The 271,535-nt window shown below is 46.2% G+C and overlaps 5 protein-coding genes, 1 long non-coding RNA gene and 1 pseudogene across 6 annotated transcripts; 5 read left to right on the forward strand and 2 right to left on the reverse strand.

The window, feature by feature from the left end:
* The first annotated feature begins 16,264 nt into the window (after positions 1 to 16,264).
* Positions 16,265 to 194,492, forward strand: PTPRJ (protein tyrosine phosphatase receptor type J). The gene is made up of 25 exons (XM_061381497.1): positions 16,265 to 16,720; positions 137,874 to 137,895; positions 139,043 to 139,189; positions 145,066 to 145,266; positions 147,888 to 148,130; positions 149,048 to 149,266; positions 150,942 to 151,208; positions 154,403 to 154,660; positions 158,953 to 159,210; positions 161,176 to 161,451; positions 163,770 to 164,060; positions 167,529 to 167,660; positions 169,505 to 169,715; positions 169,825 to 169,949; positions 173,449 to 173,536; positions 174,705 to 174,746; positions 175,287 to 175,295; positions 175,398 to 175,485; positions 176,223 to 176,313; positions 177,587 to 177,660; positions 177,763 to 177,897; positions 182,021 to 182,140; positions 187,302 to 187,462; positions 188,956 to 189,091; positions 190,841 to 194,492. The coding sequence occupies exons 1-25, from the start codon at positions 16,280 to 16,282 to the stop codon at positions 190,997 to 190,999; spliced, it is 4,194 nt and encodes a 1,397-aa protein (XP_061237481.1). The 5' UTR covers positions 16,265 to 16,279; the 3' UTR covers positions 191,000 to 194,492.
* On the reverse strand, positions 105,924 to 114,298 carry LOC133227079 (uncharacterized). The gene is made up of 2 exons (XR_009729721.1): positions 113,625 to 114,298; positions 105,924 to 111,708 (listed from the first exon to the last, which is right to left on the reverse strand). It is a non-coding gene; the product is annotated as an uncharacterized LOC133227079 (long non-coding RNA).
* Positions 194,493 to 212,794: 18,302 nt separating the features above from the next.
* LOC133227082 (olfactory receptor 4S2-like) lies at positions 212,795 to 214,090 on the reverse strand (annotated as a pseudogene).
* Positions 214,091 to 215,032: 942 nt separating this feature from the next.
* LOC133227081 (olfactory receptor 4B1) lies at positions 215,033 to 230,145 on the forward strand. The gene has a single exon (XM_061381500.1). It carries the CDS (start codon positions 229,040 to 229,042, stop codon positions 229,967 to 229,969), a length of 930 nt encoding a protein of 309 aa, XP_061237484.1. The 5' UTR covers positions 215,033 to 229,039; the 3' UTR covers positions 229,970 to 230,145.
* A 13,300-nt stretch (positions 230,146 to 243,445) lies between these two features.
* LOC133227080 (olfactory receptor 4B1-like) lies at positions 243,446 to 246,868 on the forward strand. Its single transcript, XM_061381499.1, has one exon. The coding sequence runs from the start codon at positions 243,496 to 243,498 to the stop codon at positions 244,432 to 244,434; it is 939 nt and encodes a 312-aa protein (XP_061237483.1). The 5' UTR covers positions 243,446 to 243,495; the 3' UTR covers positions 244,435 to 246,868.
* A 12,113-nt stretch (positions 246,869 to 258,981) lies between these two features.
* Positions 258,982 to 261,435, forward strand: LOC133261406 (olfactory receptor 4B1-like). Its single transcript, XM_061439889.1, has one exon. It carries the CDS (start codon positions 259,607 to 259,609, stop codon positions 260,534 to 260,536), a length of 930 nt encoding a protein of 309 aa, XP_061295873.1. The 5' UTR covers positions 258,982 to 259,606; the 3' UTR covers positions 260,537 to 261,435.
* A 6,069-nt stretch (positions 261,436 to 267,504) lies between these two features.
* Positions 267,505 to 268,625, forward strand: LOC133261407 (olfactory receptor 4X2-like). Its single transcript, XM_061439890.1, has one exon. It carries the CDS (start codon positions 267,696 to 267,698, stop codon positions 268,623 to 268,625), a length of 930 nt encoding a protein of 309 aa, XP_061295874.1. The 5' UTR covers positions 267,505 to 267,695.
* Positions 268,626 to 271,535: the final 2,910 nt, after the last annotated feature.

A 271,535-nucleotide genomic window follows, 5' to 3' on the forward strand; every position in this document is an offset into this window, starting at 1 on the left:
CCTCTTACTAGTGGACAGGAGGCAACAGGGTTTGCTACCCACTAACAGGATCATGTCAGACTCTTTGGGACCTCATGGACTGTAGCCTGCCAGGCTCCTCTGTCCATGGAATTTTCCAGGCAAGAATACTGGAGTGGGCCCACTGGAGTGGGCCATTTCCTACTCTAGGGGATCTTCCTGACCCAGGGATCAAACCTGAGTCTTCTGCATCTCCTGCATTGGCAGGTGGATTCTTTACCAACTGTGTCACCAAAAGTATAGTTGTACTGGGTACATGACTTTTTCAAGCAATCACTTTTTTTGGCTGAGCCTTGAAGCTGGCATGCATGCTCAGTCATTCAGTCATGTCTGAATCTTTTTGAACCCATGCACTGTGGCTCGTCCTCTGTCCATGGGTTTTTTTTTTTTTTTTTTCAGGCAAGAATACTGGAGCAGGGTGTCATTTCTTACAGCAGAGGATCTTCGAGACCAAGGTATCAAACCCAAGTCTCCTGTGTTGGCAGGTGGATTCATTACCACTAAGCCACCTGGGAAGCCTTACCTTGCAGGATCTTATTCCCTGGTAGCTCAGCTGGTAAAAAATCTGCCTGCAATGCAGGAGACCCCAGTTCGATTCCTGGGTTGGGAAGATCCCCTAGAGAAGGGATAGGCTACCCACTCCAGTATTCTTAGGCTTCCCTGGTGTCTTAGATGGTAAAGAATCCGCCTGCAATGTGGGAGACCTGGGTTCAATCCCTGGGTTGGGAAGACCCCTGGAGGAGGGCAACCCACTCCAGTATTCTCACCTGGAGAATCCCCATGGATAGAGGAGCCGGTGGGCTCAGTCCATGGGGCTGCAAAGAGCTGGACACGACTGAGTGACTAAGCACACTTCCCTGACCAGGGGTTGAACCCATGGCCTTGGCGGTCAAAGTTTGGAGTCCTAACTACTGCACCGCCAGGGTATTCCTGGGAGTGATCATTTTGACAATAGAGATCTATCTATAGATATAGTCCATCTGTCCTAAGTCACTTCAGTTGTATCCGACTCTTTGCGACCCTATGGACTGCAGCCCTCCAGGCTCCTCTGTCCAGGGGATTTTCCAGGCAAGAATACTGGAGTGGGTTGCCATGCCCTCCTCTGGGGGATCTTCCTGACCCAGAAATCGAACCCAAATCTCTTATGTTTCCTGTACTGGCAGGTAGGTTTTCTACCACTAGCACCACCCGGGAAGACCCTATAGATATAGATGTTGATGTAAATGAGATTGTAGATATAGACATTAAAAGGAGACTTAAAAGTAAAAGCAGTATGGCAAAAACCATCACAGTATTGTAAAATAATTAGCCTCCAATTAAAATAAATAAATTAATTTAAAAAAAGTAAAAACAACCAAATGCAATGTGTAAATGCTGATTGAGTCCTAGTTTGAAAAACCAGTATTTAAAAAAATTATGGGAGTAAATGTATATATTTGAGCATGGGCAGAGTATCTGGTTCTATGAAGGAATTATTATTGTGTTGGTTGTGATAATCTGTACTTCTCTAGTGGCTAAGATGGTAAAGAGTCTGCCTGCAATGCAGGAGACCCAGGTTTGATCCCTAGGTTGGGAAGATCCCCTGAAGAAGGGCATGGCAACTCACTCCAGTATTCTTGCCTGGAGAATCCCTATGGACAGAGGAGCCTTGTGGGCTGCAGACCATGGGGTCACAAAGAATCGGACACAGCTATGTGACAATCAGATTGTAGCTAGGTAGACAACTGTCTTTAGTTTTTAGAGGTGTACTGAAGGGTGAAATGTCATGATGTTTGTACTTTAAAACAAATCAATGACAAAAACAGTAACAGAAAAATAGATGAACCAAATGTGGCAAAACTTTAAGAACAGTTACATGTTGGTAATAGGTATGAGTGTGTTCATCACATTTTTCCCCCATGATATTTACTGTTTTTTTTTTTTTTTTTTAAATTATTGATTGGTTTGTTTGTATCCCTGGTACACAGTTGGATTTTATTCTTTTTTTTTTTTTCCTGCTAAACTCAGTTCTCACTGATGTCGTTGGCTCTTATCCGTCATTGCCGGCCTGAGTTTTGCTGGTTCTGGCTGCATCTCTGGCTTTCTAGGTTCCCCCATTCATAGACCGGCCCTGCCCTTGGTCTGTCTCTGGCCACAGGAAGCAAAAGACTGCTGGTGGCCCTGGTGCTCACCACAGCCTCGGCGTGAGCCTGCAGGGTCTCTCACCCTCCCCTGTGACGTGCTACCATCACACTGTCAACCCCTGGAGGGCAGAGACTTTGCTTGACACTTCCGGCTAGCTGCTAAAGCACTTGCCACCATATGCAATCAGGGCTCTGAAATCATTTGTTGATTGATCCCTTGTATTCATCCCCTTCTTGGCCCCACTTCACACTTTTTTGATGAGAAATATTTTCATGTGTTACTTTCTTTTCTCCTATTACTTTTTAGTTATACAAGTAACACACGGTCATGGTAGAAAACTTAGAAGACAGAAATAAACTAAACAAGGATTAAAATAATCTGAAATCTGGTCTTCCATTGTTATCATTTTCATGCGTAATTAACTTTTCTTCATGCATATGTTGAAATATTTTTCTGGGAATTCCCTAGTGGTCCTGTGGTTAGGACTGTACCTTCACTGCTGAGGGCCCAGGTTCAATTCCTGGCTCGGAAGCTAAGATCCCACAAGCTGTGCAGCGTGGCCAAAAAATAATAATAATAAAGTAAGATGTTTTTCACTCTATAAAATGGCATTATCTTTTCCTTCCTTCCTCAACAGAATATTGAGAGAATATTCTTCCAAATCAGTAGGTACACATCTATGCCATCATTTAAAATATCTGTATTCTGTTATTAGCCTATCCCATGATTTATTTAACTAGTCCCCTGTTGGCAGGCATTTAGGTTCTTTCTAATTTGCTACTGTATTGAAGACCCCTGCTTGTATCTCTATGCCCATGTCAATCATCTACTGGTTCATTCAGTGGTCTTTTATTAAGCCCCTTCTGGGTGTCAGGCTCTTTTCTAGGCACTGGAGAAACAACCACAGTGGATTTTTGCTGGGGGTAAAATACCCGTATTTGTTTCCATTATTATTAAAGACTTTTAATACACATGGGCAAACTGTCTCAAGAGAGGCCGGGCGGGTTTCGTTCCCACTTGCGGTGTGTGCGTGTGTCTAGTGCCCTGTCTACGGTGGTGCTTCTGGCTGGCTCCACACGGCCTCTGCAGGAGGTGCCCAGCAGTGTGGCAGGCTTCCCGGTACTCTGCCCCCCCCTGCTCGGGGTTCTTTCCTGGGCCACACCCCTGCCTTCCAGAGTTGGCTTCCCTGACTCCCTGTTCTGGCTCCACGACCCTAGTTTCCTGCCTGCCTCTAAGCGGGCCTTTGATTTCGAGGTTCCCTGCAGATACTTTCCTCCACCTGCCTTGGCCCCATGCAGTGCTCCCCACAGTCAGCCACCATGCTTAGCCCCTGAATAGAGGGCTCGGGCAACCAGAGGGCAAGAAGCAGGCAGGATTCTGGGGCGTCACTGCTGACGGCAGGTTTTTCCCTTCCTCTGCGTCTCTGTCTTCTTTCAGCAATACCCTCAGAAGCCAATCAGGGGATCTCCCCTCATCTGTGTGCAGAAAGAGCTGGAATTGAATCTTGGCCCTTGACCCAAATCCTCCCAGGAGAGCAGGGGCGTCCCTTGGCATATCCATGGATTAGTGCAGAGTGTGCAGCCGTGTATTTGGCCTTGGCCTTGGGGACAGAGGGATCAGTGGTCCTGAGGAAAGGCGTTCTGTCCTGAGAGTCGGGAGACTCAGGCCTGAGCTCTGGCTCTGTGTGTCCTGTGTGACTGTAGTGGACAAGTTGTGGTGTGTCTGCTCAGCTCACTGCTACTCCTGTCTGTGCATCAACCACCCAGTGGGGTGGCCTTTGATGGCCATTTTCATATTGGGTTGGCCATAAAGTTCATTTGGGTTTTTCTGTAAGATGTTATGGCTACTATAAGGGCTTCCATCATAGCTCAGCTGGTAAAGAATCCGCCTGCAATGTGAGAGACCTGGGTTTGATCCCTGGGTTGGGAAGATCCCCTGGAGAAGAGAAAGGCTACCCACTCTAGTATTCTGGCCTGGAGAATTCCATGGACTATATAGTCCACGGGGTCACAAAGAGTTAGACGCAACTTTCACTTTTCACTTTCATAATACGACCCTGTCTCCTCAGCTACATTGGTAGGACCTGGGGTGGGCGTGGAATCCAAGCTGGGCTAATCAGCTGCCCCCTGGAAACTGTGATTTTACGTGGTCTAGGAGTCACTGGGGAAGCCGTGGGGCTGCCCCAATGGCTTAGCAGTAAAAACTCTGCCTGCAGTGCAGGAGCCACAAGAGACATGGGTTTGATCTCTGGGTCGGGACGGTCCCCTGGAGGAGGAAATGGCTACCCGCTCCAGCATTCTTGCCTGGGAAATCACATGGACGGGGAGCCTGGCGGGCTACGGTCCATGGGGTCGCAAAGAGTGGGACGCAACTGAGTGACTGAGCATGAACACATGCAGGAGTCACTGGAAGAACTGAAACAGAGGTGAGGAAAACTGGAAGGAAGCGCACACAGGCCCGGTGAAGGGCAGCCTGCGGGAGTGGAGCGAGGGCAGAGACCGCTGTCCTGGGCTCCCGGTGGCTTTCCAGGTCTCGGTGCCAGGCTGGGGGAGGCGCTGGGTGGGGGCAATGGTCTGTGAGACACCCCGATGCTCTCAGAATAAAAGCCCCCTTTCTGCTAAGCTCTCTCTGTAATATGCAAACCAGCAAACAAAAGTCTTCCTTAGGATGGTGCATAGGGCTAAACGTCAGTCTTTCTGAGCCTCCCCTTTCTCATCTGTAAGATGGGAATAGGGACAGAGTGCTCTTCTCAGGAATGTTGAGAGGCATTGAGTCTGTGGGGCTGGGGGCCTGCGTGTATCATCAGAACCTGTGCCCGACCGGTTAAACCGTCTTGAGTATCAGCCTTGACTGTGTGTGAAAGAACTTTGGAAACGTTACGACCGCAGAATACCGCATGTATCTGTGTGCATGTACCCGTGTGTGCAGCTCTGTCTACATCAGTCCCTAGTTTAACTTTTCCCTACAAACTTCTCCATGACTTTACTATCTTTTTAAAGGAAGTTTTTGTTAATATTTATTTATTTCGTTTTTATTATTTACTTGGCTGTGCCAGGTCTTGGGCATGCGGGATCTAGTTCCCTGACTAGGGATCGCATCTAGGCCCCCTGGCTGGGAGCACAGCATCTCAGCCATTGGACACCAGAGAAGACCCTCTCCATGGCCTTAGACGGTCACTGACCTCCTTTAGGGGCTTCATTTGTTGTTGTCATCCAGTCGCTCAGTCCTGTCTGACTCTTTTGCGACCCCATGGACTGCAGCCCGCCATGCTCCTCTGTCCATGGGGTTTCCCAGGCAAGAAGACTGGAGTGGGTTGCCATGCTCTCCTCAAGGGGATCTTCCTGACTCAGGGATCAAGCCTGCACTTAGTGCATTGGCAGGCAGATTCTTCACCATCGAACCACCAGGGAAGCCCAACGGGTCCTTCGTTTACTTGTAAAATCAGGGGTCAAATGCATGACCTCTAAACCCCCTTCCTGCTCTGGGAGTGGAAGGTTGAGCTGGCTGGTTAACACCTGGGTGTGGTCCAGGCTCACAGAGAACACAGCTGCCTCAGGTCGCTGCTGAAGGCCAGGGGGCCAGGGGCCAGGGATCCTCCCGGGTGACCTGCCAGGGAGAGTCAGGGAGCCAGGCAAGATCCTTTCGCCGCTTTGCTCTGTTTATGTTTATGCTTCAGCTACGTGGCTGTCTTGCTCCAGGCCAAATGAGTCTCCTGGTTGTCACTGTGCCAGCAGCGGCCCGAGAAGAGAAAAATCTAGCTTTGCCAGAAAAACCAAGATCTTGAGGACACTGGTTGTAGCCTTACCTCCAATCGGATTATAGCTCGTGTACAAACCCTTTCTTTCTGCTGGATTCTTCTGCTTTGGACTATGGCCAAGTAAGAAACAGGCCCAGGATCAGCCCAGCCCAGTTTGCTTTCCCAGGGCCCGGAGGCTCAAGGCAAAATACTTCATGTTCTGGGGATTTCCCTCGTGGGCCAGTGGTTAAGACTCTGCGCTTCCAACGTAGGGGGTCGGGGTTCGATCCCTGGTCAGAGAACTAGATCCCGCGTGCCACAACGAAAGATCTGCTACTAAGACCTGGTGCAGTCAAATAAATAAATGCAAATAAATATCAGAAAAATTCTTCATGTTCTCTACCTCCTTGGTAACTGGCAACTTCAAGGCTTCACTAAATCAAGCTTATTGACATTTCTTAACAGCCCAGAAATGAGTGGAGGTCATTTGAGAAGGGTGGAGCCTCAGATTGTTCTGTCGGCCATACAGAGGAGAGGGAGAATGTTAAGAAAGGTGGCAGAACCCAGCCTTTATTGCCGAAGCCCTGCTGATACACAGACCAGCTGTGTTACCATTCACAGGTCACTTAATCTCTCTGAGCCTCAGGTTCTTCTTCAGTTTCTTTATATGTAGAATGAGCAGATTGGACTGGATGGCCTCCCAGCTTCTTTGTTGCATGTTACAATGTTTACAATTGTACCTTTACAATTTACTTACTTCCCCTGATCTCAGAATGATTAACCCTGAAAACAGCAATAGCATCTTTCAGTAGAGAGGAAGCAAGTCTCAGGAAATAAAAAACAAAGCCTGATGAAAATAACAACAGAGGAAAATGACAGCAGCAGATGAATAAGAATCAAGGCGGATGAGAAATCTGTCTACAGGTCCCTGTCTTGAAATCCTTCATTTACTGGGTGCGTGCAGGAAATTCAGGAGTATCTGTCTCACACTGTCCTGGGCAAGAGGCTGAAGGTTAAAGGACCATGTGGGAGACACAGGGTAGGGAGTGGATTCTGAAGAAGGACCTCCTTAGGCCAGGGATGTTTGCCCTGGGAAGCAGTCTTGGAGTGGTTAACACAAGCTTTGACTTCAGCCAGGTTTCGTGTGTCTGCTTCTTTTTCTGCCTCCTATGTGTTGTTGAGTAAGTTACTTAAACCACGTGCTGTGGTTTCCTTAACCAGAAAAATGGGAATCATGATAGCACATATGGTACAGGGTGTGGGTTACAAATATTCAGATAAATAAGGATTAAACGAGATAAAATATATCAAGTAGCTTACACATAGCTGGGTACACAGTCAGCTGCCAGTGATGGATGTGATTATTAGGTTTTTTGCCATTTCTTGACCTTGGATTATAGTTTCCAAGTAAGTAAAACAGAATTATAAACATGCTCTGCTTATGTGTGGTAATCTAGATCTTTTAAAGTTCTTTTTCCTTCATTGAGGGGGAAAAAAAAAATCCCAACAGACTCAGAGCAAACTTAGTATTTTTCCCAAACTGGTTGGAGGAAGCTAACTGTCCTGGGTCACCTGTGTGCTTCTTAGTGCCGAGTCCAGAACTCAGAGTCTTTGAGGCAGGCCCAGAAATGAGCATGTGAACAAGTTCACTGATCAAGGTTGAGTCAGCTCTTCTTTTTTCTTTGTTTGGTCTGCCCTGGATCTTCTTGCTGCGAGTGGGCTACTCTCTAGCTGCAGCTCGGGCTTCTCTTGTTGCGGAGCAAGGGCTCTGTAGTTGTAGCACGTGGCCTTGTTGCCTTTAGCGTGGCCATGAACAGGGATTGAACGCTTGAACCTATGTCCTCTGCATTGGCAGGCAGATTCTTTTTTTTTTTTTTAATTGGAGGATAATTACTTTACAATATTGTGACTGCTTCTTCCATAGGTCAACATGAATCAGCCGTAGGTATACACTTGTCCCCTCCCGCCCCATCCCGCCCCTCTAGGTTGTCCCAGAGCACCGGCTTTGGGGTCCCTGTGTCCTGCAGCACATTTCCACTGGCTACCTATTTCACATACAGTAGTGTATATGCTTCAGTGCTACTCTCTCAAATCATCCCACCTTCTCCCTCCCCTACTGTGTCCAAATGTCTGTTCTTTATGTCTGCCTCTCCATCGGGCAGCTGGGATTCTTAACCACTTGACCACCAGGGAAGTCTGAGAACCAGCTCTTAAGGAGTATGCTGCCCTGCCAGCCAGCGGACCAGGTCAGTGCTTCTCAAACTTTGAGGTATGTAGGAATTTGCTGGCAGTCTCGTTAAAATGCAGACTCTGATTTAGTAGGTATATTAGTCAGTGTTCTTCTAAGAAAGAGAACCAATAGGAAAAAATTATATGAAAATATATATATTAAAATACACATGTACATGCCTGCTAAGTTGCTTCAGTTATGTCCAACTCTTTGTGACCCCATGAACTTTAGCCTACTAGGCTCCTCTCTCCATGGGGATTCTCCAGGCAAGGATACTGGGGTGGGTTGCTGTGCCTTCCTCCAGGGGATCTTCCCAACCCAGGGATCAAACCTGAGTCTCCTGTGGCTCCTGCATTGTAGGCAGATTCTTTACCACTGAGCCACCAGGGAAGCCCTATACACACACACACACACACACACACACATAAAACAAGGTATTGGTTCATGTGATTATGGAGGCTGAGAAGTGTCACCTGAAAACTGGAAACCCAGGAAAGCTGGTGGGTGAAGTTCCAAGGGCCAAGAGCTAATTAATGGTGCAGTTTCCAGTCTGATCCTGAAGGTCTGAGAACCAGGAGCACCAGGGCAGGAGAAGATCACTGTCCCACTCCAACAGTCAGGCAGAGAGAAAATTCAACCCTCCTATACCTTTTTGTTCTATTCAGGCCCTCAACAGATTGGATGAGACCCTCCCACACGGGGGAGGGCCATCTGCTTTACTCAGCTCATTAATTCCACTGTGAGTCTCTTCCGGGAAGCACCCTCAAAAACAAATCAGAAATAGTGTTTTCCCAGATATCCGGGCCTCCCCGGACCCCCTCATCAAATTAACCATCTCGGCAGGTCTGGGGTGGGACCAGAAATTCTGCATTTCTAACAAGTTCCCAGGGGAATGTCATGCTTCTGCCCAGTGGACCATAGTTTCACTTGCCAGGTTTTCGAGGCTCTGTCACTGTGATGGTCACGAGTACCATTCGCTAGACGTTTCTGACTCTGCTTTCGGGGCACCTGGTAGGATTGTACTTCCTGGCCCCTTTGTAGTTGAGTGGGGCCATATGACTCGTTCTGGCTAATGATCTGTGGGCAAAAGAAGTCAGGGTCACTTTTAGGACAGACTATTTAATTGCCAGTTCGATGGAGAAGGAAATGGCAACCCACTCCAGTTTTCTTGCCTGGAAAATCCCATGGACAGAGGAGCCTGGCAGGTTACAGTCCATGGGGTTGCAAAGAGTGGGACACGACTGAGCGACTTCACTTCTTCGATTCTCCAAAGCTTTTTTTTCTGTTTGCCGCTGCTACTGGCAATGTTTCAGATAGCATCTGTTGGAGCAGACAGCCCCTGGGATGAATGGCATGGAGCCTGGCCCTCAGCAGGCCTGTGAGGACGTGGCCTGAGAAGAAGACACGCGTGTTTGTGGCTTTCAGTCTCCCATATTTGGAGAGGTGTTTGTTACTGCAGCATAACCTAGCCCACCCTGACTGATAAACTTATTCTAACCCATGTTGTACAAAACAAGAAACCAAGCCCTTGGGACATCCCTGGTGGTCCAGTGGCTAAGACTCCGAACTCCCAATGTAGCAGGCCTGGGTTCCATTCCTGGTCAGGGAACCAGATCCCACAGGCCACAACTAAGACCCCATGTAGCCAAATAAATAAATATATAATAAAAAAAAAGAAAGAAACGAAGCCCAAGAAGAATGACTTGTCTGTGCTCTGACACTTGGTCAGTGAAATACTAGGGTTCTGACTCCCTACTTTCCTTCCTTTTTTGTCCCATCAATGACCATGCCTTTACCACTTGGATCTTCTGGAATACGTGCCAGGCACTTTACATGTGATATTTCCTTCTATCTTCACCACAGTGAATTATCATTCCACTCTTCATATTAGGAAACAGAGGCCAAAGTTACACAGCAAACACAGGACTTGAACCTCTGACCATCTGATCCAAAGTACATGTCCCCCTCCCCCATTTCATCATCCATCTCAGATCTACCAAAAGGATAACTTTAATAATGGAAAACACCTACATGCTATTTACTTTATTCCAGGCAGTACTATTAGTGATTTAACTATTTTAATGCTTGTAAAAATCCTATGAGGCAGATAATGTCATCAAGAACATCCTCATTTAGATAAGGCTATCAAGGCACAGAGAACTTAGGTAATTTTTCCAGTGTTACACATCTAATATGTGGCAGGACCAGGATATGAAGCCAGGTAGCTGACCTCAGGGTCCATACTCATACCCATTAGACTTTATTGCCACGACCAAAGATCAGGCATATATCGGTCTAACATATGTATGTGCACGTATATACCATTTATATACATAATGTAACTATATTGCCAAATATGACTTTTGCTTATTTAAATTTAGGGTATTTTCTTCTCTACTGGCAGGACTCCACTGTACAATCGTTCCCACACGAATTGGTTTGCTAACTGAAGGGGCCCAGGTGTTGTATACATTGAGCCTAGTGTGATTAAGATTTTCTTTTCAACCCGGAAAAAAAAGAACATTTCTTTTCAAACCTGAAAAAAATTAATTTATTTTTAAAAAGCCTGGAAGAACCCAGCTGCCAGGAAGCCCTGGGACCCTGGGCCTCCTGCTTAGTCTCCCTCTTCTTATCTTTATACCTCTCAGCCCTTTCTTTGTTGGAGGTGATGTTTTCAGCTACAGGCTTGACAGCCTCTTGCCCGCTGCCTGGCACTTCTGGTCTTTGTGTGGAAGTCATTCTCAAGCCCTTGACAAAAGCCTCTTATCCCCTAGGCTCCAAGTCTCCTTGCCAACAGACTCCCTGTGTTCCCAGGTACCCCGGAACCCTGGGTCTTTCTTTAATTTGTTCTGCTAGAATGTGAAGGTACCAGGCTCCCGGGGAGCTTGACTCAAGACCTAACAGCCGAGAGTACAGAAGCCAGTGGGCTCATCCCTGTGGCTACGGAAATGTGGGAAAGGCAGGGGACTCTTGAGAGCAATGACTCTGCTCTCTCCACACTCTGAAATCTGTCACGTGCTACTTTTTCCTTTAACTCAGCTTTGTTTTCTGTCTTAGCATAACACACACACACACACACACACACACGGAATATTACTCAGCCAGAAAAAGGAACAAAATGGGGTCTTTGTAGTCATGTGGGTGGACCTAGAGACTGTTATACAGAGTGAAGTAAGTCAGAAAGAAACAAATATCATTTATTAATACATATACATGCTGCTGCTGCTAAGTCACTTTAGTCGTGTCTAACTCTGTGCGACCCCACAGACAGCAGCCCACCAGGCTCCCCCGTCCCTGGGATTCTCCAGGCAAGAACACTGGAGTGGGTTGCCATTTCCTTCTCCAATGCATGAAAGTGAAAAGTGAAAGTGAAGTCGCTCAGTCATGTCCGACTCTTATCGACCCCATGGACTTCAGCCTACCAGGCTCCTCCATCCATGGGATTTTCCAGGCAAGAGTACTGGAGTGGGGTGCCATACTTCAGCCTACCAGGCTCCTCCATCCACGGGATTTTCCAGGCAAGAGTACTGGAGCGGGGTACCATTGCCTTCTCCATGCATATACATGGAATCTAGAAAAATGGTACATACAGATGAATCTATTTGTAGGGCAGGAATAGAGAAGCAGATAGAGAGAACGGACCATGTGGACATGGTGCGGGGGAGGGGAGGGTGAGATGACTTGATTAGGACAGATGTACACACACTACCTACCAGCTAGCTGTAAAACAGAACGCTTGCGGGAGGCTGCTGCACAGCACGGGGGCTCAGCTCGGGGCTCTGTGATGACCTTGAGGGTGGGATGGGGGTGGTGGTGATGGGAGGTTGGCTCAAGAGGGTGGGGACTCACTTCTTTGTACAACAGAAACCAACACAACATTGTAAAGCAGTCATACTCCAATAATAATAATAATAATGATAATAATAAAAGACATATGAACATGCTTAATGTTGCAAGTACTTGAAGTCAGGAATGAAAAAGGCCTTGCCAAGGCTTGGTGCAGGGCAGGTGATTCAGGCCCTTTTCTGGGAGGAACTGAGGTCTGGTGGACAAACAAGGAGTTCTAACCACAGCCCAGTTATTAGTCCACAGGAAACATCCTGTTACTCTTATAAAGATGAAGTGCTACTTTTTTATTTTTTTTAAAGAACTTTCTAAAAGTCTTCCTTTCCATTCTGATTCAGTTCAAGTCTGTGAGGCAGGAAGGTCTCAGGGCAGCCATGCCTGCAACATTAGCTAATCAGACTCCCAAGAAACATTCCATTCCGCTTAGGAGGGCTTTGGAGAATGGTTTGCTCATCGTGGCTTTTAAAATAAACTGAGGGTTGCCAGGCTGAATGGACTCCCTGTGGGGCCTGCGACCTGGTTCCAGGCCGGTGCCCAGGGCGCTTGCCTCCTGCTAGGTTGGCAGACCTCTCATTAACCATGGTTGCCTTGCCTGTGTCCCATTCTCAGGGGATGAAGTGGAAAGTCTTGTACCTTCTGTCCCTTTCTGTTTTAAAACTGGGGAGACTGAGGCCCAAGAGAGTCAGGAGAAAAGTAATAACAACAGCCAATGCAGAGAACACTTTATATTAACTTACCTACAAAGGTCAAGGCAAGGGTCACCATGGCACAGAGGCAAGTAAGATACAGCTTCAGATCCTGGTTTTGACTCTCTGAAGCTGTGTGATCTTGTGGAAGTAACTAAGCCTCTCTGAGAGGTAGTTTTCTGCTCCTCACATATTGATAATGACACCTATTCTAAAGAGTGGTTGTGAGCAGTAGAAATAATGGCTGTAAAGTACTAGAGTAATGACTGGCACCTAGATAGTACCTGATGAATGGTCTTGATTATTAGTAGGGATGCAATGTGGGCCAGCCACAGGATAAATAGTGTCTTCCAACTCTTCATGGACAGAGAAGCCTGGTGGGCGGGTCAGTCCATGGGGTCACAAAGAGTTGGACATGACTGAGCATAGCACACAGCACAATCCTGCTTCACAACAAGACTGACCTGAGGAGCTGATGGAAAGTACAGATGTAGTCTAAGGAAAGGCACTGGGATGTATAACAAGCTACTGGGTGACTCTTACTGGCCCATTTTGCAACACACCCAGGAAGCCTTCCCTCCAACCTCTTGCTTGCTTCAGTCCCTTGTACCTGGCCCCATATTCAGCAAAGATTTTGCTTGAGGGTAGACATGATTAAAAGGTCAAATATCATTATATACTCTCAAAGAGAGTGTGCCTTGAACTTTACACAGTATATTTCTTCCTGGAAAGCTGCTTGCAAATAGAATTTGGTGTGTGCGTATGTGTGCATGCGAACAGATGTATATTTAACACCTAAGTTTGCTATTCAAAGGAATGCAATCAATTCAGCTAAATGAATATTATATGTGTGACTTTTAAGTGCTGAGGATTCAGTGACCAATAAGAGGCAGGCCCTGTCTTCAAGGGTCTTACTTAGGGTCCAGAGTGGTAGATACGGTTAGCACAGGGACCACGCAGGGAAAAGGGTACCCAATTCAGGGTTGGGGCACCTGGGAAAGTTCTAGGGGAGGTGACATGGGAGGAAGAGACCTCTACACTGGAACCTAGTCTCAAATCCTTCTGGAAAGAGAATGGTCCTTCCCTAACTCATCCCTGCAGAAAAATGGACTTTCACACCATGTTGCCCTGGATTCATTTACACAATCAGGCAGCTGCACAAATACCGGGTTCCTGCCATGGGTAAGGCTCTGAGCGAGGTGTTGTAGGGCAGCTAGGGAGAGAAAGGCCCAGTCCATGCCCTCAGGGAGCTTATACAACACCTGTTTATGACCCAGCAGGATTATTGAGGTCTTAACTCCCTTTCCTGAAAATATTGTGTATTTTCTTTCATCGCCTCGTTGTGGAGAAACGCAGTTCTGGCCAACACAACCATGAACATCATATTTCATCCAGGAGATAATCCAAGTGTGTGCAGGCATCCCCAGGCTGCTTGCAGACTCTCCATGAAGTGGTGGGAGGCTTCTGAGGTGGCCCAGTGGTAAAGAATCTGCCTGCCCATGCAGGAGATACAAGAGATGCGGGTTGGAGTCCTGAATCGGGAAGGTCCTCTGGAGAAGGACGTGGAAACCCACTCTAGTATTCTTGCCTGGAGAATCCCATGGACGGAGGAGCCTGGCAGACTACAGTCCATGGGGTCACAAAAGAGTCAGATCTAACTGAGTGACTGAGCATGTATACACATGAAGCTGTGGAGGCCTGGATGAATTCTTGGGGTCCACAGGGTCTGTGAGTATATGGGGCAACCTGAAGACCTGGAAGCACCTAGGGTAAGTGATGCTTTCCTCCCCTGCCGCCCCCCCCACCCCCCGCCGCTGTCATCAACAGGAATGCTTTTCAAACCACTTGTCTCTGCCCTGAGAAGAGGAAGAGTCAGGAAGGAACAGCATTCCTGGTGAATTACGATCAGTACACCATGTCCAACCAGTCCATCCTAAAGGAAATCAGTCCTGGGTGTTCATTGGAGGGACTGATGTTGAAGCTGAAACTCCAATACTTTGGCCACCTGATGTGAAGAGCTGACTCATTGGAAAAGACCCTGATGCTGGGAAAGATGAGGGCAGGAGGAGAGGGGGACGACAGAGGATGAGATGGTTGGATGGCATCACTGACACAATGGACATGGATTTGGGTGGACTCCGGCAGCTGGTGATGGACAGGGAGGCCTGGTGTGCTGCAGTTCATGGGGTCGCAAAGAGTTGGACACGACTGAGCGACTGAACTGAACTGAACTGGACACCATGTTTACACGAAAGATGGCAAGGTGTTGCAGTAAACATGTGAGGCCCCCTTGCCTTATGCTCTCTGTGTGTGGTGCCCTGGGAGGGAAGACGGGCTCCCATCTCCCAGATGGCAAACTGGAAGCACGAGGGGTGCCTGGAGGCTGTGCTGGCCACCTGGTGCTTTGCACCCAAATCTAGCCCACACTTACCATGTTGCCTTTCAAAGTCTCCTCTCTATATGAACCCCTCAACCTCGCATTCACTGCTTCTCAGAAGGCCAAGCCTGAAGCATCCACCTCCTGTTTTTTGTGTTTTTTTGCTAAGTTGCTCTCACTTCCTGGGCCCCTGCCCCGCCTCTAACTAGCTGGTGAAATTCAACCCATCCCTCAAAGCCCAGCTCATGTGTCACCTCTCCCTCTGGTTGGAATTCACCTCTGTCTCCCTACACTCCTTGTTTGGCCTTTTCACTCATTACTTTTTCTTGGGCAACAGGCTTAAGTCTCTCAGATCCTCACTTCTCTCCTCTGTGCTCGGGCATAACATCTGCAGTAATCTTGAACCCTTTTCGGTAGCGGACTTCTTTGAAAATGTGATGAAAGCTGCTGGAAGAGCTACTGTTGACGGAAGCCCACTGCGTGTCAGCGTCAGGCCTGGGGTTTAGGGCTTTTCCGTTCATTATTTCAGGTGATTGTCAAGTCTCTCTAGCCAGGTGCCAGTATTATCCTCACGTTACAGGTGAGGAAAGGAGGCGTAGAGAGGCGAAACGCCTCTCCATAGGTCACACAGCTAGTACCACTGGCAGAGCCAGGTTTACCCCATGGCAGAGTCGGGTGTTAATCTCTGGATCGGCTCCAACGCCCCGCTTTCAGCCTCCCTGGCCCGGGGATGGGGGCGGGGGCGCGGGTTAAGACAACACACCACATGTCTCCTGCAGTTTACGGGTTCATGCACCTCTAAGCCACCCACTCGTCCGGTCAAGCAGGCCATCGCTGGGGTGCCATCCTAACGCAGGCCTGGCTGCTCCCTAGGGAGGGATCTCGGTCCACATCTGGCGACCCAAACGTGGGGGCCCCGGAGCCGGGGCCGAGGGTACAGGCTCGTGGTTCGGGAGCCGCATCCCGGGTGCCGAGTCCCAGGAATGTGGGAGGGCTGAGCGGAGAGGGCGGGCGAGGCGGGGGCGCTTCCTCTGCCCGCCAGGAGGGGAGCCGCCCGGGCGCGCGCGGGTCGCGCCGCCGCCCCCTCCCAGCGGCCGGGCCGGCCCGGCGGGGGCGGGGGCTGCAGCGGGAGGGCGGCGAGGGGCCGCGGAGCTCGGCAGCCGCCCGGCCGGCCCGGGCGGGAGGAAGCGATGAATATTCAGAGGGGGAGGGGGAAGGGAGGGGGCTGAGCGCTCGCCGCGGCTCCCTGCAGCCGGAGCCGCATGACGCGCGGAGGAGGCAGCGGGAGCCGCCGGGGCCGCGGGAGCCGGGATCCGGGCGCCGCGCGCCAGGGGTGGGCGCCGCTTGCTCCGCCCTGCGAAGCCCCTAGGCGTCCGGGGACGCGTCCCCCCCGCCGCAGCCGCGCCGGGCTCCGCCGTGTGGCCGCCGCCGCCGCCGCTGCCATGTCCCCGGGGAAGCCCGGGGCGGGCGGAGCGGGGACGAGGCGGACCGGCGGGAGGAGGCGGAGGCGGAGGCGGCGGCTGGAGGCGGTGACTCAGGCGCCGGGGCTCGGGCGCACGGCGGGGCCCGGCTCGCGCGTCCCGGGCACGTTCCAGGGCGCGCGGGGCATGAAGCCGGCGGCTCGGGAGGCGCGGCCGCCTCCGCGCTCGCCCGGGCTGCGCTGGGCGCTGCCGCCGCTGCTGCTGCTGTTGCGCTTGGGCCAGGTGAGCTGCCGGGTGGTGGGCGCTGGGGCGGGGGTGGTGGTGGCGGGGGGGGCGCGAGGAGGGGGGGGGGCGGGACTGGAAGCCCTTGCGCCTGCCCGGGTGTGTCCTGATTGCGGGGATCCGGGCAGATGGCCGGGGTGCGGTGGGGGGGCTCCGCGTCCCCGGGGCCCTCCCCTCCTGAAGGCCGGGCTCGCGCGCCGGCGACCCAGCCCTATCCGCGGCTCCCGCGTCCCCGAAGGAGGGCGGCGGGCTCGGGGATCCCGGAGGGAGGGGTCCGGAGCCTCGCCGTGGCCGCCCCCCGCGCGGGCTGCAGGCAGTCTTTGGCCCGGCCCGGCCCCGAGCTGGTCACATCTGGCTGGCGCGGGCCCGGCTCGCCTGGCCGAGGCGGCCGGAGGGGGCGTGTTTGCGGAGAGCTCCGACCGCGGAGCCGGGCCGGCCTGGCGGAGCGGCGGCCGACCTCCGACCCGGCCTGCGGGGGCCGAGGGGCGGGGCCGAAGGGCCGCGGCCGGGGGGAGCCCGGGCCGGGGCCGGGGCCGCTGCGGGTGGTGGGCGAGGCGCGGGGCCTCCGGGCCGCGGCGCTGCTTCTGGGGAAAGTTGCAGCCCCGGGAGAAGGTGGCCCCTCGCAGGCGTGCCTCCGAGCGACGGTCCTTCTCCCGGAGAAGCTGCCTGCTTTCCCTGGGTGCTTAATTCGTGCATTGTGGGCGCCGGCTTTCCCTACCCCCCCGCGCGCCCTGTTCTCGAGCTTCGCCTTTCAGATAATGCTGTGCCTGGCGTTTTGGCGATCCATCCCCCTGAAAAGCGCCGTTTCCCCTTCATGGTGTTCCCACGGGGTGAGGCAGGGCAGCTGAGCGATGTCCCCATTTCACAGATAGGGAACTGGAAGGAGAGAAGCGAAAAAGCAGAATCGCCCAGCCCTGCCGCGGCAGCTGAACCAGTGCGTTCGTCCCCTTCTAGGAGCCTGCTACGGTCTTGAACCAGCGATGGAAAGGGCCTTGGCGTTTTTGTGAAGGAAAAAATTCCCGCTAGTAAACTGATTTCAACCAGTATATACTAAAATATGGGGAAAAAATGTCTCTTCTTTTATACAGACAGCAGCTCTAAGAACAGGATGTTTGAAACCTGGGAAGCGAGTTATTGACTGGGGAGGGAACCTGGCTTCAGGGAAAGCTACCCACCCCCGCCCCATCCCGGGTCCCTTCCTTTTTCTTTCTTTCTTGAAATTGAAGTCTAGTTGATTTTGAATATTGTGTTAATTTCAGGTGTACAGGAAAGTAATTCTGTTATACATATCCACGTATGTATCTTTCTGTATATTTTTGATTCTTTGCCGTTATGGTTTACTACAAGGGAAAACTTTTCAAGCACAAATAAAACGATTGCCTGAGAACAGAAACATCAGCCTTGGGGCAGCAATGCAGCCCAGCAGGCAGGACAGGAAGGTAGCTAGGGCCTGGGGGCTCCAGTAGCTCTCCGCACCCAGAGGGCTCTCTGGTTGTCAATGTCCCTTCAGTTTTCCTGGGCAGGCTTTGGCCAGTCTCTCCGGAGGGCCTAGAAGGCGCAGTGACCTCCTGCAGAGAATGTGTGATGAGGTGTTTCGGAAGACCAGCTCCAGGGCCAAGTTCAGTCTCCTCCATTCTCAGTTAATTGCTTTTGTAGGATGGGACGACCTGCCCCATGGGTTTCCCCGGTAGCTCAGTGGTAAGGAACCTGCCTACAATGCAGGAGACGCAAGGGAAGTGGGTTTGATCCTTGGGTTGGGAAGATCCTCTGGAGGAGGAAGTAGCAACCCACTCCAGTATTCTTGCTTCGGAAATTCCATGGACAGAGTGGCCTATAGTCCAGGAGGTCGCAAAGAGTCCAATGAGACTGAACACACACACACACACCACCTGCCCCATGGGCTTGTCTGAGGGGCTTTCAGTGGCCAGTGTCTGAAATAGCCTTATGAACATGAAAGGGCGTCCAGGTGGGCTTATCATTAAGGTACGGTTTGTATGGACTTGCTCCTTGTCCCTATAAAGAAATTCATGGAGAACAGTATATGAGATTAAAAAAAAATCACCTTATATTGAAGATCTCTTGTACCAGCTACTTCATTTATTTTTAGTTTACTTTGGTGCAAATGTATCTTACAGTATTTCTCATTTTGCATGGGCCATAGTGGTTGCTAGCTCTGTTTGGAATCAGCGAAAAGTTTCTTGGGTAAATTTATTTCTTGCCCAATCCTTCCTTGTGTTTCAATAGCATTTTGCCATGCGACACTTGTCCCCTATTCATATATTTCCTTCCTCTCTAATTTGTTCTGTAGAAACTTGAGGAGTCTATTTCTCGTTTTTGGATGCATTATAAAATGGGAAATGTAAAAGGCTTTCTGAAAAAGCATCTTCAAAATCCACATTGGACAGTTCATTTTGATGTTGGATATTTCAGGGAGTCAGTGCATTTTTTAGCTGGACCAGACTTCAAGTTAGCTCAAATTCCTTTTTTTTTTCTTTTAAAGATAAGGTTTTTGAGGCCCAGGGAAGACAGTGATTGGACTGAGGCCACCTGGCAAGACAGTAGAGGAGTTGGGATGAGATTGAAACCTGTGTCCCTTGCCTGTGTCTCTGATTTTCATGATTTTGTTATTGTTGTTTTTGCCATTTTCCACTTTGCTCTTAATTTTACTGTAGGCACAGCGCTGCCTCACTGTGTACTCCTGAAACTGTGGGTATGAATAGAGTTTTTCTTTTTTCCATCTTTTTGTGGGATCTTCCCGGGTCAGGAATCAAATCCATGTCTCCTGCCTTGACAGGTGGATTCTTTACCACCGAGCCGCCAGGGAAGCCCTCGAGTTTTCCAAGTCAAATCATATTTTCCATGTATATGTTTGGCTGATCGCCTTTACTGTCCACCTGAAACTATCACAACATTGTTATCAGCTATTTACTCAAATATAAAATAAAAAGTTAAAGTCAAATCATATTTGAGATGGAAAGTCATATTTGAGGTTTTCAAAGCTTTTACATTTAGGAAATGTGGGTAAAGGGTCTGACTGTCTCCCTAACACTTGGTTGGTTTAGTAAGGCTTGGATTGTGTGTGTGTATGTTTTAAAATGAAATCAACGGTAGCAGGTTGAAAAAATGGGCAAGTTGTGGAAACAATGCACTCTGGGCATTCATGAGGACAGATACAGAAGCAGGGAAGCTGAGATGCTAGAACACTCAGTGTTTAGTAGGGCTGGAGAAGCGATTTTTGAACCTGTTTTCTCATCCCCTTTCTCCGAGGCAGGAAGGATGGCTGGGGTTAATTCCAACATGCGGACTTGACTGGTTGCAATGACTTCACCCGTTCTCCTAGCATTTTTGCACCCTAATTTTGGTTTGTATATATGTTTTAGGCAATGTGACAAAGCTATCCACCCCTCCTCCCTTGGTCTCCTTCTCTTGAGAAAAGTAGTTCTACAGATTCTTTTTGAAATCAATTTGATCGTGGACTGCTTTAAAATGAAAAACAAAACAAAACCCGAACTGGTGATTGATAGCTGTTTTGTTGGTCTTATGGTGTTTTGGATTTGCTTTTCTTTTATTTTCTTGTTTCCTGGTGAATAATAACTGTTTGTGTTTATTATCTACTGTAGCTAATCCTTAAGTCCGCTTGCCTACCTATTTCATCCAGGGTACAAAAAATATTTTGACTCCTTCAAAATTGCTTATTAAATTCTCATAGAGGCAACTTTAAACATTTTTGTTTTGCTTCAGGACAACAATGGAAAAAACCGAATGATTATGTTTTGTTTGCAGGCAATTTAAGAAAACAGAGCAAATTGGTTTATGGTTAGACTGTGGCTTTGAGCTGACTTCAACCTTAGCCCTAGGATAAAGATAACCCTGGAATACCCAAGGTTTCCTAAGCAAAGAGAATCCTGGCTCCCGAGTGAGCAGTTTTGGTCAGCAGAGAGGTTATTTAGCTCCTAAAAGTAATTTTACTTGGGATTGAGACCCAGGCAAAGTTGCTGGGATTAAGCAGCACATCATCAGCAATTACTTACTTAGTTTATTTACTGCTTGGCTAGGGGAATTATTTTGAGTGCAGGGTAAGAGGCAATTTTCTGTGCATTTCCCTTCTAATAGAATGCTGCTGCTAATACTGTAATTAATAGGTAGCTTTATATGTGGCAGGTGTTGTGCTAAGGGTTTTAATGCACTATCCCGTTTGACCATATCAGAAATAACTGAGCAGGAGGTGCTGTTCATGGTCCCATCTTATTTTTTAAAGTTTTACTTATTTAAAAAAAATTTTTGGCTGTACTCTGTGACTTGTAGGATCTTAGTTCCCCAACCAGGGATTGAACCGGGGCCCTGGCACTGAAAGCATTGTGTCCACTGGACTGGACTTCTGGGGATTTCCTGGTCCCATTTTATCTGGGAGAAAACTGAAGTTCTGAACTTACCGAAGATTCATCATAATAGTGTGTGGCAGAGCCGTGTTTGCCATCTCTGGCACCCCAGTTTACTGTCCCGTGCTGTGAGAATGCGTATTTTACAGAGTCTTCGGTGTTCAACTGGGAGAGGAGGCGACACAACTGAACCTACCTGCAAGAGGGAAACAGACTCGGAGAGACCAGACTGGCCATTGCTGGGCAGGGGCCGGGGCAGAGAGATGGAGTGGGGGTTTGGGGTTAGCAGACACAAGCGATTATATACAGAATGGATAAACAGCAAAGGCCTATTGTAGAGCAGAGCGAGCTATATTCAATATCTTGGGATAAACCATCATGGAAAAGAATTTTAAAAATGTTTATATACGTATAACTGAATCATTTGGCAATACAGCAGAAATTAATACAACACTGTAAATCAACTATACTTAAAAAAAAAGCAAACGGGGGAGGAGGGAGAGGAGGTGACTGACTTGTGAAGGACAGGCTTGTAGGGCCTTCCCCTTCCCCTGCTTATGTTTCTTTGGCAGCCTGAATCTGCAAGGTGGGCCTGCCTTAGTGGAGACAGAATGGGATTTGGGATGGAAAGGCCTGGGTTTAGGTCCCCCCTCAGTCACTTAGTAGCTGCATAAACTCGGGCAAGCCACTTAACCTCTGTGACTTCTCATTTCCTTATCTGGAAAATGGGACTAATACTTCCTGCTTTACCCGGTGGTTGAGAGGATCAAGTAAGATAGAAGGGGAACTGCTCCGTGAAATCTAAGGCTCAAGTTCAGTGGGGGCCTCTGCTATTATCTGGGGAAGAGGATGTGAGGCTTCAAGTCATTTATTCATTGAACAAGTATTTATTGTCTCCCATGGTGATGAACTCGGCTCACATAACATTAAAAATAGTAATTATTCATTTTAGGGAGCTTTTAGTAAAAATGTAAGTGAGATGTCAAATCCATGTGTGTCATGGTAAATAAATTTGTGTAAAACTTAATAGAAAGTTGAGCTGAAGGAAAATATTGAGGGGACTTTCCTGGTGGTCGCCTAGTGGCTGGGACTCCTCACTTCCAGTGCTGGGGCTGAGGGAGCAGGATTGATCCCCGGTCGGGGAACTAGATCCTACCTGCTGCAACTAGAGATCCCCCATGCCCAAACAAAGATCGAAGATCCTGTGTGCCCCAGCTAAAACCTGGAGCAGCCAAATAAACAAATACTTAAATAATATATTTTCAAGAGAAAAATATTGAGTAAAAATAACGATGTAAATAATGGTGTGGTTGTGGCACCCTTGTAAATGTGATACATTTCTTAAACGGGGGACACACTGCATGGGGCACAGGCAGCCGTGGCGAGCGAGAGAGGCAGCCTGGCTTTGTGTCTCTTACAGGCTGTGGGGCTGGCACGACTCGGATCACCCCCAGCTCACCAGTCACAGTTGTCACACAGGCTGTGCTGGTGCTGTCCTTGCTGCCCCCGTCCCCCCGCCAGAGAAAGGGCTGGCCCTGGGTTTGCCAGGGAAGAAGTGGTGTTGAGAGGGACAAAGTGGAGACCCCTGGAAGCTGCAGCTGTGTCAGACCAGAGAAGTCTGCAGCAGTTTTTCACCTCCTCCTATGGCTTTCCAGTGGGTTTTCTGGTGCCCGCTGGGAAGACAGGAGCTGCAGGAAATTTGCTATCGCTTCCTTATCAGCCGTAGGATTCCTTGATAGTCACCCTATTGTTTCAGCCTTTCCATGGCATGTAAATGCCTGGGTGAGGGGTGGTGGTAATGAGACAGCAGATGGGGGCCACTTTGAAAGCCAAGTAGTGTCAGCTCCCACAGAAGGTCTAATTTTAAACATGCAAATAATTTTCAGTTCCACTTTTCCTTCTTCCTGTTAGAGGGAAGCTGTCCCCTGTTGCCTTCTCTGAGGCTTGAGCAGACAATGTTGTTATTATGCCACAAACTATCCCCTTCTCCACAGCAGGGATGGGGTGGTGTTTTTCTGAGTGCCTGTGCTGGCCCCAGCCCAGGGTTATTTCACGGCTTCTGAGAAGAGATGTGAGTGAATATTAAAACTTAGCACCAATACCAGGTCTAACACAGTGGTTCTTAATCTTTCTGGGGAGGGCGAGGTTTACAACCCTAACAGAGTATTTATGTGTAGAAGCGGACTCCTCTCCCTAAAAGAAATGCACATATTTACAATTTTGTATCCAATTTCAGGAGTTTTACAGCCCCTTTAAAATAGCCCATGAAGCCTAGGTTAAAAACCCTCCAATCTAAAATTGTAACAGTTACAAAAGTATCAGTTCTCTTCAAAGAGATAATAACCATGGTGTGTATCCTTGTTTTCCTCCTAGGGAAAAAAATGTTTCTATGTAATATATTTAAGTATCTTTGTTCATCTTTTAAAAAAGTTACATTAAAGGAAACCTTATATATACATTGTTCTCTACTTTTAGCCTTTTACTTTACTTAGTTATCTTGAAGATTATTTCATATCTGGACCCATAGTTTTAATTGATTCTTTTAAACGCCTAATATTCTGATGTGTGACTTTACCACGGTTTATTTGGCCATTCCGGTCAATGGACACTTTAGTTATTTTCTGACAATCCCCTCCTCCCTTTTTTTTTTTTTTTTTTACAAATCATGCTTCAGAGAGTGTGTTTGATACATATTTCTTGTAACTTTCAGGAGCCATAGGGTAAATTTCTGATTTTAGGATGGCTGGCTTGGAACCTGCATTAAAAAATTTTTTTCCCATTTGTACCTGCACCCATAGGCTGGGAGAGTGTCTGTTATCGCCATACTATAAGCTGAACTGAGGATTGTTAAGTTTTTAAATGTGTGCCTGAGAGGTAAAAAATTATATCCTGTTACTTTTAGTTATATCTTCAATTTTGAGTTAGTTGAGCATTTTTTCGGGCTATTTGCATTTCTTCCTTCCTTTTTTTGGGGTCGGGGGGAGTTAACTCCCTGTTCATTAAAAAAAGATTGTCTTTTTGTTATTTGTGTGCAAGCTCTTTGGAAATGAAGGAAGTTAGTCCTTTTCTCTCATTTGTGTTTCAAATGCAACAATATGATTCAAATATAAGTATATCTAAAATATGACTATTTTTGCTGCAACCCTTGTCCTTAGGAACTGAAATTTAAATAAGACCTCTGGGTGATAAAGAGAGGATAGACTCTTTGTAGCGAGACTGCCAGGTTGGAATCCTAGCTCCACCATCTAAATAGCTGTATATTTTGGGCAGGTGCCTTAACCTTTCTGACCCTTGGTGTTCACATTTCTAAATTGCGTATAACAGTAGAACATCTCACAAAGGGTAGTTGGATAAGTTAAATGAGATCACATTATGTTAAAGTTCCTTGTAAACTGATCTCGAAATATAAGAACACTGTTTCATTTATTCAAGGATTAGATTTTTAAAGTTAGAGCAAAAGGACATAATTCTGAATTGTAAAAATTGTGTCACAAAATTTTAAAATTGAATTTGAGATTAAATCCACAATGGATAGTATACATACACACATACATACATATCCTATATATTTATATGTGTGTGTGTGTATATATATATATATAAATGTATAATGTGAAAAAAATGTATAATGTGAAGTGGTGTAGGCTTCTCTGCTAGGATAATTTAAATTATATTTCTCTTTTGACAAGTTGATATACTTGAATTAATATAGGTTAAATGAGCCAAGATGTGACTGAAGAGTGGCCAGTGTGATCTTTGTCCCCAAAGAGCGTAGGACTATTGACTGTGTCCCTTAAAGAAACAGGGTCTTCGTTGAGCATCCTTATCTCTGTGACCTGGCCAGCTCTGGCTGTGGCCACCTCCTATCTCTGGGGACATTTTCTCTAGGACCATGAGGAGTTATTTTATGCTGCCAACTGAAAGTTTGAAGGCATTCTTTTTGGCTCTAATTGCAGAAGATGGGAAGTTGAGAGAGTCTGTGCCAACTGGTCCACCTTGTTTCCATGGTGACAAGGTGATGCTGCGGTTCCTGCTGCTGGCTGAGGGGCCACCATGTTTCCATGTCCATCTGTCGTGGGGGTTACTCCTTCCCCACTAAGCATGGACCACACTCATGGTCTTATTTTGCTGAGACACTGGCATACTTTACTATTTATGAAAACTAACATATTATTTTTAACCTATTTGGTTTGCAAGGCCTTCAACATATATGATTCATTCAGTTCTCACAGCATCCCTGTGGATTTCTCATTGTCATTCCCATTTAAGATGTGACTTGGACTGTCCATTTCAGGTGCCATCTGTCTGTTGTGCAATAATAATGTACATTCACTGTATAGCCCAGTTTTTAACATTAGTCAAATTTAGAATTAGCTTTCAAGAGGCTAATTGGCCAGTTGAGTCCTCTAGTTTGGTTCATTCATAATTATTAGGTTGAACCATATGAAATTACTGGTTTTGGTCCTTTGAATCCCGGCAGTTATATATGGTTCCATCTAATATGTTCCAGGAAATGTTCTTTTATAGTGAAGTTTAGAAAACCAAATCATAGACTTGCATGTTGTAAAGTGGTATGTTTGAAACCATGGGTCATAAAATCAGTTTAGTGAGTTATGATCAGCATTAAAAAATGATAGAATAGAAAATATTGGCGTCTTCTGCAGTGGGATGGACAAGAACTGCTTTATGAAAGCATATATATATATTTGTGTGTCTGTGTCTGTACTGAATTGCATATAAATTGGTTCATCACGGCTTCAGTCGTTGCCAAGAACACCGGAAGCCACTGTTACAGGGAAAGGAGAGGTGGAAGGTGTTGGTCAGGGAGTGGAGGTGGTTTCTGTCTCTAAAGACAGTGGAGAACTAGTATAATGTCCCCAGATATGCATAATCAGTGCCCATAGATGACTGAAGACCATTGTGCAGTGGCTGGTACAGGAAGGCCCTTAGGAGGGGAGTGGGTTGTCTGGCAGCTGAGGAGGCCTGACCTTAAGTAGCTGCCCTTCTGGAAACTTCGGGGGGACCACCCCAGTGAGACAAGTTATTGGCCATGCCCTGTGTTCTTTGGTGAATGGGTTTGGTTGGGAGCTGACACTCTCTGTCTAGTGTGTTGTGTACTTTGAATAAAAACTTAGGACCTTCTCCGGGGAGCTGAGACTCTGAGGGGTGGTCACTCGTCTGTTGAGTAGTGGGACTCAGACTCACAGCCTGGCCTTTTTTTTTAACCTTCAGGCCATGCTGCCCTCAATCCCCTCATCCTGGTCCGCAGTTGCCTGGAGGACCCTGACCTAGAGTTTGACTTTATTCTCCTATGAGTCAGTTCAGGGTTTTTTTTTAAATATAAAAAATTTGAAAATACAGATAAATAAAAAAAGAAAGCAAGATTATTATCTGTAATCTCCGCTCCCTTGAAATTAACTCCTGGTACTGTTTTCTGATGAGTGATCTTTGTCTTTTTTTTTTTTTTTTATGCTCGTTCTATCTGTTTCTACTAAAATAGGGTTACCTGCTATACATGCTTTATAATTTATATTTTTCAATTTTTTAAAAATTGGGGTAGATGCATTTGTAGGGTGTATCCCAGTAGCCCACAGCATAAACATGAGGCTTCTTCCTGGAAGCTCACTGTTACTCAGTAGAAAGTCTTTTGAAAAAAAAAAAATTTTTTTTTTTAAACAAACATGGTTGCATTAAGAAAATTTTCAGCAAATACAGAAGACAGCAAAAAGCATCTCTGTCCCTCTGGGGTATGAGTTTACTTTCCTCTGCTATTCTCAGGGGCGTTTTGTAAAGTACTGATAGTATGTTGCAAACATTTCCCCCTTGAGAGTAAATACTCTTGCCTTTTCTAACTTTTAACTGTTGCATCTCATTGCATTGTATGGCCCTACCTTAGTTTATCTCATTCATCTTGTGATTAGTTGTCTGCTGCTGCTGCTGCTAAGTCGCTTCAGTTGTGTCCGACTCTGTGCGACCCCATAGACGGCAGTCCACCAGGCTCCCCGGTCCCTGGGATTCTCCAGGCAAGAACACTGGAGTGGGCTGCCATTTCCTTCCCCAATGCATGAAAGTGAAAAGTGAAACTGAAGACGCTCAGTCGTGTCCGACTCTTCTCGATCCCACAGACTGCAGCCCACCAGGCTCCTCCATCCGTGGGACTTTCCAGGCAAGAGTATTGGAGTGGGGTGCCATTGCCTTCTCCTGATTATTTGTCTAGTTTGATTCTAACACGTTTTGCCATGATAAAGACTATTTGGATAACTTTGTGGTTAAATCTGAACACATCTGTTGATTTGGGGATACGTGGTGATAATAATAATAGCTACCATAGGTTGAATAGCCATTATGACTTGTCAGCACTCTGTATGTGTTAACTAATACAATCCTGTGATGTAGGTACAGGGAAGGAAACTGAGGCCAGGGAGTTATACTCTGGACCATGGCCACAGCCTGTGCCAGGACCTCAACCAGCTAGTTGTGGGTTTCCTTGAGGACGTAGGGAAATCTGAGGAGCATTGCCTCCAAGCGCCAGGGTGCGATTGAGTCTCCTGGAAGGACAGCTGGGCTTGAGGGCCACTTTCGCAGGTGGGAGAGCCACCTTCCTGGGGTAGGGGGAAAGGCCCATTGACATTTGCTGCTCAAGCCCCATGACTTGGCAGGAATGAAATGCTTCCCAGAACCGCAGAAGGTAAGAGTGTCTTGGCCATGGATTTTAGATCCTGAAGCTCTAAGTGGTAAAGTGAAAGTGAAAGTGAAGTCGCTCAGTCGTGTCCGCCTCTTTGCCACCCCATGGACTGTAGCCTACCAGGCTTCTCCGTCCATGGGATTCTCCAGGCAAGAGTACTGGAGTGGGTTACCATTTCCTTCTCCAGGGGATCTTCCCGACTCAGGGATTGAACCTGGGTCTCCCGCATTGGAGGTAGATACTTTAACCTCTGAGCCACCAGGGAAGCCCCTCTAAGTGGTAAAGGCTACCTGAAACTTTGGGGCCTTGGCTCAGATCAATTGATGACATAATGGCATGGCTTTGGGGCCTTGACCTTCCTTTTGTGAACGAATTTGGATTTCATAGAGCTTGAAATTAGGCATGGATGACATGCCTTTGGGGTGTCCCAGGAGAAGAGCAGCATGGCAAAGGGCATGGGCTTTGGCATCAGCAGAACATGCATCCAAATCCATGTTCGTCTTCTGCAGCCTTGTCTTGGAAACTTGCTACAGCACCTGGAAAATGGGTCATAATTACCAGGCCACATGTTATTAGGGTTAAATGAGGGAAGGTGTGTGAGATTAAGCCCCATCCAGATTGTGGCTTAAATGTGTGCTCCCAACTCACCCGTAGTATCACGGTGCTTCCTGACTTTGGGCTATAGTTGCCATGCATCCAAGGAGAAGACCTGCTGTGTAGGTGTTGAGACAGTTTCTGCCTTGGTGCCCGGGAGTAGTATTGTCTAGGAGTGGTCACCAGACCCTACTGCATGGAAAGAAATTGTAGGGGTACAGATGGGAGCTCTTATTTCAGATGACACGTTGGCATGTCTGAAGATGTGGGCATATATTCACTGTGAATCACAGTGATCTCTAAAAGAGAATAATGTTAATTAAGCTGGAGCAGGAGATCATCAGACAGAGGGGTGGAGAGAAAGAGGTCACATACAAGCAGTTAGAGAGAGTCAGCCCTTCCTGGAGGAAAGTAATGGTCCCGTGTGCCTTTTCTCCCTGCTGGTGAGGCCATGCCAGCCCGTTACATCCTTGCTTCAGGCAGGAAACATTTAGCTAGCACTAATCTCACCTTTTAGATCTAGCACCCTGCAGCCCAGCCTGTCTCTCTAGGGTTGCTGTATCCATCCCGGCGACCTATGGCTTGGCTTCATCATCCAGCACCTGTCTTCAGACTTCCTGTCCGAATCCATTCCTCAAGGTCCTCTCCTCCTGCAAACCGCTCTACCTGATACCACCTCTGATTCTGCATTCTCCTTAGAGTTCAGACCTGATGCTGAAATTGTTTCGTAGCTCTGACCGGTGCACCTCTCCAGTCAATCATAACCTCCAATTTAGCTTCCTTGTATCTGGCTTCTGGGAGTCCATCCCTGTGAGAGTAGATGTCAGATGGCTTGAAGTCACTTTGGGGACAGTCTCACCAAACTCTGGGCTTGTTTCTGGAACTGAGAGACAGTGTGTGCAGTTGTTGAGAGCCAGGCTCTTGAGGAAGAAGACTGCATGGGGATTCCGTGAGAAAACATGTTTTGTCATGTTGGTTAACCTCCCTGTGCCTCACTTTGCTCATCTATAAAATAGTGGTGGTTGTATGACTCAGCTCTAGGGCTGTTAGAAGAAGCAGGTAAGATAAGGTAGGTATTGCAAAGAATTAGTCACGGTATGTTAAACATCAGTAGAGATTCCCAGGGCGCTCAGTGGTAAAGAATCCGCCTGCCAATGCAGGAGATGCAGGAGACACATGTTTGATCCCTGAGTTGGGAAGATCCCCTGGAGAAGGAAATGGCAACCCAGTCCAGTATTCCTGCCTGAAAAATCCCATGGACAGAGGGCTACAGTCCATGGGGTCACAAAGAGTTGGACATGACTGAGCACCCACACACATGCAACCAAATATCAGTAAATGTTACAAAAAAGAAAAGGGACCGTGTGCTGGATGGGGGTAAGACTCAGATGCTCGGCCTCTGTCTGACCATAAAGTCTGTGAGCAGCCGTTTGATTTCCTTTGGAAGAGGCACATGTGGTATTGAGCCTTTGCTGTCCCCTGGAATCTGGCCTTCAGGCTTAGAGGCTGTCTCCAAGGGTCACTGGGGGTGAGTGGGGACAACTACTATTCCTTTAGACCAGGGCTTCTCAACCTCAGGTAATTGCTTATTTGGGGGACTAGTGTATGGACTGTAGGGTGTTTAGCAGCATGCATCCCTGACCTCTGCCCATTGCCTCCCGCAATTTGTGACAATTAAAAAAAAGTCTCCAGCCATTGCCAAATGTCCCCTGGGGGGTAACACTGACTTAGTAGGCGGGCCCAGCTGTCCTTCCATTCCCAGGTGGTGATGTCACTGACTTCATCTCTTCTTTTTTTGACTGGACCCTTTTAAAAGTCTTTATTGAATTTGTTACAATATTGCTTCTGTTTTATGTTTTGGTGTTTTGGCCAAGAGGCATGTGGGATCTTCCCTCCCCGACCAGGGATAGAACTGCACCCTGTGCATTGGAAGGCGAAGTCTTAACCCCTGGACTGCCAGGGAAGTCCCCCACTGACTTCTTCTTGTGAGACAGTAGATCTCAGCTAACAAGTGCATTTACAGATGTGATGAATCGCCGCACCGCTGGGTCTCAGAAGATGACTCCCATTCAACCTCTGCTTGTGCAGTGAGTACCTTTCAGGGGTGCCATGCAGGTCAGGTGCTGTCCTGGGTGTCTCGGCACCCAGGAGTCAAGTCCTATGCCAGGCTCCTCCCTGTGTGCTCAAGCTCACTTTCTTTCTCTGCAAAATGGGAATAACTGACACTCTTCTCACCCTGCCCGGTGGGACAGGAAGCCCATGTTAATGTGATAAGTGTGGTTCGAAGCTTTACTGCAGGGCATGTGAAGTTGAAGGAAAGGCTTAGTGTTTATTAGGAGTGAAGCCAGATGTGCCAAGTTCCGCACAAGAGATAGACCTGGTCAAAGGGAGATCACATTACACAGAGGCACTGCCAAGTTCCCCCTCCCACCACCTCCCTAGAAGATTTTTCAGCTTTTTGAATGTTTAGCAGCCCCAGAGGTAGGCATAAGCCTAGAGATAATGCCTTCAGAGCCAGTGACAGGGAGACCGGCAGGAACAAGGCTGGAGGAAGAACCCTGGAAAACCCGCTGAGATGGTGGCAGTGCCAGCCCAGGGCAAGGAGGGTTGAAAAGGGTTCGTGCATGGGTGCTCAGTGGTGTCCAGCTCTTTGTGATCCCACAGACTGTGGCTCCCTGTCCCTGAGATTTTTCATGCATGAATACTGGAGTGGGTTGCCATTCCCTTCTTCAGGGGATCTTCCTGACCCGGGGATTGAACCTGCATTCAACGTAACCTGAAAGGTTAGGTTTCTGAAAGTCTGATATTGACGCAGCTGTTTGAGGACACGTCACTTTGTGAAGCTAACAAAAGGCTCCTCCCTCAGTGTCGGTTACACCTGGTCAAGATGTACTCTTTCTAGTGGCTCTAGTCTTGTACCCAGATTCCAGCAAGTTCTCCCGAGGGGCCACTGGATTGCCACATGCAGTGCTGGGCTCCCTCTTCATCCTTTTCATTCTGGCCATTTCAGAGCTGAGGCACAAAGAGGTGAGGGGACTTGCCCAGAGCCAGGGATGGGGCTGTTCAGTAATCTTTCTGTTGCTTTGTGATCAACAGCAATATAAATAGCTTTCAAAACCTGAATTTTCCCGCATTGCCAAATGGGGCTAATAAACACCTCAAAGGATTCTGATTGAGATGCCATGAGAAAATGCATGGGGAGCCCCCAGCCTGGTGCCTGGCTCCAGAAGGTGCTCCATAAATGCCAGCTGCTGTCGCTATTATCATCTCAACTATCAGTGATAACACAGGGCACCAACTTGGATGAGCTTTTCCAGGAATGGGAATGGCTTGCCTGATCTAAGCATATAGTCAGTCTCAGGCCCTGTTCAGTGAATGTTTGGGGGGTGCACCTGTCTGGAGGGGACAGGGGGATGTCATGTAGGGAGGACAGAGAGCCTGAGGTTGAGAGAAGAGAGCAAAGGAAAGCAGAATCTGCTCTCAGGGATGGACTACGCGATCTCCATCAAACCAACTGAGCTCATTGCCATGCTATTTGGTGGTTGAGCATGGCTTATCAGAAGATAAAAAGGATCATCATCTCGAAGAGTGAGAAAGGACCTTAGGGACATTAGGCTAGGACAGATGGGTTCCAGTTTGAGTTCATTTTCAAGTGGTTGATAGCGGTTGTGCCAGCCCTGCATGGCAGGGTTCTTAGACCACTTGGGATACCTCGCTCCGCTGGAGAGAGTGCTGGGATCAACTAGTGATATCTGTCATGGCCACAACAAGGCAAGAGGTAGCACACAGGCCGTTTATTTGCTCTCATTGATTTCAGCTGAGATGCTGAGGCCTAAGTACTCACTAGAGGGTCACCCAGCAATTCGTAAAACCACAAAAATCTCTTTTGAAAGGGATCTTTTAAGGGTACCTAATTCTTGGGTTTCATCTCTGAGAAAGTGATTTTTTGCTGGACTGTCTTTAGCGAGAAGGAACTTGCTGTCTCAAAAGGTGGCTGGGTCTGTCTTTGGGCACCTCTCCTGCGTGCGTGCTAAGTTGCTTCAGTCGTGTCTGACTCTTTGCCACCCTGTGGACTGTACCCTTCCAGGCTCTCTGTCCATGGGATTCTCCAGCAAGAATACTGGAGTGGGTTGCCATGCCCTCCTCCAGAGGATCTTCCTGACCCAGGGATCGAACCTGCATCTCTTATGTCTCCTGCATTGGCGGGTGGGTTCTTTACCACGAGCGCTACGTGGGAAGCACCTTTCCTGGGTGCACTTCTACCACAGAGGGGGAGAAGGCCTTAGAAGCCACTTCTGGTGGTCTCTTCCCCACCGTGGCTGCATCAGAAAATGCTGATTGGAGGCCCCCTGCTCCGACCTGGGATTTGAACTTCTGGGCGGGTGGCCACACACCTTCCCCAGCTTTGTTGTTTTGTTATTATTTTTCCAGGTGCCTCACGAGGTATTAAAGTGTGGCCAGGGATGAGAACCACTGAGACCAAACCTTTTTGTTTTGGAATCAGAGGCCTGGAAAGCGTATGGTTGTCTAGGTTTAGTGAGGCAGGGGAAGGAAACTAGGGTTTCTTTCTTCACAAAGGGCCAGCCATATGCTAGGCTCTTTTAATGTCCTGCAGAGGCTCTTTTTGTCCCATAGAGGTGCGTAACCCCACTGTTTAAACCCACATGGCTTCATATTGCTCTTGGTATAAACCCATATGGTGTGTCTGCAAGACCCAAAACCTTGGGTCTGGATGACCAGACCCATCCTTCCTCTCTGACTCACCCTGTTCACCTGCCCCTTTTTTGCTGATTCCATTCATGCTGGTTCTCTTACAGCAGACACTGGTGCCCACCCTGCTTTCTCCCTTGGTGGGTTGGGAGGACAGGCTACAGCGTTCTTCCCCAGATCCTTCTGGTTCCTTCTCAGGCTTTAACTCTGACTTGCCCAGACCCCTCCAGCACTTTGTCCTGCTTCATTTCCTCCCTGCTTACCAGAAACTATCTTACTGGTTTGCTGTTTCTGTCTCTCTTGTGGTTTAGCCGCTGAGTTGTGTCTGACTCTTTGCCACCCCACGGGCTGTAGCCCACCAGGCTCCTCTGCCCATGGAATTACCCAGGCAAGAACTTTGGAGTGGGTTGGCATTTCTGTTTCCCTATTCCCTGGAATAAGAACTTCAGGAGGTAGGGACCCTGTCTGGTTCTCTGCTCCATCTCTCATGACTTGGACAGAACCTGCCTCAAAAAGATGCTTGGTAAATGGATGAATTAAAAGAACAACCTTGACATAGACCTGGTATTAATTATCCCCAAGTTACAACCAACTAGGATCCCAGTTAACTGCCTCTCAGTCTCATGTAATTTCCAGTGATCTCATATTTTTACCTTTAGCCATGACAGCCCAAATGTGTGTGTTTGTGAGAGTGCATGCTCTAGTTAAAAAAAAAAAAAAAAAAAAAGCCCAGATTTTTAAGTCCTTTGGACTTCAGTTTGAATCCCAGCACTGCGTCTTACTAGCTGTGTGATCTTGGGAGATTATGGCACCTGTCTGAGACCCAGTCTTTCTTGTCTGCAAAATGGAATGACAATCAATATTAATGCTGTGCATGTGTGCTAAGTCGCTTCAGTCATGTTTGACTCCGTGCGACCCTATGGACTGTAGCCCACCAGGCTCCTCTGTCCATGGGATTCTCCAGGCAAGAATACTGGAGTGGGTTGCTATGTCCTTCTCCAGGGGATCTTCCCGACCCAGGGATCGAACCCGCATCTCTCCCATCTCCTACATTTGCAGGCCGGTCCTTTCCCACTAAGGCCACCTGGGAAGCTCAGTGTTAATGCTTAGTTGGCATTGATTGAATGCTTTCCGTGTGCCAGGCACTGTGCGAAGGCCTTAATGTGTTTGGACTGAGCGAATCCTCATGACCACCTCAGGAGGTGGCTCTCTTCTTGCCTTCATTTTATAGGAAAGGAAAACCGAGACCCAGAGAGGTTAGGCTACCAGCCTGAGGTCACACCGAGAATCCAGCCAGACTCGAGAGTTCAAACTTCGGCAGTTTGCTTCTAGAGTCAGGGTGTTTTGAATCTATGAAACCATATCCGGGTGGCCCAGATGGGTGGTGGTGATGAGTCCCCAAGGCTTGTGAAGGATGTTGAGCCCGGGCACTCAGGGAGTGTGGGCGAATGAGTGCATTTCCTATGAAAAAAACAAAACAAAAAAACTCTTTGCCTCAAATATTTTATCAGGTGCCTACTTTGTGCCTGGCATTGTGACTAGGGCCAGTAAAAAAAAAAAAAAATTAGAAAAGGTCTCAATCCTATCACTCCAACTCATCAGCCTTTTATGCCTGATTACTTGGGCACTTTTTGAGGTTGTGATGGTTTTAACTGGACATGTGCTGGGCCTGGGTTGGGCATCACCTTGCTGAGGCATTTCCTGGAAGGATTTGCCCTGTTCTGATAAATGGAAGTGTGAACAGCCATGCCTGCATTTCCAGTGGCTGCTACACTTTGGGGTGAGCAGGCCTCAGGGTTGATGTGAGACTGAGAAGCCTCAAGTGAGTTTCGTCTTTTTTTTTTTTTTAATTATTTTTTCCTAATTATATTAGAGTGGCATAACAACATTAAAAGAAGCTGGAGAAAGGGGGAAAAAAAGCCATGTATGTCTCCTTATCACGGAACTACTATATTTTAAAGCAGTTACAGCTATGATTTAGTCCATGTGGCTTCTTGTTTAAAATAATTGTGATGACTGCTATTAATATATTCAAAGTGGATAACCAACAAGAAGCTACTGTATAGCACATGGAACTCTGCTCAACATTATGTGCCAGCCTGGAAGGGAGGGGGCTTGGGGGAGAATGGGTGCATGTGTGTGTATGACTGCGTCCCTTCGCTCTTCACCCGAAGCTATCACAGCGTTGTCAACCGGCTACACGCCAATACAAAATAAAAAGTTGAAAGTTTCGAAGAAAATAGATAAAATAATGGTGATCACAGACAGGAACAGTTTCAGACCTCTAATGTCAAAAGGCCAAATGAAGAGCCAAACATTTTTCCTTGGTGATACGTGGATGATATAACCATAATTTTTAATAGCTGCAGGATACTGCATGGAGTGGATGTGCTGTAATTCACTTAAGCTCTTTCCTATTTAGAGTTTTAGGCAGCAGCCAATTTCCCCGTTACAAGTAATGTAGGGACGACCGTCTTCACACCTGTCGCTTTTTCTGAGAAACAGAAATGATTTCTTCTGGATTAATTTCCAAGCATCTTTATAATCTTTGACACCACCTGCCAAATGACTTTCCAAAAGGCGTGTATTATTTATATTGCCATTAGAACGCATGAGACTGCCTGCTTCATTACGCCCACACTGGCACTGGGTGTTATCATTTTTTAAAGACAGATTTTAAATTTAATATTTGCATTTGCAGACATGCCAACTGGGCTGTGTGGTGGCTGGCTGCCTCATGCCGCTTTTGACCATGTGTGACTCATATAGAAGCTGTTTTGTGTAATCTTTTAAAAAAATTTGTTAATTTTTTTTTTTGTCTAATGCTCAGGGAAAATGTCAGGTCACTGTCTGTGCTTTGTACCAAAGTCTACACTTGTCTGGTTCAGTTCAGTTCAGTCGCTCAATCTGTCTGACTCTTTGCGACCCCCTGAATCGCAGCACGCCAGGCCTCCCTGTCCATCACCAGCTGCTGGAGTTCACCCAAACTCATGTCCCTTGAGTCGGTGATGCCATCCAGCCATCTCATCCTCTGTCATCCCCTTCTCCTCCTGCCCCCAATCCCTCCCCAAATCAGGGTCTTTTCCAATGAGTCAGCTCTTCACATGAGGTGGTCAAAGTACTGGAGTTTCAGCCTCAGCATCAGTCCTCCCAATGAACACCCACGACTGGTCTCCTTTAGGATGGACTGGCTGGATCTCCTTGCAGTCCAAGGGACTCTCAAGAGTCTTCTCCAACACCACAGTTGAAAAGCATCAATTCTTCAGCTCTCAGCTTTCTTCACAGTCCAACTCTCACATCCATACATGACCACTGGAAAAACCATAGCCTTGACTAGACAGACCTTTGTTGACATAGTAATATCTCTGCTTTTTAATATGCTATCTAGGTTGGTCATAACTTTCCTTCCAAGGAGTAAGCATCTTTTAATTTCATGGCTGCAGTCACCATCTGCAGTGATTTTGGAGTGGTTAGGTACCTAGAAACTTCTAAGCACAGCCAGAAGCCAGCCGGGCCTAGTTGGGTATTTTCTGATTGGAGAGATGATCAGCTGTATTCATTTCAGTTTTAGAGCTGCCCTTAGAGATGCCTGCTCTGCAATATCTCAACCTTAAACTTGAATTATGTGATTGTTGGGGGGAACATAGGGGAAATGAAATGTTATTGATTGCTTCCTAGATATCTAGGCCTTCCTGGTTACAGCTTGAAAATGGCAGCACGTGCTAGCATGGCAGGCAGAGAAAGTTGCGTTCAAATCCTCGCTGCGTCCCCTGCCTCCTCCCCTCTTCCGCCCCACCCCCGCCCTGCCCTTCCCTACCTGTAAATCAGTCTGCTAGTGCTGAGATCCGGAGAAGGCAATGGCAACAGGCTCCAGTACTCTTGCCTGGCAAATCCCATGGACAGAGGAGCCTGGTAAGCTGCAGTCCGTGGGATCGCTAAGAGTCGGACACGACTGAGCAACTTTACTTTCACTTTTCACTTTCATGCACTGGAGAAGGAAATGGCAACCCACTCCGGTGTTGTTGCCTGGAGAATCCCAGGGACGGGGGAGCCTGGTGGGCTGCCGTCTATGGGGTCGCACAGAGTCAGACATAACTGAAGCGACTTAGCAGCAGCAACAGCAGCAGCAGTGCTGAGGTCAGGATGAAGAGCCCTGTTATCAAGGATTCAGCCCACAGGAAGACTTGGGGATCTTCTTTTGGTGTTGACAGAACAGAGGCCTGAGGGGTGGGGACAGAGCAGAGGGAAGCAGGCCGCCCCAGATGGCTTTCCTTTGGGAGGTTCTGGTTTAGCAGGAGAGATAAGGTGGGCCGCTGGGTCAGCGTCAGGTCACGGATGGGATGGCCCTCAGAATAATGGCCAGGAGCTGAGACAGAAGGGAGGCCGAACAAGTTACCCTGGTCCCTGATCGGGGTTGAAGGTTGGGCACCCAGCCCGGCAGTGGGGAGGACTCCTCCTGGGTCCAGCGAGGGAGTCGTAGTCGGCAAGTTTGGTGTGTTTGTGGCAAGGTGGGCTGGGCCCAGGCTGGAAGGTATCTGGTATCTGAGTCCTTTAGACTCAGACTTGTACAGCCTGAGGCCTTACAGAAGGATTTTCTTACAGATTTTAAATACTAACTGTTGTGTGTGTGTGTGTGTTAGTCGCTCAGTCGTGTCCGACTCTTTGTGACCCCACGGACTGTAGCCCACCAGGCTCCTCTGTCCATGGGATTCTCCAGGCAAGAGTACAGGAGTGGGTTGCCATTCCCTTGTCCAGGGTATCTTCTTGTCCCTTGTCCAGGATCGAACCCTGGTCTCCTGCATTGCAGGCAGATTCTTTACCCTTTGAGCTACAGGGAAGTCCTAACTGTTGTTTTGTTGTTTTTTTTTCATAGTCATTTAAAAATTAACAGCTGTATTGAGATGTAATTCATGTACCACAAGAGCATCCTTTAAAAGTCTCCAACTTGGTTGTTTTTAGTGTATTCAGAGGCAATCGTCTCTGTTACCTAGTTCCAAAATATTTGTATTACCCTGCCCCGCCCCTACAAAATAACCCCATGCCCATTAGCAATCACTCCTGATGCTTCTTCCTCCCAGCGCCTGGCAACCACCAATTTGCTTTCTGTTTCTAAGAATTTGCCTGCTCTGTGTGTTTCGTGTAAGAAGAAGTGTACAGTATTTGTCCTCTTGTATCTCTCTGGCTTATTTCACCGAGCATGATGTTTTCAAGGTCCACCCTTCTTTGTTTTTTGGACTGCACCGCACAGCTTGCAGGGTCTTAGTTCCCCAGCCAGGGCCTGAACCTGTGCCCCCTGCATTAGAAGCCCAAAGGCCCAAACACTGGACTGCCAGGGAATTCCTTCAAGGTATTCTGGAGAATAGCAGCACCTCATTCCTTTTCATGGCCAAGTAATGTTCCACCATAGGGACCCCCACCCCCACCCCCACCCCAGGTGTTATGTCTGCTTTCATGAATTGATGGGCATTTGCCTTAATCCCTCTTTTCAGCTGTTGTGAATAATGCTTCTGTGAACATTTGGGTGTAGGTTTTCCCGCAGACAGAGGTTTTCATTGTGGGAGGATTATGAACTGGGGAGTGGATTCAGAGCCTTTGAGCAAGATGGTCTGTGAGGAGGCCCGTGTTGTCTCCACCCTTAAGCCAGTCCAGGGCAAGCTTAACGTTCTTCTTTTCTAAGACCCTCCGAAGCAGAGTCCGGTCTTACTCCATTTTGACAGATGAGGATACTCAGGTTCAATGAGGTGAAGTTAAGTAGCCCAGCTAGAAAATGGTAGGTTTAGCTCAGCCGGCCGGCAGGCCACCTGCTCCTGGAGATCAGGTTGTGGCGGTGGCCTCCCCAGGAGGCTGAGTGGCGCTGCAGAGTGGCAGGGAGTGGGATAGAGTGGGGTGTGTGTGTGCACCGGTGTGAGCCAGGTGTGTTGGGAGGGGAGGCCTTGTACAGGCATCAGGGGCAGGACCTGCCGTGCAGCTGCGACAGTGGAGAGTACCCTGAGCTGGAGTCATTGAGAGCCAGTTGGATTCTTGGCACCATCTCTGTGACCTTGGGCAGATCTTGTCTCCTCTGAATTTGAACTTCCTCGTCCGGAACCTGGGGCTCTTCTCCCAGCCTCCTGCCTCCCTGAAGGCTGAAATGAGCAAGAAGCAGGTGGAGGGTGGGGAGAGAAGGGCAGAAGGGAGGCGAGGAGGAGAAAGGAAGAAGGGGGGGACCAGAACCTGCTGGAACATGTCTGGGAGGGAGGCGGCGGGAAGGGACATGCGGCAGGTGCAGGCAGGCTCGGGAGGAGGTCGCCAGCTGGTCTGGGAGGAGGAACATCCCTGACCATCTGGGGGAGTCCCGAACCCTGGAAGAGCTCCTACCCAGAGGTTAATGAGCTGGTTGTCACCCTGGAACTGTTGATTTTTCCTAGTGTTTGAATTGGAGCTTTCGTTTCCAGGAAGAGTCTGGCACTGACCTGCCCTCAGCATCAGTGGCCGCCTCCAGCACGTCCCTTCCTCATTCTGCCTGCACATCACCTTCAAGCCACTGAGGCTTGCCCGGGTCCTTGAGGTCACTCGGGTGGCCTCTCCTATCTGGGCCTGTTTCTGTTCCAGTGGCAGAGCCGGCTGTCCCCTTTATCAGTGACTTGCAGCTTACCGGCGTTTTGTGTAAAGCTTGTCATTGCCAGTTAGAAAATAAAGATAGAAACCTCCCCTTTGGAGTTGGCATTGCACTGACTTGCTCTTGTTCTGACTCCAGTATTTTGCTGGATTGTTATCAATCAGTCACTTTTTTTCCCCCCAAGTGTGACAAGCACATTTGTCTTAAAATGAGAAGCTAGGCTTTTATGTGATGCAAGTCAGATGATTTTTCCTTAGACTAAGAATCCTGCCCTTAACCTCTATCAGAGAATGATCTGATGTGTTCTGTTTTGTCCTGACCTTTGAGGACATAAGAGATGTGTGTTCAGTCCCTGGGTTGGGAAGATCCCCTGGAGGAGGGCATGGAAACCCATGGCAGTATCCTTGCCTCGAGAATCCCATGGACAGAGGAGCCTGGCAGCCTGCGGTCCATAGAGTTACAATGAGTCGGACACGACTAAAGTGATGCATGAGGACACAGGGGACTTCGGTGTACTGTCCTTCCTCTGCGTAGTTTCTGCCCCTTTGCCTCCAGGCAGCAGCTGTTGGCTTGGGGCTGCACTTATGAGCTCAGATCATGGAGTCCAGTCACTGTTCATTTATATAATTGGTCAGGCCCAAGGGTCTCCTTCTGAGCAGGAAGGGACCTTAAGGATCACCTCATCCAAACCTTGCCCTTTGCAGATACTGAAAGTGAGGCTCCAAGAAGGGAAGCCATGTGCCCTCGGTCACACAGCTGTTCACAATGTAAGCCTGGCTTCCTGGCTCCCTCAAGACACTGTCTTTCTTCCAAACAGTAAAGCTCCCGACAGTGAGCACGCCGTGGGGCCTTCAGGGAGCATACCTATCTTTGACCCGTTTCTCTAGCAGATGCAGAACTGGTTTTCTGGAGGTGAATTCTGTCACATGCTTGGCGATCTGCTGGGGAGAAGTCCATGTTTTCTGCGGAAGAGTTGGAGGTGTCCACTGGAGTCTGGCGTCTCTGCACTTTTTGCCATCTGGGGAGAGATTGAGCGTGCTTAGATCGTAAAGGTGTTGGCTGCCAGATGGTCCTCACCCGTACCCCCAGCTATTGCATTTATATCTAATAGAGCAGGGGTTCCCCAACCTCCAGAGTCAAAGACCTGATGGTCTGAGGTGGAGCTGATGTCATAGTAACAGCAATGAAGTGCCCAATATGTGTCATGTGCTTGAATCATTCCAAAACTGTCACCCCTCCCAGTGCATGGAAAATATGTCTTCCACGAAACCAAAAAGGTTGGGGACCACTGTAATAGAGAACCCAGCCCAGCAACCAAAACTGGGGGCGCTGAGTTGGGAAAGAAAAAGAGTGGTGTTTCTTTTAGAATAAAACTTGCTGATGTCGTTTTGAAAGTCATTGTCTTACTCATCCTTGCTGGAGATAAGTCACATAATGGGTGGTATCTGGGGTGCTGTTTCCCCTGTGAGAGCACAGTGAAGTGAACCTTGTGTGGGCTGGTTGGTTAAAAACCCAGAAGCCATGGGTTGGAAACAACCGAAATGTGAAGCATTGGGGGAGCTGCTGAAACTGTGCGCTGCCCTGAGGTCATCACAGATGTTTTGAAAGAATGCTCTGCGAGCTGGGAAGATGTTCATCACGTAAGATACTTGAAGGTATGAGCTACAAAATAAGGTAAAGCAGAAACATTCAACCCGACTTCAAACTCAAAAACGTGTTTTGCAAGGATACAGCAGTACACCATAGTGTGTGTGTGTTTTTTTTTTTTTTAAAAGAAAAATACAACAACCAAAAAAGCAAGTTAGGCAGGCCTAGGCCCCTTGGGCAAGTCATCAGACCTTCCAAACTCAGGCTTCTCATCTGTAATTTGGGAGATGTTCCTTGCCTCTGGGTTGTGGGAGGAATTCAGTGAGCTATTCGGGCCTTCAGAGATAGGGCTTGCCTCCGCCTCTGGTCTTGGACCTTAAGTCTTCATGCTGTTGTCGAGTGATTGGACCAGACCCAATTATCTGCTGCTTCAGGCCCATCAGAGCTCCCAGGGCCTTCTGGATCCTGGACCTGCACGCTGGGGGCTCACACCGTCACTTTGCTTGTTGTTTCCTCCATGCGCTGTGCCCTTTCTGGCCACCAGGGCCGTACACGTGCTGAAGTAACTCTTGTGTTTCTGTCTTCCTGAGTAGACTGGCTTCCACCCGGGGCACCGTGTGCACAGGGCCTGGGGCCCAGGAGGTGCTTAGTCCAATGTTTGTCAACTGACTTGAAGAGATGGGACTTGAATTAGGCCTCTAAGTGCAAAGTGGGGCTTGGTGATCGAGGTTGGAGCGTCATCCTAGGAGCCAGGCAGGGCAGAGGGCAGTGGTGGTCATCACTCCTGCCTGTTCAGGGACCAGACCAGCTGGGCACAGCAAGGGATTGACATAGGCACAGCCTGCCTTTTTTTTTTTTTTTTTTAATTTTATTTATTTATTTATTTTTGGCTGTACTGGGTTTTCACTGTTGCACGGACTTTTCTCTAGTTGGGGCCAGCAGGGGCTTCTCTCTAGTTGCGGGCTGCCGGCTTCTCACTGGGGTGGCTCCACTTTGTCGTGGAGCAGAGCTCTGAGGAGTGCGGGCTTCGGTTGTTGTGGCTCCCAGGCTCTAGAGCACTGGCTCAATAGTTGTGGTGCCTGAGCTTAGTTGCCCCGTGGCATGTGGGATCTTCCCAGATCAGGGATGGAACCCATGGATCCTGCATTGGTAGATGGGCTGTTTACCATGGAGCCAGCAGGAAAGCCCCGAGGCACAGCCTGCCTTTACTGTTCATTGTCACTGGGCATCACTGCCCTTTGTAAGACATTCAATGGGTCAGGCTCGATCAGTCTTGCTGGCTTTTGTACCTTGGGGCTATGTGTGCTTGCTTATAAGAGAGACCCATCAAGACCAAGCCTGTGGGGTGGTCACATATGTATGGAGGCTGCTGACATCCTGCAGAAGGTGAGACCCAGCTGGACCTGGAGGCAGGAGGCAGCCTGGGTTCTTTGTTTCACTTTACCACTTCCCTGGGCTTCTTAGTGGTAAAGAACCCTCCTGCGGATGCAGGAGATACTAGAGACGCGGGTTTGATATCTGGGTCGTGAAGATCCCCTGGAGAAGGGCAAGGCAACCTACTCCAGTATTCTTGCCTGGAGAATCCCATGGACAGAGGAGCCCTGCGGGCAGGCTACGGTCCATAGGGTCACAAAGAGTCACACGTTTCACACAACTGAAATGACTTAACACCCCCACACCCCCCAGTTACTAGATCATGTCTTGAGTGGAGTGACTTCAGGAATGAAAGCAATGCTTGCCAGCATGTCCCGAGTGCCATCTACGCACAGTTATCTCATCTAGTTCTTATGGCAGTGGTGTAATTCCGAACGTGTCCAGTCACATGTGTGTGGTTGCTGTCCGTGAGGCAGCAGGGAGAAGTGGGGACTCAGAGAATCTGCCCTGTTTGAAGGGGAGCCCTCCCCTTTTTAAGAGGACACATTAAAATGCGTCAGGCAGTTTTTTGGTTTCTTTTGGCCAGACAGCTTATGGGTTGCTAGTTCCCTGACCAGGGATCAAACCCAAGTTCTGCCAGTGGCCAGTGAAAGCGTCACATCGTAACCACTGGACTGCTACAGAATTCCCTTGTTGTTTTTTAAAATTGCAGTAAAACATACGTAACATAAAATTTAGCATTTTAACCATTTAAAAACTTATTTAAAAGTTTGTATTTATTTTGTACGTTTCAGCCGTTTTTAAGTGTACAGTTCAGCTCTGTGGGCACTCACTGTGTTGTGTGCCCTCCACCACCCTCCATTCAGGCCCTGTATTTTGTGCTTTATAAACACCACCCCACTTAATCCTCACTAAACCTGCTGAGATAGCTCCGATTTTTAATCCTCATTTGAGAATTGAGGAATTTGAGCCACGGACGGGTTAAGGCACTGGTCAGTGTTGGAACTGGAATTCTAACCCTTAGGGGACCCAGAGTTGTCAGTTACTCTGATTCTTTTTTTTTTTCTTTCTTTTTTTCCAGAAAAGCTGGAAATAGCTTTAAATGTTAAAACTCCTGCTTTTAAAAAATATTGACTCAAACTAACCAAACAAAGCACCACGGAGGCCAGACAACAGCCTCTTCGTTACTATCTGGGCAGGGTTCTCCTGGTAACTCACTGACACCCATCCCGCCTGCCTCCAGGAGGCATTGGGATGGTTGATGGGCCAGGTGCTTCCCGGGTGACGCTAGTGGTAAAGAATTCACCTGCCAACACAGGAAATTTAAGACATTGATTCGGTCCCTGGGTCTGGAAGATCCCCTGGAGGAGAGTATGGCAACCCACTCCAGTATTCTTTCCTGGAGAATCCCATGGACAGAGGAGCCTGGTGGGCTACTGTCCATGGGGTTGCAAGAGTTGGACACGACTGAGACGACTAAGCACACACACACACACACACACACACACACACACACACAAGGATATAATGTAAGTAAAACTTTGGGTAGCTTGTGAGGAGCAAGCAGGATGTCTGATTTGGGGGTTAGTAAGAGTAGCTAAATACGCATATTGAGTGCTCTGTATGTGTCAAGTCCTGTTCTTTCGAGAGCCCTCCAGGGTCGGGGTATTGTTCCCCTCCTTTTTCAGATGTGGCACAGACAGGTCAGGTACCTCTTCTGAGGTCAGGAGCGGTGGAGTCGGGATCCGAACCCTGGGAGTGGACTCCAGAGTGGGGCTCTGTTACCACTGTGCTTATTGCCTTGGAGCCCAACTCTGAAGAATTACCAGGGAAGGGGAAGTGATGAGCTTCTAATTAAAGCCCAGAGCAGGGCCAGACACTTTGCCAGGCACCTTCTCTCACTTTATTTCATTTCACTCTCACAACAATCAGGTGGAAACTGAGACTCAGAGAGGTCTAGTCACTCTCCAAGGTCCCATGGGGAGAGAGTGCCAAAGCTGGGATCTGAACTTGGATCTGAGAGACTGCAAAGCCTGCACTATGCTTTCCTCTCCTTGAAAAGTGGAAGTTTAGTCTCAGTCAAGTCTGACTGTTTGCGACCCCATGAACTGTAGCCCGCCAGGCTCCTCTGACCATGGAATTCTCCAGGCAAGAATACTGGAGTGGGTAGCCATTCTCTTCTCCAGGCGATCTTCCTGTCCCAGGGATCAAACCTGGGTCTCTTATGTCTCCAGCATTGCAGGCAGATTCTTTACCATCTGCACCATCAGGAAAGCCTTTCTTCTTCATGGAAAGGTAGTAATCAACTAATTTTCGGATTTAAAAAATGTATCTGCTTAAGGGAAGAGCGCTGAAAAGTGCAGTTAGAAGGTTTAGGGCGGCTCAGGGGAAGACCCCGAGAGCAGTTTCCCTCACTCGTGTTTAGGTGGCTCCTTGGGGGTCATGCGAGTCCAGATCTGCTGCAGTTTGGGGGCATGGGACAGGGAGCGTGGAGCTGGGGTGAGGGCTCTGCTGGCCCCGGTTTCCTCTTTTTTTTCTTTGTTTGGAATTCTGCTAACAACCCTGTAAATTAGCTTGTTTGGATCCACATCCTCCCTCTAAGTGGTGCTGATTGAAGGAACCACGGCCCCAAGGTGGTGTTTTCAAGGTTGGCATCTCAATGGCTTGGTGGGAAGGTCTTCAGCCACTGTGTTGATGGCCCCTCCTCTTTATTCAGCACGGTCCCTCGAGGCTGGCCCGTACCAAGCCCTGTGCTGAGTCCCCGGGGAGTGAAAAGGCGGGGGACATCCCCGTAGTCAAGGACTGAAGTCAAGGACCTCGTGATCCAACGCAGGAAAGAAGGAGCTGCTGCTCTGCCTGTTGTAACAGCCGATTAGCCATCAGAGAGGACCTTCTAGGCAGCAGGAACCACACGGGCAGATGAGGGACGTGCAGGGCATAGGGGAGAGAGACATGTCGGCCGGGCCTTGGAAGAAGAGAGCTCATGGATCTCACCCACCTTTCTGTCCCTGGCGCTTAGCCCTGGACCTGCTCACCAGGCTTCTGAGAATGAGTCAGGGTTGTATTTGAACTGTCAGGCCCCAGTGGGCAGAAGGTAGATGACAAGAGAGAGATGTTAAACCTTTGGGTTCATGTGCACCTGGCCACTTTGATTTCTTTCAGACCCATGGACTGGGCAGCTAGAAGTAGGAGGACCGTGACTCTGTGGCTATGTGGGTCCACGCTAGGCGAGGACCACAGGCCACAGCCTGCCAGTGGCTCAGAGGGCTCAGAAGGTCAAGGCCAGGGCTCAGTTAGAAGCCTGGGTCGGTACTTGGTCCTCAGTGCTAGGTAGGCCCTTAACAGCTGCTTCTCAAATGAGTGGATGGACACCAGCACCCACCCGGGATGGATCCAAGTCTGGGAGCAGCCCTCTGCTGCCCGGAAGTGCTCAGTAAATGCTCATTAGTCATTTCCTGCCTGGCAAGCCCTGTGGGTGCCCGGGAGAGCCCTGGTTTGCTTGAGGGAAGGGTCATTCAAATGACCTGGCCTCCAGCCCGCCCGGCTCTCTGGGAGCTCAGGGCAGGGTGGCACCTGTGGGCGTGGCAGCGGGAGCAGCAGCCAGGGAAACCTGGTGCCAGGTGGCCTCTCGGCTTAGTGAGCTAAAGGGAAACACGTGACGCGCCCCACAGGCTGTCCCCCAGGACTTCTGGACGGACGCCCGCCCTGGCCTCCTCTCCCTGCACCCTCTTCCATGAACGTGCTGCCCGCCCTGGGGGGTTGGGGGATGGTGAGGACCCTTCCCTGGCCCCAGACTCAGATCTTTGCTTTGACATGGGTGTTTCTCTGCAGGCTGGTGACCCTGAGCCAGGAGGCTGGGAGTTGGTCTTGCTGAATAAGCGGGTTCTGGAATGTTCAGGGGGTAGCCAGAGTGTCCATGTGTCCAGACAAGAGGGAGCTGCTTAGGTCTGAAGGATCCATTCAATTCTTAAAAATGCCATGTGTTCCAAAGTCAATAGGTGGTGGTGGTGGAGGGGGTTGGCTTGGAGACCAGGGATGCTCTTTGTTCCCTGGCGGTTATGGGACCATCTCTTATCTCTGGGGTGGCCCGCTTTTCCTTCTTAGGAAAAGTTCGAATCCCCTGGGGTCATGAGAACACTTATGAGTCTATTTCCATTCTGTGGGGGGAAAAGAGGTTTTTGGTTAAGAAAATTTGGAGAACTCTGGGCTAAACAGAATCAAGCAGATATCTTTCTTGCAAGACTTCCAAGAACCTTCTGTGTGCTTCTGACTCTGAGAGAAGGGGGGGATATAAAATGCTTATTTCCCCCAGTTTTTTGTTTTACCTCATATCTGTTTATCTGTTATTAGAAATACCTCAGGAGGCTAATGTTTTCAGGAACCTGCTGCAGGAAATGAATCAGTCAATTCAGCAAACGTTTATTGGGTAATTACTATGTGCCAGTGGCCATCATAGATGCTTGTGATAAGTCAAGGGCAAGTCCAGACCTAGAGCCCTGTGCTGGAGGAACTTATCTCCTTGTGGAAGTGATGACATGATCTCTGTGGAGGACCTGCTGTGTGTCAGCCTGTGAGTTATCACACGTTATCCTGGGTAACCCTCACAACAGCCTGGTTGGGTAGATGGACCACTTTACAGTTTAGGCTGTAACCGAAGCTCCCAAGGGTAAAGTGACCGCCCTGCTTGGGCTGAGTTGCAAGAGGAGCTGGTGAAGTGAGGAACACCAGGCAGAGATTTTGGGGTCTGTGGCGAGGATCTGTTGCTATCCTCTGGTGTTCGTTTTTGAAGGTCTGATGGAGAAACTTTCCCAAGAGTCTCTGAATCTGACAGGGGAAGACGTGCGTCTCCTGAACAACTGGTTTGTTTTTCTCTCTGGGCACTGAGGATCTCATGACTGATCGTGTTTCCTTTTGGCTTTGGTTACTAAGCACCTGAGGGCTAGGTGTGTGACCTGACTTGACACTTGTGCAGAAAGAAACTGACCATACGGTATACTTGTCTACGTGTTGGTCTTGCCTCTGGCTTTATTATTTTCCTTATGCTTATTTTTCTCTTGGCCTGATTCCCTTGACTGTTTATTTTATTCTTTGGTGTTGTTTGTATTGTTTGCTGTAAATACCTGGCAGATGGGTATAACTAAATTTAAAAAATGCTGGTCAGGTGCGTTGTGTCAGATCCTCCAGCTAGCTGGCCAGGGGAGGCAGGCTCCACCTCTGTCCTCCACACCCTGTGTCTTTCCGGATGAGGATCCACCAAGACACAGTTCTATTTGCTTTTGCAGCCACCGTTCTGTGGGTTTCAGCAGAAACCAGGCTGGCTGAATTGGAGGTCTTGAGTGGCTTGAATTGACCTGCATGTCACACATGTGGCTTGAGCAAGACTCTGGGCTGTGGATCCTTTCTTGATGAGAGCTCCTCAGCCTTCCCTTCCTGCTTGTGGTTCGGAGAGTTCCCAGGGGGACAGACCCTCTCCCCGCCTTGGACAGACAGATGAGCACCGGATGCTTTCTGCAGCTACCTCTCATTCATTATCCTCATGGCAACTCTGGAGAGCGTCAGGAGGAGCAGGTGGTATTGATGAGAAAACAGGCCTGGAGAGGCTAAAGGACTGCACCCACTGGGGGACACCTGAGCCTGCACCGCAACGTAAAAAACCACGCGGCCCCCGGGAGAGCTCCCTGAACCCTCCCTCTGTCGGCAGCGTGGGAGTGGGGAAGAGCTTAGGACTTGGGGTTTGGATCACATTGGGCATGAGTCTGGCACACACAGCTGTGCATGCCTATGGGTAAGTCACTTTTCCTGAGCCTCAGAAGCCTCATCTCTAAAGTGGGCACCCTAATTCCTGCCCTGCCAGCCTCACTGGATGAAGGAGGAGGCGAGCACGGAAGCATTTGTCTGGTGTTAGCTACTGTGCGTGTGTGCTGTGCTCCATCTTCACCGCGCTGGTGATGGAGAGGGTGGCGATAACGATGTTGATGGGAATGGCGGACGTCATAAGAATGTTACTTCTTTACTCATACATTATCTTAACCAATGCACAAAGTAAGCAGATGGGTGGGGGATATGAGAGTTTCTTTTTGCAGGTGGAAAAAAATTTGAGTAATTTGTTTAAAAAAAGATTAAGTAATTTGCTTAAAGGCACAGAGCTATTAAGTGGTAAAGCCAAGATTTGAAGCCAAGCAACTGACCCCACAGCTGAACTTATCATCACAATCCTGGGAAAGGGCAGAAGCCTGGGGCCTTTTAGGGTGATGGTATTATTATTTTAGGGTGATGGTATTATTATTTTAGGGTGATGGTATTATTATTTTAGGGTGATGGTATTATTGCACATCAATGTGAGAGGACCAGTAAGGACCGCCTGGGGAAGCAGTTGGTGTGGGTGGTCCCTGGAGGGGCAGTGGGACCTGGAACAGCCTTGGGCAGCTGAACTCCCCTCGAAGCTTCTTATTTTTCACCTGTAAGATGAGATAATAACACGCTTCATGGTGTTAATGAAATAGGGGATGCATAGATGCTTGTACCTTGCTATAAAATTGTTTGTGACATGTGAATGACATTTTGCAGACACGGAGAGCAGATGTAAATTAGTCCTCATGGCCCCTTCCGTTTCTTAAAATCATCTCCCTTGCTGAGATGGTGGGATCACCTGTAGTATGCAGATTCTTCCTTCAACCAGTTTGTTGAGAGTCCGTGTTGCAAAGTCTTAGGAAAGTGCTGGCTCAACAGGTAAAGAATTCGCCTGCAGTGCAGGAGAGACAAGAGACGTGGGCTCAGGAAGATTCCACGGCCCCCCCCCCCCCACTCCCCGCCCCAGAGGAGGAAAGGCAAACCACTCCTGTATTCTTGCCTGGACAGAGGAGCCTGGTGGGTTACAGTGCATGGGGTCGCAGAGAGACAGAACTGAGCAGAGCGCAGCAAAGTGCCAGGCAGGCCCGAGGTACCCACCCAGGGGTGCTGCTGATGCGGGGGGCTGGGGGCAGCGTCGGAAATTGCCCGAAGCCCTCGGTCTGCCTCGGAAGAGGTGGGAAGACCCTTAGCAGTGAAGCCCCTGGGATGAGGCAGTGGGATCCCAGGGTTCTCAGGTGGGAGGGAGAAATCTCTTTTCATTTTGAGATCTTTTCTCTTCCCACCTACAAGTAATAATAACACTTTGGAAAGTTATGTGAAAAGCGGCTAACTGAAAATATAAATACAGGCCCCTAGGAGATTGGAAACAGACGCTGGAGAAACAGGTTCCTTGGGAACAAGGTGGCTTTTGTCAGCGCCAGTCGGGGGGCGGGGCGGGGGCGGGGCTGGCTAGCCACTCCCAGCTTCTGAAGGGGGAGACGGGCGCGCTGTTGAGCTTGATGAACTTTGGCTTTGAGTAAGGGATAGCCCTGTTATTTCCTGCTTTGTTCTGTCCCAGGTATGCAGTGACCACAGCCCTCATTCATGCAAATGGAAGCTGCCCGAGGGGGCGGGCTAGATACTGGGAGGAGAGAACTGAAGCCTTCCTTTTCTCCAGTCTCCAGTTACCTTCTCTCCAAACTTCCGGTGGTGGTGGTGGGGGTGTGTCTGTGCGTGTGCGTGCGTGCGTGCGTGTGTGGACAGGGACACCTGGCTTGCTGCAGTCCATGGGGTCACAAAGAGTCGGACTGAGCCACTGAACAAAGGCCCCAGACTGAAGAAAGGCCCCCCGCAGTGGGCCTTTGAGGTCAGGCTGTCCCAGTCTCCCCCGTTCTTTTCCTGCCTTGGGACGACCTCTGTCCAGGAATACGGAGGTGGCGGAGGTGAGGCGGACCCTTGGCCTCGACAGGAACACCGCAGAAGTGCTCTCGGGGGAAAGGAAGCGGCGTTCCTGGTTCACCCTCTCCTGCCTGGCCCCTCTGGACAGATGCACATGGACACACGTGTTTGGACTGGAGACTTCTTCCCAACCCCCCCAACCCCCAGCTCTGAAAGCAAAACTGAGGGCCCACAGCCAAGGAAGCTGCAAACCAGGGGGAGCTTGGCACCCTCGTCATAACTGATTCTGGCTTAAGGTGGTGACCCTGTGCTGTGCTGTGCTTAGTTGCTCAGTCGTTTCTGACTCTTTGCGACCCCATCCATGGACTGCAGCCCACCAGGCTCCTCTGTCCATGGGGATTCTCCTGGCAAGAATACTGGAGGGGGTTACCATGCCCTCCTCCAGGGGATCTTCCCCACCCGGGAATCAAACCGAGATCTGCATTGCAGGCAGATTCTTTACCAGCTGAGTTCCCAGGGAAGGACCCTAAGGAGTGTTATTTTGGGGAAGCATCTTTGGACTTAACTCCCCTCGCCCACCTCCAAAACGTACCCAGCACCCACCACTTCATTTCTCTGAGACCAGGAAGGGGTCCAGCTCTCTCTTGACCATTCAGCAAACCCATTTGCCCAAGCCTGAAGGTAAAAATTCACTGACCCAGGCGATAAGGGTAAAAACATGCTGTGCCAGGAGCTCCAGGAGATAGTGAAGAACAGGGAGGCCTGTGTGATGCAGTTCACGGGGCCGCAGAGGGTCGGACGGGACTTGGCAGCTGAACGCCGATGACAGAGGGAACCCACGGTGTGTTTCTGCTCCCAAGGCCTCAGCCTGAGACACAGGAACATTTGGGTCTCTCCTGCCAGTGTGTTGAATGCTTGTCAGCTTTCCCTTCCTGAGTCTTCATCTTAATAAATTATTTGAGTAAGGCAGATTTGCTTTGGAACGTCAGCACCTAAGTCTGCGCCATCAGACAGCGTGCAGCTGAGAGACCCATGTAGTTCTTTAGAATTCACAGCCTGTGTTATGTACACAGCGGCGGACCTGGGTGGTGGTTATGTGTGTAACCCCTGACAAAAAAGGAACCATAAATTTTGCAGGAAAGAATTTGTTTTGGTTCCCTGTTCTTTTTGCTTTATATCACATATTGTTTAAAAGAGGGATTTTTTTTTTTTTGGCTAAAGGAAAGGGAACTGTGTATATGAGATAAGTAGACTAAAATGAGATAAATAGTTGGGTTCTGTCATGTGCGAATCAAAATGGCATGATTTCTGAGGTCACTCTGGTTCTGTCCTGTTCCAGTATTTCTCTGAAAATTAAAACATAGAAACTATGGGCAGGTCCTGCGATGCTGGTTGGATGGGGATTTATAATGGCATTCCTTTCTGTTCGCTTTACAGAGCTGAGTTTGGTGAACTTTCAGGAGATTGTAGCCAATGGTGATCCAGAGACAATAAATATTGCTTTCTGGGGAGGTCTCTACCTTGTGTCTAATTTGGTGACCGTTAAATGGTGGCCAAGTGGCTGAACCCATTTTGCAAATGTGGAAGTGGCTGGATTTGAGTCAGTCATCTCTGCTTGCGGCATGAAATACCCTAATTTTTGGTGGCGGTGGTGGAGGGCGTTGGCACAGAAAGTCAAGATGCTTTCCATTCCCTGCTGCTGTGGGAATGTCTCTCATCTCTTCCAACCCTTCATTTGGTGTGGTCCCCTTTCCTTCTTAGGACATCTGGGGTTCCCTGGGGCGTGGGAACCTGGTCCACATCTGACCCCCACTGAGCTCACGGTTGGAGGTCTAATAACTGGGCTTGGTGCAATCTGGGTGCAGACCAAATTCTTGGTGACCGCAGCTGGCCCAGCCCAAGTCCCTGAGGTGGGTCAGAAGCTGAGCAGGCAGAGGTTTCAGAACCCTCTGAAAGTCAAGCTGTGTATTAGTTCCGCCATTGCTTGCTGTCAGCTTGTAGCTTCTGGAGCTACCATTGGCGTGGATGCGCCAGTGAGCTATAAACAGGCTGTGGGCAAGTTCATGAAACAGTAAAGGAGCTGGGGGGGGGGGTTTGGACAGTTCACCTCTGGATTATCTGACTTTATTTTATCATGTGCCAGAGTTGACGATAGATCCCCAGATGCAGAGAAAGACCGCAAAGGGCAGGCTGAACACTGATGGCTTATGTTTTAAAGAAACAGCCGGGCATTTTCTTGCATTGAGTGGCATCACCGATTCAATGGACATGAGTTTGAGCAAGCTCCGGGAGATGGTGAAGGACAGGGAAGCCTGGCCTGCTGCAGTCCATGGGGTCGCAAAGAGTCGGAGATGACTGAGTGACTGGACAACAACAGCGAGGCATTTTATTTTTCTGTGGTAGGAGGGTAGTCTGCCCGGAGCCCTTAACAGGAGGGTGGGTTTTGTATGCAAGCCTCAAGCTTTGGGGCATCAGAGGTAGGAATGAAGCCAAGAGCCGTGTGCGAAGGACACATGCATTGTGAACAGACTGAAAAGTCTGGGCTACTGTGGAAGTTACGTGTGACTGCCTCATCCCACCCCTCACAAACAGGGAATGCCCAAGAGAAAAAGCCAGCAGACGTCTTGGAGGGGCGTTTAGCACGGTTAGGCTTCCGTTGCAACCTCCAGTGTTGTGGGTGTTGTTTTAATTTTTTGTTTTTGTGGTTCATTTGCTTCTTAAGGGACACTCTGGGTGTATTTCCTTTGTCAAATGGTTAATAGCCCAGTATTCCCTTTTCTGCCTACTTTTCCTTCTGGCAAAGTGCTTAAGAACCACGCATCTAAAGCCTGGCTCCCTGGGTTCAACCCCCTGGTCCGCCCCTCATCAGCTCTGTGACCTTGCCAAATTCCTAAATCTCTCTGTGTTTCGGTTTCCTACTCTGTGAAATGGAGGGCATAAGAGAACTCGTGTCCTTAAGACTGTTGCGGGGATTAAATGTGTTCACCTGTAAGAGAGGGCGTAGGGAAATGCTGGGCACCTGGTCGGTTTTATGCAAGTGTTGGTTACACGAGCTGATTAAGCTGCCGTGTGGGCAGTGGAAAGTGCTGGTCGGGTGAGTCCAGAAACCTGGCTTCCGGCCTGATTCTGACAGACTGAGGTCCTCCGGCCGGCTGGGCACTTTCCCTCTCTGGGGTTCTGACTTTGCACCTGTCAGATGAAGACATTTGGCTTGACGAGTGCTTTTCTGGGACTCTGTGGTAAGGGGTAAGAGGGGTGGGGGCAGCCCCACAACAGAGTGACAGAGGCTTGTAGATCTCCGTTTTTGCTTCAGCTGGAGCAGGTTGGGTTCATTGCATCTGTGGATTTTGGTTCCTGGGGAGGAAAGGGTTCTTTTGGGGGTTGGTGTGTGTGTGTGTGTGTGTGTGTGTGTGTGTGTGTATGTGTGTGTATGTGTGTGTAAGTGTAAGAGAGAGAGACAGAGAGGGGGGAAACAAAGAGGTATGGAAGTGGCTGAACTCAAGGGCCCTTCCTGGGGAAAGAGGCAGGGTGAGTGGGCCAGCCAAGGGGAAGTTGTCCAGGGAGGGGTGGGCCTGGTGGGCGTAACAGAGCCTGGGGAGGGCGTCTGAAGGCCTGAGGTCAAGCAGTACAGGATGGGACTAAATACAGAACGGTAGGAAATGCTGCCTATCCAAGTGGTCTGGGCTGATCTCCTTACTTGGGCGGTACAGATGACTGCTTGTTTATAAGGTGACCAGACTTTGGAGAAGAAATTAAGAGCCAGGAAACCAAGAAAAATGACTATTAGACGTGTAGAAATTCAGTTTTGTTATAGCTTACTAGTTCTTGCTGGAGGTCATCCCAACTTGAACAAAACAGTTGCTGCCTTTTCTAGCATTGAAACCAGAGGGTGTCTGCCAGTCCTTAATACTTCTGTTTCCATCCCCCCCTCTTTCCTTTCCATTCTAATAATCACTAGGAATTTCCCTGATACGAATGCCCATTCATTCCTTTATTATCACTTAGAGACGAGGCGCTATCTTGCCAAGTGGAAAACCCATTCACAGGCTGAATGGGTCTAACTTTCTCGAATGAGAGTTTTCCTTGAGATTTTGAACTTCATTCTTCCTAAAATGGGATTTAATGTTTCCTTTTTTTTTCAATTGTAGTTTTATTAGATCTACAGTATTTTTTTTTTCAGAGGGAGGTCCTGATGATTAATCCAGCAGAAGTTAGATGATTTATGCCGCCCCGCCCAGGCTACTTCTTTGATTAAAAGCATCTTTCAAAACCCTGCCTTAGGGACGTCCCTGGTGGCCCAGTGGTTAAGGCTCCATACTACCAGTGCAGGGGGCGCAGGTTCAGTTCCTGGTCGGGGAACTAAGATCCCACATGCTGTGGGACCAGAAAATTAAACCCCCCCAAACAACAAAACACCAACAATCCCTCCCACATACCGCCCCCCCCCCCACAACCCTCCCCAGCACACACACCTCACCCAGCAGGTCTCCTACCTGGAGCCCAGCCTCTGTTCACATTCCTCCTATGTTAGTGACTTCATTAATCTGTGGGGTTCAGTGTTTGAACCCTTGACTAGGCTGTTTACTCACTGAAGACAGGAGTCATAGTTCCATTTCTTTTCTATTAGTATTTTGCTGCCGTGACCAACCTTCTCTCTCTTTCCAGCCTCTCTCACTCTGTCTAAGATGAAAGCAGTGGAGCAGATTTCCTGGAACAGACAGCTGATTCTGATGGGAGTAAGGGCTGGGGACTGAACCCCGACCCTGTCCCGAACAGGCCGTGCCTGCTGCCTCGGTTACTGGCCAGCGAGTGTTGAGCCTTTGCTTGCAGAATGTGCGTGGATTGCTGTGTTTCGTGACTGAGCTGCGTTGTTATTGCCCTCATTCTGAGTGGCATCAGAGCCAGATCCGCCTGGACTTACTCCAGGTTCCCCCCCAACCCCAGACCTGGCAAACGCACGGATCCCACCTTACTCAGATGTTATTCCTGACCTCTGCTTGGAAGGCCTGGCACACAGTGGGTCATCAGGGAGAGCTGAGTTGGTAATAGAAGGGAAAATAAAGATACCTTGCGTTTCTTCTGAGCTTGTTGCCCAGCTCTCTGGAGGGCCCTTCTGCTTTCTTTTAGCCGTGCTTAGAGCAGGGCCTGAGAGTGTGTGAGGAGGAGTGAGGTGCCAGCTCTCTGTGGGTCAACTGTGGGCTCTGGGGGCAGGAGTGGTACCTGGGGCTGAAGGAATCAGGAATATCTACTAGGCCCATAAGTCTAGCATAAATGTGGTTGATGTTGCAACTCGGAGGGCTCTGGGGGTGTGGTAGGTGGCCTGGTAAACGATAAGTGGACAGTGGAGGTTTGCCCTCCGTCCTGGAGATTCGAGAGAGGTGACCGTGTGGAAAACGGGTGGCTGTGTGCTCTGCCAGCGGGAGCAGCTGCCAGTCAGCTTCTTTGTCACCGTGTAGAAGTGTCATCCTAGAAAAATTCAGAATTTTTTTTTTTTTTTTAAAGCTATGTCTCCTAATTTTTGAATGTTGGCAACCGTGTCAACCACAGAGTCACGCCTGCTGGCTGGCCTCAGAGTGGGAGGGCCAGGCTGATGAATGCCAGTGGCCCCCAGGGGACACACGTTTGCCAGAGGGTCAGTTTGGGAGGGTGGAAGTCACCATCCAGATGGTGACATACCGTGATGGCCACGGAAATGGACTTGGCATTTGGGGCAAGTGGAGCAGATGCCAAAGGTTGGCATCAAGGAGATGTTAACGACAAAGGCCGAGTTCTTTGCCCACCAGAAAGTCTTCTGGTCCTTGTCTCCTTCCCTGCCCCGTGCCTCCCAGGGCTCCTCCCTGCCCCCTGGAGCCTCAGTCTGCCTTTTCCAGTCTGAGCTTCAGGGCCTTCCTTGTGTGGTGTACCTGTAAATGTTGCTCCCGTGTCAGAGAGTGGCCTTGACCAACTGACATGCCCGTGGGGTCCCACTGGGCTCCTCCAGGCTTCCCGGACCGCAGCCGGGCACTTCCAGGACACGCCCACGGTTTCTTCCCTCCTGGTTTCACTCATGCTGTCCCCTCTGCCGGAATGCTCATCCCTCCAGTGTATGGGCGAGTCCACGGCCTTCCCCGCTTTGTAAACTGGGAATAAACCGGGTGTTTCCCTTAGCTACCACGGCGTGTGCTTTTCATCTGCACCCCTGTCCATGGATCGCGGATGTTCGAAGCTCTGTCTCCTGTGGTAGATGGTGCAGGCTTTGTGGGAGGGTCCCGGTCTCACTCGTCACTCTGTACCACCCTTGGCGCTTGGCTCAGGACAGCGGTCAACAGGAGTTTATTGAATTAGACGCTTCTCAGTGGGGAAATGGAGATTTCTTAAGAGGAAGCTGCTTCAGGTCTGCAGGGAGCATGGAAAAGGGGGCAGTTGGCCGGAGCAGAGGGTGGGATACTGCCTCGCGGGCTTTCTGGACTTCAGAGCAGGCCCTGCCTGCAGGACTGTTGGGTTTCGTTCCTTTTTCTCCCCCAAAGCTCTTCTTTAGGGGCGCTCTTAGTTCCCAAGCTCACAGGCGTCCAGGGTCCAGGCATGCAGTGGCAATCAGAGGGGCTCCCCTGGTGAAAGAAAAAGCACCCCACATTAATAGCCCTTCTTCACAGCTGTGCCTGCCTCGCGTCTTGGAGGCGGAGGTCTTTCCAGTTGCTCGGTTGTCTGCTCTCTCACTTTGCTGGAAGCACAGGGTCTTCTTGGTTTCTCTTTCCATTTTGTGCTGCTGACAGAGGCATGGACGCCACAAAATGTTGCTTTTATGGCGGATAAATAAGCTTGGAGGTGGGTGCTGGCCTGAGTGGTGGTGCTGGGAGCAGCCTGGGGACCCCTCTGTGCCCCCTCACACCACCTGTCATCCACCCTCAGCCCAAGGATGGGGACCTGGCATGCCCACATCCCCCAGGTCTTCGCAAAAAAGTGGAAATCTGGGCTTTTAATGGGAAAGCTCTTAATTGTTAGCTTTGTTTCAAAACATTGTGAACCAGACATCCATGGGCCTGATACAGCCACGAGCCCCTCCTGGTCTTTGTTTGGGATCCATGGCAGGGAGGGAAGTTAAAGCTTCATGTGAGGGCTCCTGAAAATAAAGGGTAGTTTGGAAGTGAATAAAAGCAGAGAAGATTTGCAATGATGGATGTGGGATTTCTTACTGTGTTCTGGTGCGTGTGGCAGAGGCTTGTCCCTGCGATGTGTGGGGCCTTTGAGCCCTGTGCTGGCGGTGGCCTTGCTGCATCTGCCTCAGGTCCTGTGCTGGGAGCTGCCAATGCTGCTGTGAGCACAGTGGATGCGTCCTGCCTCGTTGGCCACCGCTCCCCGTGCCTCGAGGGTGTGGGCTGCTGCTCATGGGTCAGGGGAGCCTCACACCTGTGTGCATTGCTTATCCCCTGTGACCTCATGCAGACTGCTCCAATTACTTTTCCGTTTCCAGAGCCATGAACAATAACTTAATTTTTTTTTGAAAGGGAAAAATGTCAACGAGTGCGTGCACATGGTTGTATAAAATTCAGATTATACAGAAAGACCTAAAGAGGAAATTACTTTTTGCCCTTTCCTCTCTTCCTCTCCCAGTTATTTGAATTAAAAAAAAAACTGACTAGTTATGTGACCTCAGACAAATCCTCTAACTCCTCCAAACATAGTTTCCTTATATGTTATGGGATAGTAGTAAAACATGGGCTTCCCTGGTGGCTCAGACAGTAAAGAATCTGTCTGCAATGCAGGAGACCCTGGCTTGATCCCTGGGTTAGGAAGATCCCCTGGAGAAGGGAATGGCTACCCACTCCAGTATTCTTGCCTGGGGAATCCCAAGGACAGAGGAGCCTGGTAGGTCCATGGGATCACAAAGAGTCAGACAAAAACCTAGCTTACAGTATTATTATTTTTCCTTGAGCGTGGATTAAATGAGATGATGTGAAATCCCCCAAATCCTAAGCACACAGATTATTATTTTTTTTTCTTGTGTTGAGGATTTCTTTGGCAATCTCATTTGTAATTACCACATGTTTGTCTTTGATAAACATACATGTTCAGCTGCATAAGAGAAATAATAAAAATATTAAAGCTGAGCAGTACCATTTTCAACTTGAAATCCTGTTCCTCCTCTCTTCCCATGAAGGAATCTTAACATTGCTTTCATACCCTTGCATCCTGAAACTCCTGAAGACCTCTGATGACTGGCTGTCCGTAAGACCAGAGGACATTTTTCTCTTAATTAGAACAGGACGTGGGATCTTGATTGTATGTTCCTTGCAGCCAGAAGGTAAATCGTGTGGAGCCATAGAAGGCGCCCAGGCACTGGTGTCGGAAGACCTGGGTCAACTCCCGGACTCCTCTGACCTCTCTGAGCTCTTCCCATCAGTTAGACGAGGAGTCCCGTCACCTGCGGGGCTGCCGAAGCCTGCGGAAGCCTTGGTGGGTCTGAAAGCGTGATGTGAATGATTACCCCACTGCTGGGCTGAAGTGTTTCCCGCAGGCATATGGGAAGCGCCCCTAGTGTAGCAGATGCCGTGGGTTCAAAGACGTCATAGAAGCGGTCCAGCCTGAGTCTGGCCCAACACGCTGGTGGGGCGCAGTCGGACTCTGTTTTTTACCAAATGGCAACCCACTCCAGTATTCCTGGAAGATCCCATGGACGGAGGAGCCTGGTGGGCTACAGTCCGTGGGGTCGCAAGAGTCGGACACCGCCACCATATATGTGCAGATGTGGCCTGCAGGGCGTGCAGGATTGGAAACACGCGCCTCTTCTCCCTTGTCGGTGTCTTTGTGCCTCTCACAGTGTGGTTATCCTGCCTTGCCAGTGTGCTTCCAGGGATTTAAAAATATATTTTCCATGCAGTGTGGCTCCTTCACGCAGACCATCTGCCTGTCCCTTCATCTGTCCAGCGCTGGAGCGCAGGGACTGCCTTGGTTGGCACATTTTGAGGGTTATTATGCTCATGGTTGGTCCTATCCCCACACCCCGGTGACTTTTGTACCTAGCCCTGTGTTAGAGGGAGCATCCCCATGGCTCTATCATGGCGTTGTCATGAGGATGAGCACCCAGCCAGGTGCCCGGCGCTTGGTCAGGGCTCGGTGAGTGACCACTGCTGCGTCCAGCTGGTCAGAGCAGGCCAGGCGGCAGAGAGTGACTTGGTTCCCCCAGCACCTCTTCCTGCCCCCTGCCAGGATGTTCCCCCGACTTGGTTCCTTTTTTTGGGGTGAGATTCTCGTCCCTCATCTCTGGATTTCCATGTGCCATCAGTTTCAAAACACGATGAGAAATAAAACACAGAAGGGGGAAGGGAGAGAAGGGAGGCCAAGCAGCCCAACCGAACTGGCCGCTGAGCACCTCCACGAGACTCATTGGCTGGGCTTCAAGTGCGTCTTAAAAACTTGAAGTTAAGCCCCAGATACGATTTTGTTTTCTGACCCTTTCTTTGTCTACCTTGGCTTCTAATTAGTTAACCAGTTAATGGATTCATTCAGCACACGCCCCGTATTCAGTACCTGCTCTGTGTCAAACCCCATTTATGTCCTGGGGATACTGACATGCCCAGAACAGACCACGCCCCTCCCTCATGGAGCTTCCATCTGCTGGGGAAGACAGGTGGATTTCAGGCTGAGAAGTAAGATAGGGTGATGGGCGGCAGGTACTGTTTTACATATGGCAGCTGGGGCAAGCCTCCACAAGGGGGTTCAGGAAACAGCGAGTACAGATGCTTTGAGGAAAGACTGATTGGCTTGTTTGTGGAACAGCAAGGAGCCAGCTCTTTGGGGAGTGGAATGAACCAGGAAGGGGGTGTGGGTTTTCGACTTTTGAGCTTGAGATACTTTTCAACAGGAATGTGGAGGTTGAGTAGGGTGTTGGTAGCAGGTTCCTGGAGTTCAGAGGAGCCACGGAGTCTGGGACTGGATCGCGTGAGATTGGTCGCACTGGCCAGGTGGTGCACATGTCCTGTTTTGGTGGATCTTCAAGAGATATAGGTGCCTGTCTGCGTCATTCATTGGCCATGGATTTGCATCTGGACAGTGACCAAGGACCAGTCCCTGTGTTGCTCCCCATCTGGTGTCGAAATCCCTCAGAAGGATGAGACGAGTACAGTGGAGAAGTCACTGATGAGTCTGTCCTTGAGGTCTGGCCTCGATAACTGTCTGGTGGGTGACCACTGATGGTGGTGGCCCCACTGGGATTGCTCAGCAGAACCAGAGCATTTGACCTGTACTAGCCAGCTGAGTTTTCAACAAGTGCATTCTTTATTACTAGCCTTCTCTCCAAGGTGAATAGGCCATGTACCAAGCAGGGACTCGGCAGGATTTCCAAGCGTGAACTCTGAAGTGCTGACAGTTAACAGCTGCCAAGTGGCAACAGCTGCCAGTTGTCAGGCCCTTCTTGCTTGGTCAGAAAGCAGCACCCAGACTTGGCGTGGGACTCCCCTTTTCTCCTCCAGTCTATCCTGTCCTCGTGCTAGACTGGCGTGGACCTTCCTGCTGGCCATTCCCTCAAGGTGGCATGTGAGAAGGATGTGATCTGTTGGGAAGAACTTGGCTGCACAGGCAAAGACTTGAGCTAGAAAAAGAACAAAGGGTCATTCATTTGATGCTTCCCATTAACCAGTTTTTTTTTTTTTTTTTCTTAAAGGAAACCTTCAAGAAAGGGAGATTCCCAGGCCATCTTTAGAATTTAGGCCCTGATTTCACATCATAGAATTGTTTCTCTTGGGGGAGGTTCAATGAAAGACTTAAAGAACTTAGTGGATATGAAGACATACTGTAGATGTTAGGAACTGCTGCTGTTGCCTTAAAGGATACCCCTTTCCCCAGATCCCTGTTGATTCATCTTATTTATACAACAAATCCATAGACTAGAGCCTGGCACATATGTATACACTGTGTAAATGCTGTGCATATATTAACTCATTTACCCTAGATACCAGTTGGGAGGTAGGTGCTATTATTTCATCTGTTTTACAGATGAGGAAATAGACACAGAGGTTAAATAAGGTCACCCAACTAGCAAGTGATAGAGCTCAGACATGAACCAGAGGAGCCTGGCTGTGGCTCCAGGCTTTTCACCTTATTGGCTTTTCCGCAAATCTTTAGTAAAGAATAACGACAATGGCCATATCCATAACTGTTGCTCTTTTATACTGTCATGGTGTGGTATATTTCAGAGGCTAAGACTCTTCATCCCCGCGTCGTCTTCAAAGCCCATTTTTCAGAGAAGGAAACAAAAGGCTCCAGGTCGTTAGATAACCACTCCGAGTCTAAGGAATGGCGCCAGGATGCCAACTGTGGTCTGTCTGGCTTCCGAATCCTGCTTTTTCCTCAGCACAATGACTGTCCTGCCCTCTGCACATAATACTGTCCTGCCCTGGGTGACTCATGGTCCCCAGTCACCACCTTTCAGACTTTTGTGGCCCACGGCACCAGTCGGGCTGCAGGACGGGACAGTGGCCCGTGTTTCTCCAGGCCTAGCTCCTAGGCCACGTGAACACCCGCCTGCCCGCCCCCCCCGCCAGCCCCCATCTCCAGGGAGGCTGGTGAAGTCGGAGCTTGGACTTGAAAGCTGTTAATCCAGCTGGGCCCCCTCCATATCCTCTGCTCTGTTTTATTAAGCTCAGGGTTTTCCTAAAGCACCCCAGATCTCCTTTTCCTGTGTGAAGAGATTAGGCCAACACGCACACACCCGGTGTGTGCAAGATTAGGCATCACACCCAGTGTGATATGCAAGTATCTAGTTTCTGGTCAGCACTGGGATGAGCAGTTTCTCGTGACGTGCCCGGCCCTGGAGAAGCCTTGGGAGGGTGGGGACCATCTGTGCTGTCCTGTAAAGGAAATTGTGGTTTCTTTCTTTCCTTTTTTTTTTTTCTTCTTTTTTTCATTTATGGGAAAGGGAGACTTCTGTCTCAATCGAGTCTTTGTGGCATTGCATTTCAGAGAGTCACAGAAAATGTTCTATGTAAATGACTACGAGCCCTGATGAGGGCCTCAATGGATGCCATTGTGTCATATTGCTATTATTGGCGATTGCAGGATTCTAAATGATATTCTCATCAGGCTGAAAAAGTTCAGTGTTAGCAGCGAAACTCGGGGTTAATTATACTGCTCTGAATTAGAGCATAGAATTAAGTTTCGAGGAGAGCTGGGCTCTTAATCTCTCTCCTCCCCTCCCCCCACCCTCTGTCTCTTCAGGGTTGCTGTTGGAGTTTTGATCAGAGTATTGTTTAACCCGTGTTCCAAATTTGTACTTACTGGCATTTTGCTCTGCATGAGTGAGTACCCTTTCTGGTGTTGGGAAACACAGGACCAATTTATAGGACGGTTGGAGAGGGGGAGAAGGGGTCAGCTTCCTAGCGCGTCCTTAGTCCCTCTCTGCCTAAGAAAGACCGAAGTCTTAGGGGGCGTGCGGGACCCCCTGGAGAGGCTCCTTTAATTTAGCTCTTGTCTCTCCTGCCTTGGAATTATTGGCTGCTCTGATACCGACTCACCTCTTTGAAGAAATGACACACTGACCTACATCTCAGCTGAAACAGATAGAAGCCTCTTCTCTCTGTTCTGCCCCTTCTTGGCATTCCCTGGGCGACCCGCAAGGGAGGCCTGCGAGGCAGGCCGTCTTGGGTTTCTTGCCCTCTTGGGTTTCTTGCCCTCGACTTCTCTCTTGCCTGTTTGAATTGCAGAGCTTGGCTCTTCTTTGACTCGTTGCTGATTGTAAACTTCCTGCATTCCTTCTGCTCTTTGCTTTTGTCTATAAATTTCATGTTGCCTGCATCTCTTCTGAACCTACATCCCCGTTCTCTTTAATATGTTACATGGGCTATGAATGTAACTGTTACATTAAAAAAAAACTTAGAAAAATGTTTTTTGTAGCAGTAGCCTCTTAGTTTATTGTCTATATGTATCATTATTTAACCACTTCATCACTTTTCAAAAAATTAATTTTTATTGGAGTATAGTTGCTTTACCGTGGTGTTAGTTTCTGAACCAGCTATACTTACACAGATAGCTCCTCTGTTTTGGACTTCCTTCTATTTAGGTCACCTCGGAGCACAGAGTCGAGTTCCTAGAGCTGTACAGAAGGTTCTCGTTAGCTATTCACCGCTTTAGGTTTCTTTGTTTTTATTTTGGCTGCCCAGCTTGTGGGATCTTAATTCCCTGACCGGGGCTCGAACCCATGCCCATGGTGGTGAAAGCACCCAGTTCTGACCACTGGCTCCCCAGGAACTCCCCACCATGTCACCGCTTTTGGATGTTTAGGGTGACTCTTCTCTTTCTTTCTTTTGCTTTTGTCAGTCGTACTATATTGGCAACTCGCCTAGGACCAATTCCTAGAAATGAGCCTACCGAGAGTACGAACAGAAAAGAAGAGAAAGCATTTATAAACCCAGATCCGTCTGCCTCCAAACCTGGTGCTCCTTCTGCCGATCTTGGTTCTCTTCGACCTGCCAGGAGATCCAGAGCCCGCCCAGAGGGGCCAGGCACACGCTGCTGTCCCTGGGGGCCCCACTTCTCATGTGGACGGGTCACAGGCACTGAGCTCTGGAATTCTTTCTCTCTCTCTTATTTTTGGAGTTTGACGGCGGTGAATGGTTCTCTGGGACAGCACCGGCTCCTGTCCTGCACAGCAGGTACCGACAGCACACGTAAGAATACCACATCATTAACACGTGGCCCTTGAAAGAGTAAAAGATAGTTTTTTTGTTTTTTTTTTTAATGGCCATGCTTCACAGCAAGTGGAATCTTACTTCCATGACCACAGCTTGATTGGCAGGACCACGACCCTCTGCACTGGGAGCGAGGAGTCCTAACTATTGCACTATCAGGGATTGCCATATCGAATGTAATTTATTCCTCCCAGTGCAGACCCCTTGCAGAGTGTCCCAGCCCTATTTGGAAACATTAGTTCGCAGTTTTCTCAGTCGGTGTGGTAACATATTTTCTATATTTATAGTATGTAAAACAGACGTTCTGAAGCACAGCCCTGACTGAAATGACTATCTTTCCCACGCTGTGCATCCTCTCAGGACCTAGAGAGAGTATGAGGGGGGGAAAAGGGGTCCTTTGGTCAAACAAGCTGGGGAAGAGCTCTGTTCTCAAGCGAGCCCTGGGGGACTTCCCTGGTGGTCCAGTGGTTAGGACTTTGCCTTCGAATATAAGGAGTTGTGGGTTCGATCCCTGGTTGGGGAGCGAAGATCCCACATGTCTCGTGGCCAAAAAAATCAAAACATGAAACAGAAACAGCATTGTAACAAATTCAAAAGACTTTAAAGATGGTCCACATTAAAAAAAAATCTTAGAAAAGAAAGAGATTCCTGAAGGAGTCTCTTGGAGACTCTTGGAGCTCAGCTACGCTGCGATCAGGAAGCCTGTTTAGTTCCGTGGAAGCCACTTTGTTCCCCTGGACACCTGTTGATATCTTGTGGCAGAAGCAGCATGTGAAACAACGCTGAGCCAGGGATAAAGTCCAGGCTCCTAGTGTTTCACCTTTTCGCTTCCCATCCTTTTCGCTTCCCATCGCTTTCACTTCCCATCCTTTCTGGCCCCTGTGCATCTACAGACACCATTGTCTGCGCCGTCTGTGCCCTTTCCCTTATCTAAACACAGCCAAGTTCAACCATATCTTCACATGGTCAGATTCAACCCCATTTGCAAGACTCAGTTCAGAGCCTCCTTTTTTTCGCTTTATCCTTAGACATTCTCTGTACACTTTGCCTCTGGGCCCCTGCATCCTTATAGCTCGCTATGCTTTGTACCCGCTGTGTGTCATGACATCCCAGCTGGTACTCCATTTATTTGTGTCCACGTCTTTTTAACTGATGCGTCTCCTTGAAGATAAGACCGGTCTTCCTGTCATGGCTTCAGTGGGACAGTCACATTGTCTTGCATGTAGTAAGCTCTCAGTAAATGCTGAGCGGATGTTCGTCGTGTTGGTTAATGCTTCTGCGGAGGGGGCGCCTGTCAGGGGTGGTCACAGTGGAAATGTCCCACAGCAATGTCTGTGCTGACCTCAAAAAACCGGTCACCGAATGAGACGCAGAATCTGCCTTCTCCATTCAGCATTGCTGAGGAGGACAGCTTCTTTTTTTTAAAAAAATCTTTTATTGTGGTGAAGATCATATAATATAAAACATACTATTTTAACTAATTTAACTGTACCTTTCAGTGGCACCAAGTACATTCACCTTGTGCTGCTCTCATCACCATCTCTCTCTGGCATTTTTTACTTTCCTGAACTGAAACTCTGTCCCCATTAAATACTACCCAGGCCCAGGGATGGAACCCAGCTCTCCCGTCTTGCAGGCAGATTCTTGACCATCTGAGCCACCAGGGAAGCCCCCTTCACTCCCACTCCCCCCACCCCCAGCCCCTGGCATCTATCAATGTACTTTCTTCTTCTTTTTTTAAAAATAATTTTATTTATTTATTTTTGGCCGTGCTGGGTCTCTGTTGTTATGTGGGCTTTTTCTAGTTGCGGCGGGCGGGGACTACTCCCTGGTTGCCGTGTGCGGTCTTCTCACTGCGGTGGCTTCTCTTGCGGTGGAGCACCGGCCGCAGGGCATGCGGGCTTCAGTAGCTGCAGGGTGCAGACTCGTAGTTGTGGTGCTGGGCTCTAGAGCGCAGGCTCAATGGTTGTGGAGCGTGAGTTTAGTTGCTCTGCGGAATGTGGGATCTTCCTGGACAGGGATCGAGCCTGTGTCCCCTGCATTGGCAGGCAGATTCTTTACCACTGAACCACTAGGGAAGCCCTACCAATGTACTTTCTGACTCTACGAATTTGACTATTCTAGGTACCTCACACAAGTGGAATCGAACAGTATTTGTTTGCACCTACTGAATATTGGAATGCATGTTTCACGTTAACTTAATGTATGTCCTGCAGATTATATCTTCCCCCCACCTTGTGCTATAGAGTAGGTTCTCATTAGTTACACATTTTTACATAGCTGTGTGTATATGTCAATCCCAATCTCCCAGTTTATCCCCCACCTCCTGCTTCTGTTCCTTTTGCACAGCCTTGCTTCTGATTTTTTTTCCCCTGATCAGTTACAATGAAGGTTTCATTTCTAAGACTACTGGTAAATGATCTTCACCTTCTTGAGCAGCACCTAGAGCATAAAGTCGTTAGCACCTAGTTATCTCTATAATCCTTCTACCTAGTGAGTTAGGTAGGGTTACTCAGCTAGTGTTGAAAACTGTACCCCAGAGAGGTTAAAAAATGGGCTCAGGCATGGTCATATGGTAAATGGCAGTGCTGGGAATTAAACTCAGGTGTGACTCCAGAGTGCTTAATACCACATAACTCTATTGCCTTTCACCAGATGCAACAAATACTGTGGTGTGTGATTTATAGATTTATTGAATCGCTCTGGAGCCCTCCCTCCCCTTCCTCTTTTGAATAACACCATTTCTTCTCTCCTGGGCACCATATCTGTGGCTTTAAATGTGGCTAATTTACTCAGTTTTACACAGTTTCTTAATTCTACTTATTCCCTCACCCTTCTTCTTTGTGAAGCTTTATCGAGAAACCAGCTGATGGGAGGATAAAGGGCTCCTAGTGTCCAGTTTGACATTAATAGTTGACTGTCTCCCCTGATCTGCCCTTTGCCTTCTCTTGGCATCACCAACACATTCTAACCTCATGCCTTTCCAGATTCTGAGACCTGTTTTCTTTGGATACGGACTGCCCGTAGGTGTTGATTCTTTTGGAAGCTCCCAGATAGCATATGCATGCACGCTAAGTAGCTTCAGTCGTGCTGACTCTTTGCAGCCCTGTGGACTGTAGCCCAGCAGCCTCCTTTGTGCGTGGGATTCTCCAGGCAAGAATACTGGAGTGGGCCTTGCTAAACAACCCAGCGCCAGGAACTGTCACCAGCTCCCTGAGAGGTGTGTGTGCATGTGCACGTGTGTGTGTGCAGGAGCACACACACCTAGTGAGATGTAAACATTTACAAGGAATAAAGGACGTTCTTTCCCCAGAGCTGAAACCTGGAGAGTCTCCAATGTATACAGCGTTGACGGTGATTCCATATGTTTTGTTCATCTCTATGTTTTTGCAGCCTCCACAAATTTATTTTCCACGCTGCTGCCACCAGCAGGAGAGCGTTTCCACGATGCAGATCTGACAATCTGACCATGTCTTTCCATGGTTAAAATCTTTCTTTGCCCCCCGCCCCGCCCCCACCCCCCGTACTCCCCCCCCCCCCCCCCCCACCCCACACACACACATGGAGCCCTCAGGGTGATTGGCCTGTTGGTTGCCCACTTTCCAGCCTCTTTTATATGCTTCCTGTAAGTTTGCTCCAGCTGGGATGTATTCCAGGTTGTTTCTGAGTGTATGTGGTTCTCTCTTCTCTAGGCATTCCTGGCTGGCTGAGCCTTCTGTACCTGTCACTCGTCTCCCCCTGGCTAGTTCCTATTGGCCACTTCCGGAAATCTATGCCCAATCAGATCCATCCCGGGTCCGCCCTTCTGTTGCGTCACTGGGCTCACTGGACTCTGTTCCGGTTCGCTTCCTCCACTCAAATGGACCATTCACACCTTGCCTTCTTCATCTCTGTACCTGGCACACAGTCGGAGCTCAGTAACGGTTGAATGGAGAATTAGTCACAAGACTTTATTTCCTGTGAAAATGCAGAGAGGTGGGAAAATCTGAGCGTTCTTGTTCCTTGCGCATTCCCAGATTTGCTTGATAGTACACTCTGCCGGTTATCCAGTGTGCGCTTTCCCAGCGCTTCGGTTACCCTTGCTGTACCCACGTATATGGTGTTCCTACTGACCCCATCACACACGTGCAGAAGCAGGGGCTCCGTTTCTCAGATGAGAAGTCAGTAGACCATGGCTTCTCAGCATTTCAAGGCACTTTCTGCCTTTAAAGCTGAAGGGCCTCACCACCGAGGCTCAGGGAAATGGTGACAATATTGTGACAATATTTGAAACAGAATCTTGGGTGCTTGGACCCTGAGAGAAGTTGCCAGTTGCCAATCCCTCTGAATGTAAAGGGAGAAAGGGGGATTTTCTTTCTCCAATAATTTGCATTTACATGAAGGCCAAATTGGAGTTGTTTATTGACTCAATAAATACACTATCTCTTTGAATAATTCAGAATCTGATGGGCCTATTAGCCTGAGTTCCCCTTTTGTGAGCGACAGAGCTGCTGGATGCCACATTGCAGAGCTGGGGGGTTATCTTATAAGGGGTCTCTTCAGTCTGGGTCATATGCATTTTTGTTTGCTCAGTAGGACGTGATGGAGGCTCTGAATAGTCAGAGAAAGCATCTCTCTTGTGCTTTTTCTCATGAATAGAACACTCTGTGTCCTGAGCTGTTGCTCCACTGGGGCCAGCACATGGTGTATTTTCCTTATGTTTGAACCAATACACTTTTCCATTTTGGGGCAATCCAGGTAAATTCTGGTGCTCCTGGGTGGCAAGGAAAGCATTTCTTTTCTTTTGTGTTTTTCCCTCCTGTCTTGTTGTTTGAAAAATAGATTTTGAGTTGCATGACTAATCAGCATATTTATTAGAAATTAATGTTCTGCCAGTGATCGGAAATTCCTTCCTCTCTTCCATGCTCTTAAATCAGAACAGTGCTGGGGCGGGGCTGGAACTCGGCGGGGGGTATGGGGGGTATTCAGATCCAGAGGACAGCAGTTCAGAACATTGGAGACATTTGCAAGAATAAGTCTATGGCCTTGGGCTCTGATTCTTTTATATGTGTGTGTGTGTGTGTGTGTGTGTGTGTGTGATGGGGGTAGGGTGAGAAAGAGAGGAAGATTGATTGGGAGGAGACTGTTGCACTGAGTAGAACAAGACTTCCTGAAACATGGGACCCAAAGAGACATCATAGTAACCATGTTTCCCAGCCCTTGTGTCAGGCTCAAGTTCTGGTAGAAGTTTTTCTTATGTCTTGTGAATTTGTTAACGTGAAAAGTCTTCTATAACTGTGGACATGTGGCTGGTAGACTGCTTTATGGAAAAGAATAAACCCCTACAGGGTGGGTCCTGACCTGTGAGCTGGTCTTCAGTCTTTGACCAGTTCCCTTTTGGGTGGAGCCTTCTCTGCCAGCCTGATAGTCATAAGCGGCGGCACGTTTAGTCTGAGGTCTTTTTCTTTTCCAGGAAAAACAGAACCACACCCATCTGACCAGGAAGACCTGGGCCGAGCCCCAGGAAGACTGCCTCTCTGGCTGGAGGGCTGTGGGAACTGAGGCAGACACGTACAGGAAAAAATAACAGTTTCTCATCTTTAGAAAAAAGTTCAGTGCTCACTTGACTAGAACAAGTACCACCTGTATGACACCGTGGAAGGTCAAAGCAGAATAGGGAAGGAAATGGTTGAATAATTCGGTTTTTTTTTTCCTTTCTTGAGGTCTTCCCCCCCCCCCCCCCACTCCTTTCCTCCCCGTCTAGAGGGCTGTTTCACAATTGGCAGAGTCCAGTGGATCTTGAGATTATAGGGGTGGGGTCTGGGAGGGGGCTCAGCCATGGCTGAGTCCCAGCTGCGGTTCAGAGTGCTGCTTTGTGCCAGCCCATGCTTCATCCTCAGAATCCCCTCTGAGCTGAGAAAGTGGGGGCTTAGAGGGTGGGTCCCAGGGTCTCATGGCTGGTATGTGGCTTTCAGATCTGTGCTGGGGTTGGGGTGGGGGTGGCAGGAGAAGCCCCAGACATTCAGAAGGGCATTTGTGCAGCTCCTCTCCCATCTCTCAGAAAGGACGCTCATCACCTCACCTGCTTCGATGCTCTGGAAGGTTCCAGAACCAAGAGATCTGTCTGCTCAGGGGGGCTCCCTGGAGCTTGGCTGCTGTCCTCCTCCACGGGGGACTGGCCATGCAGGAAAGGCAGAGAAATCCGGTGTGCTGGGCTGTGGGAGGCATGGGCCTTGGTGCACACAGCCTTCTTGGGGACGGGGTGGTCCACACTTGTGCTTTTCACTTGTGCTTGTTTTGAGACACGCACGCTTCTTGCTCGAGTGGGGCTGAACTGGCTCCTCGCCCAGCTGGACTTGGGTTGACTTCCTCAGTGGATCCCACCTGGGGGGTGTGCTTTCCAGTGTGGGCTGTGGTTCACAGCTGCTCTGCCGTCAGGCATGATGGCCACTGGGACCCTCAGAGGAACTGGGTGGCCCAGGGGCCAGGCTGGGGCGGGATGGTTGCCTGTCATCTTCAGCCTATGTTCAGAGATCTCCCAAACCAGCTGGCTTGCTAGTGATGCTGGACAGAGGAGTAACTCATTTGAGTAAGGCTTTCATGCGCTTCGGTGGGGTTTCAGTATGCGCTACAGGAACCCGTGAGATGAAGAGGTCGGGTGAGGTGGCTTTCTGCCCACTTCAGACATGAGGACATGGAGACTTGTTAAAGACCATACAGAAGTTGGAACTCAGCTGCTTTCCTAAGGCTGGGGTTCCTTCCACTACCCTGTCTGAACCAGAGAGAGGACACACGCCAAGTCAGGCCTTCAGTTACCAGAGCTACACTGGAGGAGGTGGCCAGATGGGCTTGACAGTGCCCTGAGACAGTGGGAGCCATCGCTGCTGTGTCCCCAGCCCCTGACAGAGCCTGGCTGACGCGGGTTCTCAGTGTGGTGTTGCTGGGGCCTCGGAGGAGTTCCTAAGCCCTGGGGGAGTGACGCTGATGGAGTGATGCTGATTACTCTGCACCTTTCAGATTGTTTCTCTTCCCTCTGTGACCCCCAGATTCTTTCCTGCCCGCTTCTTTCCTCCTTCTTGGGATAGCACCTCTTACCCCCGCAGTGGGATGGTCTCTGAGCAGCACCTTTGAGATTCCCATCCAGCTTTTCCTTTCCCCCACAAATTTTGGGACTTGGGACTGGGAGAGAGAACTTTCAAGCCCAGTGCACAAGCTTGAGGGGGCTTCCCAGGTGATGCTAGTGGTAGAGAACCCGCCTGCAAGTGCAGGAGATGCAAGAGACTTGGGTTGGGAAGATCCTCTGGAGGAGGGCACAGCAACCCGTTCCAGTATTCTTGCCTGGAGAATCCCATGGACAGAGGAGCTTGGCGGGCTACAGTCCATAGGATTTCACAGAGTCAGACACAACTGAAATGACTTAGCGGGCATGCATGAACTTGAGGTCTGGATTTTGTGGCTGGCTTCTGATGCTTATAGACCCCTTTGACCTGGGAGGGTGTCCTTGTAACTTCTTTATTTTACCAGCTTAGGAGAGTGGGTTCCAGGTAAGTTTGGGGAGCTGCCTGGGGCTTCCCACTGAGCAGCGAGAGAGCTGGGCGTGAACTTGAACTTTCACTGCAGTGCTTTCTCTGCGCTAGACTCTTTTGTCCCAGACCCCAGTGAGTGATCTTCGACGTCTTTTAAGATTTAAGTCTCTCTGGTTTCTGCTGCTTGGGGCTGAGCAGGGGAACTTCTGTTTAGGGCAGAAGGATGGTGGGATGTCTCTAGGTAAGATCTCGAGGCCACTGGTGCAAGACTCTTGTGGCTCTCAGGTATTTTTCTATTGAGAGTTTGGTTTTCTTCCCTCCCCTTCACCTCTCTTTTCTCCACCCACCTTGTGTTTTGAGCCCCTTGTGGCTTTCCTGGGGTGGAGACAGGTAGAGGCGAGCAGGTGGAATATTTGCGTGTGGAGCTGATCCCCAGACCCCTTGCGTGGGTGTGGCTGGTGGTGGTCCAGCTGGCTTGGCCTCTTTTCTGAGTCTGCAGGCTGTGGCCCACCCACCCGCCTCTCCCTGGAGGGCCCAGGGGCCGGCCACCTGGTGCTCACAAGGGCGGCTGTGCATATGTTCTTGTGGCCGAGGAGAGAGGGAGAGTGCCGCCTGATCACGTGCGTACACGTGACCGTTTTACAGCCTCATTCTGTTTGTGATCTCGTGTGCACTGAAGGCGGGGTAGATTGCCACTTACTGGCACCTGTATGGAGGCCCTGCCCTGGGCACTTTCCCATCCATGAGCTCATTTAATCCTCACCATAATGTGGGGTGGGGGGGGTGTGTCTCTTACAGAGAAGAAAACAAACAGAGAGCCCTTTGCTCGGAGGTTACTTTCATTCTTCATGCAATCTGTAGTTACGGAGTGTCTGCTGTGTGCAGAGTCCTGGCCTAAACCTGGCCTTGATGCATGAGACCCACAAAGTCCCTGTCCTCGTGGAGCTGGGACTCTGGGGGTGGAGCTCCCTTAGTGAGGTTTGTGAGTGGGGGCAGTGAGACGGGACTGGAGGCTGGCGGAGGGACTTAGGGTTTTAGCCCATTTTGCTTAGACACTTCATATTCCATCACATTACCAGCCTTCTCCCTGGTGTCCTCCCCACTCCCCTTAGATTATTAGCATGGTTTACCTATGTGTGAACCTAGGCTCAGAGAGGCTGGGTAACTCGTCTGAGGCCGCCCAGTAGATGAGCTGGAATCTGAAGACGACCCTGGGTGGATTTCTGCCATCTTACACTGCCTACCTGTGCATACGTGTTTTCATAAAGAGAAACAGTTGGCAGAAGAGCAGCAAGTCCTTCTGTGAGCATTTGGTTAAACTCTCAAACACGTCCACTTCAGAGTTGCTCCTGTGTAAGGGTGAGCTCTGTGTCTTATTTTGTAATCGGGACTCATGGATATGGGGGGTCTGAGGTCTGAGCACGTGGTCTTGGCCGTGTCTCACAATCTCGCTCCAGTGGAGAGTCAGGGTGAAAAACCTCTTCAGATAAAGGCCTCACTTTTGTTGCCAACAGGAGCCCGTGGTAATTTTTAAACCCTGCTCAAACTTTCAGAAAACAGAAGTCTGGAAATTCCATGTTGAGCCACCAGTGACTTCCTGGCACACGTGCGCGTGAGCGTGACACAGGGATCCGGGCAGCTGACGTGGCCGCAGGGCGGACGCCCTGGTGGTTCTCTTCAGAAGCAGGAGTTCCTGGGCACGTGCAGTTCAATCTTCTCAGGAGGCCTCCAAGTTGCTTAGGACCAACTTTATTTGGTTCTGGTTGTCTGTGGCCTTGTTGGGGGTTGCCTTGCAGCGAGCGGACGTTGTGGGGGGCCCTGTCTGAAGCCCCCGGACACCGGGAAGAAGCGTCTTCTTGTCACATGAAAGGGCACCCTGGTGGGGGGATGGGCTTTGCAGTTCAGTCTGCTGCTTGTTCGCTCGGGGTCTGCAGAGGAAGCCTGACTAATCCTTTCCTTTGCTACCAAATGCCGCTGCCGTGGGACTGTCTGGTCTCGGGCCCCTTCTCCTTCTTGCTTTGCTTACTTAGTCATCACCCCCATCCAGGACGTCTTTGGGGGTACAGGTGACCCCAGGGAACTCTGCTCGGAGAGCCCCTGAGCTGCCCCGTCTTGCTCAATGTCCCCTGGGGCCCTGCCCTGCTTCAGGGAAGCCTTCTGCAGCCTGGCTGCTCCCCAGCTGATGGCGGAGATGGCTCTTGGCGTTTAGAAGACGTCTCAGCTTTGCCGATTGGTCTCTCCTGAAGTTTGTGTTTGTGATGCGTCGGGCGCTGGAGTGCTGTGAACCCTTTGTGTGCATAACCTCTCACTGTCTTCACCAAACCTTGGGAGGAGAGTATTTTTATTGTCCCCACTGGATGGCTGAAGAAACAGAGGCCTGCACGGAGGCAGTCACTTATACCAGCTCACACAGCCACCTGTGGAGGACTGCGTCTCACCGGAGGAGCAGAGTTCCACTTAGGAATGTCCTTCGCTTGCACACGCGAGTGCGAAGTGGCTTCAGTTGTGTCCCACTCTTTGCAACTCCTCGGACTGTAGCCCGCCAGGCTCCTCTGTCTATGGGATTCTCCAGGCAAGAATACTGGAGTGCGTTGCCATGCCCTCCTCCAGGGCATCTTCCCCACGCAGGGATCGAGCCCTTGTCTCTGGCATCTCCCTGCATTAGCAGGCGGGTTCTTTACCACTAGTGCTGCTTGGAAAGCCCCGCAGACCTGAGGCAGGAGTTTTATTTTAAGGTTCCTTCAGCTTTTCTCTCTTAAGCCTTCTAGTTAAGATAGGGCCTCTCCGCCTTGGCATTCCTGACATTTGGGGCCAGATCATTCTTTTTTTTATGTTTAACTTTTTGGCCACGCCACGTGGCTTGTGGGATTTTTGTTCCCCAACCAGGGATCGACCCGAGCCCCCTACATTGGAAGTGTGCCATCTTAGCCCCTGGACTATGGGGGGATGTCCTCTGATCATTCTCTGTTGTGGGGACATCTCTGGCTTCTACCCACTTGATGCCAGGAGCTCCCTGTCCTGCCCCCCCACCTCGCAGCCTCCAGTGTGACCACTCAAAGTGTCTCCAGATGTTGTCACATGTCCCCTGGGGCAGGGGTGGGGGTGGGACAAAACTGTGCCCAGTGAGGACCACTGGATTATAGTGACCTCTTCAAACCTTAAACCAGGATGTACATTATTTGGGGATGGAGCAAGATAGAGCATTTAAAATCAGGACTGTCTCAGCAAACTTGAAACTGCAGCTTTAACTATAGCGTTCTGTGTGGGAAGACTGACTGACAGCAGGCTTTATGTGGGGATAACCTTTCAAGATGAAATTTATTTATTTACTTTAAAAATATTTAATTAAATAATTTATTTGACCGGCTTCCCTGGAGGCTCAGTGGTAAAGAATCCGCCTGCAATGCAGGAGCTGCAAGAGACACGGGTTCAATCCCTGTGTCGGGAAGATTCCCTGGAGGAGGGCACGGCAACCTCCTCCGGTATTCTTGCCTGGAGAATCCCATGGACAGAGGAGCCTGGCGGATTACAGTCCATAGGGTTGCGAAGAGGCAGACACGGCTAAAGTGACGTAGCACGCATGCACGCACAGGTCTTAGCTGGCGGCATGTGGGATCTAGTTCCCTGACCATGAATCGAAGCCGGGCTCCCTGCACAGGGAGTGTGGACTCTTAGCCACTGGACCACCAGGGAAGTCCCACGATGAAACTTAAATTACCCTGCATACCTCTTGGAGGCCTGTTATGGAGTTCCCTTTAAGTCTTTTGTCTTTGCTGGTAGCTTGTGGGGGAAAAAATCGTAGTCTTTGATTTATGCAAGTTTTGAGGCTCAAGGCACTTTCTGCTGGAAAGAACGGGCTGAAAACGAGAAGGGCCTCCCTCAGGCCCCGGGACACGGAAAGCGTGCCCTGACGGAGCACTCCTGTGTTCTCCATACGCCCCTGCGTGCTCGCCTGCAGGTCTCATTGGTGCCGGGGTCAGGTGTGCTGTGTGTACGCGAGCCCACGTGAGTTTCTTTTCACACGCACAGCTGGCAGACCTGTCATGTTTTGTCCGGCGTGGTTTCTTCTCCTCCGGGTGCAGCTCCTGTGGGTTCACACGTCCATCCTCAGAGGCTCCAAGCTGACCTGTGCCAGGCTGCACCTGAGACCGCAGAGCAGCTATTTGCAGGGATCATGGAACAGGGGAGCACGTGGTGTGCCGCGATGCCTCGGACGGAGGAAATCCAGTTTATTAAAACCTCAAATGGAACAGTAACATTGGGAAAGATTATTTTTTCAGATGATGCAATCAGATGGTAAATCCCATTTCTGTGGCTCTGTGGAAGACTGCTCTCTCCTGTTAGATCATAAGTAGGGTGCTGTTTGCAACACCCCTTTACACATGCTTTTTTGGAAACACATATATTAGCCAGGTATAGTCTGTCCCTGTGCTGCAGTGGGCAGCCTCCAGGGGCTGTACCAGTGGCCTTGTGTTTAGTACGGCTTACGAGAGTGGCTGGTTTTCAGCAAATGGTTCTCTTGTCAGTCTTGGTAACTCAGGGGAATTTTGCAAAAGCGCCTGGTGCGCATTTCTTTTTGCAGCACTAATATAACACCCCCAGGGGTGATATCTAATTAACTGAGGACATCTTTTTACCCATAAGGACCCATCGTTTTTTATTCCCAGGGCTTAAGTCTCCCCTCCAATAGGAAAAGTCATAATAATAGCTACGTTAGGCGTTCTGCTCTCTTATTAGGAGTGTCATTAACTGGGAAAGTTAACCGCCCAGCACAGGGAGGCACAGCAGAGCTGGGATCCCGGCCCTCAGGGCTTTCCCGCCTCTAACGGCCTTTGTAGATATAGAACCAAGGGAACAAGGAGAGTTTAAAAAAGAAATAGAAATCCCTTCTTTTGCCATCTTGAGGTCTACATTGTTAGCATTTTACCGTTCCCTTATGACTGAGCCCCCAGAATGCTTACGAGACTGATCATATTGCATGTGTCATTCTTTATTTCGCATATATAATTTTTGTATCTCATCTGCCTCACTTTGAGTTTTGTTATGAGCACTTTCTCATGTTGACAATTGTTCTTTTATCATTTGCTAGCTGCATAATATTCTAGCGTCTCTTGTATTTTATTTATTCTATTCTGGAGCATTCGGTGTTTATGATGTTTCATGATCCTCAACGACTGTCACTGCAAGGCTGCTCTGACACTAGGGCTGTGTGTGTGTGTGTGTGTGTGTGTGTGTGTGTGTGTGTGTCGTGTGTGCGCGCTTATGTGCAAGTTTGTGCAGACTGACTCACAGCGTGAAGGCTGTGTGATCGGGCATTGGGTTCCAGGCTCGAGCTGGAAGCTTCTTACATTTGACTCCCAGGCCAAGCTGCTTGTGGTTTTCTCTTTCTTCCTTTTTGGTTTAGAGGAAGTCACTTGGTCATATTCCCCCTCCCCTGCCGGCCACCTCCCACAGAGTAAGGAAAATGGTGTTTCTGATGATTGTGTTTCTCCGTAGTTGTGGAAAAAAAACCTGCTCCTGGTTTTCAGGGAGGTTTTCCAGGTCACTGCGAGGTGGGTCTCAACTAGATGACCAGACTTATTTTAATGACAGCTGAGCGCAGTCAAGCCCTGCCTGGGAGCTGGCTTCTGGCCCAGATTCTTGGCATAAGCAGTTCCGTTTACTGGAGGAGCCCTGAGAAGGAGACACAGTGCTACGTCTGTCTTACAAAGGAGGAGACCGAGGCATATGCTCAGAGGCGGGGCTGGGATTTAAGGCCAGGCTCAAACCCGGGCCCCTCTGCCAGTCCGTGTCTCTTCTGTCCCGGGCTGTGCCTTGGTATCCAGTGCAGCTCACAGCTGGGGGTGATTTTGCCTCCCAGGGGACGTTGGGCAGTTATCAGGAGACTTTTTGACGTCATGATTGCGAGGCAGAGGATTTTAAACTTGCTGTTGGACTTCCCTAGTGGCTGAGCGATAAAGAATCGGCCTACCAATGCAGGAGACACGGGTTTGGTCCCTGGTCTGGGAAGATCCCACAGGCCACGGAGCAACTAAGCTCCTGTTGCCACAACTACTGAGCCTGTGCTTTGCAACTACAGAGCCCACGGGCCCTAGAGCCTGTGCTCTGAAACAAGAGAAGCCACCACAGTGAGAAGCCCGTGCACCACAACTGGAGAGTAAACGCTGCTCTCTGCAGCTAGAGAAGAGCCCGAGCAGCAGCGAATACCCAGCATAGCTGACAATAAATTTAAAAAAAGCTGCTGTTGACAGCCGATGGGTGGAGCCCAGGCAGGCTGGTAAGGACTCTGCCTGCACAGGATGGCTGCCCACATGATGAACCGTCCAGCCTCTGATACCAGCCATAGGAGCGGGGGCGTTGAGAGGCCCTCCTGTGGGTGGGGGAGGGAAGAAAATACAGGCTTCTCGGGGGGTAACCAGTAGGGGGTGGAAGAAAGTGGGCTTGGGAGAGGGAGCCCTTTTCCTGGTTTTATCATCTTACACAAATTACACAAACTTCTTGAGGCTCAGCTTCCTTATCTGAAAATCAGGAAGTAAGGCTTGACTGGCATTTCCAGCATGGGGTCAGGAGTCAGACTTCCTGGGCCTGAATTCTAGTTCCTTCTGTGAGTTTGAGTGAGTTACTTTAACTTTCCTAAGCCTCAGTTCTCTCATTTGTTGAACAGGCAGATAATAGTCATACCAAAACGGGACGCATGTCTGTGTTCCGTTGCTCAGTCGTGTCTGAGTCTTTGTGACCCCATGGACTATACAGTCCGTGGGATTCTCCAGGCAGGAGTACTGGAGTGGGTAGCCTTTCCCTTCCCAAGGGGATCTTCCTGACCCAGGGATCGAAGCCAAGTCTCCTGCATTGTAGGCGGATTCTTGACTGTCTGAGCTGCCAGGGAATCCCAGCAAAATGTGATAAAGAGAGTGAAATGCATTAACATGCCAGCTGAGACCCAGTGGACATGGGGAACGTTAGTGCCTTGATGGTACTGACAGCGGTGGAGAAGGCACTTGGCCAAGTCTGGGGGTGCAGAGTCTGCTTCCTGAGGGTGGGGTTTTGTCTCACTCTGTGCTGTCTCTCTGGAGTCTGGAATTGCCTGTAGGTCCTCCCCTGGAGCCCATCCGGTGGGGCTGAGTTTAGAAAGACATGAGATATCGCATCTCCAGTGATGTGAGGCTTAGTGTTTATTCTTGGTCTACAAGGTAGCTGAAGAAACTCCAGTCCTTTGGCCACCTGATATAAAGAGCTGACTCACTGGAAAAGGTGCTGATGCTGGGAAAGATTGAGGGCAGGAGGAGAAGGGGGCAACAGAAGATGAGATGGTTGGATGGCATCATGGACTCAATGGGTATGAGTTTGAGCAAACTGTGGGAGAGAGTGGACAGGGAAGCCTGGTGTGCTGCAGTCCATGGGGTCTCAGAGAGTCAGACACAACTTAGAAACTGGACAGCAACGCAAAGTAGTGGAGTTGTGATTCAGCTGTGAGTGTGCCCTTGGATTGGTGGTGGACGGTCTTCAGGTCCCTCAAATGTAAGAATATGGTTCTGTTGGGACAGGCACTGGCCCTTTTCTTTCCTCGCCAGGACTTCAGGAGATGCTGGCCATCCTCTGGAGCCCATAGATGGTCTTACTCTTGGCTTCAGCCTGAAACCGAGGTGCTCCCTGTTGCAGCCCTTGGGTCAGTGCCAGCAAGTCCCCCAGCCCTACCATCCACTGAACCTCCCCACCTGGCTTGACAAGGGTTTATGATTCCTGGGTGGCAGAAGAGCTCCTGAGGCCAGGAGGTGCTGGGGATCTCACGTATCTGCATCCCTTCCCTGATGCTTCTGATGGGAGTGACTTGATCAGGTGGAGTCCAGATCTGAAAGGGTGGGACAGATGCACCCAGGAGGCAGAGAAGAGCTTGGGGGAGCATCACGCATGCTTGCCCAAGAGGGCTGGTTCCACATTACTGCCGTCAATGAAATGTCCTTCATGGATCCCCCAGGTAACAGGGAAGTGGTACCAAAAATCTTACAACCCAGTGAAGACTTGGCAGAATTATAGAAACTGGTGAAGCTGTGTCTCACAACACCTGGCCTTATGCAGTGCTCACTTACGTTAGCAATGCCGGGCACCAGCCTACAGTGGCCAGGCAGCCATATATACGAGGGAAGTGAGCTGGGGGCACTGGTGTTGAGCTGGAGGGGTTAGGTCTCCCACGGGGCCGCCCCTACTCAGCCCCAGCCCTTGTATGTTGTCATGTGAGAATATGGCTTAGTGTTAGTAGATCTTTTGCTTCTACCCCCCCACTGCTAAGAAAAGTGCATGCTCAGTCCCTAAATCAGTCCCTACATCTGACTCTGTTTCCCTGTGGACTGTAGCCCACCAGGCGCCTCTGTCCATGGGATTTGCCAGGTGAGAATACTGGAGTGGGTTGCCATTTCCTTCTCCAGGCGATCTTCCCGAGCCAGGGATCAAACGCACATCTCCTGCATTGGCAGACAGATTCTTTACCCCTGAACCACCAGGGAAGCCTGAGAAAAGTAGGAGATTCTGTTTTGATGGAAGATATTCGCTTTCAGCAGATACCCCTCCAGAGTGGTCGGGACCTGTCGTTTGTAGACTGTGGGTTCCTTTGGTCTCAGTGGACTGCATTCTTGCCTGGCCGGTTGCCTGCAGACACGGAGCCTCTGATACAACAGTGATTCTTGGAATGTAAGGGGCCCGAGACGCCCAGCCGATCTCTAGGGTTGACACCCAGTCCACCTCCTGCCTTTATTCCCTGGCCTCTGTCCCCTCCGCCTCCTCCTCCCACCAGTGAGACAGTCACATCCTCTCTAGAATATTTCTGATGAATTCCAGCCCTGGGAGGCTTGAGGGCTGGTCTCATGACCAGCATGTGAAGGACAGCGTCACCCCACCCTCCCCACCTCGTATCCATAATCGGGCCCCTGAGCTCCATACTTCAAGGCGGGTTAGCTTCCAAAGCCTGCTGACAAATAACCCTTCTGTTATCCCACACGCAGGCTGGGGGCACCAGGGTCCCATTCCACCATTAGGCCTCAGGGCCGGTGGATGAAGGTAGGTCCCTGAAGTCAGGTTCAGTGAAGGCCACCGGGGCAGCTGGCCTTGGTCTGTGATGCTGACCTTAGGACCCAGTGGGATGCTGCTAGCTTGCCTGGCTCAGCTGGGTTGGTGCTGGGAGTAATAAGCAGGGTTGAAAACGTGATGCGTTTCAGTCCCCGTCGCTCCGATCCCTCTCCAGGTGTTGGGAGAATGTTTTTCCAGCTCGGTTACTTGCTGGCACGCATAGGTAAATATCCAAGGTGTTCCCGGAGAAGCTGGGGCTGGATGTTGATTTTGCTCCCTGGGATGTGTTCTGGGGAGGAAGTGGGCTTTTCGGTTGTGGTGGGTATAGGATGTGGTCTAGGGAGATTAGAATCATGCTGCGGATGAAGTTAACAAGAGCAGTGCAACTCTTTTTTTTTTCCTTTTATACTTTTGGGCTTAAAAGACTTCTCAAAAGGAGCTTTGTGTATCAGGGAGGTGCCCTTGATTCTGCATGTATTCTAAACATTTGTATGGAAGCTAGAAGCACACTCATTGCTCTGTTTCATGCAGTAGATGTATTTCTGGCAGGTCATTTGTAAGACCTGAGTTCAGCTTCTAACTTTGACACTTAGTATAACTTAACCTCACACTGAATTTCAGATTGGGGAGTAAAAAGGGGACAAAACTCATAGAGGTTTCAATGCGTTATTGCATGTAAAGCACTTATTGTACAATTCTTGGCTCAGAGTAAGTATATTTAGTAATGGTAGTTATTATCCTAATTATTAGGCCACGTGGTATGATGATGATGATGATAATAATGGTGATGATGATAGTTATTGAGGGCTTACTATATGTCAGTTATTCTTCCAAGTACTTTGCATCAATTAACACATTTAGTTCTCACAGTAACTCAATGAGGTAGGTGCTGTTACAAATGCTGTTTCATAGGTGATGTAACTCGGGCACAGAGAGGTTGAATAACGTGCCCGAAGTCACCCAGCTCATAAATATGAAAAGAGCAAGGACTTAGGAATCAGAAGCCCTTGGCAGCATGTCCTGGTGTGATAGTGTGGTCTTTCGCCAATTGCCTACCTCTGGGTGGCCTTTCTTAGCTATAAAAGGGTGCTCCTATGTCAGACCCCCCTCGCCTCCTCACCCTTCATCACTTTGTGCTTGGTTGTGGGTGCTTAATAATAGATGCTGAGTATTCATTTGCTGACTGACCGATGTTAGGGAGGGGTAATGAGGTTCCATTGGTTGTTATTTTAAATGCTCCTACGCGCTTATCGTTGGGGTTTAAACAGCATACCTGTTTTTCAGATTTCTGAACCACTAAAGAGAGATACCAAGTAAAAAAAAAAATATATATCAAAATATCACCTTTCTTACTGAGAAAGGCTTGCTTGGAGGATGTGGCTTAGGTGTGGGATACCATGAGCTTCCTGATAAGAGCTCGATGGTAGACAGACGGACCCACCCAGCCACGAGCAGACTTGAGCAGCCAGGGGCCTCCTCCACGGGCTGATGGTGGTGGCAGCGGCGGCAGTGACTCCTGGGTGGAGGAGCGGACCACCAGGGCGGGATATGTCACTTCTGCATGGGGGTGGGGGTGGGGGGAGGCCTAGAGGGAGACAGACTAGATTCAGGAGTTTTGAAGGAACATCTTTCTTTCTGATATGGACCATTTTAAAAGTCTGTATTAAATTTATTACAACAATGTTGCTTCTGTTTTATGTTTTTGGATTTTTTTTTTTTTTCTGGCTGTGAGGCTTGTGGGAATCTTAGCTCCCTAACCAGGGAATCAAACCAGCACCCCTTGCATTAGCAGGTGAAGCCTTAACCACTAGACTGCCAGGGTAGTCCCAGGAAAATCTTTCTTTTTGGAAACTAGAAGCAGGGAAGAAGGATACTGGCTACAATGACTATTGAAAGAAAAATTCTTCTCCCCCTGCGAAAAGCCCCAGTAACCAAAAACGACCCTTGCTCATGGTTCTAGCCACTTTCTGGCAGCACAGTTCATGTCTGCTCATCTCTGCTTGCTAGACCTAGAGCCTTTGGGTCACCCTTGACATTTCCCTCACACCCTGAATCTGTACCTGCATCGGTCTGTGGGCTCAACCCTCAAAGCAGATCCAGAATGCAAGCCATCATTGTCTCTCACCTGGGTTTTTGCAGGGGCCTCCTTTCTGATCTCCGTATTTCTCCCTTCGTCTCTTTTCCGTCTGCTCTCTGGGAAGCAGCCACAAGGAACTGGGAGCCAGGTCATGACCCTCCCGCTTACCACCTCCAGTAGACTGCATCGCTCCTCTTGCAATCACAGTGTAGGCTCCAGGAGGATTCTGATCTGGTTTCTGGGTGGATTCATCTCCAGCCACCAGGGCAGTGCCCGGCACGTAGTAGGGCCAGAACACGGGCCTGTAGCAGCTACTGGAGTTTTTGCCGTGCGCACTCGGTGTAGAGCAGGTGGCGATGGCGTGCGTTCCATAGCCCTTGCTGTATGCCCCGCACGCCGCCCAGGCTGCTCTGCAGTCACCTGACAAGGCAGCTACTGTTAAAAGTCTCCATTTTGTGGGTGAGGAAACCGAGGATGAGAAGGCAGAAGTGGCTGAGCTCGGGTGATACATCTGGCATGCCATGAAGTGAGTGTCAGCGCTTGGTATCACCTCCGACAGTCTGTGTCCTAACCACTGCCCCGTCTGTCTGCACTGGCAGAAACCTGCAAGCAGCCTAAATCCAGTTTTGACTGAGGCTGAAGGGGAGCTTTGCTCGTGGTTAATGCGGTGCTCTGAGGTCAAGGGGTTCTGGGAAGCCTTCTCCATGGAAGGGATGCTTTGTAAAGTGAAGATGCCTCTGGTAAATGGAATAATCCGCCCCCTCCCCTCAGTTAGCTTCATTTTCCAGTTACTATAATATATCAGGCTTTCTAAAGTGGGTATATGCCTATTTTATTTTTCTCTCTAGGTCTGGGAAGTAGATTTTTGTTATGAGTAGAATTAAAAATGACTGAGTCCTAGGGTTACTGAGAATTCAAGAGATGGACTAATAACTTTATCTTTTGAAAAACATTTTTGAGAAACCCTATTTATAGCCAGGAGGCAGGCTTCATGAAACTTTTTTTTCCATTAAAGTGTCTATGGTATACCATAAACAAAGATTGAGCTCCTGTGAGCTGCTTTTCCATAACTTAAAGAAAAGCTATATATTTTTTTTAAAAGGATCCAAACTCATGTTGCCACACAAACAACAAAATAAACCAGTATGTGCCAAGAACAAACATTTGCTTTACCCACCCACAATCTTGGAAAGATACAGGATGGAAGGAGAAGCCGGAAGCCAGTGGGGTAGTGCCAGATTGTTTTGGGGGCTCCTGTTAATTTTAGCAAGTCTGGAAGAAGCTCTTAAGCTTTTGTTTTTATTAGAACCACCACCTCAACAGAGTTGTCAGAAAAAGTATTTTCGTGAAGATTCGCTGGGCTCCGTGTTCCTTGAGCAACGGCGAGGCCTGGGCCCCTTAACAGGAGGACATTTCTCCCCTGCCTCACTGTCCCATCCCCACTTTACCATAGCAGTGTGGGCAAAGGAGTTTTTGAATCTCCTGTGTGACCAATGGCTTTTCAGGGAGCTTACGTGGAGGTGGTGGGGTGCCGCTCACTGCTCATACCTGCCCCAGGAGCCGCCCTCTGTGGGGTGAGTGCCGTGGGCCACGTGGGGTCCGTCCTGGCCCCACCCCGTGGGCACGCTGCTGGGTTCCCACTCAGTGCCCAGTCATTCTGTCTTCCACTTGACAGAAGCCGCTTCTCCCAGTCTCACTTGCCTGGGTGGGCAACCACGTGACCCTGTCCACGGCTGCTTGTTGGGGTACCAGGTGGGGCTCCTGGGAAAGCCCTGAAGGGGGACTCACTCTGGTTTGCTCCTCGACGGTGCCCTTCCAACAGGGGTGTGGATGCTGTGCATGGAGGTGCTGCAGTGATGCTACAAATAAATGCATAATAAATATAATAATACTTATTATTTAATGTAATCATTTATATTTATACTTTAGTAACTATAAGCTAAAAATAATGTAAATATTATTATATAATTGTTATATAATAATAGTTTTTATATAATATAAAATAATATAATAAATACTGCTGATAAAAAATACAAAGACAGGGAGCCTGTGTGTCAGGAACTTTTCTGAGCCCGTTTTATTAACTTGTTTAAAATGGGTAATATAATCTCTGTTGGGTAGAGGAGGAATCTGAGGCTGAGGAGGGCTAACGCTCCCCGCCTCCCACCGGGCTACAGACTAGGTGGCAGAGCTGGGACCCTGGTACCGGATTTTGTATCCGTCCCCTCTCTGATGCGCTGCCTGTCACAGCGGTGCAAATTCTGGCCTGAAGAACGGAAGCAAGAAAGAGCCTTGAGCAGCTGCCTGTGTCCTGGGCTGCCTGCTCTGCACTGCTCCCACTTGGGGCACTTGCTGTTTGGGGAACATAAACCTCTTACTTGTTACCAAGGGCCGATGCTTTATAAAACTGATGGAAACACTCCAAGTTGTGTGCCTGTGGATGTGCTTCTTAACCTTTCTTGTCTGTGCTTAGTCACTCAGTCGTGTCCGACTCGTTGTGACCCTATGGACGGTAGCCCGCCAGGCTCCTCTCTCCAAGGGATTTATCCAAACAAGAGTACTGGAGTGGGTTGCCAGCTTCTTCTCCAGGGGTCTTCAGCCTTTGTTGGTCTCAGTCTTTCATCTGTAAGATGTGGATGAAAATGGTGCCAACTCTTAAGTTGTTTAGCGCCTGGCACGTGTTCATGCCCTGCTGTTACGTCATCGTCGTCAATGGCGTTGGCAGTGATCCCTATTGCTGTGCCAGCCTCAGCAATAGGGGGATAGAAATAGCCCATGAGGGGCGATGGTCAAGGTGCTGGAGAGGCATTGAGGAAGAGGGCTGAGCACTGAGTGACAGGACCCCTTGGCTGGCTCGTGGACACCGTTGCTTCTGAAGCACTTTCTCATGTCTTTTCCTATTTAATCGCCTTCTGCCTGCCAACTTTGCCCACAGAGCCATCCCTAGGTGGAGCTAGCTCTCCCTTATCAGTCTGGGGCTGAGATGTGCCCCTGAGCAGGTCTCTGTGTCCACACCTGGATGGATGCAGGGGCCACAGGTGGGCATGGATTCCAGGCTACAATGCAGCAACAGGAGACAGGTCAGCGCGGACTTACGGGCAGGGATGAGGGTGTGGGGCAGCGTCTTCAATGTTTCCACTGTACAAGACAGAGAACGGGTTCCTTTACTTTAAAGTCCACCTTTGGAGACGTCAGCTCTCCCCACGCCCCGCCGCCCCTGCAAAGCGGGAGGTTTTGTGTGTTTTGTTTGGGGTCTCCTGCATGGCAGGCGGGTTCTTTACCGTCTGAGCCATCAGGGAAACCCTCTGTTTTGTTTATGGCTCTAAAATAGCAACTGGCACGGCAGTGTAGGTGCTCGGTGCATATTTGTTGAATGAGTAATGAGAGGAATTGCTTTCCTTGCTCAGTTCTCATTGAAAATTCAGTTTCACATAAAGGGCAGTGTCATGGACAGGCTGACGCAGGGGGCCTGTTTGCGATAGCCTCAGTCTTTCCCGATGGAGGGAAGTGCGCATTTTTTAGCTGCTTTTGCTCTGACCGATACACTTGGCTGCCTAACAAAAAGCCAGAGAAGAACCAGGATTTTTAGCATCGTTCAACATGCTTGCCATTCCTCCCGCTTTGCGAAATCATGAGCTAGTTATTTCGAGTTCACATGAAGGTCAGAACTTGATCTGCAGGAAGGAGGTTCCCCTTGGTTTATGCTAAGAGAACTTTTTCCCCCTTCTGTTTATTTTACCCAAAGGCTTCTGTTTCTCTCCCAAGCTAAAAATCTGGCATTTGTTGTAGAAAGTTCTCAGCTTATGTATTTTTTTTTCTTAAAAAAGCTCATATTTTGGCTTTAGTTTTGATTCTTAGTGAATTTTTTTTACCGCCTTAGTTGATTTTTATGCTTCTTGCAAGGCCAGCTCATAAGTGGGCACCTGAAGTTCCTTTTCAGTTTTAGAGGTGACTTAGAAACCATTTTCCGAGGCCTTCTAAGGGCTGCTGCCAGCTCGCGTGGCTCTTCTGGTTTTAGCTGCTCTAAGAGCACACAGGGACAGGGTCTCGCTCCTGCCTTCTCCTCCACCCGTTTTGTTTCTAGTGACTGAGACAAATGAATTCTCTTTCTCCTCCATGTGTACTTTTTTTTGGCCAGAGGGGAAGCCGGTGAAGTCCCTTGAGCCCTTGCACTGCCACAGTCTGTCTCCTGGGGACTAGAGGTCTGGGGCTGGGTTGGCTCAGAAAGAGGGGGGCGTTGGAACTTTGGGGGAGACTGCTGTAGGGGCTGTGCGGCGGGGCGGAGCCTGGGCCACAAGGCTGCCTCAGCCCTTTCTGCTCATTCAGGATCCTCAGAGTGTTTTCCTACTGAGCAGGGGGGGAGAATCAACCCCAGGGGTCAGCGAAGACAGGAACTGGGGGAGGGGGTTCTCCCCATTCTGGGGGGGCTTTGGCCTGCGTCCTCCAGCGGGCTTGGTCACTGAGCCCTGCCGGCTCCTCCAAGGCCCCTCCTGGGGGAAGGCGTCCTTCCCGGGAACCCATGCTTTCCTCTGGACTCTCAGGTCTTCATTCTTTCTTCCTGTGGTGCCCGTCAGCTTTTCCCCATCACACAGCTTTGCATTATATTCTGGAAACTTCTGCAAGTCTTTCTTCCTGTTTGTAAATTGTCTGTCTTCTGTTGGATTTTAAAACTTTTGAAAGTAAGTGTCCTTCTGTGTTGTCTGCTTTGTTTGTAGGGCTCAGATGACCAAGTGTGTTCAGGCCTTCTCTTACTTATGAACAGTAACCAGGGCGGACCCTGCCATGGTGCTTCCTAAGAGCCAGGCTCTGTTTTAAGCCCTTTGGACCTACTAACTTACCCTCACCCCATGCACTGTGCTCTTATCAGCCCTGATATATCGAGGGGAGAACTAAGCCAGAGAGAGGTTAAACCCAGGCAGCCACACACTTGCCAAATGCAGAGCTTGGATTTGAACTCAGGCAGGTGAGCACCTTAAATCAGGTGTTTAAACCACTGCACCGCACTAGCCTTTGTATTAGCAGCAGGATTTGGACTTACCATTCTTATTTCTCAAAAATGAAAGCTCCTGGGAACTTCCCTCGTGGTCCAGTGGCTAGGACCCCGTGCTCCCAATGCAGGGGACCTGGGTTCGATCCCTGGTCCGGGAGCTGGATCCCACATGCCACACTCCACTAAAGATCCTGCGTGCCACAAGGAAGACAAGTGCACAAATACAGGCCCACTGGAAAAGACCCTGATGCTGGGAGAGACTGAGCGCGGGAGGCGAAGCGGGCAACGGAGGATGAGATGGTCGGGTGTCCTCATGACTCAATGGACGTGTTTGAGCAAACTCCGGGAGACGGTGAAGGACAGGGAAGCCTGGTGTGCTGCAGTTCGTGGGGTCGCAAAGAATTGGACACGACTTAGCGACTGAACAATAAAAAAAGAAAAACTGTCCTTTTCCTAAAAGATTCAAAAGTAATACCACAGGAAAAACCTAAGTGATGCGTATGAAGGGAAAGTGAGTGCTCTCCCACCCGCTGGCGCTCTTGAGGTGGACCGAACTGCTGACGGGATGCTGTCCATACAGACTCCCCATTTGGGATCCTTTGTGTATTTCATACATCGAGTGTAACATACATAATCATGCTGATGGGCCCCACCGTCCTCCCACAGGTGGTAGGAAGGCAGCTCAGGTGTTGAGTCCACTCCACGCACTCTCTGATGCCGAGGAAGAGTCTGAGTTTGAACCGGATGATCTTCCATACAGACCTGTGGGCGCCTCCCGGGGTCATAAGTAAAAGGGGAATAGGTTTCAAGCAAAGACAGTAAAATGCAAATCTGCAGTTTCGGTTCAAAAAACCTGAAACTTGCGGTGGGGACATAGAAAATAAGGAAGTAGAATGATTGTCTTTCCCCCACCTCTCCCTTTTTTCCCTCTTCCAGAGAGTAGGGGTTGGGAGGCCTCCTGGAAAAGACTCCAGGAGAATCCTTTCCTGCGATAAAACCAGCCCCATCCCCTCCCCCAGGGCAATTACGGAGCATCTGGCCTGGAACCCTGGAAGCATCCTCACCAACCTGGAGGAGATACCATTCTGCAAACAATGGGGGGAAGGAAAGGAAAGCAATGCGTTTGCCAATGCTGCAGATGACTTCCTCAATGCGAGACTGGCTTGTGCTCAGGGAATCCCTAATGGGAGGTCCCGCGCTTATGGCCTTTGCTTTCACTCTCCACATCCTTCAGTCCAGGAAAGTACATTTCGAGGCGGTAGGGATGGGCCCTCTGGCTGTGAATTCAGATGGAAACTTGAAATGGAAGGGAACCTTATCCTAGGAAGCCTCTCTCTCTTTCTGGATTGGACTGGTCAGGCAACAGCAATTATCCAAACCACAGCTCAGCACCAAGAGGGAGAACACAGGAGAAAGAAATGTGAGCAAGCGGTTCGTGTTTTTCTCAGAGGAGAGTTTTTTATTCATGGTTTTAAGGACTGGTCCAGTAAGCGTGCTTCTTCTGGTTTTCTATCCCATAGTAGATAAGCAGGAAATTGAAAGGAATAGGAGAAGCCTATAGGGTATCTCCAGGGTGGAAATGGGAGAAACTGGGGAAAGGCGAAGCATGTGCTTAAACACCTCTACAGCCCCTGGGGACCCTTAGTGCTTGATTTCTAATCAGAGTGTGGAAGGCCCTATCTCAGCTCCCCTAGGAAACATTAACCCAGCACAGGTAGGGACAGGCTGCTGATAAGATGACTTGTCATCCTCCAACGGTGAAGTGATGACTGAGGTGATATTATTATATCAGAGTTCAGTTCAGTTCAGTCGCTCAGTCGTGTCTGACTCTTTGCGACCCCATGAATCGCAGCACGCCAGGCCTCCCTGTCCATCACCAACTCCCGGAGTTCACTCAGACTCAGGTCCATCGAGTCGGTGATGCCATCCAGCCATCTCATCCTCTGTCATCCGCTTCTCCTCCCACCTTCAATCTTTCCCAGCATCAGGGTCTTTTCCAATGAGTCAACTCTTTGCATCAGGTGGCCAAAGTACTGGAGTTTCAGCTTTAGCATAAGTCCTTCCAAAGAACACCCAGGACCGATCTCCTTTAGAATGGACTGGTTGGATCTCCTTGCAGTCCAAGGGACTCTCAAGAGTCTTCTCCAACACCACAGTTCAAAAGCATCAATTCTTCGGCTCTCAGCTTTCTTCATAGTCCAACTCTCACATCCATACATGACCACTGGAAAAACCACAGCCTTGACTAGACGGACCTTTGTTGGCAAAGTAATATCTCTGCTTTTCAATATGCTATCTAGGTTGGTCATAACTTTCCTTCCAAGGAGTAAGCGTCTTTTAATTTCATGGCTGCAATCACCATCTGCAGTCCAAAAAAATAAAGTCAGCCACTGTTTCCACTATTTTCCCATCTATTTCCCATGAAGTGATGGGACTAGATGCCATGATCTTCGTTTTCTGAATGTTGAGCTTTAAGCCACCTTTTTCACTCTCCTCTTTCACTTTCATCAAGAGGCTTTTTAGTTCCTCTTCACTTTCTGCCATAAGGGTGGTGTCATCTGCATATCTGAGGTTATTGATATCAGGGTACTCAGTTTAAGAAGGCGAGATGGGGGAGTTCAGAGGTTAGCATTCAGTGCTTTCACTGCCGTGGGCCCGGGTTCAATCCCTGGGAACTGAGATCCTGCAAGCCACATGGCTGGGCCCCTCCCCCAAAAAACATGTGATACATAGATACAGACTTCCATCATTTCTTCTATTCCTCCTTTGGAGAAGCAGAACAATTGAAATAGATGTGTGAGTGACAGCAGTTGGTTACTGGCCTGCTCTAGGCAGTGGCAACAGAGTCAGCATTCCTCAGTCAGCTGGGATAGGTGCAGAAGTGTTACAGAGTCAGCATTCCTCAGTCAGCTGGGATGGGTGCAGAAGCGTTCTGGTTGCTGGGAATATGCTTTCCTGGCCCTGTGAGAGCCCTGTGATCAGAACGGAGGTGGGAGGAGAGCCCGCTTGAGCCAGGCATTAAAGCTGGCTCTGCGCATGTGCATGCTCAGTCGCGTCTGATTCTTTGCAGCCGCCATGGACTGTAACCCACTAGGCTTCTCTGTCCGTGGAATCTTCCAGGCAAGAATGTTGGAGTTGGTTGCCATTTCCTACTGCAGAGTGTCTTCCTGACCCAGGGATTGAAACCATGTCTCCTGCATCTCCTGCGTTATTAGCAGGCAGATTCTTTACCCCTGAGCCACCTGGGAAGCCCTGAAGCCCCGCCGCTTACTGTATTGATTGGCTGCATCCCTCCCCTTTCTGATCTTCAGTTTGCTCATGCATGGAGTGAAGACTATAAAAGTTCTACCCTCAGAGATCTCCTGGGAAGATGAAATGAGAAAAAGTATGGAAACTACCTTTGCAGACTGCCCGGCATAGTCTGATAGCTGCTCTTCTTCTTATCTGATTCTCCTTCACAATCGAGATCTGCCCTGGGTGATGGTGGGGAATTCCAGGGTGGCTTTGGACGGGAAGTGATCTTTGAATCCAGTCTTGAAGTCCTCTAGTAGGTACAAGGGAATAATTCTCAGTGGCTGTGATAAAAAGGACAGTGAATTTTTTACCAGGCCACATTGCCCGATGATGGTGGGAACAATACAACTTGACTGTGTAATACTTTGGTTTTGGACTGCAGTCGTCGTGGGTGAGGCCAAGTGAAATAGAATCTCATTTGGAGCGTGGGTTCCTGATGGAAAGTCAGGGCTGTGGCAGACCTGCTATTTGGTTAGGATCACAAGTGAAAGTCATCATCCCTTGAGTTGTTCCCAAATAGTGTCCAAGGTGGTATTTATCTGCCACACTAGGGACATATGCCATCTTTCGCTCTCTTTTTTTTGGCCATACTTGCGGCATGCAGGATCTTAGTTCCCTGACCAGGGGTCAGTCCTGTGCCCCTTGCATTGGGAGCTCAGGATCTTAACCACTGGACCACTGGGGATGCCATTTCTTAGTAAGTTTCCTCCATGGTTGAAAAAAGTGCCATCTGTGGTTGAGCATCAGATTTAGGGGCTGCTGCTGCTGCTGCTAAGTCACTCTAGTCGTGTCCGACTCTGTGTGACCCCATAGACGGCAGCCCACCAGGCTCTGCCATCCCTGGGATTCTCCAGGCAAGAACACTGGAGAGGGCTGCCATTTCCTTCTCCAGTGCATGAAAGTGAAAAGTGAAAAGTGAAAGTGAAGTCGCTCAGTCATGTCTGACTCTTAGCGACCCCATGGACTGCAGCCTACCAGGCTCCTCCGTCCATGGGATTTTCCAGGCTGTATGAAAACTCTATATCCTTACGTTTTAAATGAGGATGGTGAGAAATAGTGCGTGGGAATTGGGCTTCGCTAGTGGCTCAGGGCTTCCCTGGTGGCTCAGATGGAAAAGAATCTGCCTGTAATGTAAGAGACTGGGGTTTGATCCCTGGGTTGGGAAGATCCTCTGGAGAAGGGCATGGCATCCCCCTCCAGTATTCTTGCCTGGAGAATCCCATGGACAGAGGAGCCTGGCAGGCTACAGACCATGAGGTCGAGAAGAGTCGGACACGACTGAGCAGCCGAACAGCAGCTTGGGACTCACTGAGGCTACAGTTGATTTGGGTTTCACAACAGATGATGGGTGGAATAGCTGCTACCATTTAAATTATGTCTTTTACTTCTCCCCTCCTGTCAAGATGTAGTTTAATTCACCCCAATGATATCGTTATATGATGGAACATCAACATGGGCTTTTTGTTTTTGCTACTGCTGGTGGTCTAATTTTAACTATGAATACGTCAGTGATAAGAGTTTTTGTTTTGTGTATTATTCTCTGTGGAAAATTTCTTAACGTATACTTCATTGTTTTATTCCTTGGCAGTTTCCCAATAGCAGCAAATATCATTCATTCTTATTGTTCAGAGGAGTGGACTATTTTTATATTTTTCCATCCGAAGTGCTGTGACCTTTTCAACCATAAAGGGAACTTTGATGATTTAGTGTTTTATGAGGGCTGTCACCTGACTGTGCTCATTGCCTTAGACGTATATTATCACCTGTTTTATGAGAGGTGGGGGGACTTGGTTTTCCTGGGTTTGCATAGTTATTGGTTCACTGGAATTGCAGATATATGAGAAGGATTACAGACCATCGGGTTCATTCTCCTTCTAGCGCAGGGAACCTTCCACAGAATTCTGAATAGATTGAATAGGTCATGATATCAATGACTAGAGCTCAGTGAAGCTCTTCTGCAAAACAGTATGAAAAGTACATAAATGTAAAAAGCATCTGGTAAAGCTGGTAAAGAATCTGCCTGCAATGCCGGAGACCCCAGTTTGATTCCTGGGTCAAGAAGATCTGGAGAAGGAATAGGCTACCCACTCCGGTATTCTTGGGCTTCCCTTGTGGCTCAGCTGGTAAAGAATCTGCCTGCAGTGCAGGAGACCTGGATTCCATCCCTGGGTCGGGAAGATCCTCTGGAGAAGGGAACGGCTACCCACTCCAATATTCTGCCCTCGAGAATTCCGTGGACTGTATAGTCCATGGGGTCGCAAAATGTTGGACACAGCTGAGCGATTTTCACTTCACTTCACAAGTATCAAGAAGTATAAAGCTACTATTAATATGTCCTTGGCACTGTGGTGGTTAGTACTGGGTGTATTTTTTTGAATGATCTCAACAACCACCCTAATGGAAATAACACTATATCATATCCATTTGCAGGTAAGGAAATACACAGCTAAAGTCAGGAGTTTTAACCTAAAACTATCTAATTCAAAAGCCATTGGTCTTTTGTTCTGCTTGACTCTTTTTGATCTGTAGTTGGTGGGCCTTCAGCTCCTGGGATGTGAGATGATGTTAGATGCTACCCAGATGAATATTTATTTCAGTAGCCATCTCTTTTAAAATGTATTAGGGAAGAAAACCCAGAGCGCAGTGAATGTCATGGTTTCTTGAATAGCATTACATAGGGTGAAGCTACATTTATTTCAGTAAAATCTGTAGATTAATTCACAGAGAAATATTCGATAAAAATGTGAGTGGCTTGTGACTGTGGCAGAAATGATGGTGACGGTACTTGAACGAGTGAAGCAATTTCAGTGATGCATTTGGAAATTAGAGACTGTTCCACTCTTACTGTGGTTCTGCTGGTCGGAAAGTTCTTACAGCGGGGTGGTCTGCATGCCGGCACCTTTTGCCTACGAGTTCTGTCTGGTTCCCCTAGCTGCTAAGTCACTTCAGTCGTGTCCCACTCTGTGCGACCCCATAGATGGCAGCCCACCAGGCTCCCCCGTCCCTGGGATTTTCCAGGCAAGAACACTGGAGTGGGTTGCCATTTCCTCCTCCAATGCATGAAAGTGAAAAGTGAAAGTGAAGTCGCTCAGTTGTGTCCGACTCTTAGCGACCCCATGGACTGCAGCCTATCAGGCTCCTCAGTCCATGGGATTTTTCCAGGCAAGAGTACTGGAGTGGGGTTTTGCCTTCTCCCAGAGCCCCCCACAAAGAACCTGCATCCACTTTCCTCACTCCTTGTAGTATTTTCTTCTCCGGGTTAAGCATTCCCAGCCATCTGCGTCCCTGTGTGCCTTGGTCATTCGTGCCCCAGGACAGCATTTCAAAACTGCGGGTGTCCCGCTTGAGATCAGGCCACCTCCTGGGACTTCTAGAAATGCTGCTTCTGCGATGGTGACCTTCTACAGCAGGTGCTCCAGGGCAGTCTGACCTCTTACGCATCGACTCGCCTCTTGATATTTTCCTTGTGAACCACTCACCTCAGCTTTCTCATCTGTGAAATGGACAGACAGCATGTAAAGTGCTTGGCACAGTGTTTACTATACACAGACTATTGTTGGTACTGCCAAGTCACTTTGCTGCTCATGGATCACTTTCTTTGATCATGCCTTCTTCAATATGAATGAGTTAACTGTAACTGAAAATGTTCAGCTTTAAGACTTTTGGCCTTATGGTGGAAGGACCCCTTCCTGATTCCCTTTTATCAGATTTTCCTTTCAAAAAAAAAAAAAGGGATGTTTAACATCTTTTCACTTTCGAGTTCAGTTTCTCTCTTCTCCTTTTTTCTGGCTGATGGTTGAAGTTATTATTTTAAAAAAACGTTACATACATGTGACATAAAATAACCCAATGTAGCTGAAAGTGTCCAAAGGTGTTTCTTGCATTCTTAATAGACCCATTCACTTTATAAGTCCTTAGGGTGTTATATTTGAGACCGCTTGCAACCTTTATGTATACTTTAAAGAGCAAAATTATGCTCACAAACATATTAACCTCTTTTTAAACCACAGGGGGGAAATTCATTTCTAAATTTAAAAAACTAGGAAAAAAAAGTGTTTGTGTTAAGTCGCTTCATTTGTGTCTGATTCTTTTCGACTCTATGGACTGTAGCCCACCAGGTTCCTCTGTCCATGGGATTCTCCGGGCAAGAGTGGGCAGGAGTGGGTTGCCATGCTCACCTCCAGGGGCTCTTCCTGACCCAGGGATCGAACCCATGTCTCTTATGTCTTCTGCATTGGCAGGTAGGTTCTTTACCACTAGCACCACCAGGGAAACAAAAAAAAAGGGGGGGGTTTAAAGTACTTTAAACTTGAGAACTTCAAGTTTCTGTTCTGTGCTGCCAATTTATTTTTGCAATAGTAATTATTTCAGCTGCCTGTAGTATTAGCATATAGGAACATTGGACTAATTTGTTCATGAGTATATTTAGAGCCTTTTACTTGATAAGAATCGTATATATCATGCCTGAATTTGTAATTACCCAGCATGCTGTGCTTAGTTGCTCAGTCCTGCCTGGTTCTTTGTGACCTTTGAACTGTAGCCCACCAGGCTCTTCTGTCCATGGGGATTCTCCAGGCAAGAATACTGGAGTGGGTTGCCATGCCCTCCTTCAGGGGATCTTCTCAACACAGGGATCAAACCCATGTCTCCTGCATTGTAGGCAGATTCTTTACAATCTGAGCCATCAGGGAAGCTCAGAACCAAATTAATATACAGTATTTAGATTCTGGGAAATAATGCCTAAAAGGACTAGCATTATTTAAGTTGTGCCAGAGTCTGTTCCCACCTGTTCTGTGAACCTGGGCAAGGTATGTAACCTTTCTGAGCCTCACTTCCTTACTTATCACATGTAAGTAACTCACGATGCAGTTTGGGCAGAAATCAAAGCCCAGTGTGACACTCATGGAGGCTTTGAACCTTAGTTCAAAGTTTGGACCTTAGTTCTTAGGTCAGTGCTTCAGAGGACTTTTGACTTTCTTGTTTGGTGTTGTCTAAAGTGCAGTGTGCCATCATTTTTAGGTATTTTTGAAAATACTAAAGCACTTACTGGAATAATTGATACGAGTTTGGAATTTTACCAAATTAGGGCCAGGAGTCAGTGCTCTCAACACGGGAGAATCTCACCCTGCATATATTTTAATGTAGGTTTTGCATGTTCAGCAGGAGCTGTAAAGGCACAGCGAGGGCAACAGTACTTGCCCCCAGCCTGGAGTTTTCTTTGCAAAGAGAGGAGTGAGTGGGCGCATATCAGCTTCAGGAAAACATAAGGAATACTTGGAACTTAACTGGATTTCCAAGATTCTCTGGTTTTGGTTTACAACCTGCAGCTGTGTTCCGGCCTCTTCCATCTCTTCTAGAGAACTCCAGGAGGATATTTTGATGTATGGTCATGTCCCTTACCTGCTCCGAAGCCCTTGTTTCCTGCCTCACACCCCTAGACAGAGGCCAGGTTCTGGTTGAAGCGGCCTGATTGTTGTTTTCTGTCTAAATGGCAAGTGCTGGGCCTTCAGTGTGGGATGCGCTGCCTTCCCAGCTGTGTCTACTCAAGTCCCGGTTGTCTGGTCTCCATCTCGAAGGTCCCTTGTTCCTAAACTCTCCCACGGTTTCCCCGCCCCAACAAGGCATATGTTCCCTTTTTGGGGGACTGTCCTCGGAAGAATGTGGCAGGTTGACCTGTCTTCACATTACCACCCGTGTGTTTACATAGGGAGTGACCTTAGGTGGGTCCATTCATGTCCTTAGAGCTTTAGGTGAGAGCCTGACTCCCATGAAGAAGCACAGCTAGGACTCCTAACATAGCTTCTCTCCATGCATTGCTGTCTGACCTCTTCTGTTACCCTAATGGCTTTTATGTTTGCTGTTGAGAGTTTTGTTTTTGTGTTGTTGTCGTCCAGTCACTAAGTCATTTCCCACAAGCCAAACCACCGCCCTACTAATTGCCCCCGCACTGACAGAGAACAGAGAATGGGCTGGAAAAGAAAGTCCACAGCGCCTGGAGTCAGTTCTGGATTTGAATCCTGGTGTGTTTAATTGCTAAGTTGTATCCGACTCTTTGTGAGCTTATGGACTGCAGCGCACCAGGCTTCCTCGTTCTTCACCATCTCCTGGAGCTTGCTCAAATCCATGCCCAATGATTAGTCAGTGATGCCATCCAACCATGTCATCCTCTGTCAACGCTTTCTCCTCCTGCCCTCAATCTTTCCCAGCGTCAGGGTCTTTTCCAGTGAGTCAGCTCTTCACATCTGGTGGCCAAAGTATTGGAGCTTCAGCTTCAGCATCAGGGCTTCCAATGGATATTCAGGGTTGGTTTCCTTTAGGATTGACTGGTTTGATCTCTCTGCAGTCCAAGGGACTCTCAAGAGTCTTCTCCAGCACCACAGTTCAAAAGCATCAGTTCTTTGATGCTCAGCCATCTTTATGGTCCAGCTCTCAACATTCATACATGACTACTGGAAAAACTACAGCTTTGACTATATGGACATTTGTTATCAGCGTGATGTCTCTGCTTTTTAATATGCTGTTTAGGTCTGTCATAGCTTTTCTTTCAAGGAGAAATGTCTTATAATTTCATGGTGACAGTCACCATCTGCAGTGATTTTGGAGCCCCAGAAAATAAAATCTGTCATTGCTTGCACTTTCCCCCCATCTGTTTGCCATGAAGTGATGGACTGAATACCATGATCTTTGTTTTTTTGAATGTTGAGTTTCAAGCCAGCTTTTTCATACTCCTCTTTCACCCTCGTCAAGAGGTTCTATGGTTCCTCTTCACTTTCTGTAATTAAAGTGGTATCATCTTATTGTTTTTGTCTTATTTTAATAAGTTATAATCTTGTGAAAGAAAACTGTCCTTTCTTTGTTTTCCCAATAGTGCCTAGCATAATGCTTTTACATAGATACTCTGTTGATGCCAGTTTCCATAGAATCAAGTTGGTCTGGAGTTATTCCAGTTAAGGGATAAAATTGGAGAGCGCTTGTGTTCAAAAGGGCCTTCTTCTCCCTTTTCATCCTTTATTTCTGTCTTCTCCCCATCTTTTCGCTTCCATTTTTACTTCTTTAGTACTGAGAAAGTGCCAGGCTCACTTCAAAGAGTTGACTTCAAAGCCCGCCTTGGCCGAGAACTGCTTGCCACTGACGCCTATAGGGGTTGGCGTCAATGGAAGACCTTGTGTTGGTTGCATTTGAGAGTTTTTTGAGACTTCTATTTTTATAATCCTTTTAAAGAGATGCTATAGAAACATCTGCTTCTTAAAAAAAAAAAAAGGCACAAGCCAGTGTAATTCTAAAAAAAGTTAAGATGTCTTAAAAAAAAAAAAGCTATTTTACAGTTGGTGAAAAAAAACAAATCTTTTTCTTTAAAACATTACTTTTTTTGGTCTGTCCTACTTTTATAAGGCTGAGGACGGAAATAGTCTTATGTGCAACGTTTTCCAAGATGGCTAAGCAGGGCTGCAGGTTGCAGACCAGAAAGCGGGGCTCAGGCCTGGTAAGACCTCATACTCAGTTGTCCTTGGAGCTGTGGGTGTGGGCTGGACAAGGAGAGGCAGAGACCAGGGGTCTCCTGCCATCGACCCTTTGATGCACTTGTATGTTGACTTTTTGAGGCTTGGAGTAACTGACTCTTCCAGGAATGAGAAATGGAATCCTCCCAGCTTCTACGGTAGTCCCCCAACATGCTTCCTGAAGGCCTACTGTGTGTCCACACCGCTGAGCCTCCCGCAGCAGCCCTAGTGAGTGTCTGCCTGGGCCAGGAAGCGCTTTGCGACCTGACGTTTGCCCCCTGCTCCACCCTTGCCTTTCTAGGACTCTCTGCAGCCTAGAATGGCGCTTTTCCTGCCCTCAAACCCTTATGCCTTATCGGCTTGCTCACCCTTGGAGACCTGGATTAAGGGGTTTGCCTTTTATAGAGACTTCCTCCATTTTCTCCTGAGCTGGTTGCTCCCCCTACTCCCCTTAAAACAGTTTGGCCACACCGGGTCTTAGTTGTGGTGTGTGGTCTTTAGTCCCCTGATCAGGGATTGAACACAGGCCCCCCAACCTTGGGAGCACAGAGTCTTAACCAACGGACCACCAGGGGAGTCCCACAGCTGGTGGCTTTGTTCTCCACTGTAGCGCTGTGAACACCAATTAGAATGTCCATTTTATTCTTTGGTAATTATCTGTTTGTACTTTTATCCCTGCTAATTGTAAGCCATTTGGTTTCCCTGGTAGCTCAGTTGGTAAAGAATCGCCTTAAGTGCAGGAGACCCCGGTTTGAATCCTCGATTGGGAAGATCCCCTGGAGAAGGGAATGGCTACCCACGCCAGTATTCTGGCCTGGAGAATTCCGTGGACTGTATAGTCCATGGGGTCACAAAGAGTCGGACACGGCTGCGTGACTTTCACTTTCACTGAGGGCTGGATGAATGGCATAGTGAATGCTATATGAATGGAGACTTAGTTGAGGTTAGGTGATCAGGGGAAGTTTTGAGGACAATCTCAGAGTCTAATCTATAAAGATGGATGCAATTTATTTGCCAAATTGAAAAGGACAGCCTTAGGTAGTTTAGGCTCTTAGGAGACAATGTGAAAGATATCTGGGAACCTGAATGAGCCAGGCCTCACGTGCCAGCAAAGATGTTTGGCCATTTACAGGAGGGGAATGAGATGACTACAGTGGAACTTGTCGGAAGATCTGCCCAGGTAGGAGCAAGCAAGATGCGATTAAGGTGTAGTCAGATGTGCTAGGGAGGCCCAGTGGAGAGTGTTGGTGAGGTCTGGGGGTGAGGTGTCAAGGGTGTAGACCAGGCCTGCCACCTGTTTTTGCATGGCCAGGGAGTTAAGAAAATATGCCGTGGCATGGGGAAGTTAGTGGGCGTCAGTATCCATAAGTCAAGTTCTTTTGGAACACAGACCTATCCATTTGTGTATTTTCTGTGGTTGCTTTCACACAAGCATGTCAGCCTTGAGTTTGCGACAGAGATCACGTGGCCCATGATGGCTAAACTAAGTACCATCCAGCCTGTGACAGTATAAGCTTTTCGACCCCTGGAGTAGACCAGCCGGGGTGAGTGAGAGGGAGTGGAAAGGAGAGGAAAGGTCAGGATCAAGGGACGTTTTAGAGGAAGATGCAACAGAGTTAAGTAGTTGTGCTTCCCTCCTTCTGGAACTCCGTGTCTTCGTGGTGGTGCCTAGATGTGGGCTTCGCTAGGGGCAGGGGGCAGAGGGCAGGGAAAGGTAAAAGGATTGTGCTTTCACAGTGGGGGGCCGGGGTTAGTCTTAGAGTAAACCCAAATCACTGGGTGGCTTCAAGTCCTCCAGACCGAGGACAGCTTGCTGGCTGCTGGTGGGGCCGGATAAAAAAAGAGCGAAGCTGGGGCTTCCCTGGCGCTCCAGTGGTTAGGACCCTGTGCTTCCAGTGGCAGGAGGTGCTGGTTCCATCCCTGGTTAGGGAACTAAGATCCCACGTGTCACACAACCAAGAGTGAAGCTGAGCAGCCCACACTTGACTGATTGGGGGGCTTTTGGGGTAACAGTTCTTCTGAGAGGTCGGGAGAGCTGTGGAAGGGGAGCAGCCCCCCGAGGCTCCTTTCTTCCCAAGCTGCAACTTCTCAAGGGTGTGTCTGTGCGAGACCTAAGTGATTGGAGCTCTTTGTCTCTGTCTGGCTGCTGTTGACGCTTCTTTTCCCTGCCTTTGGGGATGAGAGAGGAAGCTGATGACTCCCTTTAGCCTTGGGTGTGGATGAGGCTGGGAGGTCAAGTTCCCTACTGTCCCGTGCCTGCCTGCTTGCAGGGGGAGGGTCACCCACAGAGCTTTTTGAGGATAAAAAGATACAAAGAAGAAGCCAGGGTGGGAAGTGAGACTCAAGAGGGAAGCACAGGGTTCCGAGGCATATCCCTCATCAGGGAAAAGGCATGACTTTCAGCCAGCCTTAGGGGTGCTGAAAGCCATGAGCCAGAGGGGACATGCACACCAGTCCAGGGAAGACCCTGAGGACTTAAAGTCTCTTTCTATTGTTAGAAAAATGGAGTCGTTGCTCAGGAGATGTTAGGGTCAGGTGTAAGCCTCTGGTTTGTAGGTAAGAAACTCGAGCCCAAGATGGATGTATTATATTTACAAAGCTGGTTGGTGATGGGTGGTGGTGTTCAGTTGCTCAGTGGTGTCCGGCTCTTTGCAACCCCATGGATTGCAGCACACTAGGCTCCTCTTTCTTGCATTATCTGCCCAAACTCATGACCACTGAGTTGGTGATGCTGTCTCACCATCTCATCCTCTACTGCTGCCTTCTCCTTTTGCCTTCCATCTTTCCCGGCATCAGGGTCTTATGTTTAATTGCAAACCTTTCATTATTATCGTTACTAAATAACTCTTAACCATTTGAACCTGTACCACATGCCAGGGCTCCACGTGTAGACTTACCTTTCACTGCAACCTTGGGAAGAGCTGTTGTCTCTGCTTTACCGATGAGGAAAGCAAGGCTTGGAAAGGCTCCTGGCCTGCAACCTGGTAACTAGAAATGGTCCGCTGACCCCAGTCCGTCTCACTGCAGGGGCTGAGCAGCTTCCTGTTCTCGTCATGTTCAACCCATCCTCCTTTTTTTTTTTTTGGATTGGACCATTTAAAAAGTCTTTATTGAAGACTTTGTTACAGTATTGCTTCTGTTTTATGCTTTGGTTTTTTGGCCCTAAGTCATATGGGATCTTAGCTTCCCAACCGGGGATCAAACCCATGTCCCTCACACTGGACCGCCAGGGAAGTCCCCATCCTCCATTTGCATTCATTCATCAATGTGTACTGAGTGCCTTTAAGAAGTCAGGAGGGTACTGGGGCTAAGTGAGGACGGGTGGGGTGCCATCTTGGTTTTGGCTAAGCCCAGGGGAATGCCAAAGGCCAGCCAAGGTGGGGAATGATGGTTCCATAGCAGCCTCCTCCCCACTCTCTGGGCCTCGGCTCCAAGATCCCATCTTCTGTGATGCTGCTTGTAACCATCCCCTCCCGGCAGAGCTGATTTCTCCCACCTTTGAGCACCCTTCACGCTCTGTCTTCAGCACATCACACTGTATCGTGTCTCCTTTGGATGCTTAGACTGGGAGCATGTGCATTTTTTGTTTTTAGAAAAAATTTTTTTAAATTATTTTTTTAACTGCACTGGGTCTCCGTTGCTGTGTACAGGCTTTCTCCTCGCAGTGAGCAGGGGCTACTCTACCCTGCAGTACCCAGGCTTCTCATTACTGTGGCTTCCTTTATCGAGGCTTGTGGGCCCTAGAGCGCAGGCTTAGTAGTACATGGGCTGAGTTGCTCTGTGGCATCTTCCTGGACCAGGGATCGAACCCCTGTCCCCCGCATTGCAAGGCAGATTCTTAACCACTGGGCCACCAGGGAAGCCAAGGAGCACGTGCATTTATCTTTGCATTCCTGTATCACAGGTGGCACATGTTGAGTGAATGAATGAATATGGATCCGGATCGTCCCTGGTTCTCAGACTTGATTTTGCAAATGAGTCACTTGAGGAGCTTGCGAAAGATTCACGCTCCTGAGTTCTCCCCCTGCTGGCTCCTGCTAGGTTGGTGGAACCCAGAGTCTGACTTTCCCTGTAGCACCAGGTGTTTCGGATGTGGGTGGTCCGCAAGCCGAGCGTGGGGCAACTCTGGCACAGGTGCCGAGCCTTCTGGAAGAAAGACAGGAACCGCACGTTAAAAATAGCACGCCATTCATTTGCTTCTGTTGGGATGCCAAGTGTCCCCTCCTGCCAGCGACAGGTCCGGATGTGGGCCAGTTCGCTGCCCAGGGAAAATGAACAGTGTCTTCTTCGCAGTGCCCAGAACGGTCTGAGTCAGTGGAATGTGCCGCCAGCCAGGCAGGCAGAAGGGAACTTCTACTTCTTTTTTAAACCTTGGTGGGAATGGTGCTGGCCAGGCGGACCGGGAGGAGAGGAAGCTCGATGTGGGCTTTGGGGTTGGCCGGCCTCGCAGGGCTGGCTGTACTTTGGGTGGCCGCCGAGGACCACTGCTATATATGCCCCTTTCCTCTTGAAATAGTCACTTCCCTGCCAGGGTGATGTGTTGCTTGGCCGCCTCAAATGTGTGGCTGTTATTCAAGGGGGCCTCCTGGGATGTTAAAAAGAGCAAATTAGGCCAGGCCGCAGCCAGGGCTTCTCAGGAAGACGAGCGAGTGGGCTGTGGCCCCTGTCACACCTCTGACTCATCGTGAGGTTCAGAAGCAGTGGCTTCTGGGTCCTGGGCTTGCTTTTCCATCTGTAAAATGGGTGGAGTGAAGGGGCAGAGCAATAAAGCTCATTTCTTCTCCTGAAAGGCATGTTTCACGGCTAAGACTGAACACAGGGCTCTGTTGTTAATCTGATGCCATTGATTGAGGCTCAGGAAGCTTGCAGTTAACCCTTCTGGGGAACATGTGGTCAACAGGCTCAGCCTCTGAGTTGGTGTTGTGCTGGTGACAGTCCTCCAGGACAGAAGCTCCAGAAGGGCAGGCCCTTGCTCTTTCTTCTTCATCTCTGTACCCTCACTGCCTCATACTGGCCCTGGTGTCCTAGGTCTCCACGAACACTTGGAGAGCTCGTGGCTCCAAATATGGGTGCCTACTGAGCATCAGGCTCCATCTATCTGTCTTCTTCATAAGTTCAACTTGCTGTCTGAGAAGGAGGATTATGATGATCCAGGACATTTTTGGAGGAAGACACTAAGCTGCTATCGTTGCTCTAAATGTCTCATCCATTTTCTTTTCCTTACTTGAAGGAGTATCAGAGGTGAAGGAAACGGTGGTGGTCTGTCTGGTGAAATGAAGCGTGCAGGGTGGGTCAGGGGACTTGGGTTCAAGTTCTGAGTTCATTATGTAACAGGCACGTTATCGCATGTTAACCTCTGCTGGGCTCAGTTTCCTCATCTGAAAAAGCGATGAATAATACCCGCCCCAGATCACTCTCATGGAGTCATGTGAGGCTCAGGCTAGATGGCCAATGTGCCGTACAGGCGGGGGAAGGGATCCTGTGTGTCAGCAGGGAGGCTGTGGTCAGCCGGCTGGAGGGGCAGAAGCCGCTCTGAGAGGTAACTGCTGAGGTTTAGCCCTCCTGGAGCCACTGGAAGGGAATCCAGCCCCAGTGGTGAGCTCTCAGCACTTCTAGGGCACGTCACCCCCACCTCCCTGCCCCCGCCCACGTCCGCAAGTATTTTTGTATTTAAAAAAAAACAACAACACAGCAACCCATATTTTATTGTGAAACCCTTAAATTAGCAAATCCCAAGCTGGCTGAATTAGGCCTCACAGGGAACCCACATGCCCATGTGCAAATATATGGTATGGGGTTTCATTTCCCTCTGGCACTTAGCGTTACCTGACATTATTATGTGCCTTTACTGGTTTGCTTGTGTGCGGTCTGCCCTCCCCACGAGATTGTGAGCTACACGAGGGCAGGGCTCTGCCTCGTTCACTGCGGAATTCCCAGCACCTGAAACAGATGTAGTGGGTGCCCAGTAAATAGTTGTGGAATGAACGAAGAGATACAGACCCACATTCACGGGGTGTGAGCTTCTTTGGTTCTCAGAAAGTGGTCCTGGGACCTCTGGGCTTCCCTGAGACCCTTTCAGTGGATCGGCGTGGTCAAAACCATTTCTGTAGTAGTGCTGAACTGTGGTCTTTTCATTCTCATTCTCTCTCGGGTACAAATCTCAGTGAACTAATATTTTCCAAGTAACCGATGCACGATGGCACAAAGCCATGCAGGGTAAAAAGGACCATGCAAAGTGCAGTGAGTACAAAGAGCGATTGATTTTCATGTAACGGAAGACGAACAGTCACTGACAGAGTTTCAGATTCCACGTCACGGCTGACTTTAAACAGCTACCTGTCACTTGTCGAGTTTTGGTGTAGTGTCAAAGAAAAATATCCACGATTACCGAGAAGGCTGAGAAAATACTCCCTGTCCCAACGACAGGTTTGTGTCAGGCCAGGGTTTCTTCATCGACTTCAGCTCCCAAAACCATACTATAATAGACTGAACGCAGAAGTACATGTGAGAATCCAGCCTCTCTTACGCTACCAGACACGAGAGACTTGCAACAATCTAAAATAATGCCACTCCTCCCATGAATTTTTTTTCATGTTGGAAAATACCGTTTCCATAATGATTTTTATACAGGTAATAGAGACTATATTATAAACATATATAATATTATAAACAAAAAGTCATTAATAAAAGGGGTCCCAAGACCAAACAGATTAAGAAGCTCTGGTCCAGATGGAGGCCCCCATGGGCTGCTGAAGGCACTGCGCTCATCCGGTAGCTCCCACAGGGATGCTCGCCCAGGTGGGTGATTGGGTTTATGGAGCATCCCTTATGTCAGGCATGCCTGTCTGAATGATGTGCTTGCCTTCTACCCATGTGGCCTTGGGGAAGTTGCTCTCTCTTGGGGCCTTGCTTTTCTCGTTTGTTGAAGACTGGGACTAGGAGCAGGTGAAGAGACCGTGTTGGGTCTCTTTCAGGTTCTCTTCATGTTAGCTCTGCTCACCCCTTGCAAAGAGATGGTGAGGGAATTGAAATGGGGAGAGAAGGTTTCAAGGAGAAGAGGAGGCTTCAAGCTGAGCAAGGTTTGCCTATGAGGCTGGGAGGGATTCAGACGAGGGGGATATCGCATCCGGCTGATGGGCAAACGCAGTCTCTCTGTCTGAGCCCCGAGTCACGTGGTCTGGGTGGAGGCACAGTTACTTTGATTCTGGGCCCCAGCCTGTGTCCATCCAGTAACCTGGAGCTTTTCGTTCTTTTCCCCCAAGAATTCCCTGGCCTCACATGGGGCCTTTCCTGGGTTTACAGAGCAACCGAGGTCAGTGGCCTGAGACCACCTGGCCTTTGTAACCGATCAGCTAGTGTGCAGGAAGACACCGAACGTGTGTGTTCATTTTAATTGCCTTTCTATAACTTCCTGCTGCTCTTCTCAGGGCAACAGTGCTTTTTAAAATAGGCTGTGAATATGTTTCTTCATGTTGAGCCTTGAAATAAGTTGCAATCTGTTTTTTTTTTTTTTTTTCAGTCTGAATATATTTCCTTATCATGGTGCCCCTGGAGACTTGCATGTTGTTACTATTGAGTCACTCAGTTGTGTCTGACTCTTTGTGACCCTGTGGACTATAGCCCAGTAGACTCCTCTGTTTTCCCAGGAAAGAATACTGGAGTGGGTTACCACTTCCTTCTCCAGGGAATCTTCCCTACCCAGGGATCGAACCCATGTCTCCTGCATTGACAGGCTTATTATTATTATTATTTTACCAGTGAGCCACCAGGTAAGCCTGGAGAACTGCATATCTTGATGGAAAATGGACAAAAATTGGATATGGAGAATTAAATAACTCAATCCATGCAAAGCACTGAGCATCTTGCCTGCCTCAACAACAACAAGAAATAAAATTAAAGTAATACATTATGATTGGTACGGTTTCTCTTTAGCAATCTTGGTAATTGACTTCCGCAACTCACGTTATATCACTTTATTCTGCAGCTAAAATGCATCGAGGTCTTCCAGCTTGCCAGGCAAAGCAATTAATTTTATGCCCTTAGATGAATGTGGCTAGAAATGCATCTGACAGTGATTCCCATACACTGGTCTGCAGACCAGTGCACAGCCTGTGCAAAGTTTTCAGGGGCCTGTGTTAAAAAGAGAAGAACAAGGACAGCATACTGAGATTCTCATGACCCTACCTCAGTTCAAAGGAACATTCTTTCATCAGAATATGTCCTCCCTATATTTTGGGGGGAAACTATTTCTTTTCGTGAAACAAGAATGACAGACAGTAGGTGGTAAGTACCCCTAGGCAAAATAAAGAGCTGTGACTCTCAGGTTGACCCTTAAGGTTTTGTGTGTTTAACGTTTGAAACTGCATTGGTCTGTGAAGTCCAAAACCCTGGTAGATAAATCCATAAAATGTCAGAGCTAGAAGGGACCTTAGAAACCAGTCAAGGAATGTTCTCCACTCAAGTAAGGAACCTGAGACTCAGAGGAAGTACATGACCTGCCCAAGGTCACACAGCAAATCTGAGGCAAGTCAGGGCTAAAACCCAGAGAGGATGACTGTGAGCACCGGTTTTGAGTTAACCACACCTGTGTTCAAATTCTGCCTCTGATCTCTTCCCTGTGAGATTGGGGTATCCTCCCAAGAAGTTAGCTAACATGCAGACTTAGATGACTGGGTTTAGGAGAGATTTCTGGGTCAAAAGCAAAGGAAACCCTGTTTCTCTCCCTTCCCCCTCCTTAGTAAAATAGGTTCTTATGTTGTCAGTGAGTGACATCAGAGTTTTATTTTTAGCCTGGTTCCTGCATTTACTGTTTGTGATTCTAAGTAACATCAGCTTCTAGTTGGGTTGGTTTCTTAGCCCTCTCTTGATGATCTTTCAACTGTGGATGGACTTCAAAGATCTAATTTGAGTCTTCCTGCCCCTAGTTTCAGCCCAGGTCCTAGGAGGACGGGATAAAAGGGCTTTCCCTGGATTCTATGCTGTGTACACAGATCAGGCATTCTTCTCTTTCTTGAGAGGTCCTGCCTTCCTCTCCTAAGATGATTGACAAGTGTTTTCTCTCTCATCTGGGGCCTTACCAGGCAGCCTTTTAACAAAGATACCACAGAGTAGCGAGCATGGAGAAATTCTCATGACATCCTGTCAGATTTAAAGACCAAAGAGCATCCCATGCTCCTTCCTGAAGCCTTGTAATAACTGACGTAAATGATCTGTGGGAAAGGAGCGGCCCTGGCCTCGGCTGAGCTGTACCGTGCTCTCCCAGTGACAGCTTAGTGACTCCATGTGTTCACAGATGAAGGGAGCACAGCGACTTGGCCAGTGGCCCCCTGTGCCCCTGGCTCGCTGCCATAGGCGCCTCCTCGAGGCCAAGTGATGTTTGCAAAATGCCAACCTTTGCTCTTGGTGTGCGGTGGGTGCCGCATAGGCGGTGGCTATCGTGGCTGGGATCCTGGATCCAGATAGCCCTGCGGGCTCCTCTCTACCTGTCATTTGAGCATCGTGGTCTGCAGGCCCTCGTGTCCTTCAGGGTGGATGAATGAGACACCTCTGATGGGCCCATCTGTGCACCAGCTCAAGGCTCACATGTGGCTTCTATACTCAGGCTTGTTATGCTTGGCTGGGGGCGAGCTTAGCGAATGAAGTTTCCAGCCTGGTGTGTCATATTAAGAAAATTTATGTTGTGTTGGTGTCAGCCAAACCAGCCGACGTGCTTTGCTTTAGTAACTTTGCGTAGGGTTTATCCTCTATTCTGTATTCAGCTGACACACGGAGTCTCTTAATTTCAGAGCTGCTCCGTTCGTTGTCCCTGGCCAGCGTGTTCTACAGCCAGGGGGGCTGTTCCTTGCATTGGAGACCACTTTGAACATTTTTAGTTTGGTGGTTATTATTCCCCACTGTGTTCTGCATGGAATTAAAGTCCTGTGTTTTTTAAAAATTGTGAAAGGAAGCCCTGCCCTGTGTGCAAAGGATGCTAACTACAGAAGCGTATTGAAAAGAAGCCTCCTGTTACTGACCACCTGAGGAGACCGCTGTTAATGACTGGGTGTGTGTGTTCTCAGCACTTTTTTTTCATGCAAAAAGATACTTTAGTTGATGTCATCCTGTACGCATATAAACTCTTAAACAGAGATGGTGTATTTTATTAGAGAGCTGCTGTGAGGTTTTAGTAAGATAACAAATGTGAAATGCCTTAGCACAGGGCTGGCATCTAGTTCAGTTAAGTCACTCAGTCGTGTCCGGCTCTTTGCCACCCCATGGACTGCAGCACGCCAGGCCTCCCTGTCCATCACCAACTCCCGGAGCTTACTCAAACTCATGTCCATTGAGTCGGTGATGCCATCCAATCATCTCATCCTCTGTCGTCCCCTTCTCCCGCCTTCAATTTTTCCCAGCATCAAAGTCTTTTCTAGTGGGTCAGTTCTTTGCATCAGGTGGCCAAAGAATTAGAGTATGAGCTTCAGCATCAGTCCTTCCAATGAATATTCAGGACTGATTTCCTTTCGGATGGACAGGTTGGATCTCGTTGCAGTCCACGGGACTCTCAAGAGTCTTCTGCAACACCATAGTTCAAAAGCATCAATTCTTCGGCGCTCAGCTTTCTGTATAGTCCAACTCTCACATTCATACATGACCACTGGAAAAACTATAGCTTTGACTAGATGGACCATTGTTGGCAAAGTCATGTCTCTGCTTTTTAATATGCTGTCTAGGTTGGTCATAGCTTCTTCCAAGGAGCAAGTATCTTTTAATTTCATGGCTGCAGTCACCATCTGCAGTGATTTTGGAGCCCCCAAAATAAAGTCTGTCACTGTTTCCACTGTTTCCCCATCTATTTGCCATGAAGTGATGGCACCTAGTAACCATCAGTAAATGAAAGGAGTCTGTATGGGGGACATGGAGTGGAGGGGGCTCCAGGCCTAGTTCTGTTACATCCTAGCTCTAGGACCTTGTACCACCAGCCACTGGAGCCCTGGCTCCAGTCCATTTCCCCATGTGGGAAATGGGGCTAACCACGGCGTACCCCCGGATAGCACATACTAGATCCTTGGAGCAGTGCTGTCTCACAGCCAGCTCACAGTAAATGTTGGCTGTTATTAATCAAGAGTAGCGTAGGAAAACCCATTTTTAGACGTAGCAGGAGTTCAGTCCCCTGCTCTCTAGCCACCTGGACGTAGCGGGTCAGAGGAAGCTCTGTCACTGCGCCTGTTGAGTGGCTCAGGGTCAGCCGGGAGCCGCCCGTGAGGACAGACGGTCCATCACCTCCTCTGTACCCCAGGCCCCCCACGGAGCCAGCGGCCTGGGCCCACCTCCATCCTTTAGCCCCCAGTGGAGGCCCACAGCCCCGATGCTTCTTCCTCTTCTTCCTGACACACCCTTTCCTCTGCCTGGTCCACTTGTTACCTGAGCTTCAGGGAGGAGGAAGGAAAAATGGCCTCTTCTTCCCAGAACCCAGCCCACACTGGCTTCCCTTCTTGAAGGTCCTGGCTGGCCGGCTCTCCCTTCTGTGTCGTCCTCTCGGGTCAGCCGTCGAGAGAGGCTTTGCTGTTATGGTGTCTCTGACCAGAGCCGGCACGTTAGCCCCTGCAGAGGCAGGCCTGGGCCTCCGGGCTGGCCTTGTGAATCCCCATGTCCTCACTGACTGTGACCAGCGCGCGCTGGTACCCCGACCCACCCCGATCTGCCTGGCCTGGCTGGTGGTTTTACTGAGTGCCTGAGAGTTGCCGTTGCCTCTGCTCCATCACACAGCGGTGTCTGGAAGTCGGTTCACGTGGCCGGGGATGCTGCGTGCGGCACGGCCTGGGGCCGGGTTTGCCTGGCTGGGTTTCCTCTGCTGCAGTCCTGCTACCTGGGCTCGCCTTGGCTGTGGTTATGCGGCTGGGTCTTTGTATTTTGAGTGAGGCCTCTGTCCTGCTGTTGCATTCTCCCCAGGTCTTCCAGCATTTGAGGAAGTCCACCCAGACTGCCTTAGTCTCGAGGTGAGTGTCTGGGGGGTGGTGGTGAAGTGCTGCCCAGCTAGAGGTTGCCTAGGAGACCGTATTCTGCAGGTTGACCCAAAAGTGCTCAGGGGAGGGTGCTTACCTGTTTGCCTCAGAAGATTTCTTCAATCTGCAGCTAAACAAACTCCTCCTTGATAGAAGGTGGGAGGATGGGGAGGACTTGGCGGGGAGAGCTGGAGGAAACATCCTACAGGCTAATGACATGGCCTTGGGCGATTCACTTCCTGTGTTCCAACCTTGATTTCCCAATTTGTGAAATGCAGATAAGAGCATCCCTTATCTCATAGGAGTTACTAGTATGCCATGGATGAGTTTCCCAACGTATGGGAAGAACTCAGTGAATGCCTGCTGCTGCCATGATATTGTTGACATTATCAGAAATTTGCATTTTATGACTTCCCCATGAGGAGTTGTGTGTATGTGTATTTAAGAGGTTAGGCTACCAAATAAAACTCTTTCTAAACCTCAGGACAGGATGGGTCTTATTTAGTTAGACTCCATAGTGGTGTTTGACAATGAGGGGAAAGCCAGAGACCCTGCTCATGTGTTAAGGGCGGGTCTGGACTGGCCTCTTTGAAGTGAAAAATATCGTTGTTCACGTGACTTTTCTTCTCCCTTTCTGCTCCAGATTTGACTTTTTTTTTTAAAAAATTATTTTTTAATTAGAGGAAAATTGCTTTGCAATGTTGTGATGGTTTCTGCCGTACGACAATGCAAATCAGCTGTGATTATACATATATCCCCTCTTAAGCCTCCCTCTCCTCGCTGCCTCCCACCCCTCTGGATGATCACAGAGCCCGGCTGGGCTCCCTGTGTTATATAGCAGCTTCTCACCAGTACATGGAAGTGTATATATGTTGATGCTACTGCCTTCATTCTTTCCTTCACATGATTGAAAACTTGCTGAAAGGCACCTGCTTCCTTAGGGCTGCTGTCAACAGGCAGTGATGTAACCAGGTGAAGTCTGTTTCAAGAGCCTTTTGCTGTTTGCTTGTGGTTGTTATTTCAATCAGAGGGTGGTGTCCCCTCCCCCAACCGCGGGACAGGGCCAGGCTTGTGTGCTGCTGCTCAGGGCCGACAGAGGTGGCTGAGGATTGGAGCGGAGCCCGGAGAATCGCTGGTCTGTGGGGTCGAATTGCGTCTCCCCTGTGAAGCGAGCATGTAGGTTGTCATCTTTGGCAGCAAACAGCGTTATTTTGGGAGTCCCCCGAGGTGCTGTTCAGACATGCAGGTGCTTCTAGAAAGCCACTGCTGTGGGAGACAGAAGTAGTTGTCAGAGTGATCAGGGAGTTCTGATAAACTGGCTTAAGTGTGTGCTTTTGCAGACAGGAGAAATCTGAAGTCTGCCAAGGGCTGGTTGGATCGTTGAAGAGTTTCTGTGCAGTTAGAAGGCAGGGGTGACAATATCACTTTATGGGCAAAAGAGCAGAGGCCTGAACAAGGTGAGGTGTCTTGACACCAGGGATGGAGTAAGTCTGGATCCAGGACTCCAGACCCACAGAAATAGTGTCCCCCTCCCTTTAGATCAGTTTGGGTGGGTGGTGGGAGGGTAGGTGTCTTCTGATGTGATCTGTTCCCAGGAACCTCCTGCACTGTCGTGCGGTGGTCCCATCAGACAAACCACCTGAGCCAGCCAGCCAGCCATGACCAGCCAGCTCCTGACTTTCTCTATTCCTCTCTCTTCTCACTCCCCTTCTTTTTCTCCCTCCTCTCTCACTTCCCTTTTTCCCTCTGTTTCCTTCAAGGCCAGTGGTGGTCCTCAGGACCTTCCCACCTCCATGCTGAGCACAGGCTGAGGCTCTAAGCTGGCTCTAAACTTCTTTTCATATGCTTTTTTTTTTTTTTTTTAATGTGAACCATTTTAAAAGTCTTTATTGAATTTGTTACAGTATTGCTTCCCTGGTGGCTCAGCTGGTAAAAAATCTGCCTGCCATGCCAGAGAACCCGGTTTGATCCCTGGGTTGGGAAGATCCCCTGAAGAAGGGAAAAGCTACCCACTCCAGTATTCTGGCCTGGAGAATTCCATGGACTGTATAGTCCATGCGGTAGCAAAGAATCAGACTCAACTGAGCAACTTTCACTTTTACAATATTGTTGTTTTATATTTTGTTTTTTTTTTTTTGGCTACAAGGCATGTAGTTCCCTGACCAGGAATCGAACCCACACCCCTTGCATTGGAAAGCAAAGTCCTAACCACTGGCCCACCAGGAAAGTCCCCTAAACTTGCCCTGTTGACTCCTAGTGAAGAAGGTCTGCTAAATCCTGTAGATGATGGCTGTTAGGAGAAAGCTTTGGATTTGCTTTGACAAGATACCAACCATTTGTATGCTCCTTAGTAACAAATGATGGGCAATATTTCTTATGACAGAGGGCCACCCACCTTTCTGTTGCCACCTTGTCAGGTGAGAACCTCTCTTCTAGAAGCTAATGGTTTTAGCTGCCATTCAGGTAAAGCAATTGGTTCTAAAGTGCCCGTGAATGTGCATGGGTCAGCTTATAATGATTTACCAAGCATGATAAATGACCAAGCATGTTATTCTGGTAATTACCTTATTATATAATATGGCTGGATGGCATCACTGACTCGATGGACGTGAGTCTCAGTGAACTCCGGGAGTTGGTGATGGACAGGGAGGCCTGGTGTGCTGCGATTCATGGGGTCGCAAAGAGTCGGACACGACTGAGCGGCTGATCTGATCTGATCTGATATTTCATTTATGTATCCAGCCAATGGGTATTTATTGGGCACCTGCTAGGTGCTAGGCACTCAGAGGGGAACACAGGAACTGGCAAGGAGTGCCCATTAACCTACACTGTGGTTGGGGAAATGAGGCAAACACCAGATACCCACAGGCGGGTGCTGACGTGTGGCCTTGGGCGCCTTCCTCCTGGCCGAGGGCGAGGCGGCCTGGCTTTGTCTTCCGGTTCTGACCTCCCACCTGGCAGGGCTCCCTCTCTAGTTCTCCTGTGTGATTGGAGAAGTGCCCGGCCTCCAGTGATCGCCTGATAAGTGTTGGCTGCTGTCAGCCTCAGTGGTGGCGGTGGATTGTGTCAGTGGTTTAATCATTGTTATCATGTAATATATGATAATTTGAAAGAATTACAAGCTGAGTTACAAGCACAGGCATAGAGTGCACTGGGAGTAACCACCCAGTTATTTCATTTACCTGTGTTCCTTTTGAGCCCGTCACTTGCCTCCCCTGCAGCCAGATCACTGCTGTCCTGAATGACGTTGATCACGTTTCAGCATTAGAAAATATTTAAACATATGTTGTTGTTCAGTTGCTAAGTCATGTCCAACTCTTTGCAACCCCATGGACTGCACCATACCAGGCTTCCCTGTGCTTCACTATCTCCTGGAGCTTGCTCAAACCCATGTCCATTGAGTCAGTGATGCCATCCAACCATCTCATCCTCTGTCGTCCCCTTCTCCTCCTGCCCTCAATCTTTTCCAGCATCAGGGTCTTTTCTAATGAGTCAGTTGTTCGCATTAGGTGGCCAAAGTATTGGAGTTTCAGCTTCAGCATCAGTCCTTCCAATGAATATTCAGGACTGATTTCCTTTAGGATGGACTGGTTGGATCTCCTTGCAGTCCAAGAGACTCTCAAGAGTCTTCAACACCACAGTTCAAAAGCATCAATTCTTTGGCGCTCGGCTTTCTTCACAGTCCAACTCTCACATCCATACGTGACCACTGGAAAAACCATAGCCTTGATTAGATGGACCTTTGTTGGCAAAGTAATGTCTCTGCTTTTCAATATGCTGTCTAGGTTGGTCATAACTTTTCTTCCAAGGAGTAAGCATCTTTTAATTTCATGGCTGCAGTCACCATCTGCAGTGATTTTGGAGCCCCCAAAATAAAGTCTGACACTGTTTCCACTGTTTCCCCATTTATTTCCCATGCAGTGATGGGACCGGATGCCATGATCTTTGTTTTCTGAATGTTGAGCTTTAAGCCAACTTTTTCACTCTCCTCTTTCACTTTCATCAAGAGGCTTTTTAGTTCCTCTTCACTTTCTGCCATAAGGGTGGTGTCATCTGCATATCTGAGGTTATTGATACTATATGTCAGTTACCTCAGTAAAGCTGGGGGAAATAAAAACAACTTTCAACCTTGTAGGCTACTCATGTTTCTTTGTACTGCCAGCTTAACTTTTTTTTTTTTTAATTTATTGATGCCGTTAGGAATAAAACCTCTGCTCTCTATTTAATTTGGATGAATTGTTAAACTTGCACCATTTGCAGCTACACAGCTCTGTGAATCAGAATTGTGTTGATTTTTGTGCAACCAAATGAAACCCAGAAATGGATGAGATGTAACACGTGATTTCAGATTTTTGTGTTTGCCCAAGTTGCCATTAAAAAAAACAAGATGAATACTTAGTAATAAGTGAGTGAGTGATATACATATGAACTATAAAAATAATTAAGGCTTCCTAATAATATTACCCACCTTATCTGGTTTTATTTGGGTGTTAATTTGTCAAGAGGGTTTTGCTGTTCTAAAATAATAAAAAGAGGAGCCACTGATTGCCAATGGCTCCGGCAACGCTGATGGTCCATGATGAAGTGTTCTTTGATTAAGTGTCAAGATGAATGGAGCAAACCTTTGACAGGCAAGGCTGCAACCGGAGAGAGCCCAGCGTTAACTGCTGACCTTGCCATCTCAAGTGAGCAGGTGCTGAATGAGTTGAGTTCTCTCTCAGCCCTTCTTTTTCCCTGGTGGGTCATTGGCTTTTGAGTAAGATAGATGCATGCAATAGAAGAACTGTTAATAGCATTTACTCTGTCTTAATCCTTTTTAATCCCATTCATATTTCAGTGTCTGAAACTTGGCAGGATGTCAGAAGCCACAATGCAGGCAGAGAAATTTTTCTTTGAACAGCAAGGACCAAGTAAAATTGTTTTCCTGGTATTTAATTTGTTAAAATGTGTGAGACTGGAATATGCCCTCTAAGATCCCAAAGAAAGGCAGCCAAAAGATCTTGTCAGTATGACCTTCCTGGAGTTTCTTCTTATCTTCATTTAAGAAATTGCCATAAAATCATTTTATCAGGCTTACCAAATATCACAAGATATTCCTGGCATATTAAATTTACTTCATAACTTTGACAAACGTTGACAGACAAGCATTGTCGGTCTAATGTCAAACCTGTTGGGAATTTGGATCTTTTAACTTGTTACTGATAAGACTTTAGCCTCTGTTTGGGCTTGTTGGCCCAAATTTTTCCCCCTTCTTCTTTTCCCCCAACTTTATTGAAATATAATTGATAATATAACATTGTATAAGCTTAATCTGTGCAACAGGTTACTTTGATGCAAAATAATTACCATCATAGCATTAGCTAATATTTCAATCCCATCACATAATTACCATTTATTGATATAAAATTTTTTTAATTGAAATAGAGTTGATGTACAATGTTTGCTAAGTTTCAGTTGTACAGCAAAGTGAGTCGGTTCCGCTTATCTATCAAGTCTTTTTCAGATTCTCTTCCCTTATAGGTTATTATAAGATGCTGAGTGTAGTTCCTTGTGCTATACAGTAGATCTTTGTTGGTTATCTGTTTTATATACAATAGTGTGGATATTTTAATCCCAGAGTCATAATTCGTCTCCCCCTACCCCATTCCCTTTTGGTAACCATAAGTTTGTTTTCTGTGTCTGTGAGTCTTTTCTACTTTATAAAAAAGACTCACATGTATCATTATTTTTTTGGATTCCACATATAAGCAATACCGTATGATGTCTGTCTTTCTCTGTCTGACTTCAGTTAGTGTGATAATCTCGAGGTCCATCTGTGTTGCTGAAAATGGCCTTCTTTTAACTTTTTCATTAGTAGGACTTGGCTGCTTCCTTAAATATCTTATGTAAAGAATTTGGAGACCCCCATTAAGACACCAGGAAGACTGAGACACCTGTCTCCATCGTAACTTGTCAAAGCTGAGATTGGGTGCGCTGGGGTTTGCTGTCTGCTGTGCTGCGTGCGTATCTTAAATCTGTATTGTGGCCCTTACGGATGATTTGGGGGTGTAGAAACTCTTGGTAACACAACAGCTCCTCAAAGGCTAGATTCTGGATCCGACTTGGGGTCAATGTCAGGATAGCAGGAGGACGGATGCCCAGGACATGCTGTCTTCGCCTTCCAAATGGCCTTCCGCTTCTCATGCTGGCCTTTCCTGGGCGGAGACGGGTCTTGTCTGCCCTCTGAGTTCCTGCCGAGCCCCGGGGTGAGGGCTGACGGGGTGCTGGCAGGGGGACGTCCAGCCCATTGTGGGAGAGAAGGCTGAGGGCTCCGAGAGGAGCATTTGGGCTTTGAGTCAGTTGTGTCTTTGAAAAAAACTTACCCATTTTTGGACTTGTCTGTGGAAGCAATTAGGGGGATCACAGGACCGTTTCTGACTCCTGCTTCTGAACAGTGTCTGTTCAGAAAAGTAGAGAACAGTCAACTGGAACAGGATTATCTGAGCACACACAGAGTCCTGTTGTCTCAGAGGCATGCCCTTAGACAATTTGCCTTTTAGTGAAGTTTTAAGCCCATGAAAGGAAATAAAAAGTGTTTTATTTGATGGCAAAGAAAGATGGACTGGACTTATGAGACTTTGAGCATTTTAGCTTTTTCTTTGTTAAGGCAAACTTTGGAAGAGAGTAACTTTTTATAGAATGCAATTTATTTGTACAATGTGATAATTAATTGCTAATAGTTAATAATTATCTTCAACTGGGTAAAATACCAGTGTGTGTGTGTGTGTGTGTGTGTGTGTGTGTGTGGTGTATCTTTTGTTTAAAGCTAAACATTTCCACTCTGAAGATAAGTGTACCTCAGGGACGTAACCAGCTAACAATTATTAAGCATCTATTTTTTTCCCCGAGACCTTACGGCGGTTCCTCCTTGTCACCACTGCGGGAGGTCAGGCAGCATTATTTGCCACCTGAACATATGGACACTGAAGCTTCAAGAGAACTGGTGACTCCCTCAGTGCCGTACGCCTAGTTGGTGGTAGAGTGGGGATTTGAACCTGAGTCTGACTTGCAAAAACCATTCTTGTAAAAGGCTGACTCACTCACTTTAGGCCTGGCTGGAACCCAGCCCAGCTCATTGCAGTTTACAGAATTTGTTTACATCCACTGTGTCTCTTAAGCATTGCATCTCGTTTCCTGAGAGCTCATAAGGAAAGTCAGGGGCTCCATGAATGGGACCTGTGATGTACTATATGAACAGGTGGTGCCAGTCAGTGGGCAGGAAAAGGACTTTTTGAGTGCTGAGTGGCAGAGCCTGGGTCTTCTGACCTTGGTAGGAATATGGTTCCAGTTCTTAGTCAGTGAGGAAAATGAGCTCTTTGTCCCAATTCCTACCTAGACCGTGGGGATTACGCACTAAGGTTTGTTGGGTGGCTGGATTTGTTAGAGGCAGAACTGGAGGAAGCTGGCGAAAGTTTGCTGTGCATCTGAGAAAAACCCTCCCTTTGATGCACCTTCTCCGCCAAGTACAGTTTGGTTTTAGCCCAGTTAGAACCTATGGGGTGACCTCAGTCTGAGTTCCAGAAGACCTGGCCCCTTTCTTGCTTAAAGACCATTAAAGGATGTCTTCAGTTTATTCTGGATTGAATTTTCCTCAAACCGGACCAGCGCACCCAACTCCCTCCCTGGAGTGAGCCTTCAGGGTTTTCCTGGGAGATCGTGGGCTGTGGCTGCTTCAGACCAGAGGGGGCTCTCTGGGCTGGATCATCTTTTCTCAGTGTCCCTTTAAAATGATGTAAACTGGTGGCTCTCAAGGGCTTCCCAAGTGGTGCTAGTGGTAAAGAACCCACGTGCCAAAGCAGGAGACATAAGAGACACAGGTTCCATCCCTGGGCCGGGAAGATCCCCTGGAGGAGGGCATCTCAACCCACACCAGTGTTCTTGCTGGAGAATCCCATGGACAGAGGAGTCTGGCAGGCCACAGTTCATGGGGTCGCAGAGTCAGACATGACATGACTGAAGCGATGTAGCAGCAGCAGCAGCAGTGGTCTCATAAAAGTCACCTAGAGAGCTGGTTTAGAACACAGAGCCCCAGGCTGCTTGAAGTAGGACAGGAATGGACCCTTTGTGTTTTTCACTAAGTTCCCTGGACGGTCCTGAACCAGAGTGTGAGAATCACATCCACAGGCTTTCTTGTCACTTTTTTTTTTCTCACTCTATCCTTGGCTTCAAATGCTGTCTTCCCTACTTTTCTGCTGCCCAAATCAAATCGGATTTCCATGCCTGGACCCTCTCCCCACTGTCATCCTTTCAGCTACTAAACTTTTATTTTTAAAATGAAAAAATACTGAAGTATAGTTGGTTTACAATGTTGTGTTCATTTTGGCTGTACAGCAAGGTGATTCAGATATGCATATCTGTACCTGTACCTGTATCTATTCTTTTTCAGATTCTTTTCCACTGTAGGTTATTACAAGGTATAGAATACAGTTCCCCGTTCTACATGGCAGGTCCTTGTTTCCTCTGTGTAAACTTCTTACCATCCAAATGTCTGGTGGTCGGCCGGGTCAGGCGCTGTGCTGGCCATGAGTTAGAGTCCCCAGTGTCATGGAGTTTCCAGGCCAGATGGACAGTTATGATAACAGTAAGCGGAAAGGCGGGGTGCCAAGCATCCCACGGAGGAGAGCTCAACTGTGCTGGGGGAGGGAGTTTGGCCAAGTTGTCCTGGTACGAGGATGAGCAGGAATGAGTCGGGTGGAGGAGAGAGTGAGACAGCTCTTGCCTTCTAGGGTGTGGGGTCAGCACAAGTCAAAGTAGGGGATGACAGCACAGCTTAGCAGGGGATTTGAGGTATGTTGACACATGGGAAAATGTACATGCAATGTGAATCCTGCTTTTATGACTCATACTTTCCTTTACAGAAGGCATGGGCTACGTCATTAAAAAAAAAAAAAGTATGTTGAAAAGTTCAGAAGAAGACATGAAGTGGAAGAAGTAGAAGGTTGAAATCCTTACCAAATGAAGTGGTTTCCACCTAAAGGGAGGAGAACAAGACCGTTGTTTATTTCTTTGTCTCCCTTGCTAGTCTTTGGAAAGAGATGTGTGTTTTATTGGGCTGTGTTGGGTCTTAGTTGGGCATGTGGTATCTTTGCCACCAGGTGTGGGCTCTAGCTTCCTGACCAGGGATCGAACCCAGGACCCCTGTGTTGGGAGCAGGGAGTCTTAACCACTGGACCACCAGGAAGTCCTTCCCCTTGCTGGTCTATAAGCAACTTGAGACCGAGGGACTTGCATCTCTGTGTCCCTAGAATGATTGTGCGGCCTGGTGTAGAGAACTCAGTCAGTGAACAGTGGGTGAATGAAGGAGTTTCAGATGCAGGAACAGATGCAGGCCCTCTCTGGGCCTCTGTTGCCTCAACTCCAAGTAAAGGTTTTATCCAGTATTTGTGACTGATGGCCCATATTCCAGCTGCTTGCTCTTGGGGCCCTGAAGTTCACACCCATGCATCCGAGTTTACCCACTAGTGGCCAGGCCAGCTCTGTTCTGGGCATTGGAGATCCAGTTAAAACCCACCAATCAGCCAATGTGGAATGAGCGTGGAAGGCCCTATGTTGGGCACGGGTGGGTGTCCGTGTGTGAGTCCCCCTCATTGTAGAGATGTGGATGAACCTAGAGCCTGCCATACAGAGTGAAGTAAGTCAGAAAGAGAAAAACAAATATTATGTATTAACACACACACATATATGTAGAATCTGGAAAAACTGTGCTGATGAGCTCTTTTCAGGGCAGGAATAGAGATGCAGAGGAAAGAGGAGGGCGGGACGAACTGAGAGAGTATTGACATGTATATACCAACATGTGCTTCCCTGGTGGCTCAGGCGGTAAAGCGTCCGCCTGCAATGCAGGAAACCTGGGTTCCATCCCTGGGTTGGAAAGATCCCCTGGAGAAGGAAATGGCAACCCATTCAGTATCCTTGCCTGGAAAATCCCAACGACAGAAGAGCCTGGCGGGCTGTACAGTCCATGGGGTCGCAAAGAGTCGGACACGACTGAGAGACTAACACACACACATGTAAAATAGCTAGGGAGAAGCCACCGTGTAACGCAGGGAGCTCAGCTTGGTGCTCTGTGGTGACCTAGAGGGATGGGATGGGGGTGTGGGAGGGAGGCTCGAGAGTGAGGGATGTATGTATACACACAGCTGATTCACTTGGTTGTATAGCAGAAACGAACACAGGGTTGTAAAGAAGTTACCATCCGATTTGAAACAGAGTTTATTGTCTGTTAAGATAAACTGGCTTCCGATTAAGTGCCGAAAGTCAGGATCAGTTTGCAGATGTACAGGCTACCAGAGGGGCTTCTCCAAGAAAGCAGTCCTGTAGCCAGTGTGTTTTGACCATCAGCCACCATCCTCTGTCGCCAGAGGACCCGTGTGTGCTGTGCTTAGTCGCTTCAGTCGTGTCTGACTCTGCAATGCTGGGGACTGGAGCCTGCCAGTCTCCTCTGTTCATGGGATTCCCAGGCAAGAATACTGGAGAGGGTTGCCATGCCCTCCTCCAGGGGATCTTCCTGACCCAGAGATCAAACTCGTGTTTCACGTCTCCTGCAGTAGCCGGCGGGCTCTTTACCACTAGCACCACCCGGGAAACCCCCACGGACTCATACTGCAGGGTATTCCATCTCTCAGATACCCCGTTTTCATGAAGAAGAGTTCTGCTCCTTCCCATGTCTTATCAGCCAGTTGGAAATTCTGGCCAGCACCGAGAGATCCTGTGTTCTTAAGCCGTGCTGGTTGATCTCTAGCCAAAAACCAAGAAACAATGGCAATAATGATAGAATTGTCCTCTCTCGAACATATGCCTTATGCCAGACATTATTTCATTTAATTAGCTTAATTCTTTAGGAGGGGACTGTTGTAATCTCTATTTTCAGAGGAGAAGGTTAAACTTCAGCTTAGTACTCAAGCTAGTAATTGTCAGAACCAGGACCAAAACCCAGACCACAGGCTCATGCTCTGACCTGCTGCAGGCCTGTGCCGACGGCCTGTCCAGCGTAAATATGTGATTTAGGGCAGTGGTCGGCCAGCCTCGCTCCCACAGCCCAGGTCCAGCCACTGTCTGTTTTGGGGTGGCCTGGGAGCCAAGGGTGGTTTTTTACACTTTTAAGCGGTTAAAAAAAAATCAAAGAGAAGAAGAATATTTGATGACAGGCAAAAATTATTTGAAATACAAATTGAATACTCATAACTAAAGTTGTAATGGAACAGAGCCGTGGTCGTTACTCTGCACACTGTCAGTGGCTGATTTCCCGGTACAACAGCAGAGCTGGAAGACCTGCAAAAGCCTAAAATATATACTGTCTGGCCTTTTACTGACACAGTTTGCCAACCTCTGATTGAGGGCATTCATCAGGCTTTAGGAGATGTTGAAAATCGGTCACCTCCCACTGTCTTCACCCTCACCATTTGTGGGTAGGCTCTGCTGATAATGATTCCTCATTCTCTTTTCACTGCTTGGGTATTAAATGAAGGTGTTTACTCTGTGACCTCACTGGCTTGATAGTACCTGCCCTGGGGGATTCGCCCAGGTGCTGGTTTATCAAAGATCTGTATTTTAGAGAAGACAGTGGTATGACTTTGCCTTGAAAAATCTTTTTTGTGGTGGTGGTGGTTGTATTTTGGTTACTGTTAAAAACTGATTTGGAGAACAGTTGTCTCCAAATGCAACAAACAGGTGTTCCAGAGATGGATGCACTTTTTAATTGAAGGAGAATATGGTAGGCAGGAAAATCTCTGTAAGAACTCTTATCACCACCACCTGTGATTATGTGAAGGCCACCCTGAGACTGTCCTGGTGGGTGGGGAGGACCCGGGCTGGGTCCTGTGCTCTCATTTTGCTGGCCTCATGGGGAGTGGGGTGGACGGTGGGTTTGCTGACAGCATCTTTCTCCTCTGGCGGAGGCAGGATGGTCTTGGTGCCGCTCTGGCCGTGATGGCCGGCGAGAGTTGAGACTGCAGTCGGTCTGAGAATTTCAGCCCGAGTTCTTCCTAACGTGCACCAGAATCCTGGACTCCGGCTTGCTCTCTCTGCTGTCCTTCTTTCTGCGTTAGCTGCAACACTCCCTGGTTCTGCTTTTTCTTATGCTTTGTTGCAACAGCTCACCCCTCCCCATGCAACACCTCTTGAACCTTCCCTTCCCAGCTCCTGCTCGGCGCTGATAATGGTAATACTAGCTAATATTTATCGGGCCCCCGCTGTATGTTAAGTGCTTCGCATGGATTGTATCATTTAAGGCTTGTCAAAGTCATCCTGCGCGGTAAATACTGTTTAAACCATTTATTTTTTAAGTTATGAAAGTTATCAAACACACACAGATGAACTCCAGGCACCCCTCTCTTGGGTTCTGCAGACTCTTTCGCCCCTTCCCTTGCTCAGGAAGGTGGTTACTGTAGTCACTGAAAGAGGATAGGGAGCTGGCTCAGGTGCGTGCAGCTGGTCAGCTGGATGCCAAAGTATCTTCTCTCAATTCCTGTGCCCTCCCACTTGCTGACTGATCTTTGCTGCTGTTTAGGGAGTGCCTACTGTGTGCTACTTAACCCCCACGTCAAGCCTATAGAGTAGATGATAACTTACAGGTGAAAGAGTTCCAAGAGGTGAGCCCCCTGGCCTCCAGACTCCTTACTGATAGCTAGCAAGACCAGGATTCAAACCAGTCAATCCTAAAGGAAATCCACCCTGAGTGTTCATTGGAAGGACACGTGCTGAAGCTGAAGCTCCAATGTTTTGGCCACCTGATGTGAAGAATTGACTCATTGGAAAAGACCCTGATGCTGGGAAAGATTGAAGGCAGGAGGAGAAGGGGGCAGCAGAGGATGAGATGGTTGGATGGCATCACCGACTCAATGGACATGAATTGGAGCAAACGCTGGGAGCTAGTAGTGAAGGATGGGGAAGCCTGGCGTGCTGCAGTCCGCAGGGTCACAAAGAGTTGCACGTGACTTGACAACCAAACACACCAGGATTCAAATCCAGAACTGACTCCAGGCCCCGTGCATTTTCTTCCCCACCCATTCTCTGCCCTCCTCTCTTGGGCAAGTGCAGGCGGAATCAGTGGGGTGGTGGTTTGGCTTGTGGGAACCTCTTGCTGCAAACTTTGCTAGAACACAGGGTTACTTCAGAATGAACTCTAGAAGCGTGTGAGGAGCTTCTGGGCCTGTTGAAATCTCTGTTGGTCCTTGTGGCCTCGGAGACAGAATCCACCCTTGACCTTTTGGCCGTTTTTCATAGATAATGAGAGACCCCTTAACATCTGTGGTCAGTTGAAGGCAGAGCTCGCCAGGCTAGCACTTGGGAGTCCCAATGGTCAGTGCTCCTCTGGGAGAGAGGGGGAGAGGTGAGGGGGGCTGGGGAGCTGGAAAGGATGGGCTGTGGATGCACCCAGGTAGGGGGCAGTGTGGGGATGGGGAGGTGTCCACGAGAAGCTGGCCCTGAACACAGCGGGCCCTTAATCAAGGCTGAAAAGAAGTGTTAGTTGCTCAGTCATGTCTGACTCTTCGCGACCTCATGGACTGTGGCCCACCAGGCTCCTCTGTCCATGGGGTTCTCCAGGCAAGAATACTAGAGTGGGTTGCCATGCCCTTCTTCCAGGGGATCTTCCCAACTCAGGGATTGAACTCCAGTCTCCTGGATTGCAGACAGATCCTTTACTGTCTGAGCTACCAGGAAAGCCCTAGTAAATGGTGGCTCTTAGCTATTTTTATCAGTGCTCTAAGGTGGATGGGTGGTGCTGGAGGGAACCGGTGGGATTTATGCAGTGGTTTTATTCAGATTCAAGAGTAGGAAGTGAAAATCTTCAACTGAGAGATGAACTCCCTACTCTGTTTTTCTCCTTTGGGCGGGTGGTAGTGGCATGGGGGAGCAGGTCAGGGGACGAGCGGAGAATTTGTTGTCGTTTTGTGTCTCAGGGTCTCCGACTCTTTGCAACCCCATGGACTGTAACCCGCCGGGCTCCTCTGTCCATGGGATTTCTCAGGCAAGAACACTGAAGTAGGTTGCCATTTCCTCCTCCAGGAGATCTTCCGGACCCAGGGATCGAAACCCTGTCTCTGGCATTGGGAGGATGAATTCTTTACCACTGAGCTGCCAGGAAAGCCTGAACAGAGAATTTAGGGGCAGGCAAAATGGTCTATTTTGCATCTGACATTGGCCAGAGGTCTCTTCCTAAGAGAGAAAGTTATAAAGTAAATATCATGAATAATTGCAACCCATGAATTTTACAAACTGCACTCCAGTTAGTAGTCAGAAACTCACATGTGGTTGACCTGTGGGGAATACAAATGAATGGAATGTGCCAGTCCCTGAGAAGTCCCGGTGCCTCTCCATCTCTTATATGCTCTTGTGTGATAGAGAAAATGAGGAGTGTGAGCGCCATGTTGCTTGGCCACTGCCGCGAGCCCTCAGCATTGAGGTGACGATGCTAGGGGGCGGCGGGGAACTCCATGCACTTACCCCAGTGAGGGGGGAGCTGATGCGCAGAGACAACTCTTTGCTTTTGTTGTTTAGTCACTCAGTCGGGTCCGACTCTTCTGCGGCCCCCATGGGCTGTAGCCCACCAGGCTCCTCTGTCCATGGGATTCCCTAGACAAGAACGCTGGAGTGCACCGCCATTCCCTCCTCCAGGGGATCTTCTCTACCCAGGGATCGAACTTGCATCTCCTGCATTGGCAGGTGGCTTCTTTACCGCTGAACTACCAGGGAATCCTGACTCGTTGCTTACATGTGGCCAGATCTTCTTTGCCTTGTTTTTTTCCCTTTGAGAAGCTAAAAATCAGTACTTGAAAACATGCTGTCTCCTAATTTTAAAGTATTCACTTAAGATTTTAAGAAACACTGTGGCAAAGCATTATGTCTTATACCATAAATATATATAATCTTTTTTTGGACAATTATATCAAAGTTGGAAAAAAGGACAATGGGGGAAATAGAACAGTGTTCTAATGGAGGTAAATTAAAAAAAAAAAAGCAACAACCCTGTAGATTAGATAAAACATGTCAGCGAGCTAGATTTGAACCGTGGAGTTGTAACTTCAGATCCCGGGATTTAGCATGTGATGTGGGGAAAAGGTTCAGATGGGGGCCTGGATCTTGCCAGCTCTGATGCTCTCGTGAGGTGGGGAGGTGAGTCCTGCTTTGTGCTTTAGTCTTAGGGCTGGGTTATGTTCGTTTGGCCTCCATCATGAAGTCGAAGGGGAGATTGATTACTCGTTTACAAACCGTGTCCCTTGAGGCCCATCGGGGAATCCATAAGTGTTTCCTGTGAGATTCCTTAAAAAAACACGCCCCACCCCATCTCCAACCCCTTCCAATAAACTGTAATGCAAACACTTGTGTGTTACACCAACTTTTAATACGTTGGGGAATACAGGGTTTCGATTATGCATCTATTATATTGAAAATAGGAACAAGGTAACTTGAACTTTGAATGTATAATGAAAAGATTGCTTTTACCCGAGGGCACATAGATACACATGGACATTTATACCTTCATAGATATATATGATATGTGGAACTCTATGCATGTAGTTCTTCATAAGATTCTTTGTAAAATAAATAGTTCTGCTGCTAAAAATACCCATGGAAACTTCTGGCCTGGGGTTTCCAAGTTCATCTTCAGCTCTGCATCTCAGAGTTCACACAGCCTCACCAAAATAGCCCCTCTAGTTACTTTTTCCTCTCTGCTTTGGAAGGGAAATGTTCATCATGCCTTCAGCTGCCCCAAGAGGCAAAAGATGAGCCAGCTGGTGTTTGCCAGGGTAGTTGTCGCTGACTCCTTGTGTCAAAGCCTCACCTGACTTTTTTTAGGGCACAAAATTATGGATTATGCTGACCCTTCTCCGAAGTCTCTCTCGATGACAGTGTCAAGTTCAGAGAGTCAATATTTGCCTATGAGGCAGAGTGAGCCAGCCCACTCTCATCTGGCTTTGCCTGATGTCTTGTACTGTGGGGACCGCTTGCCATGTTGCCTGTTGGACTGCCTCTCCCCACTTGGGACTCTAGGATGGAAATGGATGCCAGGTGTCAAGGTTGCCCTACAATGTCACACCTGTCTTCTGGGAAGTTTCCCATAAAGGTGTTTATTGCCTGGCTTCTGAGTTCGGAGGGAGTGTTCTGCCTTTCCAGCTTTTCTGTCTGATTTACCGTCTTCTTTAAGTGAAAGCAGTACAGATTTTTAAAGCTTTACTCAGATATAATTGATGTACACAGTTGCATACTGGGCCATGTGGCATGTGGGATCTTAGTTCCCCTGCCAGGGATGGATCTTGTGCCCTCCTGCAGTGGCAGCATGGAGTCTTAACCACAGGACCACCAGGGACCGGGGAAGTGCCAGTGATTGACCTTTTTATCCCACTTTTAAAGGGAGATAAATGGAAGATAAATTATCAATCCTGATAATCCGTCAGGATTGGAATGTGTGCCTGCACCGAATCCCATAAAATGCTGTTTGATTTTGAAAATCGCTTGACGCAGTTCGCAGTTTGGTTAATTACGTCAGTGGGTAAAAATCACTATTGTCATATGGTGTGCGGGCTTGGTTTTAGAAGGATAAAGAATCTATTGTTACCCATTGTGTTATTCAGTCACTTATTACCCACCCCGAAACTCTGAACGTGTGTAATAGAAAACCTGAAGCTGTGTCACTTGCTGAAATCCAGGCTCTGTGAATTTATCCTCAGACTCTGCTCCTTTTGAGAATAGTGCAGAATCCTTCTTCATCCAGCCCATTTAAATAGATGGATGGGACCTGACCACAGGGTCTGTGACAGGCAGGGTTTGTGGCGTGCAGCCCTGGAAGTGCCTTTGGGTTCTGTGGCCTCAGGTGAGATTTGTCCAGGGTACAAACCAGCTTAGGGCTCCCTGGAGTCCTTAAGGTCAAGAGCTTCAGAGTCAGACAGACCTGAGCCGGAACCTTAGTCTTCCTAGCTGTAGGATTCTGGGTCAGGAACTTAGCTTTTCCAAGGCTTAGTTTCTTCATCTGTATAACAGGGATCAACACAGCTCCTGCCTCCCAGGTCCTTGTCATAAGCCTCCTAAAGGCGATGATGAATGTGATACCTGTAGCGCAGTTGTCGGCCAGTAGTCAAGGGCTTAGTCAATATTGTTGGAAGTCGACTCCACTGGCATGAAGTTCCCGCGTGGGATCACTCTCAAACCACCCATGTGCCTCCCTCTGTATCTCCCCTCCCTCAGCGCCCCCGCCTTCCGCTGGGGGGCTCCTGGCTCCCTCTCAGCGTTGCATGGTCATTGTCTTTGATGTTGGTCCTGCCCGTGGCTCTTGGTGAGTCCGAACCACCTTATGTGCCCTGGTATCATCCAGCCCAGGGCCTGGTGCTGTGCCAGGCCTCCAGGAAAGGGCACAAATGGCTGGGACTGAAAGGGACTCAGAGCCTGGGGAGATCCTGGGGCTGGAGGGGTCATAGAAGGTCATCCAGTAGCCTGGATGTCCCGTAGCCTCTTTGGAGTTTGTTGAGGCAGGAGGAAGGCTATGACGTTGGGCCTTTAGCAACCTGGTTTCATTAGAGCCTCAGGAGAATACCGACGTGGGCTGTGGATCGCATATGTCCTTCTGTGGCTTTTCAGCGGATGAAATGGATGGCTCGGTGAGACCCAGCCAAGTCCCTGAGCTCACAAGTGCCAGGGGAAGTGGAACCTAAACCTCTTGATCACCTCTCTGGGCTGTGCCTGCGACGTTCACAGTGGTGAACCTCCACGGTGATGTGACATGATCTCTGCTTCGGCCCTTCTGTGTGCAGCTGCGGGCCCCTGCCTCCTCCCCCCGCCCACCTCCACCCTGCTCCGCCTGCCAGGAGGAGGCTGCCCTCCTCGGGCTATACCATGAGTGCCCTCAGTCTGCCGCTTCCTGCTGGGCTGGCCCCTCAGCCCCTTACCTTGTTTGGTTCCACGGCTGCTAAAACTCTCACCCAGCCCTTGCTGGGTTCCCATCACACCCTTGTAAACAGACCCTTTGAAACTCTCCTCAGTTACCCTGGTAGCGTGTCATCTGTCCCCACCAGCCTCCGCATGAACACTGGCATGTTTTAGAAAGGGTAATCTAGCAGTTCTATATTAACTTTCCACTATGCATTGAAAGGACAGACGGAGAGAAGCAGCCAGGTGTGTGGATGAAGGAATAGGGCTGGTTGTGCACAAAGAGCTTCAATTAGCTATTGGGCTTTTATATTCAAATGAGGGATTGTAGATACTGCAGCAGATAGAATCCTTTGCTGGCACTTCTTAATATGTGTGTGTGTGTGTGTGTGTGTGTGTCTACTGAGAGCTTCAAGATATAAAAGGGGAAATGGTTTGTTTCAGCCCAAGGACAGTGCTGTCTTCTGTTCGGGCTGAGGGTTATGAGGTTTGTTTTTGGGTGGCCGCAGTGTGGAAGTGGGAAGTCCAGGTGCATTCAACACCCAAGCATCGTCAGGCCATGACCGCTGAGTGTACCCACAAAGGATGCAGGGAGGGAGCGGGGAGACAGGTGTGATGGGGCAGTCACAGAGGTATTGGGTTGGCCAAAAAGTTCATTCCAACCCAGTACTTGGAGAGGGGAAGAGAACACGTCCAGGTCTGTTTTGGTGTGTATCTAGGAGGAGCGTTTACCTGAAGAGGAGCTGGGGGGCATTTAGAAACTTTAGGTGAATGTAGCTAGTGAGATCCCTGTGATTTAGCTGCTTGGCAGGAAGAATCCAGGGTTCAACGTGGACCACTGATGGGACCACTGTAGCTTTGGCTGAGTTGGGATGGTACCGAGGGCGGTGTTAGCAGTTTTGTTTTCTCTGGGCATGGAGGAAGACCCTTGTGACTGGAACCAAAGTTTCAGGACTGGATGTGGTTCCCAAAGAGGGTTCGGCTCATCAGCCTGACCAGAGGAGGCTGTGAAGGAAGAACACATCCCCGGGGCAGGGGGATGATGAAAAAGGCTGGACGTCTCGACAGTGAGGGTCTGCTCCTTAGAAAAGAAGCAGAAGACTGGCGTGCAGTGCTGGGTGTTCTTGGGTGTTGTTAATGCTCGGCCATCTGGTTGGCCAGTGGATGGACCATTGTCTGCTGTCCCTGGGGTAGCTCGGTAACTGGAAGTTCTTGGCAGACTGAGGACAGTCTTGGAGTCTTTTCTCGTATGTTGGTATGTCTTCCTCCTTGGACAGTGAGCGTAGTCTCTCTTCTCTCTGGGCCCCTTTAGCCCAGTTTTGGGGGCCTGCAGAAGCCTTGGGCCACCTGTATGGGTGACTTTGCAGGGGGAAAGCGGGAACATGGCGGGCTGTGTGTACTCCATCCAGGTCTGCCTCCCAGGAGAGGAGGCTCTGGGGAGTCTTGGCTGGAGTGGCTGAGGTCAAAACCTGGGTTGTTTCTGGTACTTCCTCACTGCTGTGTGTCCTTGGGTAAGCCCCTGAGTGCCTCTGGACCTCCCTGCCCACCTCTGTAACTGGGTTCTTCAGCTATTTATACACTTTGGAAAGGATGTGTTTCAAATTGCCTATTGGTTATGTCAGTGGAGTCTGAGCTTTGGTGTCATCTGTAAAATAGAGATAAAATACCTTGCAGAGTTGCTGTGAAGATTCCAGGTAATGATGGTAGTAAGAGTGGCTAAAGAGATCGTTTTATTTCATTTCATCCCTGTTCATAGATGTGGACCAAGGGACAGAGAGGTTAAGCTACCTGCCCAAAGTCACACTGCCAGTAAGCGGTGGCCCTGAATGACTTCACCCAGGTGGTTGGTCTGGTTCCAGAGCCCTGGCTCTTAACCAAGATTCCATGGGTCTGGGCTCGGACAAAGGTCACAGCAAGCCCAGCTCAGTGCCTGGCATGCTGTGGCCGCTCAGTAAACTTGAGTTCCTTCCTTTTTATCCTCAGAATGCATCTGGAAGTGGAGGTCCCCACTGTGCTTCTGATCAGACGCTTCACCTCATGTTTTCTTTTTTATTTTCTCCTGATTCTGGAGGTTAGCAGTGCCAGATCAAGGTGTGCATGGCGTGCGTGCTAAGTTCCTTTGGTCATTTCTGACTCTTTGCGACCCCATGGACTGTAGCCTGCCAGGCTCCTCTGTCCATGGGATTCTCCAGGCAAGAATACTGGAGTGGGCTGCCATGCCCTCCTCCAGGGATCTTCCTGACCCAGGGATTGACCCTGCATCTCTCAGGTCTCCTGGATTGGCAGGTGGGTTCTTTACCACTAGCGCCACCTGGGAAGCCCTGCCTAGCTCATGCTATCTAATGTCTGGTTCAGGGAGGTTCATTCCCCCTTTTCCAACTGTCCAAATCCACCTTTCAAAACCTTCCTATTTTACCTTCGTCTTCTCCTCCCTCCCCCACCCTCGTCCTGCTAGAAGCCACCTTTAACTCTTCCTTCCCAGCGGCTCAGCTTGATGATAGTCACCTACTCACTGCCTTTTTTTTTTTTTTTTAATTGGGGTGATATTCACATAACATAAAATTAGCCATTATAAGGTGTGCAGTTCAGTGACATTTAGTACACTGACCATGTTGTGTAACCACCACTCCATCGATTATGGTTTCAGAACATTTTTGTCCACCCACAGAAAAGCCAGTACCTGTGAACAGTCACTCTCCCTTCCCATCTTCTGTCCCCTGGCAACCGCTAGTTCTGCCTTCTGTTTCTGTGGATTTCCCTCTTCTGGACATTTTGTATAAATGGAACCACAGTCTGTCTGCTTCTGTGTCTGACTTCCTTCATTTGGTGTCATGTTTTTGCATCCATCCTCATTGTAGCATAAATCAGAGTTTCCTTCCTTCTTAAGGCTGAACAGTGTCCCTTGCACATGTATACACATTCCGCTCATCTGCCAGTGGATGGTGGGTTGTCTCCACCTTCAAGCTATTGAGAGTGGTGCGGCTGTTAACCCCCACTGTCTTTTATGCAAACACTGCCCCCTTTTCTGTTTGAGCACTGGGACTGTGACTTCTGGTGTCCCCTGAGTCCTTGCCACAGGGTGGGCTCATTCATCACTCCCTGCTGGATCTCCTTAAGCCAGGAGGGAGAAGACTGGGAGCAAGAGGTGGCCCTCGCTCGTGGGCTGGCTCAACACACTTTATCTGGTTTAATTTCTTCCCAGAGGAAGGTGGCAAGTGGAAAGTGCCTTTTTTTCTTCACCGTGAAGCACTTCTCACTCCAGTGCCTGGGGCAAGTTCGTAACAGCCAGCCAGGGAATTTCTGAGCTCTGTGACCTAAGGCATTCTCTGGCCTCAGTGTTCTCATCTGCACAATGGGAATGCTCATTCCTTTTTCACAGACTCGTGTGAGGGTTAAATGAGATGGAGCCTCTGGAATGCTTGCTTCTTTCCCTACCTGGAATTGGAGCTCTGGGTGAGGGCCATTCAGGTATGACCTGAATCAAGTCCCTCATGATTTTACAGTGCAGGTGACCACGAGATTCAAGAGATTAGGTCTGGTAGACAAAGTGCCTAAAGAACTATGGATGGAGGTTTGTAACATTGCACAGGAAGCAGTGTCCAAAACCATTCCAAAGAAAAAGAAATGAGAAAGATGAAATGGTTGTCTGAGGAGGCCTTACAAATAGCTGAGAAAAGAAGAGAATCAAAAGGCAAAGGAGAAAGGGAAAGATATATCAAACCGAATGCAGAGTTCCAGAGAATAGCAAGGAGAGATCAGAAAGCCTTCTTAGGTGGACAATGTAAGAAATAGAGGAAAACAGTACAATGAGAAAGACTAGAGATCTCTTCAAGAAAATTAGAGATACCAAGGGAACATTTCATGCAAGAATGGACACAATAAAGGACAGAAATAGTATGGACCTATCAGAAGCAGAAGAGATTAAGAAGTTGCAAAAATCTACAGAACTATACAAAAAAGGTCTTAGTGACCCAGATAACTACGATGGTGTGGTCACTCACCTAGAGCCAGACATCCTGGAGTGTGAAGTGAAGTGGGCCTTAGGAAGCATACTACAAACAAAGCTAGTGGAGGTGATGGGATTCCAGTGGAGCTCTTTCAATTCCTAAAAGATGATGCTTTGAAAGTGCTGCATTCACCATGCCAGCGAATTTGGAAACCTCAGCAGTGGCTACAGGACTGGAAAAAGTCAGTTTTCATTCCAGTCTCAAAGAAAGGCAAGGCCAAAGAATGTTCAAACTACCACATGCTAGCAAGGTAATGCTCAAAATTCTTCAAATTAGCCTTCCACAGTATGTGAACCAAGAACTTCCAGGTGTACAAGCTGAATTTAGAAAAGGCAGAGGAACCAGATATCAAACTGCCAACATCCATTGGATCATAGAAAAATCAAGGGAATTCCATAAAAACATCTATTTCTGCTTCCTTGACTATGCTAAAGCCTTTGACTGTATGGATCACAACAAACTGTGGAAAATTCTTAAAGAGATGGGGATGCCTACCTTACCTGCCTCCTGAGAAAGCTGTATGCAGGCCAAGAAGCAACAATTATAACTGGACATGAAACAATGAATTGGTTCAAAATTGGGAAAGGAGTATGTCAAGACTGTGTACTATCTCCCTGATTATTTAACTTCTATGCAGAGTACATCATGCAAAATTTCAGGCTGGATGAAGCACAAGTTGGAATCAAGATTGCCGGGAGAAATATCAACAACCTCAGATATGCAGATGATACCACTCTAGTGGCAGAAAGTAAAGAGGAACTAAAGAGCCTCTTGATGAGGGTGAAAGAGGAGAGTGAAAAAAACTGACTTAAAACTCAGCATTCAAAAAACTAAGATCATGGAACCCGATTCCATCACTTCATGGCAAATGAAATGGGAAAAAGTGGAAGCAGTGACAGAGTTTATTTTCTTGGGCTCCAAAATCACTGTGGAAGGTGACTGCAGCCATGAAATTAAAAGATGCTTTCCTTGGAAGACAAGCTATGACTTAATATACCTAGATAGCATATTAAAAAGCAGAGACATCACTTTGCTGACAAGGGTCTGTCTAGTCAAAGCTATGGTTTTTCCAGTAGTCATGTACAGATGTGCAAGTTAGACCATAAAGAAGGCTGAAGAATTGATTCTTTCAAATTGTGATGCTGGAGGAGAATCTTGAGAGTTCCTTGAACTGCAAGGGGATCCAACCAGTCAATCCTAAAGAAATTCAACCCTGAATATCCACTGGAAGGACTAATGCTAAAGCTTCAATACTTTGGGCATCTGATACGAAGAGTCAACTCTTTGGAAAACACCCTGATGCTAGGAAAGACTGAGGGCAGGAGGAGAAGGGGGCGACAGAGGATGACTTGGTTAGAGAGCATCACTGACTCAGTGGACATGAGTTTGAGCAAACTCCATAGTGAAGAATAGGGAAGCCTGGCGTGCTGCAGTTTGTGGGTCACAGAGAGGCGGACATGACTTAGTAACTAAGAACAGCAACTTGCAGGCAGGGCGGTTTCTATGCAGTCCTTCCTGATGAGCGACCACCGGTGCCTCCGGGTGTCCCCTTAGAAGGGGAAGGAGCTGCAGTCATTCTCGTCACCATGCTTAGTTGTCACTGCCGGAAAGTTGTCCCCACTTCCCTTTTCTGCAGTTAACTCTGGTGCTCAGTGTAGGAATCTGTGGAAACTGGCTTTTTCCCGTCTCACCCCAGGCACAGCTGTGCTCTAAGTTTAGAAAGGTGAGCTTTCTGTTGATTGAATGACTGGAATGAGAGGGACTGCGCTCTGTTGTGTCCGACTCTTTGTCACCCTTTGGACTGTAGCCCGCTAGGCTCCTCCGTCCATGGAATTTCCCAGGCAAGAAGACTGGAGGAGGTTGCCATTTCCTTCTCCAGGGCATCTTTGCAACCAGGGATTAGACCGCATCTCCTGCGCCTCCTGCATTGCAGGTGAATTCTTTATCCGCTAAGCCAACGGGGAAGCCCTTTCTGTTGTATTCTTTTAAAAAGTACTCATAAGGTGTCCCCCAGGCCATGCACCTTGTGGGGTGTTGTTTGCAAGGGTCTTTTTGCCCTGTGGTCACTGGAAGAGTTTGGGGGCCTGGCAGACCTAACTGGCCTCCTGTGTCTGCCTCTCACTGACCAGCTCTGTAACCCTGGATGACAGGTCACTGACCTTTCACTTTCTTTATCTATAAAAATGAAGGTTACTGTGAAAATTAGTCATCTAGCTTTGTGTTCATTATAGTGTCAACTAGTGTTCCAAATAGTGTTCTTTTGGTTGCAAACCTTAGACAACCCAAACAAAAGTAGTTAAATTAAAAGGGGTATTACATCTCCCCAGCCAAGAAGTCTGGAAGTAGAAAGAGTCTAGAATTCCTTGATTTGGCAGTGCAAGAAGGATCCAAGTGTTTTCTCTCTTTCCACATCAGCCATCCTCAGCTGGTGGGTGAGTTCTTCCTTCCTTGTCACACAGTGGCCGCAGAAGCACCAGGCATCATGGGCAGATCTGCTGAAGTCCAGCAAAGCAGGATGGTATTTCCTTCCATGAATTTCCTTTTTATTAGAGAAGAAGTATTCCCCCAAGAGACTCCTTGCAGATTTCTCTTAGGACCCTACCCTTGTCTTTCGTTTTAGTTTGCATCCTTTAGATTCCCTGAGTCCTAAGGCAAGGACTAAGCTGCTGATGCTTCATTTGGGAAGTCAAGGCCCATTGAGGTCAAGATGAGGGAATGAAGCCGGGAAAGACGTGAAGCCACGTGAGCTAGGGTGACGTCACTCTAGCTACTGTTTCATCATGAGCCTCGAAGAGATGCCAGCTGGTGTGTACACCTGGCGTATAAGGTCTTCTTTGGGAGGGTTGCCAGGAGAAACTGTACCTGGCTCTGTTAAAGAGGCACACTGAGAATATCTTTTGAAGTTAATGTTTAAACCTTCCCTTAGTTCTAGTACATTTCTTTCCAGTTGCTTTATGTTGGAAGCTAGTGGTTTAGGACAGACTGGAGTCAGACTGCCTGGGTTCAGACCCTGGTGCTATGGCTCAGTAGGGACCTGAGCCTCCCATTTAGGGCAGTTTGGAAGAGGGAATGAGTTAGTATCTGAAAGCGCTCTGTGCATATTGGGCCAAGGGCGTTGAGAATGCAGAGTCAAAGCACGATTCTAATCTTGGGAAACTTGTGTTTGGCCATGACTGATTCTGGGAATTTCATCTGTAGAACTCAGAGCTCTTTGACACGTTTTCCTGTGTCGTGACCAGCAGCCAGTCAGTGTCTGCCGAGTCTCGGACTGCAGAGGACCCAGATTGACATGCACAGACACTCTTCCCCTTTCCGTGCGCCCCCCTGACTTCCCTTGGCAGGTGGTACCGACCCCAGGGCACACTCCATCTGTCCCCTCCCTCCCTCGCTCCGCCATGGCCCCCGTGACTCGGGGCCTGTCTGCTTTAGTTCTGAGGTTTTAGCCCGGCACTTGGCACACACAGGCGCTCAAGAGTTGCTTGTTAAATTCAGTACTTTCTACCTTGATGGACTGATTTGCAGATGTGTCTCATTTCCCTTACTTTTCTGTAAATAGTTTGAAGACAGAGCCCAGATCTTTATTGCTTTAGGCAATATTTGGTGGGATGGATGGATGGTTGCATGGCTTCCAGGTGAGGACACAGCACACAGATGCCCAGGCAGAGAGAGAGTAACATTGTAAAGGGCTGGGACGTGCCATCCTAGGGTCACAAGGTGATGTAGTTTAATGGTTTCCAACGCGGGAGCAAAAAAAAAAGTTTACTGCCCTGTGCTGCTTACCTAGTGACCTATTCCTCCTTTTTCTCCCTCGTGTGGTCCATCCTGGATGATGTGGGATGCAGAGCATAGAGTGAGGGCGAGGGCTGGAGGGAGGACGGTGAGCTGGAAACGCTGAGGCCTGAGATGAGGCGGGCTGAAGGGTACATGGCGGCGGTGGAAATGGAAAGTATGAGAGTGGTGTGTGAGCAGGAAGGGAAGTCAACAGGGCTCGCCCACCCCTTGCCTCCCCCCTCCGCCCCCTGGCACCCCATCCCGCAGGTTGGCAGGGAGTGAGGAGGGGAGGAGTGCTGGATTCCTTTGAGTACTGGTGCCTGGGTTCCTGGGAGACAGGGCTGGGGCTAGGACCCCTTCTGACCACCTATCTCATGAGACGAGAACAAACGTTCTTGTTTTCTCCATTTGATAAGTGCAAACTTGTGGGATAAGTGGGAGGAATATGGGGCTGAGTAATCGGGCTCCTGGGACCTGACCGGCTTTGGCCTTGTCCTTGGTGTTGAACTTTGGGGAAATCTTTCCCTTCACTGGGCCTTAGTGGTTGGCTCCTCTGCAAAATGAGAGGCTCGTTCTTTCCTTCCGTGACACGTATTGAGTGCCTACTGTGTGTAATATTCTAGGCGTGGGCACAGACGCAGTTTCTGTTCTCCTGGAGTGTGCATTTCAGTTGGAGGAGACTGACGATGATTGAGGTGAAGGCTGGGAGAAAACGCACCAGTCAAGCAGTGTGAATGGGGCTCATTTCCATCGGCTGGTGGCACCATCTGGGAAGGTCTGGATGGCGGGGTAGGGGGTGAGGGCAGTGTTTTTGGAGAAGGGAATCAGTGCATAAAGGCTCCTGCGGAGAACCAGCTTCAAGAACATTGCAAAGGGCATGAGAGGTGATAACAGAGGGAACCTGTGGTTAAGAGTTTGCATTTTATTCTAAGTGTGATGGGAGGTTTGAGGACATTTTTTCCACTGGAGTCTCTTTTGATTATTTTCCACTTTACAAGGGCCGTAATTGGAAATATCCCATTAACAAGAAAGATGTGATTTTACTAAACAACAGATTAAACAATCTTGAATTTTTTTTAGGCTTTTTAAATGTGGGGAAATAATAGGGGCTTGATAAATATCTTTGAGAATCCTCAGGGATCTTTACAGATGGCAGATGGAGACACCCTCTGGTTCAAACATTTATTCTTCACAAAGCCGTTTGCCGAATGATTTTTAAAAAGATTCCTGCCACCTCCTGATAGAAGGTGAACTTTTGCACGATGAACATCTCTAACGCGGTGGATTTCTGCTGCCACACGTCTCTCTTCATATCCTCCGTTCCTCGACCCAAAGTGGCTCTGGGGAAGGGGCGATGGGGGTGGGGATGGCCCTGCTTGCTTTCTTTTGGTCCAGAGAATCTCAACTCCTGTTGCGATGTCCTCTTGCCTCAAAGTGCAGCGTAGTGACGGGAAGGAGCGCGGACCTGGGGAGTTGCTCTTATTGAGTGTTTCCGGGGGAAGAAACGCTGGACAGCCAACAGCCGTTTGGTCTCCCTGTAACTGAGTTCATCCATTGTTTGCAGATGGATGCGCTTACCCTGGATTCTCACATTCAGTGGCCTCACGCCCTAACCCTGGCCGGCAGGCCTTTGCCTAATGCATTTCTTAACACCCCACCCCAGTCATTAAATTTTCATCTGCTTTATTTCTGATTTGCAGTTTGCCCAGGCTGAAGGAATCTACTGACTTCCGTTTTCTTTTTCTGTTACAGATCCTGTGCGCAGATAACTGTAGTAAGTACCACTTCCCACTCTGCGCTTGTGTTGTTCGCTACTGCCCCCTACTGGACGCATCAATATTAACAGGACAGTGAGAAATCACAGAACATGATAATTTGCTAAAACTCGCTTAGTTCCAATATTTCTTTGGAAGTGGGGTAAGGGTGGAAACAGCAAATGAAAGAAAAAATTTTATCAGTTGTGCAACCCTGACAAATACAATTTTTTTTCCTGTGATTTTTTTTTCCTACCCTACATTTGTGGGTGATTTTTTTTTTAAAAGACAACTTAGTTTTCATAATGCAGTATGATGTATATTTATTTCATGCACTGTTAGCCTGTAAGTATTTTCTTGTGTTGCTGCATCACCCCATGATTTTTTAAATGATGTACAGGTTTTGTATGATCTTTGGAAAACCAGACGTAGCCTCCTGTATATTGTGCTTCAACTGTGCTGAGTCTCAGTTGCTAATTAGTTCCTGATCCATTGAAGTCCTCCCTGGTCTATAGTAAAATGAGAAAAATGGGGTTGCTATAGTAAATTTTTAATGGAACTTAACATATTTAGTTGAAAGCATTATTTACTCTGGGGTTATGTCCTCACTAATTTTTTGATCATTATTCACTTCTATAAGAAATAAAATGAATAATATTTAGTAATTTTTAAATGTACCTCTTTGAAAAATAAAAATAGGTGGCTTTTGTCTGTTATCAAAATTCAAGGACTACTTCCACCCCGCCCCCTGCCGGTTGGTAAAATCTCAGCCTGTGAACCATAGAGATAAAATTCTTAGAATATTCTTACAGTGTCATGCAAAGGGCGCAGCCTTGCTGAAACCTTCTAATAAAGAGAATCTCACTTAATAACAGTAATTATGCAAAGCCTGTGCAAACAATAGGAAGAGTTCTGTAATTGCTTTCTCTTCCTTGTTAATCAGTTTGGTAAATAAGCTGGTAGGTTCCTTGCATAGGCTCAAATCACTGGTGCAAAAGAAAATATGTGTGTGTAGAGGCCATATTGGAAGGTGGGGGAGGAGAGATGAAAGAACTGTGATACATTTAAAAAATTATAGTTAAAAGTCTGTTGAATGGCCTGTATGTGGTGGTGGTGGGGGGTGCTGTTTTATTAGCTTGCATTTTGTTTTTCTTTCCTGTGTTCTAGCCACCAGCTGCAATGTGACTACATTCTCATCTGTAGCCAGTAAGAGTCCATGGACCGCAGCCCCAGAAAACCTTGTAACAACTGTAATGCATTCGAATGGCCAGTTTACTCAGGCGGACAGTAGGACATTTTCACCCCTGGATCCTGGTATGCACTATCTATTCACCCTTTAAAATGGCTCCAGTCAGTTCAGTCGCTCAGTTGTGTCTGACTCTTTGTGATCCCATGGACCATAGCACGCCCCGTTTCCTGTCCCGTCACCAACTCCTGGAGCTTGCTCAAACTCATGTCCATTGAGTCGGTGATGCCATCCAACCATCTCATCCTCTGTCGTCCCCTTCTCCTCCCACCTTCAATATTTCCCAGCATCAGGGTCTTTTCAAATGAGTCAGTTCTTCCCATCAGGTGGCCAAAGTATTGGAGTTTCAGCTTCAGCGTCAGTCCTTCCAATGAATATTCAGGACTGACTTCCTTTAGGATGGACTGGTTGGATCTCCTTGCAGTCCAAGGGACTCTCAAGAGTCTTCTCCAACACCACAGTTCAAAAGCATCAATTCTTTGGCGCTCAGCTTTCTTTATAGTCCAACTCCCACATCCATACATGACTACTGGAAAAACCATAGCTTTGACTATATGAACCTTTGTTGGCAAAGTAATGTCTCTGCTTTTTAATATGCTGTCTAGGTTAGTCATAACTTTCCTTCCAAGGAGTAAGCGTCTTTTAATTTCATGGCTGCAGTCACCTTCTTCAGTGAATTTGGTGCCCAAGAAAATAAAGTCTGTCAGTGTTTCCACTGTTTCCCCATCTATTGGCCATGAAGTGATGGGACCAGATGTCATGATCTTAGTTTTCTGAATGTTGAGTTTTAAGCCAGCTTTTTCATTTTCCTCTTTCACTTTCATCAAGAGGCTCTTTAATTCTTTTTCACTTTTTGCCATAAGGGTGGTGTCATCTGCGTATCTGAGCAATCTTGATTCCAGCTTGTGCTTCATGCAGGCTGGCATTTCTCATCATGTACTCTGCATATAAGTTAAATAAGCAGGGTGACAACATACAGCCTTGACCTATTCCTTTCCCAGTTTGGAACTGATTTGTTGTTCCATGTCCATTTTTAACTGTTGTTTCTAGACCTGCATTTAAATTTCTCAGGAGGCAGGTAAGGTGGTCTCGTATTCCCATCTCTTCAAGAATTTTCCACAGTTTGTTGTGATCCACACAGTCAAAGGCTTTGGCGTAGTCAATAAAGCAGAAGTAGATGTTTTTCTGGAACTCTTGTGTTGTTTCAGTGATCCAGTGGATGTTGGCCATTTGATCTCTGGTTCCTCTGCCTTTTCTAAATCCAGCTTGAACATCTGGAATTTCACGGTTCATGTACTGCTGAAGCCTGGCTTGGAGAATTTTAAGCACTGTTTTACTAGTGTGTGAAATGAGTGCAATTGTGTGGTAGTTTGAGCATTCTTTGGCATTGCCTTTCTTAGGGATTGGAATGAAAACTGACCTTTTCCAGTCCTGTGGCCACTGCTGAGTTTTCCAAATTTGCTGGCATGTTGAGTGCAGCACTTTAACAGTGTCATCTTTTAGGATTTGAAATAGCTCAAATGGAATTCTATCACATCCACTAGCCTTGTTCATAGTGATGCTTCTGAAGGCCCACTTTACTTCACATTCCAGGATGTCTGGCTCTAGGTGAGTGATCACACCATCGTGATTATCTGGGTCGTGAAGATCTTTTTTGTACAATTCTTCTGTGTATTCTTGCCACCTCTTCTTAATATCTTCTGCCTTTTTAGGTCCATACCATTTCTGTCCTTTATTGAGCCCATCTTTGCATGAAACGTTCCCTTAGTATCTCTAATTTTCTTGGAGAGATCTCTAGTCTTTTCCATTGTAATGTTTTCCTCTATTTCTTTGCTTTGATCGCTGAGGAAGGCTTTCTTACCTCTCACTGCTATTCTTTGGAACTCTGCATTCAAATGGGTATATCTTTCCCTTTCTCCTTTGCCTTTAGCTTCTCTTCTTTTCTCAGCTATTTGTAAGGCCTCCTCAGACAACCATTTTGCCTTTTTGCATTTCTTTTTCTTGGCTGCCTCCTGTACAGTGTCACAAACCTCCATCCAAAGTTCTTCAGGGACTCTGTGTATCAGATCCAATCCCTTGAATCTATTTGTCACTTCCACTGTATAATCATAAGGGATTTGATTTAGGTCATACTTGAATGGTCTAGTGGTTTTCCCTACTTTCTTCAATTTAAGTCTGCATTTAGCAATAAGGAGCTCATGATCTGCACCATAGTCAACTCCTGGTCTTATTTTTGCTGACTGTATAGAACTTCTGCATCTTTGGCTGCAAAGAATATATTCACTCTGATTTCAGTATTGACCATCTGGTGATGTCCATGTGTAGAGAGTTCTCTTGTGTTTTTGGAAGAGGGTGTTTGCTATGACCAGTGCGTTCTCTTGGCAAAGCTCTATTAGCCTTTGCCCTGCTTCATTTTGTACTCCAAGGCCAAATTTGCCTGTTACTCCAGGTATCTCTTGACTTCCTACTTTTGCATTCCAGTCCCCTATAATGAAAAATACACTTTTTTGGGGTGTTAGTTCTGGAAAGTCTTGTAGGTCTTCATTGAACCATTCAACTTCAGCTTCTTTAGCATTACTGGTTGGGGCATAGACTTGGATTACTGTGATATTGAATGGTTTGCCTTGGAAATGAAGAGAGATCATTCTGTCGTTTTTGAGATTGCATCCAAGTACTGCATTTCGGACTCTTTTGTTGACTATGATGGCTACTCCATTTCTTCTAAGAGATTCTTGCCCACAGTAGTAGGTATAATGGTCATCTGAGTTAAATTCGTCCATTCCAGTCCATTTTTGTTCACTGATTCCTAAAATGTACCTGCTGCCAAAAAGTGCAAACACGTGAGCAAGACCTTTGGGGTAGGTTGTGGGTTTTGGAGAATGCCAATATCTTCATATGTGCACTATATTCAAGATCACTTCATCTAGGCTTCAATAGTAGAATGCAACTACCTATATCTCTTTGCTCCCTATTCTTGGCCTCGTAGCCTGGCTCCCCTGGGAGCTGTTTTAACACTTGTCTTTCTGTCTGCTCTCTGAGCAGCACTCCAGTGGTGTCGTGGTTAAGAGCCCAGACTGAAAATCAGAGTCCCAGCTTTGCTTCCTGGATCTGTCACTGTCTCACTATGTGATCCAGGGCTAGTTTTCCTCTTAGTTTATTGGTTTATGTTTTTGCCCTCACCACACAGCCTGTGGGATCTTAGTTCCTCAAGAAAGTGAAAGTGAAGTCGCTCAGTTGTGTCCGACTCTTTGCGACCCCATGGACTGTAGCCCACCAGGCTCCTCCGTCCATGGGATTCTCCAGGCAAGAATACTGGAGTGGGTTGCCATTTCCTTCTCCAGGGGATCTTCTGGACCCAGCAATCGAACCTGGGTCTCCTGCATTGTAGGCAGACGCTTTTTACCATCTGAGCCACCAGGGAAGTCCCTAAAAGAAATGCTAAGTAATTTATTGAGGTTGGTTGGGCTTGAAGGGAACCTAGGAATCGAACCGGCATCTCCTGCATTAGCAGGTGGAGTCTTTACCACTAAACCACCAGGGAAGCCCCTGGCCCTTCCAGCCAGGAATCGAACCTGTGGCCCCTGCCATGGGAGCCCAGAGTCTTGACCACTGGACCACTGGGTAAGTCCCTCATTGATCCTCTTAGATCTCAGATTCTTCATCTTTATCACCAGAAATACATACATATACACACATATTTTTAAAAGATATTTTAAGATGTACTTTGCTGAACTATTGAAAGTTCAGGACTTGCTTTTCAGGAATTCCCTGGCGGTCCAGTGGTTAGGACTCCACACTTCTACTGTAGAGGGCACAAGTTTGATCCCTGGTCCGGGAACCTAAGGTTCCACATGCCATGTGGCATGGCCAAAAGAAAAAAGAACTTGCTTTTCTAAAATCTTCCCAGAATCCTTATGCGAATCAAAATTGAGGTCTTAACACAGTTCTTTGCCTTCTTAAAATGGTGCCGTCGCCTCCTTCGTGAAGTTGTTATGACGCACATGTGGGAAAATGTGTGCACAGCACCGTGGCGTGGTCCTTGGGAGCCGGCCAGCACCCAGAATAGGACTGCGGCCGTTCTTGCTGCCTCCGTGCTGTAACCGTGCCCGCTGTTTTATCATTCTCCTCCTCGCCATCATCATCACTGACTGCAAATGGCATCACAGTGATAACCTGCAAAAATGCTGCTCTGACGCTGTGAGTGGTTACGTGATAAAGAGGAGCTTCACGTCTGGAGGGGCTTCCTAACCTGCAGTTTATTGAAGTGAGGGCCACTAGATTTTTCTGTGCCTGGTCCCTTTCTCTCGTTTCCTCTCCTGCCCTTCTTCTTCCATTGGGTCGATGTTTGCGTCTCCCTGGCTCCCGATGGGGCACGCGCCCCGTGCTGTCATTTGAAGGGCACGTCCATGCAGAGATGGCGTTGCCTGTACCCCGTTTATTCTCCTCGGATCCAGCCCTGGGTCCTTGAGAAGGGCCTTACTGCTTGTGCTTACGCTTCTGTTTCGAGTTGTTGCTCCTCCATCTAGGCTGTAATTAGGATACACCCATCTTGAAGTTTTAATTCCTGTTAGTAACCAGCATGGCTTCCATTGTGTTAAGATCCCATACATCTGCAATTTGACAGAGGAGGAAGTAACGTTCAGAGCGGTGAATTTTACTCTGAGTAAAATCTCATGCCAGTGACTGGCAGGATTGGACTCTGAGCCCTGACTTTTGAATGTCCAAATTTAGTGATGGTGTTTACAATGTCATGGTGTCTTAATGATAATCCTTTATGTTTAAATATAACATTCTTGAGCTGTCAGCAGAGGAAACCGAGACTGAGATATTTTCAGGGGTTACTTCCAGGTCACACAGCTAAGGGGCAGAACAGGTCCTTACCTCCAAGCTTGGATTCCAAGGCTGACCCTTTCTTCTTTATGCTCTTCTGTTCTGTGCCATCTTTATGCCAGAGAGCTGTGGCGCTTCCTCCTAAGATCTGAGTTTGGAAAAAAGGCTATCAGACGCACAACGTTTAGGTCTGAACACAGTTTTTTCCTTCTTAAAATGGTGCCGTAGCCTCCTTCATGACATTGTTACGAAGCATACGTGGGAGGATGTGTGCACGGCACCTTGGCAGGGTCCTGGGGACCGTGTAGTGTACACTCCTCTCCATACGCAGCGTTTTCTGAACATCGGGGATGGATGCATTTAGCATCTCAGGTCTGTACAGATTTAACTCCATGTTCAAGTTGTAGCCAGCAAGGCCAAGCTCTATTATTTTTATCTTTTAAAAACCTTTTTATTTTGTATTGGGGTATATCTTTGATTAACAAACAATGTTGTGACAATTTCAGGTGAACAGCAAAGAGACTCAGCCATGTATCTGTTCTCCCCCAAACTCCCCTCCCATCCAAGCCACCACTTAACATTGAGCAGAGTTCCCTGTGCTGCACAGTGGGTCCTTATTGGTTATTCCTTTTAAATACATCCTGTGTATGTGTCCATCCTAACCCCCTCAACTATCCCTTTTCCCCATTCCTTTCCCTGCCAACCATAAGTGTGTCCTCCAGGTCTGTGGATCTCTTTCTGTTTTGTAGATTCCACACATAAGGGATGTCATACAGTATTTTTCCTCTGTCTGACTTTCTTCATTCAGTGTGATTATCTAGGTCCATGCTTGTTTTTATCTTTATTTGGTAGCCTTCTGTTTCACTGACACATATGTATGTATTATATACACACACATATGCATGTATGTATATATATCTATCTATCTAAATACATGGAAATCTAAATGTATTTTGTTGGAGGGAAGTCCAGGAGGCAAATAAAGAGAAATGAAATTTTATAGTTGCAAAACTCACTTCTGGAAAGTAGACATACAGAACAGCCTTTACTCTTACATTTCTTTTTGAAAAATAATTTTTTTCTGTCCTTTTTTTTGGAAACAACATTAAAATAGAATCCAGTCCTGTGAAAGCGGTTACCACCAGTCCATCCAGTGTGACCGCAACTTGGAAAAACAGCACAACTGCTTCTGATTCCATGGGTGGCATAAAGAGTACGAATGAGAATCTGCACACGAGCTTTGCAAATCAGACAGGTGATAACAGCACAGATTCGGGTCCAGGAGGCAATGGGACTTCAGGAGATACCACAGTAGGTAAGATGAGTGGCTCCCAGGGCGGATCATGAACTGTCCTTCTCATCCTGTACCCTAGAGCCTTGCCCATTCAAGTTGCCTGTTGGAAAGAGATTGATTTTTGTTGACTCTGGAAGATGAGGGAAGATTCTGTGTGGTTTCATGCCCAGGAGTTCAGGTGGCAGGATCATTTAATACTAAGGTCCTGTGTGTTTTGGGATATTTTAACTGCTTCCAACTGTTTGGTTTTTAAAAAATCTCTCATTATTATTGGTGAATACTTACTTTTCTGCTAAGACTTGTGAACAGGGACCCTGTTAGAAATGTGTCTTGATGCTGTTGATAACTACTAGGCTTCTTTTAAGCTCCCCAGGAAAGTTGATGCTGTGTTTGTATTCCCAGAAGCTTCTTTTGGGCATGAAAATTTGGATACTTTATAGAGGAGTATATGCTTCAAATGCAATAAGAGCCCAGTGACATTGGATTAAGCTTAGATTTTTATTTAGCTTAGGTATCAGTACCCTGAACCACCAGTTATAACTGCAAATAACAGCTTTTTTTTTTTTTTTAAAGCTGAAAAGAACCAAAAGCATAAAAAAGAGTTGAGATGCCTTTTTTTTAAGCTCAGAAAAATACAGAATTCAAAAAAAGAGGTCCTGTGTTGGTTTTCTGATCTGGAGGGGCGGTGATGTCATTGGCTGGTGGGAGCCACGGGAAGCTGACCTCTTGAGCCCGGGGCTTGAAGTGACCACCTGGCATAGCAGCTTCCGCACACAAAGTAAGCCAGTGCTAGACCAGTGGTTTTGAACATGGCTTTTCTCCAAGCCAGGAAATTATTTCTTTAAATAAAACGTTGCCCAGGTGCCCAGAAACTGCAAAGAACTGGAGAAAGAGGAGCTACAGGGATGCAATGTCACAGGTACCTTCAAAAACTCCTGGAGGTCCTCAGAGCACAGTTTTAGAGAAAACGAAACCTGCAGGAAAGCTTCACCGTATTGTGAGAGAGACAGGAAAAGAAGGACAGGGCAGGGGAGATGGAAGGGAACGGAGGAGGAGGAAGAAAGCAGAATTTAGAGTTGGTAATGGGACAAGGTGACACAGAATTGGTGCCTATAGGAATGGGGAGGTGACCAGGTGACCCGAAGCACCCAGCTCAGGGGCTGAGGCTCCTCACTCCAGCTTAAGGCCCCCGAGGCCAAGGCTGTGTTCATCAGCTGCTGTTTACTGAGCATGAACTATGTGCTTCAGATCAGTTCAGTCGCTCAGTCGTGTCCAACTCTTTGCGACCCCATGGACTGCAGCACGCCAGGCCTCCCTGTCCATCACCAACGCCCAGAGCTTGCTCAAACTCATGTCCATCGAGTCGGTGATGCCATCCAACCATCTCATCCTCTGTTGCCCCCTTCTCCTCCTGCCTTCAATCTTTCCCAACATCAGGGTCTTTCCCAGTGAGTCTTTTCAATTTGCTTAGCTGCCCCTAATACATCAGAGTGCCCTCACAGTAACCCTGAGGGCTACAGAGGAGGAATCTGTAACGCTGAGAAGCTAAGTTTCTTCTGCGCTCCTGGGGTCATTGAGCACCATGTGGAGGGAACCCAGGAGCCTGGTTCCAGAGCACTGTGGTACAGCAGTGTCCATAGCGGCCATCCAGATCACTGAGCTGGCTGGTTTATTCACATTCTGTTTCTTTAAAAAAGACAACTGCATGACCCAGTTTAGCAATCTTGGCCTCAGATATGGTTTGACATGAAGAATAAAGTCGTAGAATGGATCAGCTGGCCTAGAGCTGGATGGGGCCTGATGGGCATCTGTGCCAGTGTCTTTGAGTTGAGCCTCCTCAAGCAGGGTTGTGGCTTCGTCTGCAGTGCTGTTGCTGCGGTTACTGTCTAGTTTCTAAGTCATGTTTGACTCTTTGCGACCCCACGCTTAAAGCTAGAGCCCTGGGCTCTAGTTCCCCGATGCTCCAAGTATGCTGTGCGTTCTTGAGCAAGTCACCCTGCCGTTCTGAATTTCCGTACTCTCATCTCAGGACTGAAGGATATGGGTGCCGTTCTGAATTTCCGTACTCTCATCTCAGGACTGAAGGATATGGGTGTCATTTTGGTCAAAGTGGTTTGGTTTTGGTCACAATCAGCCAAATAAAGTGACAGAAAGGATGGCAGAGGGATAGTATAGATTGGAAGTCTTCAGAAAATTCCCCTTGGGGTTGGAATACAGGGATGAGCGTCTCAGTTGAAATGTCTCGGTACTATGACATATTCGTATTATCTGGAATTGAGACTTTTAGATGTAGCAGATGGTCACTATTTTGGATGCTTCTTCCTGATAACCTAAAACAAATATTAAAAGCTGCTGTTTAAAAGGGCAATTTAAAGAGTGCCAAATCACTGTAGAAGTTGGCTGTCTTGGAGAATAGTTCTGATCCTAAAAAGTTATGGCTTTAAGGTTCATCCTTTTCTCCTTTTTCCTGCATGATGGTAAGTTTTCTCCCCACTGTGAAGCGACAGAATTGCACTGGACTCTGACATAAAGGAAGTGTCTGTAGTGGGTCCCACTGAATCATCGGTGCCCCCAGTCATTCATAATGAAGGGGACTGCAGGCATCTCGTTCCATCAGTGCCCACTCTGTGCTTTTCAAATAGAGCCTCATCCAGTAATGGATCTGCGTGCTGCCTTCGTGGGTGTGACGCACGTGACTCTTACCTGGAAGACTGATAACATCACGAGCACCTGCCGGATGCTCCTTGAAGGAAGCCAGGAGTTGACTACAAACTTAACGGTCAATATTTTTCGCCTGAAGCCGGGGAGTCAGTACACGGTCACCCTGTATCCTTTAGGATTAAATGAGACCCAGGGAAGCCCCCTGTCGACAGAAAATGGCTTGGGTGAGTCACAGCGGTGGGCTTCTGACCCATAAGGCCTTGAAGGAAGAGATGAGGTGACGCTGGTCTCTCTTCCTGCTTCTTTTAACCGACCTTCGCCCTGGTCCAGGAGTTCTGCCTGTTTCACCCTCTCTCTGCAGGGGTATGGTCCAGGGAAAGAATGCCTTGAGTGGGGCTCTGCTTAGCCCAGTGTGAATCATGGGGTTGTCCCTGGAAATCCATGTTTGGAGTTGGGTGGGAGAAGATGGGTTCTTGGAAGAAGTTGGGGGGTGATGCAAGTATCTGCTTTGGAGAGAAAAGCACGTATATCTGTGGTGCTACCTGGTCTTCCCTGGTGGCTCAGATGGTAGAGTCTACCTGCAATGCAGGAGAAGACCCGGGTTCAATCCCTGGGTTGGGAAGATCCCCTGGAGAAGGAAATGGCAACCCACTCTGGTATTCTTGCTGGGAGAATCCCATAGACAGAGGAGCCTGGCGGGCTACAGTCCATAGGGTCACAAAGATGCAACTTTGTGACTTTAGCACACCTGTGCTAAAAGTACAGTGCAAAATACCTGCCAAAGATGAGGCTCCTGGGACTTCCCCGGCAGGTCAGTGGTTAGGAAGCCACCTGGCAACACTGGGCAGCGTGAGTTCAGTTCCTGATTGTTAAACTAAGATCCCACGTGTGTCACACAATGAATGAATCAGTCAATACACACACGCACACACACACCCCTAAACCATTGCTTAACAATATCAGGCTCCTTTCAGGAGCATGGATCTCTTTCTGGGGAAGAAAGGGAACAGGTGTTCATAGAATCCCAGCTGTGGGCACTGTCTGATGTGGCATCCTTCGGTGGAGAGGGCAGCGGCGCTGAAAGCAGACAGGAATGCACTTCAGTCTCAGGTCATGTCTTTGCCTTTTGTGTTTCAAACAGATGCCGGCAACACAGACAGCTTGCCTAGGGGTCCCGCGGCCCCTGGGTCCAAAGACCGACTGGAACGTGCCGGCCCGTCGTCTAACACTTCCCTGGCCCCGGACACCGTGGAAGTCTTGCTTCTCAGGTTAAAGCCTGGCACACAGTACAAGGCCACGGTCTATCCCCAGGCTGGTAAAAGTGCCGAAGGACAGCCCCAGGCTACAGAGTTCAAAACAAGTATGTGGAGTTTTGTAAAATGGCTTCAGCCAGAGTTTCCTAGCGCAGAGTTTGTCTCCTGTGATTCTGGTCCTGAGTTATCTCTTGCTTCATAAGTCAGCTTGTGGTTGGAGGGAATTTTCTGGAAGAGATTTTGGACAGAGCAGGTCCAGTGAGTTTCTTCTGAGCTCTGTGGCCAAGGCTCTTCTTTCCTTGACCCCATCACAGCATATTCAGCAGCTACTGTGTGCGGATGCGAGGGGCTCCCTTGCCCTTTCTTTTATAGCTCTGCATACTGGCCAGGGAGGCACACTGGTGTCAGGTTTTTCTCTTGAAAGTTGATATTCATTTTGTCCACGTTGGTTAAGTATTTTCCCCCTGAGAAGAGACAATGAGTCTTCTTTTTTGACCTAAACTTGAAAGGCATACTGACCTTCCTGTGTCCCTTGCTGACATGCACGCTGCTGCTTTTTACCTAGAATCTGTCAGCGTTCTTACTCTGTAAATTGAACAGTTTTGGAGATTTTTGGATCAGTGCTAATGAGGGTGTAAAGAAATGCATGGTTCCTACGCTCAGGAAATTTCAGAACAGAAGGGGAATCGAGGGAAAATACACGCAAAAGCACACAGCCATGCTCAGTGAGTTCAGAAACGAATGCTGTAGCCTTGTAGCCTTCGGGGGCTTGCTTGCAGGCGATACAGACCAATTTGGGTTATCTTATCCAAAAAGATATCTATTTTGCATGGAAGTCTCTCTGCTGCACAGCAGAAACTAACACCTTATAGGTCAAATATATTCCAATAAAAACTAAAACAAGCAAACAAACACCCCCTCTCCTCCAAATATATCTATTCTGGAAGGATGTCATAGATCCATAGAACAGGGGGAGGAGAGTGGAGGCTGGAGGACCAAGGTCGGAACACCAAGTAGCAGCCAGAAAACTGCCGCTGGACCTGGCGACCCAGAACGGGAGGTGGTGAGGAGAAGCCTCCAGTTGCTTTCTCCTCCAGCCCCACAGGAGCCTGTGTTTCACTCACTGGTGGAACCTGTCACCCGGCAGAGTGCCCCAGTGATGCAGGGTGCCGGGGTCAGCATTGTGGGGACACAGCGCAGGCGGGAGAGGACAGAGGGTGGACTGGGAGGGTGGGGTGGACAAGTGATGAATGACTAGCACTCTCGTGTTTCCTTTCCTGGAGTTACGGTTGTTATCTTGATTTTTTTTTTTATAGATGAGGAAACTGAGCTCAGTGATTTTCCTAAGATCTACCAGGCTCTTCAGTAGAGCTCACCTTGGAACCCAGACCTGCCTTGTGCAAAAGTCTGTGATCTTTACTTAATTGTGTAGATAGTGTTAATTCTTGGATGGAAGATGCCTGAGACCTTTTGGGGTCACCCAGCACTTAGACGGGCATGTGTAGAGTCCATGTTGTGGTTTGAGACATCTATTGCATCCCTAGGATTAGTCAACTTAGCAGGGAGAATGAAGGGTAAACTATGCAGTTGCAATTAGCCAGGCTGTTTCTTCACTGAAGATGCTGTCTGACTTTTGCTGGGACCCTGTCTACACTTGGGTCTGCTGTGTTAAATGGTGTAGAACAGGAAGAAGAATTGCTGAGTGTTTCTTGGATGAGGTGCCTTGATGACAGCATCTCTCTCCCTGTCTGGTGGTGGTGAACTCCTCTTGTGTCTTCACAGATTCCAGTCAGGTTTTTGACATCAAATTTGTGAACATCAGTGCCACCAGCTTGACCATGACCTGGAAGATCAATGATAATGAGTCATCTTCAGTCTATACCTACCAGATACAAGTTGTGGATGAGACAGATTCCTTCAATCTCACAGTCAGTGAGACTCATGCCGTCATCACTGAACTGAGCTCAGGCACCTTGTACAACATCACGGTGTATCCTGTCCTTGAGGATGGTTCCGAGGGCACGCCGGGCTTCATCCAAGTTTACACCCGTGAGTCCGCTCGTGGCTTTGCTAACCTTTCTTCCTGCCGGCCGTGTGCCCGGCCCAGATACGAGACAAACCCTGTTCCTTTTTCGAGGAACGCACAGTTCAGCGTGTGGGTCCACAGGGACTCTTACCACCTTCAAGATTTTCAGTCCTGTAATGGTGACCATTGACTGACCTGCCCACACGTCCAGCCTCGTGTGACATGTTTTCCTTGTACGTCTCCTTTAATGTTCACACATCTGTGACATGGTTGGCATTGACCTCATTTTATGGATGAGGAATTCCAGGCTGAGAGAGATGCTGTGGGCAGGTATCACATCTTGTAAGTGTCTGAGGTGGGATCAGACAGCTGGGCTCTCTCAGCTCCAGCCTGAGCTGGTGACAACCACCCTAGCAAGGTGGAGACAGGGAGCAAATTGGTATGTGGAGATGAAAAGAACCCGGATATTCACATGCCTTTGTCCTTTGAATGTTGACAAAATAATGAAGCAGGATGCAGCTATCTCTCTTTTTTTTTTCCTTCTCATTTGAGTCTCTCTTAAAGATAAGGTGTTTGGCAGCAAATAAAAACCTTTCTGTTCCAAAGAAGGTCCAATAATTAAAACAATAATGGTCTACCAGTAATGTAATAATATAGTGTATTAATATTACATAATGATATTGGTGTCACTCTGTGCCAGGAGCTTTGCATGTATCGCAGGGGTCTTCATGGTAGCTGTTAGGAGCCCTGTTTTTGTTTATTTAATTTTATTTTTCACCTTTTTATTTTGTATTGGGGTATAGCTGATTAACAATGCTCTGACTGTTTCAGGTGAGCAGCGAAGGGACTCAGCCATACCTATATATGTATCCATTCTTCCCCAAACAGGACCCCTGTTTTACAGGTGAAAAACCTACAGCCCAACACGGCTGAGGAATTTGCCTAAAACCAGAGAGCTGGCAAGCGGCAGGGCAGGGACTTGAATCCAGGGGCGCCTGGCTCTGGACCCAGGGCTCATCTCATGAGAATGCTTTATTCGAGTGTCTGATGCTTCCTGCAAGGCGCCTTAGGCATTCTTACAGATGTCTTCTGACTGGGTCTGTGGAGTAAATGAAATCTGCTTCCTTTTCTTCACCTTCTACTTAAAAAAAAAAAATTAATCTCTCTGTTAAGATTAGGTTCACTGTGAGTAACAAACTCCCCAAGTATCCAAGACAGGAGTTTGTTTCTCTCTCACTGTAAAAGCAGCCCAGTGCTAAGCCCAGGGCTATGGATGGGATGGTAGAGTCTTAGCTGCGGCTCAGAGCAAGAAACAGGAACTGTGAGCTCACTGCAGTGTTTTTGTTTTTTATTTTAACTTGTGGAAAATTGCTTTTCAGTGTTGTGTTGGTTTCTGCTGTACAATGACAAGAGTTAGTCGTAGTTATATGTATATCCCTTGCCTCTTGAGTCTCCCTCTCCTCCCCTCATCCCACCCTTCTAGGCCATTCCCGGATGCCAGGCTGGCTGGGCTCTTTGTGTTATATGACGGTTCCCCATTAACTAACTATTTCACACACGATAGTATATATATGTCAGCGCTACTTTCTCAATCTGTCCCACCCTCACCTTCCCCCGCTGTGTGCACAAGTCTGTTTTCTACTGGGATCATCAGTACCGTTTTTCCAGATTCCATATACACGTGTTAATGTACGACACTTGCTTTTCTGACTTCACTTCAGCCTGTATGACAGGCTCTAGGTTCACTCACCTCACTACAACGGACTCAGATTCATTCCTTTTTATGGCTGAGAGACTATGAGCTATTTGAAGCTGAGAAGGATCTAATCTTGGGAACTGAGAGTTTATAGAATCATTGGAAGGGCTGATGTGTTAATTTGCTAGGGCTGCCGTAACAAGCACCGCAGATTGGGAGGCTTTAACAGCAGAAATCTGCTCTCTCACAGTCTGGAGGCAAATAGTCTGAGATCAAGTGGTTCAGGGTTGGTTTCTTCTGAGATCTGCCTTCTTGGTTTTGTGATGGCCAGCTTCTCCCCGTGTCTTCACATGACTGTCCTTTGGTCTGTGCATGCCTGTGTCCCAGTCACCTCTTTATTTTATTTTATTGAAATACTGTTGATTTACCATGTTGTATTTCTGCTGTATAGCAAAGTGACTCAGTTAAACATGTTTATATTCTTTTTTTACATTCTTTTCCATTATGGCTTATCACAGGATATTGAATATAGTTCCTTCCAATTTCTTCTTATAAGGATACTAATTGTTGTAATTTAGGACCTACCTTAATGGCCTCATTTTACCTTAAACACTTCTTTAAAAACCCTGTCTCCAAGTATAGTCAGATTCTGAGGTACTGTGGGTTGGGACTTCAATATAAGAATTTTGAGGGGACATAATTCAGCTCATAACATGTGAGGTGCAGGGTCTAGGCTGGGACCCAGAAATGACTCCCAGTCTAAGGGTGCAGAACTCCCCACCCTGGATGGCCCCAGCAGTGTCACAGTCAGTACCCGGCTGTAGTTGTTGGCTCTTGGAATGTATGGAGTTGCTTGCTGGGCATCAGGAGGCTGCAGCCACTGCCACATTGTTGGTTCTAGAGCCAGGTAGCCTGAGTCCAGGGATCACACCCACAGTTCAGCTAGAAGGAGGAGAAAATACTGCTTCCCCCTTTAAGGTTGTTTCTTAGGAGCCATATTGTTCTTATACTCACATCCCATTGGCCAGAACTTAGTAATCACGTGACTAGTTGCAAGGGAGGCTGGGAAATGTAGTTTTTTAAATCTCCAAGAGTCATGTTCATTGCTAAAAATCTGGGAGTGTATGTTTAAGGAAAATGGAGGGGGATGAATTTTGGGGGTCAACAGCACCTTCTGCTGTACATCGTTAAAAAAAGACTCTGGGTGGCTAAGTGTTGTATGCAAGATAAGACTGCTGGCAGTGGCCAAGGTCCCACTCCAGAGTCTGAGCCCCGAACCCTCGGGAATTCACTCACCCCTTTTCTCATTTCCTTTGAATGACTTTGTACAACTTAACCGGTGTCTGAACTCCTGTGGCCAATTGTTCTCTTGATGGTTAGAAACATGAGTTCCTAAGGGGCTTGTGTTGTAGGTGTACCAAGTGTGCATTTAATCTCTGTGTAAATATTTTGTGAGATTCAGTCACCCTTGTCTTCTGGAGAAATAGATTCTTAATCTAGTCATTTGCTTTCTTCACACAGCCCCCAGTCCAGTTTCTGACTTTAGAGTGACAAGTGTCAGCACAAGGGAAGTTGGCTTAGCATGGAACAGCAATGACACTCATTCCTTTGACATACGTATCACACCTCACGAAGCTGGAGAACCTCGAATCATCACCACCACCGAACAAAGTATTGTCATTGGTGGCTTATACCCTGGAACCATGTATCGTTTTGATATATATCCACAAGGACCAAATGGGACTAAAGGGGATTCCCAAACAGTTTCCACTACAACTGGTAAGCAAATAGGCTGTATTTTCTGTGAATTAGTTATGTTTCTTAAGGGAAATCAGTATAAACCTTACCTGTCAAAATTTCCAAATATTGCTTTTCTTTTAATTATCTAAGAAAGACCTTTTAAAAAATTGTTAATGACAGCAATGCATATTCATTATCTAAAATACAGATAAGCAAAAAGAAAAATCACCTGTAGACCAACAGCCAGAGATAATCACTAATAGCTTTTGATGCATGATGTTTTAGAACAGGGGTCCCCAACCCCTGGGCCACAGACTGGTACTGATCTGTGGCCTGTTAGGAACCAGGCTGCACAGCAGGAGGTGAGTGGTGGGTGAAGGAGTCACTCCCCATCGCTTGCATTTACCGCCTGAACTCCACCTTCTGTCAGATTGGCCATGGCATCAGATTCTCATAGGAGTGTGAGCCCTACTGTGAACTGCGCATGCGGGGGGTGTAGGTTGCGTGCTCTTTATGAAAATCATCCCCAAACCACCCGTCTACCCTGTGTGTGGAAAAATATCTTCCATGAAACCAGTCTGTGGTGCCAAAAAGGTTGCAGACTGCTCTTCTAGAATTTTAAGATTATATAAAGGTGTATGTATGTATGTGTGCGTGTATATTTTAACAAGTATTAAAATCCTCTACACATGTGGTTTTAAATCTGCTTTTTGTTCTATTCAAGTTTATTATGATTCTTCTTCCCTATCAGCATAAATATCCCTGCAGATTAATTTTAATATCTGCCTGGCATTCCGTTGTCCGAATCAGGAGTCAGCAGACAATAAAGGTCCATGGGTCAAATCTGGCTCACTGCCTGTTTTTTTTTTTTTATAAGTAAAGCTTTATTCAAGCCTAGCCATGCTCATTTCTTTATATAAAGTCTATGACTTCTTTCGTGCTAGAAACAAATAGTTTCAACAGAGAATACATGGCCTGCAAAGCCTAGGATATTTGTTCTGTGGTCCATATAGAAAAAGTTTGCTGACCCTTGGTTAGATCTACTACTATTACTACTACTGCTACTAAGTCGCTTCAGTCGTGTCCGACTCTGTGCGACCCCATAGACGGCAGCCCACAAGGCTCCCCCGTCCCTGGGATTTTCCAGGCAAGAATACTGGAGTGGTTAGATCAGTGGTTCTCCAAGTGGGGTCCGGGGATCTCTGGGGCGGTCCCCTAGACTCTTTGAAGGGGGTCTGTGAGGTATTAGTATTATCATAATACTACTAGAATACTATTTGGCTTTTTCACTCTCATTCTCTCATGATAAGTGTACAGTGGAGTTTTCCAGATGCAGTGTGACATGGGATGGCATCATTCTTCTGTTGGCTCATGGAATGTATGATTTGTATTCTTACATTTTAAGCATTTCCTCATTAAAAATGTTCTGTTACAGCATACATAAATATAACCTAAATAAATAAAAATTCTCTGAGAGCCTCAATAATTTTCAGAAGGTAAAGGAGTCTATACTGCTGGTCTGGATGTATTATAAATTGCTTGACCATTTGCCTGTTGTTGGACAGGTAGATCATTGACAGTCTTTCACGAACAATATTGTGATGCAATGGTCTTGTTAGTTCTATGAGGCTGATTGATGTTGATAAGAGTATTTCATGAAAACAATCCATTGTTCATTATTGTTACCTTTGAAATTTGAAATGAAATTTTTTGGGAAAGCTTGGAGAACATCCAGTATCCTTGATCTTTGATTGCACGGGACTTGAAATCCTTTCTACAGAAGGAAAGAGTAAATAAATGGGACTGATTCCTTGAGCCATGTGTGAAGTCAGTTGGGTTTTTGAGATTCTCCTTGTGTGGGTTTTCTCAGCTTTGTTGGTTAGGTTAAGCATTGATGGTTATTTGGAAGATCTGCCTCCACAATAAGGGAACTGCTAAAATGTATCCCTCAGATGAAGTGCATAGTTCCTTTTCAAGTCTGATTTTCAGGTTAGACTTTTGAGATCAGGTTATAGTATCAACATATATATTTTTTCTCTCTTTTTGAGAATGTAGCTAATGGTAAGGGGATCACAATTTGGGTCCCTTTGATGTTGTGTGACTTGCCAATTCCCAGGATTTACTGCAATAATAACATTATGTAGTGGGGGTCTACAAAGCGCTGGGCTCTCAGCCTTTGTATTTAAACATTTTGAACACAACTCTATGAGGTAGGTACTATTATCACCTCTATTTTATAGAGTAGGAAACGGGGACTCTGTGAACTTAAGTAACTGACCCAGGGTGACAAGGGAGTGAACTGGCCTCTGTCTGCCTTTGGAGACTGAGGTCTTAACCACAGTGTGGACTGCACTGTGATATGGAGCAACTGCAGAAGTAATTTAGGACTATTCATAAGGAGAAGGCATCTCTTGTACTATTGCCTATAATTGTCCCAATGAATGGAAATCAAGAAGAGTTATAATAAGGCACTAGGCTCTTAGGACATCACCAATTCTATTATTGACCAATGTTTGCTGTTATTGGGGGAGAATCAATGTAACAGCATTAAAGGTGATTTTGAAAAAGGGAAGCAAGTACTGGATGACCCAGCAATTCCACTCTTACATGTATACATATTTCTAAAAGAATTGAAATCAGGGACTTGAACATATTTCTCTACACCAACATTCACAGTAGCATGATTCACAATAGCTAGAAGGTGGAGGCAGCCAAGTGTCCATCAGCAGGTGAAATGTGGTATATCCATACAATAGAATGCTGCTGCTGCTGCTAAGTCGCTTCAGTCGTGTCCGACTCTGTGCGACCCCATAGACGGCATCCCACCAGGCTCCCCCGTCCCTGGGATTCTCCAGACAAGAACACTGGAGTGGGTTGCCATCTCCTTCTCTGATGCATGAAAGTGAAAAGTTAAAGTGAAGTCGCTCAGTCATGTCCGACTCTTAGCGACCCCATGGACTGCAGCCAACCAGGCTCCTCCGTCCATGGGATTTTCCAGGCAAGAGTACTGGAGTGGGGTGCCATTGCCTTCTCCATATAATAGAATAGTTGTTGTTATTTAGTTGCTAAGTTATGCCCGACTCTTTTGTGACCCCATGGACTATAGTCCACCAGCCTCCTCTGTCCATGGGATTCTGCAGGCAAGAATCCGAGAGCGGGTTGCCCTTTCCTCCTGCAGGGTATCTTCCTGTCCTAGAGATTGAACCCGCGTCTCCTGCATGGCAGGTGGATTCTTTACCATTGAGCCACTAGGGAAGCCCCACACTAGAATATTATTTAGCCACACAAGGAATGATGTACCAAGGCATGCTACAGTGTGAATAAACCTTGAAAGCATTATGTTAGGTGAAAAAAGCCCACCATAGAAGAACAACTGCCATGTACATCCACTTATGTGAGGTGCCTAGAATTGGCACATTCGTAGAGACAGAAGATAGTGGGGAGAAGGGAGGAATGAGAAGTTCTTACTTCAAGGGAACAGAGTTTGTGTTGGGCATCATGAAACGCTTTGTGTTTAGCCAGTGATGATGGTGATACCCCACTGTGAACATACTTAACACTTACAAATGGTTCAGACGATAACTATTGCACTCTGTTTATTTTACTACCACAAAATTCAATAAAGACTTTAAAGATGGTCCTTGTTAAAAAAAATCTTAAAAAAAAGAGATTCTGTGCAGTTATATGGCAGCTGGTTCAGTGTGTAGAGGTGAGATGGTGAGTGCAGAACCCAGAGCCCTCTGGGTAGTTTCGCTTCTGACTCCTCGCTGTGAGGATGCGGCTCCGTGTGCTTTTTTCCCTTCCGCACTCCAGCCTCAAGTGCCCATTTCAGTGTCAAGTCTCCATTTCCGTCTTTCTCTTCAGTATGGCTGCCTGTGTTATAGAAAGATGTTTTCTTCTGAGGGACTGGTTTTTAAAAAACTTTGCTGAGATATAATACATACGCTGAAACTCACACGCACCCTAAGTGCGTAATTTGATGCATCTTTACAAACTGAACCCATCTGGTCACTAGCACTCAGATCAAGAAAACCTGAGCATGGTTTCCACTCTAGAAGACCCCCTCCCAACCAACCCCAGACCAAGGGGATGTCTCTATGACAGAAGCAAAAGGCCAGAGAACAGATAGGACAGGCTGGTAAATTCATCGGTGTTGCAGAAGAGCCAAGATTCTTGAAAGAAACTGTTTCTCACCTAAGTGTTAGAGTTTGCCCTTAGTGAACTCATTTGATGACAGAAGAGCAAGTTCTCTGGGCAGGTGCTTTAGAATAAAGCTGGACATTGCGATGGTCATTGACAGACTTCCTTTTTTCTTCCTTTCCTCTGCCCAGACTGCAGCGCAGTGTTTGACATCCGCGTCATTAACGTCACCACCACCGACATGCAGCTGGCGTGGCAGAACACAGACAACGCTTCCGAATACATCTACAGTGTAGAAATACAGTCTGAACACAGCTCTGATCGGAAGAACAGTTCTCACACAGGGATCGCTTTCCACGACCTGACCCCGGGCACCTTATACAAGATCACAGTCACCCCCCAGATGGACTTTGTCCAGGGGCTGGCCAACTCCACCCTACAGTACACACGTAAGTGTTTCAGGACACCCTCCTAAGGAAGCATTTTCCCAGCCTTTCAGCCGGAGGAGGGGAAATAAGCATGGGTTCAGTGATGAGGCAAGAGGCCCTTGTGTTTCTGGGCTCCAGGTAGAATGTGAAACCGAGGAAGCTGAAGACGTTGGGCTTAGCCAACGTTCTGCCCTGCCCTGGCGGCACTGGTGCTGAGCCATGTGAACTTGGAATTGTCTTCTGAAGCAGAGAGGCATCCCATGAGCATGGGAAGCATCACCATTCATTCCTTGGGAATACAGACTGGAGGAGGGGTCACCCGGTCATGTTGGCATGGAAGATGCTGCCCAAAGGAAGCAGTTTTGCATGCACCAGTAAGGGACATGCTTTGCTAATATTTGACCTAAATATATGGTAGAGATGGAAGTTTATAATGTCTTTTTTGTATATTTTTGTTTCATTAATCATATTTCAAAAACAAGTAGGAAATTACATCTTAAAAATAGATTTCAGATAAAGTATTAAAAGAAGTCTGAAAAGCTTCAATTCTTTTGAGATTTAATCTGTATTGCCGGGGACCAGCCCCGGCTGATCCAGGGTATTCGAAGGAGAGACGGCGTAGGCGAAGATCAGGAGACAATTGCTTAATTAAATGTTAATTAAGGATATAAAGAGTAATAGAATGAGGATAGCTCAGTGAAGAAATTCAGTGGAGAAAAGAGGCTGAAATAAGGATAGCTCAGTGAGGAAATTCAGTGGAGAAAAGAGGCTGAATAATTCAGCCAGAAGGTAAGAGAAAGAACGACATGGTGAGACCAAGTTTCGGTGAACAAGGCCCGCACTTTATTTTTCAAAGTAGTTTTTATACCTTAAGTTATGCACAGAGGATAATGGGGGAAGGGGTAGAGTCTTGCAGCAAACCAGGCTTTCTTCCTGCAAACTTATCATATGCAAAAGCTTAGGTGATTTGCATCATCTTCTGGCCCGGAGGCCTGTGAACATTTTAAGACCTTTTCTTCAGAAAACTTATTTTTCCCTAAAGGTGATTGGTCAGGAGCCACCCTCCAAAAGCATTAGATAAAGTTGCATTCCTACAGCGCAAAGGTGTGGTGGGCTATAACAAGAAAAAGAATTAACTCAAGGGTCCCAGGTTACAAACATTAAAGCTACTACTTACACCAATTATATTAATCAATACACTGCCAGGGACACAGCAGGTAAGGGATATGGAGACTTAGCAGCAAACATTGGCCCAACGAGTGAAAATCCCTTCACCAATACAATTTCTAATCAATCTTTTAACTACTCAAAAGAATCTGTGTTTAGACAGTTTAGGACATCTCCTGCCTCTCACAGTTGGGAGGCTCCGAACAATCAATGAGGCCGGAAAAACCTATTCAGGCAGGCTAGAGGATTTCCAAAGGAGTTTGTAGGTTAAACACTGTCACACCCAGGAATTATTAACTGGAGCTGTAAGCTAACTTTTTTCAGAGAGGTAGTGGGGGACAGCCCCCCGTAAAGTCAGAGGTGTAGGTGAAAGCACAAAGCAGAAAGTAGGCAGACTGGTTTTGGGGGTATATGCTCGAGAATTTCCAGGGGGACTCCTGAAGCTCGATCCCGCCTTTGCGTATGCCGAGCCTCCTTCCTCATGACCTTTGTCATGGGCGGAGTTCCTCACGCTGGCTACCGGCAGTGATAGAATTCCAGTTGAGCTATTCCAGATCCTGAAAAGTGCTGCACTCAATATGCAATATGCCGGCTCCCGGCACTGTATAATTATTTTCTAAATGTCTTTTTGGGGAAGCCTCCTCTTTTTTGATCCCAGCAAGTATTAGCTTTATTTATTCTTTACCCAAAGGAGCCAGGCTATTTTTATTTTAAATTTAATGAAAAAAAAAAAGAAAAAAAAATTCCAGGCTATTTTTAGATGCAGTCAATAAAATGGCTCAAGTTAATCCATCCTTTTTTTTTTCCCTAAAACTTAAGGGCCCAGCAAGGTGTCCAGCATTGAGATAATGACCAATACCACAGCAGCAACCTTAAATTGGCAGAATGTTGACGAAGCCTCTTCAAACTACACCTACTGCCTTCTTATTAGGCAGGACGGAAGTTCCAGCAACTTCCCGCCAATAGTCACAGACGTCGGCGTTACCCATGCTACGGTCACCAACTTAATACCTGGTTCCTCCTACACCGTAGAGATCTTCACACGGATGGGGGATGTCAAGTCACTTGGGCCCAGCAGGCAGTCATTCTGTACAGGTGGGTAGTCTCAGGGGACTCTTGGATTCCATCTGGTGTCATGCTGACCTTGCACATAGGTCCTTACAATAAACTCCAGTTGATTAGTTTTTTTTGCCGATCACCATGGCATCTTAGTTTTCCAACCAGGGATAGAACCTTCGCCCCGCTGCAGTGGCCCACCAGGGAAGCCCCTCGAGTTGGTTAGCGTCTGTGTGGTGTGTGAGCATCCTAGTAGCTCATTAGTGCTGTCTTGCTGCCCTCGTCGTTCGTTCATTCAGCAGATACGTTCTGAGCATTTACTGTGCGTCAGGTACCGTCTAAGGTCACAGATGAGTCCCTGCCTTTCTGAAACTTCTGTTCTGGTGGCGGAAGACCCAATAAGCCAGAAACATAGGTTATTAGGTGATGATTACTGCTGAGGAAAGATAAGTAAAAAGGATAGGAGAAATGAGATGTTTATCTTGGGGAAGGCTTTGTCGAAAAGGTGACTTTTGAGCAAAGACTTGCAGGAAGTGAAGCCAGTCGTGTGGACAGGAGAGACAGGCAGCCCCAGTGTGGAGGTCCCGGGCCTGGAGTGTGCCTGCTGTGTTGGAGGAAGAGCAGGAGGTCAGGATGGCAGAGGGCAGCAAGAGGGGGAGGTGGAGGAGGTGAGGCCAACGGGGTGAGGGGCCAGGGCACGGCTGACGTCAGGCCTTGCAGCTCATAGTTTGGCTTTTACCCTGAAGAAGACAGAAAGGATATAGTTAAAAGGGATGCTCAGCATTTTCACTTTTCTTGATCCTTATCTCTCAATGCAAAAAGTGTGAGCGTTTAAAGAGAAGAGCCCTGTGTTTAACTGAAGGAGCTTTCAGAGAGTGAGTGGGGGGATGTTTGGTGAACGGCTGTGAGTCCTTCTGCTCACAGTTCTGATGGCGGGGCTTTATCCCTCTGGACCTGTGGGCCACCTTGTCCCCTACCGCCTTTGCACTTGCTTCCTTTCTTCCTTAGACTAAGCCCTTCAGGTGTGTTCAGGCTGATCTGGAAGTCGGGCAGGGATCTCAGCAGATCAGCCTCCCTGGTAGTGTAGGGGCTGGGACCTCGATGACCTCTGACCTTTCACGTGGAGTGGCAAAAGAGATCCTGGCAGCTCTGAGCCCCCTGTGTTAACTCAAACTCTGTTCACCCGGTCTAGACTCTGATCTTTGGCGTGCGGGTGGCTTCCATTGCTAATATTTATCTTAGCTGCAGTCATGGCTCCCTGTAGCAAGAGAAAGATATCTGTGAGCATTTATGAGTGGGGGGATGGACAGGACTGTGGGAGGGTGATCGTATCGGGCAGGTTGTCCTTCCAGGCCTCAGGTGGAGAATGTGGGCGCTGTGCGTGGGTGCCTCTTTAAAACTTTTTCTGCTTTAAAACACCACAGTGTTCAAGTCATGATAATATCCCCGCCCCCAGTACATTAACACAGAGTTTTCCATTTATTTATTTTTGGAGGCACCGCTGGGATCTGAAAGAGTTTTCCATTTATGTCAGCTTTTTGTGGACACTTAATAAAATCCTGCTGCTGCTGCTTAGCTGACTTGGGCGTGTCTGAGTCTGTGAGACCCCATGGACTGCAGCCCGCCAGGCTTCTCTGTCCATGGGATTCTCTTGGCAAGAGTACTGGAGCGGGTGGCCATGTCCTCCAGGGGAGCTTCCTGGCCCTGGGACTGAACCTGGGTCTCCTGCATTGCAGGCAGATTCTTTACCGCGGAGCTACCAGGGAAGCCCTAATAATATCCTACTGGCCCTTCAAATGGGTAGAGACAAATAACACCCCATATTAAAGATGAAGAAATTGGTACCATTTACCATTGGTTATTCAGCCTGTTGTGTATGTAGAAAACACCCTGGACTTGGATTTAGAAAACCCAAGATCCAGTTTTGGCTTTGCCACTGGCCAGCCATGTCATTTGAGCAAATTACTTAATCTAAGTCTCAGTTGATTCAGCTGCAAAGTGGGACAGTATTAACCCTGCCTGTTCCAGAACGATGGTCAAGAGGGTGCCCAGAAGAGGGGACACAGGTGGAGAAATTGGTACCACTCCCTGCATAGGTAGCTATGTCTCACGGGCCCTTGTGCTCTTCCAGCCTGGAGCCCGATGGCCACCGTTTCATTTAATCCTCGGGTCTTCCTGCAGCTGGGGCTGACCCAAGGTCACAAAGTTCAGTAAGGCCTGATTCAAGGTCAGCCTCTGCCTCTTCTGACATTCCCCACTGCTGTCTCCTCATCACCAATGGGCCAGGCATCCCAAGTTTAAGTGTTTGCAAAGGCAAGCTTCCAAGAATCTCATGCTGTGCTGTGCTTGCCTTGCAGACCCTGCGTCGGTGGCCTCCTTCGACTGTGAAACAGTCCCCAAGAAGGCCACCTTGGTCCTTAGGTGGGCCTGCCCTTTAGGCACCAGCACAGGCTTTGAGCTGGAGGTCAGCCATGGATACTGGAAAAATAAAATGACCTTGGAGGGCTGCTCTTTGAACAACGGCTCTGAGTTCATGACGGAAGTCACGCATTTGAATTTTTCTACCTTGTACGACGTCAGCATTGCTACCCGCTCCTGTAACAAGATGGCACCGCCTGCCCAAAACACCTGCCTCTCTGGCATCACAGGTGAGCCTCCCAGAGGGCAGGGTAGCCAGCAGGTCATTTGATCACTCCTGGAAAGCTGACCCAGTGGCTCTGCCAAGTGTGCTCGGAAACCTGTTTCTAAAAAAAAATCATCCAAAATATTTGTTTTTGTTAACCCAGTTCTGTAGAAATGTAGTCTGTATAGTCTATAGAAACCATAGTGAGTGAGTGAAAGTCGCTCAGTCGTGTCCGATTCTTTGCGACCCCATGGACATACAGTCCATGGAATTCTCCAGGCCAGAATACTGGAGTGGGTAGCCTTTCCTTTCTCCAGAGGATCTTCCCAACCCAGAGGTCGAACCCAGGTCTCCCACATTACAGGCAGATCCTTTACCAGCCTAATTACAAGGGAGGCATAGAAACTGTATAATCTATAGGAATTTAATGAGTGAGAATTATCTTTTACATTCCCAAAGTTGCCTTTGTTTTATGCAACAATTTGTTGCCACATATTCTTTTAAGTGGTAAGTTCCTCTACTGCATTAAAACAAAGTATTTTTATAGAAATGTTCAGACACGAAAGCAAAGGACAGTGTAATGGGACCCACGTACCATCATCACTCATTTGTGGGCATTTGATGGCATTTGTGATGACCATTTGTGGGCATTTGATCAATCTTGTTTCATTTATATCCCCTCCACTCTTATTGGATTTCTTTGAGACCAGTCCTGGTTATTCTATAATTTTATTTGTATGTTTTCCACATGTATTGATGCAAGAGAGGGACTCCTTTCCCCCTTTTTTTCAAACATAACTACATTACTATTCGGTTCAGTTCAGTTGCTCAGTTGTGTCTGACTCTTTGTGACCCAAAGGTCTGCAGCACTCTGGGCCTCCCTGTCCATCACCAACTCCCGGAGTCCACCTAAACTCATGTCCATTGAGTGAGTGATGCCATCCAACCATCTCATCCTCTGTCAGCCCCTTCTCCTCCTGCCCTCAATCTTTCCCAGCATCATGGTCTTTTCAAATGGGTCAGCTCTTTGCATCAGGTGGCCAAAGTATTGGAGTTTCAGCCTCAGTCCTTCCAATGAATATTCAGGACTGATCTCCTTCAGAATGGACTGGTTGGATCTCCTTGCAGTCCAAGGGACTCTCAAGAATCTTCTCCAACACCACAGTTCAAAAGCATCAATTCTTTCGCATTCCTATTACCATTACATTAAAAAACTTAACAATCCTTTTTTTTTTGGCCATGCCGCACAACTTGTGGGATCTCAGTTCCCTGACGAGGATTTGAACCCAGGTTACAGCAGTGAAAGCACTAAATCCTAACCACTAGGTCACCAGGGAACTCCCAGCAATCTTTTTTTTTTTTTTTTTCTTTAAACTATTACGAGATACTCAGTCAAGATTCAAATTTCGCTAGAATCTGGGTCAACAAATTCCCCAGCTGTTTTGGGGTCATTCACAAGAGATTCCTCCTAGTGAATGTTCTCATGTTGTTGCCTAGTTGCTCAGTCGTGTCTGACTCTTTTGCAACCTCCTGGACCGTATCGCTCCAGGCTCCTCTGCCCATGGGATTTCCCAGGCAAGAATACTGGAGTGAGTTGTCCTTTCCTTCTCCAGGGGATCTTCCCAATGCAGGCAGGCAGGGCCCCTTGAGTGTAGGACTGAGAAAAGCACTGAGAAGGAAAGAATTTCCAGGCTTGGAGGTGAATGCTGTCTTGGGGCAGGGAGCTGGGGACTCCCAGCTGGCCGGCTAGAAGGCAAAGAGCGATGGGCAGTGTGGGAGCGGGTGTTACAGTGTCTGATGAGGCAGTTGACACCAAGCCATGGGAACAGCACCTCCAAGTGGCCACTGCTGTCAGTTACTTGAGAGGTTGCCGGAGGATGGTTTAGAGCTGTGCCTTCCAGTAGGAAATCATATGAGCCTCTTGTATAATAAAAAATTTTCTAGGCACCACATTAGGAAACTAAAAAGAGCAGCTGAAATGAAGTTTGTTTTTTTTTTTTCCTGCTCTCTGTGGCATATGGGATCTTAGTTCCCTGACCAGGGATTGAACCCTTGCATTGGAAGTGTGGACCACTCGACTGCCAGGGAAGTCCCTGAAATGAGTTTTGATCATATTTTATTTAACCCAGTATATTAAAAATGTTATCATTTCAGCATTTAATTTCACTTAATTTGTATAAAGTAAGTTATTAATGGGGCTTCCCTGGTAGCTCAGCTGGTAAAGAAGCTACCTGCAATGCAGGAGACCTGGGTTCGATCCCTGGGTTGGGAAAGATCCCCTGGAGGAGGGCATGGCAACCCAGTCCAGTATTCTTGCCTGGAGAATCCCATGGACAGAAGAGCCCGGTGGGCTACAGTCCATGGGGTCACAGAGTTGGACACGACTGAGCGACTAAGCGCACATGTGCGTGCACACACACACACACACACACACACGTTATTAATGAGACACTCTACGTCCAGAGTTGGACTAGTTACTTTTCAGAGTGGTTTATTGTTGCTTAGTCGCTCAGTCGTGTCTGACTCTTGTGACCCCATGGACTGTAGCCCGCCAGGCTCCCCTGTCTGTGGGATTTCCCCGGGGAGAATCCTGGAGTGGGTTGCCATTTCAGTGGCTGCCATATTGGACAGCATATGTTTGGAGAATTGGGTTGTGGGCTTTGTCTTTTTGGAGTTGACTTTTCTGAGTCTCTCTTGATTATAATAGCAAAGACACTCACACTGTACCTGGGAGACACAGGTAGGTAGAGAGTGTGTATGAGGAGAGGGACCATCTTTAATTCAGCTTTTCTTTCCTTTTGTGTCAATTCAGAGAGTGGCTTTATGAGCTTAGCTCGGGAAGCTGAGGCACGAGATTTTGAAGGCCTCTTTCAGAATGTTTCCGTGTGGGCTTTTCTGATTTCCAGGAAGAGGGTCAGCTGGGTTTCTCTAGCGGAGTTTTAAACCATCCCTAGCAAACAATGAGGACTTTGGTGTGAAGGGCAGAGTAGGACTGCAGTCAGGTCTCAGGAGGAAGCGTGTTCTCTCCACATCGTCCTTGCTTCCCCCTGGGTTCCTGCTCCGTCATTGTTCTCAGCTGACCGACCAGTCCTGGGGCCAAGTCCAGCTCCCAGGTCCCCAGCTGGACGTTCCACCTACACAGCCTCTGTCTCGCTCTCCTCCTTCTGCACCCCTTCTCAGGGTACGCAACCTGGCCTTTCTGGGTCAGGAAGGACTGGTGGAAAACAGGAAAGATGTAGTACCTTCTAGAAACGAGGTTGCCAGGAGGCCCCCTTGGGAATGTGGTTGGACCCACTGAAGGGGTGCTTGTCAGCTAGGCAGGCTCCCCGAGGACCCCCCACCTCTGTCCCCACCAGTTCGCCTCCTCACCCTTCGCTTCTGGATTTGCTTTGCGTGAGCCCAACATGCAGCGTGCAGAACCAGGGGGGATCTCCTCTCCTTAATAATATTGTTCCTTCTTTGGTTTTAAGTGTTTTGTGTTGTCCTGTTTCAGACCCCCCTCTTCCGGATGGGTCCCCTAATATCACATCTGTCAGTCACAATTCGGTGAAGGTCAAATTCAGTGGGTTCGAAGCCAGCCATGGACCTATCAAAGCCTACGCACTCGTTCTCACCACTGTGGATGGTAAGCAGGGGTCCTGATGGGTTCCGTAGCTGGCGGGTGATGCGTGACCGGGCGCCACTTCCGTGCCCACTGAGGCACATTAGTGAGACAGACACATGTCGGGTTTGACACTGCGGCCCACACTTTGGCACTCACCCGGGGATGGGTAGGTGTAATTCTGATGAGCTCAGTCAGAGGTTGACAGACTTCCTGTAAAGGGCCAGACGGCAAACCATTTTAAACTTCGCAGGCTCTGCTGTCTCCTTCTCAGCTGTTCGACTTTGCGGCTGTCACATGAAAGAAACCATAGAAGATACAGAAAGAGTGAGAGTGACTATTCCAGAATTTACCAAAAATGGATGGCTGGCTGGCTGTGGCCCTTGGATTTGACTTGCTTACCTGTAATCTAGGTTCTTCATCTCTTTCGCAACACAGGGTCTTTTAGGTGGCAGATTAGTAGTTTTAACCAACTTTGTCTCTTGCACGTGTGCATACACACATGTGCACACATGCACACACACACACACACACCCAAATGATCCTCAAAGGGTGACTTTTTCTTGGAAGAAAACAACAAAAAAATTTGCATTTGCAGTGGGAACTGGCAAAGAGCATCGCCATAGCTGAGAGAGGAGGTGGATTAAATGCCGCCTTTCCTTAAAGGGCTCTATTACGTTCCTTGGAAGTAAGAAGGGAAGGCTTCGAGGATGGGTGGGTGGGTCTGGGTGCTTTGTTCAAGGCTTGGTTTAAAGGTCTGAGTTTTGGAACTTCCCTGAGGGTCCAGTGCTTAGGACTCTGGGCTTTCAAGGCCATGTGCCTGAGTTCAGTCCTGGTTCGGGAACTAAGCTCCTGCAAGTTACGTGGCATGGCCAAAAAACAAAAAAGTGCAGGGTTTTGCTTTTTGCTGATTCTTTAACTGTGAACAATGCAGTGCTGTCCCTGCCCAGGCATGCAGCCTGTGATTCTGCCCTCATCTCCCCGAGGAAGACAGAGATCAAACCCACTGTTAGGGCAGTGGGCATCTGGGAAGACAAGGGATTTGCTGGTGTCGTCAACCTGTGGCTTGATTTCAAAAAGAGACGTTGAGATCTTGCTCTTTCTCTTTCTGTCTTTTGTTTTGAGTCTGTTTCAGACACCTAGTCATTTTGCTGTGAAGGTTTACAGCGGATCCCAAGCTCAGATTTTTGCTGAATGGGGGAGGTGAGGGTGCATACTGAGCAGCCTGATCAGGAGCAGCCTGGGGTGGGTGAGGTCACACACACCCCCGTCGGATGGTCTGGGTTAGGAATACAAGTCCACCACCTTTGGCCCAGTCTCTTTTAGCCATGCCATGCAACTTGCAGGAGCTTGGTTCCTGACAGGGATTGAACCCGGGTACATGGCCTTGAAAGCTCAGAGTCCTAACCGCTGGACCCTCAGGGAAGTTCCAAAACTCAGACCTTTTTACTGTACAGATGTATCCCCATCTGTACAGTGGGGACAGTCAGCCTGTGCAGCGAGATTATTGTGGGGATTAAATGGGTAAGTAAAGCTCTTAGAACTTAACAGAAGGAAAACCTGGCAGAGAGAGCATACCTAAGGGATGGCAGGGGTTACCACCACTACCCAGTGTCAAGGTCATTATTTAGAAATGCTGGAGACACATTGAACCTCTGTGATCACTTTCTTTCTCTTTAAAAAAGATTTATTCAATGTTTAAAGATTACAGTCCATTTACACTTGTTACACAATATTGGCTGCGCCCTCTGTGCTGCAGAAGGCATCCTGGAGCCTGTCTTACACCAGCACTTTGGACCTCCCTCCCCACTCCACGTGCGATCCCTTTCTCCCTTTCTTATGCCTTCCCTTCTGTGTGCCTTTCTTAGCTGATCGGCCATCGGCAGATGTTTTGAGATTCACATATGGCGACTTCAAAAGGGGGGCCTCGAATACTTATGTGACATACCTCATAACGACAGAAGCAAAGAGACGTGCTCAGGGCTTGTCTGAAGTCTTGAAATACGAAGTTGATGTTGGCAACGAGTCCACCACGCACGGCTACTACAACGGGAAGCTGGAACCCCTGGGCTCCTATCGGTAATGCCTCATGGTTCTTGCTCTTGGGGGCCGGGCCTCTGAGTGCAGAGCTCTCTGTGCCTGGGACATCAGGTCTCAGTCACCTCTTTTTTCCATTGTCACCCCACAGGGCTTGTGTGGCCGGCTTCACCAATATTGCCTTCAACCCTCGCAACGAGGGACTCATAGACGGGAACGAGAGCTACGTGTCCTTCAGTCCCTGTTCAGAGGCCGTTTTCTTGCCGCAGGATCCAGGTAGAGGGGCAGGAGTACTGTTAGCAGCTCACTGAGGCTTTGCTTCCAGTGTCCACAGAAGGACGGGCGTCTGCACCCCTCCCTGGGTCCCCAGGAGGCTTGGAAAGTCTCGTCTCTTTTCGCAGAAGCTGAGCTGTCACTTGGCCATCAGGACCCAGCTCAGCTTCCTCTTCTGGCGTCCCCCCAGCCCCCGCCCGCCACGTCCCTCCTCCGAGGGCCCGTCGCACGTCCAGTCTGCACGCACTGTTTGCGCCTTTCTCTTCAGTGTAGTGGTTTGTGTGACCGTGTGCCGGACACACGTGCCCCTTTCAGCGCATGGAACTCTTGACTATTAGGATCAGAAGGAGCCATGGAAATCATCTTGTCGGATCCTCGTTTTATTTTTTAAAAATTTTATTGAAGTATAGTTGATGTACAGTGTTGTGTTAGTCTCTGGAGTACGGCAGAGTGATTCAGACACACACACAGACCACACACACACACTCTTGTTTATGTTCTTTTCCTGTATTTATCACAGGGTGTTGAATGCAGCTCCCTCTGCTGTGTACACTAGGCCTCGTTGTTATCCTCCCTGTATATGATAGTCTGCCTCTGCGAGCCCCAAACTCTCAGTCCTTTCCTCCCCCCGCCCGCCGGCCCTTTGGCAACCAGAAGTCTGTTCTGTCTGTGCAATTCCCGCGTTAGAAATGAGGGCGTTAAGGCCCAGGGAGGGGCAGTGACTGGCCCCAGGTTGCACAGTGCCTTTAGGGGCCGGCCCGACATTCTGGGCTTGGACTCCTTGTCAAGTGCTCCTGTCCTTTATCACAGAGCGAAGTGATTTAGGAGCTTCAAGGACTCCAGGGGGCAGGGTGCATCCCCTCCGCTCAGGCCAGAGACCGACTGACCAGCCGGTTTGTTCTTTGTCTGTACTTGGTAGCCGTTGGCTTCAGCAAAGAAGCCCAGGAGCCAAGTTCAGGGATCCCCAAAGCCTCCCCAGCAAGCACACGGGTTTTATGTCACCGGGCGTGTGGGCGTTAGTGTCAAAAAGTCAACGGGGGAACGGCGTGTCCAGGAATTTTCAAACTGCGGTTGCTCCGCCCCACGGCCCATGCCCCGGGGGCTCCTGCCCGACTCCGACCTCACCAAGAGCGTTTCTGCCCGCTTTGTGTCTTGTACTCTGGGGGGCTGTACACACTTCCCTGTGAGGAAAGGAGGCGGTGGGTGAGGACAACCCGAAAGTCACCCAAAAGTAGCTCAGCTGCCTCAGTTTGCAGCTGGGACCCAGGACCACTCCCAGACGCCTAGGCTAGGTTATGCCCAGAGCTGCCTACTTGCCCTCTGCCGCACACACACAAACACACGCACACGTGCAGAGACACAGAAACAGAGACACACACACACACACCACACACACACACAGACACAGACACACACACGCCACACAGACACACACACAGACACACACATAGATACACACACCACACACAGACACAGAAACACACACACACAGACACACACCACACACAGATACACATACACAAACACATACACAGAGACACAGACACATACCACACACAAACACCCACAGACACACACACACAAACACACACACTACACACAGACATATCACACACACACACACATACCACACACACACAGATACACACACACACCACACACACAGACAGACACAGAAACAGAGACACACACACACACACCACACACAGACACGCACAGACACACACACACACACAGACACAGACACACACCACACACACGCACAGACACACAGACACAGACACAGACATACACACCACATACATACACACAGACACACACATAGATACACACACCACAGACACACACACCACAGACACACACAGAGAGACACACAGACACACACCACACAGACACAGACACACACACCACACACACACACACACACACAGACACACACACGCCACACAGACACACACATAGATACACACACCACACACAGACACAGAGACACACACACACAGACACACACCACACACAGATACACATACACAAACACATACACAGAGACACAGATACATACCACACACAAACACCCACAGACACACACACACAGACACACACACTACACACAGACATATCACACACACACACATACCACACACAGACAGATACACACACACACATCATACACACAGACAGACACAGAAACAGAGACACACACACACACACCACACACAGACACGCACAGACACACACACACACACACAGACACACACCACACACACACACAGACACACAGACACAGACATACACACCACATACATACACACAGACACACACATAGATACACACACCACACACACACACACACACCACAGACACACACACACAGACCACACACACAGACACACACAGAGAGACACACAGACACACACCACACAGACACAGACACACACCACACACACACACACACACACACACCACACAGACATACACACACATGCACAGACACACACAGAAACAGACACAGACACCCCCCCCACACACGCACAGACACACACACTGCACACATAGACACACCACACACACACACCACACACACCACACACACAGACACACACACGTTTTATGTCCAGAGCTATTTACCTGTCCTCTGCCCCCCACCCCCACACACACACACCACACACAGACACACACACATCACACACACACACAGACATACACACAGACATACCACACACACACACAGACACACATAACACACACACACAGACACACACACACATCACACACACACACAGACACAGACACACACACCACACACCACACACACACAGACACATACACAGGTTTTATGTCCAGAGCTATTTACCTATCCTCTGACACACACACACACCACACAGACACACACACCACAGACACACACAGACACACACACACAGACACACACACAGACACACACACCACACACAGACACACACACCACACACACACAGACACACACACGTTTTATGTCCAGAGCTATTTACCTATCCTTTGACACACACACACACCATACAGACACACACACCACACACACACACAGACACACACACCACACACAGACACACACACCACACACAGACACACACACCACACACACACACAGACACAGACACACACACCACACACCACACACACATAGACACACACACATGTTTTATGTCCAGAGCTATTTACCTATCCTTTGACACACACACACACCATACAGACACACACACCACACACACACAGACACACACACCACACACACAGACACACACACCACACACACACAGACACACACACACACAGACACACACACACACAGACACACACACACAGACACACACACCGCAGACCACACACAGACACACACACACACGCTTTCTGTCCAGAGCTATTACCCCTCCTCCGCCAGCCCCCACCCCCACCACACACACGCTCTGTCTGTCTGGCTGTGAACACCTGTTGACGTGCCTCCCGTGTGGACTCTCCCCAGGTGTCATCTGTGGAGCAGTCTTTGGATGTATCTTTGGTGCCTTGGTCATCGTGGCCGTGGGAGGCTTCATCTTCTGGAGGAGGAGAAGGTGACTGCTGCTTGTGCTGATGATAATGCGCTGCATGTATTATTAATTAATTGAGCAAGAGCCCGAGTAGACACGTTGCGGTGCGTCCGTACCCCAGGTTTCCTCCCGGCCCAGAGCTTCTGATGCGTCCTACCCCTGGTTTTCTCTACCGCCTTGCCCTCCTGGGTTGATAGGCAGTGCCTGTGTTCCAGCTTTTTGCATTAGATTCTATTTTTTTTTTTTTTTTGAGGGAGGCGTCAAAAACAGCTTTATCGTTTCTTGTTAAAGTAAACTTATACATACTTATGACAAAAAGAAGCAACAAGAAAAAACAGAAAGACAAGAAATAGCCCATACTTACAGCATGGAAAACTACTCTTAACATGGATGTGATTATAAAACTCACATATGTACACACACCACACCCACAAACAGGATCATATTATACATGTTATTTTATGGCTTGCTTTGTTCTTAAGACATTGTGGACAGCTTCAGATCTTCATTTTAAGTGGCTATTGCGTGTTCAGCTGTGTGGAAATTATTCAACCAACTTTTTTGTGTCCTTACTTGCCACTGTTACTTATCCTTGTGTGTAAATCTGAGCACAATCATAGTTATTCCCTTAGGCCAGATTCCAAGCGGGGTAGTTGCTGGGTCAGTGCGTATGCATGTTTTTAATTTTAGTACATACTGCAAAATTGCCTTCCAGAGTTTTGTCTTTTTTTTTTTTTTTTTAATACCAATATGGGGTTTAGTCAGCAATACAGAAGAGTTCCAGGTCCCTCCCCCCCACCCCCCCCACCCCCCGGTCTATGGTCCCTCACCAACACTGGATATGTTTTCTGGTTTAGTACATTAACTTTTTCAGAAAGGCTTACTCAAAAAACAGAAACAAAAATCAGAGCACGAAGGAGTGAGCTTGACTGTGTGATAGCGTGGTGCTGCTGATCTGTATTTGCTCAGAGAAAGTCCTGCAAGTTGCTTCAGTAGGATCCTGTGATACTTTTAGACGGTATAGAAGCGAGGAACTTCACGGGTTTAGACCGTTAAGCTTCAGTGTTTGTGAACCGGATCTGATGCGCTCTATGAACTAAGGCCCAGGGAAGAAGCGTCTTGTAGATACACACAGGGAAGGCACAGCATTAAGCCGTTTTGATCTAATGCGTCTGTTTTTCTTTCAAAGTAGGAAAGGTGTAAAGAACAATGACGTGACCTTTTCTCAAATTAAGTAAGTCTCTACATTTATGAGCCTTAAGACATTTAATCCCCCATCTGTTCAGTGACTATTTTGAGATTTTTTTTTTTTTTTGATGGGAACCGCTGCCATTTTTCCAGGTTGACACGTTTGGACCTGATCACCCAGAAATGCTTATTAGCGTTGTTATCCTGCAAGGACCCATGTGGCTTGTCTCCTGAAGCTGGCTTCCTTGCCACGTTCTACCATGCCAAGTAGAACTATACTTGCCGTATTCTATCAATAAATATATATTTTGTGATTCAAAACATGGTTATTCAAGGTCTAGGAGGAGAGAACTTGCTCAGAGTCATGAAGCCACTCAGTTATATAACAGGGTCTAGAAGTCAGATTTCCTGATTCACATTTCAGTGTTTTGTGAATTACATTACAGTGAACCTCCCCCAACCACCCCCTGCCATTGTACTATAGGTTTTCTTCTTTGGGGAAAAATCTCTGGAGTTATGGTCGAGTCATTTTTTTTTTTTTCTAATTGTCTTTTTTTTTTTTTCCCTTTGCTTTTCTATGGTGAAGACCTAAAAAGTGAGTACACATTTTGCTTTTTAAAAAATAACTTGCATGTTTCTATCTTGAGTGTGAACTTGACTGAATGCAGCCAATCCTGACACGTTGTTTTTTCCCTAGATCCAAGTTAATCAAAGTGGAGAATTTTGAGGCCTACTTCAAGAAACAGCAAGCTGACTCCAACTGTGGGTTTGCAGAAGAATATGAAGTATGTGGTTGTTGAATGTTGTCGTTTTGTTTGCTTTATGTTTTTCCTGAAAGTTGGGAAACTGTTTCTGTTTTATGGTGAAGCTTTGGGTAAGAGGTAGCCTCTTCGAGGGAAGAGAGAAGGTTTTTTTTTTGGCCATGCTGCATGGCCCACAGGACCTTAGTTCCCCAATCAGGGATTGAACCCACGCCTCCTGCAGCGGAAGCGCCGGAGTCTTAACCACGGGACTGCCGGGGACGTCTCCTGCCTCCATCTTTACGTGTCTCTATCTCAGTGTCTTTTCTCCTCTTATAAAGGTATCAGGGACTTCCCTGGCAGTCCAGTGGCTAGGACTCTGCGCTCCCGGTGCGGGGGGCCCAGGTTCAATCCCTGGTCAGGGAAGTAGGTCCCACGTGCTGCAACTAGGAGTTTACATGCCGCAAATAAAAACAGACCCTGTGTGCTGCAACTAAGACCTAGAATAACCAAGAAAAAAAAAAAGACCCCAGTGATAGTGGATTAAGGGCCCCGCCCTCTGCAGTATGTCCTCATCTTATCTTGATTACATCCACAAAAGCTGTAATTTCCAGCCAGGTTGTGTGCACAGGTACCAGGGCTTAGAACTGCTGTGTCTCTTTGGGGATGCAGTGTTAGCCGTAACATCTCTGCATTCCCACGTTATCCTGCTATACTCTTTGTGCCGTATAAATACTATCTGGACACGGAGTGAATGAACAATTCTTATGGTCTGCTTTCAGGATCTGAAGCTTGTTGGAATTAACCTCCCTAAATATGCAGCTGAACTGGCTGAGAACAGAGGAAAGAATCGCTATAACAACGTTCTGCCCTGTGAGTAGTTTTTCCCGCATCTTCCCTTTTTCACCCCATCTTGGACATCACGTCTCTGGGAGCAGGGGGCAGAGGAATGTGGGTACTACCCAGCCACTCCCACAGCCATCCATCAGTCACCTGCTGTGTGCTCAGCACTGCGTTTAGGCGTAAGCCGTTGGATTCACCTCACAATAGCCTTACAGAGTAGGTAGTAGGATATTCTGCAAAAAAAAAAAAAAAAAAGCGGCACAGAGTGGCTGAGCGATTTGTCCGAAGTCACACTGATGGTCACGGTGGGACCAGACTTGGACTGGATCTGGCCGTTTCCTGCAGGGTCCTGCGACTCCTCCGGAGTCTGTGCTTTGAGCCCCTTTGCTCTCACAGCCCGTCGATGCCCCTTTATTCCAACATAAACACAGTTCTGGAACAAAAGGGGAGCCGGTGCAGGACAAGCGGGGAGTGATGCCTTCTGCTTGAACAGACATGTCTCTGGTCGGCTGAGTACATTCCATGGCTAGATGTGAATTATATTTGGATTCATTCCTGTTTTTGAGGATTGACAATGTCTGTAGCCTGACAGGAACAACACATTGAGTGTACTCTGTGAATTGTTTCTGTTTGTAAATAAGTTCATTTGTATCATAATTGAGATTCCACACATACCACTTATAGTATTCTTACACACTCAGTTTATTCTTGCATTTGGGACTGTCTTTTTATAACAACTTTTTAATGAGAATAGGGAAAGAGTGAAAGGCTTAACTTTTTACCCTGAGGATCTACCCTGCCATAGGGGAAAGGGCACTGGATTTGAATTCTGGCTGCCACTCACCAGATGAAAGAGCTTGGAAAAATCACTTAACCTCTCTGACCCTCAGTTTTCTCATCTGTAAAATGGGCACAGAAGCTCATCGGATGGTTATGAGGGATAAATAACTGTGGAGGGCCTTCCCTGGCTTGTGGCATACACCCAAGGAAGGAAGTAGTTGGTTTCATCTAGAAGGTAGTCTGGAGTGGTTCAGAGCTTGTGCACCGGTGCCAGACTGTCAAGGTTCGAACCCTGGCTCTGCCACTTAACTAGCTCTGCCCAGGGAATCATGCAGCTTCTCTGCCACGGTCATATCTGGTGACGGCGGGAATGCAATAAGGCCGTGGATCTAAAACACGGAGCCAGGCAGCGTCAAGGTGTGACGGAGCCCCTGCGTTGCCGTTTTGCACTTGTTTCTCTGTTCTGAGATGAAATATTCTGTTCCGTATCCTAATGTGGAACTCTTCTCTTTGAATGTCACAGATGACATTTCCCGTGTCAAACTTTCAGTTCAGACCCATTCGACTGACGACTACATCAACGCCAACTACATGCCTGTGAGTGGGGAGTGGGGCTCGCCGTTGGCTGGCTGGAGGAGGTCCTCGGGGCTCCTCCTCCGTCTCTTTGAGATTGACTCTGTGCTGCTTTCCGTTTCCTAGGGCTACCATTCCAAAGAAGATTTCATTGCCACGCAAGGACCTTTACCCAACACTCTGAAAGATTTTTGGCGTATGGTTTGGGAGAAAAATGTCTATGCCGTTGTCATGCTGACCAAATGTGTTGAACAGGGAAGGGTATGTAATTTTTATTTTTATTGTTATTCAGTTCAGTTCATTCATTCATAGTTACTGTGGTGGAGGGTATTTTAAAACCTATTTTTTAAAAAAGACACTCCCCCAAGCATTAGCACTTCTATTCTTAGAAATGTGTTTTTTGTCTTTTTCTCCTCTAAAAGTTTTAAAAAAATGCTAAAAAAAAAATCTGTTATTGTTACCTTCTGTGCGACCCCATGACGGCAGCCCATCAGGTTCCACTGTCCCTGGGATTCTCCAGGCAAGAACACTGGAGCGGGTTGCCATTTCCTTCTCCAGTGCGTGAAAGTGGAAAGTGAAAGTGAAGTCGCTCAGTCGTGTCCGACTCTTAGCGACCCCATGGACTTCAGCCTACCAGGCTCCTCCATCCATGGGATTTTCCAGGCAAGAGTACTGGAGTGGGGTGCCATTGCCTTCTCCAGAAGCGACTTAGCAGTAGCAGTTATGGAGAGAAGAATGTTCTCTATACATTAAGTCACTGCTGCTGGAGTTAATAGATATCAAGATTTGGGTTAGTGCAACAAAAGAACTTCGTGTGACTCCATCCTTCATCAGATCTGTGTTAACGCATTTTTTTGGTCATGCCCCATGGCACGTGGCATCTTAGTTCCTTGACCAGGGATTGAACCCACGCCCCCTGCATTGGAAGCACAGAGTCATAACCACTGGACCACAGGGAAGTCCCCAGCAGCTCTGTGAATGGGTGCAAGCCTGTCTTGTCCCTGAGCAACCAGCTGCACCTGTGAGATGACCAACTTGAGTGATTCAGTGATTTTCAAACTGAGTTTTTAGCATCAGAACCCTTTCTTTCCGCAAAATGTCCAACTTATCCCCTGATAAGTCTCAGCAGTTCCCTCTCCCCTATGATGGCCTGGAATCCCCCCATCAAACACAAGATTTCTTCTAGTGATAAAATCCCTTGGCTTCCCTAGTGGCTCAGATGGTGAAGAATCTGCCTGAAATGCAGCAGACCTAGGTTCAATTCCTGGGTTGGGAAGACTCCCTGGAGAAGGGAATGGCAACCTATTCCAGTGTCCTCGCTTGGAAAATCTCATGGACAGAGGAGCGTGGCAGGCTACAGTCCATGGGGTTGCAAAGAGTCGGATACCACTGAGTGACTTTCACTTTCACCTTTCCACAAATAAACCAAGGGGAATTGAAAACCATGGGCTAAATTCAGAAAAGTCTGTGCCTGAGGAATAGGACCTCGTGTGCTCTGTAAATCTTTTCATGTAGGTCTGTTACTTGAAGAATAGGGTGGGAGTCAAGTCCCTAAGCCCGTGGTTCTGAAATATTAACGTGCCTCGGGGTCACCTGGAAGGTTTCCAGTTTTTCTGGAGGGTTTCTGCCTGCAGGGTCTCTGGTGGACCCCAGAGCTGCGTTTCTGCCAATTCCTGGTGCTGCTGCTCCAGGGCGCTTGCACTATCCTGGGGAGAGTGGGAACCTGACAGGCATCATTTCTTTCCGTGTTCTTTTCTTTCACTTGAATTGAGCAGATGTGTGTCTGGCCCCAATTGTGTGTGTAAGGTGGAGAAGGCAAGGGCAACCCACTCCGGTACTCTTGCCTGGAAAATCCCATGAATGGAGGAGCCTGGTGGGCTGCAGTCCATGGGGTCGCTAAGAGTCGGACATGACTGAAGTGACTTAGCGGCAGCAGCAGCAGTGTGTGTAAGGCCGTGTGCTGGGGGCCGGGGATGGAGAAGGCAGAGGTAACAAAGAGCAATCAGGGATGGTTCCTGTCTTCACTTTATTTGTGACGCAGAAGGTTGGGTTCTGTACCTGCTTCTGACATTAGAGCAGGTCATTATGCAAACAAAAGGCTACTGCTTATTGTGTGCAGATAAACTTTATGGTGTTGTTGAACCCAAGGCTTCACACATGGAATGTTCTCCTAAATATCCGTTAGATAAATGAAAACAACATAGTTAATGGAGAGCAAGACAAATTTAAATGGGCTCTTGTTCATTTTTAAAGAAAAAACTAATTAATTTTTGGCTGTGCTGGGTCTTCGTTGAGGCTCATGGGCTCAGTAGTTTCGGCTCGAGGGCCCTCGTTCATCTTACATCGGGAGGGAAGTGGATGTTAATGACTAAGTGAGAGGAGAGAGGAGCCTGTGTTGTTGTTGTTCAGATGCCAGGTTGTGCCTGAGTCTTTGCGACCCCATGAACTGCAGCATGCCTGGTTTCCCCTGTCTTTCCCTATTTCCCAGAGTTTGCTCAAACTCATGTCCATTGAGTCGATGTGTGAAAAGTGTGAAAGTGAAAGTTGCTCAGTCGTGTCCAACTCTTTAGCGACCCCATGGACTGTAGCCCACCAGGCTCCTCTGTCCATGGAATTCTCCAGCCCAGAATGCTGGAGTGGGTAGCCTATTCCTTTTCCAGGGGATCTTCCCAACCCAGGAGTTGAACTGGGGTCTCCTGCATTGCAGGCGAATTCTTTACCAGCTGAGTGAGTTGATGATACCATCCAACTGTCTCATCCTCTGTCACCCACTTCTCTTCCTGTCCTCAATCTTTCCCAGTGTCAGGGTCTTCCCCAGTGAGTTGGCTCTTCACATCAGGTGGCCAAAGTTTTGGAACTTCAGCATCAGTCCTTCCAATGAATAGTCAGGGTTGATTTCTTTTAGAATTGACTGATTACCTGTACCAGATTCTCCATATATGTTATTTTTTCCTCTAACAACCCTGGGAGATGTTACTATTTTATAGATGGGGAAACTGAAGCTTAGAGTTTAAGAACTTGGCCACAAGTTAGCAACGTAAATCCAGCTGGTAAGAGACTAACTTAGGCAAAAACTCCATGCCAGTGTATGCCTCAGTCCTGTGTTCTTTCTTGGAGCAGTGGTCCAGAAGCCGGGATTTTTTTTGGCATCAACCAATAAAATTTATTTAGTGTATCATGTGGCAAAGTTACTAACATCATGAACAACTTAAATAATTGGTTTTCAATTGGTTTCAACAAAGAGAAAAATTACATCAAAATCAATATAACTTTTTACATGAATTAACTAAAAAAATGTCAGAGGTTAACCTTACTCTTTCATGCAGAAAATGAAATGGCATAGTTTAGTGTTACCTTCTTCCCAGCTTTCACCAAGTGCTAACATCAAGTACCATTTAAGTCCGTCTCTTATTTGAGCATGAGGTGTTTATGTGCTATGCTATGCTTAGTTGCTCAGTCATGTCCGACTCTTTGTGACCCCATGGACTGCAGCCCCCCAGGCTCCTCTGTGGGGATTCTCCAGGCAAGAATACTGGAGTGAGTTGCCATGCCCTCCTCCAGGGGATCTTTCCGACCCAGAGATTGAACCCAGGTCTCCTGCATTGCAGGCGTATTCTTTACCGTCTGAGCCAGCAGGGAAGCCCATGAGGTGTTTCTGGTTTTCTACAAATTAAGATTTTTTAAAAAGCAGAAGCTGGGATCGTTTAATAAATACAGATCTCTGGGCCAGAGTTAGCATCTCTGGAGTTGAGAAGCAGGCATCTGTTTTTAAAGCAAAACAAACCTCTCATTTTTAAAAAAGTCAGTTACCAAGTAGGGATTCAGATAACTTTCAGAGAGCGGTTGTTTCTTGATTTTTATTTCTGTTCACATCTGCCCACTGGCTGTCAAAATCAAAGACCCCAAAATGATTTAATCTGATTTTCTTTTTTTTTTTTTTTTTGGTGTCCATAGTTGTGTTAGAGTTAGTGTGTATCTAAAAGTCTTGAGAAAAGCTCTCATTTCTTCTGCACATGGAGTTTAGTTCAGTGAACAGTTGGTGGAAGGGCTGCTGTAGGGCTGGGGAGCCAGGTGGGCACAGGGTCCCCTGTGAAGGAACAGTGGCTGCCCAGCTGTACGTCAGTTTCTGTGCAGAAATGGGGGCTCAGTGTTGGCTAGGTCTTCTGATTTCTCAAGAGAAACCAGAAATCTAGATTTTTATGGGAAGACTCCCAAATTTATAAAGTTAGTAGGAATTGAAAATTAAAATACAAAATTCCAAGGGTCAGGCAGAACCCACGTAAGGCCTGGATTCAGACTCTGATGCTCGGTTTTAAGATCTCATTTCCTGTGAGGTTTCAGTGATGGCAGACAGTGTGATCTGAGTGTTTGCATTTCATTCTAGACCAAATGTGAGGAGTACTGGCCCTCCAAGCAGGCTCAGGACTACGGGGACATAACTGTGGCAATGACGTCCGAAATTGTTCTTCCAGAATGGACCATCAGAGACTTCACAGTGAAAAATGTAAGTAAGGAGTCAAGACGCATAGATCTCATATAAAATTAGTATCCATTACTTTTGGGGTGACACTTTTAGGTTGATATTGATGTAAATCATTTTTTTTGTATGCATCAGGAAAATATTTTCTCTTTCTTCTTTATAGAATGTAACAATCTGTATCTGCATATACCCTAATGCAACCTGTTGGCTTTGCTTGCTTGAGAGTTTCATAAGTTATTCATAAATGAATCTTAGGAGCATGGCTCAGCATCTTTAACTTCTTTTTCTTTTTAGCATATGCTTTTTATTGCATTAAAATATACATCACATAAAATTTACTGTTTCAATCATTTTAAATGTACAATTCAGTGACATTAAGTAATTCACAATTTTGTGCAACCATCTCTACTATCCATTTCCAGAACATCTGCATCACCCCAAACTGAGGTTCTGTACCCGTTAACCACTAATTCCCCATTTCTTCCTCTCCTCTGGTGACTGCTACTCTACTCTCTGTTACTATGAATTTGTCTATTCTAGGTACCTCTTATAAGTGGAATCTACAATACTTGTCCTTTTGTGTCAGCCTTACTTCACTCAGCCTAAGGTTTTCTTTTTTTTTTAATTTAATTTAATTTTTTTATTTTTAAATTTTATTTTATTTTTAAACTTTACATAATTGTATTAGTTTTGCCAAATATCAAAATGAATCCACCACAGTTATACATGTGTTCCCTATCCTGAACCCTCCTCCCTCCTCCCTCCCCATACCATCCCTCTGGGTCGTCCCAGTGCACCAGCCCCAAGCATCCAGTATCGTGCATCGAACCTGGACTGGCAACTTGTTTCTTACATGATATTTTACATGTTTTAATGTCATTCTCCCAAATCTTCCCACCCTCTCCCTCTCCCACAGAGTCCATAAGACTGTTCTATACATCAGTGTCTCTTTTGCTGTCTCGTACACCAGCTTATTGTTACCATCTTTCTAAATTCCATATATATGCATTAGTATAATATATTGGTGTTTTTCCTTCTGGCTTACTTCACTCTGTATAATAGGCTCCAGTTTCATCCACCTCATTAGAACTGATTCAAATGTATTCTTTTTAATGGCTGAGTAATACTCCATTGTGTATATGTACCATAGCTTTCTTATCCATTCATCTGCTGATGGCATCTAGGTTGCTTCCATGTCCTGGCTGTTATAAACAGTGCTGTGATGAACATTGGGGTACACGTGTCTCTTTCCCTTCTGGTTTCCTCAGTGTGTATGCCCAGCAGTGGGATTGCTGGATCATAAGGCAGTTCTATTTCCAGTTTTTTAAGGACTCTCCACACTGTTCTCCATAGTGGCTGTACTAGTTTGCATTCCCACCAACAGTGTAAGGGGGTTCCCTTTTCTCCACACCCTCTCCAGCATTTATTATTTGTAGACTTTTGGATCGCAGCCATTCTGCCTGGTGTGAAATGGTACCTCATAGTGGTTTTGATTTGTATTTCTCTGATAATGAGTGATGTTGAGCATCTTTTCATGTGTTTGTTAGCCATCTGTATGTCTTCTTTGGAGAAATGTCTATTTAGTTCTTTGGCCCATTTTTTGATTGGGTCGTTTATTTTTCTGGAGTTGAGCTGTAGGAGTTGCTTGTATATTTTTGAGATTAGTTGTTTGTCAGTTGCTTCATTTGCTATTATTTTCTCCCATTCTGAAGGCTGTCTTTTCACCTTGCTAATAGTTTCCTTTGATGTGCAGAAGCTTTTAAGGTTAATTAGGTCCCATTTGTTTATTTTTGCTTTTATTTCCGATATTCTGGGAGGTGGGTCATAGAGGATCCTGCTGTGATATATGTCAGAGAGTGTTTTGCCTATGTTCTCCTCTAGGAATTTTATAGTTTCTGGTCTTACGTTTAGATCTTTAATCCATTTTGAGTTTATTTTTGTGTATGGTGTTAGATCATACACCATGACCAAGTGGGCTTTATCCCAGGGATGCAAGGATTCTTCAATGTCTGCAAATCAATCAATGTAATACACCACATTAACAAATTGAAAAATAAAAACCATATGATTATCTCAATAGATGCAGAAAAGCCTTTGACAAAATTCAACATCCATTTATGATAAACTCTCCAGAAAGCAGGAATAGAAGGAACATACCTCAACATAATAAAAGCTATATATGACAAACCCACAGCAAACATTATCCTCAATGGTGAAAAATTGAAAGCCTTTCCTCTAAAGTCAGAAACAAGACAAGGGTGCCCACTTTCACCATTACTATTCAACATAGTTTTGGAAGTTTTGGCCACAGCAATCAGAGCAGAAAAAGAAATAAAAGGAATCCAAATTGGAAAAGAAGAAGTAAAACTCTCACTATTTGTAGATGACATGATCCTCTACATAGAAAACCCTAAAGACTCCACCAGAAAATTACTAGAAATAATCAATGACTATAGTAAAGTTGCAGGATATAAAATCAACACACAGAAATCCCTTGCATTTCTGTACACTAATAATGAGAAAACAGAAAGAGAAATTAAGGAAACAATTCCATTCACCATTGCAACGGAAAGAATAAAATACTTAGGAATATATCTACCTAAAGAAACTAAATACCTATATATAGAAAACTATAAAACACTGGTGAAAGAAATCAAAGAGGACATTAATAGATAGAGAAATATACCATGTTCATGGATTGGAAGAATCAATATAGTGAAAATGAGTATACTACCCAAAGCAATTTATAGATTCAGTGCAATCCCTATCAAGCTACCAACAGTATTCTTCACAGAGCTAGAACAAATAATTTCACAATTTGTATGGAAATACAAAAAACCTCGAATAGCCAAAGCGATCTTGAGAAAGAAGAATGGAACTTGGAGGAATCAACCTATCTGACTTCAGGCTCTATTTCAAAGCCACAGTTATCAAGACAGTATGGTACTGGCACAAAGACAGAAATATAGATCAATGGAACAAAATAGAAAGCCCAGAGATAAATCCACGCACATATGGACACCTTATCTTTGACAAAGGAGGCAAGAATATACAATGGATTAAAGACAATCTCTTTAACAAGTGGTGCTGGGAAATCTGGTCAACCACTTGTAAAAAAAAATGAAACTAGAACATCTTTAACTTCTTTACTTCCCCTTCCAGGTGATCTGCTTATAGAGTTTTTCTTATAGGTCAAGGCCCTTTTGAATTGTTTAGTTGGAAATTTGACATCAGGAGTGTCCGTTTGCTGTTGAAATAGTTTATGATGACAGTTACGTTAATAGGAGTCCAGGACATATCCATATGGCCTCCTTCCCTCTCAAAAGTTATGAAAACAAATGCAACTAAATTGTGTAGGCATTCTAAGAAGTCAGTATGTGTCCTTTTTATTTTTAAACGGTATTTAAAAATTGAATCACTGTCATGGGTGACTCTGATATCTTTTGATGGCTGTGTAAATTGGTATAGCCCTCTTTACTACTACTACTAAGTCACTTCAGTCGTGTCCGACTCTGTGTGACCCCATAGACGGCAGCCCACTAGGCTCTGCCGTCCCTGGGATTCTTCAGGCAAGAACACTGGAATGGGCTGCCATTTCCTTCTCCAATGCATAAAAGTGAAAGTGAAGTCGCTCAGTCGTGTCCGACTCTTAGTGACCCCACAGACTGTAGCCCACCAGGCTCCTCCGTCCATGGGATTTTCCAGGCAAGAGTACTGGAGTAGGGTGCCACTGCCTTCTCCATAGCCCTCTATAGTTTATATCAAAGGCATAAAAATATCTGTTCCCCTTTGATCTGGTTTCAAGCTTGAGAATCTGTCCTAGAGAATTAATCTGAAATCTAGGAGAAGCATTCTTCTTTTTTTAAACATTTATTTATTTATGCAGCTGCACTGGGTCTGAGTTGCGGAATGTGGAATCTAGTTCCCTGATCAGGGGTCGAAACCCAGGCCCACTGCATTGGAAGCACGGAGTCTTAGCCACTGAACCACCAGGGAGTCCCTGATATATATCCATTAAAAAAGAAAATAAATATGCTTCAAAGGGTAGCTGTCACTGAGCAAACACCTGCCATCCAGGTGTAGTACACACAGATGAGGTCAGTCCCCAGGTGTAGGCATAGCGAGTGTAGTTGACTCAGGAATGGGCATGGTTCAGCCAGGGCAGAGTTCTGATAATTAAAGGTATGTGCTTTGGTCCACTGTAGGAAGGCAGTCTGTGTCGTAACTAACTCTGTTATAATGACCTTCACTTTCTATTGTCTGTCTGAAGTTGAAATAGATGTTTTTTTTTTTTTTTTGGAGGGAGTCCTTTCTCAAACTCCTACAGTTCTAAATAGTTACTCAGTGCTTGCTGATTGCTTATCACTTTATTAAATTCTTTAGAAAGTCAAAGTTGCTCAGTCATGTCCAAGTCTTGGCAACCCCATGGACTATACAGTCCATGGAATTCTCCAAGCCAGAATACTGGAGTGGGTAGCCTTTCCCTTCTCCAGAGGATCTTCCCAACCCAGGGATCGAATCCAGGTCTCCCACATTGCAAGTGGATTCTTTACCATCTGAGCCACAGGGGAAGCCTAAGAATACTAGAGTGGGTAGCCTATCCCTTCTCCAGTGGATCTTCCTGACTCAGGATTTGAACCAGGGTCTCCTGCATTGCAGGCAGATTCTTTACCAACTGAGCTATCAGGGAAGCCAAAATTCTTTGGAAGACATGTGAATTATGAGACAGTTCTTGCCCTGAAGGCACTGGTTATCATAGTTATACTTGCATAAATTTATTTCTGGCTGGTGACATTCCCCCTTGGGTTCAGGGATGGGGGTTTATGAAGCTCTGAGGAGGTGTAGGTATAAGAATGTGAGTGCACTATTGGCAAGGGCCTGTGATAAAAAGGGAAGATTCTGAACTCAAAACTGAAGGATACGAGATTTCTGCCTCTGAGCTGAGTGTTGAGACTGTCACTTCACAACTTGGAAAGGGAGACAGTAAACCCTTCTGCTTGGCATGTTATATGGATTTGCAGTCTGTGCAAGCACTTTATTAGCTATTTTACCAGCATATAATTCTAATTTGTAGTCATAACCATGTCTGAGCTGCTTTTCAGCTGTACCATGCAGTCAGCCTTCAGGTATGGCTTGATCTAGCTTGCCTTTCTCTCTGGCTCTAACCTTGTTTCTTGGTTTTTAGACTCCGACAAGTGAGAGTCACCCTCTGCGTCAGTTCCATTTCACCTCCTGGCCTGACCATGGTGTTCCTGACACCACTGATCTACTCATCAACTTCCGCTACCTTGTTCGTGACTACATGAAGCAGAGTCCTCCTGAGTCGCCAATACTGGTGCACTGCAGGTATGCATATGTGACAGATTTCAAATGTAATCATCAATATGGACATTTTTGAAAAAAGAAAAAAGTCCGAGAGGGGATGCAGTAGGTATTTATAAATTCAAGAAGGTTTGGATATGGGACAATGGATTTATTCCCTAAACCTTGAGACTTTAGAACAGGGATTGGCAAACGATAGCCAATGGGTCAGGTTTGGTTAGCTAACTGTATTTTAAAAAACATCATAACCTATTTTATTTCTTATTTATAATATTTCCCTTTGAGATATTTCAACCTTACAAAAATGCGGAAAATAATTTAACAAAGCTCAGCATGACACCATATATGTTTCTTTTTGTTAATAATACATTACAGGTATAATTAAAATCTCTACTTACTAGCCTCCTATCCCATTCTCTTTCTTACACATTTGGTCCTAAAGTTGATCTGTATTATTCCCTTGCATGCTTTTATATTTTATTGCATGTGTAGGTAACTCTATTGTTTTATATAGCTTTAAACCTTTACTAGATTTTATAATGTATAAGTCATTCTGCAGCCTGTTTTCTTTAGCATTTTGGTTTGCTGTTTAACAGTGTTGAGATACATAATTCTTGTTCATTTTATTTACTTAAAAATATGTTTTCCACATACAAAAACTGTCTGTAAATGAATGTATACAACCTGATAAGTTTGGAGATGAGTATACCTCCATGAAGCCATCACCACAATCTATTTGGCTGCCTGTTTTCATCAATAAAGTTTTATTGGAACACAGCTGTGTCCCTTTGGTTGTATAGTGTCTGTGGTTACTTCCACGCTGCCGTGGCAGGATGAGTCTGCAAAGCTGATGATGTTTTACTTTCTGGTCCTTAAGAGAAAACTTTGCCACCTCCTCCTGCAGAACAACAATCGATTAGCTTTGGAGCTAAAGGAATTGATTTTGGGACAGAAGACAGGAGGGACTTTGTTACCCTTTGAGAGTAACAGATTGAAATGGATGAAACTTGCCATCCTAGACACAGTGGCAACTTCGATGGGACTGAGATTAAAGACCTCTAACAAGGTGTTTTATTTGTGGCATCTGATTTGAAAGTAACTTTAGGACTTGGGTCCCAGTTCCAAGCTAGTACAGTCTGACTTGCTGAGGTTTTAATTAAGCCAATGGTTAATGGTCCTGGCCTTGACCCTCAAAGCCTGGTAGCTGGGGAGAGCACGACATATGTACAAATAGGGAAGTGGGACTTTTATAGTAGAGGTGACCCATGCTAGGTGGTGCTAGTGGTTAAGAACCTGCCTTCCAACGCAGGAGATATAGGAGACTCAGGTTCGATCCCTGGGTCAGGAAGATTCCCTGGAGGAGGGCATGGCAAGCCACTACAGTACTCTTGCCTGGAGAATCCCATGGACAGAGGAGCCTGGTGGGCTACAGTCCCTGGGATCACAGAGTCGGACATGACTGGAGCGACTTAGCACACTCAACCCGTGCTGACGTGCTCCTTTCCCCTGTTTTTCAGTGCCGGGGTGGGAAGGACAGGCACCTTCGTGGCCATCGACCGTCTTATCTATCAGATAGAGAACGAGAACACTGTGGACGTGTACGGCATCGTGTACGACCTTCGCATGCACAGGCCTTTAATGGTGCAGACAGAGGTGAGGCTAGCGTCTGTGTGTGACAGTTCTCCCTTCCTGTCTGTGTTTTTTTTTGTTGTTGTTAATTTTATTTATTTATTTAAATTGGAGTATAATTGCTTTACAGTGTAAGTTTCTGGTGTATGATAATGTGAATCAGCTCTATGTATTCCCTGAAATGTTCCAGATAAACAGCTTGCTCAAGGCGTGTTCTCAACAAGGGAACTGGGAAATAGCCCTCCTCAAAGCTGTCAGGGTGAAGGCATCCTGACCAGGATAGAGCGGAATATTAATCTAGCGTCAGGCCGTCACCCTGAACTAGTTTAGGACTCTGTGAAGAGATGCTGTGTTTCTGAGTCCAGCAGACAATGTTCTAGAGGCCTGGGTGCTTTGGGGTGAGCAGGTGGCTGGGGTGGGAAGAGTGGAGTCGCCTCCTGTGTTGGTTGGTAGAGAGATATTCTTTTTTCTGCTCTAATTATATGGAGTCATAGTTCTTCATCTTTTAGATTTTGGGTAACACAGAAATCTTACGCCTGCTTACAGATGTTCTCGTCCCTTTTTAAAATATTTTGAAAATTGCATAAATTTGTTCATATCAAAACCTTAGTGCAGGATTATACAGAGGACATTTTTCCTCTTTTGCCTTTTCTTTTCCAATTCCATGCCCTAGAGGTAGTTAGTGTTTACAGTCTGCAGAGCTGCAGTCCTTCGGCCAGCTGACGTGAAGAGCTGACTCACTGGAAAAGACCCTGATGCTGGGGAAGATTGAAGGCGGGAGGAGAAGGGGACGACAGAGGATGAGATGGTTGGATGGTGTCACTGACTCAGTGGACATGAGTTTGAGCAAGCTCTGGGAGATGGTGAAGGAGAGAGAAGCCTGGGGTGTGCAGTCCATGGGGGTGCAAAGTGTCAGCATTACTTAGCAACTGAGCAACAGCAACAATATATCTTTATAGGCTTCTTTATGTACTTCTGTTAAAAAAAAAAAAACAAAAACGTGTACAGACATGGAGCGTATTTTATTTTTTTGAGAAGAATTTATAATTAGCTTTTTTTTTTTTTTTTGCCTTTTAGTGACTTGGTTGTTTCATTTAGTATAATGTCCTCAAGTTCATTTATGTTTTAGGATATTGCAGATGTTCCTTCCTAGAGCATGTTTGAAAAATTGGAAACTATTTTATATATAATTGCTGTCCTATGATTTTTTTCCCCTCTTAAAGTTTGTGGATGTCTTTCAGCAAACACCTCTTCTTCTTTTTAATGGCTACCTGCAGATTTTGATGTGCTTGTCTGAAGGGTGGGAATCCTGCTCATAACCCCAATCTCTACACACCCCCCACTGAAGGATAGGAGCCCCAAGCTCAGCCTTGACCAGCCACCTTTATTTCACCCCTTTCGCTGAGAATCACAGCTTACTCCTTATTCTTCATTCACATCCTCCGTAGCCAAGAAAACTGCTGGGCATTTTGCTGATTGAATATGCACGTGCCTTAGCTCCTCCACGTATTCTCTTTGCCCTTCCTTAAGATTCTGGTACTTCTTGAGGAGCCGAGCTGTGTGTGGGGTGCACCCCTCTGGTTGATACTCATTAGTGACGAGAACCTTGCTACGTCTAGTTTCAGAGTTCCCCATTATGTAATTGCTCCTTGACCATGTGAACTTGGAGTGTTCGCTTGTGGTGAGTGGGGTTGGAGGGTGGAAATCTGAGAAAACCTTGGGTGCTAATCTTTGGTGCTTCTCTTTTTTTTTTCTTCTTTCTTTTTCTAACAGGACCAGTATGTTTTCCTCAATCAGTGTGTTTTGGATATTATCAGATCCCAGAAGGACTCAAAGGTGGATCTTATCTACCAGAACACAACTGCAATGACAATCTATGAGAACCTTTCACCCATAACCACGTTTGGAAAGACAAACGGTTACATTGCCTAATTCCAAAGGAAAACCTTTCTGGAGTTAACCAGACCATCACACCCACAGCAAAGGAAAATGCCCCGATGTTGACATGTTTTTATATGTCTAATATCCTAATTCTTTGTTCTGTTTTGTTAGAACTAATTTGAGAGTGTGAAGCTGCATGTGTAAAGCATGAGAAATGAGAGGCTGGGGCTATCAGGGGCTGTGGATGGCTGGCGAGCAAATCAACTACATTCCTGATTACCAATGGGATGAGTTCACTTTTTTTTTTTTTCTCTTGAGAATTACAGAATACCAGGAAAAGTGAGCTATGATTTTTTTTTTTCCTTTTACAAGACATTCTTTTTTAAATAGACTATTTTATATGATTCACACGCTAAAGCCAGGATTGTGTTGGGTTGAATATATTTTAAGTATCAGAGGTCTATTTTTACCTACTGTATCTTGGAATCTAGCTGATGGAAAATACATAATTGTGGATGATTATCACGTAGGGAGGGGTATGTGGTACCTCTTCCACCTGTGTTTTCTATTTGAACATGTGCCTTTTCTGAATTATGCTTCCACAGGCAAAACTCAGTAGATATCTCTATTTTTGTACAGAATCTCATAATTGGACTATGTGGAATATTTAAACAGTAGTTTAGTATTGGAGGTTCAGACTTCTCAGTAACATTCCTATTCTCATTTGATTAGAGAAGATCTCGCCTCCACCCCACACTTCCCCATCTCCTGTTTTGTGCTCTGTTCTTTCATTCCTTTTCCCTCCTATTTTTCCCGAAAGACATTTCTGATGACCACACTTTCTGCCCACTGGTTGAGCAAGAGTGGAAACTAAATTATCATCTTGAAAATTTTGGGGGTGGGAGTCGGGTGAGCAGAGGAACCAACCCTTCAGTGACACAATAATCTTTTATTGTCCCTGTTTTATCTTTTTTTCTTTCTCATTTTTGTGTTTGGTAAGAAGGATTATTTAAAGGTGCAATATGTGACTTAGTGATTCATGATGCTCTAGGTTTTTAGTAACGTTTTACTCAGGTTGGCATTTTATGTGTCTCTGTGTGTCCGTGTATGTGTGTGTGTGTGTGTTTCTAAAAGTGTGGCAGTCTGTGAACACTTCCGTGTGAAAACGGTGTCAGATGAATCCCTTCTTAAAGTCTACTGGCTTTGGTCTGTACGTGCAGTGACGCATATCCATATCTACTGTATATATATATACTAAACTCTTAGAACAGTCATTCCTTGAAATTGAGGTGTACAAAGTTTGAATTTGTATCAAAGATGTAATTATTATTTTTAAAACCTCTTTTTCACTATACTGCTGCTGTAATTACTTTGATTTTTTTAAAAAAAATGTAGATTAATTTTTTGTTTATTGTTATTTGGCTTTCAGGTGTGTATCCACTGAGAGTTTCCAAATCTGTGTGGATTTATTTTATTGGTACATAATCTGTAAACTTCTCAAGGCATTAATTAACACGAAAGGATTTGTTTCTTTGTTTTGTTTTGTTTTATTTTATATTGTGGCTCAGGTTCTATTCTGAAGATGTATTAAGTTTCTCCTCCAATAAGCAATGAAGTGTTCGAGGTCTTATGAAGGATTGATCAAGTCCCGCAAGTCCTGTGGCTGTTTCCCACAGGGATAAATCCTGCTGTAAGTGTAGGCGATGTGTCCTGTTGGAAATGGGAGTGGGGTCTTCTCTGAGCGCCCCGGTCTCCCTGGGCCTGTGGGAGCCCGTCTCCTGGCCCTGCGCCCCGGCTCACTGGGCCTTTGAGCACCCATGGGGCGCTCCGGAGGGGGAACCACAGCGTATGGAGAACCCCTGGGTCAGTGCTGGAGTCGAGGGCCATACGTCTTTTGTCTCCCTTTCCCTTTGAGGTACTGAAAGGAAGAGAGGAGAGGTGATGATGGTGTTGTGTTTTGGGAGAACCTTACTTCCCAAGTGGAAATTGCACTTTTGGCTGTGTCCTTTGCTCTCTCTGTGGCGGAAAGCACTTCATTCCGTGTCGGGCGCTTCGAGGAGCGGGCGGGCTGGGCTGGGTCCTCTTTGGTCCTTATCAGGGAAGCCCTGCCATCCTGGGCTGCTGAGTGAAGCTGGCTTTGGGCGACGGCTTCCAAGTCTTTCACGCGGGTCTGCCCCTCGCGCCTGTCTTGGAGAGCTCCCTAACTTCTTCAGGGGTCCCGGTCCAGGCGGCAGTTCTGGGGTCCCACCCCTCCCCACTCCAGTTGCCAGGAAGCCATGCTGGTGGTGCCAAGGTACCGTCAGGCCCCACGTAGGCGTACACCCTGCGTGCGTCACTGCTGCTGTCCTGGGGAAGTCAGGGGGAAGGACTTGACTCCAGAAATTCCTTTAAAAGATGAAAGCCACAATAATTAGAAACATATGGGTGTAAAAAATGCAAAGATCAGAAACCCTCCTCCCTTCCGCCTGGGATGAGCTTGGGAAATGGGCCGTAGCCTGGTCAGCCTCACTCAGACGTCACCCCCGGTCCCGGGAGGAAGGCTTGCGGTGGCCAGGTCTGGCTTCCAAATGGGCAGGTCACACGAAGGTCATTCATGATGCTTCTCTGCATCCTGAAGAGGCCTGGCGAGGGGCCAGGGGGTAGGGGAGGGGGGTGGGGGTGGGTGGTGAGGGTATTTATAGCACAGTGATTGAAAAGGGAAGATTAATGTGTAAATATAGAGGACAGGCAGGCTGAGGGCTAGTCACAGGAGAGAGAGAGCGCTTTTGAGCTCCTGCCCCAAACCGTCACTCCTGGGATTAGGGTTAGGGTTCGTCCCAGGAGCGACGAGCTAAAACTGAGTCCGGTGGAGTCATGGGGAGGGTGTGATTGCCCCTGCTTAGCATTTGACAAGTGCAGAAGTACACCAGCCAGCGTGGGTTGAGCTGGTTTGGGGGATTTCGGCCTCTTTCTTCCAAGAGCAAGGACGTTTTTGTCTGCAAAGTTAAATCTAGTGATGGTTGGCAGTGGTGTGAAATGAGATGCAGGTCGCTTCCCTGTGGCCACATGACAACCACCAGCTGGATTTGGGCACACTTGACCACTGGACGTGGGCATCGCAGAGTCGGAGGCTCCTGGGGCTTGGGCCCGACTTATTCACGATTGCTTTTCATCTGGGGGTGAAAAAGCCTGGTTTCCTTTTGAAATGCTTGATTGCACTTGCTGAGCTAAACAAGCCTTGGTGACTGATGTTGATTTGCCTCCAAAGTTCAAGTTCTGAATTTGCAGACTCTGTGTAGCAGTCGAGTATTCAATATACTGTAGCTTTTTATCCCCTCGGGGGCACCTGTGAAGAGGATGTGTTGATGTGGACTCTAAACCTGTAATTTTCTTGTAACTATTTTGGAATGACGCATATTTCTAATGTTTGTTATACTTGTACAGAGTATTGCTGTTGGTTGCTTTTTTTCCCCCTCTTTGGTTTGTTTTTTAAGGAAAAACATGGCCTGAAAAAAATTTTTTTAAAAAGACTTATAAATACCAAATATAAAAAAATGTCAACACATCATGCCTCTGTTTGCTTGTCTTTCTGCCTCCTTACTTTACATCCACATCATATGGTTTACCGAGCAGTTTACTGGCCTCTGTTCAGCTGGGGGATCCTTAACAAGAGCATGTTTCCCTTGGGATTTTTCCACATTGTTTTGGTTTGCTAGGGGCTGCTGTAACAAAGTACAGCACGCTGAGGGGCTTAAACATTAAAAACGGACCATCTCCCAGTCCTGGAGGCTAGACGTCGGAGATTGAGGTGTCGGTAGGTTGGTTTCCTCTGAGGCCACTCTGGCTGGTGGATGACCGTCTTGCCCCCATGTGTTCTAATCTCCTCTTCTTACAAGGACACCAGTCACTGGGGATCACAGCCCATGCTAATGACCTCATATGACCTGAGTTACCTCTGGAGACTCTTATCTCCAAATACAGTTGCATTGGGAGGCACTGGAGGTTAGGATTTTAGCATATAAACCTTGGGGGCACATAAGTCAGCCCAAAGGGCTTCCCTGGTGGCTCAGTGGTAAAGAATCCACCTGCAATGCAGGAGATGTGGGTTCAGTCCCTGGGTCGGGAAGATCCCCTGGAGGAGGAAATGGCTACCCACTCCAGTATTCTTGCCTGGGAAACCCCATGGACAGAGGAGTCTGGTGGGCTACAGTCCATGGGGTCACGAAAGAGTTGGGCCATGACTGAGCGACTAAACAGCAGCAGGAACAACAAAAGTCAGCCCAGAACACACACGGAGGGTGATAAAGTGGGGCCTGGGGGGTGAGGGCACCTCCAAAGTGTGGTGGCATACGTTCCCAGAGGGTGGGAGGCAGGGGTCTGCAGGTGGACAGACACCCACTTGGGGGAACTCACATGCCTTAGGCAAGCCTCCAGGATCTTTAGAGGCTTTCTGCTTGATGGATTTGGGCAATCTCAAAATTTCCAGGGGACGGTAGCAGTTTGGGGGGTTTTTCTTTCATCTCACTCCCTTATGCCTTGATGCAAACTCTTAAGTGGACTGAGATGATTTTAAGATATCTCTTGCTCCTCTTTCCGGAAGTAAATCAAGCCATTCAACAGTGATGTACTGAGTACCTACTGTCCACCAGCAACTATACCTTGGTGGCTGAGGGTTCAACTGTGAACAAGATAGAAATCTCTGCCCTCGTGGAAAGTGAAAGTCAGTCATGTCCGGACTCTCTGCAACCCCGCGGGTATACAGTCCATGGAATTCTCCAGGCCAGAGTACTGGAGTGGGTAGCCATTCCCTTCTCCAAGGGATCTTCCCAACCCAGGGATCAAACCCAGGTCTCCAGCACTGCAAGCAGATTCTTTACCAGCAAAGTGAGAGGAGGTGGACAAACGTATGTAAACTAAATCCTTAGTATGTTAGAATCTAACAGATGATGAACATATGGAGAAAAATAGTGTATCACACCTGGATGCACCAGCTCATTTTCACTAAGGCAGTGCAGCCACAGTGTGTCAAGGAGAAAGTGTCGCTACAAGCTCATCACTCAACCCCTGCGTCAAGCCCGTCAGGAAGATAAAGGTGAACACCGCACAAGTCCTGCCTGGAAGAAGTGGACAGTCCAGAGGGCCAGAGGCATGAGGGATGCAAATGCAAAATGAACCCGAAAAATACCAGAAGCGATTTAAAGGAGCAGGAGACAGGAATCCCAGGAGCGTGAGAGAGGGGATGGCAGGTGAGCTGAATCTTGAGCAGGATTTTAGGAGGAGGATACAAGGGGGAAGGCAGAGGGTGAATGTGCCCGCGTGGAGGCTGGTGAGATGTGAGCTTGCAGGGAGGGTGGGGCAAGGTGAGGTGAGGTGGTGGCTGATGGCCCTGGCAGGGAAGAACCCTGGGACTGTAAGCCTGGTTGACGGAAACGGCCTCACCTTTAAGATGCTGACCAGTCCTGTGTGTGTGTACATACATAAATAAGTTAACTTATTGAGACGTGGGCTTCCCTGGTGGCTCAGACGGTAAAGGATCTGCCCGCAGTGTGGGACTCCTGGGTTCGATCCCTGGGTCGAGAAGATCCCCTGGAGAAGGGAATGGCAACACTTTCCAGTATTCTTGCCTGGAGAATACCATGGATGGAGGAGTCTGGCAGGCTTCAGCCCAGGTTGCAAAGGATCGGGCACGACTGAATGACTAACACACACACACACACACACACACACACACACACACACACACACACTCTACTTTGTCTTCACTATTTTCTTTGCGTGGAAAGCGCATGGTGGTCACAAAGGTGAGTAACCACAGTAAGATGGACGCAGGGGGCGCACCAGACTCTTGGCTGGTTAGTGGGAGTGAACGGTGTACTTTCCCGCACAGAAGAGACCACGCTGGAGCGTGCTCAGCCGGAGCCTCCAGGTCTCATGAGGTCCTCCGTGGTCTTCGCCGTTGGGTCCTAGCAGGTCCTTCGTTTGCTTTGCTGATCGCACCCTCTCCGTCCTTGTCTCTCTCCCCACTTCCCTTTCTCTATTTCTCATCCTCCTCGCCTGCGCCAGCCATCTGGAGACAACAGCTAAATGCTGGCCTGCTTGCCAAGTCAAAACAACTCCTGAGAGTTCCAGCACATTCCTGAGTTGTTTGTTTGAAACACTGGGTGGAATCAGGTAGTTTTCCAGGCACGGATTCCTGTAGTGTGTCCAGGTCTGCCCGGAGCCTGTTGCTGTAATTACTTTTCTGATTAGGTAGAGAGCACAGGTCTGGAGCATATGACAATGTAATTGTTCCAGATGTGACTACTTGCCTCAGTGAGGATAGGAAATCTTTTGCTTTTAAAAAGAGGCTTCCAGACGTATGGTGGTAAGAAGGACGTTGCAGGTCCAAAGTTCAGAGGCCTGAGCACAGAGTTCCCTGTGCTACATGGTAGATCCTTGTTGGTTATCCATTTTCAACGTAGCAGTGTGTACTCGTCAGGGGGACTTCCAAGTTGACTCAGCGGTAAGGAATCTGCCTGCCAGTTTATGAGACACAAGAGATGAGGGTTTGATCCCTGGGTCAGGACGATGCCCTGGAGGAGGAAATGGCAACCCACTCCAGTATTCTTTTCTGGAAAATCCCATGGACAGAGGAACCTGGTGGGCTATGTATGTATAGTCCATGGGGTTGCAAAGAGACATGACTGAGCACACACTCACACCCACCCACTCTCTCTCACACACACACACACACACAAACACACACTCACACAGGTCAATACCAAACTCCCTAGCTATCCCTCCTCTGAAATGCTTACTCTCTGGTAACCATCAATTTGTTCTCTTAAAAAAAAGATGGGAAGCACTAGGTGGCAGAGAGCTGAAATTTGCCTGGGGAGTTTGGAGAGCAACATCTGTGGCTTGTTGAGTCCACAGCCTCAAGGGCCTGAGTGGACTTGGGCCTGGGTGGGCGTCTTCTCGTTAAATCCTAAGCGGTCTAGAGACGCAGTTTCTTCGGAGGGCATCGTCCTGCGTGTATTTTGAATCCATCCACATGTCTTGAATGGTCCCCTGACCATTACCGCTTCAACTGGGAAGCTTCCAGGGCCTACCTTCATGTCCCCGCAGGGGAACTTGAGGGTTAGTTCAGAAAGAAGGAAGACGGAGGAGTGTGGTGACGGGTGACGCTGTGATGTGCCGAGACAGTCAGCGTATTGCCTAGGACATCTGAAACACCAGGTAGGTGCAGCTGTTTTTTTTAATCAACTTAGATTTGTTTTGATCAAGTACTGTGGGCTGGCAGTGGGCCCTTGGTATGTACCTTTGTGGGGGGAAATAAAAAGGCATGATCATTGCCCTTGTGGAATTTAAGGGCCTACAGAGAGGCAGGAAGTGAAGAAGGAATTGAACACATGCCTGTTGATCCCTTCCAGCTGGAATGAGAGAGCAAGCCCCGAGGGAGTGGGCGGGGGCAGCCTCGGACAAACTGCGGCAGGAGTGGGTTTGGCATTTGAAGAGCAGTGTGGTCTCTGGGGCCTTGTTGGTAAAGGAGCTAAGGCATGATATGAAGCCAGAGAGGAAGTCAGGGCCCATCGAGTGGAGCTTCGTGAGCCGAGGTCCGGAGAGGCTACAAGCCCTGGGAGGCCATCAGAGTTTCCAGAGCAGAGTCCTGACACGCTGGTCTCTGCATGGAGCTCGGGCTGCCTGGAGCCCGGAAGCAGGGAAGTCTGTTAGAGCCTCTGGTGTAGCAATGCTTTTGGAAACAGATGAATGTATAGCCCGTGAGGCCTTCCCGTGAGGCTCAGACGGTAAAGAATCCACCTGCAGTGAGGGAGACGCGGGTTCAATCCCTGGGTTGGGAAGATCCCCTGGAGAAGGGAATGGCTGCCCACTCCAGGATTCTTGCCTGGAGAACTCCAGGGACGGAGGAGCCTGGCGGCCTACAGTCCACGTGGTTGCAGTAGAGTCGGTTATGACTTTCACTTTGACTTCACAGCCCTTGAAGAGGAACTAAATGTTCTTGGCTTTAAAGGCTAAACTGCTCTTATTTTGTCCGGTTTGGCTGCTTCTCTTCGGCGTTCTGTCACTTCTCTGATTAAATGCATCCTGTTTCTGGCTGTGTTGGGTCTTACTGCTGTGTGGAGGCTGTCTCTAGTTGCGGCGATCGGGGGCTGCTCTCCTGTGGTGGAGCGTGGGCCCTCGGGTGTAGGGGCTTCAGTGGTCGGAGCCCCCAGGCTCTATGGTTGTGGCGTACGGGTTTAGTTGCTCCATGGCGTGTGGGATCTTCCCAGACCAGGGATGGAACCCATATCCCCTGCCTTGGCAGGAGGATTCTTAACCACTGGACCACCGTGGAAGTCCCTAAGTTTATTCCTCGGCTAAAATTTTTCTGCAGACAAGAGGCAGGCAGAGGACACGGTGGGGAGGGTGGGGGAGGTCTGTCCTGGGAAGGGCCCAGAGGGTCCAGCTTGGTTACAACAGGAAATAAAAATCAAGTGCTGAAGTGAGAAAAGCAGTTTATAGAACTATAAGAAAATAATTCCAGGAAGCAGTTAGGTAAGCATATAAGAAGACAAGAAAGATAACGCCACAGGGAAGTAATGGTGTGGTTATAATTTTTAAAAAAATGTATTTATTTTTGGCTATGCTGGTCTTTGTTGCTCTGAGGACTCTTCTCTAGGTGCGGTGAGTGGGGCCTGCTCTCTAGCTGCAGGGGGCAGGCTTCTCATCTCAGCAGCCTCTCCTGGTGCAGAGCCCAGGCTCTAGGGCCAGGAGCCTCAGTGTTGCGGTTCCCGGGCTCTAGAGCACAGGCTCTGTAGTTGGGTCTTAGCTGCTCCGTGGCCTGTGGGATCTTCCCAGACCAGGGATCAAACCCATGTCCTCTGCATTGGCGGGAGGATTCTGTACCACTGAGCCTCCAGGGAAGCTCCCATTGGTGGGGGGCTATGAGTGGCTTTTATTTTTACTTTCCTAAATTTTATAATTTTCCCCACTGAGTATGGAGTTCTTGTTGAGACTACTTTAAAACTTTAGCATTTTTCTTCTTGACTTAGAAAAGTAAGCTGTAACATATTTCAAGATATACTTGTCCAAATTTACCAAGTTCTTCAAAATGAGTGTGAATCCAAGGCTTTTTTGAGTACCTCCAGTTGCAGGGAGTTTGTTAAAAAGTGAAAGTTAAATTTACGGTATTAGATTCTGAGCTGTTAAGCTGGAGAGAACGGGGCCCACCTTCTTGGTCCTGGTTGAGTGTGTGTCTGCCAGGGTGGAGGGCCTGGTGGGGACCTGAGGGGCAGGGGGAGGAGGCAGGGGCAAAAGGCAGGGGGAGAAGAGGATGAGCCCTGCTCCTCAAAGTTCTTACAGCTCTCCCACCCCATCTGGGGTTCCACAGCTCCCTTGCTGGATGGTCCCTGGGCCCTCTGAAGAAAAACAGAAGAGCCTAGGCGTTACCCTATAAATGGTGTGTGTGCTCAGTCATTGTGTTCAACTCTGCCGCTCTGTCCACGCAACTGCTATTTTCTACAGGGGATCTTCCCGACGTAGGGATTTCCCAGCATCTGTAGACACAGCCTAACTTAACTTTCTTGCAGGCAGTTGAGGCCCGGCAGCTATTTTGCATATCGCCAATAGATGGCGCCAAAGGACTGAGCTGAGAAAGCAATTCAGGTTGTCAGTTGGCAATGGAGGAAAACAGGTTTGCAAAAACTAAAGTCAGAGAGCTGGCTGGCTTTGAAGGGAGCACGGGTCATATTGTCCCCGAGGGTGTACAAGCAGCTACCACCTTGGTGGGAGGTAGGGGCGGAGGTGGAGGAGCTGGAGTCAGGGCCAGGAATTGCTGGTGCTCAGTAGCAGTCACCACTCTACTGGGAGCGTGGACAGGGCCCGAGGTGTAGGAGCAGAAACCCTGAGGATCGGGTCTGAGCTGGTTCATGGATCCCTTGCAGGCGAGTGCGCATTCCTCGGCCGTGGCACTTCTGTCGAGAACAGAACCAGGAGCAAGAGTGGCTGCAGTGGCCTCCCTGTGTGGGTGGGGTGCGTACTGGGGCAGTACTGAGAACCCAGTCAGAGCCGCAGGCAGTTTTCAGTCTCTTTCTCTGCGCTCTTCCCAGGAATAAGCAAACATACATGTACAATCTTCACAAGTGAAGTCTTGGTTACCTTTAGCCCTCCTGTATGTCTCTGGTTTTAGAACCAGCTAAGGGGACTCTTGGGTCGCTAGGAGTCGGACACGACTGAGCGATTTCACTTTCTCTTTTCACTTTCATGCATTGGAGAAGGAAATGGCAACCCACTCCAGTGTTGTTGCCTGGAGAATCCCAGGGACAGGGGAAGAGCAAAACCCAACTCCACACTGGATCTGTTTCTTTGACTTTAACCTTTGCTTTTCATTGCTTTTGTTATTATAATCGGTAACAGGATGTTGTCTAAAGCTGTGGCACCCCACTCCAGTACTCTCGGCTGGAAAATCCCATGGACGGAGGAGCCTGGTAGGCTGCAGTCCATGGGGTCGCTAAGAGTTGGACACGACTGAGCGACTTCACTTTCACTTTTCACTTTCATGCATTGGAGAAGGAAATGGCAACCCACTCCAGTGTTCTTGCCTGGAGAATCCCAGGGATGGAGGAGCCTGGTTGGCTGCCGTCTATGGGGTCGCAGAGTTGGACACGACTGAAGTGACTTAGCAGCAGCAGCAGTTCAGTCGCTCAGTCGTGTCCGACTCTTTGTGACCCCATGGACTGCAGCACGCCAGGCCTCCCTGTCCATCACCAACTCCTGGAGTTTACCCAAACTCGTCCATTGAGTCAGTGATGCCATCCAACCATCTCATCCTCTGTCGTCCCCTTCTCCTCCTTCCTTCAATCTTTCCCAGCATCAGAGTCTTTTCCAGTGAGTCAGTTCTTGGCATCAGGTGGCCAAAGTATTGGCGTTTCAGCTTCAGCATCAGTCCTTCCAGTGAATATTCAGGACTGACTTCCTTCAGGATGGACTGGTCTATAGCTAAAAGCAGATGTAATGGCCTGCCTCCGGAACCTGCCCCTCTGCCTGAAGGTCAAACTAAAGTGCCTTTGTTCAACTCTCAGGGAGACCTTCTGACCCTGTCCACCTGCGAATGGCGGCAGGAAAGAGGAAATTAATATATTCCATTCCTGCACCACCCCATGCTGGCCAAGCCAAGAGATGTTTTCAAGATTTATTCCCTCTTTGGGCTTCCCAGATGGCGCTAGTGGTAAAGAACCTGCCTGCCAATGGAGGAGATATAAAGAGTTGCAGGTTCAATCCCTGGGCCAGGAAGAGCCCCTGGAGAAGGAAATGGCAACCCACTCCAGTGTTCTTGCCTGGAGAATCCCTTGGATAGAGGAGCCTGGTGGGCTACAGTCCGTGGGGTGGCAAAGAGTTTTTTAGTGACTAAAGAGCAACAATGGCCTTTTCACTTCCTGCCCTCCTCCTCCCCTCTCTGTTCTATAAAAGAAACTGGCATCCAGACCCCAGAAGATGTCTATGGCACTAGCCTGCCATCAGATACCAGGCCTCAACACCTCCTCTCTTGATCACTGGCCTGTCCTGCAGCGAGCAGACTGAGCTTTGATTTGGAAACAGTCTTCCCAGTGTCAGACCCTGGGCCTGGGGCACCCAGTAGAAGTAGAAACAGACTTTATTTTCATGGGCTCCAAAGCCACTGTGGACAGTGGCTGCAAGCCATGAAATTCAAGACGCTTACTCCTTGGAAGGAAAGCTGTGACAAACCTAGAACTTGTATTAAAAAACAGAGACATTGCTTTGCCGACAAAGGTCCATAAGATCAAGCTATGGTCTTTCCAGGAGTCATGTACAGATGTGAGAGTTGGACCATAAAGAAGGCTGAGTGCTGAAGAATTGATGCTTTTGAACTGTGGGGCTGGAGAAGACTTTTGAGAGTCCCTTGGACTGCAAGGAGATCAAACAAGTCAATCCTAAAGGAAATCTACTCTGAATATTCATTGGAAGAACTGATGCTGAGGCCGAAGCTCCAATGCTTTGGCCACGTGATGCAAAGAGCTAATTCACTGGAAAAGACCCTGATGCTGGGAAAGATTGAAGGCGGGAGGAGAAGGGGCAACCGAGGATGAGGTGGTTGGATGGCATCACCGACTTTGATGAGTCCGAGTTTGAGCAAACTCTGGGAAATTGTGAAGGACAGGGAAGCCTGGCGTGCTGCAGCTCAGGGGGTCTCAAAGAGTTGGAGACAACTTAGTGACTGAACAACAACAACTTCACTCCAGGAGGATCCACAAAACCACGATAGCCCCTCCTCTTCTGTGTGTGCTCCGCTAAGGCATGTTCTGAGCTGACCACTTCATCTCATCCCCAACTCATTATTGATCTCTCTTTACAGTCTTGTAATTATTGTTAATATTCCCTTGTGAAATCTGTGACAAGGTTGGTTGAAAACATCATTTCGGTAATCAAAGAAGAGATTTGGTGAAAGGAAGATACAGTTTAACTGTTTATTTTCTAGTATCTTTTGGTCTTTATCTTTCAATGATGACCAAAGATAGATTTCATCAATCTGTGGTTTGTCAAGGGACATAATTTAAAAACAAATAAAAGTTATTGATGATGATGATAAAAAAAGAAAAGGAACTCAGAAGTTGATATTCTGAGAAGAGATGGTATCCATCATTATGTGAGAGATAAAGGACTTCTGCTATTAAGGCAGAGGTGGCCTTGAGCCATTAGTTGGGTAAATAAATGATGTGATTTAATTTGTGAAGTGAAAAATGGTGAAATAGATTGAGTGGTGAGATTTCACCAGATGGTGAAATAGATCGAATGAGTTAGCTAAACGAACTGGTTTTATAAGGAATAACCCCCAGATCTCAATGGTTTAATGCCTATGTCACAGTTTAATGTGGCTGGCACTATTCAAGGCTTCCCCAGCTTTAACCCCAGCTTGTCGAGGTCATCCAGGGGTCACCATCCAGCTGGCAGATGAGGAAGAGAACTCAGGAGTCCGTGCGAGGGAGGATTCTATGGTCCAGGTGTGTACGTGACATGTACCGCTTATGTCCACCTTCCACTGGTGGGGAACAGCATTTGGCCGGGTTCCCCAGAAGAAGAGAGCTGGGGGTCCTGCTGAGCATGTGCGTCCTGTGCCTCTGATGTCAGACCAGTGGATAAAATGTTCAGCATAGTGCCTGGCACCTTGCAGGGATTCCATGAATGGTGGTCTCCTCCTCCCTTCCAGAGCCACCTGTCTAGGGAAGAAGTAGATGGGAAAGAAATGGCTTCTGTTCTGCATTGGCATGGCAACCCAGCTGCTTCTAAAATGTATGATTCTGTGGACCTAACGGGGATACTGGGAGATGCTGTGTCCTGGTTGAGGTCTACAGTACGCTTACAGGTGTTGGGAGCTGTGAGCTCATTAGTGACTTGCACATTAGTGGGGATGTGTTCTTGAAGCTTCCAACCATGCCTGTAATTACTTACCTGAAGCTCCTGGGGATCTCAAGGAGGGAAAGAAACTTCTTCGTTCTGAAGAACCCCCAAGGGATGGCATTAATTTGCTCCTTCGCAAACTTCTCCTAACTCTTTGCCTTAGCTCCTGAGGGCATAATTAATTGCCTGAAGTTGTCATCATGCCAGAAAACCTGAGTGTGGCCTCCAGAAAGTGGAGGAGTAACTGATCACTGTAGTCACAGAACGGAAAACTAATTGGCTCTTTTTCTTCCCTTGATGATCCTTGTAGCAGCAGAGAACTTTTTCTATTAAATGCGAAGAGGCTAACATCTGAGTTGTGGAGTGTTAGTGGAAACTGCTGAGAATACATGGATTTGGTCAACAGTTTTCTTTTTTACATTTACATTGTATTACACATATGTTTTTTCAACTTTTAAAAAAGTTTCATAATACATTTTAGAGCTCTTTCAATATCAGTGTATGTAGATATGCTCACCTGTATTAGGCCTGGTTGCCATAGCAAAATATCAGATGGGGTGGCTTAAGCAACGGGAATGTAATTCTCGTAGTTCTGGAGACCAGCAGCCCAAGATCAAGCTGCTGGTGGATTTGGTTCCCTGGTAAGGACATGCTTCCTGGCTTGCAGAGTCTGCCTTCCGGCTGTGTCCTGACGTGGCAGAGAGAAATAGAGAGAGAGAGGGTTCTTCTGCTAATTCCATCATCAAGATTCTACCCTCATTACCTCCTCTAACTCTAATTACTTCCCAAAGACTCCATCTCAAATGCCATCACAATAAGGGTTAGAACTTCAACACATGAATTTTTGCAGACACAGTTAGTCCATGGGCTTCCCTCGGAGCTCAGATGGTAAAGAATCTGCCTGCAATGCAGAAGACCCAGGTTCGATTCCTGGGTTGGGAAGATCCCCTGGAGAAGGAAATGGCAACCCACTCCAGTATTCTTGCCTAGAGAATCCCATGGACAGAGGAGCCTGGTGGGCTACAGTCCATGGGGTCTCACAAGAGTCGGACATGATTTAGTGATGAAACCACCACCAGTTAGTCCATAGCATCGTTCTTTATTTTCTATTTTATTTTTAATTTCAGCTTTGTTGAGGGATTGACAAATGAAATCATGAGATAGTTAAAGTATATGTGGTAGTGATTTGATATATATATATACACACACACACATACATTGTAAAAGGACTCCCCCATCTAGTGATGGCACATCCATCACTCTGCAAACTCACATATTTACCTTTTTTGGTGAGAATATTTAAGGTCTACTCTTTTAGTGAATTTTGATTATACAGTATGGTGTTGTCAACTTTAGTCACTATGCTGGACGTTAAATCCTCTGACCATATTCATCTTATAACTGAAAGTTTGTACCTTTCACCAACTTTCCCTATTTCCCCCGCCCTCCAGTGCCTAGAAACTACTTTTCTACTCTCTCTTTCTGAGTTTGACCTTTTATTTTAGATTCCACGTATTAACTTCTTTATTACTATATCACAATGTGCTTTTTCTCTTGTTACATTCTTTTTTTAAAAATCTGTGTATTTATTTGGCTGCAACAGGCCTTAGTTGCAGCATGTGGGGCCTTCACTGAATAGTGTGGAATCTTTCCTTGAAGCACGTGGACTCTCTAGCTGTGGCTGAAATAGTGCAAGGGCTCAGTAGTCGCGGTGTGTGGGCTTAGTTGCTCGGTGGCATGTGGGATCTTACGTCTCTGACCAGGGATCGAACCTGAGTCCCTTGCTTCAGAAGGCAGATTCTTAACCACTGGGCCACCAGGGAAGTCCCTCTTATTACATTCTTTGACGAAAAGTATATTTTTTTCTCATATAAGAGCAGCAACTCCTGCTCTGTTTTGGTTTCTATTTGCATGGAATGTCTTTCTTCATTACTTCACTTTCTGTCTATGCCTTAAAGTTGAAGGGGTATAGGCAACGTATAGTTGGATCTTATCTTTTTAACTCACTGAGATACTCTGTGTCTTTTGATTGGAGAATGTGTTCATTCACATTTAAAGTAACTGTTAATTGGTATGGACTTACTATTGCCATTTTAATTTAATTGTTTTCTAGCTGTTTTATAATTCCTTTGCTTCTTTCTTCCTCTTGGTCTCTTCCTTTGTGATTTGATGATTTTCTGTAGTGGTATGCCTAGATTCCTTTCTTTTTTTATCTTTTCGGAGAAGGCAATGGCGACCCACTCCAGTACTCTTGCCTGGAAAATCCCATGGGTGGAGGAGCCTGGTGGGCTGCAGTCCATGGGGTCGCAAAGAGTCGGACACGACTGAGCAACCTCACTTTCACTTTTCACTTTCATGCACTGGAGAAGGAAATGGCAACCCACTATGGCTTTTTGTTTGTGTTTACCTTGAGGCTTACATGAAACATATTTATAATAGTCTATTTTAAGCTGATGACAACTTAAGTTCAAATGCATACTAAAGCTCCACATCTTTACTATCCCAAACGTTTGTGTTTTTGATGTCACAGTTTATGTCTTTTTACTATGTGTGTCTGTTAACAAACTATTGTAGTTATAGTTATTTTTATGCTTTTAACGTTTAGTCATAAACTAGAGCTATAAGTCATTTACTCACCACTGTTACAACACTGGAATATTTTGAATTCAACTATATGTTTAACTTTATCAGTGAGATTTATATTTTCATATGTTTTGCTGTTACTAATTAGAGTCCTTTCACTTTAGCTTGAACAATTTCCTTTAACACGTCTTATAGGACCGGTCTGATGGTGATCAATTCCTTCACCTCTTGCTTGTCTGGGAAACTCTTGCTCTTGCCTTCAGTTCTGGAGGACAGCTTTGCTGGGTAGAGTATGCTGGGCGGCACTTCCCACCCTTTGCACATTGTCTCCTTCTGGACCACAAAGCTTCTGCTGAGAAACCTGTTGATAGTCTTATGGGGGTTCCCTTTTACATAAGAAGTTGGTTTTCTCTTATTGCTTTTAAAGATTCTCTCCTTGGCGTTAACTTTGCCTGTTGAATGGTAATATGTCTTGGTGTGAGGCTTTTTGCACTCATCTTACGTGTAACTTCCTGGGCTTCTTGGATCTGGATATCTGTTTCTTTCTCCAGGTCAGGGAAATTTCCAGCCATCATTTCTTTTTCATAAATTTAAAGATTGTTTATTTATGTATTGGCTATTCAGGACCTGGGTGTTCACTGGAAGGACTGATGTTGAAGCTGAAACTCCAATACTTTGGCCACCTGATGCGGAGAGCTGACTCATTTGAGGGTTCAGGATGGGGAACACGTGTATACCTGTGGTGGATTCATGTTGATATATGGCAAAACCAATACAATATTGTAAAGTTAAAAAATAAAATAAAATAAGTAAAAAAAAAAGAAAAGACCCTGATGCTGGGAAAGATTGAGGGCAGGAGGAGAAGGGGATGACAGAGGATGAGATGGTTGGGTGGCATCACCGACTCAGTGGACATGGGTTTGGGTGGACTCCGGGAGTTGGTGATGGACAGGGAGGCCTGGTGTGCTGTGGTTCATGGGATCGCAAAGAGTCGGACACGACTGAGTGAGTGAACTGAACTGAACTGAACAGGACCTCAATGGATTGGATGATATATTGTCATGGGGGAGGGAAATATTTCCCTACTAGTAGACTACTCAGTCTACTGAGTCAAATGCTAATCTTTTCCAGAAACATCTTCATGGGCACACACAGAAATAATGTTTAACCAGATATTTGGCATCATGTGGCTCAGTCAAGTTGATACATACAATTAATCACCATAGACACCTACTGAGACTCAGTATTATCTGAATCCAGACAGTGGCAGAGGAAAGAGTGTGGAGCATGTTCATGCGAGGCTTTCTGTGGTCAGGGCTGAAAGTGGTCCATGTCACTCCTCACCTTCCATTGGACGGATCTTATTTACGTTCACTCCTGACTACAGCAGTGGTCAGCAGTGTGAGATAGCTGTGTGCCTATGGGAGGGAAGAGCAGATCAGTGAGAGATATTTCCTATTGATTTATGAGATATTATATAGCATGGGTAGTGATTTCTCATTCTCCTTTGCGGCTTTGGGCTCATCTTGGCTCATCTGAATCGCAGCCATCTCCTCCAGATGGCCTCTGTGTTAGGCTATTGGTCCCACAGCCCCTGTTGCAGGGTTATCTCCTCACTGAAGCCCCCAAAGAAGATCCCCCGACTTCCAGCCACCTTTCACCTCCTTCATGGGACTAGCAGGAACCCCTATATTTTCATACCACACAAAAGATCTATACACTAAAATTTTTATTTTGCTGTACTTTATGCTTATCCATGTACCAAAGATTTCCTAATTTCATTATTTAAAGTTTCAGTATGTTTTGATATTTGTGTATAATGTTTAACCACTAAAAATAAGGTTTGTGAAGGTGTGACTTTCAGAATAGATGACTAAGTAGCTCACAAAACCTATCTCCAAGAAGCAACAACAAAACTGGACAAAACTGTCAAAAAGAATGATTCAAAACCCCTGGATATTGACCAGAAGCATACAACAAACTGGGAAGTGCTTATTCAAGAAAACTTACCCAGCCTTGGAAAGAAGAGCGGGAATCTTTGGGCATTTTATTTTGAGGCTGTCCCCATCCATTCACCTACTAGTTACATGGTGTAGACATTCTACTGGGGCGGAGCATCAGTCTGTAAGGACAGGGATCTATGCTTCTAGACAGGGTTGACTATTTGGAGCAGAGTGAAGACAATTTCAGGTCCAGGGTCATTGTTGAAAACGATAGTGATCTCAGTGACTGAAAATCAGAGACACTCAGCATTGCATCTCTCCTAAGGTCTTGAGACTTTTTTGAGGCAAGCGACAGTTTGGCAGAGAAATAAAAAATGTGACAGGAAGATCTGGGGAATTAAATCTCTTCTCAGTTTTCTTTTTATTCATTACAGTAGAAAAACTCACTGAAGCAGTCCATGAAGGTCACTGCAGAGGACCTTCACTGCATAGTGAATCAGAGTGGAGAGTGGTTCTGAAGCACAAATAGAAGGGTTCGTGAGTCTACCATGAGGGCTCTCAGCATCTGCTCTCAACCTCATTTGGTCTATGGTTTATGTTCTCTACAAAGGAAATTAGTCATGGTTCTGTGGGATGCTGTCAGTTCAATCAGGATCTCATCTGAATCCTAAAATGTTAGCTATTACTGTGCTCTTGATATAAGGTAGGGGAAAAAAGGAAGGATAGCATACAACAATTGGAGAAGGAAATGGCAACCCACTCCAGTGTTCTTGCCTGGAGGATCCCATGGGCGGAGGAGCCTGGTGGGCTGCAGTTCATGGGGTTGCTAGAGTCGGACACGAGTGAGCGACTTCACTTTCACTTTTCACTTTCATGCATTGAAGAAGGAAATGGAAACCCACTCCAGTGTTCTTGCCTGGAGAATCCCAGGGACGGGGGAGCCTGGTGGGCTGCCGTCTATGGGGTTGCACAGAGTTGGACAGGACTGAAGCGACCTAGCAGCAGCAGCAGCATACAACAATTACTACATGCGTACATACAACAATTAGCATACAAAAACGGTTATAGTTCCTGCTTCTGCAGCCAGTCAGTAGTCATCAACCGGCCCCTAGCCTGTACTGCCCTTAGACACAGGCGTGTGGGATCCCAACACCAGGTGCTATGCCCCAGGAGGCCAGCTTTTCAGAACACCTTTCTCGAAATTTTAAAAGTCTCCATTTAGTGCTCAAAGGATAGCGCTAAATGGAAAAGTATCTGGGATAAGGATACTTCCTTATCCCGCAGGAGATTTTTTAATCTTCTGAAAGATAAAGAAGCTCACTACTCAGAACTGTTCAAACTTCTTGGGTTTCAGTGATGAGAGATTGGAGGTGCTAGGCCGTCATGTAAAATTCACATGCTGTTTATTGCACTGCTGCTGCTGCTAAGTCGCTTCAGGTGTGTCCGACTCTGTGCGACCCCGTAGACGGCAGCCCACCAGGCTCCCCCGTCCCTGGGATTCTCCAGGCAAGAACACTGAAGTGGGTTGCCATTTCCTTCTCCAATGCATGAAAGTGAAAAGTGAAAGTGAAGTCGTTCAGTCGTGTCCAACTCTTATCGACCCCATGGACTGCAGCCCACCAGGTTTCTCCGTCCATGGGATTTTCCAGGCAAGAGTACTGGAGTGGGGTGCCATTGCCTTCTCTGATTGCACTACTTCAAGATTTAAACTGTACATTTTGATCTGTTCAGGCTATTGTTTAAACAAGTTAGTAAACCTGCTCAGAAAGTAGAACTCTCTTCTCTTCAAGACATGCAAAATGAATTGAAATTATTTTAATATTTGTGTATATTTCCCCCTTTTACTGTAAACCTATGTCAATGGTTGAACTCCCTAGGCAACATCTCTCAGGTTGAGTTTGTGTGTAAACATTTATTGGAAAGTGCTCCCAGTATTAAGTTCTGTATAACAATGAAGGGGGCAGAATTGGGCAGAGGGGGATGTCAAACCATGATATAGGGACAAAAAGATCTGGGAGGGTCCCCCAAGAGCCTTAGAGCTGGGACGGCCCTTTGGAGTTGTCTCAAGTTGAGGCAGGAGGCCCAGGTCTTCTCACCATCCACTGACCATTCTTGCGTGCAGTCTGCGGAGGACGAGGGTGTGATTCTGGTGCTGCCCTGGGGGACGGCAGTGTCTAGAGAGGAACAAGGACTCAGACATGAGCAGCCATCCCTCCGGGCAGCTGAGGGAATGAAGGGGCCTGTGGGTGGCTCACCACAGCATCCACTAAAACCCTTTCCTTGACCCAGATAGTCCAATGGCAAGCATGTTTTTAAACATTCTGAATCCAGTATCGCTTGTACTACAGCTTCCACAGAAACAATTCCTATTGATGAACTGTTTAAAGAAAGCTATGTGAGAGAAACTCCTTAACCTCAAATTAAATTCTTAAAACGAGAGTTGCCTAGGTGTCTGGAGTTGCCAAGTTAATGGTAAGAACAGTAAGTTTCACGAATGCAGTTCTTATCACAGAAACATTGGTTTCACCTGCAGTTCCATCTCATTTGATTCTCTGTATAACCCTGGGAAGTGGTTGGAACAGTAGCATCAATCCATTTAACAAATCGAGAAACATGCAAAGCAAAGGAGAGTGAAATCCATTTCAGCATTTGGTTTTGGTATCATCCCTTTATTAGAAAACCTGGACAGCGCATCAAAAAGCAGAGACATTCCTTTACTGACAAAGATCCATCTAGTGAAGGCTATGGTTTTTCTAGTAGTCATGTATGGATGCGAGAGTTGGACCATAAAGAAAGCTGAGGACCGAAGAATTGATGCTTTTGAACTGTGATGTTGGAGGAGACTCTTGAGAGTCCCTTGGACTGCAAGGAGATTCAACCAGTCCATCCTAAAGGAAATCGGTCCTGAATATTCATTGGAAGAACTGATGTTGAAGGTGAAACTCCAATACTTTGGCCACCTGATGCGAAGAACTGACTCATTTGAAAAGACCCTGATGTTGGGAAAGATTGAGGGCAGGAGGAGAAGGGGATGACAGAGGATGAGATGGTTGGATGGCATCACTGACTCAATGGACATGAGTCTGAGCAAGCTCTGGGAATTGGTGGACAGGGAAGCCTGGTGTGCTGCAGTCCATGGGGTTGCAAAGAGTCGGACATGACTGAGTGACTGAACTGATATACCTGACATCAGTTCAGTTCAGTTCAATCACTCAGTCGTGTCTGACTCTTTGTGACCCCATGGACTGCAGCACACCAGGCTTCCCTGTCCATCACCAGCTCCCTGAGCTTGCTCAGACCTGACGTACCTGACATGTCTTGTGACTTAGAGGCATTGCCCAGAGACAACAATACTATCTGCTATGAAACACACTATGTTTGGTGTCAGAATTCTCTGTACAAATGTTTAATCCACTCAGGGCTCCCAGTAGGGAATCTCTCTCTCTCTTTTTTTTTAATATAAATTTATTTATTTTAATTAGAGGCTAATTACTTTACAATATTGTATTGGTTTTGCCATACATCAACATGAATCTGCCACGGGTGTACATGAATATCTCTTATCAGATATTTGAATATCACTAAAGCTGAACGACAAAGAATTGATGCTTTTGAGCTGTGGTGTTGGAGAAGACTCTTGAGAGTCCCTTGGACTGCAAGGAGCTCTAACCAGTCCATTCTGAAGGATATCAGCCCTGGGATTTCTTTGGAAGGAATGATGCTGAAGCTGAAACTCCAGTACTTTGGCCACCTCATGCGAAGAGTTGACTCATTGAAGAAAACTCTGATGCTGGGAGGGATTGGGGGCAGGAGGAGAAGGGGACGACAGAGGATGAGATGGCTGGATGGCATCACTGACTCGGTGGACTTGAGTCTCAGTGAACTCCAGGAGTTGGTGATGGACAGGGAGGCCTGGCGTGCTGCGATTCATGGGGCCGAAGAGTCAGACACGACTGAGCGACTGAAATGAACTGAACTGAACTGAACTGAAAGTCAAACCACTAGTGACTAGTAAGGTTGGTCCTCCAAAGTAGGTCTTTAGACTTCAAATCCAAGACTCTTTATATTGGATTAATATTAAATTGCTTATTTGTGTGATGAGATTAAGGGCTGATTACTGACTATTCTCAGCAACCATTTTTGGAAACTGGTACAACTGAGGCTGTTCCAGTACCACCGAACTTCCTATCAGGGTCTCTACTATTTCTGCCCAACAACCTCTTGATCCAGTCTCTTCATGGCATTTTCCACCTCCATGTTTCTCAGGGTGTAGGTCAGAGGATTCGACTTGAATGTGATGATAGTGTAAAATACAGCCACTATCTTGTCTTCAGGGAAAGTGGTGGAAGGTCTCAGGTACATGAAGAGGCAGGAGACGAACAGCAAGATGACCGCAATGATACGGGAAGCACATGTGGACAGGGTCTTGTGCCTTCCCTCTGATAAGCAGGTCTTTAAAGAAAGCAAGATGACAGTGTAAGAACCGACAAGAATGACAAAGGAGCTCAGTGAAATCACGCCACTGTTGGCCACCACAATGAGCCCTACCACATATGTGTCTGTGCAAGCCAGCTTCAGTAAAGGGTGGACATCACAGAAGTAGTGGTCGATCAGGTTGGGGCCACAGGAAGGCAGTTGTACAGTGAGCATGGTCTGGACCACAGTATGCACAAACCCTCCTAGCCAGCAGAACGCCAGCAAGATGGAGCAGAATTTCCAGTCCATGATGGTCAAATAGTGCAGAGGCTTACAGATGGCTGCAGACCTGTCATAGGCCATCACTGTGAGGATAAGGATTTCTGTGCAGCCAAACAGGTGGGAGAAAAAGAGCTGGAGCATACAGCCAACAAGAGACTCTTTTGTCCTTGACTTGAAAGTCAATAATCAGCTTGGGGGCTGTGACAGAGGAATAGCAGATGTCAACAAAGGATAGGAAGCTGAGGAAGAAGTACATCGGAGAGCTGAGATTTTGGTTCCTTAGAACAGTCATTATGAAAAAATTTCCTGTCATGAGGATTATATAAAAGAGTAGGAACAAAATGAAGCATAGTTGCTGTACTTCCTTATTTTGGGAAAGACCCATGAGGATAAATTCAGTAACATTATTTCCCATGAAACCTGGAAGTTCATAAGAGAGAAATGCTTTGTGATTTACCTGTTGGAAAAAGGATAAAGGGCAATTAGATTGGGGCACATGATATAACAGTATTGCTTTTATTTTTTAGCAGTTATTTACGAAGTTCCTCCCTTAAAGGTTTTGGTTTCATTATACTTTGTTTCTTAAAATTACTTGAGACTAAGGGTGGGACAGAGGGAGCAAGAGGACAGAAAAGAAAAGCTGATGGGTTTTAAATATATTTAGGCATGGAGTCTAGGCTCTCCACTTGTCAGTTGTCTGAATCATAGTTGCTTGAGAATTTAAATCATATCTTCTTTTTAAATCAAGTTTACAAGTGATGAAGTCCACTCTCCTATTTCAGGATGCTTTCCCCCATGTTCCAGTTGATATGTGGAATGTGAAGTGAAGTGAAAGTTGTTCAGTCATATCTGACTGTTTGCAACCCCTATATAGTGGACTATATAGTCCATGGAATTCTCTAGGCCAGAATACTGAAGTGGGTAGCCTTTTTCTTCTTCAGGGGACCTTCCCAGCCCAGGGATTGAACCCAGGTCTCCTGCATTGCAGGTGGATTCTTTACCAGCTGAGCCACAAGGGAAATATGGAATCTATGTAAATATACACACACATTTGTGATCATAAGTATTGATACATGTCTTCAAATGTACAACTTTGAGCCAGACCTGGGATGTAATGAGCCTTCTGTGTAGCTCTTTGGCCTCCCAAATTACTTTCAACCTGATTGTCTTTATCACATTCAGTTCAGTTCAGTCACTCAGTCATGTCCGACTCTTTGCAACCCCATGGACTGCAGCACACCAGGCTTCCCTGTCCACCACCAATTCCCAGAGCTTGCTCAAACTCATGTTCATTGAGTTGGTGATGTAATCCAACCATCCCATCCTCTGTCATCCCCTTCTCCTCCTGCCTTCAATCTTTTCCAGCATCAGGGTCTTTTTTTTTTTTTAATTTTATTTTTAAACTTTACATAATTGTATTAGTTTTGCCAAATATCAAAATGAATCCATCACATGTATACATGTGTTCCTGATCCTGAACCCTCCTCCCTCCTCCCTCCCCATACCATCCCTCTGGGTCATCCCCGTGCACTAGCCCCAAGCATCCAGTATCGTGCATTGAACCTGGACTGGCATCTCGTTTCATACATGATATTTTACATGTTTCAATGAGTCAGTTCATCACATCAGGTGGCCAAAGTATTGGAATTTCAGCTTCATCATCAGTCCTTCCAATGAATATTCAGGACTGATTTCCTTTAGGATGAACTGGTTGGATCTCCTTGCTGTCCAGTGGACTCTCAAGAGTCTTCTCCAACACCGCAGTTCAAAGGCATCAATTATTCAGTCCTCAGCTTTCTTTATGGTCCAACTCTCACATCCGTACATGACTACTAGAAAAACCATAGCTTTGATTAAATGGACCTTTGTCAGCAAAGTAATGTCTCTGCTTTATAATATGCTGTCTAGGTTGGTCATATCTTTTCTCCCAAGGAGCAAGTGTCTTTTAATTTCATGGCTGCAACCACCATCTGCAGTTATTTTGGAGCCCAGGAAAATGAAGTCTGTCACTGTTTCCATTGTTTCCCCATCTATTTGCCATGAAGGGATGGGACCGGATGCCATCATCTCAGTGTTTTGAATGCTGAGTTTTAAGCTGGCCAGCTTTTTGAATGATGAATTTTTATCACATTAGATTATTATATTATTCTGGGACTTCACTTTTTGTCTCTTCTCATCTGTTTAGAAGTTGCAGAAAGCACATAGAGGCTTCACAAAATGGAAATACCATTTGCAAGATACTCAAATCTTCAGATTCTACTTGACATTAATTGTTACAGGATTTGGGGAGGTACCAGTTCTCAATTAGGTTTAGTAGTGCCTCTGACAATGACCAACTGTGAGATCTGGGTAAGTTATTTGTCTTCACTGAGACCTAATTTCTTTCATCAAAGGATTGACTCTAGAAGGTCAATCCCTCTAGAGAACACCAGGGTCTCCTCCAGTTAATGTTATATCATGAAATTTAGGGTTATCTCCCCAATACAAAGAATCATTATCATTGAATATGATTTCTTTCTTTTACTGTTTTTGTGTCTCTTTGAACCAAAGATGAATAAAGGTGGGGACAATGTGTATTTATTTTTGTATTGGTTTATTAGTTTGGCAAGTGATTTAAGCTTTTTTAAACTTCATCTTTCAAAGGGAAAGCTACTAACTACTTCAGAGAATTATTTCAAGTACCAAACCTAGTCCAGCATATTGAAAGTGCTCATTGAATTATGCCTTTTGATTTTCCAACTCGATTTCCAGTACTTACATTTTGTTATGAAACTTTCCAAATATACACAGAATAGAGATAATAAGTGCTCATATACTTGCTGTTTAGTCACTAGGTCCTGTCTGACTCTTTGTAACCCCATGAACTTGCAGCACCCCAGGCTTCCCTGTTCTTCAGTATCTCTCAGAGTTTTGCTCAGTCTCATGTCCACTGAGTCAGTGATGCTATCTAACCATCTCATTACTCAGATTAAAAAATGATTTTACCATTTTTAGCACAATAATTCTGTGGTAAAGTTATTTTATCACATTTGTTTCATGGGTCTCTCTTTTTCCTTACTTTTTTGTTCCAAATTATTTTAGTGGAAATCTGTAATCACATCACTGCAACTTCAGTATCCAAGTCTCTGAAATTAAGGCATTAAAAAAAGTAAGCATGAGGCCTTAATCACATCTAATAATATTACCAGTAGTTTCCCGGTATCTGGTCTGCTGTAGCCATGTTTTCTTCCCACCTCTCCTTATAGTAATGAGTTGAGTGCCTGCTTTGCCTGCTGTGTGGAATAGGGTCACTCACTATGAGTAACTGAATACCTGCCGTATGGACAGTGTGATTAAAAAAGTGAACTTTCAATTTTATTTAAATTTAATTTTTAGAAGTAAAGTGATATAAAATGTTTGACATCATAAAAATTTGTATAATTGAGTTAAACAAGATTTTAACATTACAAAAATCAGTTCAGTATAGTTCGGTCACTCAGTCATGTCCGACTCTTTGCAACCCCATGGACTGCAGCATGCCAGGCCTCCCTGTCCATCACCAACTCCCAGAGCTTACTCAAACTCATCTCCATTGAGTCGGTGATGCCATCCAACCATCTCATCCTCTGTCATCCCCTTCTCCTCCTGCCTTCAATCTTTCCCAGCATCAGGGTCTCTTCCAGTGAGTCAGTTCCTCACATCAGGTAGCCAAATAGCCAAAGTATTGGAGTTTCAGTTTTAGCATCAGTCCTTCCAATGAATATTTCAGACCGATTTCTTTTAGGATGGACTGGTTGGATCTCCTTGCAGTCCAAGGGACTCTCAAGAGTCTTCTCCAACACCACAGTTCAAAAGCATCAGTTCTTTGGTGCTCAGCTTTCTTCATGGCCCAACTCTCACATCTATACAAGACTACTGGAAAAACCATAGCTTTGACTAGATGAACCTTTATCTGCAAAGTAATGTCTCTGCTTTTTAATATGCTGTCTAGGTTGGTCATAGCTTTTCTTCCAAGGAGTAAGCATCTTTTAATTTCATGGCTTCAGTCACCATCTGCAGTGATTTTGAAGCCCAAGAAAATGAAGTCTGCTACTGTTTCCACTGTTTTCCCATCGATTTGCCATGAAGGGATGGGACCAGATGCCATGATCTCAGTTTTTTGGATGTTGAGTTTTAAGCCAGCTTTTTCACTCTCCTCTTTCACTTTTTTCAAGAGGCTCTTTAGTTCTTCAATTTCTGCCATAAGGTTGGTGTCATCTGTGTATCTGAGGTTATTGATATTTCTCCCAGCAATCTTGATTCCAGCTTATGCTTCATCCAGTCCAGCATTTTGCATGAAGTGCTCTGCATGTAAGTTAAATAAGCAGGGTGACAATATACAGCCTCAACGTACTCCTTTTCCTATTTGGAACCAGTCTGTTGTTCCATGTCCGGTTCTAACTGTTGTTTCTTTCACCAGAGTACAGGTTTCTCAGGAGGCAGGTGAGATGGCCTGGTATTCCCATCTATTTAAGAATTTTCCACAGTTTGTTGTGATCCACACAGTCAAAGGCTTTGGCATAGTCAATAAACCAGAAGTAGAATTTTTTCTGGAACTTTCTTGCTTTTTCTATGATCCAGCAGATGTTGGTAATTTGGTTTCTGGTTCCTCTGACTTTTCTAAATCCAGCTTGAACATCTGGAAGTTCTCAGTTCATGTACTATTGAAGCCTTGCTTAGAGAATTTTGAGTATTACTTTGCTAGCATTGTGTGATGAGTGCAATTATGTGGTAGTTTGAACATCCTTTGTCATTGCCTTTCTTTGGGATTGGAATGAAAACTTAACCTTTTTCAGTCCTGTGCCCACTGCTGAGTTTTCCAAATTTGCTGGCATATTGAGTGCAGCACTTTAAAAGAATCATCTTTGAGGACTTGAAATAGCTCAGCTGGAATTCCATCACCTCCAATAACTTTGTGATGCTGTTGGTGCTTCCTAAGGCCCACTTGACTTTGCACTTCAGGTTGTCTGGATCTAGGTGAGTGACACCACCATGGTTATCTGGGTCATTAAGGTCTTTTTTTGTATAGTTCTGTGTATTCTTGCCACTTTTTCTTAATATCTTCTGCTTCTGTTAGGTCCATACCATTTCTGTCTGTTATTGAGCCTATCTTTGCATGAAATGGTCCCTTGGCATCTCTAATTTTCTTGAAGAGATCTCTATTCTATTCTATTCTATTGGTTTCCTCTATTTCTTTGCACTGACCACTAAAGAAGGCTTTCTTTTCTCTCCTTGCTCTTCTTTGGAACTCTGCATTCAGATGGGTATATCTTTCCTTTTCTCCCTTGTCTTTCACTGCTTTTCTCAGCTATTTGTAAGCCCCCCTCAGACAACCATTTTGCCTTCTTGCATTTCTTTTTCTTTGGGATGGCCTTGATCACTTCCTCCTGTACAATGTCACTAACCCTTGTCCATAGTTCTTCAGGTACTCTCTCTATCAAATTATAAAAATAAATTCTATCCAGTGTGCCAGCCCCAAGCATCCAGTATCGTGCATCAAACCTGGACTGGCGACTCGTTTCATATATGATATTATACATGTTTCAATGCCATTCTCCAAAATCATCACACCCTCTCCCTCTCCCACAGAGTCCAAAAGACTGTTTTATACATCAGTGTCTCTTTTGCTGTCTCATATACAAGATGGTACAGGGAGGGAGGCGGGAGGAGGGTTCAGGATGGGGAACACGTGTATACCTGTGGCGGATTCATGTTGATATATGGCAAAACCAATACCATATTGTAAAGTTAAAAAATAAAATAAAATAAAAATAATAAAAAATATAAAATATATATAAAAAAATAAAAGTAATAAAGTACGTACTCCGGAAAAAAAAATAAATTCTATCTAATTTTTTTGCTTTTATTATGTGGTTACAAAAGTATTTAAAATGACAATGTGGCTTGTATTCTGTTTCTTTTCCACAGTGCTGTACTGAGAATTAGGCTCTGGTGTGTGACCATAATATCTAATTTAGTTGTTGTAACACTCTGAAGTATGTAGAACTAAATAATAGGTTTGCTGCTGCTGCTAAGTCACTTCAGTCGTGTCCGACCCTGTGTGACCCCATAGATGGCAGCCCACCAGGCTCCGCCATCCTTGGGATTCTCCAGGCAAGAACACTGGAATGGGTTTCCATTTCCTTCTCCAATGCATGAAAGTGAAAATAGGTTTGAGGTCTTCTTAATAGGAAAGTTCATATTTTTTAAAGGCCAATGGAAATTTTACATTTAAGTGATATAATGTAGCACAGGCTAAGACAATATTTTATAACAATTCAATCTTCATTCTACCAATGACCAGCTATGATTGTGGATAAACTTAGTTTTCCTTACTGGGTTTTATTTCTTATGCAAATAGTGGGACGAGTTCTACGTACTCCACAGTGTCACTACAATTAAATTAGATATTATGGTCATGTTTGAGGGCTTCTTGGGCTTCCCTTGTAGCCAACTTGGTAAAGAATCCACCTGCAATGCAGAAGACCCCACTTTGATTCCTGGCTTGGGAAGATCTGCTGGAGAAGGGATAGGCTACCCACCCCAGTATTCTTGGGCTTCCCTGGTGGCTCAGCTGGTAAAGAATCTGCCTGCAATGCAAGAGACCTGGGTTTGATCCCTGGGTTGGGAAGATCCCCTGGAGAAGGGAAAGGCTACCCACCCCAGTATTCTTACTTGGAGAATTCCATGGACTGTATAGTCCATGGGGTCTCAAAGACTCAGACACGACTGGGTGACCTTCACTTTTGAGGTCTTCTTTATTCTTCTAGGGTCTCTGGGAGAGAACTGCCATGTTAATTAACTTAAATAAAATGTAATTAACCAAGTGGACACCAGTACTCTGTGATAAGTTAGTGGAGTCCTGATATCTGTGCCCTTGGTAGACCCACCGGCTTATAACTAAACAGTCGTTTTGACTGTGGGACAGGCAGAGTCTTAGAAAAGGGTTCTGATCATGGAGAAGCATATTCAAGCTCCTCCATTATCCTGCCGGAGTCTCAGACTCAGCAGGATCCTTTTACCCATCTTCCCTCCCCACACCGTTACCTGCCACGTGCTGCTGCAACGAGGCGTGGGTTTTTCCACATATGCCAGAAGCTTTCAATCAGTGGATGAACACGGATTGAAGCAAAATCTAAAGAATGAGACTTTCAGTTCAGTTCAGTTCAGTTCAGTCTCTCAGTTGTGTCTGACTCTTTGCAACCCCATGAATCACAGCACGCCAGGCCTCCCTGTCCATCACCAACTCCCGGAGTTCACTCAGACTCATGTCCATTGAGTCAGTGATGCCATCCAGCCATCTCATCCTCCATCATCCCCTTCTCCTCCTGCCCCCAATCCCTCCAGCATCAGAGTCTTTTCCAATGAGTCAACTCTTTGCATGAGGTGGCCAAAGTACTGGAGTTTCAGGATGAGACTTTAGGCTTCTCCAAATGCTGTCTCCACTGCCTGACTAGATGATCAATCCCTGAGAAAATCTATCATCACACTTGTCCTGAAAGAGGTGGCTTTCCAAAAGTCTGGTGTAGATGCATTTTTGACCCCTTTAGGTATCTTATGTTTATTAAAACCATCATCTTTGAGATTACTTGGTGTCTCCTGAAAAATAGTCCCCCTTTATTACTTAGAATTGCTGCCTTGGTCACAAAGCAAGGTCATTTGTTTTGATGCCTAGCGCAAAGCTAAGTTTTTACATTGTTAAGATCTTGGCAGGTTTTCAGTAAACAGGAAGGACAGAGGATAAATATAGAATAGAAATATGTGACTGAGAACATTTGAAAGTTAACTTACTTTCTCACCGAGATCCAGAGTTGCTCGTCATTTCAGTATAAATTTGGTCAAGGGTCCCAGTTTAAGGCTCTTTCAAGTCCAAATGCTATGGCTTGAGAAGGAGAAAGAAAAGCCCCTTGATACCCCTGGATGCCATGCTGTCACCATCCTGAGTAATTAGCTCCCTTGAGCCTTCCAAGCTGCTTTCCCTGTTGAAAATTCTGACTAAAGATACACAAAACTTTTCCTGCTGCATTGGTCAATGTGGAAAGCCTCTTGGGAGATGACTGTTTTTTATGGTCCCTGGATGTGGATCGCCATGGATACCCATCCTTTAATTTAACTGTAATGGATTCCACTGGTTAAATACTTACTATGTGTTCTGCATTATTATAAGCACTTTATAGACATTGCATGGCTTCTTGTTTTGTGTTTAGGGCCTCAGATGAACTGAATGGATGGAATCAGAATTCTTGTTTTGAGGCTTCCATGCACAACCTGTTCAGTATTATTTTAATAAGTAAATGCCTGTAAGCCATAATGTAGTCCAAGTGTTGAGCATTATGAATAACTTAAATCCGCGTGCTTATTCGCTAGCCTATCCCATTGTCTATCCTTGAACTCCAAGGAGTAACTTTACTTTAAAGTCTGTGTCTTTTATTGTTTTGATTTAGGATATTTTAAGATTGAATGCTGTTTCTTGACTTTCATGCCATTTTGATAGTTTTGTAAAAGGCCCCTACTTTTTTTTTTTTTCATTTTTAGGTTAGTTATCTTTTTTATTGATCTTAGAAGTCCTTTTTATATAATTTGGATTTTACCAGACACTGAATCCTTTGGTGCCTTCATCTTGGACTTTCCAGCCTTCAGATCTGTAAAATTTCTGTTATTTGTAACTTACCCTGTCTTACAGGGCAGGAAACTGAAGATATAAGCCTGGATGAGGAGAATAGGAGGCATGTGGGAAAAGCACAAACCCTCAAACAGACCCCCCTCTATTATGGAACAAAATAGTAAACAAAACAGGTGACCAAGCATAGCAAAGCAGAAGCAGAGTCATAGGTCCAGAGAACAAACCCATGGTTGCCAGAGGGGAGAGGTGAGAAGGAGGAGGCAGGTGAGGGAGGTTGAGAACAAGCTTCCACTTCCTTGTTGTCTGATAACATTTGCTTTATGTATTTAGGTGCTCCTCTGTCGGGTGCATATATGTTTATAATTTCATATCTTCTTGGATTGACCTCTTATCATTGTGTATTTTCCTTTTTTGTCTCTTATTACAGTCTTTAAAGCATATTTTGTCGATATAAACATTGCTATACACATTTTCCTTTGATTTCCATTTTCATAGAATATTTTTTTCCATTCCCTCACTTTCAGCCTGTGTGTCTTTAGATCTGAAGGGAATCTCCTATCAGCAGCCTGTATATTCATCTTGCTTTTTCTATTTACTTAGCCATGTTATTATGCCTTTAGATGGAAACATTCAGTCCATTTATATTAAAGTAATTATTGATAGTTATGTACTTATTAACATTTTGTTAATTGTCTTGTGGTTGTTTTTATAGTTATTTTTCATTCCTTTTTCTTTCTTTTGTGCTCTTCTCTTATGATTTGATGACTATAGTGTTACGTTTGAATTATATTCTCTGTTTCAGTGTATGTCTATTGTAGATTTTTGGTTTGTGATTACCATGAGCTTATACATAATGGTATATATATATATACCTAGTTGCTTCAGTCGTGTCTGACTCTTTGCAACTCTATGGACTGTAGCCCACCAGGCTCCTCTGTCCATGGGGATTCTCCAGGCAAGAATACTGGAGTGGGTTGCTGTGCCCTCCTCCAGTGGGTCTTCCCAACCCAGGGATTGAACCCAGGTTTCCTGCATTGCAGGTGGATTCTTTACTGTCTGAGCCACCAGGGAAGCCCAAGAATACTGGAGTGGGTAGCCTATCCCTTCTCTGGGGATCTTTCCTACCCAGGAATTGAACCAGGGTCTCCTGCATTGCAGGCAGATTCTTTACCAGCTGAACTACCAGAGAAGCCCCATATACACACTGCTGCTGCTGCTGCTGCTAAGTCACTTCAGTCGTGTCCGACTCTGTGCGACCCCATAGACGGCAGCCCACCAGGCTCCCCCGTCCCTGGGATTCTCCAGGCAAGAACACTGGAGTGGGTTTCCATTTCCTTCTCCAATGCATGAAAGTGAAAAGTGAAAGTGAAGTCGCTCAGTTGTGTCCGACTCTAGCGACCCCATGGACTGCAGCCCACCAGGCTCCTCTGCCCATGGGATCCTCCAGGCAAGAGTACTGGAGTGGGGTGCCATCGCCTTCTCTGATATACACACTACTTTATATAAAATAGGTAACTGATAAGAACCTTGTTTATAGCACAGGGAACTCTACTCAATATTCCCATAGGCTAGATGAGAAAAGAATTGAGGAAACAAACAACCCTAAAACGAGTGGCTACATGTGTATGTGCAACTCATTTACTTTGCTGTTGAAACTAACACAGCAATGTAAATCAACTATATTCCAATAAAAGTTTTAAAAAAAGAAGTGTCAATCTGTACACTTAAAAAAAAAATAAAAAGAGAGAAAATTTGCCCTGTAGGACTGCTGTGACTATGAGAGATAAGGGTCACAAAATGTCTGGTATAGTGCCTGGTACCTGGTAGGTACTCAATAAATGGCAATTATTATTATTATTTTGATCATGATCATCATCTTTGCTTGCGTTGTATTTAAGTCTAAGTGACCTTGAAGCACAGGTTGTTAGAGTGAGAAGGGACATGAAAGAAATCTAGTCCAATTCTGTCGTTTTATGTCTGTAGAACTGCAACCCATAGAGATGAAGGAACTTGCCTAAAGTGATCCAGTTTGTAGTCCCTTCCCCTGGGCTAGTCCTCTTTTCTCCCTGCAGACTCATACTCCCATGTAGCTCAGAAAGTTGGGGCAAAAACTCTCCTGATGTCGTATTTTTAGTTTTTTTCTCGCAGAGCATAATTAATGGATGTTTGTGAACTTCTTGAAGTTTTCTAAATTAATTGACACACATTTTGAACTTTTTCTTAACTCTGTTTCTTGGAAAAGTTTCACGCTAGAGACAAAAAGCCATGGGGAAATTTGGTCCCTTGATCACAGCATGTGGCTCAATTTGTTTTAAATAGTTCAAGCATCTCCATATTGAAAAACCATCTTTGGTTTTCTAGAGAGCGAGTAGGTTTCCTAAACCAGCAGCAGGACCTAAAGATTACTGGTTAGCTGTTTTTGGTAGCTATTTTCCTGTTTCTAAATGGTTGATCTAAAGACTGGCTAAGGGACCAATTTCCTAAATCTTTCCCTTTGTGATTTATCCTCATCACCATAGGCTGTTCATTTTCTAAAAGATCACAGGGCCTGTGGGGTTTTGTCATATGATAGCAAAATTGACACTGTTATTGGCAATAACCATCACAAAACTAAAATTTCTAGAGACAATCCCAGTATTTCAGAAACAGTGCCTCAGCAACTTGACCAAAAATTAGCTATCTGACTTTGAGAAGTCAGTTAAACTCTCTGGCCCTCAGTTGCTCCATGGGTAAATTGAGAAGGTTAACAGTCTACAGATTTCCTTTCAGCTCTAAAATTTCTTCAGTTGCACCTGGCGCCTTGGCTGAGATGAAGTGGATTAACTCACTAGGGGCCTTCAGTGCAGAGAAAGAAGCCCAGTGGAAGGGTTTTGCTGTGAAGAGAGCCTTCTCTCCTCAGCCCAGGACATCTGTTTGAGTGAAGAGTTCTTGCAACAGAAGGAGAAATACTCCTTGCTCTAATACTGAACATTAACCGTACCAGGTAGGTAATGGCGTGCCTGGAGGTTTTCACAGGTTGACAGAATGCGAGAGGCTCCGAATCCCTGTGTGATCTGGGGTGAGTCACTCTTCTCTCTGGATCTTGGGTTCTCCTTCTATAAAAAGGAGAGGACTGGACAGGATGTTTCCTAAAGGCTTTTATTTTTTTTTTTTGGCTTTCACATCATGGGATTCCATGAAATACCACTTGGAGGTCCAAAGTGGGAAGGAGGCTCTCGTGATGTGATTTGAGCTCATAGCAATAAGTCTTCAGCCTATCACTTTATTATCGTGTCCTTATTAGATTTCTCTCATTGGGACTCTATGCTCATTCTTGTGTGTGTGTTCAGCCGTGTCCGACTCTTTGTGACCCCACAACTGTGGCCAGCCAGGCTCCTCTGTCCATGGGATTATCCCGGCATGAATACTGCAGTGGGTTATAGGTTCCTTCTAGGGATCTTCCTGACACGGGGATCAAACCCAAGCCTCTGGTGTCTCCTGCATTGGCAGGCAGATTCTTTACCCCTGAGCCACCTGGAAAGCCTCGAAGTTAGAGGAGAAAATTCTAACTAGTTAGGGTCTAGACCATCATTTACCTATCTAGGTTTTTACATGCAACCCATGGATTATTTTGTAATACTTAATTCCACAGTAAGGGTTTTATTTGGAGAAGTGACAGAGGGAAGAAGAGGTAATTAGTCATGGACTGTCTTTCTCTTGGGCCAGGGGGAAAGAGAAACCAGAGAGATCTAAATAAATACCAGGAAGTCTGAGCTAATAATAGCTCCTATTAATTGAGAACTTCCTATTTGCCAGGCAACCCTCTTAAGTGCTTTATATATTTTATCTCATGTCTAACTCATGCAACAAATATGTCACATAGGAATTGTTACCCCATTCTAAGAGAATGAGAAAAGCTGTTCCCAAGGACACGTGATATGTGGTGACAGAGCTGAGAATTGGCTGCCAGCTGCAGTACTTGCTCTTATGACCACTTCTCTAGATCGATCTGGGAGGAGAGTGTAAGTCCGCTCAACCAGATGTCCTTACTGTATTTTCTTTCCTTCTGTCCAGCGATCCATGAACCTGGAACTATTCCCTCCACCAAAAGATCACAATGGCATAAATCCTAGCTATCAAAATGGAAATATCAAGTCAAACCTTATAACAAGAAGCTGATCACTTTTAGCTCTAGTTTACTGACAGTTTTATCCTATGCCATGACATTACATGTCAGTCAGGACCCTAGAATGAGTCTGGACAGTCCCTACTGTGTCCTACATCCTGTGGTTGAAAAACACTGAGGAAATGGAAGAGTGATAGGGTCAATGCCCAGGGAAAGAGTGGGAACCACATAACAGTCTGCGGGAGGGACTCTGTAGCTTTTTTTTCCCTGTGGGAGCCAGGAAAGACTTTGGTAGGGATGTTGTTTTTCCTTTTTTGAGGATGTATGTGTGATACACAATCTGACTGATCTTTCAAGAGGGGTGGAAGCAGCAAGAGCAGTTAGGGGCATATGGTAGTAATCCAGCCATGAGATAGTGGTAGCTTGGACTAGGTTAAACAGACATACAAGGCACCTGGGAATGTGTCACTTTGTACAAAACCTGAGTGTTGCTTTTCTCTCTTAAAAGATGGCTTTCTTTACTCCTGGGGGCAAGTAAGATGATTGATGTTGCTTATTTTACAATTTTTTGTCCATTGCCCATGAATCAGAGGCTCCAGGAACTCCCCCTGAGGCGTTAACATTGCCTTTCTATCTGTTCCTCCAACTTTGTTGAATACATGCCCCTTTTGATGACCTTGTTCTGTTTCAGAGCTCACTACACCAGACTCTGATGTCTACTCTGGACTCTAAGGTATATAGACATATTTCTTCACCTAAGGATCAGGTACTCCTGTAAGAATATTGTGGCATCAGAGACTGAACCAATAGCTAAGGCTATGCTTTTCTTTGAGCCACAAGAGGGAGGGTACTATAGTACTTTTATCTTCGCTAGAAAAGCGTCGTTCGTGTATTACGCTCTTTCCTTGTTAGCTCTCCTCCCTCAGGTTCATCCGTTGCCCATGGTGAAGGAGGCTCTTCCTCCCTCTTCTAGACTGACCTGGGTTTCAGCCTTGACTTGACCACTCATAAACTGTTTCTTTGGGTGAGTAACTTAACCTCTCTGAGTCACAGTTTCCTCACCTTTCCATTCACTACCTCAAAGTGGTAGGAAGATTTACACGAGGAGAGGATTGTAACATGTTTACCACAATCCAGCACACAGCAGAAGCTGAATAAAGGGCAATAGTATCTGATGCTTAGCTTGGCGATGAAAATGGTGAACATCCGGTAGCCACGTGCTTTAGTCTCCTTAAGGAACCAAACTATTTCACAGCCTCTTTGGGTTGTTTTTAACACCTTCCTTCTTTCTATTTCCCTGAATCAGTAAGGGAGCCCCATCATTTTTTTAAATTTACTTTTTTATTTGGAGGGAAATTGCTTTACAATGTTGTGTTGGTTTCTGCCATATGACAACACGAATCAGCCATAATTATACATATATCCCCTCCCCTCCTCTCCTCCATCCCATCCTTCTACATCATTGCAGAGCCCCAGGCTTGACTAAGGGAACCCCATCTTGCTTCATCTCTCCTGCTCAGCTGTGTTTTCTCGGTGCTCCCCCCACCTTTTTTTTTACCCTTCAATGTCCCATTTCTTCCCCAGTTTTAGCCAAGTAACTTATTGAGGATTCTCTTAGCATATTTTCACTTTGTATATGTCTTCAAATTCTCATCAAGAGAAAAACTGGGGAGAAAGGAGGTGATTAATCTATTTCACTATGGATGCACAAGAGACAGAAGGAAAAAATAAGAGGAATGAGCTATTTCAAAGTAGTTTCAAAAGCAGAGGAATTTTGACGGTTTTCTCTGCCTCATTAATAAATGTCCCATTTAATTGCATGAAATTGCAAGCTTCCTAAGAGTGAGAGCAATCTTCTTTCATACATCCTGGATCTCTGAGGCACATGGGAGGTCCTTAATAAAATATTTGGTCAAAGAATTGAATTAAAATAAATCCTTACCTCCTGCTGGCAAAAATGTTTCTCAATGGCAGGGAAACTGGAAGACAGAAAATAGCAAACTGGTGAATCTCCATGTGTTATATTTAAACTGTCTTTGATAGTGAGTTATATTCTCAACAGCTCCTAGAGTTTTACCTTGGTCTCCAGTGCCAAAAATTTCAAAAAATGTTGGTAAAAATTCATGAAGCTGTGGGATTGAGTGAAAGCATAGGTCTAAAATAATTCAGAAACTTGTCTAACTTATACAAAGAAAATATTAAAGGGATTCTTCAGAAAGGGAGGATTATCAATGGGATTGGCATTTTTGGGGAACAAAAGGAGAAAACAAGAGAGTAACTGATGAGAGTAACTAATAGCATCTATATATAGATGCTATTAATATATATTAATTAACATATATATTAATGACTAACAATTATCCCATTCTCAAATGTTGGAGATAGTAATTATTTTTTTCAGTGTGGTTTCCTTGAAATAACATGTTAGAATAAAACAATTTGGTTCTTGTTCTGAATCCATTTCTTACTGGAAAGCTTGGTTAATTTTCCACCTCTCTGAGCCTCAGTTTTCTCACTTAGGATATGGAGATTATAATTTTTGTGAGGTATATTGAATCACATCTTGCATAAACTGGGCTACTGGACAAACATTTACTATATTAGTGATCAAATAAATGAACCAGTCAGATATGTGTGAGAGTTCCATCAACAGGCAAGTGCTAAGTAAGCATGAACGACTGGGTGTTATGACTGTTTGTTTTATCACAGGTCTCTTCTCTTAAATCCATCTTCTTCGAGTGGATTCCATGGCGAGTACAAATAATGTGACTGAGTTAATTATCAGCGGTCTTTTCCAGGACCCAGAGGTGCAGAGAGGGTGCTTTGCGGTGTTTCTTCCCATGTACTTGGCCACGGTGGTGGGCAATGGCCTCATTGTTCTGATGGTTAGAGTCAGTAAGAGCCTGCGTTCCCCCATGTACTTCTTCCTTAGTCATCTGTCGCTGGTGGAGATCAGTTACTCCTCTACTGTTGTCCCTAAATTCATCACAGACTTACTTTCCAAGATTAAAACCATCTCCCTGGAGGGTTGTCTGGCTCAGATATTCTTCTTTCACTTCTTGGGGGTCTCTGAGATCCTCTTGCTCGTGGTGATGGCTTATGACCGCTATGTCGCCATCTGCAAACCTCTTCATTATATGAGCATTATGAACCGTCAGCTGTGTCACATACTAGTAGCTGGTTCCTGGTTTGGGGGCTTTCTTCACTCCATAATTCAGATTCTCATCACCATCCAATTGCCCTTCTGCGGTCCCAATGTGATTGATCACTACTTCTGTGACCTCCAGCCATTATTCAAGCTTGCCTGCACTGACACCTCTGTGGAGGGGGTCGTTGTGTTGGCCAACAGTGGCTTAATTGCTCTGTGCTCCTTCCTCCTCTTGGTGTCCTCCTATATTGTCATCCTGGTCAACTTGAGGAACCATTCAGCAGAGGGGAGACGCAAAGCCCTCTCCACCTGTGCCTCTCACGTCACGGTGGTCATCTTGTTCTTTGGACCCGCCATCTTCCTCTACATGCGGCCCTCCTCCACCTTCACTGAGGACAAGCTGGTGGCCGTGTTCTACACGGTGGTCACCCCCATGCTGAACCCCATCATCTACACACTCAGAAATGCAGAGGTGAAAGTTGCCATGAGGAGGTTGTGGGGCAAAAAGAAGAACTCAGGGCTGGAGTGAAAATGGGAAAGTGATTTATAAAAGTGTGTCTCCTTATTATCTTTTCTTGATATGGATTTTGATTTTATTTTATTTTTAACCATTTATCATTATTATTATTTTTTACTTTACAATATTGTATTGGTTTTGCCATACATCAACATGAATCCGCCACAGGTGTACACGTGTTCCCCATCCTGAACCCCCTCCCACCTCCCTTCCCATATCATCCCTCTGGGGCATCCCAGTGCACCAGCCCCAAGCATTCTGTATCCTGCATTGAACCTGGACTGGCGATTCATTTCTTATATGATATTATACATGTTTCAGTGCCATTCTCCCAAATCATCCCACCCTCTCCCTCTCCCACAGAGTCCAAAAGACTGTTCTATACATCTGTGTCTCTTTTGCTCTCTCGCATACAGGATTTTGATTTTAGTGGGACATACACAAATGGCAGAAACAAATGTAAGGACTTAATGTTACTGCGACTGTGATTCTCCCTAAGTAAGCAAGAGCTTCCCTGATGGCGCAGCTGGTAAAGAATCCCCCTGCAATGTGGGAGACATGAGTTCAATCTCTGGGTTGGGAAGATCCCCTGGAGAAGGGAACAGCTACCCACTCCAGTAGTCTGGCCTGGAGAATTCCATGGACTGTATAGTCCATGGGGTTGCAAGTAAGCAAAGATTCCCCACTAATCCAGTGTAATGATCAAAGGGCAGAGGTCAGATTGGCTTCATGATATCCAACAACATCACAAGATTAGAAAATATTAAGACTCAAACTAAGTGCAAATGCAAAGGAGAATAGTTTAACAAGTGTTTTAGGGGATAAATCACTTATTTTATGATCACCTTCCTTCTTTCTCTTCTTGCCTCCCTTCTTTCTTTCCTTCATTTTTTCCCACCCCTTCCTTCTTCATTGTCCCTTCTTGGTTCAACCTCCCTAGTGATGACAACCAACACTTAGTTAAATATGGACACCAAGTAGAAGAATTATCATGGGATATTTGGGGAGGAGAGTAAAAAATCTGACCTACTCTTCTGACATGGATGTCTGCTAAGTTACTCAATCGTGTCCAACTCCTTGTGACCCCATGGATTGTAGCCTGCCAGGCTCTTCTGTCCATGGGATTTTCCAGGCAAGCATATTGGAGTGGGTTGCCATTTCCTCCTCCATGGGACCTTCCCAACCCAGGGACTGAACCCTTGACTCCTGCATCTTCTGCATTGGCAGGTGGATTCTTTACCTGCTGAGCCACCTGGGAAGCCCAACATGGATAAGCGTGTCTTTGAAAATTGCATGCAGGGATTTTTCTGTTCTTCTGGTTGTTTTAGCATCTTGTACCATAGATCATTACCAGACTACCTGACCTGCCTCTTGAATAACCTATATGCAGGTCAGGAAGCAACAGTTAGAACTGGACTTGGAACAACAGACTGGTTCCAAATAGGAAAAGGAGTACGTCAAGGCTGTATATTGTCACCCTGCTTATTGAACTTATATGCAGAGTACATCATGAGAAGCGCTGGGCTGGAAGAAGCACAAGCTGGAATCAAGATTGCTGGGAGAAATATCAATAACCTCAGATATGCAGATGACACCACCCTTATGGCAGAAAGTGAAGAGGAACTAAAAAGCCTCTTGATGAAAGTGAAAGAGGAGAGTAAAAAAGTTGGCTTAAAGCTCAACATTCAGAAAACTAAGATCATGGCATCTGGTCCCATCACTTCATGGGAAATAGATGGGGAAACAGTGGAAACAGTTTCAGACTTTATTTTTTGGGCTTCAAAATCACTGCAGATGGTGACTGCAGCCATGAAATTAAAAGACGCTTACTCCTTGGAAGGAGAGTTATGACCAACCTAGATAGCATATTGAAAAGCAGAGACATTACTTTGCCAACAAAGGTTCATATAGTCAAGGCTATGGTTTTTCCAGTGGTCATGTATGGGTGTGAGAGTTAGACTGTGAAGAAAGCTGAGCACTGAAGAATTGATACTTTTGAACTGTGGTGTTGGAGAAGACTCTTGAGAGTCCCTTGGACTGCAAGGAGATCCAACCAGTCCATCCTAAAGGAGATCAGTCCTGGGTGTTCATTGGAAGGACTGACGCTGAAGCTGAAACTCCAATATTTTGGCCACCTCATGTGAAGAGTTGACTCATTGGAAAAGACCCTGATGCTGGGAGGGATTGGGAGCAGGAGGAGTAGGGGACGACAGAGGATGAGATGGCTGGATGGTGTCACCGACTTGATGGACGTGAGTTTGAGTGAACTCCGGGAGTTGGTGATGGACAGGGAGGCCTGGCGTGCTGCGATTCATGGGGTCACAAAGAGTCGGACACGACTGAGCAACTGAAATGAACTGAACTGAACTGAACCATAGATCATTTGAGCAGAAGTATCAGAAAAGCCCCTGGAGAAATTTCAGTTCCTGTGACATGTTGACACAAAAGATAGCCCTTTAATGTCCTCTCACAATGTTTACCATCAATAAATTGAAAAAAATCAAAATGTCATAAATTCTAGCTATCAATAGGGACAGGTCAACTCAAACATTTAAACAAAGCTTTGTCCACAGTAAATAAATATAGAATGTAGAAATTTCTTATTAGTTCTAACTTGAAGAATAAATGAGAGGCAAGTAATGTCCACGTATGTTTCTACTCCATACTCTGTCCTTTATTCTGATTCTTGTGTTGCAGCTTCTTTGGGGGTAAGCATCCTCTGTTGCTTAATTGCTTTAGGCGCCTAGCACAGTAACTGCACGTGGCAGACACTCAATAAATATTTGTTAGGTGGATGTTGACTGTCACGCGGCTTCCCCATTCATCTTTTATGTGAGTGCACTTCATTTAATGTGTATCTGAAAGCATCTGATCCAGAGCGAAAGTTAGTGCAGCCCCCTTTCCCTTGATGCCTGGCTAGGAATGTAGGGTGCAGGCTGTGAGAGGAGCTTCTCACTCACGTGCAGCTTTAGTGTCCTCACTGGGAGCTACAGAAAACACCATCAGTGAATACCGCATGGGCAGATGGTATCTACTCCAAACGTGTTGCCATGATTCTCAGAGACTACCTCACCTATTGAGGGTTGAGACTTGGTGGGTTTGTTGAGAATTGATTACTCACTTTATTCTTGTCTCACTGGAAAAGCACAAGAAGCAAAGGAGAGCATTGTTTTCATTGTTTGAAGAGACAGAGAGCGTTGTGAAGTTTTACAGATGCCTACTCAATTCACAGAAGCAACAGTCTAATTGTACCATTTAGTGTCATTGATCATATAATTAGTTCTCAATTCTTGATGCTGTCTCAGCATTAAAAAATACTTTAAAGACAATAAATAAAAAAAATTTACTAAAGAAAATTTGCTTGGGGCTGGTGCACTGGGATGACCCAGAGGGATGGTACAGGGAGGGAGGAGGGAGGAGGGTTCAGGATGGGGAACACGTGTATACCTGTGGCGGATTCATGTTGATATATGGCAAAACCAATACAATATTGTAAAGTTAAAAAATAAAAAAATTAAAAAAAGAAAATTTGATAGCATGCTGCAAACCACTTTGCAAGTACTACATTTCCCCCATTTATTATTTGTGTTGTTTTTGGTATAGGTTTGACTACATATAATAGAAAGTAAGGGCAACTTATGAGATAGAACTACAGAAGTATAGAGGGAGAAAATCCAGCTTGATTGTGGCGGTCCAACAATATTATCAGAAATTGAGACTGAGTATTTATTCTGAATGTATTCAGCAGGTAGCTTCAGCCTGTGACCTCAGGGGACTGCTGAGACTCCATATGTGTGCTGTTCAGTAGAACTCATGCTGTGCTGATGATGCCTTCTGTTCGTCCTGTCTAATATGATAGTAATTTCTTGCTTTTAAAAGGTATTTTTATTTACTTATTCGGCTGCACCAGGTCTTCACTGTGGCATGCAGGATCTAGTCCCTAGCTACAGACTGACCCTGGCAGTGACGGATTTTATTTTCTTGGGCTCCAGAGTCACTGTGGATGGTGACTGCAGCCACAAAATTAAAAGATCGTTTTCTCTTTTGGGAGACTTCCCAAAGTCCACACAGAAATTTTGCTTTCATCTTATTCCACTGACGTTAATCACATGGTGACCCTTAATTGCCAGGGAGCCTGGAAACTATAATCTTTTATTCTGTGTGGAACTGCTTTAGCTAAAATTAGCATTCTTTTCTAGTCTCAAAGAGGAAGAAGAGAATGGATACAAGGTTTAGCCCATATTCTCAGGCACTCAGTTACACATCAATTTCCCAAGCAATTAAAATTTTTTCATAAAAGTTATTTATGATGGGTTGGTAATATCACAAAGTCTAATTGTAGCACAATTTACTTAATAGCCACTTCTTTCAGGGCTTTTAGATTCATTTAAGAATTTATTCAACAAGACTTAAAGACCATGTACTACATGCCAGACATTGGTCTAAGTGCTGGAGGTGTATAATGAAACACAGGAGGGAGAAGGTCTTGCCTGCATGGAGCTTATGTCCTTGGAAAATATTTTGTTTTTTTTCTGAAGCAGCTGTGGTCTAGATCCATGTTCTATGAGAAGGCTCAGTGATGATGGAAATGTTCTAAACCTGTGCTCATGCATGGTAGCGCCTAGCCATGTGGCTAATCAGCATCTTAGATATGACTTTAATGATGGGAGAATTGAATTTTAAATTTTATTTAATTGTAGTGAACTAGAATTTAAATAGCTACATGTGGCTGGTGACTACCACGTTGCATACACAAGTCTACACACTTCAGAGCTTACTTTGCTGCAAACTTCTACCTATTTTTCTGAATCAGGGCAAAATTGCTCCTTGGCCCACTACCCTGATAGGTGTGTGCTGACGCCTGGGAGCTTGCACCTTTTGACCCCCTCCATCCATTTGTGCCTCCTCCTCACGCTCAGCCTCAGGCAACTGCCAATCTGTTCTCTATATCTGTGAGCTCGGTTTTGCTTGTTTTGTTTGAGATTCCACATACATGTGAAAGCATGTGGTATTTATCATTTTCTGTCTGACTTATTTCACTCTGCTTGCTCTAGTCTAAACCCTTAGAGGTATCTGAGATTGCTCTACTTCTTTGCTTTTCTAAATCAAAACATTGGCATATTTTATGAGTTGTACCTTTGAAATATGTGCAGAATCCAAAAACTTCCTAAAACCTTTACTGCTACTGTCCTGGCCCGAAACACAAGCATCTTTGGCCAGGTTACTGTGATGTTCTCCTAACAGGTTTCCTTGGTTTTCCCACTCCTATATTTCCCACGCTTCTTCTCAAGATAGCAGACAGAGATCTTGGCAAGAGATAACCTTTCCTTACTACCTATAGTAATATAATAATAACCACTAGGTTTCCTATCATCAACCTGTTTTATTTTTCTTGATAGGACTTTGTTATTGCTGTTCAGTCGCTCAGTCGTATCTGACTCTTTGCGACCCCATGGACTGCAACGCTGCAGGCTTCCCTGTCCATCATCAACTCCTGGAGTGTGCTCAAACTCATGTCCATTGAGCCGGTGATACCATCCAACCATCTCACCCTCTGTCGTCCCCTTCTCCTCCTGCCTTCAATCTTCCCAGCATCAGGGTCTTTTCCAATGGGTTGGTTCTTTGCATCACGTAGTCAAAGTATTGGAGCTTCAGTTTCAGCATCAGTCTTTCCAATGAATATTCAGGATTGATTTCCTTTAGGATTGACTGGTTGGGTCTCTTTGCTGTCCAAGGGACTATCAGAAGTCTTTTCCAATACCACAGTTCAAAAGCATCAAATCTTTGGTGCTCAGCCTTCTTTATGGGTCAACTCTTACATCCATACATAACTACTGGAAAAATCTTAGCTTTAACTAAATGGATCTTTGTTGGCAAAATAATGTCTCTGATTTTTAATATGCTATCTAGGTTTGTTATAGCTTTTCTGCCTATAAAAAGGAACACATGTCTTTTAATTTCATGGCTGCAATCCCAGACCACAGTGATTTTGGAGCCCCCTCAAATAAAGTCTGTCACTGTTTCCATTGTTTCCCCATCTGTTTGCCATGAAGTGATGGGACCAGATGCCATGATCTTAGTTTTTTGAATGCTGAATTTTAACCCAGCTTTTCCAGTCTCCTCTTTCACCTTCATGAAGAGGCTCTTTAGTTCCTCTTTGCTTTCTCCCATAAAAGTGGTGTCATCTGCATATCTGAGGTTATTGATATTTCTCCCAGCAGTCTTGCTTCTAGCTTGTGCTTCATCCAGGCTGGCATTTTGCATGATGTGCTCTACATATAAGTTAAATAAGCAGGGTGAAAATATACAGCCTTGACGTATTCCTTTCCCAATTTGGAACCCGCCTGTTGTTCAATGTCCGGTCCTAACTGTTGTTTTGCCACCTGCATACAGGTTTCTCAAAAGGCAGGTGAGATGACCTGGTATCCCATCTCCTTTAGAATTTTCCACAGTTTGTTGTGATCCACACAGTCAAAGGCTTTAGTGTAGTCAATGAAGCAGAAGTAGATGTTTTTCTGGAATTCCCTTGCCTTTTCTATGTTCCAATGGATGTTGGGACTTTGATATCTGGTTCCTCTGCCTTTTCTAAATCCAACTCAAATATCTGTAAGTTCTCAGTTCATGTACTACTGAAGCCTAGCTTGGAGAATTTTGAGCATTACTTTGCTAGCATATGAAATGAGTGCAACTGTGTGGTAGTTTGAACATTCTTTGGCATTGCCTTTCTTTGGGATTGGAATGAAAACTGACCTTTTCCAGTTCTGTGGCCACTGCTGAGTTTTCCAAATTTGTTGGCATATTGAGTGCAGCACTTTCACAGCATCATCTTTTAGGACTTGAAATAGCTCAGCTAGAATTCTATCTCCTCCACTAGCTTTGTTCGTAGTGATGCTTCCTAAGGCTCACTTGACTTTGCACTTCAGGATATCTGGCTCTAGGTGAGTAATCATGCCATCGTGGTTATCTGAGTCATTAACATTTTTTTTTTTTGTATAGTTATTCTGTGTATTCTTGCTACCTCTTCTTAATAGCTTCTGCTTCTGTTAGGTGCATAACATTCTGCCCTTTATTGTACTGATCTTTGCATGAAATGTTCCCTTGGTATCTCTAATTTTCTTGAAGAGATCTTTAGTCTTTCCCATTCTATTGTTTTCCTCTATTTCTTTGCATTGATCAATGAAGAAGGCTTTCTTATCTCTCCTTGCTATCCCTTGGAACTCTGCATTCAGATAGGTATCTTTTTTTTTCCTCCTTTGCCTTTCACTTCTCTTCTTTTCTCAGCTATTTGTAGGGCCTCCTCAGACAACCATTCTGTCTTTTTGCATTTCCTTTTCTTGGGGATAGTTTTGATAGGACTGCTGCTATCTAATTTTCATATCAAGTTTTATTTATTTATCATCTGTCTCTGTTTTCATTATGCCCTGATATGTATATGAAAGATATAACCTCAATGAAGGGGGCTTTCCTGGTGTCTCAATGGTAAAGAATCTGCCTGCCAATGCAAGAGACAAAGATACAGTCCTTGGATCAGGAAGATCCACTGGAGTAGGAAATGGCAACCGACTCCAGTATTCTTGACTGGAAAATTCAATGGACAGAGGAGCCTGGTGTACAATCCATGGGATCTCAGAATTGGACACCACTTAGCGATTGAATAACAAAACCTCAATGAACCGAGAGACTTTGCTTTGTTACTAGCAAATTTCCAGCACCTAGAAGAGTGTTTAGCACATAATAAGACTAGATACTATTTGTTAAATAAATGGATGAATGAATGATGCATTTTTTCCTGAGGAAATTCTCACTATATTACATTATTATTAGTGCTATTTAATTGATGGGGAGGCTTAGCACAAGGAAACTAAGAAACTTAGACCTGAATCCATGAATGTTAGAATTAGGAGGTACAGTGGAGCTTGTCTAGCTCAATTTTGTCAATTTATATAGAAGTAGAAACAGGGGGGAGAAGGCAATGGCACCCCACTCCAGTACTTTTGCCTGGTAAATCCCGTGGACGGATGAGCCTGGTGGGCTGCAGTTCATGGGGTCGCTAGAGTCGGACACGACTGAGCGACTTCACTTTCACTTTTCACTTTCATGCATTGGAGAAGGAAATGGCAACCCACTCCAGTGTTCTTGCCTGGAGAATCCCAGGAACGGGAAGCCTGGTTGGCTGCCGTCTATGGGGTCACACAGAGTCAGACACGACTGAAGCGACGCAGCAGCAGCAGCAGCAGCAGAAACAGGGGAGAGTGAGAAGTGGAGGGGTGAGATGACATGGCTTAATTTAGGTAGTTAACTCTGGAACTGGAGCTAGTGCCCAGGTGTCTTGGCTCCGTGTCCAGTCCTCTTTTTTCTCTATTTATTCTCTTTTTCATTCTCAGCAGTCCAGTCTGGAAAAACGTTGTTTTTATGACTTACTATCAAGCTCCCTTTTAAAAAATTTTTTATTGGCTTTACAATAAAAAGTTTTATTGGCTTTGAAAAAGCTTTGCAATGTTGTGCTGGTTTATACTGAACAATGAAGTGAATCAGCAATTCGTATACAAGTTTCTTCTCTTATTACCTTATTCTTGGGTACAAAAGTTTTCTAGAAACATCACCAAACTAACTGAAACAGATTCCAAACCCTTCCTCAGTCATAGTTTAATTGACAAAGTTTCACCCAAGAGAAAGGAAATTCCACTGGGAAGGTTTCCCCTTGATTATTGTGTATGGCTTAAATTATTTAAAATAGTCCAAAGATCTAACCATTTATTCAGAACTCTTGGACTTTCAGTGGTTGGGTAGTTTTTCTTTACAAAAAGAAGGATCTTAAAAATCTCTGAATCTGATGCTTTCTGTGGCATTTGTTCATTTCCTATATATTATAATACAATTATCAACCTGGATTCAGAGCCCCTGAATTTTCCTCTCTTTTTGATGATTCGTCTTAGACATCATTGACTTTGCTTTCTAAAAGCTCACAGGTATATTGGTGATTTGTTGTTGGAGAAGAGCCTAATCTATAATTTGCAGAGAGAAGGCAGAAATGGACGGGAGAGGGTAGCAAAGAGAGGAATAATTACAGAAAAGGCATAGACTACAGAATAGGAAATGGTGGTTTTCCACAAAGAAACTATCAGGTATTCCTTCTCTGAGCAATAAAGACTGGAAATATTGGACTCTAAACAGTTCTGAGTGATCTCTCAGATTGGTCCTAGAATATTTAAATTTAACTTTTTATGTATGTGTTATGTACCTAGAAATTGTAAAGGGTATTGGTTAGAGCATAGAATCTGTGCTCAGGTTTTGTTGGTGGTGGTGCTTTAGTTGCTCAGTCTTGTCTGACTCTTTGCAGTTCTACTGACTGTAGCCCGCCAGGCTCCTCTGAACATGGGATTTTTCAGGCAAGAATACTGGAGTGGGTTGCCATTTCCTTCTCCAGTGGTCAGACTAGTTGGGTTGAAATCCTGGCTTCACTGCTGTGTAGTCTTAGACTGGTTAATTCACTTACCTGTATTCGTTTTTCCTCATATGTAAAAAAGGAATGATAATAATGATACCTATATCACAGTTATGTTCTGAGAATTGATTGAAATAATGTGTAAGGATACCTATAAAGTGTTTGGTACGTGGTACTGTTGAAATGCTTACTATTATTATCAACCAGAATGTAATTAATAAGAATAAAGCTTTAAGAAAATTTTAAACAGATAATTTTGAATACAAAGAGTGTATTTCTAAGTAGAAGATATAGACATAGAGGCTACAGTTACAAAATATATTTTAATTGCTATAAAAGAAGTATGTAAAGTAAAATATATCATAAAGAAGAGAATTTATTATTGCGTTTCTCTCTCCTATAGAAACAAGGTTCTCCCGAAACCTAGGAAGAAGGATTAGTAAACGCAGAGAAGAGAGAAAGGACACTCTGGGTTAGCAAACAGCTGTATGAGGTTCATTCGGGGGATGAAAATAAGGTTGTGAAAATATGTAGTAGCCAATTCAAGAAGGACCTGGAATCCATGCTAAGAATGTTACAGTTTATGCCATGGGCAATGGGGCATGCGTGTATGATCAGTCATGTCTAACTCTTTGCGATCCCATGGATTGTAGCCCTCCAGGCTCCTCTGTCCATGGAATTTCCCAGGCAAGAATATTGGAGTGGATTGTCATTTCCTTCTCTGGGCAGTGGAGAGGTGATGCTAGATTCTAGGTAGAGAAGGAACATGGTCAGATTTACATCTAAGGATAATCGCCAAAGGATTTGCAGTGCTCAGAGGAGATACATATAAGTTGGAGTGTTAATTGCAAGATTCATTGAACACACAGGACAGGAATTGGGGCTGGAAGGTTGGTAAGTTTGGGACGGACACGGAGAGGGTATTTCCGGTGAAGGGTGTCTCTGTGGTGGGAGTGAGCAGAGTGGGCTTGTGGGAGAGAGAGATGACCTTGAGTTAGCAGAGATGAGTTGAAGTTTAGTGGGTAAAGCGGTGACCTTTGAGATGACTCCATCTGTGAAAATCTTTAAAAGTAAGTCCAGGCACTCAGGCTTTCACTGGTTATTCCCAAGCAGAGGAGGATCCAAGGTAGGAAGGGTCTAGGAAACAATCTTCTGGTGGCAGTGTGCAGGATGGTTGGGGTGGGAGGCTGTGGAGACTAAGAGGCTTTGGTGACTTAAGCATCAGCTGACAGCGAGTATGGAGGTGGTGGGAGCAAGGTTGGAGAGAAAGTGCACAGGAGAGATGGTTTAAAGGTAAAATTAACGGGATGTGGTGACTGACTGGGTATGGGAATGAAAGGGAGGCATGGATCACATAGGACACAGCAAAAAGCTAGGGCATCTCTGAGGCTGATGCTGGCATTGAAGTGTCTTTCGGGTCACACTGTTATTCTTAGTGTCCTCAACTTCAACTCTAATCTCTGTTCCAATCCTTTCTTGAGCTCCTGAATGAGACTGTGTTAATAAGAGCTTCTTGAGAAGTTTCACAATCTTATTTTGTAACATTTCAGCTACTTGGTTTTCCAAAATCCTGAGATGATGCCAGATATTCTGAGTACTTTGTTTTCACATCACTGTTATTACTGAAAAAGGACCCCATTATGATGAATTTCTCAATATTGCTTGTGTTTGACATGAGTATCAATGTAATTTCTCTGCCACAACTATCATCCTGGAAACCTTTATTTCTTGGGTAGACAGTTTCTCTTTCCATGGATGGCTGATCCCTTTTTCTTCTGCAAATGGCCATTCCTCTTCTTTTGTCTCATAGCAGTAATTCTTTCCAAGAAATTTGAAAGCTGTAGCTCCTGTTTGGATAGACAATCAGTTCTACTGTGGCTTTGACAGATATTTAGGTTGTAACAGTTTTTTTTTTTTTCTCTTATAAAGTGATTGTCAGATATCATTTGGAACTTTGACAAAACTTGATCTATCTTTTCCCTCTATGAAGGTTGAACTAATTCAGAAACAAGGCAAAGAAAGAAGAAATTTGGGGAAAATGTTACTGTTGCTATTAGAAAAGGTGATGACAGTGACTGAGGTTTAAGATTTGGTACCAAGTGGCCTTTCTCAAACTGAGCTCTAGATTTAGGTAAAAGTCCATACTCAGCCGTGGCAGCATTGGATCTACCCTACAGAGTAGCCTGGAATTCCCAGGTGGCTCAAGTGGTAAAGAATCTGTCTGCTAATGCAGGAGATGCAACAGACACAGGTTTGATCCCTGGGTTGGGAAGATCCCCTTGAGTAGGAAATTACAACTCATTTGAGAATTCTTGGCTGGAGAATCCCATGAACAGAGGAGCCTGGTGGGCTACAGTCCCTGGGTTTGCAAAGAGTAGAACAGGACTGAGTGAGCGCACACAGTAACCTGTTTCCACCCCATAGAGACAGAGGCTGCCCCAGGGCAGTATAGGTACTGCGCTCTCTACAGCATTTTGCAGAAAGAGAGAGGAAGGGCCCATCATTGCGTTTCTAGTTTCTCCTTCCCAAATCACTCCACCTCCCCTGTGGGAGGATGGGGCAAGGAGTGGTTATCCTCTGTAGCTTCTTGATTATGACATTGTTAGCATGAGGGGTGTATCATAATCTGTATTTCTTTAGTCTAGCCTGAGACTGTATAGATGTGTAAGAGGTGTTGGTAAATATCTTCTCCAGAGGAGTAACTCATGGAGGAATCTTCACTTTAGTTATCATATACTTTGCTGTTGACTTCCAGCCTGTCCAATTCTTTGAGACCCCATGGACTATAGCCCACCAGGCTCCTCTGTCCATGGGATTCTCCAGGCAAGAATTCTGGAGTGGGTTGCCATTTCCTCCTCGAGGAGATCTTCCCCATCCAGGGATCAACCTTGGGTCTCCTGTATTGCAGGTGGATTCTTTACTGTCCGAGCCGCTAGGAAAGCCCCAGGTGGCACTAGTGGTAAAGAATCTCCTTGCCAATACAGGGAGATGTAAGAAATGTGGGTTTGATTCCTGGGTTGGGAAGCTCCCCTGGAGGAAGGCATGGCAACCCACTCCAGTATTCTTGCCTGGAGAATTCCATGGACAGAAGAGCCTGGTGGGCTATAGTCTGTGGGGTTGCAAAGAGACGGACATGACTGAAATGACTTAGCATGCACCGACCAACCTGGAACCAGGACAAGCAAGGCTGGTCAGCCACAACTCTCAGAGGATAAGCTCTTTGATTTCAGGATCTGTCAGCAGTTTGAGCAGTGGGGCAAGAGGCAGGAAAGTAATAGTAAAATGATGGAGACAAACTAGGGGGTGGAATTCTCTCTAGAGTGTTCAAACATTTGTCATATAAACACAGGTATTGAAGCTGCAAGTCTGGTGAAGGACTCTGACGTGAGTAGGTTGAAGACTGGCAGAGTAAAGAGAACAATACTGAGGACATTTTGGAAGGGAAGGATTATCAGTGGGAAGACGATTCCTTGCCATGGAGATGAAAGAAAGAAGGATTCAGGATAGTAGTCCGTCTTGGGGATTCCCCAATAAGACAGAGTGATGAAAATGCAATGAACATGGTTAAAACGTAGGTGCTGAACTTGACCGGCTGCCAAAAATTCAGACTATCTTAAGGTGAGTTAGAAAGAACCCTGGACTCCTTTCAGAAAGTCTGATCTTGAGTTCCAGAATTTGCTACTTTCTGTGTGCTTAGTCGCTTCATTCATGTCTGACTCCTTGCGACCCCATGGACTGTAGCCCACCAGGCTCCTCTGTCCATGGGATTCTCCAGGCAAGAATCCTGGAGTGGGTTGCCATGCCCTCCTCCAAGGGAATCTTCCCAACCTGAGGATTGAACCCAGGTCTCTCTCATTGCAGATGGATTCTTTACTGTCTGAGTCACCAGGGTAGCTTTCAGGTAAATAACCATTTCTCTGAGCCTAAATTTTGTTTATATAAAGTGTTATTACATTGACCATATTGAAAATTGAATGAATACATATTGACTGAAAGAATGAGTTCATAATAAGTTTGTATTGTAAAGCGGTTTATGCTAACTTGCCATAAATGAGGCAAATTAGTTATAATCAGTGTTTGTTTTATTGCAGGAATGGATTCCATGGCGAGGACTGATAATGTGACTGAGTTAATTATCAGCGGTCTTTTCCAGGACCCAGAGGTGCAGAGAGCATGCTTTGCGGTGTTTCTGCCCATGTACTTGGCCACGGTGGTGGGCAATGGCCTCATTGTTCTGACGGTTAGAGTCAGTAAGAGCCTGCGTTCCCCCATGTACTTCTTCCTTAGCCACCTGTCGCTGGTGGAGATCAGTTACTCCTCTACTATTGTCCCTAAATTCATCACAGACTTACTTGTCAAGATTAAGACCATCTCTCTGAAAGGCTGTCTGGCTCAGATATTCTTCTCCCATTTTTTGGGGGTCACTGAGATCTTTTTGCTTGTGGTGATGGCTTATGACCGCTATGTAGCCATCTGCAAACCTCTTCATTATATGAATATTATGAGCCATCGACTGTGTCATGCGCTGGTGGCTAGTTCCTGGCTTGGAGGCTTTTTTCACTCCATAATTCAGATTCTCATCACCATCCAATTGCCCTTCTGTGGTCCCAATGTGATTGACCACTACTTCTGTGACCTCCATCCCTTGTTCAAGCTTGCCTGCACTGACACCTCTGTGGAGGGGGTCGTTGTGTTGGCCAACAGTGGATTAATCTCTGTCTTCTCCTTCCTCCTCTTGGTGTCCTCATACATTGTCATCCTGGTCAACTTGAGGAACCATTCAGCAGACGGAAGACGTAAAGCCCTCTCCACCTGTGCCTCTCACGTCACGGTGGTCATCTTGTTCTTTGGACCCGCCATCTTCCTCTACATGCGGCCCTCCTCCACCTTCACTGAGGACAAGCTGGTGGCCGTGTTCTACACGGTGGTCACCCCCATGCTGAACCCCATCATCTACACACTCAGAAATGCAGAGGTGAAAGTTGCCATGAGGAGGTTGTGGGGCAAAAAGAAGAACTCAGGGCTGGAGTGAAAATGGGAAAGTGATTTATAAAAGTGTGCCTGATTATTACCTTGAAATGGATTTTAATTTTAGTAGGACATACAGGAATGGCAGAAACAAATGCAAGGACTTAGCATTACTGTACTGTGACTCTCCTTAGCAACCAAAGTCTTTGTAGTACCCTAGTGTCACGTTCCAAGGACTGAGGTCAGCTAGTCTTGTTGATCTTAGAGAACTTAATTGGCTCCATGATGTTCAGCAGTTTCATGGGACTGGTTAACACTGAGACTCAAATTAAGTACGAATGAAAAGGAGCACTCTTGGACAAATATTCTGTATGTTAAAGTGATTCTGTCATTCCCTTCCTACACTCCCTTCCACCTTCCTTCTTTCCCCTTTTTCTTCATTTCTTCTTCATGCTTCCCTCTTTATTTAACCTCCCTAATAATAACAACCCATATTTCAATATAAAGGAAACCAAAGAGAGAAATTATCATGGGATATTTGGGGAGAAGGGTACCAATCTTATCTACTCTTCCAGCGTGGACAATTGTGTTTTTGAAAATTGCACCCAGGGATTTTTCTATTCTTCTGCTTGTTTTAGCATCTTGTACCATAGACTTTTTGAGCACAAGTAATAGAAAAGACCCTGGAGCAGTTTCAGTTCTTGTGACATGTTGACACAAAAGATTGTCCTTAAATCTCTTCTCATAATGTCCTGCATCCAAAATTTTAAAGATGATCAAACATGGCAATAGATCCTGGCTGCCAGTGGGGAAAGATCAAGACACACATTTTAACAAAAAAGATCACTTTTAGCTTTATACAGATGTAAATCAATACAGAATATAAAAAACTTCTTGAGCCTAACTTGAAGAATGAAGGAGAGGGAAATAATGTCCAAGTGTGTTTCTGCTCCTCATTCTGTCCTTCATTCTAACTGATCAGCCCAGTCCATTTCGTGTCAATCCTATTAGTGTTTCTTGGTGGAGCAGGATGAGAGAGTTTGTCTTTGCATTATTAGTTCATCTCTCAGAAACTCCTTTAACTCAACTGACTCTTATCATCGTGAATATAGAGAGAATTTAATAAAATTTGTTTCTATTGGCTTTGGAATAACATGGATTTTCTTGCATTTGCCCTCCATTCTTCCAGCCCTCCTTGTGGATCAGGGGAAGTAATGCAGGCAGCTAGCTTCCTTGCAGAGGGATGGAGCATCCATCATATTATGTTATGGGCCTTAAAAGTTTTTCTTTTTCTCCTCAGAAGCTGGTTAAGTATGCAGATGAACAGTGATTTTAAAGGTACCGGGAAATCTTCCCCACTTGCTTGTCATCCTCACTAATCATTGACATGGGTGACTATTCATAATGCCTGCGGAAATACCACTTCTTTCTGGAATGACTTTACCACACTTTTCCCCGTGACAAACTCCTATATATCCTTTAAGACCTATGTTAAAATCACTTTCCTATGAGTTCTTATCTCACCTTGCTCCTCCTTGAGTTGAACTTTTGTTTTCCATCCATAGTTATTTTTACATAATTTTATCATTGTCCTTATCACTTTGGAGGTATTATTTTGTATGTTTTTCTCTCTGACTAGAATGCAAGTTCTCAGGGGCAGGGCTATTCACTATACTTCTTTGCAACTCTAAATGTCATGTGTTAGCTGGTGCTTTGTCAGTGCTTATTGAAAAAGAAACAAACAAACAAACAAACCATTTAGGCCTATGAACAATCCTTTCTAGATCATATTTTGCAGATTATTTTTTTAAAGTTTTCTTTTACATTTATTTAATAGTTTAAGGAGGGCTTCCCCAGTGGCTCAGTGGTAAAGAATATGCCTGCCAGTGCATGAGACCTAAGAGATTCAGGTTTGATCCCTGGGTCAAGAAGATCCCCTGGAGAAGGATGGCAACCCACCCCAGCATTCTTGCCCGGGAAATCCCATGGACAGAAGAGCCTGGCAGGCTACAGTCCTTGAAGTCACAATGAGTCAGACATAACTTAGCAGCTGAACAACAATAGTGTTAAGTAACAGTTGTATACATTTACTATTTACACAATATTTTATTGAGACAAAATTTACAGAACATAAATTTTGCCAGTTTGACCATTTTAAGTTGGACAATTCAGTCATTTTTAGTACATTTTGCAACCATCACCACTAATTGCAGAACATTTTCAACACCTAGAAAACAAACCCCAGATCCATTAAGGAATTTTTAATGGGCATGTCTCATGGTGGGGGGCTAGCTCTTCCTGCTAAAATTGGAAGAACTCAGGCTCTGAAATCCATCAGGCTCTTTCAAGTGCCCCTCTCTCATAACTCATGATCCAAGTACTACTTCACTCACCACCTGTTTTTCATAAATACAAGAAGATTAACAATAATATGAACTTCAGAAGTATTCTGAATATTAGAATAGTTAATATACATTAAATTAAAGTTTTTTATTTTTTTCCCCTGATAACCCTGTATACGAGACAGCAAAAGAGACACTGATGTATAGAACAGGCTTATGGACTCTGTGGGAGAGGGAGAGGGTGGGAAGATTTGGGAGAATGGCATTGAAACATGTGAAATGTCATGTATGAAACGAGATGCCAGTCCAGGTTCAATGCACGATGCTGGATGCTTGGGGCTGGTGCACTGGGACGACCCAGAGGGATGGTATGGGGAGGGATGAGGGAGGAGGGTTCAGGATGGGGAACACATGAGAAATAAAGGAATAAAAAATTAAAAAAAAATTCAAAAAAAAAATCTGCAATGTCGTGTTGGTTTCTGCCATGCAACAAAGCAAATCAGCTGTAATTATACATACACCCGCTCTATCCCTGTTTGTTTATTTTTGGCTGTGCTGTGCCTTTGTTGCTGCCCTGAGCTTGCTCTGGTTGTGGTGCTCGGGCTTCCCCTTGTGGTGGCTTCTCTTGCTGCAGACCATGGGCTCTAGAGCATTCAGGCTTCAGTAGCTGCAGCACATGGGCTCGGTAGTGGTGGCTCACGGGCGTAGTTGCTCCCTGGCATGTGCAATCTTCCTCGACCAGGGATCAAACCCGTGTCCCCTGCATTGGCAGGTGGATTCTTAACCACTGGACCACCAGGGAAGTCTCCAGTATACATCAAAGTTTTAGAAAAGAACATGGTATAGATTTATACTATAGACTCAGTAAATATTAGCTATCATAATCATTCTTATAATTAGTGCTGGTCATTAATTTTATTTGTTTGATGACTACATGACTATTCACAAATTGGACTTCTTTCCTGGGAATCTACTCAAATAGTCTTTGATTTCATCCTAAAAAAGTGTTAGGTATTTGAGAGCCATTAAGTACTTTTGTTTTGCAGCTTCTTTGGGCTACATGTTCTCTGTTGTTCCATCACTTTTGAGTATATAGCATGGTCCCTTGTATATTGTAGGTGTTCAATAAATATTTGTTAAGTAAATGTTAACTTCACATGGCCTCATTAGCTTTTATGCTGAATGCATTTATATTTTGTTAATGTATATTTTAAAGCATTTGTTTCAGAACCAAAGTCAGTGGGGCTACCTCCCTTTCTCTCTCTTTTTTAAAATTTTTTAAAATATAAATTTATTTATTTTAATTGGAGGCTAATTACTTTACAAAATTGTATTGGTTTTGCCATACATCAACATGAATCCGCCACGGGTATACACGTGTTCCCCATCCTGAACCACGCCCCCCACCTCCCTCCCCATACCATCCCTTTGGGTTGTCCGGGTGCACCAGACCTGGAGGCCTTGATTGTACCATGGCAGACCGGGACTTCAGGATGTAGGCTGTGAAAGAAGCATCTTACTCATGTATACCTTTGGTTTTCCTCACTGAGAGCTACAGAAAGAACATCATCAGTACACTCTGAGTCATTGGATACTCATGTACAGATAATATCTCCTCTAACCAGATTGTCAGTTTTCTAGGGGACTACCTTACCTACTGAGGGTAAGTCTATTGAGGGCTAGTTATTCCCTGTGTTTTGATTTCACTGGAAAAATCATAGGAGACAAAGGAAAGCATCTTTTCAATTGTGTTAAGAGCCAACTATTATTGTGACATTTAGAAAATGCTTACTAAATTCACAGAAGTAGTAATAGTCTATAATTATACCACTTAGCATTGGAGACCATGCAGTTAATTCTCAGTTATTGATTCTGCTGCAACATCAACAAAGAAAAAAAAATCCCCAAATGTATTTTTTTTAGATAATAAATAGAAAATTTTATTCAGGACAAATTGGTAGAGGGCTGCCAACTACTTTGCATATACAATTTTGTATTCTTTTCCTATTTATTATTTATATATATTTTAGGTATGGGTTTGACTGCATATAATAGAAAAATGGCAATCTAATGAGAGAACTACAGAAATACAGAAAAGTCCAACATTGTTGGGAGTTCCAAAAATATTATTAGAAATGCAGAGTCAGCCATCTAGTAGACTCAACCTCATGACCTTAAAGAGCTTCTAATTCTGCATATCAAGGCTGTCCAGCAGAATATATGTTACGCAGCTGATGCTCCATATCTGTGAGGTCCAGTATGGTAGTGGCTGCTGAGCTATAGAGATGTGGTTAGTGAGACCAAAGAACTAAATTTTAAATGGTATTAATTTTAACAGTTTAATTGAAAAAGCTAAATGTGGCTTGTGGATATGATATTAGACAGTACAGCTCTAGTATTAAATTTGTATTTTAGGAGACCATAAAGGGGAATAGGGGAGGATAAGCTGATACCTTTCTATTTAGGAGCTGTTTCAAAAGCTGTTTGAAACACTTTTGCTTTCATTTTGTTCAACAGAAATATGACACATGGTCACCCTTAATTACAAGGGAGGCTAGAATGTATAACCTTTTTTTTTTCTATGTGAAATTGTGTTCTGTTAAAAAAATCAAGGTTTTATTGTGTTCTTCTCCTAAAGAAGAAAGGGAGAATGGATGTAAGGATTGGCATATTGTCTGAGGCATTCTATTATATGTGTATACAGTTTGTTTTGTAATTTCAAAACCTGTGGGATACAACAAAAGGAATTCTAAGAGGGACATTCATAACAATAGATGCCTACATCAAGAAGCAAGAAAGATCTCGAATAGAAAACCCAACCCTATACCTAAAGAAACTAGAAGAAGAAGAACAAATTAAGCCCAGAATTAGTAAAAGGAATGAAATAAGAATGAGCAGAAATAAGTGACTGGAGACTAAGAGGGGAATAGAAAACATTAATGAAACTAAGAGCTGTTTCTTTTCTCAAAAGATAAACAAAACCAAAAATCCTTTAGCTAAACTCACCAAGAAAATAAAGAGGACACAAATAAGTAAATCAAAGAGGAGATGTTACCTCATTACCACATTCTGTGATATTAACTAATAGGATCATAATAGACGACTATAAGCTATATACTACTATAGTTTATAGTTTATACTATAAACTACTATAATATAAATTATATTTTAACAAACTTCTAGGATAATCTAGAAGAAATTAGTAGATTCTAAGAAATATACAGCCTAACAGACTGAATTGGTAAGAATTTAGTCTGGTAAGAAACCTGAACAGACAGATTACCAGTTGGAAGGCGAAGTTTGTGATCAACAACTTCCCCAAACAAACAAAAGTCTGGGACCAGGTGACTTCACTGGTAGATTTTGCCTAACATTTAAGAAACTAGATGTATTCTCTTTAATGGCTGAGTAATACTCCATTGTGTATATGTACCACAGCTTTCTTATCCATTCATCTGCTGATGGGCATCTAGGTTGCTTCCATGTCCTGGCTATTATAAACAGTGCTGTGATGAACATTGGGGTACACATGTCTCTTTCCCTTCTGGTTTCCTCAGTGTGTATGCCCAGAAGTGGGATTGCTGGATCATAAGGCAGTTCTATTTCCAGTTTTTTAAGGAATCTCCTATACAGAGTGAAGTAAACCAGAAAGAAAAACACCAATACAGTATACTAACACATATATATGGAATTTAGAAAGATGGTAACAATAACCCTGTGTACGAGACAGCTAAAGAGACACTGATGTATAGATCAGTCTTATGGACTCTGTGGGAGAGGGAGAGGGTGGGGAGATTTGGGAGAATGGCACTGAAACATGTATAATATCATGTATGAAACGAGTCGCCAGTCCAGGTTCGATGCACGATACTGGATGCTTGGGGCTGGTGCACTGGGACGACCCAGAGGGAGGGTATGGGGAGGGATGAGGGAGGAGGGTTCAGGATGGGGAACACAGGTATACCTGTGGCGGATTCATTTCGATATTTGGCAAAACTAATACAATACTGTAAAGTTTAAAAATAAAATAAAAAAAAGAAACTAGATGACTTTTATACACAAAAATAACTCAAAATGGATTTCAAACTAGAAAGCCTATGTGGATCAAAGGAAACCATAAACAAAAAGGCAATCACTGAATGAGAGAAAATGTTTGCAGATCATATATCTGATAAGGTGTTAATTCCAAAATATATCAAGAATTCATATAACTCAGTAGCAAACCCCCAAACAATTAGATTAAAAATGGATCAGTTCAGTTCAGTTCACTTCAGTCGCTCAGTTGTGTCCGACTCTTTGCGACCCCATGAATTGCAGCACACCAGGCCTCCCTGTCCATCACCATCTCCTGGAGTTCACCCAAACTCACGTCCATCGAGTCAGCGATGCCATCCAGCCATCTCATCGTCTGTCGTCCCCTTTTCCTCTTGCCCCCAATCCCTCCCACCATCAAAGTATGATCTGATTACACATCGCCCCCTCCCCCCCCGCAAAGAAAACATACAAATGGTCAACAGGTACATGAAGGGATGCTCAACATAACTAATTATCGAGGAAATGCCAATCAAAACTATCATGAGCTATTCCTTACACATTTTATAAAAAAAAAAAATGACAAGAAAAAAAACATCAGTAAGAATGCAAAAACAAGTGAACCTTTGTACACTGTTGGTGGTAAATGGTTACTGCCATTATGGAAAATAGTATAGAGGTTCCTCAGAAAATTAAAAATAAAGCTACCATATGATCCAGCAATTTCAATTGTGGATATTTATCTGAAGGAAACCAAGCATTAACTCAAAAATATACATACACCTCAATGTTCATTGCAGAATTATTCACAAGAACTAATACACAGAGGTGACTTAAGTGTCTGTTGATGAGTGAGTGGATACAGAAAATGTGGTAGATGTATCAGTTCAATTCAGTCACTCAGTCGTGTCCGACTCTTTGCGACCCCATGAATCGCAGCACGCCAGGCCTCCCTGTCCATCACCAACTCCCAGAGTTCACTGAGACTCACGTCCATCGAGTCAGTGATGCCATCCAGCCATCTCATCCTCTGTCGTCCCCTTCTCCTCCTGACCCCAATCCCTCCCAGCATCAGAGTCTTTTCCAATGAGTCAACTCTTCGCATGAGGTGGCCATGTATACAGTGGGATATTATTCAGCTGTAAAAAGGAAGGAAATCTTGCCATTTGTAATAATGTGGATGGACCTAAAGGACATTATGCTAAATGAAATAAATCAGACAGAAGATGACAAATATCATATGATCTCGTTTATATGTGGAATCTAAAAACGAACGAACCAGTGAACCAACCAACCAACCAAAGAACTGAATTCATAGATAGAGAAAACAGATTGGTGGTTGCCAGAGGCATTGGGTAGCGGGTAGGTTTTTCCCACTGAAGGATTTTATTCTAGCTGCAGATTTTTTTCCCCTTTGTCTCTTTTCAGGGGCTTTTTCCTTATTCATCTTCTAGATGCCACTTTGTCTAACCACCATCCTGGACTCATTCTTCTTTACTCTGCCTTGTGAACATGTCCAGATCCACACTCTGAATCTGCTTCCATGCATTTCTTACAGTAACTCCAATCTCAATAATGGTAACTCCATTTTCCTCGCTCAAATCTAACTTTCAGGTATCCTTGAATTGTCTCTCTCCTCTCATCAAAACCTCAGCAAATCTTCTATCTTTAGGATGTCTAGACTCTGACCACTTCCTAAAACCTTCAGTGCTACCATCCTGGTAAAGACAAGCAACTATTGGCTGGATTATTGCAACTGATATTCACCTAATTGGTTTCCTTATATTTCCCACTTCCCCTTGCTGGGAATATGACAGTTATAACTGCTTTGAGTTAGGGACGATGTTTCCTCACGGCCAAATCTTTAGCACTCATGCTTGACACATTAAAGGGCACAATGCTATTTCTTGAATAAATGCATGAATGAATGGATGGATGAATGACATCTCTTGCTGAGGAAATTCTTACTCTATTACATTATTATCACTGTTATTGGAGAGGCTGAAACACAAGAAGTCAAAGTGGCTTATATGTGTGTGTTAGTCGCTCAGTTGTGTCCGATTCTTTGCAACCCCACAGACTGTAGCCCTACAGGCTCCTCTGTCCATGGGATTCTCCAGGCAAGAAAACTGGAGTGGCTTGCCATTCCCTTCTCCAAGTGGCTTATATAGACATGTTAGTATTGGAAGGTACAGTGGGGATAATCTAGCCAATTCTGTCATTTTACTTAGAAGTGGAAACAGGGAGAGTGAGAGGTTGAAGGTGAAATGACCTGGTTAAGATAGAAGTGAGTCAGTTACTGAACGTCAGCCAGTGCCCAGCTGTCCTGGTTCCCTGGCCAGTCCTCACTGTTCCTGTATTCAGTTGTCCTTTTCATTCTCAGCAGTTCAGTCTGGAAAAGTATTCCCCTGATGTCTTACCTTCAGCTTTTTTCTTTTATTACTTTGTTTTTGGGTACAAACTTTACGGACATCTCCCTAAGCTAATTGAAAAGATTTTGAATCTCTCCTAAGTCAAGGTTAGTTGACAAAGTTTCACCTGAGAGAAAGGAAATTCCATGGGGAAGTTGTTCCCTTGACTAGAGTGTGTGGATTAATTTATTTAAAGGATCTTAACTTATGCAAGGAACTAATTACAGCCATTGGGGTTTTGGTGGGTGTGTAAGTTCATGAAAACCAAGGTCTTAAAATCTCTTTTCTGCTTTCTGTGGCATTTGTTTATTTCCTAGCTATTATAAATCAACTCCGATCCAGATCCCCTGAATTTTCCTTTTTTTTTTTTTTTGGTGATTCATCTTAGACATCATCTGCTTTGTGTTCTAAAAGCTCCCAGGGACACTGGTGCTTTTCTTCAGGGCAAGATTTGATCCTTGAGTAGCAGTAATAACCACCCTCCAGTCCTCAGTGCAGAAAGAATACTGATTTCTGAATTAGGTACCTGAGAAATAACTTGTGTGCAGCTTGGGAATCCAATTACTCTCTCTCTGCCTCATTCATCTCATCTATAAACAGAAGAGATTAGAGTAAAAGGTCTCTAAATGTTTTCAACTCTAGTCAGAGTGACTGAGCTGGGTATGAACTGAACTTTGTTCAGGGAGACTTGAGTGAAAAAGCGACTGAGCTGATGGTATTAGCAAAGGCACCTGTCTTGTCAGGATTTAGGATTCCAAGGGGGGATTTCAATTCTCTATCCTATTCTAGTTTCTCCAAACCAGATCATCTCCTTGAGTAATGATCGATTCTAGCAGAGTGGCCAACTTCATGATGACTTGGATGTGCTCAGCTGCATTTGAGATCCATCTGACTCAATTCTTTGTTCTGAGATAGAACTAACTACACCAGCTATTTTGACTCAAAGGTAGGTGATATGACTGGAAGTGCAGAGTCTCTAAACAGCCATAGGATGTTGGGTGAGTCAGTCTCTGTCTTAGAGCCTCAGTGTTCATTTGCTAAATGAGCTCAGTTCAGCCCAGTCGCTCAGTTGTGTCCGACTCTTTGTGACCCCAGGGACTGCAGCACGCCAGGCCTCCCTGTCCATCACCAACTCCCAGAGCTTACTCAAAATAAGCTGGTTGGATTTAAAGTATTTGCTTTTTTTGGTGGGGGTGGTGAATTCAATTTATTTAATTTACTTTTATTGTGGTAAATTATACAAAACATGAATTTGATGAATTTTAAGTCCTTTACAATTTTGGGATTCTGTGAGGTACCATTTGGGAATTATGAAGTGGAAAACTGTGATTGGGATGGAGCTTCCATTGCCTCACTCTGCGATCAGCCCCATTGGCACATGAAGATTCCTATTATATCTCCTTTGGGCATTGTCTCCATTCTATCATTACGCTCTGGTCCAGAGTCCAGCAGTTTACCTGATGTAGAGTCTATGTGTTCAAAGACGGATTTGGGCTTTTATATGCTGATCACTCCCCCCACCCCCCCCATGCTTCCAGGTGAGGCAACACTGTGTTCAGAGAGGAGGCATGTTTTACCAGCTCAGTGGGGGAGATGGTGGAGGTGGCTGAAGGGTGGGTAGCAGAGACAGGAATAGATACTGAAAGGCAAAGATGACAGAAAAGGAAAACGTAGTTTTCCAAGTTAACAGTTATCCCTTCTACTAAGGATGAAGACTGGAAAAACTGGACTCTCGTTGATTTTTCTCTTATCTCTGAGTGAGCTCTCAGATTGGCCCTAGAATACTGTTCTTAGTTTCTCTAGTGAATCAAAAAACATTGAGTTCATACTCAAACAATAAACATTTGTGTTGGGGAATCAATATACATTGGATTTCTTATAGAAGAAAACATTTAATTTTAACACTTCAGTATGTGTTTATGTGTCTAGAAATTGTATAGGGTAGGGATGAAAGAACGTATGATCTGGAGTTAAATTGCTTGGGTTGAAATCCTGGCTCCACTGCTGTGTAAACTTAGGTCAGTGAATTCACTTACCTGTGCTTCTTTTTTTTCCCCTCATATGTGAAAAATGGGGTGATAAAAATATGCACATCACGGGTTTGTTCTGGAAATTGAGTTAATTAACATATATAGAATAAAAAGCCCAAACACAAACAGACTAGTAGATACGGAGAACAAAATGCTGGTTGCCAGAGGGGAAGGGTGTTGGGGCAAGGATGAAACAGGTGAAAGGGATTAAGAGATACAAACTTCTAGCTACAAAATAAACAAGGCGTAGGCATGTAATGTGTACATAGGGAATATAATAAGTAATATTGTGACAACTTTGTATGGTGACTGATGGTAACTGTTCTTATTGTATATTGAGTCACTATATTGTATACCTAAAACCAATACAATATTGTATGTTAATTGCAACTAAAAAAAAACTGTGACATATGATGCCATTGAAATACTAGCTATTATTGTCAACCAAAATGCAATTAATAATAAAAATATAATAAAAACATTAAACAGATAATTTTGAATACTAGGATATGTATTTCTTGGTAGAGATAAAGAAACAGTATTATAAAGAATCTATTAAGTGCTAAAAAAAAGCAGTACGATGAACTACTTACTGTAAGAGTGCAAAGGTAAGACTATATTATTTCTACATTAATCAGATTCTTCATGCAATCTAAACAGAAGGGAATACTAAACACTGTGAAGGAAGAAAGGACATTTTGGATTAGGAAATAGCTGTATAATGTTCATTTTGGGGATGACAGTTGCAGAAATAGGCAATGGCCAGTTCAAGAAGAACCTGGAATCCATGCTAAGAATATTGGAATTTGTGCTGTAGACAATATGGAGGTGTTGATATATTTTAGGTAGAGTAGTAGCCTGATTTGCTATGCATTTAATAAAAATCACCAAAGTATTCTTTCAGTGCTTAGAGAAGATACATATGAGTTGGAGTGTTAATCATGAGAGGGCTTCCCAGTGGCTCAATGGTAAAGAATCTGCCTGCCAATGCAAGAGATGCAGAGACTTGGCTTCCATCTCTAGGTTGGGAAGATCCCTTGGAGGAGGGCATGGCAACTCAATGCAGTATTCTTGCCTGGAAAATCCCATAGACAGAGGAATCTGGAAGGCTACACTCCATGAGGTCACAAAGAGTCGGACATGACTGAATGAGCATACACACACACATATTTCACAAGATTCATTGAATGCACAGGACTGGAATTAGGGTTAGAAGGTGGATAGGATTGAAAGGGAAAAGGAGAGGGCATTTCGGATGAAGGCAGCTCCATGGTGGGAATGAACAGTGTGGGCTTGTGGGAGGAGAGGACCCTGAGTTGAATAGAGGTGAGTTGAAGTTTAGTTGGCTAAGAAGGTGATGGTTGAGATGGCTCAGTCTGTGAAAGACTTTGAAAGTGAGCCAGAGGCGTCCAGGGTTTTCCCTGGTTATTCCCAAGCAGTGGACGATCTGAGGAAGGAAGGGTCCAGGAAACAATCTTCTGGCTGTAGTCTGCAGGGTGGATGGAGTGGGAGGTTGTAGAGACTAAGAGGCTTTGCTGACTTAGGCATCAGCAACAGCAGGTGTGAAGGTGAGGGTGGCAAGGTTGGAGAGAAAGTGCACAGGAGAGATGATTAAAGATAAAATTAACGGACTGTGGTGACTGACTGGATATGGGAATGAGAGGCACGAATCACATATGACCTCAAAGCTACAAGCCTGGGCAATTTGGAGGCTGCTGGTGTCATCACAGTTGCTGGAAGGTCTCCTGTTATTCCATAGCTCAGTCTGACCAGCTTCAGTCTATCACTGTCCCAATCTTTTCCTTTGTTTCAAGTGAGGATGTGGTAAAAGGAGATTTTTGCGATGTCTCACAATCTTATCTTTTAACCACTCAGCGACTGGATTTTCCAAGGTGTTGTGATGCTGACAGGTATTCCTGATTCTGAGAGCCTCGTGTCCACCACACTGTTACCGATGGAAAGGGCACCGTGCTATGATGAATTTATCAATGTTGCTTGCATTTGGTCATGAGTACCAATGTTGTTTCTATACTGCGTGCATCAATATCTTCCAGGAAACTGTCTCTTGACTAGGAAATTTCTTTTTGTTTCCATAAGTGACTGAGCCCCCCCCTCCCTTTTTTAACCTCTGCAAAAGAAGTTTAGAGTAGTCATACAAATGACAAAGAAAAATTTCATTGGATTTTAATTGAGGTTGCCTAAATTTGTATATAAAGTTAGGGATAGTCAAAACTATTATGTTAACTTTTATTATTTAAATATAATATGTAAGAATTTGGGGAGATGGATATGTTTTCCATTTGAAATATATATTTTCTTGTGTTCTTGTGGTAGTTTTATGGTTTTCTCTGCATAATTGTATTACATTTTAAAGTACTTAATATTTTTTCCCTTGGCTATCATAAAAAGAATATTTTTGAGCTGTGTTTTAATTAGTAATTGTATTTTAAAATTTTTTGTTGTGTTAGCGATGTTCAGATTTATGTATGCATTTATTTACTTTTATTTATCAATTTCTTAGGTTTATGTATTAGGAGGTTTTGCTTGCAAGAAACAGAAACCCATTAAACTAGCCTAAGCTGAGAGGAGAATTTACTTGAGGAATAAGGGGCATTCTCAGGTACACAGGACTGAATTAGGAATGGAAAAGTCAAGGATCATGGATGCTTTCTGCCATAATTTTTTTTTCAGGTTTAGTGACTTTACATAATCCTAAAATTTTTTAAATATTAAAAACTTTAAAAATAGTAAAGAATCCAGTAAATATACAGTAAATATATTTACTGTATATTTAGTGTATATATTTCATATTTATAACTTGGTATTTGATGGTCATATACATAATGAAATGATGACAACTGTTAAGCCAATTAACATATTCATCTCCTCCTGTGGTTACTCTTGGTGTATGTGGGTGTCAGTGCAAAAACTTGTAATCTGCTCTCAGGAAATTTTGAAGTTCAGCGTACATCCTGGTGTGAGGAATTCTGACACTTATGACTTTGTTTCCATCTGTCTATATCGTTGACTTCTGTTTTCTCTGTTGGTTCTGGTCCTTATTGATCAGGTGCAGCTTTACTTTTCCAAAAGTATATTTCTTGAAAATTTCAGTGTGAAATCAGAGATAAGGGGAAAAGCAATGGGTAAAATTTAAAGCAGAGAATCAAGGTCTTCATACTGTTTCTTCCTTATTTCTCATGGATCCTATGTGGTGAAAATATGCCTCACACGGCACCTTAATCTAGAGAGTATTGTTTTGAATCCGGTGTTGTGATCCGTATTTCTCTTGTATTCTCTGAGGGAGTGTGTGTGTGTGTGTGTGTGTGTGTGTGTGTGACTTAGTAGTGTCTACTCTTTGTGACCCAGTGGACTGTAGACTGTCAGGCTCCTCTCTCCATGGAATTTTCCAGGCAAGAATACTGAAGTGGGTTGCCATTTCCTACTTCAGGGGATCTTTGAGACCCAGGAATCAAACCCATGTCTCTGGCATCTCTTACATTGGCAGGTGGGTTCTTTACTACTGTAGCACCCTGGAAGCCCATCTGAGGGTGTATAGATGTATAAAAGGTGCTCGGGTAAGTATCTGCTCAGGGAAATAACTCGCAGAGAAATCTTCATCTTGTTATCATATACTTTGCTGCTGGCTACCAACTGGGAACCGGGACAGGCGGTCTGGTCAGGCACAACAGTGCTCTCAGAGGACCAGCTCTGCGAGTTCAGGATCTGTGAGCCTTTTGAGCAGTGTGCCAAGAGTTGTGAGAGTGCAATGATGGAGACATGCTACTGAGCGGAACTCTCTACAGTGTTTGAGCACTTGTTCTATAAGCTCAGTTATTAAAGCTGCAAGACTGGTGAAAGACTCTGACCTGAGTGAGCTGAGGATTAGACTGGAGTGAAGAAAACGATACAGAGGACCTTTTGGAAAGGGAAGGGTTAACAATGGGAAGATGGTTCCCTGAAGAGAAGATGAGGGACATAAGGAATTCAGAATTTAGGAGTAGCAGTGTGTCATGGGGATTTCCCAATAAGACAGATCCATCAAAATGCAATGAAGATGGTAAAAATATAAGAGCTGAACTTGAATGACTCCCTAAATTCAGAATATCCTGTGGTGGGTTGGAAGAAGCCCTATGAATTCAACCTGATTCTGAGTCCTACAGTGGGCTATTTTCTGTGTGATCCTGGGTGAATAACCATTTCTCTGAGCCCTCATTTTCTAATATATAAACTATTGTTAGATTGGTCATATTTAATGCTCAATGAGCTCATATTGCCTAAATAAATGAGTTCATGATAAATTTTTGTTGTAAACTGATTTATGCTGTCCAACTTGTGATAAATGAGGTGAATTTGTTATAATCAGTGTTTATTTTATTGCAGACTTCTGATTATCTCCAGTCCAGTGCATATGAATCAACTCCATGGCGAGGACCAATAATGTGACTGAGTTAATTATCAGCGGTCTTTTCCAGGACCCAGAGGTGCAGAGAGCTTGCTTTGCGGTGTTTCTGCCCATGTACTTGGCCACGGTGGTGGGCAATGGCCTCATTGTTCTGACGGTCAGAGTCAGTAAGAGCCTGCGTTCCCCCATGTACTTCTTCCTTAGCCACCTGTCACTGGTGGAGATCAGTTACTCCTCCACTGTTGTCCCTAAATTCATCAGAGACTTACTTTCCAAGATTAAAACCATCTCCCTGGAGGGCTGTGTGGCTCAGATATTCTTCTTTCACTTCTTTGGGGTTACTGAGATCTTCCTGCTCACGGTGATGGCCTATGACCGCTATGTGGCCATCTGCAAGCCCCTTCACTACACAACCATCATGAGCCGGTCTCTGTGTCACCAACTGGTGGCTGCTTCCTGGCTGGGGGGGTTTGTTCACTCCATAGTTCAGATCATTATTACTCTCCAGTTATCCTTCTGTGGTCCCAATGTGATTGACCACTACTTCTGTGACCTCCATCCCTTGTTCAAGCTTGCCTGCACTGACACCTCTGTGGAGGGGGTTGTTGTGTTGGCCAACAGTGGATTATTCTCCATCTTCTCCTTCCTCCTCTTGGTGTCCTCATACGTTGTCATCCTGGTCAACTTGAGGAACCATTCAGCAGAGGGGAGACGCAAAGCCCTCTCCACCTGTGCCTCTCACATCACGGTGGTCGTCCTGTTCTTTGGACCCGCCATCTTCCTCTACATGCGGCCCCCCTCCACCTTCACTGAGGACAAGCTGGTGGCCGTGTTCTACACGGTGGTCACCCCCATGCTGAACCCCATCATCTACACACTCAGAAATACAGAGGTGAAAATTGCCATGAGGAGGTTGTGGGGCAGGAAAGTAAACTCAGGGTTGCAATAAAAATGAAAATATTAAAAAAATTAGTATGTATCAGTTCAGTTCAGTCGCTCAGTCATGTCCAACTCTTTGCGACCCCATGAATCGTAGCACGCCAGGCCTCCCTGTCCATCACCAACTCCCGGAGTTCACCCAGACTCACCACCATCGAGTCAGTGATGCCATCCAGCCATCTCATCCTCTGTCGTCCCCTTCTCCTCCTGACCCCAATCCCTCCCAGCATCAGAGTCTTTTCCAATGAGTCAACTCTTCGCATGAGGTGGCCAAAGTACTGGAGTTTCAGCTTCAGCATCATTCCTTCCAAAGAACACCCAGGGCTGATCTCCTTCAGAATGGACTGGTTGGATCTCCTTGCAGTCCAAGGGACTCTCAAGAGTCTTCTCCAGCACCACAGTTCAAAAGCAGCAATTCTTCGGCATTCAGCTTTCTTCACAGTCCAACTCTCACCTCCATACATGACCACAGGAAAAACCATAGCCTTGACTAGATGGACCTTTTTTGGCAAAGTAATGTCTCTGCTTTTGAATATGCTATCTAGGTTGGTCGTAACTTTCCTTCCAAGGAGTAAGCGTTTTTTAATTTCATGGCTGCAGTCACCATCTGCAGTGATTTTGGAGCCCCCAAAAATAAAGTGTTAGGGTTAATATGTATAGGGTGACCAGATATGCATTCTGACTTTAGTGAATATAAGCAAGAGAGGAAAAGTTAACCTGTTCATGTTTTCTTGTTGTATTTTATTTTATTAGTTTTTACAACACTGCCCTATGATGATGAGAATTTAATTTTCCTTTTCCTTTAGACACCACCAGAAAATTCCAAACTTCCCTTGTACTTCAGTGCTGCCATCATTAAATCCAAATTCCCCACAGAATTCACGCTTGTAAATTTGTGTCAGCTTTCTTTTATTCTATCTTCATTGTCATTAAACAATAAAATATATAATTATTTAGGTACTCTAGATATGTGTGGTTCTTTAATTTCTATAAAGCTTATTTTATAAATAAAGATTTGTTGTTGGTGATTTAGTTGCTAAGTGGTGTCTGACTTTTTTGCAACTCCGTAGGCTATAGCTTGCCAGGCTCTTCTGTCCATGGGATTTCCCAGTCAAGAATACTGGAAAGGATTGCCATTTTCTTCTCCAGGGGGTCTTCCTGACCCAGGAATTGAAATCAGGTCACCTGCATTGGTAGGTGGATTCTTTACTGCCTACCCACCTGGCAAGCTCAAATGAAGATCTAGGTCCCACTAATAAATTTACCAAATGACTGAAAAAGCTTGTTTCCAAAATAGTATCTGACTTGTTCTGAGAATCCAACCAAGCTTGTCTGTCTATTTTGAGTGATGGCATAAAGAGACCCTTTTATCAGCCTATGTGGCCTCAGACTTCCCTGGCAATTCCAGAAGACCTTGGATCCTGCTCTGTCTAAACCTATCTAAGCCTTCACTATCTAAGTCTGGTCAGAACCGGGCCTCAAAATTCTTCCAGATACCATTCTTTTCATAAAATCTGTGCCAGTTTCCTTGGGTTGGGAAGACTTAACTTCCTCTGAAAACTAATCGCCCTTTGCTTATATGGACAGCTTTTTGGGTATTTAAGCCTGTGTATCTTATACTATTTCTATTTCTGGATGTGTATACCTTGAAGTCTACTTGAGGGCTGAATATTACTTACCTTTATGCTCTACTTCAGTGTTAGCATAATTTTATGCACATACTATGTCCTCAGCAAAGTTGAATAAATGAATACAAAATTAAATAGATTAATGGATAACAGAATATGTGAATGGCATGTAAACTCTGGTGTCAAGGTTCATACACAGTGATGTGAAGAATAAAGAATGTCCTATGGCCTCAGCATCCAATTCTAAGCTTCAATTTCTAGAGTATACTTTTTAAATTATTTTCTTTGCATAGAAATGGTGAAATTTTCACTTGGCATTATAGAATCACTCCAATTAACAAACAATCAACATTTACCGTCTTAATGTTAACAGGTGTGCTATCATTCACTTTAGTTGAGTTCAGTCATTCAGTTGCGTCCAGCTCTGTGACACTGTGGACTGCAGCACGCCAGGCTTCCCTGTCCATCACCAACTCCCAGAGCTTACTCAAATTCATGTCCATTGAGCCGGTGATGCCATCCAACCATCTCATCCTCTGTTGTTCCCTTCTCCTCCCGCCTTCAATCTTTCCCAGCATCAGGGTCTTTTCAAATGAGTCAGTTCTTCCCATCAGGTGGGCAAAGTATTGTAGTTTCAGTTTCGGCATCAGTCCTTCCAATGGATATTCAGGACTGATTTCCTTTAGGATGGACTGGTTGGGTCTCCTAGATGTCCAAGGGACTCTCAAGAGTAGCACTGATGCTATCATTAGAGAGTAAAACTTGTTAATATGGTTGAATAATGATGACAGAAGAAATATTGCTTCAAGTCATGATTTGGGTGAGATTAAGATAGAATTGCCACTTTGTTAACTTTCTGTATGGAGCATCTGAGATTGTGTTTTCACCCAAAATATTTTTGGTTTCTCATATACCATCTTTTCCCATCAAGACCTGAGTAGTTCATGTCATGTTGTGCTTTAGATAAGCTCCTTGTACTGCTTGGTATCAGTCATAGCTCTTTCTGAGCTGTCCTTATTTAAATGCCTTCTCTTCTTTGGAGATCCATTAGGCAGAGTGCACAGATTTTAGGGAGGAACACCTGGACTTAAATTCCCAGCCTGTCGTCTTCTACCTGTACAACATTGGCTTCATTCACTTTTTCTCTTGGTGTCAGCACGCTGGGATTTTGGAAAGATTGTGGCATGTGGAGAGAGATTATAATTACATTTATTTATGGCTGTGCTGGGTCTTTATTGCTGTGCGGATTTTCTCAAGCTGTGGTGAGCAAAGCGCCACTCTCTGCTTGCAGTGTTCGGGCTTCTCATTGCGGAAGCTTCTCTTGTTGCGGAGCACGGGCTCGAGTGCACGGGCTTCAGTGGTTGCATCACGTGGGCTCCTCAGCTGTGGCTCCTGGGCTCTAGAGCACAGGCTAGTTGTGGTGCATGGGCTCAGTTTCTCTGTGCATGTGGGATCTTTCTGGATCAGGGATTGAATCTGGAAAGAGAAGATTATATTTTTGTATTATCCCTCCCTTTCAATGTGATAACATAGGAGTGCCCAGAAGGCTTTTCTAACTTCCTTGGTGCCCTCATCCCCTTAATATCATTCTAATATCTGAAATTCCCCAGTAGGAGCTTTGTTTCAGGGCAGTAGGGCTTTGCTAGAAGGGAAACTATTGTTAATCACTAATATCTTAATTTGGATAATTTTACAAGATGGTTTTCTTTTCTTTGTGGATGGTTGTGTCTGGCCACTGAAATACGGTTCAATCCAAATCCAGTCCATTGTCTGTTTTTGCTGGGAGCTAAGAATTGTTTTTACATATTAAATGTTTGAAAAAAAATCAAAGTAGGGTAATACGTTGTGATACATGAAACTTGCACATAATTCAAATGTTAGTGACCACAAATAAGGTTTCACTGGACTATGGTTGTACCCAGTGTTTCACTTCTTATTTATGGCAGTCTTTGTGTTAGATTGCCGTGAGTGGCTGTGACACAGTGTGGTCCACATAGCCTAAAATACTTACCATGTAACCCTTTAGAGAAATTTGCCCGTCCCTGGACTTACCATGTAACCCTTTAGAGAAATTTGCCCGTCCCTGGCGTAAGCCATAATGATGTTTCTTACTTACTCAACAAGAAGTCGGGAGGTCAGCGGTCCCGGGGTTGTTTTGCTATTCCTATGATGCCCAAGCATCTGGCTGGTGCCCCTTTGATTCTGTAGTCTGTTCCGTCACGGCTGCTAGATGTGTAGCTCTTGGTGTTATCTGCTCCCATGCAGGGAGGGAGAGGTTCTCATTTTATTGTGGGAAATATTTCCCAGAAATTCCCCGGAGGAACTCTGGCTCCTATTGACTAGAACTAGGTCATATGTCTATGCCGAGATGCAGAGGAGGCTGGAATAATAAGTAGTGAAAATAGGAATGGGATTATAATATTAGACCAAATATTGTGTTTCCTCTGAACTGGTCACACTGGTGTTCAATAATGCCAGAGTTCTTTCATTAAATAAGGGAAGTCTCCACAGGGAGTTTTGGTAGAGGGAACCCTGGGGGATAGTGATGTGGGCACAGTGAGGTTGTTAAAGGATTTGAGTCTGGTGCCAGAGTCTTCAACTGAAATTGAGTTTACCCTCTTGTGCAACCCCAAGTAAGTGACTAAAACCGTAATTCAGTTTCCTTAATTAGCATGAAAGTTTGGGCCAAGTGCAAGAAGCATTTTATTTTTTTGGCCATGCTACACAGCGTGTGGGATCTTAGTTCTCTAACCAGAGATTGAACCTGTGCCCCCTGCATTGGAAGCATGAAGTCTTACCCACTGGATCACCAGATAAGTCCCAAGAACCATTTTCCTAGCAACACTGTTTTGCCGACAGCACACCCTGATTTTTTTCCCTGACGAATGATAAAGGATTGAGGCCCTGGGATGTGAGTTCTTTTGTGAAATTTAAAACATCTCTTGTTACAAGAAATTTAGACCATATGCAGCTGTTATCATAGTATGGTTCCTAGACTCGCCTGTAGCAGATACCTAGTTTCAATAACGATCAATTTAGGAGAAATCTTGCTATGTCTCTATCAGGGTATCTCAATGGCAGCATTATTGAGATTTGGGTTCAGATACGTTTGGGAGGCTGTCCTGTTCATGTGGGATGTGTCCTGGAATCCCAGGCTTTGACCTATTAGATGCCAGTAGGAACATTTTCCACCCAAATTGTGACAAGGACAAGTGTCTCCAGATATTGCCAGATGTCCTCTTGGAGGAAAATTGCCCCCAGTTAAGAACCACTGATTTGTACCAGTTTCTCCTTCTATCTAAAATCAAGAGTGTTCCTGGAACGTCCCTGGTGGCCCAGTGGTTAAGAATCCACTTTCCTACGCTGCTGATGCAATTCCATCCCTGGTTGGGAACTAAGATCCTTCATGCCTGAGGGTGACTAAGCCCGGGGCCAAAACTGGAGAGAAGCCCAGGCACTGGAGATGGCCCACGTGCTGCAGGGGAAGATCTCGTGTGCCGCAGCTAAGGCCTGGCACAGCCAAGGAAGTAAATAAAAACAGGAAACACCCCAAATTCCCAAAACAAAACAAACAAAAAAAACTAGTGTTCCTATATGATCCTCGGGAAACCGAAATGAGGTAAAGCGAAGTGGCAGTCACCTTAGGATGCGTCTTGCTAACAGACACACAAAACAAATCAAGGTGAACCACCGGTGCTCACGGACACAGCTGGGAGGTATGGCAGCTGGATGCTGAAGTGCTTGGCAATGCCCGTTGCTCGGGGTGTGCGCTGCCTCTATAACACTCACTTGTTAAGACAAACGCTGCTATTTCCCCCTTTTATCTTTTTCTGTAAAAGGAAAAATCCTCTTCAGGAGGCAGGTATCAGTGGAAAATAGTGATGGTGTAAAGTGAACCTTTGACAAGTGGGGGGATGCCTGTAACCTCGTCCAAACCAAAGGCCAGGAGAAGTGCCATCTGTTTTCTGACATACCACCCATATTCCTTGGACCCATCCTTTGAATGGTGTCTTGTCATGCGAAGTCACATGACTGAGTTCATGATAAGCAAAAGCTGGATCTAACTGACCTCTGCTTGGTATAGGGACCCACAGCCTAAGTGCCCTGTGAACACTGGGTGAAATGACTTTAATATATTCCCTACTGATTTCTGAAGTTATGTTACCTACAAGGAAGTTTGGGATGTTAGTACCCAGGCCCTGCTGCCCATGGGGCAGGTGCCTGATGAGGAAGGGGAAGCACGGCTCTCTGGGGACCAATCTTCTCTCACTTGATCACCATGCCTTCCCCTTGTATCCTTTAGCAGGGTGAATTCAAGGTTGAGCTGCCAGAATTCTTCTTCTCTGTGGAACATGGAGAGACAAGAGTTCTGTGTTCTTCTTTTTAATCAGGTGGAGTAGACTTAGGCTTAGTAGAATCAGGCTTAGTCTTAACATCCCCAAGCCTAACGCTGGAAGGGGAACCAATTTCCCATCTGGCAACTCCTGAGCTGTATGAGCTCTGGTTGTGAGCTTGGCCTGACTGCTTTGAAATTGTACAACTCTGAAACCTGCAATAGGTGAGGGATGTTCTTGGGGTGTTATTTGCCTGTCTGTGATCAGAGTAGAAAAAAGATCTGGGGTGAGACATCAAAGGCACAGAAACTCTGGGGTGAGTTTTGTTTTGTGAGCATGTGGTGATTACAATTCCACTTTGAAAGTAAAGGGGATGCTACCAGGAAGGCCATGGTATTTTACAAAGTGCTCTCACATTGGTCTGGTCTTTGCCTGAGGCAAGCACTGCACTAGACGTGGGATTCAGGGATGGAGCAGATGTGGCCTTGGTCCTTGGCGACCTTTGTTCTTTCAGTATTTGCTGAACATCTGTGATGTACCAAATGCTGCGCTAGGAAGGCCAGGATGATCTGTATGCACTGTTCCTCCATCCTATGTCCATTCAGTGAGTGTGATTTTGTGCAGGTGCTTCAGTTAGCACTGGAGATGGAGTGTAGTAAGAAATAATACCTGCTCTACAAAGTTCAGTTTGGTGGGGCAGATGGTCACGTAAAACAATTACAGTAAATTCAATGTGTATGTGCAAGCTAAGTCGCTTTAGTTGTGTCTGACTCTTTGTGACCCCATGGATTGTAGCCCACCAGGCTCCTCTGTCCATGGGATTCTCCAGGCAAGAACATGCTAGTGTGTTGCCATGCCCTCCTCCAGGGGATCTTACCAACCCAGGGATCAAACCCACATCTCTTGCATCTCCCGCATTGGCAGGGTGATTCTTTACTATTAGTGCCATCCGGGAAGCCCTACAGTTCAATGTGCAAAGTGCTGTATTTCCAAAATGTTATAAGAGAGGAGGGTCACTAAGCCTAGGGTTCAATGCATTGCAGAGATGGATTTCCTATTTCTGAGAAGGTTCCAAGTTTGCAGAGTTTGAATGGTAGCATTTCAGGTACGCAAGGGCCTATGATATAATTCACTCCTTAAGGAAGGAGTCTTGTTTTGTATCATTTCAGATGACACACCCAAATTCCTGCCTCCTGGTGGCTGCGTCATGGCTAACACACATAATGTGACAGAATTCATTTTCCTGGGACTTTCTTCCAATCCAGAGGTGCAGAAAGTCTGCTTTGTGATGTTTCTGCTCCTGTACACAGCCACTGTGCTGGGGAATCTTCTCATCGTCCTCACTGTCATAAGCAGCAGAAGCCTTGGCTCCCCCATGTACTTCTTCCTGAGCTACCTGTCCTTTGCAGAGACCTGCTACGCCTCGACGACAGCCCCCAGACTCATCTCAGATCTGCTGGCTGAGAGGAAAGCCATACCTCTGTGGGGCTGCATGTCACAAGTTTTCTTTATCCACTTGTTTGGTGGCACTGAGATTTTCCTGCTCACTGTGATGGCCTATGACCGCTACGTGGCCATCTGCAAGCCCCTCAGCTACACCACCATCATGAGCCGGCAGGCGTGTGCCTTCCTGGTGGGAGCAGCATGGGTGGGGGGCTTTGTGCATTCCTTGGCCCAAATCCTTCTCATCTTCCGCTTGCCCTTCTGTGGCCCCAATGTGATCGACCACTATTTCTGTGACGTGCTTCCCCTGCTCAAACTTGCCTGCTCTGACACCATCCTCATTGGTCTTCTGATCGTTGCCAACGGGGGGACGCTGTCTGTGATCAGCTTCGTGGTCCTCTTAGCCTCCTATGTGGTCATCTTGCTCCATCTGAGGACTCGGAGCTCCGTGGGGCGGCGCAAGGCCCTGTCCACCTGTGGGTCCCACGTCACTGTGGTCACCTTGTTCTTTGGGCCCTGCATCTTCATCTATCTGAGACCTTCTACCACGCTGTCTGCGGACAAGACGGTGGCCATGTTCTACACGGTGATCACCCCACTGCTCAACCCTGTCATCTACTCCCTGAGAAATGCTGAAGTGAAGAAGGCCGTGAGGAGGCTGTGGGTCAGAGCAATGAAGCTAGAAGAGAGGTAGAGGCTGAGCCTTGGTCTTGATCCTCAGGCTTAGAACGATGCTAAGACCAGCATTTAAAAATCCTATTATAGAGGAAAATAAAAACAGAGAAATGCTAACAATAAACATTTTAATAAAAATATGTATATTGTTGCATTCAATAAAAATGTAAAAGATTATGTCTAAGTAGATGTAAAGACTGGAAGGAAATCTACTCCATCTTTTCAGTAGTCAAAAAAAAAAAAAAAAAATGATGCCTAGTCCAAACTGAAGGAGCAGAATGGGACAAAGTTCAGTTCACAGGACTTGTTAGTTCTAGAGTATTCTAACTGGTTTCCATGCTAACAACTGTTGGGGTCCTTTAATGGACCAGGACCTGGCGGTCCGGAGGCGATGATAAGAAAGTGAAAGAGAGAAAGAAGCTAATATTTCCTGGTTTATGCAGAGAACCAGTAAAGTCCTTGACATAGGATTTGCATCTCTCATGAAGGCACCGGGCGCCCTCTTGATGGGGGTGAAGGCACAGGGGGCCTTCTCGAGAGAGTCTTAGAAGCCCGGGCAGGAGAGTGAGCAATATGGGTCTCTGTGCTCCAGAGAATCAGCCAAGGAGGGACAGAGAGAGAAAGAAAGAAAGAAAGAAAGACCCAAGCTCTAATGGAGCAAAGGTGCTTTATTAGCAGAAATGCAGGCTTATATATCTTTAGTAAGATGATTACTCAGCTATTACACAGGATGAAATTTTATCAATAGCCACAATATGGATAGTCTAACACATACAAGGTCACTGATGCTGAAAAGAGTCACTGCATGTCTCATCCCATGATCTCAGTCCTGAGAACTGCATGCAGCTTTACTCATTCTTGGAATAGGAACTGATAAGGAACAGAGAATCCTTGAGAAATAGAAAACAGGCAGGAATCCTCCTGTTAAATGTTCCCTGACAAACAACTTCATTATAATTATTGTAAAATATTTCCTCTTATGGATATACTGTTACTTAAGCCATTGCTTTGGTTAGAAGTTTAGACCATTTCTAATTTTTTAGTCATATAAGTAACACTGAGGGAAAAAATAATGCTGAGGTCAGTATCTGTGAATAGAAATATTTTACTATATTTTTTAAAGAAGCTCCTTTGCTAGTCTGGTCGGGAGAATTCCATGGACCATATAGTCCATGGGGTCACAAAGAGTTGGACAAGATTGAGTGACTTTCACTTTCACTTGCTATAAATAACTTACTGTTTTAAAAGTTATTGAAACCTTTAAGGCATAATGTTAAATTGAGGTTTAGAAATGCTGTAGTAACCTTCCTTGTGAAAGTAGTCGTGACAGAATTGAGCGTGATCACTTAACATTCTCTTGGTGAGAAGTAAGATTTCATGTAGTCTCAAAGTATCTCCCCACAACATATTTATTAGTTGCAAAAGTTAGTTGCAAAAGTCTACCGTGGAGAAACCTGGAAGACACCCCATTAAACAATTCCTCATAGTTAGCACCATTAGTATTGAAACTGGGGAGGCACACAGTATCATTACTGTGGTATTCCTACCACAATATGTAACCTGAGTCTAATCATGACAAAAAATCACGGAAACCCCAACTAAGGAATATCCTGCAAAATTATTAGCCTATGTTCTTGTAAAATACAGGACAAAAGAATTGAAGAATTTTTCTAGATTACAGAGAGATGATAACCAAATGTAACCTGTGATCCCTGTGACTGGATCCTGTACTAGATGAAGGTCATTAGTGGATGAAAGTGCTGTAGGTGAGGTATTTTTAATAATAAATTATCTCACAGTTAATTTCCTGATGTTGACAACTGTAATGTCTTTATGTCTTAGAAAGTCCTTGGATCAGGAATTGCTCACTAAGATATGTAAAAGGAAATGAACAATAGCATCAACTTCCTGACATTTCAGAAAAAATTCTGCTTATCTATTTATCAATTGAGAGATTGAATGATAAAATGTGATAAAATATTAATATTTGGGATATTTGGATCAAGCATATACAGGAATCCTTTGTATTATTATTGCAACTTTTTTGTAAGTCAGAAATTATTTTAAAGTTAAAATATTTTGAAAATTAAATAGCTTGTACAACTTGCACTTTTAGTTTTTTTGGTAAGTGAGTAGGATAGTTTAAATTATTATTTAGCTTCAAGTCTTATTTACAAATTTTTTAATGTTTAAAGCTTTACATTTCCACATAGTCATATTAATCAATTTTTTTCTTTTGATTTTTTGCATTGTGTCTGTTTAGATTATCTTACAAGATCAACTAAACTTACATATTTAAAGAAATCAGTTAAAATTTTAATTTAATTTTGTGGAATGATAATATATTCTTAACATTAAAAAACATCGACAAAATAAAAAGACAGCCAAGTGGAAAGTTTCATTCCATTCTTTTCCTCATTCCCACATCCCCACTAGATAAATAATTTTCTTAGTTTTCTTTTTTCTTTTGTCATTTCTTTAAGCAAATACTAGAGTATATATATATAATATATTATATATTTATATTGTATTAGTATATAATATTATATATAATATTTAATTATATACAATTATATGATATAATTATTGTATTATATATAAATATAATAATATAGTATATACAATTTTGATATATATTTTATATATTGTATATGTATGTATATATAGTATTATTATATACATATATTATTATATTACATATTATTACATATAATATATAATATATACATATATTATTATATATATATATATTATATATTTATATTACAATATATTATGTAAAATTAATTATATATATTAATATATTAACCATATATAATTAACATATATAATTATATTTTATATATTTATATATACAATATATTTATATATATATAAATTATATGTATATAATATATATACATTATATATATTATATATAATTATATAT

The sequence above is a fragment of the Bos javanicus genome, chromosome 15 (assembly GCF_032452875.1).
Source record: "Bos javanicus breed banteng chromosome 15, ARS-OSU_banteng_1.0, whole genome shotgun sequence".
NCBI lineage: Eukaryota > Metazoa > Chordata > Mammalia > Artiodactyla > Bovidae > Bos > Bos javanicus.

What these genes read in the sequence shown, in the direction of transcription:
- LOC133227080 (XM_061381499.1), top strand. Translation starts at nt 243,496, where the DNA reads ATGGATTCCATGGCGAGGACTGATAATGTGACTGAGTTAATTATCAGC.
- LOC133261406 (XM_061439889.1), top strand. Translation starts at nt 259,607, where the DNA reads ATGGCGAGGACCAATAATGTGACTGAGTTAATTATCAGCGGTCTTTTC.
- LOC133261407 (XM_061439890.1), top strand. Translation starts at nt 267,696, where the DNA reads ATGGCTAACACACATAATGTGACAGAATTCATTTTCCTGGGACTTTCT.
- LOC133227081 (XM_061381500.1), top strand. Translation starts at nt 229,040, where the DNA reads ATGGCGAGTACAAATAATGTGACTGAGTTAATTATCAGCGGTCTTTTC.
- PTPRJ (XM_061381497.1), top strand. Translation starts at nt 16,280, where the DNA reads ATGACGCGCGGAGGAGGCAGCGGGAGCCGCCGGGGCCGCGGGAGCCGG. An exon ending in ATCTTCTGGAGGAGGAGAAG is followed by an intron (nt 173,537 to 174,704) that starts GTGACTGCTGCT and finishes CTTTCAAAGTAG; the next exon opens with GAAAGGTGTAAAGAACAATG. An exon ending in GGTTTGCAGAAGAATATGAA is followed by an intron (nt 175,486 to 176,222) that starts GTATGTGGTTGT and finishes GTCTGCTTTCAG; the next exon opens with GATCTGAAGCTTGTTGGAAT.